The sequence below is a fragment of the Moschus berezovskii genome, chromosome 1, assembly GCF_049115385.1.
Source record: "Moschus berezovskii isolate FMDL1 chromosome 1, NW_MosBer_1.0, whole genome shotgun sequence".
Classification (NCBI taxonomy): Eukaryota; Metazoa; Chordata; class Mammalia; order Artiodactyla; family Moschidae; genus Moschus; species Moschus berezovskii.
The window spans coordinates 122417092-122692290 of record NC_142460.1 but is presented as its reverse complement, the minus strand read 5'-3'; the positions used below and the strand labels follow the sequence as shown (position 1 = coordinate 122692290).

At 39.0% G+C, this 275199-nt stretch overlaps 2 protein-coding genes and 1 non-coding gene across 3 annotated transcripts; all 3 read right to left on the bottom strand.

Annotated features, from left to right (window-relative positions):
• Positions 1–30690: 30690 nt before the first annotated feature.
• SERPINI2 (serpin family I member 2) lies at positions 30691–67354 on the bottom strand. The gene is made up of 8 exons (XM_055418757.2): positions 66534–67354; positions 60223–60453; positions 58642–58836; positions 58368–58560; positions 42465–42562; positions 37599–37685; positions 35006–35095; positions 30691–30876 (listed from the first exon to the last, which is right to left on the bottom strand). The coding sequence occupies exons 1-8, from the start codon at positions 66778–66780 to the stop codon at positions 30800–30802; spliced, it is 1218 nt and encodes a 405-aa protein (XP_055274732.2). The 5' UTR covers positions 66781–67354; the 3' UTR covers positions 30691–30799.
• Positions 67355–75188: 7834 nt separating this feature from the next.
• WDR49 (WD repeat domain 49) lies at positions 75189–247983 on the bottom strand. The gene is given in 20 exon segments (XM_088833163.1): positions 75189–75334; positions 104086–104232; positions 107216–107325; positions 113889–113897; positions 116138–116304; positions 120372–120569; positions 121331–121518; positions 124210–124374; positions 126005–126103; positions 131432–131562; positions 141098–141213; positions 146509–146673; positions 166231–166464; positions 185671–185819; positions 188611–188778; positions 208181–208355; positions 209203–209379; positions 216797–217237; positions 247218–247459; positions 247783–247983. Coding segments are annotated over 19 exon segments (3153 nt in total). The 5' UTR covers positions 247386–247459; positions 247783–247983.
• On the bottom strand, positions 150567–150637 carry TRNAD-AUC (transfer RNA aspartic acid (anticodon AUC)). Its single transcript has one exon. It is a non-coding gene; the product is annotated as a tRNA-Asp (tRNA).
• Positions 247984–275199: the final 27216 nt, after the last annotated feature.

Here is a 275199-nt window from a genome sequence, read left to right as displayed (position 1 = left end):
TACCACATGTCCATCCACCTCCCAGAAACCCTCTCATCTCATTGCATCTTGGTTGAGTGATGCATGCACCACCAGGAAGGACTCTGAGTCAGGATGATTGGCTAAAGACAACCCAGAAACTAATCCCATCACCATAAAACCTGAGACTGCGAGCCACGTTGGCAGAGCAGTTCTCCTGGGTTCCCTTACCCTACTGCTCTCCACCCGGGTGCCCTTTCCCAATAAAATCTCTTGCTTTGTAAGCACATGTGTCTCCTCGGACAGTTCATTTCCGAGTGTTAGACAAGAGCCCAGTTTCGGGCCCTGGAAGAGGTCCCTCTTCCTGAAACAGTGGCGTCCTGTTGTTGTAAGAGAAAAATCTGCATGGTTGGGAGTGGGCCATTTCATCCTGGCACCTTGTTGCATGAACATGCTCTAAGAAGATGAAAAAAATGAATGAGGTCTAATTCTTGTTCAGCCATAGAGCTGTTCAGTCAAGCAAGATAACAGATAATGAATCTCTACAACCGAAAATTGATTTGTAAGCTCTCAAATTCTTCATTTTGTTTATGTTTCAGAAATGTGTAGATGTGTCAGGATGCCTTATGAGGTTTTTTCTTTCCCCTTTTCAATATTTTATCATAGCAAAAAGGGATAACTTGACTATAACTGTGAAATGCAAACTGATTTTATCTCAAAATGTCAGATAGACTATTGTCAGTCTAAGACAAACATAAAAAGGATAAGATTCTCTGAAGGACTCGATAACATAGTCAATAACATGCTTTTACTGTGGAAAATAAAAATCCCCAGTTCTTCAGAAAAATATTGTCTGGATTTTTACGAACTTGAAAATTACAGACCATAAATAGTACTATGTATGTTGTATTAGCTAAGAAATATTTTCTATATCTAGTGAATTTATTATGCAATATGTACAAATCAATTATATAAAAATTTAATGAGTGTTTATAATCACTGCTGGTTGTTATTTACTGTAAACCCTTCTCTTTTTTATCTAAATAGTTGTGATAGCACATCAAAGTTTAGTTTTAGATATCTGATATTTGCAACCTTTTAGCAAAAATTGGGGACATGTGAGACACCAGAAATATATTGTTCTTAAATATTCAGGGTATTGTCATAGGTCAGTGTGGCTACATTCAAAACCTTGTATTAAGAGCCATTGTTAAACTGATGAGAACGAGCAAATCTCAGATACAAGAAAAGGTAACTTATAGAGATAATCCAAGTAAAAGCGAAAGCTGTTGAAAATTTAATTGAAGCACGACAGCTATTGTTCCTTCATTTACTCATCCATTCAATCACTCATTTAGTAAGTATCTTATGAATACTTCTTAACAAATATTTTGTTAATACTATAAATGATAATAATTGTCATTTACAGAGTTCCAATTATGTGTTTGGAGAACAGGGAAGAGGTCCAGTTAGAGACAATTGCAGCGATTGAATTCATTGAAATTGTCAAAAAAGCTCAATGAGAAAACGAAGTGGCAGAACTCTCGATTTCTGCCATTAAAAAAGGTAGACAGAGGATAAGGATCCTGAGACGGAAACTAAGAAGGAAAGAAAGAAGGACTTACATGGTGTTCCAGTAGTTAAGACTCTGCATTTCCATTGCAAGGGGCCTGGGCTCAATCCCTAGTCAGGGAACTAAGCTCCCATGCCCCACTTGCTGCACGGTGTGACCAAAATAACAACAACAATAATAATACACTAATTAGGAATCTACTTGACACAATCTCTTTGGCATTCTATGTTCCTGTTGATTTCTTTGAAAAAAAAAAAGCAAAAGGCAAAAAAAAAAAAAAGGAAAGAAGGAAATGATGACCAGAAAAAGTATGTCACACACACACAAAAAAAAAAATAAAAAGGAGAGAGATTAATTTGAGATGAGGATATTGTCCAAGGGAACTGAATGTTGCAAAAGAATGAAAACTAAAGCACATTCAATCATTTGGGGAAGAGAAGATCACTCCTGAACTCTAATAGAATACTTTCATGAAGTGGTGAGATGGGAACCTCATGGCACTGAATTGCAGACTGAACAAGAGAATATCTGTTAGTATCTGTTAGTATCTGTTCTTTCTGGGAGCTCGACTTTTAAACAGAATGGGAACTCCTGACTTGAAATTAGTAATTGAAGAAGACATTCAGGTGAGTTGTTGTCACCAACAATTAAAAAGCGTATGATGAGAAAGATGTAGTAGTCACTTTCTCCCACTTAAGCAACCAATAGAGTCTTCCCAACTGGAAAAGAGATTATCATATCTCCCTTTACGTTATGTTGATTTTCAACCTAAGTGACATCTTCAGATATAATTAGCCCTTGATAATAGGCTTTAATAAGCAGCTCTTCTGTGTGAAGGGTTGAGGAAAAGCGTACATTTATAAGAAGAATATCAATAAACACTCAAAGGCAATTTCGGCAAAAGCCAACTTGCATTCTTCCCAACAGTGGACAGGTTTAACAGATATTGATACAATGGAAACACTTTCCATGGAGCTCATGAGATTGAAAGGGTATGTAGAAAAGATGTAAACGTTAGGAGAAATCAATTATAAACCCCTTCATATGATGTTTCTCCTTAAAATAACCCTTGATGTGAGCACCAGGGATATATCTAGGGAAGGTCTTACACTTCAGATTTCACTGAAAATCAGGGAGCTCTCTCAGTTTTTCTATTTTGATCTCCAGGAAGGAAGAAAAGAAAAGAAAGGACTTTGAGGAGTGGCAACCAAGACCTAAACACTAACATTATTTCTGCAAAGAAGGTAAGGAATTATGCAAGTTCGAAAAGTTTTAATTTTGTGGGTAGGACTTAGTATTTGAAAAATAATAATCTAACTCAAGCGATCACTTTCTCCTAGTAATTCCTGCATGGCCTCTCTGCCAACTGACAGGAATGAGAACAAGAAGGACAGACAGGCTGTTACTTTTGAAGCTCGAAGCTCTACCACCCAGTGCTCCACCACTTGGAGTGCCTTCTGCCTGCTCACTCCACTCTCTGCCCTAAGTGTCCACTGAATCAATGCTCAGTTGGTCTGCTGGGTGGCGCCAGATCATCACACAACCACAGAATCCCAGCAGCATCCAGCATTTCAAAAACTTCAAATGCTTAAGTATAAATACACAACCCTCAATTTTTAAAAGTTCTCTAACAAAATCCAAATAATGATACCAGAAAGAAAGAATATTAAATCTCTCCAAGTGTAATGCATTATTTTAAAATGATTTTTTCTAAGGAAAGTGAAAGCGATAGTCGCTCAGTCATGTCCTACTCTCTGAGAACCATGTGTAGCCTGTCAGGCTCCTCTGTCCATGGAATTCTCCAGGCAAGTGTATTGGAGTCAGTAGCCATTTCCTTCTCCAGAGGATCTTCAAATTAATGCTAAAACATTTTCATATAGAAGAAATGCCCAAAGGTGATGTCTGCACCTATATAACTTTTCCAATCCTTGAGGCAAATACGGGTTCAATAAGGTTTGTGAAAATAATATACAAGCTTTTTATTATTTTTATCCATGATTTTTAAAAATATCTATTTATTCAGCTGCACCAGGTCTTAGTTGAGGCATGCCGGATCTAGTTTCCTGACCCGGGCTTGAACCTGGGCCTCCTACGTTGATAGCAGGGAGTCTTAGCCACTGGACAACCAGGGAAGTCCCTATCCATGTGTTATAACTACTGATATGCTTTCAGACAGCTCTGGAAAGATCCTGACCTGGTCCTACCAGCTCAGTGTAACATCTCCACTGTGCCCCAAGGTGATCCCTCTTCAGTTCAGTTCAGTTCAGTCTCTCAGTCATGTCCGACTCTTTGCGAACCCATGAATCACAGCACTCCAGGCCTCCCTGTCCATCACCAACTCCCGGAGTTCACTCAAACTCATGTCCATCGAGTCAGTGATGCCATCCAGCCATCTCATTCTCTGTCATCCCCGGCTCCTCCCACCCCCAATCCCTCCCAGCATCAGACTCTTTTCCAGTGAGTCAACTCATCGCATGAGGTGGCCAAAGTATTAGAGTTTCAGCTTTAGCATCAGTCCTTCCAATGAACACCCAGGATTGATCTCCTTTAGAATGGACTGGTTGGATCCCTCCTAGTACCTCCAAATTTATCTTTGGCTACTATATTCTCCCCTAAACTTATTTCAGGCAACTGCAATTGCCTCCTCATACCCAACTCACAGTCAGGCCCAACTAGCCTGAGGAGTACTTATTCACTGTCTTCCCATTACAAATATTCTAGTTGTATATCCCATACTTTCTAGATTTCACTAAAGCAATAGCTGCTTTATTGAATTAACTATACCAAAAATGTTCCGAATGATTCTGTGGTGGATACTGCTGCTGCTCTATCAAAATCTACACTCCTATTCTGGTAAAGAGTCTACCTGCCAATACAGGAGACACAAGAGACATGGGTTCAATCCCTGCGTTGGAAAGATACCCTAGAGAAGGGCATGACAACCAGCTCTAGTATTCTTGCCTGCAAAATCCCATGGACAGAGGAGCCTGTTGGGCTACAGTCCATGGGGTTGCAAAGAGTCAGTTCCACAGGAACAGGATTCAAACTGAGTATGTGGTTACCTAGCTAGACCACTGTTCTTTAACAGACTCCTTTGCAGCTGGGATGTGACTTACTTAGCATCAGTGGAATATGCATGGAAGTGATAAGTGCAATTTCTACCTCATTAGTTTAAAGGAAAATTGCCTGCCCTAGAGATCTGCTCTTTTCACTTGCCCCCAGCCAGGATACGGACTTGTCTGCAATTCAGCTTCTATTGTGGAGATGAAGACTTTTCCTAGGAAATGGCAGATCTTTTAAAGTCCTTGTATTTGGTACCTACTATATTTTATAGCTATTAAGCCTTTACCCAACTAATACAGATGTTATAGACCAGTGACTTTCATTTGCATTTGCATTTTTAACACAGGTGGTCCAGAGACCTAGATATTTAATGACAAGGAGCAGCTCTACTACAAGAATTCCCCATGTTGTAGCAAGTCAGACACATCTGCTACTCTCCTAGCACTAATGATTCAAAGGGAAAAACCATGTCTATCTAGCTCTAGCATTTAGCACTGGTTTCAGTGCAATGGCATGTACGAAGTTGGTGTTTTACAATCTTAGGAATAGGAAAGGTTTGCAGCCACCTAAGCTACTTACACACAGAGTGAGCCCTGCAAAGGTTAGGCTTTATGAGCACTAATATTGCTGCATTGATGTATATACTATCAAGCCAGAAAACAAACCATATGGCTAATATATCCACATTCTGACCTGCCAGAAAATGTGGCAGTTCATCAGGAGACCAGCAGTGAGTAATACTGACATTGCTAACTTTATTGATCTCTGAACTGTGCTTTAATATTAGATGTCATAAAATCACATGAATGGTGAGATACCTATAGGCTTAATAAAAAATACTGTGAAATTAAATTGTGAAAAAAAATACTGTGAAAATAAATACTGTGAAATTTACCAAATAAAAAATAATAGGAAATTTGAATCTTTAGCATTCATGCTGCTCTTTGGATGCTGTATGAAAGCACTCCTCTAAAGGATACCACATGAAAGCATTCTTAGTCTGCTCTACACAGTGATCTTAGCTTCAGTTGTATATTTGGTCTGCCAAGTCTAGGCACCCATCTATAACAACTTTTTTTTTATTGGAGGCAAATTACTTTACATTAATATATTGGTTGGTTTTGCCATACATTGACATGAATCCACCCCAGGTGTACATGTGTTCCCCTTCTTGAACCCCCTTCCCACCTCCCTCCTCCCCATATCCTCCCTCCAGTTCATCTCCGTGCACCAGCCCCAAGCATCCTGTCTCATGCGTCGAACCTGGACTGGTGATTCATTTCACATATGATAATATACATGCTACAGTGCTACAACACCCTCTCCCACAGAGTCTTTGTTCTGGGCTTGATCATAAGAGCAAAATCAGTCATAGAAGAATATACTCAACCTGCAGTTTCTTGACTTAATATATGCCCAAGAGAGATAAATAACACCTTGATGGCAAATTTCAGTGCCTTTTAACAAAAAAATCAGAGAGAGGAGTAGATAGAGAAAATAATTTCAAGATACAGAATGGTTTTAGTCTGCTGTTCTCTGAATCTTATACTGATCCCTTTCTCTTTCACCCTTCTTTACCAGGCACTTTTTTAGGTTCACCTTCTCTTGCTTTTGAAGACTGAATTTAAAGGGCTGATACATAGCTATGGGGTGGGTAAAGATATAAACAAGCTTCCTGATCTGAGTCCAGTTGAAGCTGACCTATCATAGAGGATTTCATTTTTGTCTCTTTCTGTCCAGCCCAGCCAGTAAGAAGGATACTATCAGGGCAAAACAGAAGTGCTTAAATATTAATAAAGCATTTGCATTTTCTTGGTCTGGAAGCTCTTAAGAATCTGAGCATGCTCACTGCTAATATTTGCAGTTCCCTGTGAAGAGTCAAATGGAGGCCCACATACAAATATGTCTAAGTATTTAAAAGTTGTAAATCCAGCCAAAATTTTAAGGGAAGCAAATCTATTCTCTTACCTTAATAAATAAACCTTCATAGAAACCTGGAAGGAGATTTGAATTCTTGAATTAATTGGGTTCCTTTAGCAAAACATGGTGGTAAGAAGAGAACCATACCCTCATCCTCAAGGAAGTAATCCACTCTTTTCTCTTCCACCCTGCCTCTGCCTCACTCTGCGGGGAGCCTGGTTGCATACCCATCCCACCCTGTAAAGCCAATCTCCATCTGGCACCCTGTGAACACCAGTCTTTTGGCCCTTTCCTGGCTCTCAAGATGGTCTCTCTAGCTGTGCAACCATTCCTAGAGAGAACAGATTCTCTGCAGTGCCCTACACTAGCCTGGAAAGAAAGCTTGGGACTGTTTGGGAAGTGAATTCTAGGATTTTGAGTATCTAAAACATAGTCTAAAAGAGCTAAATGAGAGGGTTCCAAGCTCTAGATGGATTCATTCCCTTAGTTTTGCAGACTTTTAACTCCTTGGTCAGAGGAGGTTTATATCATGGGACACTAACTCTCTTGCCTGAATCTAAATGTGATACCCAATCTAGGGCAGCAGTAAGCAGCCAGGAGATTTGTAAGTTGGGTTCTGGTCCTCTTTCCTAATAAAACCACCTGATCTTAACATATGGGAAAGGACCCTCTTAAGCATGTCAGTTATGAGCTGTGTTACTGATTGGCAGATCCCCAAGACTGGTGAAAAACTAGGAAGAAATAATTTCTTTTCCTATGATATGCATTGGAAATGAGAATTTTAAAAGAATTGTTTATAAAAAGAACTATCACTGCAGCATATGTCATATTGCCCTCATTACTAAATTAGTCTAATTAAGATCTGACTTTCTAGTTCCAAGTATAGAGCTACAGAAATTTCTTTTTCCCTTTAATTCAATGGGTATTTACATAGACAAAAGACAGTACTGATAAGACAGGCAACCTTGAATACCACTCCCAACTGCTCCCTTTAACCAGAGGAATAAAAGTGCATAGTCATGGAAGAGAGATGGACATTAAATTTTCTCAGCATACTCTAGGCAGGATTGAAAGGGAATGGACCGCATTCCTAATAGCTTTTTTGGCTATTCTAGAAGAAGTCCACAGTTGTGTGTCAGATCAAATGGTGCATGTCCCTTTGAGTCAGGCTGTAAGGGAGGAGTGACATTTAGGCTTTCTATTTTATGACTGCAATTGGGTGTAGTTCTAACATCACCAACAGTGATGAGGCATTCTGGCAAAGAACATTCTGAACAGAATACTTTAAACACGGATCCCAATGCTTAAAGTCAACTGCAGGAGTCCCATTTCAGACTTACAGATATCCACAGTTATTTTCTCAGGTTGCATCAGCCCCCATTTATACATAGATTTTGATTGGTTTAGGTGAGAGTCTGATGCCCAAAGAGGGAAAGTTCATTATAATATAGCAATTGCTTAGGGAGCCCCAAGCTTCATAAAGACAACTGTCCAGGGGCCTTACACCAAAACAGTTACCTACAATGATACGTTTAAAAACAAAAAAGTGATTGCACTAGTTACTACAGATGCAGTGATTATGGGTTGGTTTCATGATTGGCTGAGACTCTGGATAGGGTGATTAAGTTACTTAATATAAGTAGAAATCCGTAGAATATAATTACATCTCTCTTACTTCTAGTGAAAGGCAGTGTTTGTCCAGCTCTCAAGACTCTTCTCCATGACCTAATTTACATTCCTTCAGGAATGTTAGCCCCTAAATATCTGTAGACAATAACTATCTTAATCAGAACTGAACATATATAATCAGATTATTGCAAGCTAGAATAATCTGGAACTGAAATTTAATGATGCTAACCAGCCTCTGCTGGTAGGTTGGCTTGTGAATATGGAAACATATGTGGGAACTTACTATATACTTAACTGTATGTGTGAAGCAGCAAAAAAGCTGACTTACAGAGACAAATGAATTTATCAGGATCCCAAAAAAAAAAAAAAAAGCAAAGATGAGAAACCAGTGTTTCAAAAAGAAGGATGATAACTTAATAACACTCTGAACAAGATGTTGGTTACTTCTGAGTTCTCTTCCTTCCTGAGAATTGGTTACAGTTTCTCCCTTGGTAATCAAAATATTCCTAAATCCTCTTCCCTGTTTCAATATGGTGAGTTCCTGTAGCCAAATAGCCTTGACTAAATGTTACTTGAATTTCTAATTTACCCTGTAAAGAACTCTGCAAACACTGAGTAGACGAAGATTCAGTTCAGTTCAGTTCAGTCGCTCAGTTGTGTCCAACTCTTTGCGACCCCATGAATCATAGCACACCAGGCCTCCCTGTCCATCACCAACTCCTGGAGTTCACTCAAACCCACTTCCATCGAGTCAGTGATGCCATCCAGCCATCTCATTCTCTGTCGTCCCCGTCTCCTCCCACCCCCAATTCCTCCCAGCATCAGAGTATGCAGATGACACCACCTTTATGGCAGAAAGCGAAGAGGAACTAAAAAGCCTCTTGATGAAAGTGAAAGAGGAGAGTGAAAAGGTTGGCTTGAAGCTCAACATTCAGAAAACAAAGATCATGGCATCTGGTCCCATCACTTTATGGGAAATAGATGGGGAAACAATGGAAATAGTGTCAGACTTTATTTTTTTGGACTCCAAAATCACTGCGGATGCTGATTGCAGCCATGAAATTAAAAGATGCTTACTCCTTGGAAGGAAAGTTATGACCAACCTAGATAGTATATTAAAAAGCAGAGACATTACTTTGCCAACAAAGGTCTGTCCAGTCAAGGCTATGGTTTTTCCAGTGGTCATGTATGGATGTGAGAGTTGGACTGTAAAGAAAGCTGATAGCCGAAGAATTGATGCTTTTGAACTGTGGTGTTGGAGAAGACTCTTGAGAGTCCCTTGGACTGTAAGGAGATCCAACCAGTCCATTCTAAAGGAGATCAGTCCTGGGTGTTCATTGGAAGGACTGATGCTAAAGCTGAAACTCCAATACTTTAGCCACCTCATGCGACAAGTTGACTCACTGGAAAAGACAAAGATTAGTCTTGCTCTTCTCTTAATGTGTGTTCTCTATGAAATAATTTTAATGATTTTATATTTCCTCAGGGGAAGAAATGTACCCCATGTATTTTGTTTTGTTTTGTTTTGTTTATTTTTTAATTGAAGGATAATTGCTTTACAGAATTTTGTTGTTTTCTGTCAAACCTCAACATGAATCAGTCATAGGTATACATATATCCCCTCATTTTCGAAACTCCCTCCCATCTCCCTCCCCATCCCACCCCTCTAGGTTGATACAGAGCCCCTGTTTGGGTTTTCTGAGACATACAGAAAATTCCCATTGACTATCTATTTTACATATGGTAATGTGAGTTTCCATGTTACTCTCTCCATACACCTCACCCTCTCCTCCCCTTTCCCCATGTTCATAAGCCTATTCTCTATTATTTCTGTTTCTCCATTGCTGCCCTGCAAATAAATTCTTCAGTACCATTTTTTCAGATTCCATTTATATGCGTTATTATGCAATATTTATCTTTCTCTTTCTGACTTACTTCATAGTCTCTAGGTTCATCCACCCCATTAGAACTGACTCAAATGCATTCCTTTTTATGGCTGAGTAATACTCCATTGTGTATATGTACCACAACTTTTTTATCCATTCATCTGTCAGTGGACATCTAGGTTGCTTCCATGTTCTAGCTATTGTAAATAGTGCTTCAATGAATATGGGATATATGTGTCTCTTTCAATTTGGTTTCCTCAAGGTTTATGCCTAGGAGTGGGATTGTGGGTCATATGGTGCTTTTATTCCTAGTTTGTTAAGGAAACAAACTGTCTTCCATAGTGGCTGTATCAATTTACATTTCCACCAACAGTGTAAGAGTGTTCCCTTTTCTCCATACCATCTCCAGCATTTATTGTTTGTGGACTTTTTGATAAGGGCCATTCTGACTGGTGTGAGGTAATATCTCATTGTAGTTTTGATTTGCATTTCTCTAATAATGAGCGATGTTGAGCATCTTTTCATGTGTTTGTTAGCCATCTATATGTCTTTGGAGAAATGTCTGCTTAGGTCTTTTCCCCACTTTTTGATTGGTTTGTTTGTTTTTCTGGTTTGAATTGTATTAGCTGCTTGTGTATTTTAGAAATTAATCCTTTGCCAGTTGTTCCATTTGCTATTATTTTCTCCATTCTGAGGGTTGTCTGTTCACCTTGCTTATACTTTCCTTTGCTGTACAAAAGCTTTTAAGTTTAATCAGACCCCACTTATTTACTTTTGTTTTTATTTCCATTGCTCTAGGAGGTGGGTCATAGAGGATCTTACTTTGATTTATGTCATTGAATGTCTGCCTATGTTTTCCTTTAAGAGTTTTATAGTTTCTGGCCTTATGTTTAGGTCTTTAATCCATTTTGAGTTTATCTTTGTGTATGGTGTTATGAAGTGTTCTAATTTCATTCTTTCACATGTAGCTCTCCAGTTTTCCCAGAACCATTTATTGAAGAGGCTGTCTTTGCCCCATTGTATATTCTTGCCTCCTTTGTCAAAAATAAGGCACCCATAGGTGCATGGGTTTATTTCTGGGCTTTCTGTCTTGTTCCATTGGTCTATATTTCTGTTTTTGTGCCAGTACCATACTGTCTTGATGACTGTAACTTTGTAGTATGATCTGAAGTCTTGAAACTTGATTCCTCCAGCTCCATTCTTCTTTCTCAAGACTGCTTTGGCTATTCAGGGTCTTTTGTATTGAAATTAAAAGACACTTACTCCTTGGAAGGAAAGTTATGACCAACCTAGATAGTATATTAAAAAGCAGATACATTACTTTGCCAACAAAGGTCCATCTAGTCAAGGCTATGGTTTTTCCAGTGGTCATGTATGGATGTGAGAGTTGGACTGTGAAGAAAGCTGATCGCCAAAGAATTGATGCTTTTGAACTGTGGTGCTAGAGAAGACTCTTGAGAGTCCCTTGGACTGCAAGGAGATCCAACCAGTTCATTCCAAAGGAGATCAATCCTGGGTGTTCATTGGAAGGACTGATGCTAAAGCTGAAACTGCAATACTTTGGCCACCTCATGTGAAGAGTTGACTCACTGGAAAAGACTCTGATGCTGGGAAAGATTGGGGGCAGGAGGAGAAGGGGACGACAGAGAGTGAGATGGCTGGATGGCATCACCGACTCGATGGACATGAGTTTGAGTGAACTCCAGGAGTTGGTGATGGACAGGGAGGCCTGGAGTGCTGTGATTCATGGGGTCGCAAAGAGTCAGACACACTGAGTGACTGAACTGAACTGAACTGAAGAATTGTGAATTTTTTTTCTAGTTCTGTGAAAAGTGCCATTGGTAATTTGATAGGGATCTCACTGAATCTGTATATTGTGTTTGGTAGTATAGTCATTTTCACAATATTGATCCTTCCTACCCAGGAACATGGAATATATCTCCATCTGTTTATGTCATCTTTGACTTCTTTCATCAGTGTCATAATTTTCTGTGTACAGTTCGTTTCCTTAAGTAAGTTTATTCGTATTTAATTCTTTTTGTTGCAGTGGTGAATGGAATTGATTGATTCCTTAATTTCTCTTTCTAATTTTTCATTGTTAGTATATAGAAATGCAAGTGATTTCCGTGTATTGATTTTGTATCCTGCAACTTTGCTAAATTCACTGATTAGCTCTAGTAATTTTCTGATACTATCTTTAAGGTTTTCTATGTACAGTGTCATGTCATCTGCAAACAGTGAGAACTTTACTTCTTTTCCGATCTGGATTTCTTTTATTTCTTTTTCTTCTCTGATTGTTGTAGCTAGGACTTCCAGAACTATGTTGAATAATAGTGGTGAAAGTGGACACCCTTGTCTTGTTCCTGATCTTCGGGGGAATGCTTTCCATTTTTCACCATTGAGAATAATGTTTGCTGTAGGCTTATCGTATATGGCCTTTACTATGTTGAGGTAGCTTCCTTCTATGCCCATTTTTTGAAGAGTTTTAATCATAAATGGGTACTGAATTCTGTCAAAGACTTTATCTGTATCTATTGAGATTATCATGTTTTTTATCTTTCAATTTGTTAATATGGTATATCACATTGATTGATTTGCATATATTAAAGAATCCTGGCATCCCTGGAATAAATCCAACTTGATCATGGTGTATGAGCTTTTTGATGTGTTGTTGAACTCTGTCTGCTAAAATTTTGTTGAGGATTTTTGCATCTATGTTTATCAGTGATATTGACCTGTAATTTTCTTTTTTTATGTTGTCTTTGTCTGGTTTTGGTATTAGGGTGACGATGGCCTTGTAGAATGAGTTTGGAAGTGTTTCTTCTGCTGCAAATTTTTGGAAGAGTTTTAGAAGGATAGGCATTAGCTCTTCTCTAAATTTTTCATAGAATTCTCCTGTGAGGCCATCTGGTCCTGGGCTTTTGTTTTTTGGGAGATTTTTGATCACAGCTTTATTTTCAGTGCTTGTAATTGGGTTATTCATAATTTCTATTTATTCCTGGTTCAGTCTTGGAAGATTGAACTTTTCTAAGAATCTGTCCATTTCTTCCAGATTATCCATTTTGTTGCCATATAGCTGTTCATATTAGTCTCTTATACACCTTTGTATTTTTGCATTGTCTGTTGTAACCTCTCCTTTTTCATTTCTAATTTTGTTGATTTGATTCTTCTCTCTTTTTTCTTGAGTCTGGCTAAGGGTTTGTCAATTTTGTGTATCTTCTCAAAGAACCAGTTTTTAGTTTTATTCATCTTTACTATTGTTTCTTTTCTTTTTTATTTATTTCTGCTCTGATCTTTATGATTTATTTCCTTCTACTAATTTTGGGGGCTTTTTTGTTCTTCTTTTTCCAGTTGTTTTAGGTGTAAAGTTAAGTTGTCTATTCGATATTTTTCTTATTTCTTGAGGTAGGATTGTATTGCTACAAACTTCCCTCTTAGAACTGCTTTTGCTGCATCCCATAGATTTTGAGTTGTGTTTTCATTGTCACTTGTTTCTAGAAATTTTTTGATTTCCCTTTTGATTTCTTCAGTAACCTGTTAGTTGTTTACAAACGTATTGTTTAATCTTCATGTGTTCGCATTTTTTAGTTTTTTTTTTCTTGTAATTGATATCTAGTCTCAAAGCATTGTGGTTGGAGAAGATGCTTGATATGATGTGAATTTTCTTAAATTTACTGAGATTTGATTTGTGACCCAAGATGTGGCCTATCCTGGAGAATGTTCAATGTGCACTAGAGATGAAGGTGTGTTCTTCTGCATTTGTATGGAATGTCCTGAAGATATCAATGAGATCCATCTCATCTAATGTATCATTTAAGACTTGTGTTTCCTTATTAATTTTCTGTTTTGATGATCTGTCCATTGGTGTGAGTGGGGTCATAAAGTCTCCTACTATTTTTGTGTTACTGTCAGTTTCTCCTTTTATGTCTGTTAGTGTTTGTCTTATGCATTGAGGTGCTCCTATGTTGACTGCGTTGATATTTACAATGGTTATAACTTTCTCTTGGATTGATCCCTTGATCGTTATGAAGTGTCCTTCCTTATCTCTTGTTATATTTTTTATTTTAAGGTTTATTTTGTCTGATGTGAGGATTGCTATTCCAGCTTTCTTTTGCTTTCCTTTGCTTTCCTTTGCATGAAATATATTTTTTCATCCTCTCACTTTCAGTCTATATGTGTCTTTAGGTCTGAAGTGGGTTTCTTGTAGACAGAATATATATGGGTCTTGTTTTTGTATCCATTCAGCTAATCTGTGTCTTTTGGTTGGAGCATTTAATCTGTTTACATTTAAAGTAACTATAGATACATATGTTCCTATTGCAATTTTCTTAATGGTTTGGGGTTTAATTTTGTAGATCATTTTCTTCTCTTGTATTTCTTGACTATACAAGTCCCTTTAATAGTTGTTGTAAAGCTGGTTTGGTGGTACTGAATTGTCTTAACTTCTGCTTGTCTGAAAGGTTTTTGATTTCTCCATCAATTCTGAATGAGAGCCTTACTGGGTAGAGTAATCTTGGTTGTAGATTTTTCCCTTTCAGTACTTTAAATATATCCTGCCATTCCCTTCTGACCTGCAGAGTTTCTGCTGAAAGATCAGTTGTTAAACATATGGGGTTTCCTTTGTATGTTTCTTGCTGCTTTTCCCTTGATTCTTTTAATTTTCTTTCTTTGTGTTTAATCTTTGTTAGTTTGATTAGTACGTGTCTTGGCATGTTTCTCATTGAGTTTATCCCATATTGGACTCTTTGTGCCTCTTGGACTTAATTGACTATTTCCTTTTCCATATTGGGGAAATTTTCAACTATAATCCCTTCAAAATTTTTCTGATACCCTTTCTTTTTCTCTTCTTCTTCTGGGACCCCTATAATTCGAATATTGGTGCATTTGATTTTGTCCCAGAGGTCTCTGAGACTATCATTAGTTCTTTTTATTCTTTTTACTTTATTCTGCTCTTCAAAAGTTATTTCCACCATTCTATCTTCCAGCTCACTGATTCGTTCTTCTGCTTCACATATTCTACTATCAATTCCTTATAGAGTATATTTAGTTTCAGTAATTGCATTGTTTGTCTCTGTATATTTATTCTTTAATTCTTCTAGGTCTTTGTTATTGATTCTTTAATTTTCTCCATTTTGTTTTCAAGGTTTTTGATCATCTTTACTATCCTTATTCTGAATTCTTTTTCAGGTAGTTTGCTATTTCCTCTTCATTTATTTGGACTTCTGTATTTCTAGTTTATTCCTTCATTTGTGCAGTATTTCTCTGCCTTTTCTTTATTTTGTTTTTTTAACTTATTGTGTTTGAGGTCTCCTTTTTGCATGCTTCAAGGTTGAATTCTTTCTTCCTTTTGGTTTCTGCCCCCCCTCCAATGTTGGTGCAGTGGTTTGTTTAAGCTTCATATAGGGTGAGATTTATGTTGAGTTTTTGTTGTTGTGGTGGTTGTTTTTTCCTTGATGAGCAAGCCTGAGTGAGGTGGTAATCCTGTCTGTTGATGACTGGGTTTGTATTTTTGCTTTGTTTGTTGTTTGGATGAGGCATCCTGCACAGGTTGCTACTGGTGGTTGCATGATGCCAGGTCTTGTATTCAAGTGGTTTCCTTTGTGGGAGTTCTTACTATCTGATACTCCCAAGGGTTAGTTCTCTGGTACTCTAGGGTCTTAGAGCCAGTGCTCCCACTTCATAGGCTCAGGGCTTGATTTCTGATCAAGAATGATTCCACAAGTGGTGTATCATGGCATTAAATGAGATTAAAACACATACCCAAAAATGAGAAACCAAAGATGAACCACAGACAAATGGCAGTTACAAAATCAGGCACACAATAATTAAAATAATGGAATATACACATATACATCCATAAACAAAATCAAAACAGTCCAACAAAAGTAAAATACAAGAGGCTGACTCAGCAAACAAAGGAAACCAAAACTTATATCTACCAGTTAAGAACAAAACTAACTAAAACACAAACTGGAAAACAAAACTAAAGCAAGGTGCCAACTCGGGGATAAAGCTATGAAAACAAAAGTAACAAATATGTTGAGAGGAAAGGAAAGAAAGAATAGATATGCAAAGGTAAATAGAGGTAGATAAAGAAGATTCGTATACATTAAAGATTAACTGCAAGGGGAAAAGAACAGTAGGAAAAGCAAGCAAAGGAATAAATGAAGAAAAAATAATAATAGGTTTAAAAAATTAAAAAAGAAAAGAAAAAAAGGAAGAGGAAAGAAAAAAAGAAAACTCCACAGAACTGCAAAAGACCAAAGTAGAAGCAGAAGTTTATAACAACAATAAAAAGCGTGATTAAAAAAAAAAAAACTCAAAAGCTTAATTAGATTTCATAGTGCCAATAAAATCAACTACAACAGAGGGGGTGGAAAAGGAAAAGAGAAAAAAGAAAAAGAAAAATCTGAAAGAAACTGCAGAATAAGTCAAAATATAAGAATAATAAATGTTTTTCTTAAGTCACTGCTGTCAGGATCCTTTCCCTTGGTGGGAGTCACAGTCCACTTCACCTCCCTAGGATGCCCCCCAACACTGTGCTGGTCTCTGGACCTGCTGTGGGGGCAGCTCAGATTCTAATCTGGTCCTACTCTTGTGTGTTCTTGCCTCCAATGTCCACAGCTGTCAGAGCTAGTGTGCTTTCTTTTGTGGGAACTCTCAATGTCCTTTATATATTTGGTAGACAGAATCTGCCTAGTTGATCATGTGGATTTAATCTGCAGCTTGTACAGCTGGTGGGAAGGTTTTGGGTCTTCTTCCTTAGTCACATTGTCCCTGGGTTTCAATTGTGGTTTTATTTCCACCTCTGCATGTGGGTTGTCCACTGGGGTTTGCTCCTGAGGCTGCCCTGAACGACCTGGATCTGCCCCAGTGAAGGCCAGGTGTGGAGGTAGTGCAGCTGCTTGGGTTGCAGGGGTTCTGGCAGCACCAGGTACTCAGGGGTGTTGGTGGCTAGGGAAGCAAGAAATACAGTGGTCTCGAAAGGTATGGCAACCAACATTGGCCAATACACTCCAGTATTCTTGCCTGGAGAACCCCACTGACAGAGAAGCCTGGCAGGCCACAGAACACAGGGTCGCAAAGAGTTGAACAAGACCAATGCAAGGGTTTGTTTTTTTTTTCTCCTGTGGCAGCTTTGCCCCAGTGAGGGTTGAGCGTGAATTTGACACAGCTCCTTGGGTCACAGGGACCCTAGTGGCATCAAGTGTGCAGGGACATGGACAGCCTCAGCTGCTAGAGTTATGGCCCTATTAGAGTTTTGTTTTTTTTTTTTTTTTTTGAGCTTCTGGTAACTGTCAACCAGAAGGACTCTTTGACTACTCTTTCTCCATAGCTCCACCCATTCAGACATTTAGAGGCCTCCCTTGCCTGGGGTCCCTCTCTGTTGTTCATCATGTCAGGCACATAGAGGGCTCCCCGAGACTGGGGTCCTACTCTGTAGATCAGCACAGCAAGCACTTAAAAGTGGAGTCCTACTCTGTAGTTCCATGCATCAGACTCTTGATGGGCCAGCCTGCCTATCGTTCAGCTGCCCATGCTGGCATATGGGGAGAGAGAGGCTATGGTGATGGCTCCACACCCTGTGCGTGACTCAGCAGTACTGGCTTGCTTCCATGACTGCCTGGCTTTCCTCCACAGGTATTTCCCACCTCAATCTCCTCCCATCCCTAAGCTCCAGTTCCCAGCCGCTTTGCCTTCTAGGGGACCTGCATCCTTGTCCAGGGTATGTATGGCTAAGGCAAGGACTATCTGATTCTCATTCCATTTAGGCTGCCACAGATCAGCTGTTTCACTCTCAGCCTTAAATGTTTCTCCTCTGATTCAGACAACTGCCCTGATGTGGGGATCGGACCCCTGCTTTAATTCCTCCACCCACTGTGGGCAGGTCCAGTCCCAGTAACACTCCTGTTTCTCCCCCGAGTTCCTTCATCCTACCGAGTTTTGTGTGGTTCTATATATTCTTTTCCACTGGTCAGCTCGTGTTCTGCATGAACTTCTGTGTATGAAGGTGTATTCCTGATGTATCCATGGAGAGAGATGTACTCCATGTCCACCTACTCCTCAGCCATCTTATTCTCTCTCATGTATTTTTCAATTGTATTAATTCTCTGTTGCCCTTCCTATGGCAGTATCTGCTCTGGAGCCATGCTCTGCAGTCAGTCTATCCTGTAATCACATAAAGGATTGTTAGCTATTCTGTTTCCTTTTCTGGTAGGAGAAAAAAAACAGGGAACTGAGATGTGACAGTGCTTGAAATAGGTATCCACATTATAACACATCTCTGTGATGTGCCTATTTCACAGTGTCATATATTCTTGGTTTTTCATCTTATTTATTTGTCTTTGTTTTTGTAATCTTTAACTAGAGGCTTCCCTGATGGCTCGGCGGGTAAAGAATCTGCCTGCAGTGCAGGAGACACAGGAGACATGGGTTCGATCCCTGGGTTGGGAAGATCCTCTGGAGGAGAAAATGGCAACCCAATCCAGTATTCTTGCCTGGGAAAATTCCAAGGACAGAGGAGCCTGGTGGGTTACTTTCAATGAGGTCACAAAGAGTCAGACATAACTGAACATATGGCACAATCTTTAACTATCTCATGTCAATGTGGCTTATGTACATGTATGCTAGGGGTCTGTAAGCATTTTGGTCTTAAGGTATCTACACTTAAAAATCATATTTTTAAGATAATTTTAAATATTTAAAGGTTTTTTCATACTAGAGAAAAAAAAACAGAACAATTTTTAAAATAATTGTATAATTCACTTTAAAATGGCAATAATATGGGAATTTCCTGGTAGTCCAGTGGCAGGAACTCCATGCTCCCGATGCTGGGGGCCTCAGTTCCATCCCTGGTGTAGGGAGCTGAATGCCATATGCTGAAACTAAAGATCCCACATGCTGCAACAAAGATCAAGCACTCCATGTGCAGAAACTGAGACCCAGGTCAACCAACTAAATAAGTAAATATTTTTACAAAATAAATAAAATGACAATAAACATTTATGACATGTTACAGAGTGTATTTTTGTTTTAAAAAACTGTTCTCCAAATTTTAAAACTACAGGGAAGAGTAGCATATCTTCACATTATTCATACCTCTTTTTTACCCTATCTAGTAGAAGACAGCTATAGTTTTGTATTTGTCTGCATTCAGTCTGTTGCAGTATTATGTCATTTGTCCACATCCCATGGAATTGCCACTGTACATTCATGAGAGACTGAGGGTGAAATGGGCAAATAACTTCATAATGTTGTTATGAAAATAGTTTTCTGCCTCTGTGGGAGAGGGCGAGGGTGGGATAATTAGGAGAATGAATTGAAACATGTATATTATCATATGTGAAAAGAATCTGACATGGTTAGGGGTTCCCCACCTCAACACTCTGTGGATTTAAGAGGCAGTTTCTTCCGGAAGTGTATAAATTAGCCTGGGATAGAAACTGCATGCTGAATTTACTAATTAAGAAATGAGAAACCAGAACTATAAAGGTGGCATAGAAATACAAGAAACTATTCTTAAGTAATCTTTTAAAATTTTGAACAGAGTTACAGATTTTACCATTTGTTATAAACTGGTATATATAATTTAACCAGAACCATAATCAATGCAAAGAAATAGAGGAAAACAACAGAATAGGAAAAACAAGAGATCTCTTCAAGAAAATTAGAGATTCCAAGGGTACTTTTCATGCAAAGATGGGCTCGATAAAGGACAGAAATGGTATGGACCTAACAGAGCAGAAGATATTAAGAAGAGGTGGCAAGAATACACAGAAGAACTGTACAAAAAAGATCTTCACGACCAAGACAGTCACGATAACGTGATCACTGACCTAAAGCCAGACATCTTGGAATGTGAAGTCAAATGGGCCTTAAAAAGCATCACTATGAACAAAGCTAGTGGAGGTGATGGAATTCCTCCAGTTGAGCTATTTCAAATCTTGAAAGATGATGCTGTGAAAGTGCTGCACTCAATATGCCAGCAAATTTGGAAAACTCAGCAGTGGCCACAGGACTGGAAAAGGTCAGTCTTCATTCCAATCCCAAAGAAAGGCAATGCCAAAGAATGCTCAAACTACCGCACAACTGCACTCATCTCACACGCTAGTAAAGTCATGCTCAAAAGTCTCCAAGCCAGGCTTCAACAATATGTGAACCGTGAACTCCCAGATGTTCAAGCAGGTTTTAGAAAAGTAGAGGCACCAGAGATCAAATTGCCAACATCCCCTGGATCATGGAAAAAGCAAGAGAGTTCCAGAAAAACATCTATTTCTGCTTCATTGACTATGCCAAAGCCTTTGACTGTGTGGGTCACAATAAACTGTGGAAAATTCTGAAAGAAATGGGAATACCAGACCACCTGACCTGCCTCTTGAGAAATCTGTATGCAGGTCAGGAAGCAACAGTCAGAACTGTACATGGAACAATAGACTGGTTCCAAATAGGAAAAGGAGTACGTCAAGGTTGTATATTGTCACCCTGCTTATTTAACTTCTATGCAGAGTACATCATGAGGAACGCTGGGCTGGAAGAAGCACGAGCTGAAATCAAGATTGCTGGGAGAAATATCAATAACTTCAGATATGCAGATGACACCACCCTTATGGCAGAAAGTGAAGAGGAACTCAAAGGCCTCTTGATGAAAGTGAAAGAGGAGAGTGAAAAGGTTGGCTTGAAGCTCAACATTCAGAAAACAAAGATCATGGCATCTGGTCCCATGGAGTCGCAAAGAGTCGGACACGACTGAGCGACTGAACTGAACTGAACTGAAGAAGAAAATTAGTATTGTGTGAATTCTGAAGCACTTTCAACATGTTGTAGGAATAATGTGGACTTTCTTGAGTTTTACACATTCATAAGTAAATGGTCTGTATCTCGTGCTTTTGTTGGCTTTCTGTGAGCTGTAGTCTCTGGGAAGTGAGAAGCTCTCATTCCTGTAACTCTTGTAATCCAGTCATTTGTCTGCCTCCTTCATGAGGATTCAGTACGGCTGTGGTGCTGTTATCCCTCTGATAGGAACTCTAACTCGGTGTAAAGCCCCAAAGGTCTGTTACCTATTTTTATTTTATATTGTACTATATTTTATTTACATTGTTGTGTTTGTTTCAGGTGTACAGCAAAGTGATACAGTCATATATATATATGAATTAACAAAAGCAGTTCCCATCTTTTGATGGGGTGCTCATGGTTTATAACATAAATAGCATTATTTTGAGAGAGGGATAACTTAGGTATGGTATTGGGTTTTTTTTCTTTTTGCAGCTTGAGGCAGTTGTAAAATGACTTAATGTAGCTTTTTACAACTGTGTATTCTCTAGTAAAAAGAGAAAAAGAAAATAGTTTGAACTCATGCAGTCTCAGTTGCTCCCAAGGATTCCCAGACCAAACTTTGAAAAGTACAGCCAAACACTGAAAAATTACAATATTAACAGTCAAAATATAAAATATAAAACAGTTTTTCAAAAATAATTATTTTGTTTTGGTTTTAACTAAACTGAACAAATTCACATATTTGTGGCATCTTACACCACTAATTTCTGAAGGGGAAATTACTTTCCTACTTTAAATTTGCCAGTGCATAATATACTTTGGTGATATTTAAATTGAATCTGAAAAAGCTTACATTATCTATTCATATAGTGGGCTGGTTTGTTAACTTTTCATTATCAGGTAGACAGAATGAATAAATTAGCAACTTACTTTATTAAATCTCTTCAAAGACTAGCACCACTTTTTCCTTTGAATGCTCCCATATAGAACTGGACTATTCTAGCATTTTTCAGTTTGATATATTTTTTACCATATACAAGTATATTTTATACACACACACACACAGACTTCTGGTACATGAAGTGCATAAATAAATATACTAATCAAAATTGAATTACAGAATTCTATACATCTCTAAAAGGAAAATATATGCTGTGATTTGGTATATTTGAGAAAATTCAAATATCCCAACTTCCAAATTATCTTTCTTCAATAACCTCTAGATAATTTGATCAAACTCAATTTCATCGCTTAACAATCTTTTGAAAGCACCAGAGTCAAACTCACTTAATTATATTCTATCTGTTCTTAGGTGATTAGTTCCATGCTAAATTTGATATTTACAAAGGTATCTAAAGTTACCTCCTTGTTCATTTCTCCACTCTGGGCATGCACACTCTTCAAGGTGATGTTAAAGGTCAGGAAATAGCCTGAGAAGTAGCCTATCTGGATTGCAGTGAAATTGCAGGAGATATGGAGGGAAAATATGTATCTACATATTCTCTGTTGAATTCTAGACTTTTTTTTTCCAAAGTGGAGACAACATGAGAAAATATGGATATAAAACTAAATAAATAACTATTTATATTGACTTTAAGTATCAGCAAGGAAAACAGTTCAGAAGTTTCCAGTTCTTTGAAGACTTAACCCTTTTACACGTAAATCATATTCTTCCCTTTCATATTATCATTTTCTGAATCTTAACTGAATTTCCTGTCTTTGACCTTGAAAATATCAAGCTGATCTGCAAGTAATTTTAGGGCTGCTAGAATGAAACTCAATTCTCTTTAAAGGCGGGCAACAAAATCCAGATCACAATCATATAATAATAATATTAACAATGCCCAGCATCTAATCAGAATCACTACATGTGCAAAGAAGCAGAAAATGTGATCCATCAATTAAAGGAAAATCAATCAATGGAAAAGTAGACCCTAAAATAGCAGTGACTAGGACTGACAAGGACTTAAAATAGCTTTTATAAACATATTTAAAGATTTAAAGGGAATCCTAAATAAAAACTGGAGAAAAATTGAAGATTTTTAAACATAATTTTATTTCATTTATGGCTGTGCTGGGTCTTCGTTGCTGTGTGGATTTTTCTCTAGTTGCAGCAAGTGGGGTCTACTCTGTTGTGGTGTGTGAGCTTCTCGGTTGGAGTACAGGGTCTACAGTGTATGGACTCAGTAGTTGCAGCTCTGGGGCTCTAGAGCACGGGCTCAATAGTTGCGGTGCACAGGTTAGTTGCTCTGAGGCATGTGGGATCTTCCCAGATCAGGAATCGAACCCATGTCACCTGCATTGGCAAGCAGACTCTTTACCACTGAGCCACCAGGGAAGCCCGGAAAATATTTTTTTAAATGAAACTTTTAGAGCTAAACATTGTAGTAAAAAATTTACTGGATGGAATTCAATGAAGATAAGATTCTGCCAAACAAAAAATTATTGAACTTTAAAGACATTAAAACAGAATCTATGCGCACTAATTTATAAAGAAAAACATAAACCACAGTGTCTTGTGGAGTGATGTGATGCAGTTACCCTACATGCAGTGGAAGTCCAGAAGATGTGGGGAGAGAAAAAAAAATGCTTGGAAAAATAATGGCCAAAAAGTCCAAATCTGATGTTAATCCATGAATCCAATAAGGACAACAACCCCAAGCAGAATGAATGCAATGAAGATAATATCACAGCCCACTGTAATTAAATAGCTGAAAAGCAAGTGGAAAACAAGGTCCCATTACCTAAACGGAATGCTTTAATTGTGGATTTCTTAACCTCACTAACTGTGAGAATTAAATGTCTGTGTTTAACCTACCCAAACTATGGCATTTCACTGATGCAGCCTGAACTCAGATACACCACCAGAGATGGAGTTACTGAAGGAGACTGAGTCTCGTACAGTCATGAGAGCTCTATATCAGCTGTGGACTGACAACCTCCAGTCTGCTTTGATCTGATACAGAAGTAAATTTTTGTCATTTTAAGTTACTTTTCTTGAAACACTATTATTCATAGTCAAAAAATTCTACCTTATATAATTATCTGTAACTTGGGTGCCCTCATACAGTCTGATAAGGCAAATATATACCTGAATTGGTGACTCTAACAAGCTTCTTTAATTACTTGGATTTGATGAGCCCTCACTGAGCAACCTGAAGAGGGCAATGGCAACCCACTCCAGTACTCTTGCCCGGAAAATCCCATGGACGGAGGAGCCTGATAGGCTGCAGTCCGTGGGGTCGCGAAGAGTCAGACACAACTGAAGTGACTTAGCAGGAGAAGCAGCACTGAGCAACAGCCAGGATGCAGCAGAGTCCTAAATCCTATGGGAAACAAATATGAATGAAACTTCATTACGTGCAATTAAAACACGCAACTCTTCCTGGACCCATTGCTATTTAAACAATTCAAATAATTTTGATGATAGAGGGAAGAATTTTGGTGGGAAGAAGAAGATATCAAGAGAGACTTGGATGGCTGTTTTAGGAAAGAAACTATTTGGACTAAATCTTGAAGCACAACTAGACCTTCGACATATTTTTCAGGAAGGGAGAGAAAAGCATTTCTAGGCAGAGGAGGTATCCTTTAGTATCCATTAGTAGATACCACCCAAAGTAAGAGATTGTAGAGGTGCTGGATGACCAACCACAGATGAGTGAAGATGAGTCTAGAAATCTGGGATTAGTTTATAAGAGACTTTAAATATTGGCTGCAGTCTTGCATTCATTTTTCATTCAATGGGGAATCATCACCTTTGGATGATGATTCTTTCATTTGGATTTTAATGTAATCTTTTGTCACTGGCCTCTTTCTTCACTGAATCATGTGTTCTCGTGGTTCCTTTCTGATCATACTGATTATCAGGTCATTCTGAGTATAGCAAAAATAAATAAATAAAAGATCATAGAAGAGAAGCAAGTGTATCCTATTTCAGTGGTTCTCAAAGTATGGTTTCCAGACGAGCAGCATCAGCACCATGTGAAAACTTGTTAGAAATGTAAATACTTAGGACCCAATCCAGACCTCCCAAATCAGAAACCCTGGAGGGAGGAACCAACAATCTGGTTTGACAAGGGTTCCAGATGATTCTGATGCAATCAAAGTGTGAGAACTACTAGCTTAGTAATTAAAAGTGAGGTGTGGAGTCAGGGAAGCCAGGAATTGTGTGTCCAGCTTTTCAACACCATGGACTGTAGCCTGCCAGGCTCCTCTGGCCATGGAATTTTCCAGGCAAGAAAACTGGAGTGGGTTGCCATTTCCTTCTCCAGGAGATCTTCCCCACCCAGGGATAGAACCCAAGTTTCTTGCATCTCCTGAGTCTCCTGCATTGGCAGGTAGATGTATCAGAATTCAATTACTAGTTCTATTATTTATACTCCACGTGTGCCCTAGAGCAAAGTGTCTTAATATTTTGATTTCAATTTTATCATTTTACAAAGGGTGAAAGAGAAATGTGAGGATCATATAAGATACTATATATACATTACTTAGTGATAGTAAGATCTCTGTGAATTCAGTTCAGTTCAGTCGCTCAGTCCTGTCCGAATCTCCACGACCCCATGAATCACAGCACGCCAGGCCTCCCTGTCCATCACCAACTCCTGGAGTTCACTCAAACTCATGTCCACAGAGTCGGTGATGCCATCTAGCCATCTCATTCTCTGTCGTCCCCTTCTCCTCCGACCCCCAACCTTTCCCAGCATCAGAGTCTTTTCCAGTGAGTCAGCTCATCGCATGAGGTGGCCAAAGTATTGCAGTTTCAGCTTTAGCATCAGTCCTTCCAATGAACACCCAGGATTGATCTCCTTTAGAATGGACTGGTTGGATCTCCTTGCAGTACAAGGGACTCTCAAGCTCTCAATTACAAAACAGAAACTTAATTGCCAGAAATTTTTTTCCTGTATATTTTCATGGACACAAAGAATATGAATAATGTGATACAAGCCATGACAAGCTGAAGAATTCAAATATAATATGTATATTAGTATCCAAAATAATACGTTTTGATCTCCAAAAATGATTGTTGAGATCTAAGATTTGCAATTTTTTTTTTGTCAATTTCTCTGAAGCAATGAGCACATGCTTTTAAGTTATCATTAGCAAAGCCACATCTGCATCCTTTGCAAGCAAAGGATGCCTACTTTTTATATTAGTCAAAAACCTTTTCAGAACAAATCTTTAAAGATACCCTCAACCCCCAGCCCCCATCTCCACCACACACACATACACACACACTCACACACAGAGTAACTAGGAGGTAAATGTTGTTTTCTTACTAAGAGAGTTGTGTGGCAGCCAGAAAAGCACCCCATTAGTGAGCTTTCTGTATTTTATATACTTTTCTCTCTTTTGGTAAAGACACATTTTTATCAAAGAGATGAGGAATTTGCTAGAGAAAATGTGCTGGGTAGTTCCTGAGTTTCTTTCATGAGTCAGGCAAAATGAAATAGCATTCCAGAATATTGTCTTACCGAGTGTCAAGTGCCAGGATGAGAAAATATATACTACAAATTAACACGTGGAACGTATGTATGGAAAACATCATTGTATTATTTTGGTGAGCTCTGTCTACCTACTTAACATGGCTTAGCATCGTATGGTGTATTTCTTGCCCCTAGGACAGTGCGGGAATCTCTGGTCAAGGGTGGTATAACAGAATAGAGTGGTTGTGATCTATGTAATCATTCAGGGACCCCGGCTGATAGAGATAAGCCATCTCCCAGATGTCTTCTAAGGCTTTCATTGTCATCCTAAGTGTTGACATACAGCAAACAGAGTGGACAAAAGAGAGAGAAAAGTAGGCAAACTTGCTTCTTAATCACTGAGGCCAGAGGGAACAGGTAACATTTCTGCTCATATTCTGCTTGCCGGGGGGGGGGGCGGGGAGGGGGGCGCGGGGGAGGGTTGTGTGTGCGCGCATGCTTAGTTCTCAGTCGTGTCCGACTCTGCAACTCCATGGACCGTAGCCCATCAGGCTCCTCTATCCATGGAATTTTTCATGTAAGAATCCTGAAATTTTGCCATTTCCTTCTCCAGGGGAATCTTCCGGACCCAGTACTCCACCAAGTTCAAGAGAGATGTGAAATCATCTCTGGCTAGATACTGGGTCTATACACACACAGTCTACTTTCCAGATTATCACAAGCAACAGTTTACCAAATAGTTCCACAGCTTAACAAACTCTGCTGCTTTCAGCCTGCTATGTCTGTGTTCTTGTTGTTTTTGCATCCAATTTCAAATTATACCACATGCTTTCTCTACTTCGTAGAATCACCACATTAAAAGTACCAAACCAATGTCACTAACAGCCTAACTCCAGTGAAAATGGAACCCTTGCTTGCATGAGTCCCAAGCTGGTATTTCTGGTTGGCTTTGGACCCAGCAGCAAGAGGATCTGCAACATACGATGACAGAGGTTCCCAGGCTAGCAGACTTCTGTCATCTTCTAAATAGGACTTCCAGGGTGGCCTTGAGCATTTGCATCTAGCTGGCACAGGAGAAGAGAGCAGTCAGAAACAGACTCACAAATGACACTCACCTCCACTCAAATTCCACTAAGGAGAACTAATTGCAAGGCTCCACTTCGACAAATGCAATGATAGGTGAAATGAAGTGCTCAGCTAGGCTCCCACTGTCCAGCAACATCTCAAAACCATGCCCAAAAGCCTTCACTAGAGTGGAGTCTCTGCCACAGTAGTAAGATTGTTTTATGTGCATTATGTTTTTAAAAATTAAATCTTGAACCTATGAAGAAACAATTTTATCATTTTTATAACCTATCTGAAAAAGAATGAATATCCATATATGAATAACAGAATCACTTTACTGTACACCTAAACCTGATAACATTGTATATCAACTATACTCCAATAGAATTATAAAAACAAACAAGTATAAGTAGTTAAAAATAGTATCATGAACCAAAATTCTAGTGCATTCTAGTGAAGGATTTCTGCTTCATTTATTCAAAAACACTGATTATGGAAACAATATTGACTCAAAAGACATAATGCCAAACGTGTCTTTGTAGAGAAATCCTGAGATTTACAAGCATAGGACTTTGGAATAAGGAACTTAAATAGGATTCGTCCAACCCTTCACTGTACAAGTGAGGACACTGAAGTTCCAGAAAATTGAGATGACAGGCCAAAATTATAACGTTAGTGAAAAATACATCATCTTTCATTTCCTTTATATTATAACATCAAGGTGGTCACTTGAGGCATCAAAAAAGAGACAGAAACTAGATTTTTATCTCTTAAATTTCGGGTTCAGATTAAGAGATGATAACACAAGGAGCCAGAAAAAAGTAGCTCATTCAGTAAAGAAAATGCCTGCAATGCAGGAGACCCGGATTTGAATCCTGGGTCAGGAAGATCCCCTGGAGAAGCAAATGGCAACCCACTCCAGTATTCTTGCCTAAAGAATCCCATGGACAGAGGAGCTTGGCAGGCTACAGACCATGGAGTCGCAAGAGTCAGACACAACTTAGTGACTAAACCACAGGGAGAAACAGTGCTCTTATGAGCAGACTTTCAGTAGACCCGCTTTCCCACCCTAAGCATGGAGTCGGTCTCAGGACCCATAGCTCAGGAGGACTTACCCCATAAAGGGTCTATCTGACGCCATCCTGAGGGAAAATATCTTCTTTACAGAGGTCCAAAACACTGGCTTCTAATAAAACTTGCCCTAAAGTTTTCTCTGTATCTTTCAAGGTTTCCAGGTTTTTATTAACCAATTCAAGAGACTTCTATAAACCTTACCCCTGAAATAGAAATTGTTTGTTGTCTCAGACCTTTGATCTCCCAGGTCCCATTTCCTGATGTAACAGACTCCTTCCCCTAAAATATGCCATGTATTATAACTGTGTGAAGTCAATGAAACCTGATTCCTAATAACTTTGAAATTATATCATATATATGATATATTAAGCTTATATATATATACATGTGATGTATTAAGCTTTTATGAGGGTTATTAATTTGAAAATACTTTTATCCCACATATATTGTATACTGTTGTGAATCTTAATGGTTTCATATAGCTGGGCAGAGAAAATTGTTTCATACTTTATTTCATAAATAAATAAATACACACATATATATTATAAATACATTCCAGACACTTCTAACCTTTGTAATATGGAACAAGTGGTATAATAATAACCACTGAGTTAACTGCAATGAAGGTGGAGACTAAGGTTTTAATCTTAGAAGTGCTCTGGCAACTTTGTGTCTAGAATGGGGAAAGGAGATATTTTAAGCTTGAATCCACTCCAGAAGGCTACTCTCTTTTATAAGAAGCTTAAACCATCTCCTTTTGTAAGGTAAGTAATGCCTACCAGAGGTAGAGCATGAAATTGTCAGAGAAAACAGCAACAATGCAAAGTTGGACTCCGCAGTGGGAAAACCGAGGCAGACATTGAACAGATCTTACATAAGAGAAGCAAATATATTAGGAAATATTATGAAAACATAGACTCAAAGTCACACCTGGACAGTCACTTCATTACATTACTTGATGTTATAAATTCCTTGCTATTTCATTATCCTACTTTATTTTTTCACTGGTTTACTATGTTTATACCACTGGTAAATTGTCAGTTTGGTGAGAAAACTGTGATATATTACTTGTGATATATCACTAACATATATATTAGCATTCACTGTGTTATATCTAAGTAAGATGCAATTTACAGTCTAGGAAAGCTAGCATTATTTTGATTATGTTATGGTTTGAAGCCATCACAATTAGTTGTAAAGCTGTCTTCATATGGTCTTGAGTATTGCTCTAGGTTTTGCTACAGATGGACATCTAGACATTGGAGACGAGACAGCATGAAGTTTCAGGGGAAAATTTGCACTACTTTAAAGGACTTACTTAGGAGAGATTATAACTCAGTGATTATGGTCACAGTCTCCTGATACAGATAGTCCCGAGCTCAAACTTTGAAATATGGTAAAGACTTCATGCTTATTTGTTATAGTCCTTGACTGCTTATATAATGTATTTGAGCTTCAGTTTCTTCATCAGGAATATGGGTAATAGTAGCTCATGGATCTTTCCTGCATTTATCATAATGTCCAAAAAGTGCTGACTTCAGTGCCTGACACAAAATCAGGGCTCAACAGTGGGAGGCCATTATCATTAAACTCTGCAGAGAATTGCCAGCACAAACAAAAGGACACTTTACATCACTAACATGAAAATAGAAAAACTATGAAATGTTATATAAAGTCATTTGAAAGTAGTATTGTTGGGGGTATTTACATCTGACCTCAGAGGAAGTGTGTTGCATTTAATATTTGTAGATTACAATCTTGGCTCTAACACTTTCCTTAACTCAGTGTTATAAAATTATGGACAGTCAGCCTCCTAAATTACACTAATTTAGCTGCCAACTTCATGTACAGGAAAACTTTATTTAAAAGTTCTCATTGCTTCTACTTTCTTTTACAGGTTTAAGGCATAAATCAGAAGAAAAAATTTATATGTATTGAAGGCAACTATTAAACATAACACATGGAATGCCAAGTTAAGATAAACTAAATGCTGAAAGTTCATTTACTATCATAGGTACTGGATCTTGGTATCTCAAGTGGCACCCCAGAGAGGTACCGGGACATGCACTCTCTCTTGACTCAATTCCCCATGGTCTGGATAAACGTGCTATGCCTGGGAGTCAGATAGTTCTGTCTTGTAGGAATATAGAGACTTTGATATCTAAGACAGGACTTTTATATCTAAGATATCTTAGATGGACTGTTCTAATATATTAATATTTTATGTAAGTTCACTGCTTTTGATTCATATATACTTTATAAAAATACAGAAAGCACAAAAACATTTAATGCATAATTTCATTTATTCATCTATACAGATTAATACAACCACTGTTTAAGATAGAAAAAGACATATAGAAAATATTTGATGATATTTTGCCAGTCAACTATTTTCCAGGAATAACCTTCTATTCTGAGGCTGCACTATCCATTCACAGTGAATCTAAATCTCTTCTCTTCATCCTTTGGGTATCAGGATTTGTCACCCTTCCCATAAGCAAAATTGAATCTAGGAAAAGAAAAAAAGACCTTTAGGAATTTCTGGAGGAAAAAAATGATAATAATCAATTTTTCTTAATGTTTTAACAAGCCATTTAGTCTTTTTACTTATAAGGTAAACTGGCAATGTTTAATAACAAAGCCCACTTCTCTAAATAAATGACTATATCATTATTAATCATTTTTTGATAATTTATGAAGTATGTTAACACCCACAACAGCTTGTCATGGAAAATGCATTAGTTCTGTTTTTCATAAAGGAAAGCAAAATTAAAGTGACAGAGAGGTACTCTTCTAAATATAGAGACTCAGTCAGGCAATCATAGTGTAATAAAATGGTGATGAGCATAGGAAATGCTTTAAATTTAAGGCATTAGCAGTCATCTCTTTATGCATGTAATATAAACCCTTGGGGTTAAAAGTGCAGCTTCTTAGTTCTCCTCCTTCAGCTCTGAATCTAAAGCTTACTGCTAAAGGCAATATTTTCACATCTCTCATACTTTCACATCCTCACCAAAATGATATAGTATACAGCATAAATGTAAACACCTGTTTCCAGCCATTCTGTGTTTTTCAAGTGAAAAGGAACTAAGAACTAGAGGACAAAACAGAAATAAATGACATGTCAAAATCCATTCACCTTTCTTGCCAACTAGGGTAAGGTAAATGGCTTGAATGGCTCAAAGTCGTATTGCCTTGGGTTACCTCCTTTAAAGTCATATGTAATAAAGGTTCATTTCAAAAGTTACAAAATAAAATTTTACATAATTTTAAAGCGAATGAACATTACACTTACAAGTATTGCAATAACAATGGCAGAAATGAAGTAAAAAGGAAGAGCCCTTCTTCATGAACTCTTTATTGTTCAATCCAAAGACATAGTCTTAAAAAACCAATTAACACAGAAATAGACATAATCTCTAGCAGGTTTTTTCTTCTTTTTATGATTATAATTAATAATACTTTGCCACAAAAATCTCAAAATAATTCCAACAATACAAGAAAACAAATACTCTTTTTTTTTAGATAGACATGGATACATAAATAACTTCCCCAGGCTGTATACTGCATTTAGTCACAAGAGGAATCAACAATAACTCTTCTATCTTTGTAATTCTATGGCATTAAAATGCTTACCAGAAATGCTTGTTTGAAGAATTTTTAAAGTAACTAACCTCATAAATTGAAGACAATAGTTTAAAATTTCAGACTATAAGAAGTATAGGACATTACATAAAAGCCATTTGTCCTACTCTTTTCAATCTTCTTTTCTGACCAAGGAGAACCACATTTTGAATTTAGTCTACATGCAATTGCCAATCTACTCACTACTAAACTGGACAGATTAGTGAAATCTTCCTTTACATAGTCTCAACAGATATAGAGACATGCTGAAGCAGATTCACTGTTGTTTCCACTTTTCATGCCCACTTCTTAACGAGGCAGCCCTCATATTTAATAATAAAGGTATAAAACATCTCTGTCAGAAGCAGTTTTATAGTTCATAATCTAAAAAATACAATAGCATAACGAAAGCTAACAGCCTAGAAAAAAAGATTTTTTAATGAATACCCTGCAGTCTGCTTCTCCCCTCAACCCAGGACCTGAAAAAATTCTAAACACAATATTTTTTTTTTGTTATGTATGGAGCACTGTCAGTTTCAAAACCATGATTCACTACTTTCTGGGAAATGGCACATTTCATTTAGCATTTTTCACAACCTTCTCCTGAAAGTCTTTAATGCTGTCCTATACCCTCAACCTTAGAGAAGAACTGTTCTTCATTTCCCTGGAAATTTGGCTCAGTAAGAGATTTGGATGAGCATACTGAAATGTATATATGATAGGAAGTTAAATACTAATAGGAAAATACAACTAATGTATGGATTTTGCATAAGAAGGTTGTTTTACCAAAGGAAAATTTTAAATATAAGTAAACATTGGTTTTACTAAAACTAAAACCATTCATTTTCATACTTCAGGAATTGTCAAATGAATATATTTTATATAAATCATTATGCCATTTGGTAGTTCACTGTGCCATGGTAAATCACCAGCTTTGTTAATCCCAATGATTTCTTCAGTTCATTTGTGAAAGGAAAAATAAATAAACCACTGAACATATATTGTCTTAATATAATAGCCCATTCTACATTATATATGGAAACAATTTACAGCTTCCTATAAATGAGTGGCCATTCATCTGAAAAAGTACTTTAGGGGAGTAACCCTAGTTTAGAAAGTCTCATTACAATAAAGATCATAAAACAGTGGAAATTGTCATTAAGGGTCTGACACTTAAGCATTATCACAAATAAGTAAATAAGTGAATTAATTTGAATTTTCACTACAATTTAACCGATAGCTATTACATGTCCTTAGCCCCTCAGTCATCAACTTGGAAAATAAAGAGTCAAATATTATTCTAAATGCCATATTTCCTTGAGCATTGATGTCCAATGCAGTTTCAGTTCTTTCTGTTCTGCATACTCAATAATTACATATTAATGGAAAGAAATTAGAGATATCCTAAGGTTAAGGATGTATAAATCAAATGATATACACAGACTGTCGTAACACTGACTCATCCCCTATAGAAGTGAAGTTGTGTTAATACAGCCTCAGCAAATGTGAAACTATCCCATTGTTTCCAAGATGTAACTTTCAGAATGGTGATTCAGCATTAGTTTCACACAGCCTAAAAAAAGAGACTGATATATGCCTTAGGGGGTCAATAATATCAGTATTGCTATTCAGTTTCTGAAATTAACTATGTCTCTTCTCCATGTAAATGAATTCCTTTAGAGAAACTTTTCCACTTTTCTTCCTTCCTTTATGTATATTTATTGATGTGTTCACAATGAACATCATGTTCCAGGCACTGTGTCACAGGCTTAATATATTCTTTTATTTACCTCTATGAGATAAAGGTGGTGGCTCAGAGAGTAAAGAACCACCTGCAATGCAGGAGACCTGGCTTTGATCCCCGGGTTGGGAAGATCCCCTGAAGAAGGGCACAGCAACCCTCTCAAGTATTCTTGCTTGGACAATCCCCATGGACAGAGGATCTTGGCTGGCTACAGTCCACGGGATTGAAAAGAGTCGAACACAACTAAGCACAGCACAGCATGACATAAGTGCTAATATTATGTTCAAATAGGAGGGGTAGGAAAATATAGTTTAGAAAGTATAGTGACTTGTCTTAGAACTATTAGTTCATTAAACTGGTCCTTGGACCCAAGTCCAAACCTTCAGTCTCTAGAGATACTGATATTAAGTGTGGGCCACTTTGCCAAATTCTGGATACAGAAAGAGTAAGATAGTATCTCTTTTCCAGTGGTATACAGTCTTCAGGTTATGACTCCTGAGGAGTCCTAAATATATACTTAAAGAAAGCTTCCTCACTATCCACATTTCTGGTCCCTTTCATTTCATAAGATGCAAAAACATCTATCCAGACCATCTGCATTTGTGTGTCCACCATGTCTGTAATGCCAGTCCAGTTGACTACTACCCCCACCTTTTGTACCTAACTGCATTGTCTTCTAGAATTGCCCAAATTAGAGAATTGGAAAAATGTTTGAGCCCTCCCTCCCACTCAGAGCCTATAGCTAGCCACTTATTCTTGGAATCGACCTAGGAAACCTCTCACAACTGTGCAACTTCCAAGTTCTACTCCCATTGAAAGAAAGTTGACTTCTGAGACAAACACGTCTTATTTTCACTCTGCCGCTTTTCAGTTGTATGACCTTAGGCAAACTATACAACTTCTCTTTGAGTTTCTACATCTTTATTCATCAAATATCTGACCTATTGGAATGGTGTTAACTGTACAGATTGGTATTTAACATCACCAGCACCTATACAAACTATCTTGGCAGCTATTACTAATACTGATCTATTTTAGGTCACTGACATCTCTTAAAACACAGTGACTAGTACAAAACAAGCACTCAACAAATAGTCACTAAAAAACTTTGGAAAAAACTAAAATAAATTCAATAAATTGAAAGAACAAATGATTTCAGACTGTCATTTGCAGCTGGAACAGACTGTGATTAAAGCAAGATTCCAACTGATTCACTAGACTAGGTCTATTGAACTTAAAGAGTTCCCCCAGGGAATTTTCAAAAAGGTACCTGTTGGATTATTCTTCATAATAAACAGAAATGGATGATTTGCTATAAATTGATTCCGTGACAGACTCATGATCACAGGTGTGTTTATGCCTATGAAATAGAGACAAGAGTTATTTAGATGTTCACATTTAAAGATCAGTAAAGAAAATATATCCATAATATTCACAATATTTTTTGCAGACAGGAAAGGCGATTTTTGTTTGAGGAGTTAACATGTTGGAAAATAACCATTTTCTACATACAGAGAAATTTCGAATAAATCTAAAAATTGAAGAGCAGAGGAAAAGATATTGGATTATTCATGGAATAATTCTAACTTCACACTTTATACTCAATGAAGAAGAAAGCCAAATACTAGATTCAATTTAGTGAAAGCAGCTGAAAATTTCATCTTTTAAGCAGTACACTTTTTATTTATATTAGATAATTTATTTCATAATGTTTGAACTCCTAATTACTATCCAGGAGTTTTGTAAATCCACTGAGGAGATGCCTGAAAGTCAAAATTCTCATACTAACAAAGGTGATACATCAGGGTCACAGATGATCCCTTAATGATTGTTACCTCCTCTTAGAGTTCAGTTCAGTTCAGTTCAGTCGCTCAGTCGTGTCCAACTCTCTGCGACCCCATGAATCACAGCACGCCACACCTCCCTGTCCATCACCAACTCCCGAAGTTCACCCAAACTCATGTCCATAGAGTCAGTGATGCCATCCAGCCATCTCATTCTCGGTCGTCCCCTTCTCCTCCCGCCCCCAACCTTTCCCAGCATCAGAGTCTTTTCCAGTGAGTCAACTCATCGCATGCTTCATGGGAAATAGATGGAAAAACAGTGGAGACAGTGTCTGACTATTTTGGGGGCTCCAAAATCACTGCAGATGCTGATTGCAGCCATGAAATTAAAAGACGCTTACTCCTTGGAAGGAAAGTTATGATCAACCTAGATAGTATATTAAAAAGCAGAGACATGACTTTGCCAACAAAGGTCCGTCTAGTCAAGGCTATGTTTTTTCCTGTGGTCATGTATGGATGTGAGAGTTGGACTGTGAAGAAAGCTGATCGCCAAAGAATTGATGCTTTTGAACTGTGGTGCTGGAGAAGACTCTTGAGAGTCCCTTGGACTGCAAGGAGATCCAACCAGTCCATTCTAAAGGAGATCAATCCTGGGTGTTCATTGGAGGGACTGATGCTAAAGCTGAAACTGCAAGTACTCTATACTAAAAACAAGAGGCCTTGGGCTACAGCAGAAGAGCTCTGAACCTGGTCAGGAAATTTGGTTTCAGTCCAAACCCTACTGTTTCTTACCAATATGACCTTAGGCAACCTGCTGCACACATGGATCTGTTTTATCACCAACATAATGAGAGGATCAGACAATGATCTATAAGGACTCTTCCAATTCTATGTAAACGCAAGTGGAAAATTTGTCTGCATGAACTAGCAAGTTCATCCAAATACCACCTTTGATTTCTCTAAGGATTGTAATAGCCCATACAGGAGCCCTTCAGGAGATGACAAAACAGTAGGGAGCCCAGTGTGCCCCACCCAGATGTCAAAATCCATTGGCACTACATAGCATTATAAATTAATCAAGAAATTAATGATGTGGATATAAATTTAACAATATGACTATTTAAAGGATGTATATCTTTTACATACTGGCTAAAATCCAAATAGTCTGAAAAATCAAAATATGTTTATGAGGAATTCATTAAATTTGCCTTCCCATTTCTAATTGAATTTAAGGCTTTTTCTCCAATATTTGTTGAGTATCACTTTTATGCAGCATAGATACTATTCAAAATCCCACTTGTTCAGGGAGATACAGAAGAGTGGCTCCTAAACTGTAATGCTCACACAAGTCACCAAGAGACCTTGGAAAATGCAGACACTGGATCAGTCAGTCTGGAGTTGGGCCCAAGGTTCTGCATTTCTAATAAGTTCCAGAATGATGCTGATGCTGCTGGTCTATGCATTATACTCACAGTACCAAGGATAAGCTGCAAGTCACTGGAGAGCAGTAGTTCTCAACCTTTAATGCACATTGTTATCACTTAGGAAAATGTAAGAAAATACTGAAGGCGTAAATCTCATCACCAGAGATACTGATTCAATATTTTAGGGTGTTCAATATTCAATTGAATATTCAATATTCAGTATTCTAGGCTGGGCACAGAATTTTTAAAAGCTTTTCAGCTAACTCTCACATGCAGCTAAGTTTGAGAGCCACTGTCCTGGACATAACAACAAGAATCAAATTAGAAAAGGAGGAACTAAGAGTACAGAGGATGAATGAAATGAATACAACTACTTAAGACTGAATATTCCTGAGCAATCATGACTTCAGGTTTGAGCCTGACTGTTATTGTGATCCAGTTCACAAATAAGTAGATATCAGTCCCTTCTCTTTTTTTTGCCTTAAACTCCAGCCACACAGATGCATAAATAGCTTATATAACCACTTTGCCCTTCCTATAGTGTACTGAACAGCAGGAGGGGGAAAAGGAGGTCAGAGAGTCACAAAGTGCCAGCATCCTCATGCTCATTTCCCCAGCCCTTCCTCCGGGCTTCCTGTGACAACATTTGTCCTACCAGTTGATGTTGCAACTTCACTGCCTTCTTCATTTATCTCAAAGAAAACTTGTTGCATGACTCGGGAAACGTACACCTCAGAAGAATCTGTTAGAAAATATGAAAGTGCATGTAAGGGTTAAAACTCAGAACCATTACTTATTGGATCCCATTACATTTTCAAATGAACAAAGAAAAAGGAGAAAAAAAAAATCTTTCCAAGTTAGTTAATTTTCTAGAGATAAAGGTGGTTTAGGTTTAGTTCTTGCAGAGATGATATAAAGAAAACATGAAGAGACCAAGTTTAGCTCAGATAGGAAAGGTAAAGATAGAAGGGGATCAACCTCAAGTCAGGTACCCCACTAAGTGAAATATTTCAATGAACCAAGGGTTTTGCTCCCCTTCGTCATGGTCTACAGATAAGATGAAAAAGGCTTTACAGATATGAATTAATCCCACCCTATGTTTTCAACCTCAAAGCCAACTTGCCTTTTAAAGTCTGTATTGGGTTTTGATCTGAGCTTAGAACAAAATTTACTTTCCTTCAAGACTGGTGAGGTGATAAAAGTCTACAGGGCTTTTGTGTCATCTGTTCCAAAATCACTTCAGAGCTAGGCTTTAAAACCTGTCAAATTTCTCAGTGTAAGACAGTGTCTTAACAACATTTTGTTCTGCTGTGGAAACAAGCTGAGAGAGAAGGCCCCACTCATCCCCCTCGGTGAAACTGATGTACGTGTGAAGCCTTTCTGATTTAGTGACCTGTGGAGCATCTCCTTGAGAAGGGGGAGTGAAACTGTAAGTTCAGAAGCCATCTGCCGTCCCTGCTGCATCAAGACCAGATAGACCTGACAACGTTCCTCACAGAAACAACAGAAAGGTGGTGGTGGGTTCAGTGAGGGCAAGAGGGTGGAAGAAAGCAAGGCGAGACTTGACACTTGAAGAGAAAGGAGATAAAGATGTTTTGTCCCTCTTGAGAGAGAAAGCTGATGTGATGCAGATGGACTCCATCAAAACAACCCAATTGAGAAGAGTTTATGAAGAAATAGGGGCTATTCTGGTGGTTTAGGTGGTAAAGAATCTTCTGTAATTCAGGAGGCTGGCGTTCAATCCCTGGGTTGGGAATATCTCCTGGAGAAGGGCATGGCAACCCACTCCAGTATTATTGCCTGGAGAATCCCATGGACAGAGGAGCCTGGCAGGCTACAGTCCATGGGGTCGCAAAGAGTTGGACAAGACTGTGTGACTAATGCTTTCATGAAGAAATAATTTAGTCAAGGGGAACCATCTCTGACAGCTTACAGAAAAGTAAATCCCCTCAGGCAAAATAGAGAAAAGTCATCAAAGGGTGATTTGCATAAAAAATGGCTTCCTAAAAATAACTCCAGACTCTGTGTGTGATGACTTTGTCTGGGCCCTTGATTACCTCTGATTCCCATCTCCTACCCTCCTTTCCTCACCCAATAGCTCCAGCTACAAGGTCAAGCATCAAGGCTTTAGTCTCTTCTGTCCCTCTGCTTAAAATCCCTTTTTCCCAGAACTTACCCTGATTGGGTCCCCTGTTATTCAGCTCTCAATAAAAATGACACTTCCGCAAAGCAATTTTCTCTTTCCACCATGTCTAATTCTGCTCTTATGTGATCTAATCTCTTTATCCCATGACTCTATTTTAGCTAATTCATACCATCTATCACCTCATTATTTAATTAATTAATTACTTGTTAATCATCCATCTGCCCTAACAGATGTAAACTTCATTAGGAGAGGGAATTTGTGGATTTTATTCAACTCTAGAAAATTGCCTGGCAGATAGCTAGCTGGCTTATAATAAATACTTGCCAAATAAATAAATCAATGGATAAGAATATGTCCAGTGATAGAAACAATTCAAATGGAGAAAGGGGGGGCATCCATATCATGAGTATGGTTTAACTAAGATGCAGAAGTGTGGTCTTTTAAGGTCATGCAAATAAATACATTTTTTCCCAACAACTGCCTAGAATCAGGATTGGCATATAGAGCACGGAGTAGCTGACTGAGGGGCCCACACAGAGAATGCAGACCAAATAGCAGGTTGGGACTGAGTGGAGAATTTCATGCATGCAGTTTACCACTGGCACCGAACCAAGTGAGCCTTTGGCGAGTAGACTGAGCAATTTGACCTGCTGTATTCCATCTCCTACAGAAGGGGCACGGTCTTTGAAAAAGAACAGGACCTGGAAGATGCTAGATTAGAACAAGGGATCTGAACTTCTGGTTTCTATACTTATAAACTTACTGGTTTCTATACCTTTGTAATCATTCCTTCCCTTAATTCTCTATGAAGATTCCAAGCATGTCTTCATCAAGTTAAGAGGATAAGAAACTTCCAGTAGCTTCGCTAGAAGATGTGCAAGTAAATATTAATGTGCCATTTGCTCAATTTCTTTTTGCATTTAACATTTACTGAGTATCTACTATATAGTGAAAGTCACTCAGTTGTGTTCAACTCTTTGTGACCCCATGGACTATACAGTCACATGGAATTCTCTAGGCCAGAATACTGGAGTGGGTAGCCTTTCCCTTCTCCAAGGGATTTTCCCTTCCCAGGTATCGAACCCAGGTCTCCCTCATTGCAGGTGGGTTCTTTACCATCTGAGCCACAAGGGAAGCCCATCTACTATATAAGAGATGTTGAACAAGGTGATTTACATATGTCCTTTTATTTATTTCTGCCACTATGATATAGTTTATTTAATAGATTAGAAAATTGAGGTTCAGAAAGGTTAAATATTTTACTAAGGGTGACAGAAGTCAAACATTCACCTCAAACTTGCAAAAATAACTCCTTTAAAAACATTTCATTCAAAATTTGTGGATGATCTGAGTATAAGATAGTGTCTCTTTTGTGTAAATATCCCATAGCAGTAGCATTGGACTGATCCACAGTAGCCTTTGTGTTGTTTTAGTCACTCAGTCATGTCCAACTCTTTGCGACCCCATGGACTGTAGCCAGCCAGGCTACTCTGTCCCTGGGATTTCCCAGGCAAGAATACTGGAGTGGGTTGCCATTTCCTTTGCCAGGGGATGTTCCCCACCCAGGGATCAAACCTGCGTGTCCTGCTTGGCAGGTGAATTCTTTACCACTGAGCCGCCACAATAGCCTTTGCTGCTGCTGCTGCTGCTAAGTCGCTTCAGTCGTGTCCGACTCTGTGTGACCCCATAGACGGAAGCCCACCAGGCTCCCCCTTCCCTGGGATTCTCCAGGCAAGAACACTGGAGTGGGTTGCCATTTCCTTCTCCAATGCGTGAAAGTGAAGTCGCTCAGTCGTGTCCGACCCTTAGCGACCCCCATGGACTGCAGCCCACCAGGCTCCTCCATCCATGGGATTTTCTAGGCAAGAGTACTGGAGTGGCCTGCCATTGCCTTCTCCGACAATAGCCTTTAGCAAACGCTTATTGCACAAAAAGTACTAATAGCAGGGAATTAATTCACTGTTCTCCTAAAGACTAGAAACAGTCCCAGCCTTGGCTGTGGTTGTTCTATTTCAGGCAATAAGACAGAACCAAAATCGTTAAATCAACTCAAATAGGTAACTCAGAGCAAAAAATGTTGGACACTTACTCTTTTCTGTTCAGGGTTATTCTCTTATACAAACTCTCTTATAAAGCATTTTGGGGGTATTTTATTGATGTAAAAGGAGATTTTATAGAAGTCACAAATTGCTGGGAATTTGCAGAGCAAGTGGCTGTTTGAAATGTCTGAGATATAGCAAGTGAACTTCCGAAGGCCAGAAAGAAATTTAAGAAGAAGAGGTGTTTAAAAATGGCTTGGTTTCAAGTTGGTAAGGTGGCTGCATTCCAGGGCACACTTAGAATCCTGTTGCAGTATTTAATTTTGACTGCCTCATTCCTGATGCTGATGAAATTGTCAAAGAAGTCAGACCTATCTGTCAGTGTGAGAACAGGCAGCTAAATCATGTGTGAAGGTGATAATGAACATCTATGTCACCTGTGTACTCCACCCACCTCCTCCACCAGGAAAACTCATTCATTCTATTCACTTACCCACATAATTGATAAGTGAATAAGTTAACGAATACCTCTCCAAAGCCCACATTTTATATAGGAATACACAATAATTCTAGGTTAGGATATCCAACCCCATCAGACAGACAAACCTGTATCATTAGGACTTTATTTTTTCTTTATAAAACAGAAGACTGAATTTAAAAGAATTTAAAATAGTGGGATAATTTGTCCCTCTTCATCCATTTTTTTCTCTTTAGTTATTTTTGAACTAGTTGGTACTGCCAGGATGAGAAATAGAGTATCTTTGGCTTTGTTGTGAAAGTGAGCATCTTAACCATGCACAATTTCCCAAGTGCCAGTTAGTATAAAAGCTCCATCTCCTCTGATGTGTTGTCAGTCTCAAGCTAAATCTACAAGCTGCAGCCTTACAATTTCTAGACTGTGTTCATCATCCAGCAGCTTGCAGATGCCTATTTTATGGGCTCTAATATTACCAAATTAACATTTGCAAATTGGGAGTTTTATTAGCTCTGCTTAGATGAGAGCCTCAAAGTTGTAATTCCCAATATTCAGATAAGGAAATACAAACAGAGCTGGAATAAAAGCCCCATATAATACTTTTCCTACATAGTTTCATTGTAAGTGTGTTTAGAAAGCTTATCTAACATTCTAACATGCTGTCTGACTCTCATTAAGTAAAACTACTTAAATGCAAAATAGAGTGCTTGTTTACAGACAGCTTGACACAACGATGACATTTATTCCCTGTGTACGTATTTTCTGGGGCCAAATGCTCTTTCAGTTTTAAGATCAGTCAGTTAACACAGTTTCTAAGAGAACATATTTACTTGATAATACAAGAATAATTTTTCATATTACCTGTTATTCCAGAAAGATCACAGCCACCACTAAATATCTCTGTTATATTCAATGAATACAAAGCTTCTTTGAAGTCTAATTTTTGTTCTACTTTAAATCTGCTTTAAAAAATGAAGAGGAAAATGTATGAAACACTGTACACATTGGCTAACAAAAGGTTTTTTTTTTTTATTAAATGGATGACTTGGAAGACATTTTATTGAGAAATATTTTGTTTTCATCATCCTCATTTTTCACACCATTTCCCCACTACTCCACTGAGTAATTTTGGGTTGCTAATAACTTGCTTCCCAGATAAATGGTTACTTGGGAAGGGAGAAGAAAATACTCTATTTTTTGAGATAACAGTTACCCAACAAAACAGGGTGAGAGTTCTAAGTTTTTTATTATTTGGCTTCTTCCCTAGAACTGTAAAACTTCCCTCCAGCAACTGTACACACTCAAGTTTTTTTTCACATCATCCAAGATGGTTCCTGGAAGGCGTCCAAGATACTATGAGCCAGAAACAGAAGTCAACAGTTCATTAAAAAGATTGTTGGCTACTGAGGTACAGAGAAGGGGCATTAGTAGCCTATGATCCTTTCATAGCCACTGTCACAGCTGATGTGACTTCCTTCAGTTTACAGACATACCTAACAACTTTCCAATAAGCCCTGTAGAAGAGGTAATAGACTGAAGGGGGACTAAATTTCTTTCCAGTAAAATAGAGTAAAAATTATAGGAGGGGGAAAAAAAGAAAGAGCTAGCCAATACTTCTAATGCAAGGCCCTAAGTTAAGACTCTAGGTTCTATGCAAGTCTCCAAGCATCTGTTGGCCTTAAGAGGGAACTTCACCAAAGAATCTCAAAGATCCTCTCAGGCACTGACCTTCTATGATTCTATGTTAACTGCAATCTATGACCCTCACCTTCCCATTTTAATAAAATGAAGGAAAAAAAAGCTAGATTATTGACTTTATAGATGCTAAAAGCATCTATCTACGTTTTACAATCAGATTGGAAATTTTGTTCATGAAAGAAAAGAGTATAAAGTCCTTCAACAGGGAGCTAAGTCTATTTCCGACTTTAGGAAAATCCCAGGACAGCTCCTGCAGGAGCTCTGTTCCCTGGGTGGACCTTTTTCCTGGTTGGTACCTTCTGGTGTGGATGCAGACATGATTGCTTAAGCACAGGAACCTTGCTCAGCTAACAGGCCCACATCTGGGGCTAGAAATTAGCTTGCACAATCAGTCTAATTAGATTATTTTTTTAATTGCCAAATACTGAGCAAGCTTCTTATAATAATTATAATTCTTCAAAACAATGAACATGCTGTAGCAAAAATTTACCGGGTCTAAATTATTTCTTGGCAAATTATTATGTATTTTTGGAAGATGTTATTTCATTCAGAACTCTAGCTAACTGGAATTGCATAATTCCAGAGCATAATTGTGGCACAACTCACAATGTGCACGTTAAAACCTACTGATAATGAAAATAACTTGTTTTATGCCAATCATTTTCAACTCCTTTTTAACTTCCTGCTAAGAAAGCTAATATGTAGCATGATGGTTTTGAGGCTTTGGGGTTGTGCTTTTATCCTGTTTTAATTACCACACTCTTTTTTTATACAGAATGGAGTATGGGCTTCTAAAAGGTGGAGGATAAATGTTCTAGTCCATCTGTAACTTGACTATTTTTAGTATAATAGTCCAATGATTTGGGAATAATGACAAGAATACTGCAAGACTTATTACAACCTCTAATAAGGCCTAATTATACCAGAGAGTCATTTAAGTAACAGTCTTGCTCATAATATAGTCCAATGAAACCTACAGCAATAGAAATCCATTCAACCATTTAATAAAATATAATCTACAGCCAATTTCTAATTAGCCATAATTATTGGAGCCATGAACAGTCAGGTGTGAAGTAGCACTTCCATGTGTTAGGTACTTAATATAGATTATAGTTTTTAATCTTCACAAAAACCCTGGGAAGTGAGCATTATCATTCCCATTAACATACAAGAAAGTGTAGGTTTTGAGGAGCTTGATTTCCAAGGACAAGATAGACGGGGCTAGAGTTCAAACTCAGGTCCATTCCAATTAAAGTTAATGTGCTAACCTCCACTGCCTTCTAATCAAAATATAATTCAAAATTGTAATCTCGATCAATTCATATATATGCTGTGCTGTTGCTTCAGTTGTATCTGACTCTGTGTGACCCTATGGACTGTAACCCACCAGGCTCCTCTGTCCAGGGGATTCTCCAGGCAATAATATTGGAGCGTATTGCCATGCCCTTCTCCAGGGGATCTTCCCGACCCAGGGATCAAACCCGCATCTCTTATGTCTCCTGCATTGGCAGTGAGGTTCTATACCACAAGCACCACCTGGGAAGCCCCATCCATATTAACACTATATATGTATAGTGTTAATTATGTACCTCCTCCAAATTTTGTGAATCTTAATATTTATTCTAGATGTGGTTCATTTTCTTTCTTTTCCCTGACCCTCCTCTAAAATTGTCACAGGAATACTGCTAAAGCTTAAAGAATGAGCAGCAAAAAGACTCAATAGACAATTACCAAGTAAGCAATCACGAAATGAATGTTTTAGCATATGTAAATATTATCCACCTTCTTAAAAGCAACAATTTACTGCCACAGGCAACCATTGTGCTTAAAGTGGTCTCATACAAGTTATGCTGCAGAAAACAAAGGATAACAATTTAGAATTTCTGTTTAAAGAAGGATTCACTCCTGGTCTGCAGGCCCTACTGTGGATTTCTATTGTCTCTCCTCCTTTAAACCCAGGACTCTCGTTTAATGACAAAATATCTTTAGCTGTTTTCCTTTAAGGTCCCTATCCTTAATTGTTTGGAATCCCAGTTTTGATACAGTGGCCTTGAGCCATCACTGAAAGGTTCAGGCTTAGAAACAAACCAAACCAAGTCTTAGGGCTGCCCACAAGGATAAAAAAAACACAATCCCTGACAGTGGATCAACTTGGACTATTATGTGAGGGTATAGTGGTTTCTGGTCACTTCCGTGTGTGTGTGTGTGTGTGTAAAATATTCTATTGGCCTTGAGAGATGAATTAAAAATGCTTTCTGTCACATAGAAAACCTATCTGGACAATGTTCAATGTAAACTTGGGTTCTGCTTTGTATCAGTGTCTGATAGATTAAAGTAAATGAACCTTTGTAATCACCACTGCAGCTGGGCATAACTTATCTACTCTCACACCCAACCTCATTTTCCCTGAGGTCATGTTCTCTCACCACACACACTTCACATTCATGCACTCAGAGATCCGAAGCTGGCCAGCCTGGGATGGATTACTAGCCCAGCAAGAACATGAAGTCCTATGGAATGTGTGATCTCTTTCTGAGTCTCTCTGGCACTGCTGCCTCAGGTAGCTAACCCAGCTGCTCATCATGTCACTGACCATTTGCTCTGTTCTGTGCCTCCTTCATGTTTGCCCCACTTTACACAAGCGTTTCCTGACTCCTGTAATTTTGACTCTGCCATTTGCTAGCTGTGTGAGCTCTGGCAAGGCATTTCCCTGTCTACATCTCAGCCGTAACCTAAATATTAAAAATAGATTTCTATCAAATTTATGGTGGTGATAAAGTGAGATATGGCAAACAGGGAAAGCAATCCACTGTTAATGGATTGTCAAGAAATTTTAAAGCTGAATGAAAATAATAATAATAAATAATATCAACAATATAAGATATACTGAGTACTAAAAATGTAACAAACATTTTCTCATAATACTCCTCGCAACAACCCTAAGAGACAGGTATTATCAGTCTCTCATTTAACAATAAAGAAAAATCTTAGGCAAGACAAAGTTTTTCAGTAAGGAGATGACAAAGCTCTTGGTCTTCAATATTATGTTCTATTTTCCATAATCTTGTTTCAACAGTTGATAAAAGATACTGTGAGATGTCACATCAGTCAACATTTTAAAGAGGGATACTTCTTTGAAGAATTGTGGCTCTTGCTTAGTCATCACTCTGAAAGTGAACGTAAAGTGACAGTGTTCGTTCCTCAGTCATGTCTGACTCTTTCTAACCCCACGGACTGTCATTACAGGCAGATTCTTTATAGTCTGAGCCACAAGGGAATCCCAGTTATCAGTATAGTATTTAACAAGTTCAAAGACCCAGACTGCCAAAAACTTAATGACAACTAAGAAGACTCTCCCTAATACTCATAAACTTGCTAATAATTTCAACAGCCTCAGGGACTCTGAATTCTACTCTACAATCCTAGAAGTCCGTGGTGCCCAGATTAAGGACTGCTACAAAAGAAGAAAATAAGTCAGTATCTTCTCATTTTCCTATAAAGTCAAACTTAAAACCTCAGAATAATCTATTCCTTCTTAGCCCATATGTACTTAGTCATACACTTCAATAAATGTCTTTCTGCTTCACCTGCCATTTACATGCCCAGTGAAGCTGCTCCCTTAAGCGCTCACTACTCAGTGCCTGAATTGTTGCAGTGGTTTCTTAATATCTTTTGGGCTTCAGTCTTTCCCTGTCTAACACATCCCAAACATCATGACTATTCAAATTAAAGCAACAAATTGAGCCGCTACTATTTTTCAGATGCATGCACTGTGATGGTATCAAAGAAAGGAAATACGCATAGCTTCTGACATCAACGAGTTTACAACAAGCCTAGTTCAAATCCTTCCTTTTACTGAAGCCTTTGTTTATACAGTTCCAATCTCTGGTGCTTCCTCTCCCTTCTCTCCTCTTTCCATGAATCTTGAAGTTCTTACTTATACCATTCTTTCAGTATTTAATTACTAGTAAACTTGTGCTGTCTGAGGAGGCCTTAAAAATACTGTGAAAAGAAGAGAAGCGAAAAGCAAAGGAGAAAAGGAAAGATATAAGCATCTGAATGCAGAGTTCCAAAGAATAGCAAGGAGAGATAAGAAAGACTTCCTCAGTGATCAATGCAAAGAAATAGAGGAAAACAACAGAATAGGAAAAACAAGAGATCTCTTCAAGAAAATTAGAGATTCCAAGGGAACATTTCATGCAAAGATGGGCTCGATAAAGGACAGAAATGGTATGGACCTAACAGAAGCAGAAGATATTAAGAAGAGGTGGCAAGAATACACAGAAGAACTGTACAAAAAAGATCTTCACGAGCAAGATAGTCACGATAACGTGATCACTGACCTAGAGCCAGACATCTTGGAATGTGAAGTCAAGTGGGCCTTACAAAGCATCACTACAAACAAAGCTAGTGGAGGTGATGGAATTCCAGTTGAGCTATTTCAAGTCTTGACAGATGATGCTGTGAAAGTGCTGCACTCAATATGCCAGCAAATTTGGAAAACTCACCAGTGGCCACAGGACTGGAGAAGGTCAGTCTTCATTACAATCCAAAAGAAAGGCAATGCCAAAGAATGCTCAAACTACCGCACAATTGCACTCATCTCACACACTAGTAAAGTCATGCTCAAAATTCTCCAAGCCAGGCTTCAGCAATATGTGAACCGTGAACTCCCAGATGTTCAAGCAGGTTTTAGAAAAGTAGAGGCACCAGAGATCAAATTGCCAACATCCGCTGGATCATGGAGAAAGCAAGAGAGTTCCAGAAAAACATCTATTTCTGCTTCATTGACTATGCGAAAGCCTTTGACTGTGTGGATCACAATAAACTGTGGAACATTCTGAAAGAGATGGGAATCCCAGATCACCTGACCTGCCTCTTGAGAATCCTGTATGCAGGTCAGGAAGCAACAGTCAGAACTGTACATGGAAAAACAGACTGGTTCCAAATAGGAAAAGGAGTACGTCAAGGCTGTATATTGTCACCTTGCTTATTTAACTTATATGCAGAGTACATCATGAGGAACGCTGGGCTGGAAGAAGCACAAGCTGGAATCAAGATTGCTGGGAGAAATATCAATAACCTCAGATATGCAGATGACACTACCCTTATGGCAGAAAGTGAAGAAGAACTCAAAAGCCTCTTGATGAAAGTAAAAGAGAAAAGTGAAAAGGTTGGCTTGAAGCTCAACATTCAGAAAACAAAGATCATGGCACCTGGTCCCATCACTTCATGGGAAATAGATGGAAAAACAGTGGAAACAGTGTCAGACTTTATTTTTTTGGGCTCCAAAATCACTGCGGATGCTGATTGCAGCCATGAAATTAAAAGACGCTTACTCCTTGGAAGGAAAGTTATGACCAACCTTGATAGTATATTAAAAAGCAGAGACATTACTTTGCCAACCAAGGTCCATCTAGTCAAGGCTATGGTTTTTCCAGTGGTCATGTATGGATGTGAGAGTTGGACTGTGAAGAAAGCTAATTGCCGAAGAATTGATGCTTTTGAACTGTGGTGCTGGAGAAGACTCTTGAGAGCCCCTTGTACTGCTAGGAGATCCAACCAGTCCATTCTAAAGGAGATCAATCCTGGGTGTTCATTGGAAGGACTGAGGCTAAAGCTGAAACTGCAATACTTTGGCCACCTCATGCGACGAGTTGACTCACTAGAAAAGACTCTGATACTGGGAAGGATTGGGGTGGGAGGAGAAGGGGATGACAGAGAATGAGATGGCTGGATGGCATCACCGACTCTGTGGACATGAGTTTAAGTGAACTCCGGGAGTTGGTGATGGACAGGGAGGCCTGGCGTGCTGTGATTCATGGGGTCGTGGAGAGTCAGACACGACTGAGCGACTGAGTGACTGAACTGAACTGAACTGAACTGGAACTTGTGCAAATCTTGCACCATTCCACCTAAGTGGCAACTATCTTCTCAATAGGAATCCTGTCTATCATTTTGCGTGTGTCTCAGCTTATTGTTCATAGTGGGGTCCCAATCAATCTCTGCTTTTGAACAGGAAATACATTTTCTAATAAGTAGTAAACTAAGAGTATCATGAGGCTATGAACCAATGGAAATGAGAGCTAACCTGTCTCCCAGAACTTAACTGAATGTCAATCAATTTACTTTTTGAGTGACAGTTTCCTTATCTGTGAAATACAATTTGTAACCAATTCAGACTACAGAACTGTAGCATTTAGTATTAAAATGTAAATATTAAATGCTTTATGAAGTTAAAATGTATCTAGATGAAAGGTTTTTTTTATTCACCTTATTTACATGTATTAAATGATTAACTTTGCCCATATACACAATCACAAAAACAGTGAAGAATCTGATATATAATAAGGGTGTGTTAGATTCGTCAACCTTGGAAATCTAACCATTACGATGTTTATACAATTTCATATTAAATTTAGAAAAAGGTAATGTGATTGTTGGTACCCAACTGCAGAATAATGTCCAAAATTAGGTATCCAGTATATTACAAATAGTAAACATAGAAACCATCCTAGTGTTTTTAGACTATGCTCTGTCCTATTGGCCTCAAATCTAAATGAGTCAAACATCAAAGAGAGGAAGAACTGTTTCTATACTGTTTCTAACAATAACTATAATCACTCACATACTCTTGCCTGCTGTTGCTTATATACAGGCATTCTTATGATTAATTTTGCTTTTCTTAACATTTACTGAATTTTGCCATCAAAAATGCACTCGTTTATTTATTTTTACAATGACAAAATTTTGCACAGTAGGTGTTAAGTGTTGAAGTGCATGCCCCCCCCCCCAAATTCATGTGTCAAAGCTCTAACTGCCAACAGCTTACAATGTGACCTTATTTGGAAACAGAGTCATTGCAGATATAATTAGTTAGGTTGAGGATGTGAAAAATTTAATAGACAAAAATAGCAATTAAATAAAGTTTGGATATCAGAAGGGGGAGCCTAAATGCTTTGTGAAGATAATAGCAGAACCCAACCAGAAGAAAGACTCCTTTTCCTTACTGGGAAGGACTCAGTCAATGAAAAATCATGTATTCCTTGGTTACTACAGCCCTCCCAACTTTCTTCTCCTATATATAATCATTCTCCTTCCTTTGCCTTTGGAGGACGTGCACGTGACTTGCCATAGTTACAGATTCCAAATTGAAATTCTCTATTGATCCCAAATAAACCTATCTTTGTAGGAGAAACATCTGGCAGTCTATCTGTTTCAGATCAAAGGGTCACACTGGAGTAGAGCCAGTTCTTTATCCAATATGACTTACAAGAAAGGAGGACGCCACTTAGATAAAGATGGCCACATGAGGGAAAGATTGGCATGATAGATCTACAAGACGGGGAACACTAAGGATGATAAACCACAACCAGAAGCTAGGCAGAGGCTAGGAAAAATTCCACAGAGTCTCCAAGAGAGCATGGTCCTACTGACCCCTTGATTTTGGACTTCCAGCTTCCAGAACTTTGAGAAAATAAACATGTTAAGTCAACTAGTTTGTGGTACCTTGTTACAACAGCTCTGGAAAACTAATACAGCTGATTAAATTATTTTGTCAAAATCTTTAGCTATCAGTTTGAAACCATAATTCACTCCTTCAAATATAAAAGGATCACAGCACTGAGTAATAAAATATAAAATTGTAAGTTCAACCAAAAGTTTTTATTGAGCCTGTACAACTTTTCCTCTTCTGCACTGACCACAGATTTTGAATGGATAATTTTCTTTTAATTGAGAGAAAGCATTTTGAGAGAAATGTATTTCAGAACTTTCAATCCATGATCTGAGCACTCAGGAACCTTAATTCAATACATGTATCCTGATAACTAAAATTATTCATGAACTTAACACGTAAGCAAATCATTCCTTTAAGAAATCAGAAGACTCATCCTTTTAGAGAAAATGGAATACATTTTAAATGTAATGTTGTATTAATGTGACTGAATAATTGATAACAGAATTTTCAGTCTTGTGAATTTTAAAAATCTCATTTTTATTTCTCAACCAGTCCATTCTAAAGGAGATCAACCCTGGATGTTCATTGGAGGGACTGATGCTAAAGCTGAAACTGCAATACTTTGGCCACCTCATGCGACGAGTTGACTCACTGGAAAAGACTGTGATGCTGGGAAAGGTTGGGGGCGGGAGGAGAAGGGGACGACGGAGAATGAGATGGCTGGATGGCATCACCGACTCTGTGGACATGAATTTGAGTGTACTCCGGGGGTTGGTGATGGACAGGGAGGCCTGGCGTGCTGTGATTCATGGGGTCGCGGAGAGTCGGACACGACTGAGCAACTGAACTGAACTGAACTGAACTGAGAAAGAAGTTTCCCAAGAAATAACTGATATCCTATCATTTGTTATGCTGCATGGATGGGAAGGAGGATGGCCTCTCTGAGATCCTCACAAGGAATGAATCCGAGAGTGACTAAGAATTTGAATTCTGATTTCTGAGATACTTAAAATTAGATAAATGGAAATAACATAGAACCTCTTTGACTATATTTATGTAATTTAACTCAATAATATTCATCCAGCATATACTATTAATGTGTGTGCATGTGCTAAGTCGCTTCAGCTGTGTCTGACTCTTTGTCACCCGTGGACTGTAGCCCGCCAGGCTCCTGTGTTCATGGGACTCTCCAGGGAAGAATACTGAAGTGAGTTGCCATCCCTCTGACAGGGGATCTTCCCAATTCATGTCTCCTGCATTGGAAGGTGGGTTCTTTACCACTAGCACCACCTGGGAAGATCATACTATTAATATGCACCATGAAATGTGCTAGGGACTATGGAAGCCAAAATGTCGCAAGCCACCATCCTATGGACTGTAGTCCACTGACCCTATGGCCTGCCACTGTCACAGAACTCACATCTTAATAAGACAGACAAAAATGTGATGAAGAAATGAAAATGCAATGTAATGCAGGCTATAGTGTAAACCTACATAAAGTGTTATGGAAATAGAAATAAGGAATGGTTGATTCTAACTGAATATGTTGAGAAACCTACATGTAATTTATTTAAGGGAACCCTGAAAGATGAATGAGAAAATACTTGTTAGACACCCCGGAGAAGGGCCTGACCAAGGAAATAGGAGGGACAGAGGTTAAAAAGTCAGAGGAATCTTTCCCATTTGGTAGTGGCTGAGCAGATATCTCCCAAACAAAGAAAATAAATCACTTATTTAGCATTTGCTACTTGTCAGGCTTTGTGCTATGAATAGAATTATGTAATGAGATAGTGTAATGAAAGCTACCACCACAACTTTGGTGTCTGGAATTTGTAATGAGGGTTGAACTCTACTGCTATAGATTCTAATCATGACTAGGAATCCAGCCTAAGAGTGGATGGAAGAAAATCTGGCTTACCTTCTTTTTACGCTGGGAAAAGTTGGAGGATTCTGAATGCTAATAGAGATGGGAAAGACACCCCTTTTGGATTAGTGGGCCCTGACACCATGATAATGGTAGGCTAAGGACAGTAACAGACAGAAGATTCCTGGTATAAGAAATGGCCTACACTCTAGGAATATTCATCCCTGGAAACAGGTTTTAAATTACTTTTCACCTCATAAGCCCTTTTTATTATTATATTTTAGTAGTGTTAGTCACGTCTGACTCTTTGCAACCCTATGGACAGTAGCCTACCAGGCTCCTCTGTCCATGGAATTCTTCAGGCAAGAGTACTAGAGTGGATAGCCATTCCCCTCTCCAGGGGATCTTCCCCACCCAGGGATTGAACCCTGGTCTCCTGCAATGCAGGCAGATTCTTTACCATCTGAGCCACCAGGGAAGCCCCGTATTAGATTTCAGTAGAGCTTAGTTAAACATTGAAATTGCTCTTACTTGTATAGACTTGCCAAAGGCTACCTTAACACATTACCACAAACTGTATGGCTTAAATAACAGAAACATATTGTCTCGCAGGTCTGTAGTTTGGAAGTCCAAAATCAAGGCATCTGCAGGATTGGTTTCCTCTGAGAGCTGTGAGGAAAACATCTATTCCAGCCTCTCCCCTTGACTGGTAGATGGCCATTTTTACCCTGTGTCTCTTCACAACACCTTCCCTCTTTGTGTATCTTTGAATCTAAATTTCTCCTTTTTATAAAGGAGCCACATGGGATTAGAGTCCACCCTAATGACTTCACTTTAACTTGATTACTTCTACAAAGATTCTATCTCCAAATAAGAAAACATTTTGATATAGTGGGAGTTAGCATTTCAACATACAAATTTGAGAAGCAATAATTCAACTTATAGCAATTGTTCTTGGAGAAATTAAGAGCAAAGTCTGTGTCCACACTATGGAAGAAGTTGTATGAGAAATGTGGCTACAGTTTGGGGAGGCTAATAACAGGTCTTGAAGTTTGAAAAGGGCTATCCAGACTGCAGTAGTCTAGATGGATTTGTGGACTGTGAACCATTGCTGTGGGGATTCCTAATATGGTAGAGAAAGGAATTCTGGTGAAAGCCTATATTTTCCATTGTCAATTGATCTTGGAACTTACCACATTCCTACCTAGACATTTGATATCTAGACTGATGAAGCTGGAATCATCTTGGTTATAGGTACCATTATCTCCATTTTGTGCCAATAAAACCACAACTCAGGACATCAGTGACTCTTCAAAGACACCACTGCTAGTACATAGTATAGACACTCCTTAAACTCAGGACTTTCTATGTATGTCCTTTTCTATTAATCTTCCCAAAGGGAAGAGAGAGAGAAGTAAATTTGAAAATAAACAATTCCAAAAATTATTATTTCTATGATTAATAAGCAAATTATCTGTCACATACACCATTATATACTCAAAGTTTGGCACATAGTAGGAGCTAAAAAAAATACACTGAAAGACCAAATAACATCCAGGTAGAGATTTATAAACAGTAGAGAATTAGAAGAGAGATTGGAACTTAAGAGTTGGATATTAGAGATATGAAATATAAGGAACAAAAATAAAAAGTGAGAGAGTAAGAATAGGAAATTTCTGAAAATGAAATCTGGTAAACATTATCTGGGGACAGAAAGAAAAAAAATGTGTAAGTCAGGGAGCAGGAAAATTGCACAGAAAGAGAGAAAAATAAATAAAAGTAATGCCAGAGGGGTTAAAGAAAAAAAGGTTTTTAATAAAAAGGGATAGTTAAAAATATGTGGATCAAGAGCCCGGAGTTAGGGTGAGGAAAGCATAGGATACTTCTTTCTCGTGAGTATCAAGGAAGCTAGAGGAAGAGAAGTTTAGCAAAGATTTATACACTTTTTGAGATAAAGGGTAGAAAAGTGAGTTTACATAATAATATGTTTTCTTTAAGAAATAGGGAGTTGAGACATACATTGAGGGTAAGATAAGCAACATGAAGCAGTACCTGGAGAGCAGAGGTAAAGTCTTGGTGGAGTGTTAGAAAAGAACATTCTCTGAAGATAGACTGTTAAGCTCCAGCCAAAGGGAGGCCAGAGTGACTGCTTTGGGGCTTCTGCTTAACAAAATCAGTAGTTAAGGAACCCAAGAGACTTTTTGAGTAGATTCAGGATTCAGGATGAGGAAAGAATTACAAAGGAGCAAAGACTGGTGACAAAAATATGTCAAATATTTGGTGACAGTATGATTTAAACAACTAAATCCTGGCTAAGCGCAAACAGAAAGAAAAGTCAAGCAGGTGGAGAGACAGAGGGCCAGGAAAATGGGGCACAGACCATGTAGGCCCTGATAAGTTTAAAGAAACATTTAGGAATGACAGGACAGAAAATAATCTATTAGACATGTCTCCTCTTAAAAATTCAGGTTGAGAGTTATTTAGACACAACTTTTGCTCTGAAGTTTCTACTGTCTCCCAGAAGCATGATACCAAGAAGTTAGTGTTTATAATTATGGCTTCTTGAGATATGCCTTTTTGATTTCCATTTTGTAATAACTATCCAAAATGAACCCAATATTTTATAATAACTACAAATGTAATATAACCTTTAAAACTGTATAAAAATGAGAAGTATTAAATATATATATATATGAATACCCCAATAATAAATATTATCCTAGGATCCTACTTGTAATTTAATGACTGTTAGAGCACCCTCTATACCGTCTATACATATATATACCCTCTATACAACCTAACGGAGAAGGCAATGGCAAGCCACTCCAGTACTATTGCCTGGAAAATCCCATGGATGGAGGAGCTTGGTAAGCTGCAGTCCGTGGGGTCGCTAGGGGTCGGACACGACTGAGCGACTTAACTTTCACTTTTCACTTTCCACTTTCACACATTGGAGAAGGAAATGGCAACCCACTCCAGTGTTCTTGCCTGGAGAATCCCAGGGACGGGGGAGCCTGGTGGGCTTCCGTCTATGGGGTCACACAGAGTCGGACACGACTGAAGTGACTTAGCAGCAGCAGCAGCAGCAGCATACAACCTAAACAGTGTATAGACATACAGCTCTATACTGTCAGCAAAAACAAGACCAGAAGCTAACTGTGGCTCAGATCATGAATTCCTTATTGCCAAATTCAGACTTAAATTTTAAAAAGAAGGGAAAACCATTAGGCCATTAAGGTATGACCTAATCAAATCATTTATGATTATACAGTGGAAGTGACAGATTCAAAGCATTAGATCTGATAGACAGAGTGCCTGAAGAACTATGGATGGAGATTCATGACATGGTACAGAGGTAGTGATCAAGGCCATCCCCAAGAAAATAAAAGCAAAAAGGAAAAATGCTTGTCTGAGGAGGCCTTACAAATAGCTGAGTAAAGAAGAGAAGCTAAAGGCAAGGGAGAAAAGGAAAGATATATCCATTTGAATGCAGAGTTCCAAAGAATAGCAAGGAGAGATAAGAAAGCCTTCCTCAGCAATCATTGAAAAGAAATAGAGAAAAATAATAGAATGGGAAAGACTATAGATCTCTTCAAGAAAATTAGAGATACCAAGGGAACAGTTAGAACTGGACGTGGAAAAACAGAGTGGTTCCAAATCAGGAAAGGAGTATGACAGAATAAAGGATAGAAATGGTATGAACCTAACAGGAGCAGAAGATATTAAGAAGAGGTGGCAAGAGTAAACAGAAGAACTACACAAAAAAGATCTTCATGACCCAGATAACCAAGATGGTGGGATCACTCACCTAGAGCCAGACATCCTGGAGTACAAAGTCAAGTGAGCCTTAAGAAGCATCACTACAAACAAAGCTGAAGGAGATGATGGAATTCCAGTTGAGCTATTTCAAGTCCTAAATATGATGCTGTGATAGTGCTGCACTCAATACGCCAGCAAATTTGGAAAACTCAACAGTGGCCACAGGACTGGAAAAGGTCAGTTTTCATTCCAATCCCAAAGAAGGGCAATGCCAAAGAATGTTCAAACTACCGCACAATTTCACTCATCTCACACTCTAGCAAAGCAATGCTCAAAATTCCCCAAGCCAGGCTTCAACAGTACATGAACTGTGAACTTCCAGATGTTCAAGCTGGATTTAGAAAAGGCAGAGGAACCAGAGTTCAAATTGCCAATATCCGCTGGATCATAGAAAAATCAAGAAGGTTCCAGAAAAACATCTACTTCTGCTTTATTGACTACCCCAAAGCCTTTGACTGTGTGGATCACAACAAACTGTGGAAAATTCTCCAAGAGATGGGACTACCAGACCACCTGACCTGCCTCCTGAGAAATCTGTATGCCAGTCAAGAAGTAACAGAACTGGACGTGGAAAAACAGAGTGGTTCCAAATCGGGAAAGGAGTATGTCAAGGCTGTATATTGTCACCCTGCTTAATTAACTTATATGCAGAGTACATCATGAGAAACGCTGAGCTGGATGAAGCACAAGCTGGAAGCAAGATTGCCGGCAGAAATATCAATAACCTCAGATAGGCAGATGACACAACCCTTATGCAAGAAAGTGAAGAAGAACAAAAGAGCTTCTTGATGAAAGTGAAAGAGAAGAGTGAAAAAGCTGGCTTAAAACTCAACATTCAGAAAACTACGATCACATCGGTCCCATCACTTCATGGTAAATAGATGGTGAAACAATGGAAACAGTAAGAGACTTTATTTTCTTGGGCTTCAAAATCACTGCAGATGGTGACTGCAGTCATGAAATTAAAAAAAACTTGATCCTTGGAAGAAAAGTTATAACCAATTACCTTGCCAACAAAAGTCCATCTAGTCAAAGCTATGATTTTTCCAGTAGTCATGTATGGATGTGAGAGTTGGACTATAAAGAAAGCTGAGCACCGAAGAACTGATGCTTTTGAACTGTGGTGTTGGAGAAGACTCTTGAGAGTCCCTTGGAATGCAAGGAGATCCAACCAGTTAATCCTAAAGGAAATCAACCCTGAATATTCACTGGAAAGACTGATGTTGAAGCTGAAACTCCAATACTTTGGCCATCTGCTGCAAAGAACTGACTCATTGGAAAAGACCCTGATGCTGGGAAAGATTGAAGGCAAGAGGAGAAGGGGTCGACAGAGGATGAGATGGTTGGATGGCATCACCGACTCAATGGACATGAGTTTGAGTAAGCTCTGGGGGTTGGTGATGGACAAGGAAACCTGGCATGCTGCAGTCCATGGAGTCTCAAAGAGTTGGACACAACTGAGCAACTGAACTGAACTGAGAGCACCCTCTATCAAAGGTAACAACATATTTTTTAACTGTATAATATCACAAGTGTCTTGGGGATTTTATTTTCCTTAAACACAAGAGAAGATAAAATATTTTACATTTCAGCCCAAGAAAAAATATCTTAGAGAAAAATAAATTTATATAATAAAAAGAGTAATAATTCTTTTTAATCCCAGCATTCTGTTTTGAAAACTTATATTTCTTCATTCCTTTCAGATAATATTAAGTAATTAAATTCTATCCTCCTCATGGCAAAACAATTCTGGCAATGTTCAGACCTGTTTTGTATCCATAAAGTAAAGTAACAATTCCTAACGGGTTTTTCTTTTTATTTTTGTCAATAGACTTTTCAAGCAATAATTATTTTTCAGCCAGCTATTGAAATCCATCTATAAGTGAAAACATAAGAACCAGAATGATAAAATGACATTACCAACCTAGGAAGACTTATTTCCACTTCCTGTTCTTGCATCTCAGAGTACCATTGCAGGATTTGATGAGCAGTGATTACTTTTTCCATTTCTTCTATGTTCATGTGTTCTGCAGGAAGTATGATAATTAAACTAAACTCATCACCTTTATAAGGTAATTCCAAAACCTGGTAGTTTATGGAGGATTCAGAAAAATAACCTGAAACAGAGAATATAAAATATTAATATACTTAGCAATTCCCAAAGTTGTCCTTTAGAGTGTGATTTTTTTTCATATTACCGTATTTTGTTCTCAGAAGAGCCTTCATCATCGGAATTTTGACTGCTGTGCCATCTTTCAGAGTGAAATTCATCAGTTGTGTGTCTTCTTTGTTGAATTTCTGTTTCCAATCCCCTTTGAAATAAATAGCATTCACCAGAACAAGCCGAGTCAGAGGACCAAATTCTTCCCCTGAAAACATGTCTTTGATTTTTCCTGGGGAGAGAATAGAGGAAGAGGCAGAAAGAAACAAGCAACAGTGATTCAAAGAACCGCTTTAAATAGAATTAAAACAAAAATTTATCTTGCTAATCAATTAAAAATAGGGTGTTTTATCATTTAAACTTGGCAATTTTGGAGGAGTTAAGGAGGAGCTTTATTAAATATTCACAAAGAAACCAGTACAAACGGACTTCATTAGGAAACAGGAGATAGGGAATTATCTTAGACAAATTTAGACAGACCTAGCAATGGCTGCTCTTTGGTGAAATCATTTGTGAAATTGCTTTTCAGACAGAAAGAACAAAATCAAGTATCTCTTCCTACATATCTGTTGTTATTTTTCAAACTTTATTTCAAAGTTCTTCAGCAAGTCAATCAAAATTAATAAATTAGTGGTCCACTCATATTCTCTGCCGTTGCATCTGTAGCCATTGACCATTGAGAAAGGATAAGAATGGAGTTGCTGATGTGATGTTCCTCTTCTAAAAAACCAGTCTCTGATTTCTATGTCTAATGAGTATTTCAAAGCTGTGAGTCAACAGCATGATCAGGTGCCATGGAGCTGTCTAAGGACGCTCTTAATGTATATCCCAGTAATAGTGCTTGCCTGTGAACAGTGCTCACAATACCCATCTCACATTTTCAACTTATGCTTCTCCATCAGAGGCTCCCCACATAAAACAGAGTCTCACCTTACACATCACAGTTTTTTGTGTGTGTGTTAAATAGCAGAATGAATGAGTGAAGAAACAAGTTGCTACTAATTGAGGGCCTGATATATACTGGTCTCTTCACACACATTCTTTTTAATCTTTCAATAATCCTGAAACATTATATGTCAGGATTTGAACTCAGATCTGTATGAGCTTAAACTTGTGTTCTACTATGTCTCTCAGTAGTGCCTTTGGAATTTCTGCTAGCTTATACTTAAAAGTTTAGATTACAACTTTATGATAGAGCTATCAATGTTTATTATGAAACATTAACACATCCAACTAATATGTGTTAATTATTTACAGTGTATGTGGGAAAGAAGGCATCTGAGATTGATAGATCTAAGCCTTATCTGGCCAAAGATATTATTCCTGCTGCCATACTTAAACACACTTTAATAAAAGATGACTATTAAAATTCTTCCAGTAAGAATTCTCAAACAGGTTACCTGTCCAAAAAAAAATCTGTATACTTTTCAAAACAGCTTACAATTTCTCTCCATTTTACAATTTAGTGTCAATTTGAATAACAGGGAAGCAAAACAGAGGAACTGATCCCTCTGAGCCATAGTTTAATAGGAAAATATTCAATCATTCTTTACTTTAGTATATTAAAAACCATGAATACAATGGAAAATAATGACTTTATGGAAATGGGAAACTTTACCATCTGTTTTGCTTTCTACCCAGGTACTTATTGTCTCTGCACAAGCCTTTGCATTCTGAAAATTCACCAGTTTTATGGCACTCTGAAAAAATTCCTTGTTGCCATGGAGATACTGTTCTTTCACAGTGAATCCTTCTTGAAGGTAGAGGGCATTGGCAAGATTAAATGTAAATTCTTGTTTTTTCTCTGAGATGGCAGAGAAAAATGACTTCAGCTCAGAAAATTCTTCTCCTGAAAAATAATTATAATGTACACTGACATACTGAACAACATAAAAACAACAGCTTCTCAGCTTTACTTCTAAGCACGCTGATTCATATCACCATTTTTTAGCACCCTAAGGTACAACTAACGATATTTTCCAAGTTAGTATAAATATTTTAAGCATTTATCTCTTGTGGAATATGCATTTTGTAGAGAAATCAGCTCTCCTACAGGAAAAAAAAGTCCATGTAAATTTGAAATTTGTCAAAAATGAGAATATGCATTTTAAAAAGTTGAAGGAAACTCCCTCTTCATAGTCAAATTTAGCTCATTCTTAGTTGCTGGAAAGGTATCTTTAGAATCTCATTCTATGCATAACATGAGATATTTGTGAAGGAGGAATACTAATGAATGCTGATGACGGCTAAGACAGTGATGAGCAATCCTTTTCAATACTACTTTTATTTCAGTTTAAGAAAGAATTGCTCTCTTATGACGAACTATGCCTGTCCAAGTTTTGAAATTTATGAGGTAACCCCTGTAATCATCTCTAGAGATGCTAAGGATCAGAATTGCCTATTTCTCCAGGTTCATGAGTCTCTATACTTTGGTTGTCTATGTGAACAATAAAAATCTTTAACCATTCCAACTATAACCACTAGAGTGGTCTTAGAGTCAGCTAAGAATCACTGTTGGCCTATACTTATCGTCAGGTCATTCTGACTACAGTGTTGTCAGGAAGGTGTATGTGCTATGACAGAATTCAGCTCTGATCTTTGCTCAGTGGCTTCCAATTTATTACCAGAGGGCACCAATATTTTACATTTCCTTCTGGCTTAATTTTGGAACGCAATCATTAAATCTGGGAGCTGTATTTCAAGTCAACAGTTCTTCAGAGCCTTCGTTTATTTTGAGTTAAATACTGAAAAATACCACTTTCATAACTTAAAATTTGATTGCATGCAATTTATCTCTGTTGAAGAAAGCACAAATGGTTCATCATTAGGAAATGTCCACTGAATAAAGAATAAAAGATTGAGAGGAACTTGCTATGGAAATCAGATGTGTACATGTGTGTGTAAACATTTTATTAATATCAGAGAACTAGTAGCCCATAGGGAGAAGGAAATGGCAACCCATTCCAGTGTTCTTGCCTGGAGAATCCCAGGGAAGGGGGAGCCTGGTGGGCTTCCATCTATGGGGTCACACAGAGTCGGACACGACTGAAGTGACTTAGCAGCAGTAGCCCATAGGACATCTTTGTGCAAATAAGTTTTGCTCTCACTGGCTGGTTGTGGGGGCACTGCATCCACATTACCTCATATCTTGTCCAGCTGAGTGAAGGCCACATTTCAGTCCCCACTTGTCCTTTTGTTCTGGTTCAGTTGTGTCCAACTCTTTTGTGACCCCAGGGACTGTAGCCCTTCAGCCTTCTCTGTCCATGGAATTTTCCAGGCAAGAGTACTGGAGTGGGTTGCAATTTCCTACTCCAGGGGATCTTCCCAACCCAGGGGTCAAACCCTACTGAGCCATCTGGGAAGGTTGTCTTGTGAAAATTCAGCCTACATAACCACAGAACAGACTCGGAAGATATATTACATTACATTTCAAACTCCATGATTCTCCATTCATGGGGATATAGACACAGATGTAAACAATTTTAGATACAAAAACTTTCTTCCATATGATTGGATCTAAAGAATATCAGTGATTCTTTACAATCCTGGAATTCCTTACATAATGAAGAATTTTAATCTATTTTACTTATTTATACAATTATTTCAGATGCAATCACTTCTTGCAATTGGAAGCTGAAATATTATCTCAATAGCTGAAAAGTTTCCAAGATGACTTTCTGAGTGAAGACATAAGAGCTTCTCCAAAAGAATTAATTAAAGTCAGGAATAAAATGGCAAACTTTGAAACCGATTTTCAGAAGTTCATAATTTATGAATATCTTTAAAGGATTGGGAGAAAAAAGGAGAGAAGGAGGGGAAAAAACAGTTCTAATTCATTTGTCAGAGCAAATAAATTTATGTCATGTACTTTAGGTCTAAGACTGTATGACAGTCAGCTGTTCTTTGATAAATTGCTGGACTCAGAAGTCAATGAAAAAATATTACCAATAGCACAAGTTTGGAGAATATAAAGTTATCTGCCTTATAAATTTAATTTACAGATTAATAGCTTCTTTTAGCATAGATCAAAAAGAGTACATATACATGGCTCCTAATAAGTAGTAAGTTTATTTCATTTCCTAAAATAAAGCCATGGAAAACCTACAGGTCACGGAGTGAATGTTACTTTTGGTTTGGTTGTACCACAGCTCCAAAAAAGTTCTAAATTTTAATACATGTTTGCTTCTCCTGCTATTGAAAGCCTGAAGGCCAACTGTGTGTACAATGTTAGAGATCCAAAGATGAAAACAAAGGCAGTCATAGGATTATAGATTGTTTTAGCTAAAAGGTTCGTGTGTGCTGTGCAGTGCTTAGTTGCTTAGTCGTGTCTGACTCTTTGGCCCAGTGAACTATAGACCCCCCCAGGCTCCTCTGTTCATGGAAATTCTCCAGGCAAGGATACTGGAATGGGTTGCCATGCCCTCCTCAAGGGTATCTTCCCAACCCAGGGATCAAACCCAAGTCTCCCATATTGCAGGTGGATTCTTTACCATCTGAGCCACCAGGGAAGCCCATAGACATCATCTAATCCACACTCATTTTATAATGAAGACTCTAAAATCCAGAGAGACAAGACAGCTTGAAAGGTACCCTATCACAGGGTCATTTGGATGCATAACTGAGCCAGGAGGTCATGGCAGTTCTCTTTCCATAAACTGCTTAGAATAAAGAAACACCTTTAAGTTAGTCTTCAATTAATAAACAGCTTTATTAGAAGCAAAGCAAAATGGATTATTATCAGACGCTCAGTAAACAGGAGAAGGTAAATTCTGAACAGATTGTTTTAGCAATGGGGAAAGAAGAGTAAATGAGGACACTGAGAGCCCCAGTGTGGGTAGGATGCCAGGAGCTTTAAGCCCATCTGCAGAATAAGCAGTTGTGAAACAGGTTGGTAGCAGGGAAGCTAAATATAGCCTGATTCAACAGATAGCACCTTTTGACAATCAGAGGGAACTGAAGGCAGGGCCAGGACCAAGATGGGTCAATGAGACCCTCGTTGTGGCATAAAGTTTAAGGAGATGGCAACAAATTCAGTAATCAGGATAAACAATATTTTACTGAAATATATTTTAAATATCAATATTAACACAAAGAAATCCATGATGAACAAACATAAAAATTTAAAGTAAAGGCAAGGTCATAATTATTGATTTTTCTTTTTGCCCTGAGTTCCAGTATGGCACTGCCAGGCACTACCTTCTGATCTGTTGAACCCTTTGTTTTACCCTGAAATCATTTTGCATGTCTTTCTTTTCATCTTCCTGCACTTTTTTCGCACTGCTCACCTCCTTAACTTCTTTCTAAAAATTTTCCAGAGTTTAATATTTATATTTTCTCCCTTTTTGGTTGGTCTTCCTTTTCTTTTTCTACTTACCACCATCTGCACCTCTCTCTCCTTAAACAAAGTATAAGAGATAGCAGCAAGGAGAGCCAACCAGTCAATTCTAAAGAAAATCAACCCTGAACATTCACTGAAAGGACTGATGCTGAAGCTGAAGGTCCAACACTTTGGCCACCTGATGCAAAGAGCCGACTCATTAGAAAAGACCCTGATGCTGGGAAAGATTGAACGCAGGAGGAGAAGGGGATGACAGAGGATGAGATGGTTGGATGGCATCACCAACTCGGTGGATATGAGTTTGAGCAAGCTCCGGGAGATGGTGAACGACAGGGAAGCCTGGGGTGCTGCAGTCCATGGTGTTGCAAAGAGTAGGACATGCAATGAGTGACCGAACAACTACAACAATAATAACAAGGGATAGCAAATTTGGTAGATGTTGTGTATGTTACAGAGTCAATGTTTAATTACGCACATATACTCTTTCAAAGGGAATATTAAAATTTTCATTGTTGCTCTTGTGATCTATAACCCACTGTGGATCATTTTTGGAATTAGTTTTGGGCAAGTTACTCAACCTTTCTTTGCCTTGGTGTCCTCATCTGTGTAGCAGGTTTATGTCTGGCTCACAGAGTAATTGTGAAGAGTAAATAAAATGAATCGAAGAAGGCAATGGCAAGCCACTCCAGTACTCTTGCCTAGAAAATCCCATGGATGGAGGAGTCTGGTAGGCTGCAGTCCATGGGGTCGCTAAGGGTTGGACACGACTGAGTGACTTCACTTTTCACTTTCACACATTGGAGAAGGAAATGGCAACCCACTCCAGTGTTCTTTCCTGGAGAATCCCAGGGACGGGGGAGCCTGGTGGGCTTCTGTCTATGGGGTCACACAGAGTTGGACACGACTGAAGTGACTTAGCAGCAGCAGCAGCAAATAAAATGAATACTGAGTACATAGAACAGTGACTGGTACACTATATATATTTGATAGTTTTAGCATTATTATTATGTTCACAATCTGGAGTTGTTAAGACTCCCATGTTCCTCTATAAGATGGATTCATTTAAAGTAATTTAAATTTCAGAGGTTCTAATTTTGTTAATTTATCATGGAATCAACTTTAAATATTTTCATGAATGTTCTATTACTTTTCATAGCAAGATCATGTGATATAAATGTTTCTGGGACTGTGTCGTGGGATTTACTGAATTTAACACAGACAATGAAGACTAGCTCTGGAATACAGTGACTTCATTTCACATTATCCACAAAGGAGAACTCTGTCAAGTAACTTCACCATCACCAGTTTCTTTTCTACATAAAATTGCCTTTAAAATGAAGCAAATAGAACTTTGGAATTTTTTATTCAGGAAAACAGTTTCCTAAATGTAACTACTCTATGCTGGGCTTCCCTGGTAGCTTCTCTTCCCTGGTAGAATCTGCCTGCAATGCAGGAAACATGGTTGGAAAGATCCCCTCGAGAAGGAAATCGCAACCCACTCCAATCTTCCTGCCTGGAGAATTCCATGGACAGAGGAACCTGGTGGGCTACAGTACATGGGGTTGAAAAGAGTTAGACACAACTTAGCAACTAAACAACAGCAACTATTCTATGCTAGGGCAATCATACTGAAATTAGTTACAGTTACAGTAATTAAATACCCAAATAAAAAATCTGTATATTGCCTCTAATATTTATGATATCTGACTGTGATATAAAAGTTTAAAATTCAAATCATTATAGAACTTGGAAGCACAGGATAGCTAGGGAGATGGACAACCACACCTTAAGATGGGATAACGGCACTAAAGCATCTACACAGTGTCTCATATAGGCCATTGAGAGAATATATAACAACTGCTCATACACAAAAGGGTCTCTCATGAGTCCTGTAAATGATTCTTTTAAAAAATATTTAGAAGCTATTAAGTAAGCTTTGAAACTGTGTAAGTAAATGCTTTTTCTTGGTCTCATTTAAGTGAAAAAGTTAAATTTCAATTAAAAAGCTATCTTTTAAAATCTTACAAAATAATAAGAGACACGAAGATTTCTGGGTGAGGTTGGTCACTGAAGCATTTTTATAAAAGAAGTACTGGAAACTACTTAATGAGGAAGGATTAGGTAAATATGCAATGGTGTTTCCACTAAAGACAATAAAATGCAGCAGTTAAAAATATACTCTGAAGCAATTAATTGCATGATATGAAAAAAACAATCAGAACACAGTAAGTGCTAGTGGAAGAATATATGTATACATATATATGGGTGTATATCCACTCACATGCACACACAATGATCTCAATGAAAACTGGCCAAACAGGCCAGAAGAAAATATACAGACATAGTCACAATTTTTATGTATATAGAATCAATTTTTTATAAATTATTTTGGTTATATTTTCCTTAAGAAATAATAAAATTGCTTACATTGATAATTATTTGCATTTAAAATTCTCCATATTATTATAATTTTATACCTTTCATAACTTTCAAAATTTACTAAAGTTGTATGACCCTTAGCTTCTCTAACAGTTTAAAAATAAATTTGCCCAGATCTTATCAGTGTAAATAATCATGTGGAAGAATTTTACCAGTTGAGGTTTCCTGAAATTTTAAAGTTTGTCTTATCTGCTGTTGTGCTTTTCCTTTTGCTCCCAGTTGTACCATTCCAAGGGCCAAAGTTGTTCCAAGAGGTGAAATTATGATGTTGTTCTTATGAGATAAACCAATAGCTTGATAAAGATCCACTACAAATTCAGTATTTCTTTGAGCCAAGGGGCTTGAGGCTTGACTTCCAGAAAAAGTCAATAGGAGACTCCACAGCAGGATCTTATCCATTTTGACCTCTGTGCATTCATTAATTAAAAATTTATTAGTTTTTAAAAATAATCAGAGTTTATCATAATAAGTTCAACAGAAAGATTTCTACCTATTAGAACTTTCCATCTTATTGGAACAAACTACCACGAAATTATTTTAATGCCAATTTTCAGACTAATCATCATCTATTAGGAGAAATGGACCATATGCTATTAACATTTTTTACATGCATTCAACAAGCAGTATAGAATGTATTGCAGCTTTTATTTTAATTATAGAAGAAATTATAATTCTGGAACATTATCAACAGCAATACTATCTCTGAATAGCTATAGGATACATTTTTGCATCTTTTCCCATGGTTTTAAATGAGATACTTGTGACTCTGATATCAAGGGAAACTTCTGCCCAGATGATTCTAAAACAGGTATAAGAACAAAAGGAGAAATGGAATAAAAACTGAATACATTCCAGTGAGGTTTTGAACATATAACATTAAGAAGTTAAAGTATTCTAAATCAGTTGAGTAATCTGGCTAACACCTTATAGTAACAAGTCTCACACATTACAGAATCCTGCTACTGTAGGATGAAAGAACTTCCAAACCCACCTCACACTTTTCCAAGGCAAGTACAAAAAAAAAAAAAAGCGCAGAAAAAAGTTATAAAGAAACAAAATTGCAATCAAATACAAATGGTACAGTAACAACATAAGAAAGCATTTTTAAAAATCAAAGAATAATTTGACAAATAAATTAACAAATATAAGAAAGTTGCAATTGAAAACTAACCAATTCACAACACTAATGACACCCTATTAAAACACTCTCCATAAAAATTGCAGGGAATCCAACCATCTCATTACATCTGGAGTAGAATGATTTTTGCCACATTACTGCAGACTTTAGGAGAATACTGACTCTGAAGTACTTGAAATTTTAAGTATTTTAAATGAAATTTTAAATTAATTTTTAAACTATTTTAAATTTTAGTAACACTAATTTTTACCTTACAAATAATACAGTCACTTTAAGTAACTCTTAGTTTAACCCTCTCAGGAAGTAACTCTCTATTGGAGTAAAGAATGAAAACCTCTGGAATAATGTTTTATTATTCTTATATTTAAAAACTGAAGAACTATATTTCTAGTGTTCTACAGATAATTAGGAAGGCTTCCATGACCCCCAAATGGTTGAGTCACTAAGAATCACCATTAAACATAAAGATGGTGGTGGTGGTGGTTTAGTCACCAAATCATGTCCGACTCTTCTGACCCCATGGACTGTAGCCCACCAGGCTTCTCTGTCCATGGAATTTTCCTGGCAAGGAATACTGGAATGGATTACCATGCCCTCCCCCAGGGGATCTTTCCAACCCAGAGATCAAGCCTGGGTCTCCTACACTGAGCATCGAACCCAGGTCTCCTGCATTGCAGGTGGATTTTTTACCAACTGAGCCACCAGAGAAGCTCCATATATAAAGTTACTAATAGTCAATTATTTCCCAAAACTAAGCTATAAAGTCATTATCTAGATATTTCCATTTCTTTTCTGAAATGTGTGCTGCTGCTGCTGCTGCTAAGTCACTTCAGTCATGTCCGACTCTGTGTGACCCCATAGACAGCACCCCACCAGGCTCCCCCGTCCCTGGGATTCTCCAGGCAAGAATACTGGAGTGGGTTGCCATTTCCTTCTCCAATGTGTGGAAAATGAAAAGTGAAAGTGAAGTTGCTCAGTCGTGTCCGACTCTTAGCGACCCCACAGACTGCAGCCTACCAGGCTCCTCTATCCATGGGATTTTCTAGGCAAGAGTACTGGAGTGGCTTGCCATTGCCTTCTCCACTGAAATGTGTAGTTAAACTCTATTTGCTTAGATATACAACTTACAAAGGGAAAAAACCCTCAAAATGCAAGCTGAACAGTTTTTAGAAAATAACATGTTAACAAACTACAAATATAAACATATGCTATCAAGCAAATGCCTTATTGAGAATTAAATTAGTATATCAGCTACAACAATAGTAAAAACCAGAGTGTAAAAAAAGTTTTACATGCAAAATCAATAATTTCTGTGTATCATTTTCTAATATATTCATTATCTTATAAGATTTCTGACTGAAATATCAGTTTGTAGATATGTAAGTCATCAAAATGTTATTAATACTTTTAAGTCATAAAGTGGCAATTTATTTGGCACATTTTTAAGTACTTGGTTTATATTAGAGTAATAAACAATATATGAAGGATGCAATTTTCCCTTAGTAGTAGAATCTGAGAGTTGTCCTATTAACAATCTTAATAATTACAGTATATATCCTCTGAGCATCTGTTTTCCCAGAAAAATCTTAGGCACTTAATAAACTACAAGCTCATGCAAAAAAAATATGTTTTTAAAATTCACTTACCTCATTGGGTTTCAGATTGTACCTCATCAGAAAACATGAAGGACTGGTGAACTAAGCAACCTGATGAATAGTTCTATAAGAATCTGACCTTCAAACTGATAGTGAAAATTTAAGGAAATTTTAGTCTCTCAAGGAAAATAAAATGATGTGTTAATTTGATACATTCAAATTATACCTGCACCAAAGTGAATTGAAACGCCATTTCTCTACTCTATTAACACTCATGGTCAAAGTTATTGCATACATACTTCATTCAAAAGCTATTTCATTTTAAGATACTTACCCCAAAATTGGATTCTGATTACTCACTGTAATGTTACAGCTAAAATGTGCCTGCTGGGAAACACTGGTACATAGAACACCTGATCAGACAAGGCCAACTCTATTTATCTTGAACATTGCCAATTAATTCCTCTAAAACCACAGCAGGTGTTCACATTTGTACAGAAGGACTAACATGACCAGGTTAATGATCAATTATGAAATATGCAAGCATCGAGGGAGAAAACAATAGAATTTTTAAAAATCATTAAGTATGAATTATTATTTCATCCATTGTTTCATGATTGAGCAACATACACACACACAGTAAGTAGAAACAAAATGTGTTAGAATGTGCCAGTGGTTGTAAATTTGCTAGTAATTAGTTCTTTTTGTTTTTTATAGGACTCTCACATCAGATTACCAGTGTATTCCATCATAAATATTTCAGAATGCCTATAAGGAAAAGAATGAAGCTAAATCAAATCCAAAATGCAGAGACAAATTACTGCTGTGTTTGCAGAGAACTCAACAATTCATCAAATTATACAATAGTCAGAGGATTTTCCTGAGGATACAAGGCCCATTTGAAGCCTTAGGAAAAGGAGTGAATCTTGAAGAAATATAGTCTTTATGTTGAGCAAAAACACTAGATTAAGATTACTGATTTACCAAATTATCAAGATAATATTATTAAATATAAATAATTTGATAATAAACATTAATGTTACTTTTAGATGCTTTTAAAAGTATATTAAAAATCAGAGACATTACTTTGCCAACAAAGGTCCGTCTAGTCAAGACTATGGTTTTTCCAGTGGTCATGTATGGATGTGAGAGTTGAACTGTGAAGAAAGCTGATCACCGAAGAATTGATGCTTTTGAACTGTGGTGCTGGAGAAGACTCTTGAGAGTCCCTTGGACTGCAAGGAGATCCAACCAGTTCTTTCTAAAGGAGATCAATCCTGGGTGTTCATTGGAGGGTCTGATGCTAAAGCTGAAACTGCAATACTTTGGCCACCTCATGCAACGAGTTGACTCACTGGAAAAGACTCTGATGCTGGGAAAGATTGGGGGCGGGAGGAGACGGGGACGACAGAGATTGAGATGGCTGGATGGCATCACCGACTCGATGGACATGAGTTTGAGTGAACTCCGGGAGTTGGTGATGGACAGGGAGGTCTGGCATGCTGTGATTCCTGGGGTCGCAAAGAGTCAGACACGACTGAGCAACTGAAATGAACTGAACTGACTGAAAATTCTATATGATGTTCACTACAAACAGGTTATTTATAAAAATGTATACATAATTGAATGGGTTTTGTTCTCATTTTTCTAATTCAAATCAATCACATCAATGGCAATCAGATATTAAACACATTGGTTTATTTATCAGAGGCCTCAAAGAAAAGGAAAATTTGGTCGTTTCAATTAAACAAATATTCACTATTGATCACTAACTGTAATATTATTTCTGATAACCTTATGAGAAAGAAATGCAATGAATGTAAATACCTTTCTAAAATTCTCTACAAAAATACTTCTGCAAGGACCCTGTTAACCTCTTTTAGCGTCCTAACAGAGCAATAGTTCAGGACTTAGAAGCCTGATGACAAAGAACATGATCTCTTAATTTACTAAAATTCTTAATTTTAGCAACATTATCATGCCTCTTGTTCTACTCTGTAATTCAAAAATAAGTCTGAATGCCTAAAACTATCATTCAATCAATGCTCTTCTACCCATGCAGTGACACCAGCAAATATCCATCACAAATGCCCTTGGCTACCAAATTATTATGTCTGTACATTACTCAGATTACAATGTGATTTACCCAGGGACAGCTCATTACTTTTCCTTCCAATGACAGAGACAGACAGTCTGTGTTAGTAAGATCAGTTAATGAAGTTGTTCAGTAAGAACCTTATGATAGAGCAGTTCAAGCAGATTGTATATTTTCCTGTCTCTTGGGGAGTAAAAAACAATGGTCATGAATTTCTCTTCTCTGGTTTAAGCTCTTTTAATAGACAATAAAGATACCACAGTTGTTCATAAAATATTGCTGCAAATCTTTAAAATATTTTCACAAATCTGCTTTTTCTATAACTCTATTTGCCCCTAGATCATCAGAGAAAAATTCATTAGTGAAAGTTAGGGCATTTGCTATAAATTTGAGCAGTATCACTATTCCCACTATAAAAAATACACTTTAATATGTATAAAAAAGAGTATCAAGGGTTGCAGGTTCAATCTCATTATCTTTCTTAGCATTTTATAGTTATTTTTAAGTAAAATTATATTTAATTCTAAACTTAAAACTCACGAGCAAATGCTCTCATCTGTAAAGGACATATAAGCTAATTCTTCCATGTGAGCATGGATTAATTTCAGGCATTCTTTTCTTTGTCAGTTTGCTCTGTGTATTATGAGTGATAAGAGGAAAATATTCTGTAAAAAGAATAGGTTAAATTATATTTAGTGTAAGTCTACACAGCACAAACAAGGCAGCACATTGAAAATTATGGCACATCCTATTTTAATGTGACAAGTTCTTTCACTGCAGAAAAATGGATCTTAAATAATTGAACCTAAATGTTAATTTCAGAAACAACTTATAAAGTCTTAGTTCTATTAACATTTGATAGGTGACACCCTGCTACCTGCCTAGCACAATTAGTTTCTGTAAGATATAAGACAGTAATACATAATAACTAAACGTCTTTTTATTTTTTCCTTTTGTGTTTTTGTTCTAAATTATTAAAAACAGTAACATTAAAAGAGACTTTCATACTCTTAAAAGCTCTGTTCTCATTAAATATACTTGTGAAAAAGCCCCTCTTAATTCCTTTTATACAAAAGGCCCTGAATTAATTAAGGATGGAATTAGGGTCACACACAGCATAGTGCCATGAACAAATAGTAGGTTACAGAGTGAAGTTCTGTCTACATGAACCAGGCTATTTCAGAATCATCACTGCAAACAAAGTCACCTCCAAGGCTAAAAAAAGTATAAAATAGGTCTAATAAAAGAATTTCCAAATTACAACAGAAAAACTAGAAGGTTCATTCAGTTTTCACTTTGCATTTTATGTGCCTTCACTCCAGAAAACTGATGGCAGGAAAAGTGTATTCAATTTATGTGCCTAAAGCTGGTATGGAAAACAGTGCCTTGCATATATGCCTTTGATAATTGGCTGGATGGATATATGAATGGATGGACGTGGAAAAGGAACGTCTCAAAGTACTTGGCACCCATATTACATCTCTTTAACATCTTAATATTCCCTTAAATTTCTGGATATAAGGCTCAAATTTCACTCCACTGTATTGTCACCAATCTATGATTCATAGATCATATGCTTTAAGTTAGAAATGATGGATTATCCAATCAAACCTCCCAACCAGTGCAAGAATTCTCTGCAAACTCCCTGTGAGAGTTATTCAGCCTCTGTTTTAACATGTCAAGAAGCCTTTTGTACTAAGGCAAACTCATTTTTTAAAAATAATTTAGTTTGAAATACCTTAAAGTTACAGCAAAGTTGCTGTTATAATACAAAGAACTACCATCTCCCTCTCTCTGTTTCTCCAATTGTTAACATTTCACCACACATACGAGCTCCATCTACACACCTAATCTCTCTCTGTCGCCTTCTCTCTTTATCCTTTCATTGTTGCTGTAGCTCAGTTGCTAAATTGTGTCCGACACTTTATGATACAATGGTCTGCGGCATGCCAGGCTCCTGTGTCCTCCACTATTCTCCTTATACATATATATGGGTGTATGTGTAAATAAATATATGTGGTGTGTTTTTATGTATATAAATATATAAACATTATAATTAGTACTCTCTGACTCATTTGAGAGTAAGTTGCAATCACAATTTTGAAATATTCCTAAAAATTTCATTCTATTATCTAGCTAACTAGTTAGCTAAAATCATGAGTTCAAATTGATATCTATAATCCAAAGCCCAAATCTCAAGGTTCTTTCTAGTTTTCTTCCTTTCAAATTTTATAAATACCTTTATTGATTTTTTTTTTTTTCTGACTTGATCTTCGTTGTTTTGCATGGACTTTCTCTAGTTGGCAGTGAGAGAGAAGTGGGCGCTACTCTTCTTTGCAGTGCCTGGGTTTCTCACTGCAGTGGCTTCTCTTGTTGCAGAGCATGTGATCTAAACGTGTGGGGGCCTCAGTAGCTGTGGCACATGAGAGCACTAGTTGCAGCTCACAGGTTCTAGAGTGCGGGCTCAGTAGTTGTGGCACAGGGGCTCAGTTGCTCTGTGGCATGTGGAATCGTCCCAGAACAGGGATTGAACCAGTGTCCCCTGCATTGGCAGGCAGATTCTTATCCACTGAGCCACCAGGGAAGTTCTATAAATACCTTCCTTAACAGTGAGATACTTGGCTTTCATTATTCTCAATCTATTTACTAATTTATTCATTTATTTACTCAATATTTATTTATAATATAACTAATCTCCCAACTATGCTGGTCATCGCTTCTGCTCAACCCTCTTCCTTCCCATCCACTGATACCCTTTCCCACTAAATTCCCCCACCCATACTCTTGGGTCCAGTTTATCTCTGCTGGGTTTTCTCTTAGGTCCTCCTGCTTTCTTTCCTAGCCATGCAGCAGGACTGCTGCCCACAACTCTGCATCAAGATGAGAGATGAAGATGAGAAGGAAAGGGGAAATGAGAAATCTTTTCAAGTTTTAACAAGGATTAGGAAGCAATTCCAGAATCTGCCTTCTACAAGTGTGCCCATCAGTTCTACTTCTACTCTCTTTCTTCAAGGCAGCTTTGAAATATTTGAGAATAGTTTGTATCTCCCATGAATTCTCTTTCATAAGCCAAGCCAAATAGTTCCTACTTGACCTTCCACATAAAATGAAACTTTTATACAACCCAGTCCCCTATTTTTCCCCTGAGGCCATTCCCTCTTTGGTTGTGCTATGCCGTTCAATTTTAGAGTACAGTATAACAAAGTATAAGGAGGGCATGGCAACCCACTCCAATATTCTTGCCTGGAGCATCCCCATGGACAGAGCAGGCTGGTGGGCTACAGTCCATGGCATCGCAAAGAGGCGGACACAACTGAGGGACTAAGTACTGCACAGCGCATAACAAAGGATAGAACATATGCAGGGATTTCTCAATAAGTACCTGGAAGGATGGCCATGTCATTAAAAAATTAATAGTAATAGCTATCACTGACAAGGCTTAACTGCATTATCAGAATCATTTTTTAAAACCAAAAGAGCATAAATAACCCTGAATGCTTTTCTTCAGTTCAGTTCAGTTCAGTTCAGTCGCTCAGTCGTGTCCGACTCTCTGCGACCCCATGAATCACAGCACGCCAGGCATCCCTGTCCATAGTCAAGTTTATATTCACTGTGTCAGTACATATTTAACTTCAACACAAATTGATTTTACAATGAAAATTGAACAAACATATTTGTTTATAGGAGCAACAAGAAGTGTGACTGGTTAGAATACTTTGTTCTGGAATTGTTTAGAAAAAAATTTGGAACTTTTATGTAACAACATGAGAATAGACACCAGTTGCTATTGTCCCCTCTTTAGTCATATTTTTCTGTTGAAAAGGGATAGAAATTGAAATGTGATGGATAAAACAGCACTTAAACACTGTTTCAAAATGAAGTTTCCTGGAGTTCAAATATAGAGTAAAAGAAAGGAGCAATATTCTTGATTCCATTTTTTGTGCATTTTATATACATACTTCATGCGATGATGAAATATTTAGTTTTCTTTCAATTACAATGGTTTCTTATTTCTTTTTATCTTCACTTCACTACTTGTTCCTTGACATAACTGTTTGGCTCTTCTTTCATGATCCAGAATTTCTTTGGGGAACAGGTTTTTCTCATCAAATATTGTTTTCAATGCTGCAAAATGGTGTAGAAAATGACATATAAATTGTACTTGGTAAAAGATCCAATTAAATCAAATAGTGGGGAGAAATTTTAAAATTTCACTGCTTCTTGAAAAGTGGATGTTTTTAAAACCAAGAGTCTCCTGGGAAATTTTTCTTTTATGCTTCTATTATTCCTTTTAATTCAATTTAAATTTAGAAGTTAAATTTTAACAGAGGTCATCTATTAATGTACTTATATCATGATAGAGATCTAACATTTAACAGGAAAAGACTAAAGAAGCTTGCATTTTCCATTTTTGTTTTTTCATCTACTTAACAGCTATCAAAGACTCGTACAAAGAACAAATTATTCTGTATCGAAATAAAACAATTGAAATCATCAAAACACAGTGTGACTGCATGACTAAACAAGTACATCTGCCATTACATCCTTATAGGATAGTTTGATCTGCAGGGATCTGTGGCTTCAGAAGACAGCCAAATTAACCCCATGAATAGTTATATGTGTTAGTGAGAAGCAGGAGAAAATTATGCCTTGCACTCCAAAAAAAATTTTTTTGGCCTTTTGCTAAATTTTGTCATTTTAACAAATACTTATTGAATATACATTACGTACTATGCTCAGGTATAAAAGGGGCACAAATATGACTAAGTCACAGGCTTCCTTCCAGCTGGTAGAAAGTGGGAACTGTTGCCAAACAACCAAAATATCATCTAAAGCAGGATCTGTTCTAAGAGAATATGAGCAATGTAAATGGTGCTTAAACACATAATGAGATTGTAACAATACACAGAGATCAGAGAAAAGATTTTAAGAATTGGATGCTATTTGAGATAGACCCTGAAGCCCAGAGAGAATTATCATTGATAGCGAAGACTATGGAGATGAGGAAACATTTGCAAGGGGGAAAAGGAAAGCCAACTATAGGGAACAGAGTAAATACAAGTATGGAGAAAGAGAGCTAGTCTTCTGGCCACTCTGAGTAATTCAGAAAGATCTAACGGAAGTGTAAGATATCTAAAGTGGAATGATATTGGAGCTGGACTGAGGGCCAATTTAAATACTAAGCCAAAACATACGAAACAAAGAAACTACACAAACATTAAAAAACCTCACAGTATAGAAGCATCTTTATACATTTGGATTTAAAAAAAGAAAACCCAAACTCTCCACTTCCCATATGAACATAACTCTTAAGTCAGTATCTTGCCCTCTTTGTTCTTGGATATTATACAAGAACAACCAGGAAAGTAAGAGGAAATAACTGCACAAACATATTCTATGTTCAGCAAAACCCCAAGGTAGACCTAACCTGCAGCCTACAAACCTTGAAGAAGGGCAGCAAACTGCAGAGACTGGACAGAAGTTACAAAGATAAATTGCTAAGTATAGAGAGAGCAGCAGCATTTCATAAAGTGCTGGCAAAGAGATGCTCATTAAAGATGAGGGGCTCACCCTGCGGTCCAAACACCGTATCCTTCATTTATGTCTATGGATGCTACATGGGGTGAACAAGGCTGGAAGCAAAAGCTCTCCCCAAGCTCTCATGTGGTTCAGAGAAAGAATATATATATAATAATATATATTTTAAAAATCTCACCTACAAGCCATTTTCTGCTAAAAGAAGACAATCTCTACAGGCTGTAAAACTGGAAGGCCACACTGATCGCACATCCCAGGCTCTCAGTCAAGGACCTACTACAAATTTCAAGTCTATGAAAACCAACATCATTAAAGATAATTAATTAAAAGGGTAAATTAAAAAAAAAACTGGCATAGCATGGACACAAATGTATTATAAGCCAAATTAAAATGAATTTTAAAAAGAGCAGCAAAACTCATCAGTACGAGTATCACCACCAGGAACATGTTGCCATTAGACAAATATTATTACTAAGAATTTGGAGACAAATTAAATTTCAAAAATTGAAAAGAGTGCTAATCTCTGTATGGAAGATCACAGAGCAAGAGTGAAAGAACTCAGGGAGGAGATGAAGACGCAACAGGAAATGATGAAAAGTCAATGAAACTTCAGCAGAACTTAAGGGAAAAAAGTACCACAAGTGAAAACAGACTGTGGTAACACAACGGGAAGCACAGAGTATCCAAGTCAGAAAAACAAACAAGAGAAGATGAAAATCTAAAAGAACAAATTAGAGAGAAATGAGAGATGTTGAAGAAAAGATTCAGCAGGCATAAATGGGATGAGTCTTTAAGAAAGAAAACGTAAGCAGAAATATTTTAAAGCATTATGTAGTAAAACTACCCTCAAATAAGAGACAACCTGACATACAGAAAAGATATGCTGTTAATCGCCTCTTTAATAGCCTTGTCTCCAAATAGAGTCCCATTGTGAGATGCTGAGGGCTAGGAATTTGGGGAAACACAGTTTAGCCTATAGCATGTATTTTGGAATTTTTAAGTTCCAATGAAGAAGCTTCAGTCCCTCTGCATTTTTGGTAACTTAGTTCCAAACACAATCACAGTTTTATGAATATGTCTTCACTTTTCCAAAATCCTGATCCCTTTATTTGCTGGTAAATTTGATATTTCTTGGAATAATTTTATGTTTTGTATAGCTTAGAGACAAGCAATCTTTGTTACTGGCCTGAGACAAATTTTTTTAAATTGTGGAAAAGATGGTTTGGTGATATCTCTAGTGGAAAGAAGGAGTTGGGGGCAAAAAAGATATAAGTAAAAAACCTAATTTTTGTTTTTGTCGGGAGCGGGGGGAGACATGTTCTAGAAATAATAGATTCAGAATAGCCAAAAACAATAGCAAAATCACTAGTTTTTAAAGATAAAGACAGAATCACTTGAAAGCCAACCTAAATGATCTAGTCACTCAAGTGAAGAGAACTAATTGTCGTACATTAGATATCTTCATAGCAACGATCAATACCAGTAGACAGTACACAGAGCAACTTCCACAATATAAGCAAGCAAACAATATGTGAAGTATGAATATTACAAACATCCAAGCTGCCCTTCAAACCTGAAAACTACCAATAGTTTCAACATGCGGGGATTTCAGGGGTTACTGCTCCCAACAGTACTTTTTAGGAAATTACAACATAAACTGAGAAATGACTGAGGAAAATTTGGAAATGGTGGTGAGCATTGAATGTATTTGATATTTAAATGTATAAGTGAGATTAAAACAGCATAGCCTTGGATGACAAATTAGAAGGCAAATGCCAGATACAATTAACAAAAACTGGGAAAGTAAGAAAGAAGTTTCATTCATGATAGTTCAGTAACAGCTGAGAGACAAAGGATCTAAACCAACAAGTCAAGTGATAGCAGCAAAAGCAAATTTAAACAGAAGCACAAAGATCATATTATTGAATAAAATTGTGTGGTGGAAGAGGGGGAGGGGAATGAAGAAACATGCCCATTTTATCATCAGTCAACACGAATCTAATCGTTACTGTCCTAGAAAAATAAAGTTCTAGAAGAATTATATAGACCTCTGACTATAAAAGTACTACCAATACAAATGTATAACAACCTCCCAAATTAAAATAAAGAAAAAGATTACAGGTCTAGTGAAAACTTCAGCATGATGGGAGAGAGAATTCTCCCTGAATAATGTTTTATATGTTCTAATTTTTGACCAGTAGGATCATATGCTGTTTTTCATATGAGAATGTATGTATATGCTAATTATTTTTGGCTGCGCTGGGTATTTGCTGCTTCATGCAGGCTTTCTCTTGTTGTGGTGATCAGGGGCGACTCTCTAGTTGTGGTGCATAGGCCCCCTTGCAGTGGCTTCTCCTGCTGTGAAGCAGCGGCTCTAGATGCGTGGGCTTCCCCAGTTGCAGCAAATAGACTCAGTAGCTGGTTGGGGCTACTGGGCACAGGCTCAGCAGTTGTGGCACCCGGGCTTAGTTGCCCCAAGGCAGGTGGGGTCGTCCCTGACCAGGGATCGAATCCATGTCCCCTGCATTGGCAGGTGGACTTTTACCCACTGGGCCACCAGGGAAGCCCTATATTTTGTTAATAAGACAAAATGCAACCTAGACCTACCTCATAAGCAAAGCTAAAAATGAAAACACATTCCACTGCCCTAATACCAGCAACACAAGATGGTGTGAATTCCTGCCAGTTAGCAGTTGATTCTGTCCTCTGTGCCTGCAGGTAAGTGCTGTAACATCACAAGGCATTCTGAAGGCCTCAGAATTCTCCTGAGGACTGCTGTGAAAGCCAAAATGTTGCTTCTGAAATAAATTCTAGTATTTTACTGAGATGTGTCTCAACTAGATGGGGAACTTTCATTGTAACTGACTGGTTTTGGGGACCATTCAACCAATAACGAACCAAAAGGCCTGTGTATGTTCTTGTCAGGGATAATTTATTTATTTATTTTTGAGTTAAAAAACAAATGATAAAAAATTCATAGGCAAGGATGGGTACCTATTTCCTGGGCCTGAAGCATACAATTTGGAGAGTTTTCTTTAAGAAAATGAACAAAAAATTACAAATACAAAATTATTCATAAAAGTGGCTAAGTATTTAGAATGAGAAAATAAATCTCAACAAATTACTGGAAGCTTTGTAGAGCTGAGTCCTTTTCGTCTTCAGATTTCTTTTACAAAAGGCACCTGAAATGTTTACCTGGAAATGATCCCTGCTTGCAACCTGACTTCCTCTCTTTACCCAGAACACCCTAAAACTCCTTGTTGTTGTTGCTGCTGTTTTTCAGTTGCTAAGTTGTCTCCGTCGTCAGCTAATGAGATGGCTGGATGGCATCACCGACTCTGTGGACATGAGTCTGGGTGAACTCGGGGAGTTGGTGATGGACAGGGAGGCCTGGCGTGCTGTGATTCATGGGGTCACGGAGAGTCGGACACGACTGAGCGACTGAACTGAACTGAAGTTGTCTCCGACTCTTTGTGACCCCATGAACTGCAGAATGCCAGGCTATTCTGTCCATCACTATCTCCCTGAGTTTGCCCAAACTCATGTTCATTGAGCCAGTGATGCCATCCAACCATCTCATCCTCTGTCACCCCCTTCTCCTCTTGACCTCAATTTTTCCCAGCATCAGGGTCTTTTCAGCTCTTCACATCAGGTGGCCAAAGTATTGGAGATTCAGCTTCAGCATCAGTCCTTCCAACAAATATTCAGGACTGATTTCCTTTAGGATTGACTGGTTTGATCTCCTTGCTGTCCAAGGGACTCTCAAAGTCTTCTCCAGCACCACAGTTCAAAAGCGTCAATTCTTCAGTGCTCAACCTTCTTTATAGTCCAACTCTCACATCCATACATGACTACTGGAAAAACCATAGCTTTGACTATATGGACCTTTGTTGGCAAAGTGATGTCTCTGATTCTTAAAACACTAAGTTTGACACAGCTATTCCTCCAAGGAGCAAGTGTCTCTTAATTTCGTGGCTGCAATCACCACACATTGATTTTGGAGCCCAAGAAAATGAAATCTGCAACATTTTCACATTTTTCCGATCTATTCGTGACATTGTACAGGAGACAGGGACCAAGACCATCCCCATGGAAAAGAAATGCAAAAGAGCGAAATGGCTGTCTGAGGAGGCCTTACAAATAGCTGTGAAAAGAAGAGAGGCGAAAAGCAAAGGAGAAAAGGAAAGATATAAGCATCTGAATGCAGAGTTCCAAAGAATAGCAAGGAGAGATAAGAAAGACTTCCTCAGTGATCAGTGCAAAGAAATAGAGGAAAACAACAGAATAGGAAAAACAAGAGAGCTCTTCAAGAAAATTAGAGATTCTAAGGGAACATTTCATGCAAAGATGGGCTCGATAAAGGACAGAAATGGTATGGACCTAACAGAAGCAGAAGATATTAAGAAGAGGTGTCAGGAATATACAGAAGAACTGTACAAAAAAGATCTTCACGAGCAAGATAGTCACGATAACGTGATCACTAACCTAGAGCCAGACATCTTGGAATGTGAAGTCAAGTGGGCCTTAGAAAGCATCACTACGAACAAAGCTAGTGGAGGTGATGGAATTCCAGTTGAGCTATTTCAAGTCTTGAAAGATGATGCTGTGAAAGTGCTGCACTCAATATGCCAGCAGATTTGGAAAACTCAGCAGTGGCCACAGGACTGGAAGAGGTCAGTCTTCATTCCAATCCCAAAGAAAGGCAATGCCAAAGAATGCTCAAACTACTGCACAATTGCACTCATCTCACACGCTAGTAAAGTCATGCTCAAAATTCTCCAAGCCAGGCTTCAGCAGTATGTAAACCGTGAACTCCCAGATGTTCAAGCAGGTTTTAGAAAAGGCAGAGGCACCAGAGATCAAATTGCCAACATCCGCTGGATCATGGAGAGAGCAAGAGAGTTCCAGAAAAACATCTATTTCTGCTTTATTGACTATGCCAAAGCCTTTGACTGTGTCGATCACAATAAACTATGGAACATTCTGAAAGAGATGGGAATCCCAGACCACCTGACCGGCCTCTTGAGAAACCTGTATGCAGGTCAGGAAGCAACTGTTAGAACTGGACATGGAACAACAGACTGGTTCCAAGTAGGAAAAGGTGTACGTCAAGGTTGTATATTGTCACCTTGCTTATTTAACTTATATGCAGAGTACATCATGAGGAACGCTGGGCTGGAAGAAGCATAAGCTGGAATCAAGATTGCTGGGAGAAATATCAATAACCTCAGATATGCAGATGACACCACCCTTATGGCAGAAAGTGAAGAGGAACTCAAAGGCCTCTTGATGAAAGTGAAAGAGGTGAGTGAAAAGGTTGGCTTGAAGCTCAACATTCAGAAAACAAAGATCATGGCATCTGGTCCCATCACTTCATGGGAAATAGATGGAAAAACAGTGGAAACAGTGTCAGACTTTGTTTTTTTGGGCTCCAAAATCACTGCGGATGCTGATTGCAGCCATGAAATTAAAAGACGCTTGCTCCTTGGAAGGAAAGTTATGACCAACCTTGATAGTATATTAAAAAGCAGAGACATTACTTTGCCAACCAAGGTCCATCTAGTCAAGGCTATGGTTTTTCCCGTGGTCATGTATGGATGTGAGAGTTGGACTGTGAAGAAGGCTGACCGCCGAAGAATCGATGCTTTTGAACTGTGGTGTTGGAGAAGACTCTTGAGAGTCCCTTATACTGCAAGGAGATCCAACCAGTCCATTCTAGAGGAGATCAATCCTGGATGTTCATTGGAGGGACTGATGCTAAAGCTGAAACTGCAATACTTTGGCCACCTCATGCGACGAGTTCACTCACTGGAAAAGACTCTGATGCTGGGAAAGGTTGGGGGTGGGAGGAGAAGGGGACGACGGAGAATGAGAGGGCTGGATGGCATCACCGACTCTGTGGACATGAGTTTGAGTGTACTCCGGGAGTTGGTGATGGACAGGGAGGCCTGGCGTGCTGTGATTCATGGGGTCGCGGAGAGTCGGACACGACTGAGAGACTGAACTGAACTGAACTGAACTGATTTGCCATGAAGTGATAAGGTAAGGAAAGGGTTAGTAGCTCAATTGTGCCCAACTCTTTCCATTCCCGTGGACTGTAGCCCACCAATCTCCTCTGTCCATGGGATTTTCCAGGCAAGAATACTGGAATGAGTTGCCATTCCCTTCTCCAAGGGATCTTCCTGACCCATGACTTGAACTCCAGTCTCTTGCATTGCAGATGGATTCTTTACCATCTGAGCCACCATAGTGATTTGTAACTCCTAATATTCACAAGGGTGTTTGTGGATAAAACTTAAATAACTTAACCTACATTAGCTTCACTGACAATCTCCTTTATGTGGCAAAAGTCATGTCATTAAACCTAACACCTTCTAAATGAATAATGGTCCTCAATTCATCTCACTATTCAGAGTAACAACACTTGCTGGAGTCATGGCATAATGTTTGCATATGCATGGATTACAATACATGTAAGAAACCATTATCCATTTATTGAACCTCTTTAAGATTATAAAAGAATGTCTTTAACCTTGCTGTGATGACTCTTTTTCATCACAGACTCTTCTGAAGACTCTTCTCAGTTATTCAATCAAACACTCATCTAGGTGTTGCTCTGGAGAAATTTTGCCAACATAAAGTCCCTAATCAATGGACTCTTAGTAGGGAGATTATCCTGGATAATTTGGGAAAGCCAGACTTAGCTAGTTAGTAGACCTCAAAAGTAGGACTGAGGCTTCCTTATGAGAGAAAAGAAATGCCAATATACTGGACAAAGGCTTGCCCACAGAGTTCCATGCTCTTCCTGTTTTAACTGCTGTGGATGACAGCTTTAGCCTGTGCTCAATCTGCCCATAATCTTCCTTCCTGACTGAGCCCTACTCTTCTTGGACTTGCTGCACCAGACCTCACAACCCCATAAGGTGATTCCTTGTCATAAATTTCAATATATGGTCCTGCTAGTTTGGCTTCCCTGAACCCTGACTGATACACTTGCCATAAAATGTGTTGTTTAAGGCAGAACAGTTGAGAAGGGTGAAGTGTTCTTATGGAGACAAATAGACTGTTTGTCAGGGTTCCTGTGATGTGTGGCTGTAATCTGTCAGATACTCCTTGTAAAGAAAATTTATATTTATTCAAACATACAGCTTATCTTAAAGCACCTACAAGTTCCCACATTGGTGTCATGTAGAACCTCAAGCCTCAAACCTCTTGTCCTTTGAGTCCAACAACTTATTTGTAATATTGGCGAGTGGTTCACTCAGAAGGGTTAGTAACAGCCAATGTATTTAGATTCATTGGGTCACATTCCATCTTCAAGCCTTCTAAGACTTCCTTCACATTTAAAATTAACCCAGGTTTATTGTCCAGGCTACATGGCCCCATGTGACCTGATCCCTAACCCACTCCACCCTCACCTCATGCCCCCTAAAAGCATATCTCTCACTCTGCTCCAGCAAAACTGATATTTCTGTCCCTAGAATACACCAACATTGTCCCCACCTCAGTAGCTTTACACTTCTGTTCCCATCTTGGAATATTCTGCCCCCAATTGTTTGAAGAACTGTTTCCTTTTATCTTCTAGGATTCAGCTCAACAATCAGAGAAACTTTCACTGATGCTCCATCTAGTCACATCCCATCACATTATCTTGCTTTATTTTCTTCATACCATTTGTTAATGTGTGCATGCTAAGTCACTTCGGTCGTGTCTGACTCTTTGCAACCTTATGTAGCTTGCCAGGCTCCTCTGTCCATGGGATTTTTTGGCCAAGAATACTGGGGTGGGTTACCATGCCCTCCTCCAGACGATCTTCCCAACCCAGGGATTGAACTCGCATCTCTTACATCTCTTGCATTGGCGGGTGAGTTCTTTACCACTAGCACCACCTGGGAAGCCGCCTTTTATCAATATCACTATTTAAATGTATCTTCTTATATTCAGTTATTTAGTTATTGCTCCTAGGTAATAAATTCAATAAGTGCACAGACCATATCTGCCTTTATATCACATACACCCTTAGCACGCAGCATTGTGTCTGGTATTTAGAAGATGGTTTTATATATATATATATATGTTGAATAAGTGAACAAATTAATGAAGATTCTCCAGGCTTGTAAAGGGACAGGCTCACTCTGCACACTTTGAAATTCCTACATTCCAGAGACCCGAGGAACTCTGTTATGGTAATAGAAGGGTGGATTTCCATGTCACATATCTGTATATCCATCCACTAATCATAACACCTGCTTTTAAAAATGAACATTAAGTGTTATCAGTAAACATTTATAGTCTCTACTTCCTACTCAGGAAAAGATGACATTATACATTGATCACTTTATTTTATATTTGGCTGCCCAATAAGGTTTGTTAATAATGATAACCAAAAGGTGTTTTTAAAATTATGAAAAATGTAGTGGTCGTGAAGTTATTCAAACATTTTCATGAAAATAAAATGATTCAGTGATTTTAATAAAGCAAAGTTAATCTTTTGTCATCTGATCTCCCCTTTGCCCACTGATTGAAGACTAACTATATATCAGATGAACAACAGTGCCTGTTCCAGAATCTCACAGAGTAGGAATCATGGGAATCATACAGTGTATATCTTCACAGATTAGCTTCTTTCCCCATGGTGAGAAGGCAAAATTGTATGGCCACTTTGGAAGATAGTTGGTCGGTTGCTCTACAACCTTACCAGCATTTGGTGCTGTCAGTGTTCTAGATTTTGGCCATTCTAATGAGTGCATTTGTAAGCACAGCCGTTTTCCTTTTTTGCATTTCTTTTCCATGGGGATGGTCTTGGTCCCTGTCTCCTGTATAATGTCATGAACCTCCGTCCAGAGTTCATCAGGCACTCTATCTATCAGATCTAGTCCGTTAAATCTATTTCTCACTTCACTGTATAATCATAAGGGATTTGATTTAGGTCATATCTGAATGGTTTAGTGGTTTTCAATACTTTCTTCAATTTAAGTCTGAATTTGGCAATAAGGAGTTCATGATCTGAGCCACAGTCAGTTCCTAGTCTTGTTTTTGCTAACTGTATACAGCTTCTCCATCTTTGGTTGCACAGAATATAATCAATCTGATTTTTGTGTTGACCATCTGGTGATGTCCATGTGTAGAGTCTTTTCTTGTGTTGTTGGAAGAGGGTGTTTGCTATGACCAGTGCATACTCTTGGCAAAACTCTATTAGCCTTTGCCCTGCTTTATTCTGTAATCCAAGGCCAAATTTGCCTGTTACTCCAGGTGTTTCTTGACTTCCTAATTTGCATTCCAGTCCCCTATAATGAAAAGGACATCTGTTTTGGGTGTTAGTTCTAAAAGGTCTTGTAGGTCTTCATAGAACTGTTTAATTTCGGCTTCTTCAGCATTATTGGTTGGGGCATAGGCCTGGATTACTGTAATATTGAATGGTTTGCCTTGGAAAAAAATCATTCTGTCGTTTTTAAGATTGCATACAAGTACTGAATTCCGGAGTGTTTTGTTGACCATGATGGCTACTCCATTTCTTCTAAGGGATTCCTGTACATGGAACAACAGACTGGTTCCAAATAGGACAAGGAGTACATCAAGAGTGTATATTGTCACCCTGCTTATTTTACTTATATGCAGAGTACATCATGAGGAATGCTGGGCTGGAAGAAGCACAAGCTGGAATCAAGATTGCTGGGAGAAATATCAATAACCTCAGATATGCAGATGATACCACCCTTATGGCAGAAAGTGAAGAGGAACTCAAAAACCTCTTGATGAAAGTGAAAGAGGAGAGTGAAAAGGTTGGCTTGAAGCTCAACATTCAGAAAACAAAGATCATGGCATCTGGTCCCATCACTTCATGGGAAATAGATGGAAAAACAGTGGAAACAGTGTCAGACTTTATTTTTTTGGGCTCCAAAATCACTGCAGATGCTGATTGCAGCCATGAAATTAAAAGACGCTTACTCCTTGGAAGGAAAGTTATGATCAACCTAGATAGTACATTAAAAAGCAGAGACATTACTTTGCCAACAAAGGTCCATCTAGTCAAGGCTATGGTTTTTCCCGTGGTCATGTATGGATGTGAGAGTTTCACCGTGAAGAAAGCTGATCACCGAAGAATTGATGCTTTTGAACTGTGGTGTTGGAGAAGACTCTTGAGAGTCCCTTGGACTGCAAGGAGATCCAACCAGTCCATTCTAAAGGAGATCAATCCTGGGTGTTCATTGGAAGGACTGATTCTAAAGCTGAAACTCCAATACTTTGGCCACCTCATGCGACGAGTTGACTCACTAGAAAAGACTCTCATGCTGGGAGGGATTGGGGGCAGGAGGAGAAGGGGACGACAGAGAATGAGATGGCTGGATGGCATCACCAACTCGATGGACGTGAGTTTGAGTGAACTCTGGGAGTTGGTGATGGACAGGGAGGCCTGGCGTTCTGTGATTCCTGGGTTCGCAAAGAGTCGGACGCGACTGAGCGACTGAACTGAACTGAATGAGTGCATAGTGATAACTCACTGTGTTTTTTTTACTTTGAATTTCCCTGATGAATTATGATGACACATGATGTCAACCATTTGTTGAATATTTTAAAAAATGTTTTTCACACGTTAATGACTTCTATTTTGTAGGACTCAATTTATGGTGCTATCATGTAAGCAAAGATATAATAGGAAGGACTTTTTGTTTTCTTCTAAGATGTCTCTGAGTTTTGTGCTCAATCTGGACCTTCAGTTATCTAAAATTTCTTGGAATGAATAACATGTAGAAATCTCTTATTTCTTACTTAAACTGAATATATCTATAAATATATTCTCCTTGTATTTATTTGTTCAAGTAAGAAGATTTCCATAATATCAGATTCTTTTTCTTTACTGATACTAGATTTAAGATTGTATTAAAAGGCAAGGTGGATTTTATATGTATATGTCTTACCTATAGTTTAAGAACTGTAGAGAGCAATGAAAACCCAGTATTAACAGTATTGACTCTAGCATATCCTTCTGAGTAGGCAGATTCTAGCTGAGTTCACTATTCTTGAACTATTTTGCCCGTCTTTGTAAATTGTAGGTTGCCATGGATATGCTCAGAGAAGGCAATGGCACCCCACTCTAGTACTCTTGCCTGGAAAATCCCATAGATGGAGGAGCCTGGTGGGCTGAGTCCATGTGGTCGCTAAGAGTCGGACACGATTGAGAGACTTCACTTTCACTTTTCACTTTCACGCTTTGGAGAAGGAAATGGCACCCCACTCCAGTGTTCTTGCCTGGAGAATCCCATGGACTGGGGAGCCTGGTAGGCTGCAGTCCATGGGGTCGCTAAGAGTCGGACACGATTGAGAGACTTCACTTTCACTTTTCACTTTCACTCTTTGGAGAAGGAAATGGCACCCCACTCCAGTGTTCTTGTCTGGAGAATCCCAGGGACAGGGGAGCCTGGTGGGCTGCCGTCTATGGGGTCACACAGAGTCGGACACGACTGAAGCAACTTAGCAGCAGCAGCATGGATATGCAAACTCTATCTCATCTGATAGAGTTTTAACAGACTTGCTCCTGTTCCTTGAAAACACCAGTTTTGGTACCTTCCTGCAAATTGGGTCAGAGGCTGTTATCTTGTACAAATTATCAACTCCTACCAATTTTTCAGTTCTTCTAGTTTTCTTCAATATCTGACTACCATCCTCCAAACTTATTCAGTTATTCTTACATCTGTCTAAAACTGAGAACTAAAAGCTGACAGTCCAAGTCTCTAGGCTGCCTTGCAGCTCTCCTTTGCCACCAGGACCGCCTGAGCTTAGAAACAACTGACATTTGCCACTCCCTCCTAACATCAGACTCAACTGGTTCTGCCTGAACAATACCAGCAAGAATCCCCGAGAGAGACTTCTTAGACACTGTTTTGCCCCACCCAGAAAATTCATGATCACCTCCGGGTTGTCCAACAATGAGCGGTAATCATCTTGAACAAAAGTAAGGGGGCTAACAACATTGAACCTTAACTGAATTCTGTAAAACCAGAACATGGAGGCAGTTAAGAAATGCCACACACTCTCATGTTCTGGAACAGCAAAGGACCACTCTTTTCTCTCTCCTTCTGAAATAAGGCCTTCTCCACCCTCCTCACAAGTCTGATAAGACTCATGGATTCCATCCTGAGCTGCAGTTTCAGCTGCGGCAGCGAGAACGGCTGAGCGGGCAACCAAGGCGGCGGTGGCCAAGGCAGGAGCAGCCTGGGCAGGTCGCAGGGTCTCCCCAGGAGCAGGAAAGCGAGCAAAGGAGCACGGGATGATGGTGGAGGAATAGGACGGGGCGACCACTTTCTCTCCCACAAAATCAGCAAAAGAACATTTGAACGCTGAGTAAATCCCACAAAACAACTTCCGAATACCGGCAGAGGACATCAGGTACTCAGAAAAGCAGCGCATAGTCGTCGAAAGGAGGTAGGAAATAGTATAAAAGATAAAAAGAGAGACAAAAGAGGGAGGGACGGAGCTCCATCCCGGGAAGGGAGGCTTAAAAAAAAAAAGAGAGAGAAGTTTCCAAACACCTGGAAACACTGGTGAGTGGAACCTCAGAGGGCCGCATAACTGGGAGACAAAAGACATAAATAATTAAAACTCACAAACTAAGTGCCCAGAGGAAACTCTCAGTGGAGAAGCGGCGCAGATGCCTGCACCCCCCACTAGCAGGTGGGGGCTGGGCAGGGAGGCGCGGGTGGGGGCGCTTAGAGGGAGAACCCGGCTTGAACGCCCCAGGGCAAACTGAGGGCGCCAACTTAAAATAGCAAAGCAGAAGCTGCAGCTAAAAGGCGAAAAGTCTAGGAAAAGCCTGCAAAAAGCCCCAACCCAGGACTCCGCCAGCCCCGCCCACAGAACAGGGCGCTGAGCAGAGCAAGCCAGCAGTGGGTGGCCCATCCTCCAGCCCCCACCGACATGGGCAGGGAGGGCAGCCAGCGCCGGGGCGGGAGCAGCTGCAGCCCCAGAGAGGCTTCCCGTGCCAAGCTGCAGGCAGGCTTCCTTGCTGGCCAGGACTTCTTGGGTTCGGGCCAGTCGATATCCGCCTGAGAAACTGCACCAGTTGTACTCCCAGAAAACCAAGTGGCGGGGACCGGGAAGGCGATAAGTAGCAGCGACCGCGCTCACCAAACGCCTGGTGACCTGAGCTGCTCAGACCGGGGAAGGCACAAAACGCAGGCACAGCCAAGTCTGTGCCTTTGCGGAGTACCTGAGGACCTGAACCTGAGCCACTCAGACCTGGGAAGTGAATGCAACCCAGCGCCAGCTGCGGACAGCTCCTGGCAGAGCAACCTAGAGCATAAGCGCATAAACAGGGAAAGCACACATGCCTCCTCGAGCGGGAGCATTCGCAGTGTAGCCAAGACACTGCGAGCACTCCCCACAGATGCCAGGGATATTTGTTAGCTGCGTTCCTCCCTCCCCACAACAGGACTGAACAGGGGAGCCAGAAAAAAAAAAAAGTGTCCACCACCGCATCCTGGTGTCAGGATGGGAATTAGACACTGAGGAGACCAGAAAACAGAAGAGTTTTTTCAACAGAAGGAACTGCCTTGGAAGTAACAGAGAGAGAAGCCTTGAGCCTATTGCAAGAATAAGACTGAAAAACAGAGGCAGAGGCTTAAGTCCAAATCCTGAGAACACCAGAGATCTCCTGTTCCAGAGAACATTAATTAATAGGTACTCATCAAATGCCTCCATACATACACTGAAACCAGGCACCACCCAAGGGTCAACAAGTTTCAGTGAAAGACATACTATGCAACCTATCCAGCAACACAGGAGAATAGCACTGAGCTTCAATATAGAGGCTTCCCAAAGTCACTCCAAACCCACTGACATCTCAAACTCATTACTGGATACTTCATTTCACTCCAGAGAGAAGAAATCCAGTTCCACCCACCAGAACATCAACACAAGCTTCCCTAACCAGGGAACCTTGACAAGTCACCCATCCAACCCCACATACAACGAGGTAACTACATAATAAAGAGAACTCCACAAACTGCCAGAAGACGGAAAGGCCACCCCCAACACAGCAATATAAGCAAGATGAAGAGGCAGAGAAATACCCAGCAAGAAAAGGAACAGGATAAATGCCCACCAACACAAACAAAAGAGGAAGATATAGGGAACCTACCCGATAAAGAATTTCAAATTTTAATTGTGAAAATGATTCAAAATCTGGAAAGTAAAATGGAGTTACAGATAAATAAACTGGAGAAAAGGATTGAGAAGATGCAAGAAATGTTTAATAAGGAATTAGAGGAAATAAAAAAGAGTCAATATACAATGAATAATGCAATAGATGAGATCAGAAACACTCTGGAGAGAACAGTAGAATAACGGAGGCAGAAGACAGGATAAGCGAGCTAGAAGATAGAATTGTAGAAATAAATGAAACAGAGATGGAAAAAGAAAAAAGAATTAAAAGAAATGAGGACAATATTAGAGACATATGGGACAATATTAAACACCCCCCAACATTCGAATCATAGGAGTCCCAGAAGAAGACAAAAAGAAAGACCATGAGAGAATACTTGAGGAGATAATAGTTGAAAATTTCCCTAAAATGGGGAAGGAAATAATCACCCAAGTCAAAGAAACCAAGAGAGTCCCTAACAGGATAAAACCAAGGCGAAATACTCCAAGGCACATATTAATCAAATTAACAAAGATGAAACACCAAGAACAAATATTAAAAGCAGCAAGGGAAAAACAACAAATAACACACAAGGGGATTCCCATAAGGATAACAGCTGATCTTTCAGCAGAAACTCTTCAGGCCAGGAGGGAATGGCAAGACATATTTAAAGTGATGAAAGAAAGTAACCTATAGCCCAGATTACTATACCCAGCAAGGATCTCATTCAAATATGAAGGAGAAATCAAAAGCTTTACAGACAAGCAAAAGTTGAGAGAATTCAGCATCACCAAACCAGCTCTACAACAAATGCTAAAGGATCTTCTCTAGACAAGAAACACAGAAAGGGTATATAAACTCGAACCCAAAACAATAAAGAAAATGGCAACGGGATCATACTTATCAATTATCACCTTAAATGTAAATGGGTTGAATGCCCCAACCAAAAGACAAAGGCTGGCTGAATGGATACAAAAACAGGACCCCCATACATATTGTCTACAAGAGACCCACCTCAAAACGAGGGACACATACAGACTGAAAGTGAAGGGCTGGAAAAAGATATTCCACGCAAATAGAGACCAAAAGAAAGCAGGAGTAGCAATACTCATATCAGATAAAATAGATTTTAAAACAAAGGCTATGAAAAGAGACAAAGAAGGAAACTACATAATGATCAAAGGATCAATCCAAGAAGAAGATATAACAATTATAAATATTTATGTACCCAACATAGGAGCACCGCAATATGTAAGACAATTACTAACAAGTATGAAAGGGGAAATTAACAATAACACAATAATAGTGGGAGACTTTAATACCCCACTTACATCTATGGATAGATCAACTAAACAGAAAATTAACAAGGAAACACAAACTTTAAATGATACAATAGACCAGTTAGACCTAATAGATATCTATAGGACATTTCACCCCAAAACAATGAATTTCACCTTTTTCTCAAGTGCACACAGAATCTCTTCCAGGATAGATCCATCCTGGGCCATAAATCTAGCCTTGGTAAATTCAAAAAAATTGAAATCATTCCAAGCATCTTTTCTGACCACAATGCAGTAAGATTAGATCTCAATCATAGGAGAAAAACTATTTAAAATGCCAACATATGGAGGCTGAACAACACGCTGCTGAATAATGAACAAATCATAGAAGAAATCCTAACACCATACACCAAAATAAACTCAAAATGGATTAGAGAGCTAAGTGTAAGACCAGATTCTATAAAACTCCTAGAGGAGAACGTAGGCAAAACACTCTCCGACATAAATCACAGCAGGATCCTCCAAGACCCACCTCCCAGAATATTGGAAATAAAAGAAAAAATAAACAAATGGGACCTAATTAAAATCCAAAGCTTCTGCACAGCAAAGGAAACTATAAGCAAGGTGAAAAGACAGCCTTCAGAATGGGAGAAAATAATAGCAAATGAAGCAACTGATAAAGGATTAATCTTCAAAATATACAAGCAGCTCCTGCAGCTCAATTCCAGAAAACTAAGTGACCCAATCAAAAAATGGGCCAAAGAACTAAACAGACATTTCTCCAAAGAAGACATAAAGATGGCTAACAAACACATGAAAAAATGCTCAACATCCCTCATAATCAGAGAAATGCAAATCAAAACCACAATGAGATACCATTTCACACCAGTCAGAATGGCTGCTATCCAAAAGTCCACATGCAATAAATGCTGGAGAGGGTGTGGAGAGAAGGGAACCCTCTTACACTGTTGGTAGGAATGCAAACTAGTACAGCCACTATGGAGAACAGTGTGGAGATTCCTCAAAAAATGGAAATAGAACTGCCATATGATCCAGCAATAGAACTGCCATATGATCCAGAATAGATTCTATTGCAGAATAGATCCAGCAATAGAACTGCCATATGATCCAGCAATAGAATTGCCATATGATCCAGCAATAGAACTGCCATATGATCCAGCAATAGAACTGCCATATGATCCAGCAATCGCACTCCTGGGCATACACACCAAGGAAACCAGAATTGAAAGAGACACATGTACTCCAATGTTCATTGCAGCACTGTTTATAATAGCCAGGACATGGAAGCAACCTAGATGTCCATCTGCAGATGAATGGATAAGAAAGCTTTGGTACATATACACAATGGAGTATTTTTCAGCCATCAAAAAGAATGCATTTGAATCAGTTCTAATGAGGTGGATGAAATTGGAGCCTATTATACAGAGTGAAGTAAGCCAGAAAGAAAAACATCAATACAGTATACTAACGCATATATATGGAATTTAGAAAGATGGTAACCTTAACCCTGTATACGAGACTGCAAAAGAGACATAGGTATATAGAACAGTCTTTGGGACTCTGTGGGAGAGGGCGAAGGTGGGATGACTGGGGAGAACAGCATTGTAGCATGTATATTATCATATGTGAAATGAATCACCAGTCCAGGTTCGACGCATGATACAGGATGCTTGGGGCTGGTGCACGGGGATGACCTGGAGGGAGGATATGGGGAAGAGGGAGGTGGGAGGGGGGTTCAAGAAAGGGAACACATGTACACCCGGGGCGGATTCATGTCAATGTGTGGCAAAACCAACCAATATATTAATGTAAGGTAATTTGCCTCCAATAAAATAAATTTTAAAAAAATAAAGAAATTGCAAAAGAGCACATTAAAAAAAAAAGACTCATGGATTCATTGACCTGTCTCTATAACAGCTCAAGCCCCCTTCCTTTTTTGAGATATTCCTCTTTAATGAATATTCTTCTTCTTGCAATAGCTTGAATACAGTTATCTCTTACATTATCCTGTGCATTTTGTCTTCGACAGAACAACTCACCTGAGGTATCACTAATGCAGCATTTCCTCTACCCTGGAAGTTTTAAAGATGTTATAGGTACAATTCGAATGACTTCTGGGGAATTTATTGACAAAATCTGACCCAGAGCCACTTCTAAGTAGCTTCCAGTTTTTTGAATAAAGCATATCAAAAAGGGGTTTCAAGCTGTTTGAGAACCCACAGGGAACAACTTGGAAGCTAAAGAGAGATTGTGAAAGATGTTTCAACTTGAAAGGGAAAGAAAGAAAATACAAAAGAACACTGAAAAACCCAGTAGGTAAGATTAAAAAGTCACCTGGGGGTTATGAAGTGTTTGAAAACTGTCCCAAGTTCCAAAATAATAGTTTAGAGTAAGTCTGGCAAAATGCCTCTCATCATACAATCCCCAAATAACCTTCCAAATACTCTAATTATGGAGATTTCAAGAATGCATGTAAAATGCTGTGCAAAGACTTAAGGTAGACTTTGTAATGATAATGTGGAGGGGGGACTATATTGGTGATTGAGTTTTTTAAGGATTTTTTAATTGAGATTTTTTAAAGTGCCATTTATAATAGTAATTTTTAAATTCAGTAGCCTCCTATGAAAAAGGAGACAATTTTAAATGAAAGTGATAAAAACAGGCAATATTAAGTGAAATAGCTGGATTTATAAATCATCATAAGAATAGGTTGCCTAGGGATTGTGATTTCAACACTATTTGAACAAAAGGGGCTGCATTTAGAAATATTAATAACATGGACACCTGCCTGAATAACATGGATTCTTCTCAACTATAATCCACCTTTTACTGGTTATGCAAAACTAGATAAATTATTTAAACTCTTTTTCTATGCCATGGAGCCTATGCCAGAGACCCTTTATATAGTAAATAGGGGCAATAATAATCCCTATGTCATAGATCTATTTAGTGGAATAATAATATCATTAATAAAGAAAATGTATTAAACTTTGATTAGGTGACAGACTCTGTGCTAAGGGCTTCACATGGGTTATTTCACCTAATGTTCACAACAACATTATGGGGAGAGTAACAAATATGATGCCCATTTTTAGTTGAAGAAACTAAAGCATAGAGAGTTTAATTGACCTGATCAAGGTCATACAGATAGCAAATGGTAGTCTTGATTTGAAGCCATGCTTACGCTAGAAATTTGGCCCTAAGGTTGGGGGCGGGAGGAGAAGGGGACGACAGAGAATGAGATGGCTGGATGGCATCACCGACTCTGTGGACATGAGTTTGAGTGTACTCCGGGAGTTGGTGATGGACAGGGAGGCCTGGCGTGCTGTGATTCATGGGGTCGCGGAGAGTCGGACACGACTGAGAGACTGAACTGAACTGACTGATATCTTTATTGCTTTGAGTCTTCCAGGTTTTATTCAAAAGACAACCATAACCATTAACACCTTATAACTTAGTAGGAATAATGACTGTGATTTCAAAGGTTACCAAATAATGTGAAGGACAGGAGTGGAATAAAAAGCATGAAGAGCCAGGGAACAGGGTACTATGCCAACTACCAATGTTTTGCTCCTCAGTTCCCATTCCACTCTTCACTGCTTGCTGTGTGATAATGTGCTGTGCCTGCATGCTAAGTCGCTTTAGCCGTGTCTGACTCTTTGCCACCCTTGAACTGTAGCCCTCCAGGTTCCTCTGTCCATGGGATTTTCCAGGTAAGAATACTGGAATGGGTTGCCATGCCCTCCTCCAGGGTATCTTCCCGACCCAGGGATAGAACCCACATCTCTTAGGTCTCCTGCATTGGCAGGCAGGTTCTTTACCACTAAGCACCGCATGATAATGGGCCAGAGTCCTGTAAATGTTCTCCTTTAACAGCTGGTATGATGCTGAGCTCTGTCACTGGAGGGCACTAGAGGGACACTGGATTTCTCTCTAAGTGGGTGCTTCTCTCACCAGCCTCCTACAGGGCTGCTCCTCCAGCACTAGACACCTACAGCATGGCTTCCCCAGGACCCAGCCCCTCTCGTGTCTTCTCCAGTTCCAGACTCTTGTTATGAAAGTATGGCTTCTCCAGAACCAGCAGCTTCCCTTGTCACCCTCTCAGGTGACTGCAGCAGAGTGCCACCATCTAGTGAATGACTTTCCATAATACCCCAGGAGGCAAGGGGAAGGCCACCAGTGTGATTCCTCCCTGTGACAGCCTCCCCTGCAACCCCTTGATGGCTCTGCAGTGAGTTCTGCACCCCCTGTGGATGGGAGAGAATCTGAGAACAGATTTCTGCAAATTCCACCTGCAGCAGCTCTGCCACCTTGCCATCCAGTGAGACAGGGACAAACCCACTCCCGCAAGGTCTGAGTCTCAGCCCGAGTGGGCATCTTCCCCATCTAACTCAGGCCTGGAAGTAGTGGCTGCTCTTTAGACCCCCTATTGCTGTGTTCTTTAGAATTCTCTTTACTTCTTACTAGCCAATGTTTTATAATGTGCATATATTCTATCTAAAATCAGAAGAAAGAAATGAACTAAAAAATAAAACTAATTCTAAAACATGCCTTGACTGTAGTTCTCCTGACTTATAGTGGCTTTTCAATTATTGGTCTTTGTCTTTCCTCTCTGCTATAGTCAGTTTCTTGGAAAAGTGCTAGCTTTCCTTGGTTGATGACCCACAGGTACCTCTGTCTCAACATGGTCTGAAACTAACTCTACACCATCTCTTCCTCCTATAAGCCCTCTCTCAATAACTGCCTCTTTTATTGACACAGTTATCCAGGCTAGAAACCTGATAGTCCTATACCTCTTAACATCTCACCAGGGCACATAATCCTTTCGTTTATCTCTGCAACACTTCTCAAATTAGTTACTTCCTTTCAGGGTCTCTTCATCTTCAAAATAATAATAGTTACCATTTATGAATATTATGGGCTGCTGCTGCTAAGTCGCTTCAGTCGTGTCCGACTCTGTGCGACCCCATGGACTGTAGGCCACCAGGCTCCGCCGTCCCTGGGATTCTCCAGGCAAGAACTCTGGAGTGGGTTGCCATTTCCTTCTCCAATGCATGAAAGTGAAAAGTGAAAATGAAGTCACTCAGTCGCGACCCCATGGACTGCAGCCCACCAGGCTCCTCCGTCCATGGGATTTTCCAGGCAAGAGTACTGGAGTGGGGTGCCATTGCCTTCTCCGTATTATGGGCTGCTGCTGCTGCTGCTAAGTTACTTCAGTCGTGTCCGACTCTGTGCAACCCCATAGACGGCAGCCCACCATACTCCGCCGTCCTGGGATTCTCCAGGCAAGAACACTGGAGTAGGTTGCCATTTCCTTCTCCAATGCATGAAAGTGAAGTGAAAGTGAAGTCGCTCAGTCATGTCTGACTCGTAGCGACCCCATGGACTGCAGCCTACCAGGCTCCTCTGCCCATGGGATTTTCCAGGCTAGTCACTGCTAAAATTAATCCACACAACTCCAGGCACCATTGTTCCCATTCAACAGATGAGAAAACTGAGAATTTGTAGGTTATGTAATTTATCCAGACATAAACAACTAGTAAAAGGCAAAGTGAACACGGAAAAGCAGGTAGTTGATGTCATACAAGTCCCCACAACTCTAATACATCCACTGCCTTCAGTTTAGCCCCATTATAATGCATCCACCACACAGTTTCCAGAAAGCTTTCTAAAATGCAAATCTGGACATGGCATTTTCCTGTTTAAAGATTTCAAAAGGAATTTTGTTTCTGGGTAGGATACAAGTAGCGGCAGGACATCCTTCTCATTGGACTGCTGCTGCTACTGCTGCTGCTAAGTCGCTTCAGTCGTGTCTGACTCTGTGCGACCCCATAGACGGCAGCCCACCAGGCTCCCCCATCCCTGGGGTTCTCCAGGCAAGAACACTGGAGTGGGTTGCCATTTCCTTCTCCAATGCATGCAAGTGAAAAGTGAAAGTGAAGTTGCTCAGTCATGTCTGACTCTTAGCGACCCCATGGACTGCAGCCTACCAGGCTCCCCAGTCCATGGGATTTTCCAGGCAGGAGTACTGGAGTGGGGTGCCATTGCCCTCTCCGACTCATTGGACTAGATAGAAGGAAAAAAGGTGAATTACAGAAATGATATTCTTGAAACCATAAGAGGGCTGTGGAAACAAAGATTATCAAATTAAAATACATGAGATAGTAGAACCTTCTCAGGTGAGCTGAGATTGCCAAATCTTTTCTTCCCTCTGGGGATTAATCCTGTCCAGGCACTGCTAAGAAATAGGTTTGCCACAGACAAAACTCTTCTAAAGGGAAAGGAAAATCAGAAAAGCTTTGGATGACTGTGTGGGTTGATCTGATGGACTGAGATCTAGACGAACCTTGTAACTGTGCCCAGGGTTCCCCACAGGAATTAATCTGAGCGCTGGGATGGTGTAGGAGACCATGAATTGGACTGGGGAGGCAAATTAACATATCCCTCAGTCTTATAGTACCCAGAAGACAATAACTACACTTAAGTGAGAGGCCTTAAACAAACATTTGAAATTGAAAGTAAACAAAGTCTAACTGCAGCCATGGCAAGCCACTCCAGTACTCTTGCCTAGAAAATCCCATGGACGGAGGAGCCTGGTAGGCTGCAGTCCATGGGGTCACTACCAGTCAGACATGACTGAGCAACTTCACTTTCACTTTTCACTTTCACACATTGGAGAAGGAAATGGCAACCCACTCCAGTGTTCTTGCCTGGAGAATCCCAGGGACGGGGGGGCCTGGTTGGCTGCCGTCTATGGGGTCGCACAGAGTCAGACACGACTGAAGTGACTTAGCAGCAGCAGCAGCAGCAACTGCAGCCATGACCCGGCACTGACTGAACTCAGTTCCTAACTGAATTAACATGAATCACACTTCATGCTCCTCACCCAGCTAAGGAAAGAAAATAACATTAATTTCATTATCTACAGATCTTTTATACAATTTCTGTCATACAATTAAAAAACCTGTACCAAAAAATGTACAAAATTATAGGACTTGCAATAAAGAAATAAAATGTGACCAATAACCAAGAAGGAAAAATAAATATTAGAAGCAGATCCAAGGATCATCCAGATATTGATGTCAGCAGGCCAGGACTTTAAATTATAAATATGTTAAAGAAAACAGAGAATATTTGGACACAATGGATGACATAAAGTAATTTAAAACATAAATAATAAGTATTTTCAACTGAGAATTAGAATATATATATATATAAGATTCAAATGGCATTTTATAACTGAATATATGTATATATGCACACATACACATATATATATATATAAAATCTAACATTGGAAACTAATATCATAGGTTTAAAAGACTTTCAAAAGGGACAGGATTAGTGAATGCAAAGATAAATCAATATAACATATTCAAAATGAAGCCCAGTGAGGAAAATAAACTGGAAATATGAGAACACAGGAAACATTTGTGATATAATTAAAGTCCAAAATATGTGTAATTGCAATCCCAGCAGGACTGGAAAGTGGTAATTGAAAAGAAATAAAGATAATAGCTGAGAATTACCCAACATTGAAGAAAGATGCATTCAAAAATTCCTATCAACCCCAAGCAGTATAGATAAAGAGAAAAGTGTATTTATGCCCAGCATGATAAAGCTGCTAAAAACCAAGCATAAAGAGAAAAACCTTTAAAACAGTCAGAAAAAAATATTACATTCAAAGAAGTAACAATAGTATGAAGAGAGGAACTTTAAACAGGAACTATGGGAGCAAGGAAGCAATGATATAGTATCTTTAAAAAGTTGAAAAATACTGCTATCTAGAGTTTTATATCCAGTGAAAATATCCTTTCAAAGTCAAAATGAAATAAGCACATCTTTCAGAAACAAAAAGCCTGGAAAATTATTCACCATCAGACCCATCAGACATTATAAGAAATATTGCAGGAAGTTCTTCTGAATGAAGGAAAGTAATCTCACCTAGTACCCCAAGAAGAACTAAAGGACACAAGAAAGAGTATTGTAACCTTTATAGTAATCACTAAAAGGATGACACAAACAGATATTAAAAACTGAAGAATTAATAGAAGAGATAAAATAGGATAATTCAGAACAGTTACTGAAACATTCCAATGTCTCCTCATTTCTGGTAAAATAAATACCAAAGTCCTTAACATAGTAAACCAAGTGCTCTACGCTTTGGCTTACATTTGCCTCTCTAGCCTTAATTCTCATGTTCCTTCCAGAACCCAGCCATTTAAATGGGACTACACATAGCTCCCTAAGCACACACCATCCATCTTGCTCATACCACCTTACCCTTGCATATATTGCTCCTTTGCAAGAAACATACACTCCTTTTTTTTTAATCTAAATAGTATCGATTTAACTTTTACTCTCTAGCTCAGGCATGATCTGGTTTCTCTGGAGAATTATCTATGAATCCCCATATGATCCCACAGTACCCAGGGATTACCACTATTATAGCCTCTGTGGTAAAACATAATTGCAAGGGGGAAACACTAACTAAAACCACCCACCCTGGCCAAGCACTATAATAACCATAAGTCCTGGTAAGGAACATAGGACCAACAAGCCACCCCAGGGAAGGTCTAAAGAAGACGCCAGTCCATATATTCTTCCACCCTCCCAGAATCCTTCCCACTGGAATTCGTCTTGGCTGAGTGATGCATATGCCACCAGGAAGGACTTTGAATCAGAATGATTGGCCAGAGGCAACCTGAAAATTAATCCCATTACCATAAGACCACTTTGAGCCACAAGGGGAAGGAGGGTTCCCTTACCCTCCTGCCCTCCACCTGGGCACACCTTACCAATAAAGTCTCTTCCTTTGTCAGCACACATGTCTCCTCAAACAATTCATTTCTGAGTATTAGACAAGGGCCCACTCTCGGGCCCTGAAAGAGGTCCCCCATTTGTTTCTTTATCTATTTACCCAACTAATCTACAAGAACTCTGAAGGCTGTCCCTCTACATGTCAGCTGTGTCCCTTCACCATCCAGCACAAGTGCCAGCAGAGAAGGCATTCAATATTCACCAGGGAGGCTAAATAAACTCATGAGCAGACATGATTTCTGTACCAGCTAGTTGAAGGCCATTATTATGCAGAGCATGGTACAATCCTGGGGCATTCTCCAGACCTTTGCTTCTAACTAGCACACCAGTACCTCAAACTCAACACCTTTCAAACTCAACTCCATTCATCTGTGTCAAACTCAGTCACCCACTGCAGCCAGCTTGAAATCATTTGGACTTCTGCCATACTTCACCCCTGATTTCCTTCTGTTTCTTTGGTCTAGACTTCCTCTTTTCCTTCCTCACCCTTTGAACTCCTACCTATTTTAAGTCCACAGGGTCTTCCCTGTAGCTAAAATGGTAAAGAATCTGCCTGCAATGCAGGAGAGCCTGGGTTCAATCTCTAGGTCAGGAAGATTCTGTGGATAAAAGAATGGCAATCCACTCCAGTATTCTTGCCAGGAGCATCCTATGGACAGAGGAGCCTGGCAGGCTATAGTCCATGGGATCGCAAAGAGCTGGACACGACTAACACTACTACTCAAAGGAAATTTGAACTAATTCCTTCTTATGCCCCATGTGTGCTAAGTCACCTCAGTCGTATCCAACTCTTTGGGATCCCATGGACTGTAGCCTCCAGGCTCTTCTATCCATGGGATTCTCCAGGCAGGAATACTGGCGTGGACTGGCCATTTCCTCCTTCAGGGGATCTTCCTGACCCAGGGATCGAACCTGCTTCTCTTATATCTCTTGTATTAGGTGGGTTCTTTACCACTAATACCACCTGGGAAGCATTATGCCCCAGGCAGGTGGCTCAGACAGTAAAGAATCTGCCTGCAATGCAAGAGACCTGGGTTCCATCCCATGGACAGAAGAGCCTGTCGGGCTACAGTCCATGGGATCACCAAGGGTTGGACGTGAGTGAGCAAATAAGCACAGCACAGCACAGACTTAATCTGCCTTCTTGCCCGGTACTTCCACAGAACCCATATGGGGTGTCATGCGTCGTGTGTTCTGTCACCCTCAATAGTTTATATCTGTCTCTCTCTCAAGTTGATGAAACTTTTTCAAAAAGGAACTGTTTTCCTTGCAGAGAAAGCTGATGAGTAGAAATATTTAGAAGGAAACAAAGGAAGAAAAGCATAAAATAGAAAAGCAAAAGAAAGAAAGTATCTTTTTTAAATTGTGTGGAAATTTCAGGGAAAATTTATATTAAGATATCTGGGATAAAAAAATTCTCTTTGAACTTTGAAAATGTATTAGAGGTTTCTTTGCATTTTTGGCTTTTCCAACCAGTCATTCACCCCCACCTTCCCTTACACATCTTTCCTGCCCATGAGGAGCAGTTGTCTGAAGACAAAGAATTTTCCTGCTGCAGAATGTGCAAGGCTCCTCAAAAACACAGGAGCTCCCAGGTCTGAGGAGAATCATTTTCTGCGCTCATCATTTCTTTCTCCTACTTCCTGGCTCTCAGGTTTCTGCATTCTCCCTCTCCTATTTCTCTTGCCTCAAATATGACTCTGCTCCATCTTGGTTTCCTCCTGGGTACATGTTCTATGTCTGGACTGCCTTTACACTTTGTTCTGTCTCCCTGGATCTTTTCTTACTCGCTGTTCCCCAAATTCTCTTCCGTCTGTGACTCAGCAGGACAAGATAAGTCCTCCCATGTTTATTCCTGAAAATGAATCATCCTGGGGAAAAAGCAATTGGCTGATAGACTGAAAGCCCTGTCGGATGAACTAAAGGTTATTTAAAGCCCTACCATTTATGGATTCATGTTTTTAAAAGGAAATGAGCAGGTATCATAGATGATCCTCCTGAGAGCAAATAAACACTAGATTTAGAAAAGAGAAACTGAGAAAAAGCAAAGGAAGCTGATAATAATTAGAGTGGAAATACAGTGGTGAGGAATGGCAGCTGTACCTTGTTTACAAGTGGAATTAAAAAAGAAACAAATGTTGACCAGCTGTAATAAGGAAGCAAGCAGAGACAAGAGGCTTAAACTTCCTCAAGTGTAAGCATAAACACCTCCCTCCTACAAGGGTTATTATTTCTCAAGGATGATGTTGAACCCCCATCTCAGAGGATTTGAAAAGTTTAGAAACCACACATCTCAGATGGTTAGAGTGCAGTTCTGATCTTTTGACCACTACAAGCTGAAAATGTCTCTTTTCATTAATTATTTTAAATGAGTTTCCTGCGGTGTCCATATGCTTTCCAAGTGCCTCGCTGAGTAGCAGGTTGTATCGCCTGCACTCCCGTTGTATTCTTCTTTGCGGGCAGGATGTTTGTACAGGATTACTCTTTAAGTTCTTAGAAACTTGGAAGCCTATAACAATCTGAAAAAAATAGAGCATTCTTTTGCACATCTTGTTTCTAAATGTTCAGAGACCATTCACTTCTATGTTCTAAGATAAGCTTTCTTTTCCTCTCATCCTATTAGCCTTGCATTGCAGCTGGAAGGCTCTAAGACAATACACTTTAAATAGCTGCCATTTATAGAGTTTCACATGAAAAGAACAAACCCAGATTGTTAGAGATTCTGTTCAGAAGCAGCCTTAGGATGTCTCTTTCTCTGGTATCAGATTTGAAAATTCAGATTATTTGGGGGGGAAAGGTTCTCATTCATAGCAGAATCATATTATTTATGGCTTTCTGACTTCAGAAAAGTGGCAAAATAAAAATATTTCTTTTATGTATTTCAGCCCATTAGCTGTCCTTTCTGTGAGCACTGACCAGCAACTAAGCTATAAATCTTTACAGTCAAACCACACTTCATTTCACTGCCATTTACAAGGCGAACATGTGTTACCTTCATGTTTCTCCATTTTGTTTTCTTAATTGGTTGAGTTTCCTGGGGAAAAAGGATGGAAGTGGTACAGTGGTTGAGGACTTACTTTCAGAAAGTGATGGAAACTCTGGAATTTGGGGACACTGCTCCTCCGGGCCTTCCCTAAAGTATTTCTCAGGGTCTAGAAGAAAAGCTGGTTTATTCACTTCAGGTAGCTCCTTCAACGTTCCAATGCTTAATGACCTAAAACTGCCTTCACAACAGCAGGTGTTAAGGGAGGATGGGGAAAAAAAGTACAATATCATTAATTCCTCAGAAAGAGTTAGCACATTTCCAAGTTAACTTCTTTTTTTAAAATTTAACCTTCCTGTTACTCAGCTGGTACAGCTGCAGTGATCAGCAAACCCTGTAAACACAGCTGTTCAAGATAAAGCCATGGTCCTTTTATTCAAAGCGACGAAAAGAAACTCAAGACTCCCCATTCATTTATTTTTCATTTTGTATTCTTTCGCGATCTTCCCTTGAAAATGAGTATTCTGCAATTTTGGAAAAGGTCCAGTTTCTCTTTTTTATGCAAGAAAATTGCAGGCTTTGTGAGGTAAAACCTATTTTTAGGCATTTAATTTAACAACATATCTAAAATTTTGAATATGCAGGTACAATTTCATTTTGCTATAATGTAAACCAGGGCTGTGTTACTATATCTATGATGCACACAATGAGATAATGAGAAGGAAGACTTGTAACTGTGCCTTTACAAGTACAGTCTTGGACAGAGTGGAAAGTTTTCTTTTTGCTTCATGGGATAAATATATAATGGAATGCTTGTGTGCTTAGTCGCTAAAACATGTCTGACTTTTTGCAACCCCATGGGCCATAGCTCACCAGGCTCCTCTGTCCATGGGATTTTTCAGGCAAGAATACTGGGCTGGGTGTCATTTCCTTCTCCAGGGGATCTCCCCAACCAGGGCTTGAACCCAAACCTCCTGTGTCTCCTGCATTGCAGGTGGATTCTTTACCTGCTAAGCCGTTGGGGAAGCCCCTGTTGCTGCTGCTGCTGCTGCTAAGTCACTTCAGTCATGTCCAACTCTGTACAGCCCCATAGACGGCAGCCCACCAGGCTCCCCCATCCATGGGATTCTCCAGGCAAGAACATTGGAGTGGGTTGCCATTTCCTTCTCCAATGCATGAAAGTGAAAAGTGAAACTGAAGTCGCTCAGTCGTGTCCGACTCTTCAAGACCCCATGGACTGCAGCCTACCAGGCTGCTCCGCCCATGGGATTTTCCAGGCAAGAGTACTAGAGTGGGTTGCCATTGCCTTCTCCAGAGAAGCCCCTAGCAAATGGAATGCTGCTGCTGCTAAGTCACTTCAGTCATGTCCGACTCTGTACAGCCCCATAGACGGCAGCCAACCAAGCTCCCCCGTCCCTGGGATTCTCCAGGCAAGAACACTGGAGTGGGTTGCCATTTGCTTCTCCAATGCATAAAAGTGAAAAGTGCAAGTGAAGTTGCTCAGTCGTGTCCGACTCTTAGCGACCCCATGGACTGCAGGCCACCAGGCTCCTCCATCCATGGGATTTTCCAGGCAAGAGTAAATGGAATAGAAGTCTATAAAAACTTAAGTCATAACTCTAGGGACTTCCCTGGCAGGCCAATGGTTAAGACTTCATGCTTCCACTGCAGGGGGCATAGGTTGGATCCCAGGTTGGGGAACTAAGACCTCACATGCCACATGGCTCAGCCAAAAAACGATTAATTAAAAAGATGTGATGTTGTGTGTTCTTGATTGTTAGCTCTAGGGTAAAAACTGTGTTTTTCTCATTGTGTTATCTTGTAACCAGCATCGATTCAGAGACAAGCTATGTCAGTGGTTCTCAAACTATACCAGATATCAGAGTCATCTGCGGGGCTTGTTCAAGCATAAACCACGTGCACCACTCCTGTTTCTGATTTAGTTGGGTGGGGATGCTTAGTTGCTCAGTCATGTCCAACTGTTCACAGTTTGATGGACTGAGCCTGCCAGGCTCCTCTGTCTGTAGGATTTTCCAGGCAAGAATATTGAAGTGGGTTGCAATTTCCTTCTCCAGCGGGTGGGCATAGGACCCCAGAATTTACCTTTCTAAGTCTCCAGTGATGCTAATACTAGTAGACCAGGGAAGATACTTTGGGAACCAGTGTATGTCAAACCAAAGGAGAAATATTCACAACCTGTAAAGTATCATTGGTAAATGGCAGACCTTGGATATCTACTCAAACATATTTCATTCCAAAAGTTGTGCTCCAAGGTATAATACTAATAATAATTAATAATATCAGTAATAAAATTATATTGAGTTTTTATAATATGCCAAGCACTGAGTGCTTCACATATAATTATTTCACGTAACCTTGGCAAAATCCCTGTGGAATAGATTAGTTTATAAACATGCATTGAATATTAACAAATAATAATATACATTTTGACAGCAAAATTTTCAACAGAAATGAGCATATTTGCTCTATGAAAGTGCAGCACCCCCTTGGACATAAGTTGACAAAAGATTTGTAGTGACTGAAATATTCTTGTTATATGATGGAGCTTCCAGAATGATTCTCACTACTCTTCTAAATAATACACTTTAGTATGATAACAATTTTTTTGTTTTAATTAATTTTTTAAATAATTCTTTATCTGGTCTGCCAAAACTAAAAAAAAAAAAAATACACTGTTCTGTGTGGTTTGGGGCTTTGTGAGAGAAAAAAATTTTAATATTTTTATCTTTTAAACACTTAGGGGAGAAAATTAACATTTCAGTGCCAACTCTATTTTGGAAACTGTACTAGGCACTTTCCACATGTTTTCTGGCTTAGACTTTACACTTCTGCCACTTGTTGACTGTGAAGGCTGGACAAGTCACTTAATATCTCTAAGCCTCCTTGTCTTCCCTTGATTCAGTGGAGATCACAAGACCTTATTCAGGTTTATTAAGGAATACCAACATTCCTGATTCAATCCGAGTCAAGAAGATCCCTTGGAGAAGGAAATGGGAACCTACTCCAGTAATCTTGCATGGGAAATCCCATGGACAGAGAAATCTGGAGAGCAACAGTCCATTGGGAATTGCAAGAGTCAGACACAACTTAGCGACTAAACCACCACCACCAATATTCCTGGCACATAGCATAGTTATTTGTTTTCTTCATAACAATCTATAAAATAATAACATAATAAAAATATATCAACAGTGATAACTTACTGCATGATTTTTGTATAATTCCACCATTGTAAAGGTCATGTGTTTTTTTCTTATAAACATTTCTTTCCATATATTTCACACCTAAGTTTATGACTTCTGAAGGTCTGACACTGGAAAAAAATAATTTATGATGAAATAGAAATCAACCATAAAGGATGAACAGACACTTTCTGGCTGTAAATACATACCTTTAACAACAACAAAAAAATCTCTATCCTGTGGACTTAAGTAGTGACATTTGCTTACACTAATCAAGTTACACCTTTGAGTAAAAGGCCTAGCCAGGTGATGGTATAAAAGAGGAAGAATCACAGAGAAGGAGAAGTCAGTTAAGCAAAGGTACCGTCCTCAGAAGAAAATGTCACAGAAACACACACTATCCTTGACCTTTGTGTAAATTATATGGGCTAATTAGTGTTATTGATCAAAAGTTCTTTTATCCATTGTTATGCTTGCATCTTCACTTATGGTATCCAAAATGCAAAAACAAAAAAATAACTCAGTATTTTTGGGGCTTGTCTTATGAATCTACATGAAAACTTTAGATTAGCTTGAATCCACGGAAAAAGTTTTTATCAATAAAACACAGGAAGTGAAACCATTACATGGTTGTATATAATTCCAGTCAACAAACAGGAAACTATTTCAAATATATTTAACATTTACTGTCATAGACCTCAGCCTTAACAGCTACAAGCCATGTTGCCAAAAATTATTATTTTCTTGGAAAGTGTCTGGTCAGAAAACATCCCTATTTTCACAAAATTGTTGAGAGTCACAGGGACTGCCCTCTTCCTTCTGCCTCCTTTCCTTGCATCCTTTAACCCTTTGTGATCACTACTCCCTCTTCTAACCTTTATTCCCAATTTTGTTACATACTGAGCTGCTAAAGCTGAAACTGCAATACTTTGGCCACCTCATGCGACGAGTTGACTCACTGGAAAAGACTCTGATGCTGGGAAAGGTTGGGGGCGGGAGGAGAAGGGGACGACAGAGAATGAGATGGCTGGATGGCATCACCGACTCTGTGGACATGAGTTTGAGTGAACTCTGGGAGTTGGTGATGTACAGGGAGGCCTGGCGTGCTGTGATTCATGGGGTTGCGGAGAGTCGGACATGACTGAGCGACTGAACTGAGCAGCTATAGAACTTTGGGGCTTCCCTGGTGGCTCAAATGGTAAAGAATCTGCCTGCAATGCAGGAGACACGTTTGATCCCTGGATTGGGAAAATTCCCTGGAGAAAAGAATAGCAATCCACTCCAGTACTCTGATCTGGAGATTCCATGGACAGAAAAGTTTAGCAGTCTACAGTCCCCAGGGTCACAGAGTTGGACACAAGTGAGTGATTAACACTTTCACTTTTTCATAGAACCTTAAGATGTTTCTTATCCTCTCAGCCTCAATTTCCTGCTCTGCATGTGATTCTTACTGTGGTGTTAAAGGATGTAAGAAGGAGGAATGCTGAGTGATGTGTCTAATAAATAATAGTATTCAATAAATGTTAATTTCCCTCCTTCCTTTTCCTCTGTCCTAGTTGACTGTATCTCTCAAACGTAAATGAGCTTAAAAGTAATATTTCCATTATAGAGTAGTTTTAGATTTACAGAAAATTTACAAAGATAGTAGAGAGTTCTGGAACCCCTTCACCCAATTTTCCCTGTTGTTAACATCTTATATTACCATTTATCACAATTTCAAAATCAATACTGGTAATTATTAGGAGTATTTTATTAGGATTTTCCCAGTTTTTCTAACTGTTCTTTTCCTGTCCCAGGATCCCACATTACATTTAGTTTTCTGACTCCTTAGTTTCCTCTGGTATAAGACAATTTCTCAGATTTTTGTTTTAGATGACCTTGACAGGTTTAAGAAACACCAGTCGGCTTTTTGGTAGAGTCTCCTTCAATTTGGGTTTGTCTGATGCTTTTATTACGCTTAGATGGGAATTATCAGTTGTTGGAAGAAAGATAAGAGAGGTGAAGTGTTATGTTCATTACCACTTATCAAAGTGAATGTGAAAGTCGCTCAGTCGTGTCAGACTCTTTTTGACCCCATGGACTATACAGTCCATGGAATTCTCCAGGCCAGAATACTGGAGTGAGTAGCCTTTCCCTTCTCCAGGGGATCTTCCCAACCCGGGGATCGAACCCAGGTCTCCCATATTGCAGGTGGATTCTTTACCAGCTGAGCCACAGGGAAGCCCACAATCAAGAGCACATGCTATTGACCTGACTTACCACTGTTTGATGTAAGATTTATCAACTGGCCAAGGTTGCTTGCCAGGTCTCAGCAAAGTTACTTTTCCCTAAATGTCTACACAATTCTCTCTGAAGGCAGATGAAGAGGAAAGTTAAGCTCTACCTCCTTGATTGGGGGGAGTATCTACATAAATTATTTGGAATTATAGCTTTTTTAAAGGAAATCTTTGCCATCCAAAAGACTGAGGGTAGGTGGAAATTTTTCTCCAAACCACAAAGGCCAACCTATTGCTTCATTTCCAAAGACATTTGACTTCTGGGAAAATGGTGACTATGAAAATGTACAGGGAACTGGAAAGAGGTGAATACTCCCAAGTTTCCAGTATTCCTAGTGGACAAATACAAAGAAGCTAAAGGATGTAATAAACAGAATGTGTGCATGCATGCTCAGTCATGTCTGACTCTGCAAACCTATGGATTGTAGCCTGTCAGGACTATAAGCTCCTCTGTCCATGGAATTCTCCAGGCAAGAATATTGGAATGGGTTTCCATTTCCTTCTCCAGGGGATCGTTCTGAACCAGGAATTCAACCCACATCTCTTGGATCTCCTGCATTGGCTGGAGGTGGGGGGGGGCGGTCTTTAGCACTAACCTGGGGGTTCTCTACCTGGGAAGCTAATAAAGAGCATACATAGAGTTTAAAACTTTGCAAAAATGTCTTATGGGGTGATGCAAGATGGGAGCCTACTATGGACTCTGGCATCCTCACCATCAATTCTATGAGAAGGAAAGGCCATATTTCCCATCTCTCAGTGCTGAATGTACAAGGGAAGAATGATGAGTGTCAAGTTCCCAAGTGCCCTATTGGGCATTAAAGGAAGTGAAGGTGCCCAGAGTAGTTGCTTACCCATAGCAGGTGCTTAACAAAACATTTGATCACTTGACTTATAGACCAACAAAATTTCAATACTGTCACATGTTGATTGTTGCACAGGCAGAATAGAGCAGCAGCAAAGCGTATTGACTCTGAAGCCTGGTTTGGGGTCCCTGGCTCACCTTTTATGGGTTGTGTAAGTCACTTAATTTTTTTCTGTCTTGCTTTCCTAGTCATGAAATGGAGATTACAGTTGTGGATACCACCAAGGATTATCAGTTCAGTTCTGTTCAGTTAGTTGCTCAGTCATGTCCAACTCTTTGCAACCCCATGGACTGCAGCACACCAGGCTTCCCTCCCCATCACCAACTCCCAGAGCTTGCTCAAACTCATGTCCATTGAGTCGGTGATGCCGTCCAACTATCTCATCTCATCCTCTTTCATCCCCTTCTCCTCCTGCCTTCAATCTTTCCCAGCATCAGGGTCTTTTCCAGTGAGTCAGATCTTCACATCAGGTGGCCAAAGTATTGGAGCTTCAGCTTCAGCATCAGTCCTTCCAATGAATATTCAGGGTTGATTTCCTTTAGGACTGACTGGTTTGATCTTGCAGTCCAAGGGACTCTCAAGAGTATTCTCCAACACCACAGTTCAAAAGCATCAATTCTTCAGTGCTCAGCTTTCTTTAGGCTCCAACTCTCACGCCCATACATGACCAAGGTTTATAGTGACAGTTAAATGAGCTAAACCATAAAAACCTTAGAACAATGCCTGGAATATGGTAAGAGCTCAATAAGTATTGACCACTATCACTTTAGGACAGAATACTACAATATTTACCAGTCAAATTAGGTGTTCCAATATTCCCAAAAGCCAGTTCTGGGCCTTCTCCAATGGCTCAGCAGTAAAGAACCTACCTGCCAATGCACGAGATGAGGATTTGATCCCTGGATTAGGAACATACCCTGGAGGAGGGCATGGCAACCCACTCTGGTATTCTTGCATGGAGAATCTCATGAACAGAGGAGTCTGGTGGGCTACGGTCCATAAGGTTACACAGAATCAAACACAACTAAGCACATGTGTATGCAGTCAGTTCTAATATTCTTTTTTTTTATCTTACATTTAAATTATTTATATTTACAATTACTCCTATTTTCTCACATAAGCTCTATGGCAGAATCATTAGAAAATCAACAGCATATAAATAATACTAAATATCAGTTCCCTTCTAATAATAATATGAACTCTAGAACATAATCATCTCATGTGTTTAAGAATCAGTAAGTGTGCCTTCTGTTTTATACAAACTTCTAAGAAATTAATGGAAATTTATGTTTCATTTCTCAACTAATTCTTTTACCCTGGCTTCTAATAAATAATCCTTTCACCATAAATATTTTTTTAATGGTAGCCAAAGAAAAATGTGTCAGATCATAGAAGACGGAGTGCTCTGGAGCACCCCAAAGACAGAGTGCTCTTTGTTGCCCTAGCATAAGAATAAAGATGGATTACAGTGTGTTCAGATGGATAGGTCTGAATTACCATTAGAGTCATTCTATAATGAAGAGTGGTTCAATAACAGAGAAGGCTATCTGTACGATGGTAAGTGTAGCCTATAGGATTTATTCAAGATACGGCTGGAATATGCTTCTCTTACAGCTGCATTGGGAATTAGTCTACCAGACATCAGATACCTCTTTCAAGTTTGTTACTGAATTATTAAAGATTAATAAACGTGAAAAATGTTTATCCTCACAAATAATTTAAAAGTCCAATTTAAAACACTAACGATCTATCAGAGCAACAATTTTAACACAATGACAACATGCAGTGTTGGTTGAGACACAGTCATTTCCCTTTCCTGCTGGTGGGAGAGCCCACACATCGTTGGGACAGCAATTTAGCAAGACTCGGAGACCTTTAAAACTTTGACTCAATGTGGTCAGGGATTCTAACACATATGCATGAAGGTATTTAAAGAAACATTCCCAGTTAAAACTTGTAAACAGTTTAAATATTTAAAAGAAGAGAATGTTTAGAAAGCTACGTGATAATTCCTAAGGCGTTGTCACGAACATTGATGTCTGGGAACACTCATATTAAATAACATTGAAATGTACTACCTGTATGTTTTTTACGTTGTAAAACAGGTTACAAACTATGTATACTACATCCTCACTTTTATAAAATGCATATTTGCTTAGTTGCATTAGCATGCTCAGAACAAGACCTGAAGAGTGAAATGCCTATTAGTGGTGGTTTTGCTGTTAATAATTTCTTTTCATCTTTTTCCTCTTGCTTATTTGTACTTCCAATTTTTCTCCTAATGGACATGTATTATTTTCATAATAAAGAAATATTCTAAGGTTTTATTGCCTAAATTATTCATTTTATTTGTAATTTATCTAGATTAGAATACTTTTGTGTGAGCCCAGAAACCAAATATTGCCATACATTAAGAAAAATGCATGTACACTGTGGCTTTGTTTCTCCATTTTATCTTTTTAGTCATTTTCTTTTTTTCCCATTTTCTGATGGTAATATGACTTTTGTAGAAAACTACAGAAGGGAAAAATCTATTTCTTTGGGTCAATTGTTAACTAAGCATTAGAACCTCCTATTCTCGGTTAAACTCCATATTCATCTTCATTCATCTCCTCAGGTTTAAATTGAAGATGACATTTTACCACCTACCTTCTTCTCACACATAATATCATAAAATATCTTAAGTCTATGGAAACCTGATGTTTATGTATAAGACAGAACATAATAAATGCAAAGATTTTATCCGGGAAAGAGACTCTTAGGAGTTAAGGTGAGAACATGGCTTTACATGATTTAATTTTTTCCTTCATTATCCCTGCTTCTTCTATTTCCTATTGGCTTTTTCTTTTTGTATCTCTATCTTTCTTATTTTCCTCTCTTTCCATTTAAACATCTCCCCACCTGCATACATACACCAAATGTGCTTTTCCCCTTTTAGTCTCTCTGAATTCTTTCATGTATTTACTTTTCTTTCATACTTTTGCATATATATGATAACTGGCATGATTTCAGCTTGGATTTCCTGATCTGATTAGGAATAGGGCACATTTTTCAGAATGGTATTCTCTTAGGTAAAAGGTAATCTATTAATCTCTTCAATACTGGATGAAGACCACAAAAGATACTTTACATCTGACAGTTGTATTGCATTTGTAGGTTTTCTCCATAGGATTCATGAACATGTTTCTTGGAGAAGTCAGGGCTGTACCTGCCAAGTCAATTCTAAGGATATGTTTATAATTTCTTTCTTCCAATTAGTTCAGAAATTTCAAAGTGACATTATTCTGTACTCTTTACTACAAATTTTTTAAATTATGCCAATTACCCATTTGAATTAAAGGCAGCAATTTTAAAGATCACAGATATTTTTGGATATACTGTCACTTGAAAAGATGCAGTAAACAGGGATAACTTCAATTTTTACTGCCAGAAATCTCTCCCAAGGCCCACAGAAATATAAAACAAAGGTAGGAAGATCACTCTGCTGTAGTCTTATCTAATCTAGCAGATGCAAAGCTCTAGTTTTAAGAGAAATCTTTGAATTTAAATATCTACACATCAGCACTAATTTTAAGAAGACAAGTGTCATGGGACAACAGGAAAGGAAATAAGATGAGACAGAAGTCCGGAAAGAAGTAAAGAGTTCAAAAGGCCAATTTTGAACTCCAAGGAAAGGTTGATTTAAATTAAATAACTGAGATTGTCATAAGGAATGGGAAGTTAGTATTTGGCTGAAATAAATAAGAATCTGTGGACATTTGGATTCACTATTCTGGAAGTGTCACAGAAAGAGAAATAATGATCAGTCGGTGTCACCCTGGGGTAACTTTATTTCCTGATGAAGTTGGGTGGCTGGGTGGGGGCATTTTACCATACACCAAGTTTTCCATTCTCAGTGTTCTATTCTTGTACAGGATCAGTCATGCTATATTTCTAAACTGAAAGATTCTTCTGCCTGAAAGCAAAATGCCACTTGACATTTTAGAAAGCCATAATTCAAGGAAATGGAAGAACAAATACCAAAGGGTAATTTAGTGTAACAGGATGTTTAAAAGGGAATTTTTTTTCTCCTACCTCCTTATCAACAGAGGTTCAAAAAGTCTGAAAGCAAAATAATTAATTAATTAAGAGGTAGACAGCATTCCCACATTTCAAAGTGAGGTGCTAGATCGATTCCTTGTGCTCATCCCTTTTGTCAAGAAGGTGGCTCCAAAACTGATCTTGTGATGCTCAGATCAACCACCACTCTAGGACAAAAAAAAAAGACTAAGGATGCAGAAAGTCTAAGAGAGATTTGCACTGGAGAGAGTCACAGGTTAAGGACCGAGTCCCACCCTCATGGAAGAGGAGGGACTCTTCCCCTCAGTTTTAGCTTCCATTCACATAAGCCACGCAAAAAGCTAAACATATGTTGCCCAGGATGACCTTTAGAGGGACACAATGAACCAGTGAATTAATATCTAAAAAAGTCTACTATGACTGAAACTGCCCCAGTGAGCAGGAGAAGGAGTGACAATCGAGTAGGGGCGGGGGGGCAAGAATGTGTGGGTTCCCTATTGGCCAAGCAGAAGTTAACCCAAGGGAACTTATGCAAGAGGCAAGGCTGCCAGTGTGAGGAGACTGAGAAAAACCCCAACTGGTGGGGTTGAGCCCCAAGAGTTTGGTCAAAGAATGCATTAATTTAGAAAAGTGCAAGGCAGAGGTCTCTGGGTAGTGTCATCAGAGAATGCTCAACTTTACCCTCTAAATGTAAACTATGGACGTTAGTTAATAATAATAAAGTATCAATATTGGTTCATGGATTGTAACAAATGCACCACACTAACATTTGACACTGTATGGGCTGAGGGCAGAGTATGTATGAACTCTCTACTTTCTATGCAATTCTTCTATAGAGCTTAAAAAAGTAATATAGGCACATGGTAATAGAAATGCCAACTGTATCAAAGAAAGGTAAAAAAATTGCTTAATACAAAAGATGAAATTATGAGACCATGAGTTAGCAAGAATATAGAAAACAAACAAACAAACAAAACAAAAAAACAATGAAAACTGCCTAGCATTAGAGAGTTAGAGGAATGTAAGAATGGGATCCATCTGAGTGGCAGAAGAGATGAAATGGATGAACAATAGGAAAGAAAGACTAGAAGTCACAGAATGAGAGAGATGTTCAAAATTCAAAGTTAAGCTCTTTGACCTTCTGTCACACAACCTCTGTGCGTGCAGGCATGATCAGTCATGCCCAACTTTTTGTGAATCTATAGACTGTAGCCTAAGGCTCCTGTGTCCATGGGATTCTCTAGGCAAGCATACTGGACTGGGTTGCCATTTCCTACTCCAGGGATCTTCCCGGCCTAGGGATCAAACCTTCCTCTCCCGCAGCTCTTGCATTGACAGATGGATTCTTTACCACTGAAACACCTGGGAAGCTCACAAATGTCTGTGTGCCTTACCAAAACCAGAGGTAAAATCTGACATACATTCTAAGAGAGGTAGCTAGCTAGATAGACACGCACATACACACATAATATATTGCTTTTGAAGAAAAGGGCTAATTTCCAAGATTAGGTTGATGATTCTAGAGTAGACACAGAAGACTAGAAGACAGGATAGAAATCAATCATTACAAAGAGACAAGGAGTAAGAATCAGATACCAAGCTGAGAATATAAGCTCTCCTCTGCCACACACACATCTACCAATGATCAGAATGTGAGTGAAATCTTGAGGTAGTCATTAGACATTCCACAGAGCATAGAAGGAATTGGGGGCCAATTTTACCCTTTACAAGTAAGGTGTACTAACCTGTATGTTTTCTTATCAAGTAGTGAATGTTTTGATGTGTCTAAACATGATTCCTCCTTAGAAAATAAAGGAATTTCCTTTATGCTTTTCTCTTGAATCTTATTTCCCATTAAATTAGTGTCTCTTTTAGGAACAGAAAAACAGTTTTCAAGTTGCCAATATTTTTCCTAAAAAAAAAAAAAAGGGGAGAGAGAGAGAGATTTATTTTTATAAAATGTACTTTCCTTGAACATTTGGGCTTCCCACTTGGAGCTAGTGGTAAAGAACCTGACTACTAATGCAGGAGACATAAGAGATGCAGGTTCAATCCCTGGGTCAGAAAGATCCTCTGGAGGAAGGCATAGCAACCACTCGTCTTCTTGCCTGGAGAATCCCATGGTCAGAGGAGTCTGGTGGACTAGAGTCTATGGGGCAGCAAAGACTGGGACATGAGTGAAGTGACTAAATGTGCTAGATTCTTTACTGAAGCCCTCAGGACATCAAAAATAAAGAGATATGGCTCCTGTTCTCAAGGAGCTTACAGTATTAAAAGGGAGATGGAACATACACATGTAAGTTTAATAAAATTAGAAAGGGATGCATCACAAGAAGCAAACAGAAATTTTCTGAAGTTATAATTTGTATTCTACCAGTCCACACTGCATCCACAGGAGTGCCTCAGGGAACACAGCCAGTATGATAAGGGAACATTAGGGATCCCCAGCTTATCTCACCTGCAACTGATCAACCTTTGTCAGAAGGATTTACAGAGTCGAATGCCTCCAGGGCCCAGGAATATAGTGTCAAAGAATGATCAGATCTCATAAAGCATGATAAACAGTAAATTAAATTCAGCCTCAGTGTTCATAGCAAAAGGGAAAGAAAGATGGGACTACACTGACTTCAGTTCAGTTCAGTTCAGTCTCTCAGTCGTGTCCGACTCTTTGCGATCCCATGAATCACAGCACACCAGGCCTCCCTGTCCATCACCAACTCCCGGAGTTCACTCAAACTCATGTCCATCGAGTCGGTGATGCCATCCAGCCATCTTGTTCTCTGTCGTCCCCGTCTCCTCCCACCCCCAATCCCTCCTAGCATCAGACTCTTTTCCAGTGAGTCAACTCATCGCATGAGGTGGCCAAAGTATTGGAGTTTCAGCTTTAGCATCAGTCCTTCCAGTGAACACCCAGGATTGATCTCCTTTAGAACTGACTTAGAGTAAGCCTATTTTCCATTAAGGGAGCCATAGCTACTCTCAGGGAATGACATACGTTCTTTTCCGAGAGAAGTAAGAAATACGGATCTTATATGAAAACTCATGCTCAAACATGGGAAACTTAAATTTTAAATACTGGATGAATGAGCTCAACCAAAGTCACTGGGTATCAGAAGCATCAGCTGAGGAGGGGGCACCAGACACAAATTCTACAGAGCACAGCAGTGGTCAGTGCTGGGATGGACACTGAAGAAGCACACGAGCCATCTCACTTCTTTTTATACCACCATCATCTGACAGTTTCCTGGGATAAATGTATCTCCACAGATAAAACATCCCCACCCCATCTCTCCAACTCTAGAAATAGACATAGCACGCTACGTTTAAAAATCTAACTTGAACTCAGATCAATAGCTATGTTGTCAAACTGACACAGTTTTTAAGAAAAAAAAAACTTCTTTTATTAAATATATTGAATCACAATTACATGAGATTTTGAATACTTTAATCAAATTGAATGTGATTGGAAGATGAAGCCTTAATGAAGGAAATTAAAATACATGATTGCCTTTCCTTTTGTTTTTATAACTACTAGACTAAAATTAATTCAACTAAAAGACAAATGCAACATTCAAATATAGGTCAAAGGTCACTATGCTTACAAATCAAGTTGGATCAGGAAAAAATTGTTCTGACCCTCGTCATATTTACAAATGGAGTGTCTTCTTATCTAAGTATTTCCATCTGCCTACCATTTCTTTCTGTGAAAGCATGCCTCTGCTCAAACTATGAGAAGAACATTCACTGTTGCTTTTTTCCAGTTATCTACTAATTTCCTTTTTCTTCCTCCCCTCCTTTCAGTGTCCCTCCCCTCCCACTGCCTCCTATGGCCCTTGAAACTAGTAGCACCATATCCAAGAGGTTGATAAAAGTGAGTTCTTAAAAAAAAGAAAGAAATTAAAGCTCAGGCAGAAGGGACTAGAAAACCCAGCTGTCCTCTGCTTTGCCAGCCTTTACTTTCTAAAACTACCCAGTTCTAGTGGCTCTTTTCCTATCTTGAACAGAAGGATAAAACCAAACTATTTTCACGGAGGCTTTTTGAGGCTGAAGTCCTTCGCAATACAAAAGACTTTACAAAACAACTAAAGAAAATGACCAAAGGTATAAAAATGAACAGTTTCACTAGCATATATTTCTTAATTCTAATAAAATTTCCACACAGATTGTGCTTTCTGGGCACAGTTTTTGTGGCACCCATACCTAGAACAGTCCTATTTCTTGCTTTAGCATCATCTAAGGTCCATGGGGTCCAAAGAGTCAGAAAAAAACTGAGCAACTAACACAAACACACACACACATACACAAAAGGTACTTATACTCCAGACACCACCTGCCAGATGACTCTTTGTTTCTTTGCACCTCCTTTTACCAGAGCCCATGTGGCACAGCCTTATAGCAATGGCAGGATTGCAGTAACTTCTAGAGCTGCCAGACAGCTTTTCAACTCCTCTCATGTTCAGAATGCCAGCCGTGCCCCACGCTGTCTCTCTCACCACAACTGCCCACACACCCATTTAGGTTCCCACTCAGATACTCTTTTTGCTAAGAGAAGTCTAGCACTTGCCTTATTTACAGAGCAGAAGAGGCTGTACAGCTCTTGGGTGTCACGTGGCAACTCCCACATTACCCAGCCAATCCACCCACCAACTTACCATTATTTTCTGATTTACCACCACCCTCCATGTCTTCAAGGGCTGTACGGAATTGGGGCAGCACAGGCTGACATCCTCAAGCTGACTTCACAAAAGGAACAACAACAGACTTTGTCTTCCAGCACGAAGGGAACCGCCATACTCAGGGCATGAGAGTGGCATCCAAGGCTGCTGACTAGGACTAAGTCAACCAGCCAGACAGAAACTGAAGTTCCAGGGTGAGCTCATACCACCACGTCTGAACAGTACTGGTTGAAATAGAACAAACTGCTATATTGTCCCCCAAACAAAAGGGAATAGGAACTGAGTTCCCATGAAAACAAATGGGAAAAAGAAATGTGAGACAATAAATATTTTCTTTCTTCCAAGACCTCTGGTTCCATTTTTTTGTAGGCTCATATAAATCAGAGCTTAGTTTCATGGGAGGAAGAAGTTAAAAACATGAACTGTGAAATGACAGCTTGAATTCAAAGCCAAACTCTACCGCTTATTAGCGTCTGTGAGCTCAGCAATTGATTCACACTCTCTGTGCCTCTGTTTCCTCATATGTAAAATGGGAATAATGAGCATTCGTCCCTAATGGGACAGGGAATTATAAAGATTAAATGAAATAATTCATGTAGGGCTTCCACGTGGCACTAGTGGTAAAGCACCTGCCTGCCAATGCAGGAGACATAAGAGATGAGGGTTCAATCCCTAGGTAAGGAAGATCCCCTGGAGCAGGGCATGGCAACCCATTCCAGTATTTTTGCCTGGAGAATTCCACGGACAGAGGAGAGTGGCAGGCTACAGTCCATGGAGCCACAAAGAGTCAGACACAACTGAAGCAACATAGCTCGCACATAGAGATCTTAGAACAGGAAAAACTCAGAAAACATTAATGAATGCGATTTTGGCAGGAATAAATCAGACAATGAACACAAAAGATTTGGGGTTTTTTAATGTTCTATATTTGATTATTGCCTGATTATTATCTGTCACAGTCATCAATCTATTCTATGGCAATGCAGTACAATCATCCACACTGTATTTCTACTGAATTTTAAAACTGAAGAGATCCACTTATTTTGGAGGAGAAATTTTGCTCAGAAATCCTTACATATTTTAAGCTGCTTAGGTCCCCCATCTTTCCATGTCTCCGGTGTCCTCTACCTGATGGAACTGCCATAGTTAATCAGGGAGGCCTGGAGCTATAGTTTCAGAAATGGAAGTCACTTCTTTCATGACTAATGAAATTTACTAACCGATGAGATTCAAATGGAAACCAGGCCAAGTTCATACTAAATGTCAAGTAAATATTAGAATAGTAAAGAAGCAATATTTCTACCTGACCAAAGATCTGTACAGGAACACCACAGACATCAGTCACACAAACACTGCAGTCTGCAGAGGCAGAGAGAATCAGCGAGCGGCCGCCTGGCTCACACATCTCTAAGGAGCTTATCCAGTCTTCGTGAGGCCGGAATGATCTTATCAGAGTTGGGGCCTGTGTGAGTTTGTTCTTGCTGGAATTAAGGCAGTACTCCTGAATGAAAAGACATGCCAGAATTCGAAAATGTCCAAATATTAAATGATTACAGTGATAAAACACTTTTTAAAAAAAAGTCTGATACAGAAATTGGACAAAGGTGCATTTGGGAACAGCAATCTGTGATACAAATGCAAAAGAATAGCTCCTGATAACAGAGGTTAGAAAAATGGTATTCACATTCAAGAAAAGGTTTCTAACTGATTTGACTAACTTGAGAAGTAGAAACAAACGAAGGACGGGGAATGGAAGGATGGAAAAATATAAGCAGTAAAGTCAGCTATTAGATAAAGTGGATGAACTTTACCATGTATAGGTAGTCACATATTATACAATTTTATAGTATCATTAGAAAATTGAGCAGGTAATCAGTGACACAAAAAATCCCAAACAAACTCAGGATGACAACAATGTTAGGTAAAAAACCAATACACTACTTCGATTATGTTTACTATCTCATTTAAAATGAGGCATACCTTAACTATTTATTCTCAAACAATGCTGTAGTACCATACTAACAATACTGCATTCCTAAATTGGGAGACTGACCTGACTATACATTAATAGAGGATTTTCAATATTAAGAAAAATCTGTTTTTCTCTGTGAATTAAAGAAGTCTCTGATTAATACATAAGTTTTCTTTAAAATACTGAATGTTTCTTCCTTTATCTAGAAACAGACAAGACCTGATTCATAATTACCTAAAACAAAAGACAATAAAAAATAATAATGATAATGTGAGAATTTTTCAACATACCTCTATATTCCAGATTTTTAACCACCCCTCCAGATCTCCTGTGGCGAGGTATCGATTTGATTTATCAGTAGACATAATAATAGAACCAACTCCACTATGAGCCAAAAATTCAGCCAAAAGTTGCTTCTTAAATGTATCCCAGAATCTGACATACCCAGATCCTCCACATGATACCAGGTTGGCTCCCCCTAATATATGAGAACACCTAATTAGGAAACTACAAACACAGGAAACAACTTCCTCATCAGTTTCCTTGTTGGAAGCATATGGATGTCGGACAGGTGAGTAGCCCTAAGATCAATTCCCAGCACTCTGATTCTCTCAAATATACTCTGGGAAAAGCCCTATTAAAGCTTCACTGGTTTGTGCTGAGTATTAAGTGAGATAGGATATGTAAGATGTTCTATAAAATCTAGTTACCACTCCTTCATTCATTATTTTGATATTATTTGGGTTTCAAATTTTTGATAAAATTGATCTGTTACTTCAGACAAACTTACAAAATATTAATTTCAACATTATGATAGTATTCCAATTACAGAAAATCCATCTTTCTTAACTACCCATTGGATACATATACCAAAGTAGTAAAATTCCTCATGCACAGAGCTGGTCATGCATATATGTATAGTTACAGTAGCACAGCTATGGGTTTCTCTATGCAGCCGTATGCTTAGAAATCTACTTATGAGCTTGCTTTTTAATCTTTCATCAAGAATTCATTGTAAGTCCTTATGGAACACTTTTTTGGTTCATAGGCCTAGAACTAACCTTTTCATTTTCCATTTTTATATGCTTTTAGAAGTACTTTACCTAAATTATTCTTCTGTGGCAAAGTTCCTATTATTATTTGATAAATCTGTAGATGACTTCCAATTTGCTTCACAAATGAGCTGCCTATTAACAATCATATCTGTTTAAGGTAGAAATAATGGTATGTAGCCGCTTCAGTAGAAACAATTTGGGAATACTGATAACATTAAGAAGAATTAGTGTTGAGGAAATGAGAGCAATTTCATAATAACAGTTCATTTTGTAAGTGTAGGTGCATTCTGGAAAATAGAAAGTTTTAGACTCTAACCATTTCAAGGTCTATTCTAAATATTCCATAATGATTCTAGAACTCTATAAGGGTATATACCTTTATTGATTTTTAATGCAGAAAAATTTTACATGAAAATCATGCAGATTTTCCATCTTCAAATTGAATAGGAGAAAGTGAATATGGAAACACGGTTCAGATATGTTTATTTCTTTTTTCAATCATATAATACATGTAGATCTAGATTCCTAACATTAAGGAAAAATTCTTCTAAAATTAAAATTTAATTTTTTTAGAAGAAAAGTAAAAAATATGCGTTGCTTTCAGAAGCAGATTTTTATTTTGGGAAGATGCAGGCTACATCAATACCACGTTTACATCACCACTGAAGACAAAAGAGAAATTAAGCAAATATTTCACCTATTATAATATCAAATAACTGTGGTAAATCATATGTTAGCATGTATCTTAGAAGCAGCTCTAACCAGACTTATTCTGAAAAGGACGCACAGTTGGTATAGACACCCAAAGCTATACCTACTAACCCCCACCAAAAATATTAAGACAAAGAGCAGGCAGTTCTCATGACCTGGGATCGGCAATTAGCAGCAGCTATTTAAAATTTCACCATAGCTTCCAATCTCCGAGTTTCTCACTATTTTCTCCTAGCCCATGTTGATAACATGTGCCAGTGTGGTCATCTCAGATGCAACTCTTATACCCCATGTAGGCTTTGGCTCATATATTTGGAGTGTATCTCATGCTGTGCCCTGTGCTGTGTAGTTAGTTGCTCAGTTGTGTCCAACTCTTTGCAACCCCATGGACTGAAGCCCACCAGGCTTCTCTATCCATGGGATTTCCCAGACAAGAATAATGGAGTGAGTAGCCATTCCATTCTCCAGTGGTCTTCTCAACCTAGGGATCAAACCCTGACCTCCTGAATTGCAATTGGATTCTTTACCATCTCAGCCACCAGGGAAGCCTATGCTGAGCCCTATACCTAACAAATCTCTATGCCATGGCTAGATTCAGTTCAGTTGCTCAGTCATGTCCGACTCTTTGCAACCCCATGGACTGCAGCACGCCAGGCTTCCCTGTCCATCACCAACTCCCAGAGCTTGCTCAATCATGTCCATTGAGTCAGTGATGCCATCTAGCCATCTCATCCTCTGTCATCCCCTTCTTCTCACACCTTCAATCTTTTTCAGCATCAGGGTCTTTTCTAAGGAGTCAGTTTTTTGCATCAGGTGGCCAAAGTATTGGAGTTTCAGCTTCAACATCAGTCCTTCCAATGAACATTCAGGATTGATTTCCTTTAGGATTGACTGGTTGGATCTCCTTTCAGTCCAAGGACTCTTAAGAGTCTTCTCCAACACCACAGTTCAAAAGCATCAATTCTTCGGCACTCAGCTCTCTTTATGGTCCAACTCTCACATCTATACATGACTACTGGAAAAACCATAGATTTGACTATACAGACCTTTGTCAGCAAAGTAACATCTCTGCTTTTTAATACGCTGTCTAGGTTTGTCCTAGCTTTTCTTCAATTCTGATTGTTGCCCAGAGTTTTTCTCTATCTGATCCTGACATACACAGGGTGGTATAAATTCCTTGTGGAGTCTGGTTTAGCTTCTGCTCCTGGATCCATCCTCCTGAACCTTAATCTTGTTGGCCTTGGCCTGTGACTTCTATAATCCGGTCCTGATTATTTGCTAGATGCAGTCAAACTCTACAAGACCTAGATCGAATTAGACTGAACTTTCTTTACTGTTCCCTGTCCCAACATTTTATAATATATCAAAGCAGTCTATAGTCAAAATATAAATACATATTTCACCTGTCCCTGTGATGTTTTTTCTTGCTTCAAGGAAGCAAAGCCTCTTAACAGCATGATTGCACCCAGTGTCCGTCTCAAAGGAACAGGCTCCCAGGGTAGCCTGGTCATAGGTGGAGTGAGTAGAGGGGCTCCTCCCAGCACAAAGAAGATTTTGGGGTCCTGTATCTGAGATGGAGACAAGCCAGGTAACTTAATAGAAACATCTGCTCTTCAAACATTTATGAAAAACAACAGGCCACCCCCATCACAGTCTCTGATGACCCCAGCAAGTCTTACAATGGACTTCCAGTCAACATCCATGGAGCCCCCTGCAGTTCACTTCCTCAACCTCAACTTCACAGACTGTTTGATCCCATTTTTGTTTCTCATACTTCATATAAGTTTACTGTATTTTCCCTTGATATGAATTAATAGGGACTTCATTTTGTAGTCCCTGCTAACATCTTAGAGATACTGATATGTTCAAGACAAATGTGATCCTAATATCATGGCATTTTCAACTTATTAATCACTAATATTAAGCTTGTAAATAATTTAATGAACTTGAGATATAATGACTATGTATTTAAATCATCATTTTTAAGCAATATTATTTGTTAGTGAGTTACCCTGAAAAGGATATCCCTAATGGTACTTCAATGATCTAATGACACCATCTTCAGGTCACACTAATAAAAACTGGGGATATTCATCTCAGAATCTATAAATAGTCTGAACATACTTATGAAAAACCTATACAGAGGTATCTTCAAACATTCAAAGCAAGAAATCTACAGCAATGCTTCTTGTGTCTTTTAAAAATTTGATATTATCTGCTTTTCTTTTCTGTCTCTGTGTTTTTAATCACAGCCACAATTAAGTCTGCTGTGAGAACAAGACTATTACCCTGAGGGCCGATGCAGCAAACAGGCAGAATTCCACTTTCTCCATGGAGGATTCAAATGAACCCTAATGATGAGCTCTTTGTATTGAAAACATAAAGCAAGTCAGAGTTTCATGCCTGCAGCCAAGTAAACGCCAAATTTCTTATGTTAGTTTTCTTCCTCCTAACAAATTACTTCCTCAGCTTTTCACACACACACACACACACACATGCAAAACTGTATCTGATGACCAGTCCTTTCCTAATCTAATTCAGTCTCTGTGAGTTTATCCAATTGATACAACAGAACCTCACTGGGACATGAGGTATGACATATTCAGTACCCAAATAAATTAGTCTAAGGAAAAACCTTTAGTATCTAAGGAAACTAAAATAAAATGTGAAAGGCAATTGTCAAGACATTTTGCTTAAGCATAAAATATTCATCTGCTCTGCTAAACTTCCATAAAATACAATATAATTCCATCTGATGCTCCACACAGGTTTCTAAAGCAAGAAATAATTTAAGATTTCCAGGTGGCATAATATTTAATACAAGCTCTAGACTAAGCCTGAGCAGCCTATCAAGTGAACACAAGTTCCCATTTTCCTACCAAGGAGTACCCAAGGTTCACTCAAAGGCAATTTGGCGAGGTTTATTGGCAAAAAATAAACTAGATAAAAATGAGAGTCCTGTTCCCCGCTGTCAGTAATTCAGAAACGCTGATGTAGCATAAGGAAAAGGAACAGCAAGCCATGGAGAATTTGCTAAGCCAAGTAAATCTCAAGGTTCTTTTTAGTCACTTTGACAAGACAACGATATCACTAATCCCTTGCGCTTACAGCCAATCATCTATAATTCAGAAGCAAGCTGCAGAAGGCCCATGCACAAACAACTAGGCCACATTATTTTAGTTTCAAACTTGCACTCACCCGATTTTGATTTTAGCAGTCTCTGATAATCAGGGTGAAGGACATAGTGAGCATTTTCTGTGCTGCTGTTCCACAGAACAATTTCTCCATCATAACTCCCTACAGGAGCCAAGACAGAGAATAGAAATTACCAGAAAGTTAGATAGAAAATACGAGCAGCAACAATTAGAAGAAATCATTATCATAATAACTTACACGGAATCTGGCACTTTGTAAGTTTTCTCTATATATTTGGAGACATGAATGAATAGTAATTACTGGTGTTTTTATTAAACTTTAGAAATTGGAAACTTCACAAAATACCATTCAGTAAGTTTGATAGAGATTATTGCAATATTTTTTTTATTTTGTGGTAAGAAAGCATTCACAATAAAGGCTTTGTAATGAATCAGTTTGACACCAGGTTCTACCACCTGCCAGCTGTGTAACCTTGGCAAGTTATTTAACTATACTTGATGCCACAAGTTCCTCACCTAAAAAAATGGGTTAATAAATTTATTAACAAGATAACAATTTATCTGATAAATAAATTTATGCTCTGAAGAATGCAAAGCACCTACTGCCTAGAATATTACAAATACTGAAATAGTATTAATAACTACTATATTACCCCAAGACAATAGGTATTGCGAGAGGGCATCAGAGGGCAGACACACTGAAATCATAATCACAGAAAACTAGTCAATCTGATCACACGGACCACAGCCTTGTCTAACTCAATGAAACTAAGCCATGACGTTTGGGGCCACCCAAGATGGGTGGGTCATGGTGGAGAGGTCTGACAGAATGTGGTCCACTGGAGAAGGGAATGGCAAACCACTTCAGTATACTTGCCTTGAGAACCCCATGAACAGTATGAAAAGGCAAAATGATAGGATACTGAATGAGGACCTCCCCAGGTCAGTAAGTGCCCAATATGCTACTGGAGATCAGTGGAGAAATAACTCCAGAAAGAATGAAGGGATGGAACCAAAGCAAAAGCAATACCCAGCTGTGGATGTGACTGCTGATAGAAGCAAGGTCCAGTGCTGTAAAGAGCAATATTGCATAGGAACCTGGAATGTTAGGTCCATGAATCATGGCAAATTGGAAGTGGTCAAACAGGAGATGACAAGAGTGAATGTCAACATTCTAGGAATCAATGAACTAAAATGGACTGGAATGGGTGAATTTAACTCAGATGACCATTATATCTACTACTGTGGGCAGGAATCCCTTAGAAGAAATGGAGTAGCCATCATGGTCAACAAAAGAGTCCGAAATGCAGTACTTGGATGCAATCTCAAAAACAACAGAATTATCTCTGTTCGTTTCCAAGGCAAACCATTCAATATTACGGTAATCCAAGCCTATGCCCCAACCAGTAAGGCTAAAGAAGCCAAAGCTGAATGGTTCTATGAAGACCTACAAGACCTTTTAGAACTAACACCCAAAACAGATGTCCTTTTCATTATAGGGGACTGGAATGCAAAAGTAGGAAGTCAAGAAACACCTGGAGTAACAGGTAAATTTGGCCTTGGATTACAGAATAAAGCAGGGCAAAGGCTAATAGAGTTTTGCCAAGAGAATGCACTGGTCATAGCAAACACCCTCTTCCAGCAACACAAGAGAAGACTCTACACATGGACATCACCAGATGGTCAACACCAAAATCAGATTGATTATATTCTTTCCAGCCAAAGATGGAGAAGCTCTATACAATTAGCAAAAACAAGACCAGGAGCTGACTGTGGTTCAGATCTTGAACTCCTTATTGCCAAATTCAGACTTAAATTGAAGAAAGTACAGAAAACCACTAGACCATTCAGATAGAACCTAAATCAAATCCCTTATGATTATACAGTGGAAGTGAGAAATAGATTTAAGGGACTAGATCTGATACATAGAGTGCCTGATGAACTAAGGACAGAGGTTCGTGACATTGTATAGGAGACAGGGATCAAGACCATCCCCATGGAAAAGAAATGCAGAAAAGCAAAATGGCTGTCTGGGGAGGCCTAATAAATAGCTGTGAAAAGAAGAGAAACGAAAATCAAAGGAGAAAAGGAAAGACATAAGCATCTGAATGCAGAGTTCCAAAGAATAGCAAGGAGAGATAAGAAAGTCTTCTTCAGCAACCAGTGCAAAGAAATAGAGGAAAACAACAGAATAGGAAAGAATAGAGATCTCTTCAGGAAAATTAGAGATACCAAGGGAACTTTTCATGCAAAGATGAGCTCAATAAAGGACAGAAATGGTATGGACCTAACAGAAGCAGAAGATATTAAGAAGAGGTGGCAAAAATACACAGAAGAACTGTACAAAAAAGATCTCTATGACCAAGGTAATCACGATGGTGTGATCACTGACCTAGAGCCAGACATCCTGGAATGTGAAGTCAAGTGGGCCTTAGAAAGCATCACTAGGAACAAAGCTAGTGGAGGTGATGGAATTCCAGTTGAGCTATTTCAAATCCTGAAAGATGATGCTGTGAAAGTGCTTCATTCAATATGCCAGCAAAATTGGAAAACTCAGCAGTGGCCACAGGACTGGAAAAGGTCAGTCTTCATTCCAATCCCAAAGAAAGGGAATGCCAAAGAATGCTTGAACTACCGCACAATTGTACTCATCTCACACGCTAGTAAAGTCATGCTCAAAATTCTCCAAGCCAGGCTTCAGCAATATGTGAACCATGAACTTCCAGATGCTCAAGCTGGTTTTAGGAAAAGGCAGAGGAAGCAGAGATCAAAATGCCAACATCTGCTGGATCATGGAAAAAGAAAGAGAGTTCCAGAAAAACATCTATTTCTGCTTCATTCATTGATATGCCAAAGCCTTTGACTGTGTGGATCACAATAAACTGTGGAAAATTCTGAAAGAGATGGGAATACCAGACTACCTGACCTGTCTCTTGAGAAACCTGTATGCAGGTCAGGAAGCAACAGTTAGAACTGTACATGGAACAACAGACTGGTTCCAAATAGGAAAACAAGTACGTCAAGGCTGTATATTGTCACCCTGCTTATTTAACTTATATTCAGAATACATCATGAGGAACACTGGGCTGAAAGAAGCACAAGCTGGAATCAAGACTGCCGGGGGAAATATCAATGACCTCACATATGCAGATGACACCACCTTTACGGCAGAAAGTGAAGAGGAACTAAAAAGCCTCTTGTTGAAAGTGAAAGAGGAGAGTGAAAAGGTTGGCTTGAAGCTCAACATTCAGAAAACAAAGATCATGGCATCTGGTCCCATCACTTCATGGGAAATAGATGGAAAAACAGTGGAAACTGTCAGACTTTACTTTTGGGGGCTCCAAAATTACTGTGGATGCTGATTGCAGCCATGAAATTAAAAGACGCTTAGTCTTTGGAAGGAAAGTTATGACCAACCTAGATAGCATATTAAAAAGCAGAGACATTACTTTGCAAACCAAGGTCTGGCTAGTTAAGGCTATGGTTTTTCCAGTGGTCATGTAGGGATGTAAGAGTTGGACTGTGAAGAAAGCTGATCGCCGAAGAATTGATGCTTTTGAACTGTGGTGTTGGAGAAGACCCTTGAGAGTCCTTTGGACTGCAAGGAGATCCAACCAGTCCATTCTAAAGGAGATCAGTCCTGGGTGTTCATTGGAAGGACTGAAGCTAAAGCTGAAACTCCAATACTTTGGCCACCTCATGCAAAGAGTTGAGTGAAAAGACTCTGATGCTGGGAGGGATTGGGGGCAGGAGGAGAAGGGGACAACAGGGAATGAGATGGCTGGATGGCATCACCGACTCGATGGAGATGAGTTTGAGTGAACTCCAGGAGTTGGTGATGGACAGGGAGGCCTGGGGTGCTGTGATTCCTGGGGTCGCAGAGAGTCGGACATGACTGAGCGACTGAACTGAACTGATATTATTTGTCTATTATTGAGGGCAAACAAATTTTCCTTCTAGGTTTCTGTTTTCTACATCTGTTCTTTTGTTGTGTGTGTTCTGTTGATCTTTTCTCTTTTATGTTCTTTATTGAATGTTGCTTTCTCCAATCCTAGAACTTTCCCTACACAAGTCCTTTCATACCGTTCCATGCAGAAAACATAGAAAAGTCCAAACAGTGAGGCTAAGTCTAACCAAGCTGGTTTTAGAAGGAGCAGTGCATACCCAGACCACTGTTCTCAGCAGCCTTGTGAGAGGAGCTCCCTAGTGAGCAGAGTGCCAACATCAAGAGGAGAGCAAAAAACAAGAGCTGAGTGGTATGTACTGATGGTGTCCTTCTTGGGATTCGGAGAGAGAAGAGAGCAATGCCTACTGCATTCTGTATTGTCCTGGAGAGGCAACCTGTGTAACTCACAAACTGGCCAAAGATGATAAGCTTCCACAGGCTAGCTGTTCATGGGAATATCCACCTTCTCTCATCATTTTAAAATGCTTCACTTGCAAAGTGTTTGACTGAGCATGTTCACATAGGATTGAAGGAATGAAAGTGAATGAAGAGATTATTTATTCCCCAAGTACAATGGTATTTTATGACACTTCTACAATATCAACTACACAGCGATACTTGTTTTCATCACATTTCAGTATATGGTACGTGCTGCAGGGTAGACTTCCAGCAGCTATAGAGCAAATTCAATTGCAGAATTGGCTCTCCTGGAATTTCTGAAAACAACAAAACTCTAAGTGAAGATAAAGCAGGAAACCTCATATGGTAACACTTCATAGATATCCAAGATCTTCTCCTGTAATTTTTCATTCCTCTTAATTAATGACATTTTTGGTTCTATTAAACAAATCAGGCTGTCAAAATATGGACTTTATAATTTCATGGTGCAATCTGTCTTTATATATTGTTTTCTTTGGTTGGAAATAATTCAACAATTTCTGATCCTCTTTAACATGTCACATCAAAGTATGCCCATGGATCCTGTCAAGAGCTTGGATTTATAGACTTTTTGTGAGACCAGTCTTTAACCAACATTACTTAAACTGTGCCCAGAGGGTGTTCCTGTTATGAAACATCTGAGTGCTACAGAAGTGTGATTTGTACCCAACAACCCTGAGGTTGCTCCTCAGAAAAGGACAATGAAAATGAAAGCTAGTATTTACTGATGGGCTTATCGTAAGCACTGGGTTAAACCCATTCACAGATTATCGTATGTGATCCTCACATAAACCAACATGCTGATAAATTATTATTTGCCAGAGAGAATGGTATTTTAGAGTCAAAATATGTTCAATATGAGGTAGTGGCAAGTTGTAGAACCAGGATCTGAAGCCCGGTAGCCAGACTTCAGAGCTGATGTTTCTAACCACTATCGTACAGCCCTAGAAATAAGGACCAGATTTATTTTAAAGTACAAGGACATCTTCTTTAAGAAACCTGTTCATTTTGTAGTTGAGAAAAGGCTTTTTCAAAGTGAGGCAAAGGAAACTATACCACTGATTGTCAAGTGAACATTCAAGTAACCTGTAACAAGGGTTTGTGGAGGTGAAAATGCAGCACATAATATATCATCATGGTGTTGAATTCCTCCCTTCCATTCTTCAGGCTGGATGGAAAACTGATTGAAGTTCTGAGGTCGAAACACAGTAATAGACCTAGTAAAAAATGGATATAGCATTTAGCCTTGGATATAAAAATGATATAGATATGGAGTAGCCATCCCTCAGTTGAATAGCGTGATTTGAGAAGTCTAAAAGATGATGCTGGGGACCTCCATGGTAGTCCAATGGTTAAGACTCCACACTCCCAATGCAGAGGGCCTGGGTTCCATTCCTGGTTAGTGAACTAGATCCCACATGTTGCAACTAAAGAGTTTGCCTGCTGCAACTAAAAAATATCCCATGTGCCACAACAAAGATTGAAGATCCTGCAGCTACGATCTGGCACAGCCAAATAAATAAATACTTTTTTAAAAATAAAAAAAAGATGATGCTATCCAAAACTTTATCCCTACTTGTCATCCATAAGGCTAAATTCCAACACTGAACTTCCTTTTGAAGTCTCTCTTAAGTTCTCTGGTAAATTATGAATATCAGAAGGTTAATCTTCCTTTCACAATCATTAATACCAAACATGTGTGCATTTATCAGATTAATCATCCACCACCAAGAGCCTTAAAACAAAATGTCTCCAACATGGAACTACTAAGAATTTTGTGGCAGTAACAATACAAAAGAGTAGAGTCTGTGAACAAATAATATTGGATAGTTTAGACAAAAGCATTAAAGTTTCTTTTCACCAGTTCATCCAGGATATTTAATATGTTTATACTCCCTGCGGCATTTTCCAGACATACTTGACCACAGAGTCCTTTCTCATACAGCATCTTGAGGAACTGTTTGTGGAACACTTGAAAATGTAGCTTCAAAAGAATGGGATGGAGGACAGAGATGTTTTCAACAGAAATAATTTTTTAAATGTCAGAATCCTGAGGCATGGTGAATTGGAGGACAGATCAGGAAGGACAGAGAATGAAATGCCTGATGCCTGGTGAGGAAAGGAGGAGCTTAAAAAGTACATAATGGAGGCATCAAGTTATAGGACCACCCTGTTTCCTCTTGATTGAACTCTGGCTGCCAGCCTCTGGCAAGCCTCTCCCCACTTCTAGAGCCACACTCACTTCAAAGGGGCATTTGTAACCCCAGGCTTGGTGTCTCCGCCCACATTCTCTCTTTACTTTTCTGAAACCTTGCTTCTGTTTCACTACAGCAAAGGTCTCCCAATTGACCTACCAACTCCTCACCCTCTGATGGATGAGTTTGTTCTGGAAACTCTTCTGTTTCCAAATGCCCTGCTTCTCTTCCTGTTCCCTGACCTTTCACTCCCTGTACTCTGTTTCCCCTTCCTTCTCTCTCTTTCACCTTTCAATAGGAACACTGTTGACCATCATTCCTCCACTCCCGTCTCTCTCATCAAAAGGCCTTGTTCAGGGTTTTGTATACCACCAATTTTTGTATTGGTTTTGTATTATTTTTGCATTGGTTTTTGTATTATTTTTGTATTGGGTTTTGTATTCACCGTAGTGAATTTCCAGTTCATGTCTATACATGTGGCTCTTAAATCTATCTTCATTCATGACTTTTTCCAGTGTTGAGCTGTTCTCACTTGACAGCTGACAGTTCCATTATAGTTTCCATCAACTAATATCAAAAATCTAAATTTTCTACCTTCCCTCCACAGGAGGACTCACTAAATTCCCAAAATTGGTTAACAGATCAGAATTCCAAATTCCTGCTTGTCTTTCTCTTCCTTAGTCAAATAAAATCCTCAGATTCTGCCTCTGTGATGTTATATATTCATTCCTTCCTTTTTATTTTAAATAATCAATGACAGCTTCCTAGCTTAGCACTCACTGGCTCATGGCTGAACAATTGTAAAGGACTCTTAACAAATTTCACTGTCTCTAGGCTCCCACCTCTGGTACATCCTTCCTCCTGATTAATCATTTCATTCAGGAGTTCTTCATATACATTCATTCTACAAACATTTCTTGTTTTCTCCATGAAAGTCCCTGATTATGGTGCTGTAGGGAACAGAACCTACAGAGCCTAACCCTAATAGATGGGTAAGATTTGGAAGAGGAAGTCACTCCAAGCAGTGCGGGGAAACAGCATGATCTAAAAGATAAGGCTAATATCCTGTTAAAAAAATATTTCTCCGTTTTTCCATCTCTTACATGACAAAAATCAAATGTGTGGACCTATTATTTGAGACCCAATAATATTTGGATCCAATCAACTCTTTTAGAATTTTTCCCTTTATTCTTTTGTCCTTGGTTTTCAAAGTAAAATGTGAATGTCCAGTTAAATGTTTGACAGGGCTACTGGAAACCACAGGTAAAACTGGTACACCTTCCTAAGTGTTCATTTTACTCAAAGAGTTTGAGAGAAAATATTTTTATATTAAAATAAGGATAGATGAATAAATATAATAGAAAGCAAAATTCACCTGGATTTTATAGATAGAATACAAGGTTTCAAATAGATTCCCTCCTTGCAGGAGCTATTTTAAGCTGTTAGGAGTATTTAGAGGTTGTTTCTGATGCACATTTCATGTTCAAGCCAATCAGTACTCATGTGTGTGTGTGTATGTGTGTGTGTTTAGTTGCTCATCTGTGTCTGACTCTGTGACCCCATGGACTGTATCCCACCATGCTCCTCTGTCCATGGGATTTTTCAGGCAAAACTACTGGAGCAGGTTGCCATTTCCTCCTCCAGGGAATCTTCTCGATCCAGGAATTGAACCTGCATCTCCTGCATCTTGTGCATTGGCAGGTGAATTCATTACCACCTGTGCCACTCGAGAAGACCTAAGCAATATCCTTACTGCTCTCGAAATATGCTTTGCCTTTCTAGTTGCTTTGTTTTTATTCACAATGGGCTCTTCCATCCCTCTGTGGATTTCCTTCCACACACATACCCACACTACCTGTCTATACACCCATTCATTAAGTCCTATCTTGTTCTGTAGGCTTCCTTAATAACTAGTGTTGAAAGAAATATATCCCGCTTCTGATCTCTTACATAATTTACATTTTACTCACAACATTTAATTCATATTATATAGTCTCTGCTCCTCTGCTATAATGTAAGTTCACAGAAAACAGGGATCGTGTTTTATTCTACATCCCTATCATACTGACCTACACATATTGAGTAGCATTCATAGTGACCTACACATACTACATAGTCAATAAATATTTTCAAATGATCAGATGAAAAATTCTCTGCTTAGATGTTACCTCCTTGGGGAAGCCCTCCCTGACCACCCAAGCTAAAGACTTCCTTGAGTCTCTCATTCCTCACCTACATCATTTTGATTACATTATCATTATGTGATATTGGGATCTATATCTATTTGTCTGATTATTTTCTGTCTTTCCTACCATAAATAAGCTGTAGGAGAGCAAAGCTTTTGTTTTTTTCCTCTCAGCATCAGTAGTGCCCAAAATAGTACCTAGAAAATAACAGGCATTTCATAAAAATTTGCTGAATCAATATATGAATTACTCTATTTTTTAAATCAATAATCTAATATTAATGTTATTTTAACAGTATTAATACAAGGCTTAGCAAGACAAGATAGTATAAGTAAGGTAATTTGCAGTTCTGAAATTGTCATGAATTTTGTAAGAGTTTTATATGTATATATTTAAAATTTCCTCTTTACCTATTGGTATGTTTGATTGAAGAGATTACCTTTTGATAAGGGAGAGTGTGAGGGTGGGAGTAAGATGGAAGAGGTCAGTTCATATCTCCTCTATTATCTCTCCACCAATATTTAATGTCAGTTGTCTTCTTTGCCAAGCTACCATTTTAACTGGATATACTTAAGGAGTAAACCCCAAAGCACAAAATCCTTTTCATAACATGGTATAAAAAGTAGCCATTCTGATATTTGACCTTGTGTGTCACAGTGGTGAGAAGCTAATTAGCTGCCAACTTTCCCTTGAAACCTAACCTGAAACTTTCATTTGAAATGACAGTTATCCTTAAAATACCTTCAGACTCCACACTGTATTTCTTACTTTGTACAATTCCAAGATAACTTTTTTCTAAGTTTGTACTTTTGCCAAGAGTAAAACTGAAGTGCAGAACGAGCCAATTTTTAGGCCATTTTAAGAGTCTGAGAGATTTGTTCTTTCTGACATTGAAGGAGGTTACTACTTCCATTCCACACATCACATCTGAAGTCCTGGGAGGAAAGCTACTGAGTCACTGTGTTCTTTGATGACGGCCTTATCTCTAATTCAGAATTTAGATATGATGACCAATTCTGAGAAAGCAAAATTAGTTTGTCTGACAAGAGCAAAAAAAAATGTTTAATGTGTTAAAAATAATCTGTTGGATGAATGAGATAGGATAATAAATTTTACCAAAATTTATCATGTAGAAATTGTCACATTGAGAACAAAAGAACTATGTCAATTATTTGTTCTCTTGGGGCTTCTCAGTGGCACAGTTGGGTGAAGAATCCACCTAGCAATGCAAAAGATGCAAGAGACATGGGTTCGATCCCTGGGTTGGGAAGATCCCCTGGAGAAGAAAATGACAACCTACTTCAGTATTCTTGCCTAGGAAATCCCAGGGACAGAGGAGCCTGGCAGGCTACAGTGCATGGGGTCACAGAGTCAGACATGCATTTTACACATCTGTTCCCTCAGAGGTTAATTGTTCATGGCTTGTTAGTCCAAAAGAACATATCCATTGTTTTTAGGATAAAAAGGTTATTGTAAAGGTAGGGAATGAGTTCAAAATAAATCAGTTATTTTTCATGCTTTTTCCTAAAATTTGTGGAGCCCAATTTTGGATACTGAAACCATCACAAAGTTAGTCTTGAGGGTTATTTGTGAATTTCACACATACACGCCCCCATCCAGTCTCCAGCAAGATTATCCAGAATAAGTCACAGCTTTGGAAGTGCTCATTCTGATTCTCATCCTACTAATAAAAAATCATTGAGTCATATATAAGATTACATACAGTTCTTTAGCAAGGCAATTATTTTAAGAATTTAATATCTTGTGATAGGTAAGTTTTATTGTTGAGGAACTTCAAATCCCTAATTTCAATTCCCTTAAAAAATACTTTTAGAAATAGAATTATATCAACAACTATTTATTGAGCACCTACTTTTTAAAGAATTCTGTGAAGAATGCTACTATCAATCATATTTTTAGAATTATTTGAAATTATATGAAAAATTCTCTTTTCTGTATTTATGTCTTTGTATATTTTATATATATATGTATTTATATATTTTACAGACATAAAACCTTCACAAACAAAGTTTTCTCCTTTTACTGAAAGAAGAAAAATAAATGAATAACTTATTTTCATTTTTATAGAGAGTTGTAAATATAGAATCATAAAATTTCAGGGCATAAATTTAAGATAAAAATAAGATAAAATCTAAAACTTTATTATGATCATTTATTTGATTTTACCAGAACTATACATATTATATAACTACTTACCAAATGCAAAGATAATTCATCATCTCTTCACTTAGTTTTACCAACACAAACATGGTTAGGTATTTAACTGCGTATTTTTTAACTGATGTGATGTCAGTTTACAGCTTTGTCTCTCAGTACATTTTGCTTAAGATGATAAGAAACATATTGTAGAATTTCTGAATTTGGGTTCTTTTTTCTGGTGGAAGTAGTCTCTAGATATGAATGGCCATATTCCTAAACAACCTAAAGGGCTCTCTGATTCAGGCTTTGCTTAGCAGAAAGGGGCATTTTTCCATATCCTGCCTTGTATGCATCAACTCCTCAATTAGAATGTGATGCCCTTGAGCGAAGGAATCCTGCTTTTTCACATTCAGCACACCATGTTTCCTAACTCCATACTTTCCATCTAGGTGCAGTTTAAAGATATTTGTGGAAAGGAAAGAGGAAAATCACAGTAAGATAAAATTCTGAGGTATTATTAAGTTGATAATACATGGTATTTTTTTCCCCTTCAAATACACAAAACTGATTCATTAGCCTAGATTGACCTGATCAACTTAGTCAAATTATTTCTTTAAAAGAATGCAATTGATCTCCCATGATTTAATGACTCCAGCTGTAATGCAGGCATGGTAGAAAAAGTATGCACTTTGGCATAGACTTTTAACTCACCTGCCTACTAGGTTGGGCCAGGTTACTCATCAAGCCTTGCCTCCTCCTTTGTGAAAGAGAATTGGTAATACTTGGCTTTCTGGCTTATTGTAATGAAAGAGTAGATTTGAATACCAATTTGTTTTCCTCTTATTTGGAGTGTGACCATGGGTAATTAATCTCTTTAGCCTTCAGATTTCCTATCTATTCAATAAATGTTAATTAAGTCACTCGACAAGTATCATATAATATCTAATAAGCATATATTAGCTATACATACATATTAGATGTTCAATATTTATATTCCTAGATTAAGTAAAGTGCAGGAAATTAGAAAGCACAAAGACAAATGGGGGCATATTTCCACCATAGGAGGAAAGAGAAAGGTTCTGGTAGAAAAGATATATGAGACTTCAAATAAGAATAAATATTAACTACATGAAAAATATTTGGAGAGAGATTTCTAGATATGGAGAGAGAACGGGAGTGTGAAATGGTATGGCTTATGTAGGAACACTCTGACAGCAGGTTTCTATTTGAGTTTAGAATGTACACAAGAATGGAGTGTAAGAATGAAGCTCAGAATAGGTCTGGGACACAGGGAGCTTTGTTTTTTTTCTTGTAGACATTTTAAAAATCATTGAACCAAAGAAATGACATAGATAAACAGTATTGTAGAAAGAAATCACAGTAGAAATCATTAAAAAGAGTAAATCTATTTAAGAGGTAAAACAGAGACATTTACTAGAGAAAAGGACAAATGAGAAGGCTGTGACATTCACGTACATAGAAATGATGCTCTGAAGTATACAATCTAGTGGTATTGGGAATGGATTTGAAAAAAATATTTAGACTAAAGAAGAGATAAGACTTAGTGACTACTTGATTGTGAAGTTGAACAAGGATGACCAAGTGGATGACCAGGATGTCTAGCTATTAACTGAAGCTCTAAATCTAAGAGAAAAGTAGGTTTAGGGAAAGGGAATGAATAAAATGGGCTTCCCTGTTGGCTCAGACTATACACAAACTGCCGGCAATGCAGGAGACCCGGGTTCGATCCCCAGGTCAGGAAGATCTTCTGAAAAGAGAATGGCTTCCCTTTCTAGTATTCTTGCCTGGAGAATTCCATGAACAGAAGAGCCTGGTAGGCTACAGCCCATAGGGTCATACAGAATTGGACATGACTGAATGACTTTCACTTTCATGCATAATACACTCAGTTTAGAATATGAAGAATTTGGGATCACAGTCAGATACATCCAACAAGCAAACGGATGAGTGAGCTTAGAAAGATAAGAGCTGAAGACAGAGATTAGAGATATATACAAAATATTGCCTGCCTTCCAAGATGAAGCTAAGGATTAAGTTGGATAATGTATGTAAAGCGTATAATGCTACAAAGCTCTATGAATAAAATAAATTGATGGCATATTTATGTACCGAACTCAATAAATGTAATTTCTATTCCATCTTGGACAGAATTATCAGACAAATTTCTTTATTTAAATAGAGCCTAAAGTTAAAGTTACAGTATAACTTAACAGTCTCCTCTGGATTTTAAAGAAAGCTTAATAAAGACTCTCAAACTTCCACTTATTTCTTCTCAAGTCACTAAACTATTAGGGAGTTGGCTTAATGGACTATCCTCCCCAAGACATAACCAAATAACTTACCTGTTTTCTTGCCTCTTTTGTTAAATGCCTCTTGGTTAAAAAAAAAAAAAAAAACCCTGCAAAGATCTTGCAAAATCCATCCTAATGTAAGATATCTTGCTTAGAAAATATAAAAATATCATTTTCAAATTCATCAATATGAAAGTAAAACAATATAACTGGGAACATAGTCATTCAACTTTAAATTCCAACTATAGAATCCAAGTCCTGACAACCTTATGGAAGGTGGAAAAGATGGAAAAAATGAGAAGAGTGATGTTTTCCTCCACTCATTTCAATCTCCCCCAAAATTCCTCCCCAGGGTTATAGAAAGTGATCACCCCCAACAGAGGTCAGATCATTGAGTGTTCTTTTTAAATCACTTTTAGATTACCCTATATATCTAATCTTTAGAATTTTCACCCTGTGGCCAATTAAAAAAAAAAAGCCTTACATTTGATGCTAATTTCTAACCATTGGATGTCTTAAAAATATGACTAAGAAAATGGTGTCTCCAAAGTTTTGACCAGCACATTAATTTTTAAAGCTCTTTTTGATATGTGCAAAATTAAAGTGAATTGGCTGTATACTACACATCTACTCTGCCACGATATTAGATAATTCCACTTATTCATTGCCATAGCCTAATTATAGAGAGCATTAGGCCATAGTCTGCCGGAGCTGTTATGAGTCATTGATGGATCATGATTGCTCCCAGGGATATGAAGAAGCTTTCTTTCAAAGGTGAGGATGATTAAATTAGATCTTAATAGCAAGTAGAATAATCTGAACTATACTTTCTTTCCTTATAGTCAAACTAACTCTGAAAACTAAGCTCTGTGTGGCGCTATATTCTCTAGTGTAGTCTAGTATGTTCACGTTTGCATTAGACACAACCCTTCCCTAAGCTTGATAAAAAGCCCCAAATAAATATTGCTTGTTTTCTAGGTATAAAATTTAATTTAATCCTAGCTTCAAACCATTAAGATCATATTTATATAGTGAATAATCTTGGGCAAATTACCTATTAGAGCAATATTTCTTGAACCATTGAATTTATGGACAGTGTATTTTTGAAAATATCACACTTTAATTTTCTTAGGGTTTATACAATGACATAGAAAACGCCCTGTTTATGATCCCTTAGTTCTCTCAGGAAAAGAAGAAAGCAAAGTAATTTTCTTTATAATGAAATGGAAAAATTGCTCTTTGAATACAGTAAGTGGAATGTGAAAGGTCCTTCTCTACACTGAAGTGATGGAGATGCTAACACAGACTTCAGCAGGCTGCTCCCCTCTTGTGCTGCAGCTGAAACTAAGAAGAGAAGAAGGAATGAGTTCCTTTTACAGCTGAAGGAATGAAGTTCATACATTAATTTATTGACTGTAAAATTTGGGAAAGTTTTGGATTTAACACTCAGGAAGTGGTATTATGTTTCTATCTGGAATGGTTAAAGAAAAGACAGGTTCCAAAAGCCAGCAGAAAACACTGTTAACACTTCTCAAAGCCGCTCAAGCTACATGATCTTAAAATATTTTATTCGCTAAGCATCCAGCCAGTTCCAAACAGTTTCACTCATCAAGGTCATCAGCAAGTTAAAGACTCAGAATTAGGACTAAATCAGTTGAAGACTCAGAAAACAGGATTTCTGGGTTCTTTTTTCTTTTGTGGTAGTGGTGATGGTGGTGGTGGTTTAGTCTCTAAGTTGTGTCTGACTCTTGCAACCCCATGGGTTGTAGCTCACCAGGCTTTTCTGTCCACGGGATTTCCCAGGCGAGAATACTGGAGTGGGTAGCTGTTCCCTTTTTCAGAGGATTATAAAACTCTCTCCTTTTACCTTCCTACAGTTTTGCATGAAGTCTATCATACCTGTCCCAGCCTGTAACCAGGATTGTCTTCTTAAGAACCAGGATGTGTGAAATATCCACAGCTCCCTCTTGCCCAACATTGAGTGTGTGGTGACAACAGCCATTGAGGTCCCAGACCTTTAAAAGAGAAGTTAAAATCAGCTTTGAGATAAGAAAAGAAAATGTCTTCTCAGTGAGTACAGCAACAGGATGTAATAGGATTATTTTACACTTTTTTGTTTACATTCTGCACTAGGGTTGATTCACTTGAGACACATAATAATTAAAGCCTTCTCACCACTTAAATTTAGCTCATATGTTTATTACTCTATTTGTAACCTTATCAGTCTACTCTGATAATAGTTGATTCAAAGGCAACATATCAGTGTATATTTATAAGGGGGAGGCAGTATAAAAACAAGAAAAGCCTAATTTTGGAGTCTGTCAAAATCCTGTTTCTTTCTCCAAGTATCTTTCTAAATTTTGATTTCCTCATTTATGGCACAGGACCTTTATTTCAGGGATGCTTGGAATTGTAAACATATAATACAGAGCTTGAAATATAGTCATCATGTCCTAGGTTTCCTATCTTCTGCCAATAAAACCTCCTGTTGACAGTGGATACCAGACCCACACCCACAGAAGCACAAGCAATCTAGTTTACCTCCTCAGGCAGTGGGATGAGGATGTAGACCGATCGGTTCACTTTAAGAGAGAAAGTAATTTGCTGTTAAAACTAAGCCCTGCTACGAAACATTATTGGTACATCATCAAAGGGCAGTTGGCACTTTCTATCGAGATGAAAATGCATATACCATTTGCCTCAAAAGTTCAACTTTTAGAAAATCATTTCTCAGAGATACTCATATGTAAAATGATGTATTTTAAAGGATATTCTGGAAGCACTGTTCATAACAGCTAAAAATTTGAATCAACTTAATTGCTCATTAACAAGGAATTGAACATCCAAATATGGAATATCTCCACAGTAGCATATAATGCAACTATTACAAAGAATGGGTCATCTCCAATTGTCTAAGCTTTGTCCAAAGCCAATCAGCCATAGAACCTTCAGCAAGTTATTTATTTCCTTAGGCTTCAGTTTTCTCAACTGCTATAATAATACTACCAGGCATATAGACAGGGAGGCCTAGGGTGCTGTGATTCATGGGGTCGCAAAGAGTCAGACACGACTGAGCGACTGAACTGAACTGAAGCATATAGAGGTGTGTGTATGTGTGTAAAGTGCTGTGTGTGTGTAAAGTGCTTAGGACAGTGCATGATTCATAGTAATATGCAATAAAATTTAACTAATATTATTATTGTTGTTTGCCTTCATATAAATCAGTCTAATACAGAAAATGTAAAATGCAGAACAGTATGGACAGTGGACTGCCACTGAAAAACAAATGGTGCTCACAGTCTAGAAAGATGTGCAAGAAACTAGTACTATTGGTAGCCACAAGTGAGGAGAAGGGAAGAGGGGTGAGAAAGACACTTTCTGTTCACTTTATATATCTTTTAGGTTTAAAATTTTATTGTGTGCATACATTATTCAAAACAATTAATTTAAAAACAGAAACTTGAAAACCATGATAAAGAGGGCAATACTTTTAAATCTTTGATTGCATAAGTACTGGATTTGGGGTTCTAAATTATAAATGAGATTGGAAAAATATCATTCATTATTGTTTCTTTTTAGAATATGGCCTGTGCAGTTCAACCTTGATTTATGCATCCTACAAAGAAGTTGCCAGATTTCAGAATTCTATTGTGCTATTGTGATAAAGATAAATGTACCTTCAAGAGCTGTGATTGTAATACTAAGTTCACATTAACTTCTAAGATGTCAGGACTCAAGTTAAGACATTGAGGGGTATACACGTCACCTTGTTTTCATCTAAACAGGGCTCTTATAAAGCCCACCTAAAATAATACCCACAGAAAAGTAGTATAAAGATTTGACTGTCCCCAGATCCTATCAAGCCCCTTAACTGGGACCAGTTTTGCAACCATCTACAAGTCTGCCCTACCCTGGACTCTATGACCAGTTACTTCCCAACATAGGGATAAAAACAATCTAATCCGTTGCCTTCTTTTTTCAGTCCAGCCTTGTAACCAAGGACTGGTATGTGAGATATTCACTTTTTTAATTTATTTTTGCCTAAGTCACTGTCTAATATTCCAGCTCCAGTTCAGTCAGTTCAGTTCAGTCACTTAGTCATGTCCGACTCTCCGCGACCCCATGAATCACAGCACGCCAGGCCTCCCTGTCCATCACCAACTCCCGGAGTACACTCAAACTCATGTCCACAGAGTCGGTGATGCCATCCAGCCATCTCATTCTCTGTCGTCCCCTTCTCCTCCCGCCCCCAACCTTTCCCAGCATCAGAGTCTTTACCAGTGAGTCAACTTGTCGCATGAGGTGGCCAAAGTATTGCAGTTTCAGCTTTAGCATCAGTCCCTCCAATGAACACCCAGGATTGATCTCCTTTAGAATGGACTGGTTGAATCTCCTTGCAGTATAAGGGACTCTCAAGAGTCTTCTCCAACACCACAGTTCAAAAGCATCGACTCTTCGGCGATCAGCTTTCTTCACAGTCCAACTCTCACATCCATACATGACCACGGGAAATACCATTGCCTTGACTAGACGGACCTTGGTTGGCAAAGTAATGTCTCTGCTTTTTAATATACTATCAGTCAGTCAGTCAGTCCGTTCAGTCGCTCAGTCGTGTCCGACTCTCCGCGACCCCATGAATCACAGCACGCCAGGCCTCCCTGTCCATCACCAACTCCCGGAGTACACTCAAACTCATGTCCACAGAGTCGGTGATGCCATCCAGCCATCTCATTCTCCGTCGTCCCCTTCTCCTCCCGCCCCCAACCTTTCCCAGCATCAGAGTCTTTTCCAGTGAGTCAACTTGTCGCATGAGGTGGCCAAAGTATTGCAGTTTCAGCTTTAGCATCAGTCCCTCCAATGAACATCCAGGATTGATCTCCCTTAGAATGGACTGGTTGGATCTCCTTGCAGTATAAGGGACTCTCAAGAGTCTTCTCCAACACCACAGTTCAAAAGCATCAATTCTTCAGCGATCAGCCTTCTTCACAGTCCAACTCTCACATCCATACACTATCAAGGTTGGTCATAACTTTCCTTCCAAGGAGCAAGCGTCTTTTAATTTCATGGCTGCAATCAGCATCTGCAGTGATTTTGGAGCCCAAAAAAACAAAGTCTAACACTGTTTCCACTGTTTTTCTATCTATTTCCCATGAAGTGATGGGACCAGATGCCATGATCTTTGTTTTCTGAATGTTGAGCTTCAAGCCAACCTTTTCACTCTCCTCTTTCACTTTCATCAAGAGGCTTTTGAGTTCCTCTTCACTTTCTACCATAACGGTAGTGTCATCTGCATATCTGAGGTTATTGATATTCCTCCCGGCAATCTTGATTCAAGCTTGTGCTTCTTCCAGCCCAGCGTTCCTCATGATATACTCTGCATATAAGTTAAATAAGCAAGGTGACAATATATAGCCTTGACGTACTCCTTTTCCTATTTGGAACCAGTCTGTTGTTCCATGTACAGTTCTGACTGTTGCTTCCTGACCTGCATACAGGTTTCTCAAGAGGCAGGTCAGGTGGTCTGGGATTCCCATCTCTTTCAGAATGTTCCACAGTTTATTGTGATCCACACAGTCAAAGGCTTTGGCATAGTCAATGAAGCAGAAATAGATGTTTTTCTGAAACTCTCTTGCTTTCTCCATGATCCAGCGGATGTTGGCAATTTGATCTCTGGTGCCTCTGCCTTTTCTAAAACCTGCTTGAACATCTGGGAGTTCACGGTTTACATACTGCTGAAGCCTGGCTTGGAGAATTTTGTGCATGACTTTACTAGCATGTGAGATGAGTGCAATTGTGCTGTAGTTTGAGCATTCTTTGGCATTGCCTTTCTTTGGGATTGGAATGAAGACTGACCTCTTCCAGTCCTGTGGCCACTGCTGAGTTTTCCAAATCTGCTGGCATATTGAGTGCAGCACTTTCACAGCATCATCTTTCAAGACTTGAAATAGGTCAACTGGAATTCCATCACCTCCACTAGCTTTGTTAGTAGTGATGCTTTCCAGTTCCAGTTACTTCTATTTTATTCCACCTGACTATTGGGATTAGAATTATCCCATTATCTTCACACATTTAACCATTTTCTTCCATGAAGATGTTACTTGACTTAAACCCATGCTCCTACTCCACACCTCAAGCCATTATCCTTCCTAGAGGTCACGTTCTGCTAATTTCGAGATGCTCACTGCAGCGTGCTTCACAGTGACTGATGCAGGCTGGAATTCTCCTAAATACTTGCCCCCAAATCCCACATGTTCTACCTACAATGGCAACCCACTCCAGTATTCTTACCTGGAGAATTCCATGGACAGAGGAGCCTGGCAGGCTACAGTCCATGGAGTCGCAGAGAGTCAGACACAACTGAGCAACTCTCACTCACTCACTCACTACCAACCTACATGTCTAGGTAGCTTTCCATACCATCCCCAGCAGTCTACCCGAATGCATCATACACGCTAACACAGGAGGTATCTCTAATTAATAGCCTTCTGATCCCACTTACGACAAAAACTCAAGAACAATTCAAAGCTTATTTGGGAAACTGCCTTCTGTTGCCTCAAAGTGTCACAAGTCATCTCCAATCCGATACTGTCATCACTTTCAGTTCTGAGGCGAGCAGAGAAGATTCACCAGTGGGCATGATTTTAGATTGTAAGAATCTAGCTTTACCTGAAATTTTGATGATTTCTGCAAAATAATATAGTACTTTCCTCCCAGAAGAAATTAATAATAATTTGATAACTGAGAGGATAGAATAATGTTAGTTTAGGATGGATAATAAATAAGATTATGATTGTTTTTCCTACTATCCTTCTTTACTATTTTATCGATACTTACCTTCACATAAAAATGCAATTTACAAAATAGGTTGATTTTAAGATATTCATTTTCTGAAAAACTTGCATTCATGTCATTTTAAAAGTTCATGTACTTGCCCTGATTTCTCATTTTATAAACTGAGAAAAATGAAACCAAAGACATTAGCTAAAGCACACGAAAAGTATTCAGGCCTCTTATTCCCCAAAGTGGTCCTCTATACAGAACACTGGAAAAGGCTTTCTGAAATGAGTAAGACAAGCTGTGCTTTGATTCTAAATAATTTATTCAGAAAAATCATTTATTCATTTTTCCACAGAAGTTTATTTTCCTAACAGCTTTGTTATTAGATGGTTTGAGTTATTTAGCTCTTCCTTGTCTCATCTCTTTTCTTGCAAGACCAAAAATAACAACACAGATATAGCCAAAGCTGTGTCTCCTCACACAATGTGTTAGCCCCCTCCTATCTGGATAAAGAAGCGTCACTGTGTTCGCACCTTTACGGTCCCATCTGTGCTGCCAGTCAAAAGCCGCGTCTCATTTGCATCTAGGGCCATCGTGCTGATTTCTGCGTTGCCATGGCAACTGGTAAACTGTTTGATTTTCTGCCCAGTGTCTATCATCCAGAAGGAAACGGTCGACCCCACATCAGAGCTGATTACCTACAAGAAATTAACATTGTAGAGAAATTAAATATAGTCCCAGAATCCCCCATTTTTATTTCAGTCAAAATATCCAGCCTGTGCATTTCCACTAGTGAGTTCCACCAACAGTTAGAGACATTTTTGTAATGTATTTGCTTTCTATTGTTAAGCTGATAACATTTCAATTTCTAGGCCAGAACTGAGGTAATGAAGTCATGATTCTCTTTATCAGAAAAGATAGGAATCTTCTTCCCTTACCCACTGTTAAGCTTAGTGTCTAGAGACCATCCTGAAATCGAACCCTACTGAAAATAAACTTATAAATCTTTCACATTTAGATGATAAAGTTGATTTTATCAGTCATGATGCTCTGACACTACTCACTCTATGAAAATAAACCTTTTATTACATATCAGCTTTCATTTAGCATTCAGAAGAGAAACCACCGCCCGCCATTATGGGGAAAAGTTCACATCAGCTGACTGATAGAACTACAGCTTCTAATGCCAGTAGTTCCTTTCTTCAAGGTACTGCATATATTTTCACAATCAACATAATTATTGATGGGTCACTATAAACAAAGAATCCAGGAAGGTTGAATATAAATCTGCATATACACTCTAAGAAGAAGGCAACAAAACAAACGCAAGGATAGGATTACATGTAATAGTCCCACAGTAAGAAACTTAACAGGGTCAAGTAGACTGCTTATTTAAGCTCTAGGTAGTTAGATGCCCTTTAAGAGATTTAAAGGTTAAAATTACATTGCTTATGTGACATAGGGACGCAAAGGAATGAAAGAAAAAGCAAAAGACCACTAAACATAGAAATATGTAGGTAGAAAATTGCCTGAAGCAATATCTAGACTTTTTTTAAAATTTAAAGCATAACTTTATCCACTTACGTATTGATTGCCAATGTATAAACTTGTCAGGAATTTGTTAAACCAGAGTGTCACTTTTTCATAATTAAATGGGTTAAAGTTTATCAAAGGCATGTTCAGAAGACCCAGATGCTGCCTGTTATGCGCGTATTCATCCATTCACGCATTCACGCATTCACTCATTCACTCACCCCACAGGCAGTCACTGAACACCCGCTGGGTGCCAGCTTCATGTGGATAGTGGAGCTTCACTGATGAATTTCTGCTCTCAAGGGGCCTGTAGCCTAGGCTGGTACACTAGACTCACTTTAAAAATCACAGTTTCAGACCAGACCAGAGTTGGAATTGGACCAACTGGACTAATTGGACCAGCAGTGGAATTTATAAAGGTTACTTAAGTATGCAGCCTGAGTCAAGTGCTACTGGGCTAGAGAGAGAAACAGACAAGAAATAAATAAATGCCCCCAAATCTTACAAGTATCAGTACTCCGTGATCTGGGGGCACAAAGAGTAAAACCCTAAATCCATTCACTGGAGTGGGGGATGGGGATAAATTGTAAGGAGGCTCAATCAGGGATTGAAGGTAGGAACAATGAGTGAAAAGCCCTTTATATTCACTATCTCACTGGACCTTTATACAAACCCTGCAAAATTATGTTATCATTCTCTTTCTGCCATGATAAAATTGAGATTCTAATCAGCTAAGTACCATTCCCAAGCTTATAACAAGGTTTGAATCTTAGACCTTCTATGACAGACACATCAAAAGCCTTCCTCTATTTCATCATTGTACCCCTAGATAATTAAAGTGCTTAGAAGAGAGAACTTGGAGTCTCTTTTAAGCATGAGAAACAGTAAGAAGTGTCATGAAGCCAGAGTGCAGACAATAAGATAAATGATGAAATATCAGGTGAGGATGAAAACTAGCAACAGATATTTGAAATCTTTAGTGAGCAATGTCAGAGAATAATAGTGTATAAAGTTTTTTTGCTGTTGTTAATCTGGGAAAGGGTTCATATTTTTCATTGGTTATCAGTGGCATGTATGACTCAAAATAACATTAAGAATGATTCCTTTGTTCTAATAAGGAGAGAAAAAGTGCATTTTTTATTAGTTTGTGAAGATACCTCTAGCAACAGTGTAGAAAACAAACAGGTTGTGAGAAGACCATTCAGAGGCTGCTGTTATAGTCCAGGTAGAGATCCTTACCTAAGGCAATAGTTCCCAGAAGCAAAAAAGAAGACGGATTGAATGAAAGGTCCACCATTTAACAATCTTTATGCCTCAACAAAGAACTGATTATTTGTATGGGAGCTATTGTAGCCCTTTTTTCCCCTGATATTGCAGCTCTCAATCAGAAAATTTCTTAAATGTTGTAAAACTATATCTACGCTACACATTTTCTCTCAGTGAACCAAAAGTAGCTTCAGTGTTTAATTACCGTTATTAAACTATAGCATAATTTCTTTATATATATATATATATATTCATTCTTCCCTTTGGTATGAATTAAAGCCTCATTTCCCCCTCCTCTCTTATTTCCACATAAATTAATTCTACAATTTAATAAACTAACAGGTGGCTCCACTTCAGGCTGAGCAGATGTTAGACTGAATGAATGGAGACCCCTCTTTTTTTTCCCTGAATACACTTGAATTTTATTTATCTCTATACACAAGCACATATTTATACTTATATCAATATCTCTAACATGCACACTTACCCAATTTATACAAACTCTTTTTTTTTTATCTTATTTTGTATCAGGGTATTTAGCCGATTAGTAATGATGTGACAATTTGAGGTGAACAGTGAAGGGACTCAATCATACATAAACACGTATCCATTCTCCCCCAAACTACCTTCCCATCCAGGCTGCCACATAGCCTAGAGTGCAACTTCTAGAACAAATGACCTGGATCTTCATAATAATATGACGCAACACTTTAGTTGTCATTACATGTAACTGTGTTTCTATCTGCTTTGGTTTGGGCAATATGCATGGTGGTTAAGTACTGGGGCTGAAGCCAGTATGTTTGAGTTTAAATGACAGTGTCTAAACTTGGATTCATTCAATTCAGTTCAGTTCAGTCACTCAGTCGTGTCCGACTCTCTGCGACCCCATGAATCACAGCACACCAGGCCTCCCTGTCCAGCACCAACTCCCAGAGTTCACTCAAACTCATGTCCATAGAATTGGTGATGCCATCCAGCCATCTCATTCTCTGTCATCCCCTTCTCCTCCCGCCCCCAACCTTTCCCATCATCAGAGTCTTTTCCATTACTTAATCTCTATAAGCTTCAGTTTCCTCACCTATAAACCAGAGAGAATCATAGTTATCCCTCAAACCGTTTTTAAGAGTTTTAAATAAGCAAATACTTGTAAAGCACTTAGCACAGTATATAGCATGCAATAAATACTTCATAAAAGTTAGCTAGTATTACTATTCCATTTAAGCTTCATAACCTGACCTCTTATTTGAATTCATGTCACTTTTCATATCCAAACCAATTTAATAAAAATATTTAATGACTTGGTTTCTTCCAACCATGAGAATGAATGCAGACAGTTACATTTTAGAAACCAGCTTTTTAGATGAAACTTGAAATTTAAAATTATATCACATGAGATTTTGCACATAATTGCTTAAGACTTTGGATTGTATTCATTAAAGACAAAGTCATGAAAACATAATATTCCAAACAAGTGAAAAAATTTTTAATTGCATTTATTCTTTTTTTAAATTTATTTATTTATTAGTTGATGGATAATTGCTTTATAGAATTTTGTTGCTTTCTGTTAAACATCAACATGAATCAGCCTTAGGTATACATATGTCCCCTCAAAGGAAATTTTTGATAGTGATCTTTAAAGAAAGGTTACGGAATTTTTTGTTGTTGTTTAGTTGCTAAGTCATATCTGACTCTTTTGAGACCCCATGGGCTGCAGCCCACCAGGCTCCACTCTCCATAGGGTTTCTCAGGCAAGAATACTAGAGTGGGTTGTCATTTCCTACTTCAGGGGATCTTCCCAACCCAGGGATCGAACCTGAGTCTCCTGTTTGATAGGCAGATACTATACCACTGAGCCACCTGGGAACCCTCTATTCAAAAATATTCATTGATCTATTATATGCTAAGCATTTCAGTACTAAAAAATGGATATTCTTTGATAGAAACAAGAAAAAAAGAAAAATAAATTATGTTCAAAGAAAGATGTGCTTACTTGTTCAAGATTGGCCTCATTCACATTGCAAAGCATCTCATCATCCACCCACCGCTTTTATCTGATGCAAACATTCAATCAGGAGTTAGGAACCTTCGCTTTTTGCTGCTTTATACTCCCCTTCCTCTGCCTTAACCGGCTGAGCCCCAACACACCATTCATCACTTTTCAGCATCTTTCTCTACTCATTTCACAATTTCTCATGAAATCTGAATCAATAATGACAACAGTGTACAGCCAGTCAGATTTCATTCTATGGCAATCTGCCTTAAGGCGCAGTCTTCAGGAAAACCATGTGTTGAAATATAAGGACTGACTATGTCACAAACACACACCCAGTATTAACCAGAATCTGCTCTCACTATGACAATATCAGAATACAAGAATAACAAGACAAGCGAAAAGACATTCAAAGTTTAGTAAGAAAGAAGAGTGTTTCACATCACTTGGCAGATAAAGAGGTTTGACTATGGGACGGTGAAGACGGTATTTATAGCAAAATGTTTTTATCAGTGATAAAACCCAGAAATAAGTATTGGCATCACATTTATATGCCACATTTTGATGATACCAAGTCCCTTTAAGTTTTCAGTTTACTCCTGACTGCTTCTCATCAGATGAGACCTTAATTGTTGAGGACCGAACTTTGGCATCTGCAGAGCAGAAAATAGCACGGTCCTAATAACTACACTTCAGTGCAAATGGACCTCGTGAGCAAATCATTCCGATGGAGGAATGTTCCACCTTATGTACCTGAGTTAATAGCTGTTTAGGAATATATAGGTCTTTTTGTCTCTCTCACCTGAAGCTGTCACAGTCAATCAGACATTTGTAAAAGATGGGAGGTGCTATCCATGTGCCCTGAATGTCTTCTTGCTATTTCAACAACAATAAGCACGTCTATTCTATTTTATATGCATCTCAAGTTCTAGGTCTAGGCAAGAAGAATCAAAAATTACAGAATTGCAGTGGCGGATGTTGCTTGCCTACCAAGGGATCAGGACATTTAATTGAATTGCTGTTCATAATTTTACTTTTTTTAAGTCAGTGCTGTTTATGTTCCCATAATATAAAGCAGGTTACCTCTTTTATTTCTATTTTGCATCAAATCTCTAGAAGTCACAACTCAGGAAGTAGTGAGGTGAGGAGAATAATAATATCTCAGAGGACTGGTACAGACAAAGAATGCAAATATTTTAAGGACATCATTCTCCATTTATAAATCTTATTTGTCAGATATCACCTCTTTCTAGATGAATTTATAATTGGACTTTTTAGATTCATTCCTTGAGTTTACTGAAGCCCTATAATATGCAAGGGCTTCTCTGGTGGCTCAGTGGTAAAGAATCTTCCTGCCAATGCAGGAGACGCAGGTTCAATCCCTGGGTCAGGAAGATCTCCTGGAGAAGGAAATGGCAGCCCACTCCAGTATTCTTGTCTGATGGTGGTAGTTTAGTCACTAAGTAGTGTCCTACTCTTGTGACCCCATGGACTGTAGCCTGCCAGGCTCCTCTATCTATGGGCTACAGTCTATGGGGTCACAAAAGAGTCAGATGCAACTTAGTGACTAAATAACAACAGTATGCAAGGCACAAGATCTAGGCACTGGTGATTCAACAGCAAAAAATTCCTGCCCTTATATTTAGTGGAGGAAGGTTGGAAGCAATACAACTAAAAGACAAAAAAAAAAAAAAAGGCATGCATACATACACACATATGTGCACACACACACACAAACAGACACAATATTTAGCAGTAAAAAACATTATGAAGAAAACGATAACCAAGAAGAAAGCAGAGATCACTGGGAGTGGGTACTCAGGGAGGTTTCCCTGAGGAATTATTTGAAGAAAGACATGACTAAGGTGAAGGAGGGAGCCATACAGATACCTGGGTGAAAAGAGTTCCAGGTAAAGGAAAGAGCAATGCAAAGGCCCTGAGACAGAGTGTCCTTAGCATGTTCAAGGACTAGCAAGGAGGCCAGCAAGGCTTAAGCAATGTAAATCAGGAGAGGAGCCACGGTATGTGACATCTGCACTCATTACTCAGGTGTTCAAAATACTGCCCAAACGACCAGGCACACACAGGGATTAGGGTATGAAGTCAGAAAAGCATCACTTCCCTTTTTTTTGGCTAGTCTTTATTTAGCTTTTACTCCTGCTTTGTTCTGTGTATCTTTACACAAAATACCCTTTGTCCTTTAAAGAAAATCTACATGGGAGGTATTATAAATTCTTATTTTATAGATAATAAAACTTTGCTTAAAGAAATTAATTTACTTGCACAGTGGAAATCATTGGCAAACTCTGACTCTAAAACCTCACCACCTCCCTCCTTCTGAAAAATTGCTGAGAAAAAAAACTACTTCCAAAAATAGTTGAGATTGCATTGAACTTGCAGGTCCTGATTCCACATGCTTGGAAGTTTTCATTCCATCCTAACAATGAGTAAAAAGCTGGACAAACTAAAAAATCAACAACTCTTCTTAGACCACTCCGAGAAATGAGGTCACAGGGCAGATCATTGCTCTCCAAATTGGAAAGACCAACAAGCAGATAGAGAAAATCACAACCTACCAGAACAGACACTCATGAACCAAAAACTCCCTGGGGAAGGGAGCTGAGAGAGGAAAGTCAGAACTGTAACTGCTGGATTGCTGGAAGCTCAAAGTGGACAAGTCTGAGAGTCAAAAATTCTGAGGAGCAGGTCATAGGGAGCTCCAACAGTTTACAAGTATTTTGAGGTTACAGATCAGGACAAAGAAAGGTATCTCATGTTCACATTAAGCAAAATAAAGCAGAAGTAGCTGTATTAATTTCAGAAAAAACAGACTTCAGAGCCTTTGTCCTCTGAAGGCTCTGAAGTGGGCTTCCCTGGTGGCTCAGATGGTAAAGAATCTGCCTGAAATGCAAGAGACTGGGGTTCAGTCCTGGGTTGGGAAGATGGCCTGGAGGAGGAAACAGCAACCTGCTCCAGTATTCTTGCCTGGGAAATACCATGGATAGAGGAGCCTGATGGGTTACAGTTCATGGGGTCTCAAAGAGTCGGACACGACTGAATGACTAACACTTTCACTTCATGTTCAGGCTTCAAAGCAGGGAAAGTTATTAAGAATAAAGCAGGGCATTTTATAAGGACAAAGGTTAATTTTCCAAGAAAACATAACAATCACCAACGTGTGTATGACTAAAACTTTTGTCAAACTATGTGAGGTAAAACTTGTAGAATTACAAGGAGAAATGCATGAACCCACTTATAATAGGAGACTTCAGCACCCCTCTTATCAGAAATGGAAAGAACCATTCTAGGCAGAAAACCAGTAAAGATGTAGTTGAACTCAACAACACCATCAATCAACTGAATATAACTGACATCTATGGACTACTTCACCCAACAGCAGCAAAACACACATTTTTCTCAAACTCTCATGGAAAATTCACCAAGATAAACCACATTTGGGGTCATAAAACACCCCTTAACAAATTTAAAAGAATAAAAATCATGCAGTGTCTGATCGCAGATCACAATGAAATTAAACTCAGAACGTATACAGAAAGATAACTGGAAAACTCCCAAACACTTGGGGACTAAACAACACATTTCAAATAAAGCATGGATCAAAGAAGAAACATCAATAGAAATTTTAAAATATTTTTAACTAAATGAAAATGAAAATATACCTTATCAAAATTTATGAGATTTTCTTCTATGCCCCAGGTCAGAGAAAGCAGTGCTTAGAAGAAAAATTATGGCACTACATACATGTATTAGGGGGAGGGGGAGATCTAAAATTAATCCCGGGGCGGATTCATGTCAATGTATGGCAAAACCAACCAATATAATATTGTAAAATAATTAGCCTCCGATAAAAAAATAAAATAAAGTTTCTGTTCTGTTCTGTTCAGTCGCTCAGTCGTGTCTGACTCTTTGCGACCCTGTGGACTGTAGTTAAGTTTGAGACTCCATAAAAGTCTCAGCAAAAAAATAAAATAAAATCAATCATCTAAAATTCTACCTCACAAAAGTAGAAAAAAAGAGTTAATACTATATAAATAAGCAGAAGAAAAGAAAAAATAAAATTAGAAGTCAATGAGTTGGTGATGGACAGGGAGGCCTGGCGTGCTGTGATTCATGGGGTCGCGGAGAGTCGGACACGACTGAGCGACTGAACTGAATTGAACTGAACTGAACTGAAGTTAAAAATAAAAAATCATTAAAATTACTGAAACCAAAAGCTTGTTTTTGGAAAAAAATTTAAAAGTTGATGATCTATCCAGGCTAAGTAAGAAAAAATGACAAAAGATGCACATTGCCAACATCAGAAATCAAAGAGAGACCGTCACCCAAGACTCCATACACATTAAAGGGATTATAGAGGTATGCTAAACAACTCTATGCTTACAAAGCTGATAACCTAGATAAATGGGCTAATTTGTTGAATGACATAATCTGTCCAAATTCACACAAGAAGGGGTCTGAATAGGCCTATATATATATATATATATATATATAAAAGAAATTAAATCAATAGCTAATTGTCGTCCAAAACAGAAAGCAGCAGATGGGATTCATTAATGAGTTTTATCAAACATTTAAGGAAGGAATTATGCCAACTCTACACAATCTTATTCAGGGAAAAAAAGCAGAGGAAATTCTTCCAAGCTCATTTTATGAGACTAGCATTACCAAAATCAGACAAAGACATACAAGTAGAGAAAGTATATATCTATATCCTCATGAACATAGTGGCAAAAATACTCAAAAAAATAATTTCAAATCCAACAAAGTGTAAGAAGCATTTGATTGGTTCAACTTCTGAATATTAATGCAAACCATCATATTGAAGGAGGAAACAGACAGAGCTGGACTCCATCTTAAGCCAGACTGTAAATATTAGGCTATATGCATGGTCACCCTCCCAATGGACTCTGAACTTTGTGCCCGGTGTCTATACAAATGGCATACCAATGGAAAACCAGACTCCCCGATAAAAGAGCCTCAGGACTTGTACTTGGACTCTCCGTTGCCTAAAAGAATATGCTAGTTATCTCTGTAACAGAACAAAGTGGTAAATTCCATTATGTTTATTGGGATATGACCACAGACCTATTGATAAATATCCACTGTTTATCTAGTTTTGTGACACATGAATCATGGGTTAACTTTGATCATATCTCTCTTTTACCTTGTCCAGACTAGTTTCAAGGAATCTGGGGAGATGGGTTTGAGCAGGTACACTTAGGGTATATAAGGTTTTCACAAAAACTGGTCAGGGTCCTTGGCTAAGAGGAGACTTTGCCTTGGGCCTGCCAGTGTAATAAACTGCACTCCACTAACTGCATTGTCCTTCTGAGTGAGTCTGTTTCCCGGAATGCTTGGCTACAACAATATCAATGCAATATCATCATAAAATTAATGCAATATAATCATATCATTCACGAGAATGGGTGAATTTAATTCAGATCACCATTACATCTACAGGTGTGGGTAAGAGCTCCTTAGAAGAAATGGAGTAGCCCTCATAGTCAACAAAAGAGTCTGAAATGCAGTACGTGGGTGCAGTCTCCAAAATGATCTCTGTTTGTTTCAAAGGCAAACCATTCAACATCATAGTGATCCAAGTCTATGCATCAACCACTGATACTTAAGAAGCTGAACAGTTCTATGAAGACCTACAAGACCTTCTAGAATTAACATCAAAAAAAAAAAAAAAAGATGTCCTTTTCATCATAGGGGACTGGAATGAAAAAGTAGGAAGTCAAGAGATACCTGGAGTAACAGGCAAGTTTGGCCTTGGAATACAAAATGAAGCAGGACAAAGGCTAACAGAGTTTTGCCAAGAGAAGGCACTGGTCATAGCAAAGACCCTTTTTCAACAACACGAGAGAAGACTCTACACATGGACATCACCAGATGGTCAACACTGAAATCAGATTGATTATATTCTTTGCAGCCAAAGATGGAGAAGCTCTATACAGTCAGTAAAACAAAACCAGGAGGTGACTGTGGCTCAGATCATGAACTTGTTGCAAAATTCAGACTTCAATTGAAGAAAGTAGGGAAAACCATTAGGCCATTCAGATATGACCTAAATCAAATCCCTTACAATTATTCAGTGGAAGTAACAAATAGATTCAAGGGACTAGATCTGATAGACAGAGTACTGAAGAACTAAGGACAGAGTTTAGTAACAATGTACACATGGCTGTGATCAGATCATCCCCAAGAAAAAGAAATGGAAAAGATGCCCAATGGCTGTCTGAGAAGGCCTTAAAATAGCTAAGAAAAGAAGAGAAGTGAAAGGCAAAGGAGAAAAGGAAGGATAGATCCATCTGAAAGCAGAGTTCCAAAGAAAACCAAAGAGAGATAAGTGCAAAGAAATACAAGAAAACAACAGAATGGGAAAGACTGGAGATCCCTTCCCAAAATTGGAGATTCCAAAGAAATATTTCATGCAAACATGGGCACAATAAAGGACAGAAACAGTATGGACCTAACAGAAGCAGAAGATATAAGAGGAGATGGCAAGAATACACAGAAGAACTATACAAAAATGATCTTCATGACCTAGATAACCATGATGGTGTGATCATTCACCTGGAGCCAGACATCCTGAAGTGTGAACTCAAGTGGGCATTAGGAAGCATCACTACAAACAAAGCTAGTGGAAGTGATGGAATTCCAACTAAGCTATTTAAAATCCTAAAAGATTATGTTGTTAAAGGGCTGCACTCTACATGCCAGAAAATTTGCAAAACTCAGCAGTAGCCCAAGACTGGAAAAGGTCAGTCTTCATTCTAATCCCAAAGAAGGACAATGTCAAACAATGTTCAAACCACTGCACAATTGCACTCATCTCACACCCTAGCAAAGCAACGCTCAAAATTCTCCAAGTTAAGATTCAACAGTACGTGAACCAAAAAAGTCCAGATGTTCAAGCTGGATTTAGAAAAGGCAAAGGAACCAGAGATCAAATTGGCAACATCAAATGGATCATAGAAAAAGCAAGAGAATTCAAGAAAAACATCTGCTCCACCGATAATGCTAAAGTCTTTGACTATGTGGATCACAACAGACTGTTTAAAATTCTTAAAGAGATGGGAATACCAGACCACCTTACCCACCTCCTGAACCAATAAGCAACAGTTAGAACTGGACATGGAACAACAGACTGGTTCCAAATTGGGAAAGGAGTACATCAAGGCTGTATATTGTCATCCAGATTATTTCACTTACCTGCAGAGGACACCATGCAAAATGCCAGACTGGATGAAGCACAAGCTGAAATCAAGATTGCTGGGAGAAATATCAGTAACTTCAGATATGCAGATGACACCACCCTTATGGTAGAAAACGAAGAGGAACTAAAGAGCCTCTTGATGAAAGTGAGAGTGAAAAAGCTGGCTTAAAACTCAACACTCAAAAACAAAGATCATGGCATCTGGTCCCATCAGTTCAGTTCATTCATTCAGTCATGTCCAACTTTTTGCAAACCATGGACTGTAGCACACCGGGCTTCCCTATCCATCACCAACCCCCAGAGCTTACTTAAACTCTTGTCCATCAAGTCGGTGATGTCACCCAACCATCTCATCCTCTGTCATCCCCTTCTCCTCCTGCCTTCAATCTTTCCCACCATCAGGGTCTTTTCAAATGAGTCAGTTCTTCGCATCAGGTGGCCAAAGTATTGGAGTTTCAGCTTCAACATTAGTCTTTCCAATGAGTATTCAGGACTGATTTTATTTAGGATGGACTGGTTGGATCTCCTTGCAGTACAAGGGACTCTCAAGAGTCTTCTCCAACACCACAGTTCAAAAGCATCAATTCTTCGGCGATCAGCTTTCTTCACAGTCCAACTCTCACATCCATACATGACTACTGGAAAAACCATAGCTTTGACCAGACACACATTTGTTGACAAAGTCTCTACTTTTCACTATGGTATCTATGCTAGTCTTAGCTTTTCTTCCAAGGAGTAGGCATCTTTTATTTTCATGGCTGTAGTCACCATCTGCAGAGATTCTGGAACCCAAAAAAGGAAAGTCACTGTTCCCATTATTTCCCATCTATTACCATAATGTGATGGGATGGGATGCCATGATCTTAGTTTTCTGAATGTTGAGTTTTAAGCCAACTTTTTCACTCTCCTCTTTCATTTTTATCAAGAGGCTTTTTAGTTCTTCTTTACTTTCTGCCGTAAGGGTCGTGTCATCTGCATATCTGAGGTTATTGATATTTCTCCCAGCAATCTTGATTCCAGCTTGTGCTTCTTCCAGCCCAGCGTTCCTCATGATGTACTCTGCATATAAGTTAAATAAGCAGGGTGACAATATACAACCTTGACGCACTCCTTTTCCTATTTGGAACCAGTCTGTTGTTCCATGTCCAGTTCTAACTGTTGCTTCCTGACCTGCATACAGATTTCTCAGGAGGCAGGTCAGGTGGTCTGGTATTTCCACCTCTTTAAGAATTTTCCACACAGTCAAAGGCTTTGGTGCAGTCAATAAAGCAGAAATAGATGTTTTTCTGGAACTCTCTTGCTTTTTCAATGATCCAAAGTGAAAGTGAAAGTGAAGTCACTCAGTTGTGTCCAACTCTTTGTGACCCCATGGACTATAGCCTACCAGGCTCCTAAGTCCATGGAATTTTCCAGACAAGAGTACTGGAGTGGGTTGCCATTTCCTTCTCCAGGTGATCCTCCCAAACCAGGGATCCAACCTGTGTCTCTTACATTGCAGGTGGATTCTTTACCACTGACCCACTGGGGAAGCCCAGACGTCTATGTAGAAAATCTTAAAGAACTGACCAAAAACATTTCCTGGAACTAAGAAGCAATTACAGCAAGATTTCAGGTTACATGGTTAATACACAAAAGTCAATCATTATCTTATAGAGCAGCAATGAACAAGTAGAATTTAAAAATAATATCACAGTACAATGAACATTAACATCCACAAAAGTGAAATACATATAAGTCTAACAAAATATGTATAAGATCTATATGAGGTATACTTCAAAACTCTGATGAATGATATAGAAGACTATTTAAATGAGAGATAATCCAGATTCATGGTTAGGAGGACTCAATATTGTTCGTGTGTGCATGTGTGCTAAGTCGCTTCAGTCATGTCCAACTATTTTCCAGATCATCTCAATTTTGCTGTGAACCTAAAAATGTTCTTTTTTTTAAAAAAAAATTTTTTTTTAAGTAGTCTTTAAAAAATAGCTGAAACAGTGATAATGAGAGAGGCTGAGGAAAGGGTTATTGATTTAAATGCAGCTTTTATGCAGAAAATTTGAAAATATTTATCAAGCTTACTGACATAAATGCTCTATGACCCAGTAATTCCAGTTCTATAAATTTATCTTACAGATGTTTCCTCACTAGTGCCAAAATTTCTGCATTCAAGGCTTAAAATTACTACATTATCTGTAAAACAAGAATACTGGAAGCAGTCTAAATGTCCATAAAAACTGATTAATAACATTTGGCACACCCATTAAATAGAATACCATGCAGCTGTCAAAAAGAAAGAGGATATTTTGGGTAATGAGATAAATAAAATGATCATTAGGCTGAATTCTCAGGTGGAAAATCAATGTACAGAGCAGTGTTGCTGTGCATATACCATACTCAGTTCAGTTCAGTTCAGTCGCTCAGTCGTGTCCGACTCTCCGCGACCCCATGAATCACAGCACGCCAGGCCTCCCTGTCCATCACCAACTCCCGGAGCTCACTCAAACTCATGTCCACAGAGTTGGTGATGCCATCCAGCCATCTCATTCTCCGTCGTCCCCTTCTCCTCCCGCCCCCAACCTTTCCTAGCATCAGAGTCTTTTCCAGTGAGTCAACTCGTCGCATGAGGTGGCCTAAGTATTGCAGTTTCAGCTTTAGCATCAGTCCTTCCAATGAACACCCAAGATTGATCTCCTTTAGAGTGGACTGGTTGGATCTCCTTGCAGTCCAAGGGACTCTCAAGAGTCTTCTCCAACACCACAGTTCAAAAGCATATATAACATACTACTGTTTATATAAAAACCACATAATTAATATTCTTAAATATTAAGTATTATTATACACATCTATTTAAAAGTGAATATACATATTTATGACAAAAAATATGTATTTACTTGTGTATGAATACAACAGCCCTTAAAGGGTGCTCATGGATCTCATGAACTAGTTGCTTCCAGCAAAGGAAATTGGTAGGTAGAAACAGTGATAAAAGGAAATTTTTACTGTATACCTTTTGTCTTCTTGAGTATTGTAACACTGAAATGTGGTATTCCTTCCAAGCAATCACTTTTAAATAAACACGTGTTTATATGTACACACACATGCATGTAAGTGTGTATATATGTTGGCAAGCAGAATATTAATTCCCCAACCAGGGGTTGAACCGGGGTCCCCTGCAGTGGAAGCATGAAGTCTTAACCACTGGAACACCCGGGGAGTTCCTTGATCTACCCTTAAGACTAGGGCATTTCCCATGTCCTCAACAAGTGACCAGAGCTCATAGCCTCAGTTATCGACATGTAACCAAGTACAGCCTTAATCTGACCAGTGAAGAAAAGCCACATTAACACAATCACTCGGAGCCCAGCAGCAAGCAGGCAAGGAGAGAGTTTTCATCTGTGTTCATCTACTCTGTTCAAAGGAGAAACTCATTGATTTTGCCCTAAATACAAGCACTAAAGAGGCATAATGTCTTGTAAAGCAGAGATAAATTTCCCTCAAGCTTGTCCACTTCCCTCTACTCAGATTTTACAATTCCCAAAGGAACTATGTATTGAATTGGTTAGACTCTCAAACATCACAATTCCCCCAAAATTGTGTGCAGAAAAGAGGACAGGAGATGCACTGTCACTAAAAAAATGATACCCTAACCCCATTTTAAATGAATGATTGACATCATGTTTCTTGTAAGAGTTGGTCCTCAAGAAACAAACACTTCCCTGGGTAAAGTAAAGAAGGTCTAATCTTCAAATTTGCAAAGACAACATCCCATAGTGAATAACAGGAACAATGTCAGAGATCTCAGGAGTCCTGCCAGAGGCTGCCAGGCAGTTGCTGTCTGACATGTCTCTTTATATGATTAATGTGTTTACTCTTAAAGATTGGGTAACATAGTAAGATTCAGCAAGCAATTTGTGTACCAAATTATCTCATATACATATATTTTCACTTTGAAATTCATTCTTAAGATTTTGCCTTAGAGAGATAAAGTCATGAGTGTGAATATATTTATGCATAAAGAAATTCATAATAGCAAAATGCTCATCAAGGCAAATGGATCAGTATATTATGGTACACATACAGTTTGACTCTGCTGCTTTTTAAAAATGATAAAGGAGATCTAAATTAGGAACAAGGAATTAATTCCAATATGTCATAGAGTAAAATGTAGGTTATAGAACCATATTCAGGTGAAATAGTCTATACACAGAGAGGCATTCAGAACATGTTGATGATATTTCAGCAATATTTAGTTCCTTATTTGAACTTTACAGCATTATTTTAATTTCTTGTAATAAGCAAGTATTGTTTTACAAAAAGTAAATTATTTCAATGGGGAAGATAGTGAATATCACTGTCAAGATTTGATAATGCCTATTTACATTTTTAGCTTAACTATGTCGAGATGCAAAACGCACTGAAATATCCCGTTTTACAGAAGCACATCATTAGGATAAGTCAGAAATTTTCTCTTTTTCAGTTTATGATATCTACGAACACATTTTTAAAGTTCCCCAGCAATCATGGGTTTTTAAGAAAAGCTTCACTTAAGAATTCTATGCAAAGACAGTTCATTAGAACTACCTCCAGGATATTGTGTGACTTTAATTCTTTCAAAATTATGCATTCTAAGGACGCCCTCATCCTGTCCCAACTTGTTTTGCCACTAGCTGAGAGGGTAAGCTTTGCTGAGTGAAATAAAGCTCGCAGTCTGTTTTCAAAGTCTCTGCGTGCCTTAACATCACTTTCTTAGATTAGGATGTGAAGGTACCAAAAGGCAGGAAGATGAGTCACAGAAATATGCCACGTCACTTTCATATAGGAATAATGGGACGTTCTCATTGATGACCAAATAGAATGAAACAATAATAAGGTGTAGCAAAGTACTGAAATGACAACATGTTGTCATGTTTTCATTCAATTCAGATAGAGGGAAAGCCTTTCAAAAAAACACCAGACCAAATACCCTAAGAGCACCAGCAGACTGAGAAAGCATGGGTTCCTTCTGAACTTAGATTTAGAAATAGCAACAATCGACCAAATCTAGAATTGAGCATTCGGTGCTGTTCAGAAGAGTGGCGGGAGTTGTAGGAACATATGAAAGTGGAAGACAAGAATCTTTCCCTTCTATCAAACATGGGAGGAGAGGAAGTGAGAATTTAGGTAACTGTTTAGCTGGATAACAACTAGAAATGCAACCGATGCAAAAAGAGGGGAGAGAGATGTAGCCGAAGACGTTCCTGGAGACGTCAGATGCAGACAGGGCCAGAGAGGAGCCGCAGAGCTGAATGTTACCAGTGGCGGAGAAAAGGAGGGGCCGGAAAAACCACGCCTCATCTCAAGGGGCCAGAGACAAAGCCCTGTTCAGGGGTCCCTCTGCCTTTCTAACTCTTTCCAACTTCTGCTTTCACATGTCACATGGGTAAAACAAAGAGTAAGAAATATCAAGATGTAAATAAGGAAGGGGTGTATCAAAAGCATCGCCCTTCAGCCTGAGAGGTATGGGGGAACCGGGGAGACTTGCTAGGCCTGACTGCCTGGGAGGAAGAACTACCTCTGAGAAGCAGGACACAGCAAGGTGATGCTGCAGGGACAGACACTGTTACTATTATCGTGTCTATGCCTGCCCCCCAGCACACAGACACACACACTTTTGAAAATCAGTAAACTAAAGCTTAGACACAGGATGTAGTATGCCAAACATCTGAACTCTCTTTTCTCTGTGTGTTCGCAAAACTTGGATCTTTTTTACACTATTAAAAAGTATTGAAGAATCCAAATAGCTTCTATTTATGTGGGAGACAGAGATAGAGATAAAGACAAAAACAGATAAATGCGTATACTTACCATATTAGAAATTTAAACTGAGAAGTTGTTAAAACACAAAAATACAAAAGCACATTGTGCTGTCAATCATCATACAGCCTCTAGGAAACACCACTATATACTCTTGAAACAATGAGAGTGGAAAAAGTGGACAACAGATTAATATTATGATGAAAATAGTTTTGATCTTTTGAAAGGATCTGACTTCCCCAGAGATCTGAGATCACACTGTGAGAATTGCTGTTCTAACCTCAAGTCTGTATTTTTCCAAGACTAGACCTTGGTTCATTGAGTGAATGGCATTCACAATCTGACTCAAGCTCCCTCCCCTGTCTCAAGTCTCCCAATATTTGCTAAGTACCCACAAACTAGTCACACCAGAATAAATCCTCTCCTTGGAAAAAAAAATGCATTGTTTGTGCTTAGACAGGTGGCCATGTTGTACCGTCTGTCAGGAGCTACTTCATTCTCTCCTTTCAGAGGTTCCCACTGGAGATTTCAGGCTCTGCTCAACTGTCACCCACCCAGCCCCTGGCAGAATGGTCCTCTTTCCAAGGATTAGCACTTTGCTTTTTCCTCTCTTCATTATACTCTACTCCATTGTTTCTTTGTGCGTGAGTCATGTGTCTGGTCCTCTGATATCACCCCACAATCCTGTAATGAGCCCCTGCCCAGCAATGAGCTCTGGGAAGATTCTCTGTATCTGAATCTCCTCAAACTACAGGGGTGAAGAAACTTTGCGGTATGTGAATCTTTGATCCCTCATTCCTGGCACCTGACACTTGTTCAAAACAGTTTCATTTGTTTTATCTACTTTGAAATGATCAGTTATCACTGGCTGATGGGTCTGTGGGTGATATTGTTTCCTTTGTACTTGACTGCAATATATATTTTTTTGCAATTATAGATGTTATACAATGTTAAAGTGTTTCTCCATAGTTTAGCTGATAATAGGAAACATTTCTGTATGATACACAGCTCTATGTACTTTATATACACTTTAACATTGCATTTAATTATTTATATTTTGATCTCAGAAATAAAAGAGGCATCAATATCCAACTCATTTGTACAGAGATTCTTTGCATGTAATATTCCACATGTGCACACTCTATTGTTGCTTATAACTTGCATATCCTTGTGTTATTTTGGCTTTCTCTTCATGTTCCAAATGGAAGAGTCCAGACCTTCTTTATGTCCTATTTCCTGAATTCCTCATGGAAAATTGCTTATCTTATGGTCAGGCAATATAGGATCATAACATCTACACATAAACTCAGCACTTTAACTCTGCAAATCTCAATTAGCAGAACATTCTTCTGGAAACAAATATATGTCTCAGTGGCCACCAGGGAGCTGAATTAACTGGCTGCCTTCATAAAGTTCAGTAAAACATTTACTAGTGGATGTTTCCCCCACAGATGGAATTCAAAATGGATTGTTTTGTAAAGAACTTTTATCTCCTAAAATAACCAGCAGAGTATTTGAAGTGGTGACATGACACACTACTCATTACTAACAAAGGCCTTTCTTCCCGTTGCACACCATCTGAACTACTCATTCCTGCGTGGATGCAGAAGCTTCTGCAGAAAGGAAAGAAGGATGGGCTGGAGTTATTGTTTAATTGGCCACAAGCTGGATACTGGCTGTCGGCTTGGCTCCTCCTGTGCTGTGACTGTCAGGCCTGGGGTGATCGTGGCCACAGACTAAGCTCTACAGGCAATGAAAAGGATTGCTCCGCTCCCTCCACGATACCCACAGGCTGGCCCTCCCTGTCCTTTAAGAAAAGCTGTGGTCCCTGTGGCATCTCCACTCCAGAGCAGCCCATTTTCTCATCGACATGCAGGGAGCGCTCCCATAAGCAAAGGCTGCAAAGCGTCATTAACATGGTGGGGAGACAAACAACACTCGAGCTGCATACCAAGTGGCAGCACATTTAACAGAATCATTTTATTATGAATACATTCCGGGCTGCCACAGCGAGCCACTCACCGAAACTGTGCCGGCAAAATGGATCTTTGCTAATTACATTTCATGCATATTTCAGATCTTTCCACAGGGATGCAGGGGGATGGTGTACGTAAAAGGGAATTTTACAGCCAGGTTCACTTGCATTTGGCATCAAGAGCCAAACTAGCGGGTAACAAAGATAAGTTCAATTATATTCCATGTTGTGTTTGCTTTAGCTGGAATACTTCCTCCGAGTAACACTATCAGTGCTGCTGAGGTTGCTGGTTGAAAATGAAATTACTCTCCAAATCCACCTGAATATACATTATTGCAGAAAAGCACACAACTTAAATCATTTCTTTCCCACCTTTCCTTTTCTATATTTGTCCCCAGATTGAATTAAGGAAATGAATGTGGGCACATGTTAGGAGAGTGATAGAGAAGCATCGTTACCTGCTTTAAGACTGAATTGTAAAGTACACAAGTGACGGCTTTCTTATGGCTTGTCACCCTCTTGCTGGCTTCACTTTTCATTGCCAGCAAAGCCAGCTGATTATTGAACGAGATGAAGAGTCGTCCGTGGGCTTCATCAAAGTGGAAGAGACACCTGAAGTCCTGACTCTTGGGGAAAAAGCAAGAGATCCTCTGGATGGACAGTTGATGCTGAATATCCCAGAGTCTCAAAACCTGCAGGAAAAGTAACAGAGTCATATGACTATGTCAAGAATAATTCTAATTTTCTAACCAGATTTTCTCTAGCTCACCCTCAACCTCAGGCAGGCTCCCCGTAGCGCTGTTAACTATTTGTCCTTATCTCATAGAACACATGTTTTGTATTTCCCTTCTCTGCTTCAGTATTTCTTCAACTGTAATCTCTTCTAAGGAAGGGATTTTGTTTTGTCTCAGTCCTCAGAAAAATGCCTGCGTTAAGTAGGTGCTTGTGCAGGAAGAATAATTGTCTTCAAAGATATCCATGTGCTAACTTGTGGAAAATGTGAAAATGCTATATTATATGACAAAGAAGATGTCATAAATTAAGGCCTTTGAGATGGAGAGATAATCCTGGTTGATTTGGACAAGTCCAGTAATCACAAGGCTTCCCAGGCGGCTCAGTGGTAGAGAATCCATCTGCCAATGAAGGAGACGTGGGTTCTATCCCTGGGTCAGGAAGATCCCCTGGAGATGGAAACAGCAATCCACTCCAGTATTCTAGCCTGGGAAATTCCATGGACAGAAGAGCCTGGCAGGCTATAGTCCATGGGGTCACAAAAGAATAGACATAACATAGTGACTGAACTTTTTCACTCTTCTCTTTCACTTTCATCAAGAGGCTCTTTAGTTCTTCACTTTCTGCCATCAGCGTTGTGTCATCTGCATATGTGAGCTTATTGATATTTCCTCCAGCAATCTTGATTCCAGCTTGTGCTTCATCCAACCCAGCATTTCTCATGATGTACTCTGCATATAAGATAAATAAGCACAGTGACAATATACAGCCTTAAAGGACTCCTTTTCCTTTTTGGAACCAGTCTGTTGTTCCATGTCCAGTTCTAACTGTTGCTTCCTGACCTGCATACAGGTTTCTCAAGAGGCAGATCAGGTGGTCTGGGATTCCCATCTCTTTCAGAATTTTCCACAGTTTACTGTGATCCACACAGTCAAAGGCTTTGGCGTAGTCAATGAAGCAGAAATAGATGTTTTTCTGGAACTCTCTTGCTTTCTCCATGATCCAGTGGATGTTGGCAATTTGATCTCTGGTGCCTTTGCCTTTTCTAAAACCTGCTTGAACATCTGGAAGTTCACAGTTCACATATTGCTGAAGCCTGGCTTGGAGAATTTTGAGCATGACTTTACTAGCGTGTGAGATGAGTACAATTGTTCCGTAGTTTGAGCATTCTTTGGCAGTGCCTTTCTTTGGGACTGGAATGAAAACTGACCTTTTCCAGTTCTGTGGCCACTGCTGAGTTTTCCAAATTTGCTGGCATGTTGAGTGCAGCACTTTCACAGCATCATCTTTTAGGATTTGAAATAGCTCAACTGGAATTCCATCACTTCCACTAGCTTTGTTCGTAGTGATGCTTCCTAAGGCCCACCTAACTTCATACTCCAGGATGTCTGGCTCTAGATGAGTGATCACACGTTCGTGATTATCTGGGTCATAAAGATCTTTTTTGTACAGTTCTTCTGTGTATTCTTGCCATCTCTTCTTAATATCTTCTGCTTCTGTCAAGTCCACACCATTTCTGCCCTTTATTGAGCCCATCTTTGAATGAAATGTTCCCTTGGAATCTCTAATATTCTTGAAGAGACCTCTAGTCTTTCCCATTCTATTGTTTTCCTCTATTTCTTTGCACTGATCACTGAGGAAGGCTTTCTTATCTCTCCTTGCTATTATTTGGAACTCTGCATTCAAATGGGTATATCTTTCCTTTTCTCCTTTGCTTTTCACTTCTCTTCTTTTCAAAGCTATTTGTAAGGCCTCCTCAGACAGCCATTTTCCTTTTTTGCATTTCTTTTTCTTGGGGATGGTCTTGATTCCTGTCTCCTGTACAATGTCATGAACCTCCATCCATAGTTCATCAGGCACTCTGTCTATCAGATCTAGTCCCTTAACTCTATTTCTCACTTCCACTGTATAATCGTAAGGGATTTGATTTAGTTCATACCTGAATGGTCTAGAGGTTTTCCCTACTTTATTCAATTTAAGTCTGAATTTGGTAATAAGGAGTTCATGATCTGAACCACAGTCAGCTTCTGGTCTTGTTTTTGCTGACTGTATAGAGCTTCTTCATCTTAGGCTGCAAAGAATATAATCAATCTGATTTCGGTATTGACCATCTGGTGAAGTTCATGTGTAGAGTCTCCTCTTGTGTTGTTGGAAGAGGGTGTTTGCTATGACCAGTGAGTTCTCTTGGCAAAACTCTATTAGCCTTTGCCCTGCTTCATTCTGTACTGCAAGGCCAAATTTGCCTGTTACTCCAGGTGTTTCTTGACTTCCTACTTTTGCATTCCAGTCCCCTACAATGAAAAGGACATCTTTTTTGTTGTTAATTTTAGAAGGTCTTATAGGTCTTCACAGAACTGTTCAACGTCAGCTTCTTCAGCATTTCTGGTCAGGACATAGACTTGGATTACCATGATATTGAATGATTTGCCTTAGAAACAAACAGAGATCACTGTCGTTTTTTGAGACTGCATCCAAGTACTGCATTACGGACTCTTTTGTTGGCTATGATGGCTACTCCATTTCTTCTAAGGGATTCTTGCCCACAGTAGTAGATATAATGGTCATCTGAGTTAAATTCACCCTTTCCAGTCCATTTTATTTCGCTGATTTCTAAAATGTCTATGTTTACTCTTCCCATCTCCTGTTTGATCACTTCCAATTTGCCTTGATTCACGGACCTAACATTCCAGGTTCCTATGCAATATTACTCTTTACAGCATTGGACCTTGCTTCCATCACTAGTCAAATCCACAACTGGGTGTTGTTTTTGCTTTGGCTCCGTCTCTTCACTCTTCCTGGAGTTATTTCTCCACTGATCTCCAGTAGCATATTGGGCACTTATCAACCTGGGGAGCTCATCTTTCACTGTCCTATCTTTTGCCTTTTCATACTCTCCATGGAGTTCTCAAGGCAGGAATACTGAAGTGGTTTGCCATTCCCTTCTCCAGTGAACCACATTTTGTCAGAACTCTCTACCATGACCCATCCATCTTGGGTGGCCCTACACAGCATGGCTCATAGTTTCATTGAGTTAGACAAGGCTGTGGTTCATGTGATTATATTGGTTAGATTTCTGTGATTATGGTTTTTAGTCTGTCTGCCCTCTGATGGAGAAGGGCAGACAGACTTCCCTTATGGCAGAAAGTGAAGAAGAACTAAAGAGATTCTTGATAAAAGTGAAAGAGGAGAGTGAAAAAGTTGGCTTAAGGCTCAACATTCAGAAAACTAAGATCATGGCATCTGGTCCCATCACTTCATGGCTAATAGATGGGGAAACAGTGGAAATGGTGGCTGACTTTATTTTTCTGGGCTCCAAAATCACTGCAGATGGTGATTGCAGACATGAAATAAAAAGATGTTTACTCTTTGGAAGAAAAGTTATGACCAACCTAGACAGCATATTAAAAAGCAGAGGCACTACTTTGTCAACAAAGGTCCATATAGGCTATGGTTTTTCCAGTAGTCATGTATAGATGTGAAAGTTGGACTATAAAGAAAGTTGAGCACCAAAAAATTGATGCTTTTGAACTGTGGTGTTGGAGAAGACTCTTGAGAGTCCCTTGGACTGCAAGGAGATCCAACCAGTCCATCCTAAAGGAGATCAGTCCTGGGTGTTCACTGGAAGGACTGATGTTGAAGCTGAAACCCCAATATTTTGGCCACCTGATGTAAGGAGCTGACTCATTGGAAAAGACCCTGATGCTGGGAAAGATTGAAGGCAGGAGGAGAGGGGGACGACAGACGATGAAATGGTTAGATGGCATCACTGACTCAATGGACATGAATTTGGGTAAACTCTGGGAGTTGGTGATGGACAGGGAGGCCTGGCATGCTGCAGTTCATGGGGTCGCAAAGAGTCGGACATGAATGAGCAACTGAACTGAACTGACGTATTGGGTAATGTATCCAAGTACTAACACTTGTAACAAACTTAAACTGATATAGTCAAACCCGCCCAGATAAAAAGCATTACCAATCCTTCTAACCCCAAGACTATATGTTTATAAAACTACATTGGGTTTTCTTGGCAAGAATATTTTTATTAAACAACTTATTCTAATTCTTAAACCTTATAATTTTTATTTAAAACATTCTGTCAACTCTCCAGAAAATGTTTATCCTCAAAAATATAAATCCTATAAGAACTAAGACTTTCAAATATATTTCAAAGTGTTCTAAATATAATAGGATTGATAAGTTATTATTTTGAATGTTAGAGTCACAAGATTAAACACATCTGTATCACTAGCAAACTCTCATATAACTTAAAATAGTTATATCTTCATTGTTCAAAATCCTGTCTTGTTTGGTATGGATTTGTTCCTTAAAAAGCTGAAATTAACTTTATTTCAGAAGAATAAACTTCATTTTAGAAAAATAATATGGGGCAAGATTGAGTATAGATTAACAATAACCCAACAATATTAATGGACTATAATTTCCCCAGAATCATTTTCCACATGTTCAAAACATTTATATTGACTTTAATATTTTGTTGACATTTAGTCACATGTCACATTTAATTAAATGAAAAATTAAAAATAGACGAATAAAAAGCTCTATGACAGGTGAGTTCCTGCTATCAGCAATCAAAACTAGAGGTGCTTTTTAAAAATCATAATGTGTATACTCATTAATTTTTCTTAAAATTAATTTTTACTTTTCTTCTTTCCCTCCTTCCCTTGAAGAACACTTAATTCTCATAATTAGTGATCCTACTAAGTTCCCTTCCATCTTTAACTATCTAATTTTTCTTTCTGCTAAGAATCAAAGCCAACAACATTTATATACTGTCATCAATGTACAAGACAGTGTTTCTTTTTTTTATTTATTCATTTTAATTGGAGGCTACTTTACAATATTGTATTGGTTTTGCCATACATTGATATGAATCCGCCCCAGATGTACATGTGTTCCTCATCTTGAACCCCCCTCCCATCTCCCTCCCCATATCATTCCTCTGGTTCATCCCAGAGCACCAGCCCTGAGCATCCTGTATCATGCGTCAAACCTGGACTGGCAATTCATCTCACATATGACAATATATATGTTTCAATGCCATTCTCCCAAATCATCCCACCCTCACCCTGTCCCACAGAGTCCAAAAGACTGTTCTATACATCTGGTCTTTTTTTCTGTCTCACATACAGGGTTATCATTACCATCTTTTAAATTCCATATATATGCGTTATGATACTGTATTGGTGTTTTTTCTTTCTGGCTTACTTCACTCTGTATAATAGGCTCCAGTTTCACCCACCTCATTAGAACTGATTTTTAATGGCTGCATAATACTCCATTGCAACACAGTGTTTCAGTTTTCATGTGACTTCCCATATGATTTTCAATTTTTCCTACACTTCCATAATCTATGATAGTGATTCTTAATCTTGACACTAGAAATAACAATGGTGTTTAAGAAAATGCATATGTTTGGGCCCTTTTCCAAAATCAATTAAATCAGACTATCTGAGGATGGGACTCACGCATGAGTTTTCTTTAATTTCCCAAGTATTTCCATTATATTATACTTTAGCTTCTCAAATTGCTTTTAAGGTCAATGCTAATCTCCTTGAACAAGGCCTCTCTCTCTCAGCTTAATCAGTAATATCATGTGTCTTGGCTTTCAGTTCAGTTCAGTCGCTCAGTCATGTCCGACTCTTTGCAACCCTATGAACTGCAGCATGCCAGGCCTCCCTGTCCCTCACCAACTCCTGGGAGTCTACCCAAACCCATGTCTATCGAGTTGGTGATGTCATCCAACCATCCCATCCTCTGTCGTCCCCTTCTCCTCCTGCCTTCAATCTTTCCCAACATCAGGATCTTTTCAAATGAGTCAGCTCTTCGCATCAGGTGGCCAAAGTATTGGAGTTTCAGCTTCAACATCAGTCCTTCCAATGAACACCCAGGACTGATCCCCTTTAGGATGGACTGGTTGGATCTCCTTGCAGTCCAAGGGACTCTCAAGAGTCTTCTCCAGCACCACACTTCAAAAGCATCAATTCTTCAGCGCTCAGCTTTCTTTATAGTCCAACTCTCACATCCATACATGACTACTGGAAAAACCATAGCCTTGACTAGACAGACCTTTGTTGACAAAGTAATGTCTCTGCTTTTTAATATGCTGTCTAGGTTGGTCATAACTTTCCTTCCAAGGAGTAAGCGTCTTTTAGTTTCATGGCTGCAATCACCATCTGCAGTGATTTTGGAGCCCCCAAAAATAAAGTCAGCCATTTTTCCCACTGTTTCCCCATCTGTCACGAGGTGATGGGACCAGATGCCATAATCTTAGCTTTCTGAATGTTGAGCTTTAAGCCAGCTTTTTCACTCTCCTCTTTCACTTTCATCAAGAGGCTCTTTAGTTCTTCTTCACTTTTTGCCATAAGGTGGTGTCATCTGCATATCTGAGGTTATTGATATTTCTCCCAGCAATCTTGATTCCAGCTTGTGCTTCCTCCAACCCAGCGTTTCTTATGATGTACTCTGCATATAAGTTAAATAAGTAATATCATGTGGCTTGGCTTTAAAAACCAGATAACTGTGCTCCCCTAATCAGCCTATATGTCTTTAATAATGAAAAATATCTCACATTAATTCTATTTTCTTTGAATAATGTCACTTAAATAACTAGTTATTATTTGAGAATTCTTAATTTTCCTCTTTTTTATGTTCATGTTGACTTCTTGAAGAGAATTATGCCACATTCCAGAAAGGAGTATATTTAATATCATTTTCCATTCCAGATATCTTAGAGATGTTTCCTTTATTCTTAGTAGGGAAAATAAAGAACTGGACAAACACCTAGGCTTAAAAATTATCATTCAGTAAATGATTTTTAATTTATATTTTCCATAAATACTCTCCTAAACTGTACTTTCTGTTTTCATCACAATACCTGAGAACTTGTGATGCTTGTCCAAACACAGACTTACTAAGTCTAGTCCTTGAAATGATTTATACATGGCTCTTTATTTCATTTCCATATTTTATTGTATTAAGAGGAATAAATATACAAGCTTGTGATTTTATATCAAGGCAGAATTTATCTTTTCACATAATGATGAAGACATCTTTCTACTTAATCTTTGTCTTGTTACCACTTAATAATGCAGGAATAAAGCAAATCCTGTACGAATCATAACTAGCACTAGGAACCAAAGATAGAGAGTCTAGACATCCTGATCCTCATTTTAATACTGCTCAGGTCTGTCAGTTTAGGTGTATTATATTACCTTACAATTTCCTCACCTTTATACAGAATGGGCCCCTGCCAGCTTTGAAATTCTGCCAATTTTTTTGGAATATACTGAAATTGCTCATTCCATTATCTATCGGTTCCAAAATAACAAAATGGAAACAGTTTAAAGAAGGGGTATTGTGAAAATTGGATTAAAGAAATGCAGTCTAATTTTACTGAGGAATTTCTTCCTGCTCCCTGCTGGAGATGGGCAGAATCATTTCATATAGGCATAACAAAACTATAAAGTTTGAAACCCCATGGACCAGAGCCTGTCAGGCTCCTCTGTCCATGAGATTTCCCAGGCAAGAATACAGGAGTAGGTTTCCATGCCCTCCTCCAGTGCATCTTCCTGACCCAGGGATCGAACCCTCATCTCCTGTGGCTTGGGCATTGCAGGTGGATTCTTTATTGCCAAGCCACTGGGGAAACCTAATAAAAATAAACAAAACTTTTTTATCCTATAAATATTAGATTTATTAAGTGGGTAACATCATGGAAGGGTGGGTGCACAAATCAATGTATGGATGGATATAGAAACTGTTTTCAGTGCATTTTTTAAAACCAAATCAGTATTATTTACTTATTGCCAACATGTTCAAATTTAATTCAAAGTGGTTAGGGGAAAAACTGTTAAGTTTCCTAATACTGATAGAAAAGTGAGGAAAAAGTAGAAGACAGACCCCAACAACTGTATCTAAATGAGACTTGTTTGATTGCATCAAACATTTGCTACTAAGTCCTGCCATCCCGCAGGGCATAGATATAAAATGACAATAAGAAAGAGAGACAGAGAGAGAATACAGCACTAGGGGATTTTGAAGACAGCAGTGCAGCAGCTCAGCTCTCCAGGATAATCCACAAAAATGGATAGCCTACTTGCAGATAATAGGATAACAGGAACTGAGGGCATTGGCTCTTCTGAATATACCTTTATGTATTAACAAGTCTATTTATTTAGAATTTAAACCTTGGGATAATCCACAAAGGCATAATCAGTGAATGTTTAGAGGCAATTTTGTTTGACATGATATATGCTAGCAAAAGTATTCTACTGAACACCTCAGTTAGTGTTTTTATCTTTAACTCATATAACAGATCTTCTTTTAAGAAATATTTCTGCTGTTTTTTCCCCCACGATGAGATCTAATTTAAGATATTAGTCGGAAATTAAAATCTCTCGTGCTATTCACCATTAAATTGGTACCATAGCCATTATCATCTATTTTTTTTTCATCCTTTTCAATAAAAATGAGAGAAGACATACAGCTCTAAGACACAGATTTCTATTGTGTGTCTGTTTGGTATTCTATCACTGACCTTGAAAAAGTCAAAATGCTTTTTAACACTATGAATTGTTTTGAAAAAAATCTCACTAATTTCCCAGTTCAAGTTCGGCAATAAATTTAACTAACATCAACATTTTGTTTCAAAAGCTTTCTTTTTTCAGAACAAAAGTTCATTTGGGGGATTTTAAAATTACAGTTAAATTGATTTTTTGGCTATTATCATTACTCACATAACACTGAAAAACATAACCAGGTTTTTTTCCCAGGCTTTAAACAGAAGTTTTCAAACTTTGTGTTTCAAAGATTACTGTCTCTTTTTTATTTCACAAAGTAAACATAAACACTTTAAACTTCTTTCTTTTTTTAAGCTCAATATTTATACTAACAACTTTTTTTGAAGAAAGTAAGTGAAAACCAACTAAAATAAGGGAACTCTGGTTCAAGTATCACTGCAGACTAGGTTTTTGTAGGGGGCTTTCCTGCTTCAAAGAAAAACAGCTCTGACTAAAACATAATTTCTGTTGCTTTGCTGGATCTTCAGGGATTGAAGATGATCTCCACAGGTCCAAAAGAAGAAAGAGGTATAAGAAGCAAACTTAATATGGAGACAGTGAACAGTACGCATTCATGACCAGGAGCCTAAGCCTTGGACCAGCAGGACAACGGAGGCACTGAAGCAGGATTGTTCAATTAAAAGGACAACGAAAAAGGAAAATGCAGTAGCCTCAGGACAAGAGCTTTCTTTATTTCCATACTGCAGAAACAAACACAAATCTTCTCTGGAGGAAAGCATTTTCAATTTCATTCTTCAGAATGTCTATAGTTTCAGTTCAGTCGCTCAATCATAACTGACTCTTCGCGACCCCATGAATCACAGAACGCCAGGCCTCCCTGTCCATCACCAACTCGCTGAGTTCACTCAAACTCATGTCCATCGAGTCCGTGATGCTATCCAGCCATCTCATTCTCTGTTGTCCCCATCTCCTCCTGCCCCCAATCCCTCCCAGCATCAGAGTCTTTTCCAGTGAGTCAACTCTTCGCATGAGGTGGCCAAAGTATTGGAGTTTCAGCTTTAGCAACAGTCCTTCCAATGAACACCCACGATCGATCTCCTTTAGAATGGACTGGTTGGATCTCCTTGCAGTACAAGGGACTCTCAAGAGTCTTCTCCAGCACCACAGTTCAAAAGCATCAATTCTTTGATGATCAGCTTTCTTCACAGTCCAACTCTCACATCCATACATGACCACTGGAAAAACCATAGCCTTGACCAGACGGACTTTTGTTGGCAAAGTAATGTCTCTGCTTTTTAATATGCTATCTAGGTTGGTCATAACTTTCCTTCCAAGGAGTAAGCGTCTTTTAATTTCATGGCTGCAATCAGCATCCGAGTGATTTTGGAGCTCAAAAATATTGTTGCTATAGTTTAGCAACAACCAAAAATGAGGTAACAATAAAAAATAACCAGACATAAAAAGGAAACATGTCACCATGTGGGAGAATCACCAGAACAGGAAATATCAAATTTGGTTTTCCAAGGACTCCAGGTATTAAAATTATCTGATAAGGAAATGCAGTAATTAACATGAAATTAAAGAGCTAAAAGTCAAAATCCCCCAAATGAGCAAACAACAAAAGAGTATACACAATTAACAGGCAGTTAAAAAATGTTTTAGAAAAAAAAATTGTTACATTTAAAAACTAAATGCATAGGTTATATAGAAAGTGGGCACATTCCGTTATAAACACCCCCATAAAAGTCAAGAATATGACAAGATGCCTTCTGAAATGTGGAGGAAAAACCTCAACAAGGAATGGAAACAGTGTACAATATTTCCGGAAAGACCATTAAAAGAACCAAGAGGTAAAAGACAGAATATGTTTTCTCAATATTTTAAAGATGTCACGTTCAAATTCAAGGGAAATCCAATTGAAAAACTAATGTAATTTTTCATGGAACATGAATACTGATCCCAACATTTACTCAGAAAGATGAAATGCCAGCTCAGTTCAGTTCAGTCGTTCAGTTGCGTCCAGCTCTTTGCGACCTCATGAATTGCAGCACGCCAGGCCTCCCTGTCCATCACCAACTTTCGGAGTTTACCCAAACTCATGTCCATTGAGTTGGTGATACCATCCAACCATATCATCCTGTCGTCCCCTTCTCCTCCTGCGCTCAATCGTTCCCAGCATCAGGGTCTTTTCAAATGAGTCAGCTCTTCGCATCAGGTGGCCAAAGTATTGGAGTTTCAGCTTCAACATCAGGTCTTCCAATCAACACCCAGGACTGGTATCCTTTAGAATGGACTGGTTGGATCTCCTTGCAGTCCAAGGGACTCTCAAGAGTCTTCTCCAGCACCACAGTTCAAAAGCATCAATTCTTTGGCACTCAGCTTTGTTTATAGTCCAACTCTCACATCCATACATGACCACGGGAAAAACCATTGCCTTGACTAGATGGACCTTTGCTGTCAAAGTACTGTCTCTGCTTTTTAATATGCTGTCTAGGTTGGTCATAATTTTCCTACCAAGGAGTAAGCATCTTTTAATTTCATGGCTGCAATCACCATCTGCAGTGATTTTGGAGCCCCCAAAACTAAAGTCAGCCACTGTTTCCACTGTTTGCCCATCTATTTCCCATGAAGTGATGGGACCAGATGCCATGATCTTAGTTTTCTGAATGTTGAGCTTTAAGCCAATCTTGTCATTCCCCTCTTTCACTTTCATCAAGAGGCTCTTCAGTTCTTCTTCACTTTCTGCCATAAAGGTGGTATCATCTGCATATCTGAGGTTATTGATATTTCTCCCGGCAATCTTGATTCCAGCTTGCGCTTCTTCCAGCCCAGCATTTGTACTCTGCATATAAGTTAAATAAGCACGGTGACCATATACAGCCTTGATGTACTCCTTTTCCTATCTGGAACCAGTCTGTTGTTCCATGTCCAGTTCTAACTGTTGCTTCCTTACCTGCATACATGTTTCTCAAGAGGTAGGTCAGGTGGTCTGGGATTCCTATCTCTTGAAGAGTTTTCCACAGTTTATTGTGATCCACACTGTCAAAGGCTTTGGCATAGTCAATAAAGCAGATAGAGATGTTTTTCTGGAACTCTCTTGCTTTTTTGATGATCCAGAGGATGTTGGCAATTTGATCTCTGGTTCCTCTGCCTTTTCTAAAACCTGCTTGAACATCTGGAAGTTCATGGTTCATGTATTGTTGAAGCCTTGCTTGGATAATTTTGAGTATTACTTTACTAGTGTGTGAGATGAGTGCAGTTGTGCAGTAGTTTGAGCATTCTTTGGCATTGCCTGTCTTTGGGATTGGAATGCCAGGGGGTTGTTAAAATTAAAATAGAAAAACAGAAGTAGGAATTTCTCTGCCAGGTATCACAGCATACAAAAAAACTATGATTGTTAAAACGGTGGTATATGCATGCAAGAAAAAACAGACTAATGGAAAGAATAAAGCATCCAGGAACAAATTCATGTATACATGCAAATTCAAATAAAAACAATGGAATTTGAAACCAGTGAGTGAAAGTGAAGTTACTCAGTTGTGTCGGACTCTTTTCAACCCCATGGACTGTAGCCTGACAGGCTCCTCCATCCATGGGATTTTCCAGGCAAGAATACTGGGATGGGTTGCCATGTCCTTCTCCAGGGGATCTTCTGGACCCAAGGATTGAACCTGGGTCTCCCACGCTACAAGCTACTCTTTACCATCTGAGCCACCAGGGAACAAATTATTCAAAACAGTTATTCAAAAACCTCTCAGATACCCATTTGTAGAACAAAAAATTTTACACAAAAGTAAACTGCAAAATTAAATGCAAAAAAATCAACAATAGAAAAAGTATTAGCTGAAACCAAAGGAGAACACCTCTATAAATACGAAGTGTGGAACACATTCTTAAGCTAGATACAAAATCCAGAGCCATAAAGAAAATCATTTCTTAGACTCAGTTTTGCAAAAACTTAAAACTTTTGAGTGATAAAAATCACATAAACAGGTCTTCTCTGGTGATCCTGTGGTTAAGACTCTGCCTTGCAATGCAGGGGACACTGGTTCAATCTCTGGCCTGGGAAGATCCCACATGTGGAGGAACAGCTAAGCTCTTACACCACAACTACTGAACTCATGTGCCACAACTATTGAAGCCTGAGCACTCTAGAGCCTGTGCTCTGTAACAAGAGAAGCCACTGCAGTAAGAGGCCCTCACACTGCAAACTGAGAAAGCCTGCAGGTAGCAATGAAGATCCAGCACAGCCAATACATAAATAAATATAATAATTTTTTAAAACTCACATGAACAAAGTTAAAAGAAGTATGCTTGAAAGAGGCAAAATTCTTGCATCATACGTAATAAGGGATAATCAATTTATTTTTCAAACTACAACTGCTGATAGTAGTCCTGAGTTCAGTTAATAAGATAAAGAATTTAAAGGGCAGCAAAAGAGCCACAGACATAGAGAACATACTTGTGGACACAGTGGGAGAAGGAGAGGATAGGATGAATTAAGACAGCAGCACTGAAATATATACATTACCATATGTAAAACAGATAGCCAGTGGGAATTTGCTATGTGACACAGGAAGCTCAAGTTGGTGTTCAATGACAACCTAAAGGGGTGGGATGGGGTGGGAGGTGGTAGGGTTCAAGAGAGAGGGGACATATGTATACCTATGACTGATTCATGTTGATGTAAGACAGAAACCAATCCAACATTTTAAAGCAATTATCCTCCGATTAAAAATAAATAAATTTTTTAAAATCATGAAAAAAAAAATAAAGGACATGATCAGATAATGCACCATAAAAAATAGAAATAGAAATGGTCAGTAAATAATTGAAGAAATTCATTCTAATTTTTTGTCCATTAGATTCACAAAAGAATGAGCACATTAATGGTATCTGTCATTACCAAAGGATCTTCTCATGTGGCAGAGTGGTAAAGAATCCACGTGCCAATGCCAGAGACACAAGAGGTGAGGGTTCGATCCCGGACTCAGGAGGATCACTTGGAGTAGGAAATGGCTATCCACTCTGGTGTTCTTGCCTGAAAAATTCCATGGAAAAAGGAGCCTGGAGGGCTACAGTCCATGGAGTCTCAAAGAGTCAGACATGACTGAGCACACAGCACACACAGACACACACACATCATTACCAAGAGTGCAGGGAAACACACCTTTACACATCTCTGATGAATATACCAATTGGTACAATAATTCTGGATCTAAATCATTCTTTAAGAATTGAATCCCTGTTGGCCCAATAGCATCGTTTCTAGAAATTCATCTCTAGGAACATATCACAAAGAAATCAACTTATGTGGTCTTAAAGATGTGTATGTGCATGTATGTGTAGGTGTCATAGACACAGTATCTCTTATAATCAACATATGATTGAATAATTAAGGTTGACCATCCATACTATGAATTATTATGCAGCAAGTTAAAAAATCAGGTATATGTACACTCATAATGAAAGATCTGCAGGAGAGAAAAGGAAGTGGCAGAAAAATATATATCATGTGATGCCATTTATATAAAAGTAATAATAAATAGTACTTTGAATTTGTATACGCACATAAGATGGAACATAAATAGCAAATTATGACAACACCACATATTATCATACAATATATCAATACTATAATATGTAAGTATATGATAAAAATGTGAGACTATACAGATCAAGTGTTAATAATAGCTATTTCTTGGAAGAGGAATTGATTTTAAGAGGGTGAAGAAAAGGAATATTTACTTCTTTCTGACTTGCTTCATCGTTCGCAATTTCTACAAAAGATCATTAATCTATTTACTTGTACAATTTAAACAAAATGAAACTGGCTTTGTCTCTAGGTGGATAGAGGAAATTTGAGGAGAAAGGGTATGTAGGAGAGAAAGGAAGACAGACAGGTAAGAACTAGTCACCAGCACAAGAGACTTTGTATTTTCCTTCCCAACCTTGGAACCACAGTATAGAAACCACTCTCTGGAAAAAATCAAAACCTCAAACAAAAGATTAAGTTACAAACTGATCTGATTCTGGTAGCCAAGTCAGGATGAGCAGCCTAAGAGAGGAGTTAGGAGCAATAGAAAAGCCTAATCAGATTTCCTGGTTGGAACGTCAACCCCCAGCAAAGGTATTTCCCGGAGGCTTTGAAAATCTTTTTACTTCCCATGGTGATTCCTCCTCTAAATGACCAAGTTATTGGTTCCCATCAGGGGCATGCCATTAATCAGTGATAACCATCTTATGAGACAATTTAGGACTCAGAAACAAAATGCAATTGGACTATTGCTTAGTATAATATTAAATTCTACAGATAAATTTATTGTTTAATCATCACTGGAAAGCACAATAGAGCAGTTTTCCAAAAAAGAATTGAAGTCTCAGGTCATTATTGGAGGAAGTTATTTAGATCTAATTTGCTTTGATTTGAAAATCCTCCAATTAGCAATTCATAGGCCAAAATATGATTCAATCAAAGGCTTTTAGAAAAAAGAATGATTTCTTTCATTTTCCCCATTCCCTAAATTAACCCTAGTCCTATAAAATATCCAGAAGAATTTTATGACAATAAAGCCAAAGATTAACCTGGTAGCTGAAAACCTGTTGTTTGTTGTGAAGACATACAGGCTAAGATTATTATGCATTTATCGAAGTGAAATGGATTTAGACTAATGTGAAAGACAGCATGACAAGCTTTATTACAACGTAATGATTTAAAAGTCAAAGCAAAAATAGGATGATAAAATTGCCTTGAAAGAGACCAGGCAGTCTTAACACTGATGATAGCTATATGCAATTAATTCTGACTCTAAGGACATTTTTTTCCACTTGCTTCTAAAGGTATACCACCTTTCAGGGAATTCTATAATGATAAAATATCTGTTATTTCCTTCATACTTAGCTCTGATAAAGATTTGCTTACTTAACTAAGATTTATTAAGGACCTACTATGTATATGGTGGGCTTCCCTCGTGGCTCATGCAGGAGACACAAATTCGATCCTGGGTCAGGAAGATGCCCTGGAGAAGAAAATGGCAACCCACTCCAGAATTCTTGCCTGGGAAATCCCATGGACAGAGGAGACTGGCAGGCTATAGTACACAGGGTCACAGAGCCAGACACAACTTAGCGACTAAATAAACAACAACAATACTTGTCAATAAAAAAAATTCAAAGAAATGAATTCAACAAATAATCTTTGCCTTTAAGCACTCAAAATCTAGTGAAAGATACAATATACATATACAATCTTCAAGTATACTTGTTAGATTGTGTGAAATTCAATAATGGAAGCTAGAGCTACAAGACCTTAGGAAATAGAACAACTAAATAAGACTAAGGCATCAGAAAAGTTTTCATTCTGAGTTTCTTTGTTACTTGATATTCACAGTAACATGTCTTCACTTTAAACTGTCAACAAATCCCTGAACAAACACTGCAAGGTGCGAAGCTTGATACCAATACACAAGCTGAAAAGATACGACCCAGCTTCAGACAGCAAACTAACAACTTCAGTACAACAGAACACGTGCTCTAAGAAGGGACACAGGTGTGATGGGAGTGCAGAGAAACAAACACCTAGGTCTGCATGAAAGACTCCAAAAAAGTCTGAAACTTCAAGGATAAAGAGGCTTTTTCCAGTGGAGCATGGAGGAGAGGGAACTGAAGACAGAGAGCAGGAATGCAGCAGAACCATGAGGCAGCAGGTAGGAACCAAGTGTGATATGGCTGCAACATCAAATGAACAGAAGAGAAAAGCAGGAAGTGAGCTGGGCCTGGTCTGGGGAAGAGTTTTATATGAAAGCTTAAGAATTTTAGAGCTGACATTTAGAATGAGGGTAAGAGAAGATGTTGAAGAATTTTTCTTACAAACCACTTAATTAGCAGGATGGAGGCCAGACTGAAATGAGACCACTCTGCAAGAAGAAAGACATGTTAGGAAAACTCTGCCATGGTTTGGATGAGATAATTCAAAAGAAGATGAGATTTTGGATTAGAGCAGTGGCAGCTGAGAGACAGGTGAAGCTGATGAATATATTTGATGGCAGAATCAACTGGAATTGGTAGTTCAGTGGTGAAGGAGATCTACAGTCTGATACATAATATACTAAAGTAAGCAAGTTTGCCATGTATCAGTTCAGTTCAGTCACTCAGTCGTGTCCGACTCTTTGTGAACCCACGGGCTGCAGCACGCCAGGCCTCCCTGTCCATCACCAACTCCCAGATCTTGCTCAAACTCATGTCTATTGAATCAGTGATGTCACCCAACCATCTCATCCTCTGTCGTTCCTTTCTCCTCCTGCCTTCAATTTTTCCCAGCATCAGGGTCTTTTCAAATGCGTCAGCTCCTCGCATCAGGTGGCCAAAATACTGGGGTTTCAGCTTCAACATCAGGCCTTCCAATCAACACCCAGGACTGATCTCCTTTAGGATGGACTGCTTGGATCTCCTTGCAGTCCAAGGGACTCTCAACAGTCTTCTCCAACACCACAGTTCAAAAGCATCAATTCTTCGGCGATCAGCTTTCTTTATAGTTCAACTCTTACATCCATACATGACTACTGGATAAACCATAGCTTTGACTAGATAGACCTTTGTTGTCAAATTAATGTCTCCGCTTTTTAATATGCTGTTTAGATTGGTCATATCTTTTCTTCCAAGGAGCAAGTATCTTTTAATTTTGTGGCAGCTGTCACCATCTGCAGTGATTTTGGAGCCCCCCAAAATAAAATCTCTCACTGTTTCCATTGTTTCCCCTTATGCATAAGGTGAGGCTAAGGAGTTGAGGTGAATTTCTATTTTATTCTATTTAATTTTCACATATACATGTATCACTTCAGAATAAAATTAAAAGTCTGAGTTACTGAAAAACTCTCAAAGGCTGTCCCCAGTAAGTCTATAGCCTATCCCATGTTCTCACAATCAGGTTTCTTGAAATCTATAGCATGTATACTGGATCTATGTCAGGCATTATGTAAAACATAAGCTTTACAGGGGAACAAATGACAAGATTATTAGAGATAAGAAATTTACCTGGGAGATATGAGTAGTAAATAATGTGGTCAGGATATAACCTGGACTATCTGATTCTGGCACAATGTTTTTTCCACCCTATATAGAATATGTATCAATATCATCAAATAGAATGGACAGACATATTTAACTGAAATTTCTTAATGTAATATCCTCCGGATTAACTTTGATTTTTAACTTACTGAGACTCTTCTATAGCAAAGCAACACTGGTTCATTGTGTCTATTCCATATTTTTTAGTTTGAATGTAATTGCTTTAGTGTTATGTTAGTTTCTGCTGTACAACAACGTGAATCAGCTATATATATATATACATATGTCCTTTCCCTCTTGAGTCTCCCTCCCACCCTTCCATCCCACCCCTCTAAGTCATCACAGAGGACAGATGTGTTTTACACCAGCTTCCCACTGCACACATACTAAGTCACTTCAGTTATGTCTGACTCTGCGCGACCCTATAGACCGCAGCCTGCCAGGCTCCTCTCTCTATGGGATTCTCCAGGCAAGAATACTGGAGTGGGTTGCAGTACCCTCCTCAATGGGATCTTCCTGACCCAGAGATTGGACCCACATCTCTTACATCTACCTGCATTGGCATGTGGGTTCTTTACCACTAGCACCAACTAGCTATCTATTTTACACATGGTAGTGCATAAATGTCAATGCCACTCTCAATTCGTCCCATCCCCTCCAACCTCCACTGTGTCCACAAGTCCTTTCTCTACATCTGTGATTCTATTCATCCATATTTTATCAAAGTAACATCATTCCCATTTCTGTTTTCTTTAATTGGGTTAATGAATACTTTGGAAACTTTTTAAACAACCCATTGAAAGCTCAATAATAAGGATTTAATTTATGAGCACATGGTTTGAAAAATGTTTTTAATTAAATAACTCATCCAGTTGTCCAGGACTATCCTAAATTATCATCAATTTTTTTTTTAATATAGATTTCCAAACCATAGTAGTATGTCATTATGGTTCTGCCAGAAAGAAGAACATCAATACTGAATATTAACGCATATATATGGAATTTAGAAAAATGGTAACCTGAACCCTGTATAAGAGACTGCAAAAGAGACATAGGCATTTAGAACAGTCTTTGGGACTCTGTGGGAGAGGGTGAAGGTGGAATGATTGGGGAGAATGGAATTGTAGCATGTATATTATCATAAGTGACCAGTCCAGGTTCGACGCATAAATTTTCCTCTGTTCAAAAAAAAAAAAAAAAATAGAAATCCACACATATTCATATAAGAGGAAATAACTCAGGTAATGCATTCTCAATACATTTTAAAATTCATTTTGTTATATTCTTTTTTATTCCCCAAGTCTTGGCAATTTAATTTTGTATTGGTGACCCATGTTGATGTTGTTAAATCATTACTCTTTCATATTTCTATATAATTTTCTTTAGATTTTCACAAAATTTTGTTACATACAGTTGTTTTGAAAAAAAATAATAATAAAATTGCAAAGGAAAAAAATAAAAATAAAAATCTATACCATCTCTAAGAGAAATTTCAAAGATAGATTTGGGTAGGAACTGCGGAGGCAGAACTAAATAAACTGAATGCACACTGCTACTTACTTTATCTCTGGAGAAGCTGAAAAGTTGTTTTCTTGCAGCAAAGAACTGGACAGCTATCACACTGGCTGAGTGACCCCAAAGGACACCAACTGGCTTAGAGACAACATAGGGGTTCCAAAGGCAAACTTTATTGTCAATGCCAGCAGTTGCTAATCAGAATTAGAAAGGAAAAAAAAATGTTTTTAGTAATAGAAATACCCCACAACACTTTCTTTTTGAAATGAGTATATCGCATACTATATTACCATAGGCTGATAAAAGCCTTCTCAGCACTAATGCACCTTTATTTTGAAGGAAGGAAAATTCTATCATGTGCAACAGCCCAGGCTAACAGGGCATGAGTTTTATCACTGGAAGTAGTTGAAATGGAAGGTGTAGGGGAGATGGGTCTGCACGGGGTAAAAGGACAACAATTTCTTTAAAAGTCACCAGCAGCCCAAGCAGGAGGACAGAAAACCCTTCCTCCCGGTCCCTGTGTTTCCTTCTCCAGCTTGCACAGCCTAGGAATGCAGATCACACGAAAGTTATCCCAGGAGTAAGAGAGAACTAAAGCAATATTTAAAGCTTCCAAATTAATGAAAAAGTGTAAGGAAATCAAATATTTTTCACTGTCATGTAAATAATCAAGAATTTGTAAGCAAATGAGCAGCATAAATATATGTTTGAGCTGCTCTATTGAGAGAATAAGGCATTTTAAAAAAATACAAATTAATTATACTCAGGGAGTGCATCAGAAACTGGGACCACAGTGCTTGTTCTTCTTCAGTTCTGAGGAAATTTAGCGCAGCCTTCTCTGCTGTTCCCTTGTTTAGGGCCACCTGCAGAGCTGAATCTATTCACATTTATGGAGTCGCCATAAATGTCACACCCCTATTTGGATTAATAGCCCAGGGTTACAGAAATAAGAGGAACTGAATGTACTTTTGTTTCAAGTCTACTCCATAGTATGAAATTAGTAAGTGATCAATTTTACCCCGAGTATTACTGCATACAGTAGTAACATGTAATTCAACCACTGGGCCAGGTACATGTTAGAGATCAGTATGCTGCTGCTGCTACTGCTGCTAAGTCACTTCAGTCATGTCCGACTCTGTGTGACCCCATAGACGGCAGCCCTCCAGGCTCCCCCGTCCCTGGGATTCTCCAGGCAAGAACACTGGAGTGGGTTGCCATTTCCTTCTCTAATGTGTGAAAGTGAAAGTGAAGTCGCTCAGCCATGTCAGACTCGTAGCAACCGCATGGACTGCAGCCCACCAGGCTCGCCCGTCCATGGGATTTTCTAGGCAAGAGTACTGGAGTGGCTTGCCATTGCCTTCTCAGAGATCAGTATAAAGGGGCTGAAATAATAATGAGTCAATGCACTGGTTGATATTTGAGTCCTTTTAAGGCCAATTCACTAACTCCTCCAGCTTTCTCTAATGAATCTACAATCCTCCTTGAAAGTTTGCTGTTCGCATATCCCTGACTTCAAAGTCAGTCTCTTTTATCATGAATGGCAGCTATGATTGTTGGGAATTTTAGAGATTCAGCCCCTTAGCTGATATCAATACTCTTTATATGAATGACAACTTTTGAAAGAGGATCAATAAGACCCATTCTGTAGGCCATGTGTATTCATTCTCTGTAACTATCCTATCAATTTTTAAAATAACACCTCACTTTTCATATTTGAACTAATATCATATAAATCAAATTATCGGCTTTCAAAATGTCTAAAATTTATTTAAATAGACAACACCTGAAAATCTTTATTGCTTATTTCCTTATTTATTGCTAAAATTTACATGGAAAAAAAGAGCTCTCCTCTAAATATCCTTCAAAAGAGGAGTGTATAAAGCTGTGGCACATATATACAGTGGAATATTTCTCAACCATAAAAGAAATGAAATTGTGCCATGTGCAGAGATGTGGATGGACCTAGAGGCTATCATACAGAGTAGGGTAAGTCAAAAAGAAAAAATATATATTGTATATATTAACACATATATGTGGCCTCAAGAAAAACGGTACAGATGAACCCATTTGCAAAGTACAAATAGAGACACAGATTTAGAGAACAAATGTATGGAACACAAGTGGGGAAGGGGAGTGTGGAATGAACTGGGAGGTTGGGAATGACATATATGAACTACTTTGTGTCAGATAGATAACTAATGAGAACCGACTGCATAGCAGAGGGAACTCGACTCGATGCTCTGTGGTGCCCTAAATGGGAAGGAAATCCAAAGAAGAGGGGATATATCTATATGTTATAGACAATTCATTTTACTATACAGCAGAAACTAATACAATATTGTAAAGCAAATACACTGAAATAAAAATTTACTTTAAAAAATTCCCTTAGTATGCTAAAGGACAAGTCTGAAAATTTTCAAAAAGCATCAGAAGTTATATTCTGAAAGGTGATTAGAAAATGTTCTACATTTTATATTTCTCTAGTGAGTGTACGTATGTGTGTGTGCACGTGAACAAGGAAAATGATGTATTTGGGTAGAGTGGGTGAGTGATAGTCACTCAGTCGTGTCCAGCTCTTTGCGACCCCATGGACTGTGGCCTGCCAGGCTCCTCTGTCCATGGGATTCTCCAGGCAAGAATACTGGAGGGGGTTGCCATTTCTTTCTCCATTGTTTGGGTTGAGCATGTGGTTATGCTAAGAACATGGCAGAAGGCAGACACTGCACAAATAGTCTTCTTTCTCTATGTCATTTTACATTCCCCAAAGCATTGGAGCACCTTCTCATATTTTCACCCCAATGTAGTTCATATACACTGCACATCTTAATGCATCATTATTGGACATTCTCAGGTAATAAAATGTGAGCTGCTCGAGCTGGTCTCTCTGGCAATAAAATCAACAAGGTGAAGAGGCCCCATGCACGCAAATATGCATCGCAGACTATTCAGGAGTCCCTCATAGTTATCATGATTTATTTTACATACCAATTAAATTGAGCTGAGAGTGGTAATCAAAAGCGTGAATGCCCTGGGCAACGCTGAAGGACGTCATTTTAAGATGCTTTTTAGATTTCTCTCTCCAGGCCAGCACCACAGTGTTTGCATTGCTGGTTGTACTAGAAATAGTAACATCTAAAGATGCACTGTAAGTAACTTAGCAAAGAAAAAAGAAAAAAATCCTTAGTTGATTACTCACAAGACACAGGGAGAATAGTATTATTTTAAGACATTAATACATGAGGTTAAAAATTAAACTCATATTATGATGATACAACCTAACACTTAGAAAACACCTCACTAACCCCTTCTCCTACCAAAAAACTTAGAGTGAAAACTTACCAAAAAATCTGCAATCAGACTTTTCTTCCACCCCAAGGATAGCTAAAAAATTTTAATTAGAACACAAGACAGGAAACAATATGAATCACAAGAATCACATGGGATTCTGGAGATATAAGTAACTGGCTAAAATGCTGCGTCCTTCTTCCTGGACCTAAAGTAGGCAAACAGGAGCTGAGCAAACATCCGCTACTCTCAAGGTCCAGCTTATGCCCAGACCATTGGTTTACTTATGTTTTGACTGGTCTAGAATGTTTGAGAGTGGGGTGGCCAGGACTTGAAGCTCTGCCAAGATTCACAGCCAGAAGTCTAGGTCAATTGGCAGTTTTCCTGTTCTTGATGATCTAGTACTAGGAGTGTAAGAGGACCATGCGTGTTTAGTCACGTACGACTCTGAGACCCGATAGACTGTGGCTCTCCAGGCTTCTCTGCCCCCAGGCAAGAATACACTAGATGAGCAGCAAAACCCCACAAGCAAGAAAAATGATTCTGTTGTCTTTTTTAGAAAGACCTGTGCATTCCTATAGACTCACAGGCTCCAAAAGACACAGCTGCTCTGCCACAAACTTCTCACCACTATGCCCTCCATTGTTAGATGACAGTTTTCTTTCACATTTGGCTGAGACAATATACTTCTGCCCCAAGGTGAAAGATTTCCAATTTGACCTCAAACCCAAATTTCTGCCTCACACAAAGAGGGATGTTGTAACTTCGTACAGTTTTAGACAAGTTGTTTTAATAGAATGGCTCTTGAAAATTTCTGATCTGTTTATTATCCAGCATCAAGAGTTAACACTCTTGTAATACAATTTTCCGGGATCACTAGAATTCTTGCACTTCTTATTAAACTAATCCTTGACTGCACTTTGCTCCTCACAATCTTGTCAAGAGTGTTTGCATAGAAAACACCTTAGAATATGAGATTGCCTCTTTTTCTTTAGCAAACGATAGACAAATTTACTACCAAAAATAACTCTGAAGCCAAAGACAGCATGCATCCTGCCCACTGCAGAAGATTCGGATTCTATAAGCTCAGGGTTCTTCTCCTGTAACATGACCCACTGTGCAGGCATTCATCTGCAACTCTGTTTTGCCTCTGTGAGACCTGAGTGTCAAGGGGAACTGACATGAATATGGTGATACTTATGGGGCTTGCTGTGCTGTGAATAATGAAGTCCTTTTTTCTGTAACACAGGAGTCTTATGTCCTCTCTCATTTTAAGATTATTTTAAAAGTTCTTTCTCCATGTGAGAGCCACAGTATCTTATTATTGGCTGTGCTGGAAATGGCAAGCTAACTTACTAGTAACTAACCTGGAAACAGTCTTACTATTTTGGTTGGAAGAATTTAATTTGCTTTATACAAATGTATGTACACATATATGCATACATATATATGAATATATATATTTCCGAATTAGTAAAGGGAAGGATTCTGAGAAGCAGAAGTGTAGCTCAATACACTTATTATAATACACTTAATAATACACTTAATATACATCACACACTTAATATAATACACTTAATAAACTAAATGGGAAGAGCTAATTTAGTCAGACGCAACTTAGTGACTAAAACAACAGCAAATGACATGTGAATAGCTTAATTTAACATCCGTTCCGTCCGTTCCGTCGCTCAGTCGTGTCCGACTCTTTGCGACCCGGTGGACTGGGCCTACCAGGCTTCTCCGTCCATGGGATTCTCCAGGCAAGAATACTGGAGTAGGTTACCGTTTCCTTCTCCAGGGGATCTTTCCGACCCAGGGATCGAACCCGGGTCTCCCGCATTGGAGGCAGATGCTTTAACCTCTGAGCCACCAGGGAAGCCGAACATAGTTCATATCTATTTCACTATGAAATATATGTCTTAACATGGTTGTGCTTTGTGCGTGCTAAGTTGCTTTAGTCGTGTTCCACTCTTTGCGACCCCATGTAATGTAGCTTGCCAGGCTCCTCTGTCCATGGGATTATCCAGGCAAGAATACTGGAGGGGGTTGCCACGCCCCCCTTCAGGGCATCTTCCCAACCCAGGGATCCAACCCAGGTCTCCTACACTGCATTTCTTTACCGTCTGAGAGGTAACAAAACACATGGGTGGGAAACAAAAGGCAAACTCCAGAATTCAGAACTGAAAGAGGGCTTATCTACTTTATTTTACAGACTAAGAAATAGATACCTGTGCAGATTCAAGGATTTGGCAAAAGTCAACAACTGATTGTTGTCAAACTCTGGACTGGAGCCCAAGCATTTAGACTCTGAGTTTGGTTAAATGTTATACAGCATACAGTATTAAAGATCCAAGCTCAGGACAACTAGCGTTTGGCAGAGCCAGAGTACAAATTCAGACCTGACCTCTTGACCACTGGAACAGGGCTTCTCATATTGTAATAAGCAAAACAGTCACCTAGAAACTGGTGTTAAAATGCAGATATTCATTCAGAAAATCTAAGATGCTGCATTTCTAACAATCCCCAGTTGTGGCTGGTGATGCTCTTTGGTGATGATCACACTTTGAGTAGCAAGACACTAGAATACATTACTAAGAGCAAGGCTCTCCTTTTTTTTTTTAATTTATTTTATTGGAGGCAAATTACCTTACATTAATATATTGGTTGGTTTTGCCACACATTGACATGAATCCGCCCCAGGTGTACATGTGTTCCCTTTCTTGAACCCCCCTCTCACCTCCCCCCAACCCACATCCTCCCTCCATGTCATCCCCGTGCACCAGCCCCAAGCATCCTGTACCATGCGTTGAACCTGGACTGGTCACCCATGACAATATACATCCTACAATGCCATTCTCCCCAATCATCCCACCTTCACCCTCTCCCACAGAGTCCCAAAGACTGTTCTCTATGCCTATGTCTCTTTTGCAGTCTCGTATACAGGGTTCAGGTTACCATCTTTCTAAATTCCATATATATGCGTTAGTATACTGTATTGATTTTTTTCTTTCTGGCTTACTTCACTCTGTATAATTGGCTTCAATTTCATCCACCTCATTAAAACTGATTCAAATGCATTCTTTTTGATGGCTGAAAAATACTCCATTGTGTATATGTACCAAAGCTTTCTTATCCATTCATCTGCAGATGGACATCTAGGTTGCTTCCATGTCCTGGCTATTATAAACAGTGCTGCAATGAACATTGGAGTACATGTGTCTCTTTCAATTCTTGTTTCCTTGGTGTGTATGCCCAGGAGTGCGATTGCTGGATCATATGGCAGTTCTATTTCCAGTTTTTTGAGGAATCTCCACACTGTTCTCCATAGTGGCTGCACTAGTTGGAATTCCCACCAACAGTGTAAGAGGATTCCCTTTTCTCCACATCAAAAGCTTCTGCACAGCAAAGGAAACTCTAAGCAAGGTGAAAAGACAGCCTTCAGAATGGGAGAAAATAATAGCAAATGAAGCAACTGATAAAGGATTAATCTCCAAAATATACAAGCAGCTCCTGCAGCTCAATTCCAGAAAACTAAGTGACCCAATCAAAAAATGGGCCAAAGAACTAAACAGACATTTCTCCAAAGAAGACATAAAGATGGCTAACAAACACATGAAAAAATGTTCAACATCCCTCATAATCAGAGAAATGCAAATCAAAACTACAATGAGATACCATTTCACACCAGTCAGAATGGCTGCTATCCAAAAGTCTACATGCAATAAATGAAGGCTCTCCTTCTATACGCTAGAGAAGTAAACCATTCTATGGTGGCTCAGACAGTAAAGAATTCACCTGCAATGCAGGAGACCCAAGTTCAATCCATAGATTGGAAAGATCCCCTGGAGATGGGAATGTCTATACACACCAGTATTCCTGCCTGGAGAAGCCCATGGACAGATGAGCCTGGCGGGCTACAATCCATAGGGTTGCAAAGAGTTGGACACAACTGAGTAACTAACGCTCATTTTCTCAAAATCTGGGAGATCAAATGCTCCTTTGGCAATCTGATGAAAGCTGTTGACCCTCTCCAACAAAAAGATGTGTGAAAGTGAAGTCGCTCAGTCATGTCCTACTCTTTTTGACCCCATGGACTGTAGCCCACCAGGCTCCTCCGTCCATGGGATTCTCCAGGCAAGAACAGTGGAGTGGGTTGCCATTTCCTTCTCCAGGGAGTCTTCCCAACCCAGGGATCAAACCCAGGTCTCCCACATTGCAGGCAGATGCTTTAACCTCTGAGCCACCAAGGAAGCCCTCAAAAAGATGTATACACACAAAATTTTGTATAAAATATCAGGATTTGAGGAAACTCCCCAACCTCCCCACCTCTATTCATGAAGCCCAACAATGATAGATCTGAAGAAATCAAATGAGAAATCTCCAGCAACATGGTAATTTGGGATTGCAAAACTATCACCTGCTTTCTCAAATAATTCTTAAAGTTCCTATTACTAATGATGCATATGCTTTGTGTTAATCAATGCCCATGTAAGCGGCTCTTGGCAGGAAATAGCTCTTTGCAGGAAGCAACTCTCTGCAGGAGGCCCCTTTTGTCTTGTCACTTTAGAAAAGCTATATTGTAACTAACCTTTAAGCCAGGCTTTCCCATGCTCTACTCATCTCCTGGTCAAGCACACCTTTCAAATCCTTTGATCACACAGTGCCTTGTCTAATCTGTTGATTCTTTTCTTAGATCAAAGAAATAGAAATGAAGGATAAGTAATTAACAGCGAACTAGATCTTTTCCCCAGCTTCCCCTTCCATAATCCCTCAAGCTACCTATGTGAACAAGACAGCATCTAAAGAAAGATCACAAGGAGTCAACGAGTCTGCACGCAGTGGGAGATGGTGATGAATCTGACCCCCTATCTCAATGATTAAATGAGATTATGTCTCCTTTTTCCCTTTAAAAACTTTCAAGGCCAAGCAGAATCTTTGGAGTTGATTCTGGAACACAAGTCTACCTTCTACCCCAGGATGCAGGCTTCCTGAATCAGGCACTTCCATTCCTGCCTGGGCTTGTCTTAAAAGTACTGACTTTCAATTGGTGAGCAGCCAAACCTGAGTTTGGGCTTCTCTTTTTAGTTTCTACTTCTTAAAGTAAATGAGTTTAACTGAGTTTTGATGCCAAGTTTCTACTAGTCAATGCCAATCAGAACACAATTTCTAAGGAAAAAAGAAGGGGCTCTGATAATGCAAAGGAGACTTTTAGAAAGGAGACCTCACAGAGCTCCAGGCAGAATAATTCACCGAACAGTGTGCTGTGAAATGTTACGAAACACAAAAGGACTGCTAAGGGCCAAAATGGTCTACTTCTCCACTCAGCCAAGAATTCACCTGGACTGTTGTTTCTTGCTCATCCCCCATCATGTAATCTCCCTCAATCCGTGGATTACTTAAAAGTATTATTAGAGTAATTTTTTTTTAATCCCTTCCACTACCATATGCAGATGACACTACCCTTATGGCAGAAAGTGAAGAGGAACTCAAAAGCCTCTTGATGAAAGTAAAAGAGAAGAGTGAAAAGGTTGGCTTGAAGCTCAACATTCAGAAAACAAAGATCATGGCATCTGGTCCCATCACTTCATGGGAAATAGATGGAAAAACAGTGGAAACAGTGTCAGACTTTGTTTTTTTGGGCTCCAAAATCACTGCGGATGCTGATTGCAGCCATGAAATTAAAAGACGCTTACTCCTTGGAAGGAAAGTTATGACCAACCTTGATAGTATATTAAAAAGCAGAGACATTACTTTGCCAACCAAGGTCCGTCTAGTCAAGGCTATGGTTTTTCCAGTGGTCATGTACGGATGTGAGAGTTGGACTGTGAAGAAAGCTGATCACCGAAGAATGGATCCTTTTGAACTGTGGTGTTGGAGAAGACTCTTGAGAGTCCCTTGGACTGCAAGGAGATCCAAACAGTCCATTCTAAAGGAGATCAGTCCTGGGTGTTCATTGGAAGGACTGAAGCTAAAGCTGAAACTCCAATACTTTGGCCACCTCATGCGACGAGTTGAGTCACTGGAAAAGACTCTGATGCTGGGAAGGATTGGGGGTGGGAGGAGAAGGGGACGACAGAGAATGAGATGGCTGGATGGCATCACCGACTCTGTGGACATGAGTTTGAGTGAACTCCGGGAGTTGGTGATGGACAGGGAGGCCTGACGTGCTGTGATTCATGGGGTCGCGGAGAGTCGGACACGATTGAGCGACTGAACTGAACTGAACTGAACTACCAGGTATCAAACCATGCCCTCATCTTGTAATCATCTTTAGTGGGTAGATATCCCAAATTTACTGATGAGGAAATAGTCCAAAAGCCATATCACCCTAGGTCATGTGGCGAATTGAGGACAGAGATGAGACTGAGTGCCATTCTGATTGGCTGTGAGCTTTTCACTTGTACTACTGCATCTTTCTTGGCCACAAAATTAAAAGACGTTTGCTCCTTGGATGAAAAGCTATGACCAACCTAGACAGTATATTAAAAAGCTGAGACATCACTTTACTGACAAAGGTCTGTATAGTTAAAGCTCTGGTTTTTCCAGTAGTCATGTATGGATGTGAGAGCTGGACCATGAAGAAGGCTGAGCACCAAAGAATTGATGCTTTCAAACTGTGGTGTTGGAGAAGACTCTTGAGAGTCCCTTGGACTGCAAGGAGTACAACCCTAAAAGAAATCAACCCTGAATATGCATTGGAAGGACTGATGTTGAAGCTGAAGCTCCAATATTTGGCCACCTGATGTGAAGAGGTGACTCATTGGAAAAGACCCTGATGCTGGGAAAGATTGAGGGCAGGAGGAGAAGGAGACAGAGGATGAGATGGTTGGATGGCATCACTGACCCAATGGACATGAGTTTGAGCAAGCTGAGGGAGATAGTAAAGAACAGGGAGTCTTGGCATACTGCAGTCCATGGGGTTGCAAAGAGTCGGACACAACTTAGCAACTAACAGCAAACAACAATCTTTCTTTTCCACTAAGCCACACTGCCATATGTATGCCGGGTTTTTTCTATTATCTGATTTGAAGTTCTTTCCATTACCAACTACATTCATTGAGCCTCACTGTGTGCATGCATGTGCAGTCACTCGGTCATGTCCAACTCTTTGTAACCCTGTGGACTGTAGACCACAAGTCTCCTCTATCCATGGGATTTTCCCAGGAAGAACACTGGAGTGGGTTGCCATTTCCTCCTCCAGGGGAACTTCCTGACTCAGAGATAGAACCCAAGTCTCCTGTGTCTCCTGCATTGCAGGCAGATTCTTTACCACTGAGCCATTGGGGAAGCCCCTTTGAGCCTCACTGGGGAGCAATTAATTTCAGGAGCATAAAGTTTGCTGATCACTTGCTACATTAATACTGCTACTTACCAGCAGAATAAAATCTGAGGATAACGTCCTTTTCAGGAGCATCCTCAATGAAACAATTCCCTTTGTTTACAGAAAATGCTAAGAGTTTTTATAACTTGACTTAATGAAACAGTAGTATAACACATGAAGTATACTACAGAGCACTATAATTATATCTTCAAATTCATGGACATTCCATAATGTCATTACAGTACAATCAAAATAAAGTATTTCTACCCTGAAAATTGCTTTGTCATGTGTTTCCACATTACATCCAGTATCTTCAGTTTTAAGGCTTTAAAGAAAGACATATAAAGAAGTACATTCTGTCCTTGTATTTAAAGTATTGCTTTAAGATTTCAATCTGGAGGTTAGCAAGTGACATTTATGGACCCGTAGATGTTCAAGCAGGTTTTAGAAAAGGCAGAGGCACCAGATATCAAATTGCCAACATCTGCTGGATCATGGAGAAAGCAAGAGAGTTCCAGAAAAACATCTATTTCTGCTTCATTGACTATGCCAAAGCCTTTGACTGTGTGGATCACAATAAACTGTGGAACATTCTGAAAGAGATGGGAATACCAGACCACCTGACCTGCCTCTTGAGAAACCTGGATGCAGGTCAGGAAGCAACAGTCAGAACTGTACATGGAACAACAGAATGGTTCCAAATAGGAAAAGGAGTAAGGCAAGGCTGTATATTGTCACCTTGCTTATTTAACTTCTATGCAGAGTACATCATGAGGAACGCTGGGCTGGAAGAAGCACAAGCTGGAATCAAGATTGCTGGAAGAAATATCAATAACCTCAGATATGCAGATGACACTACCCTTATGGCAGAAAGGGAAGAGGAACTAAAAGGCCTCTTGATGAAAGTGAAAGAGGAGAGTGAAAAGGTTGGCTTGAAGCTCAACATTCAGAAAACAAAGATCATGGCATCTGGTCCCATCACTTCATAGGAAATAGATGGAAAAACAGTGGAAACAGTGTCAGACTTTATTTTTTGGGCTCCAAAATCACTGCGGATGCTGATTGCAGCCATGAAATTAAAAGACGCTTACTCCTTGGAAGGAAAGTTATGAACAACCTAGATAGTATATTAAAAAGCAGAGACATTACTTTGCCAACCAAGGTCCGTCTAGTCAAGGCAATGGTTTTTCCAGTGGTCATGTATGGATGTGAGAGTTGGACTGTGAAGAAAGCTGATCACCGAAGAATTGATGCTTTTGAACTGTGGTGCTGGAGAAGACTCTTGAGAGTCCCTTGGACTGCAAGGAGATCCAACCAGTCCATTCTAAAGGAGATCAATCCTGGGTGTTCATTTGAAGGACTGATGCTAACGCTGAAACTGCAATACTTTGGCCACCTCATGCAAAGAGTTGACTCACTGGAAAAGACTCTGATGCTGGGAAAGGTTGGGGGTGGGAGGAGACGGGGATGACAGAGAATGAGATGGCTGGATGGCATCACCAACTCTATGGACATGAGTTTGAGTGAACTCCGGGAGTTGGTGATGGACAGGGAGGCCTGGCGTGCTATGATTCATGGGGTTGCGGAGAGTCGAACACGACTGAGCGACTGAACTGAACTGAGTCTTACATACTGGAGGTTCAAACAATTCACACTTTGTTTCTAAACCAAGATGTAACTTGTTTCTGGTTAAACTGTAGAATGCCAGAGTTCCTGAGAATGCCCGAGCAAAAGGTGAAAGTAAAGCCATTTCCTTGAAATCAAATTACCTGGTAGATAAAAATGTGTTCTTCACTTCTTGAAGAGAGAAAAGGAAATGATGGGTTATGATGAAAAAGTTTTTAAAATATCAAGGTAGGGGATGGAAAGAACTGATAAATGATTTGTTTTAAATATTCTCAATGAGTTTGAAGATTGGTAGCAAAATATTTAAAATTACTTTTAGATGATATATTGAGGGATAAAAAGGACAATTTGATCATGTCTGTCCTTTCCTTAAGATGCTAACTTTCAATTCTTCCACTGTCTTGCCCTTTAGTCATAAAAAAGGCATTAAGGGAAGCTGTCATCATCAAGATTGCTGGGAGAAATATCAATAACCTCAGATATGCAGATGACACTACCCTTATGGCAGAAAGTGAAGAGGAACTCAAAAGCCTCTTGATGAAAGTGAAAGAGGAGAGTGAAAAGGTTGGCTTGAAGCTCAACATTCAGAAAACAAAGATCATGGCATCTGGTCCCATCACTTCATGGGAAATAGATGGAAAAACAGTGGAAACAGTGTCAGACTTTGTTTTTTTGGGCTCCAAAATCACTGCAGATGCTGATTGCAGCCATGAAATTAAAAGACGCTTGCTCCTTGGAAGGAAAGTTATGACCAACCTTGATAGTATATTAAAAAGCAGAGACATTACTTTGCCAACAAAGGTCCGTCTAGTCAAGGCAATGGTTTTTCCCGTGGTCATGTATGGATGTGAGAGTTGGACTGTGAAGAAAGCTGATCGCCGAAGAATCGATGCTTTTGAACTGTGGTGTTGGAGAAGACTCTTGAGAGTCCCTTATACTGCAAGGAGATCCAACCAGTCCATTCTAAAGGAGATCAATCCTGGATGTTCATTGGAGGGACTGATGCTGAAGCTGAAACTCCAATACTTTGGCCACCTCATGAGACGAGTTGACTCACTGGAAAAGACTCTGATGCTGGGAAAGGTTGGGGGCGGGAGGAGAAGGGGACGATGGAGAATGAGATGGCTGGATGGCATCACCAACTCTGTGGACATGAGTTTGGGTGTACTCCGGGAGTTGGTGATGGACAGGGAGGCCTGGCGTGCTGTGATTCATGGGGTCGCGGAGAGTCGGACACGACTGAGCGACTGAACTGAACTGAACTGAACTGTCATCATAGATCCTTGTCCTTGTGTTGCTATCAAAATAACTGTAATACCAATTTGTTTATGTGGAAAAAGTGATTTGAAAATGAAAAGTGATACCTAAAAACTCAGTAAATAATGCTATTAAGTGCACTTAGAGCCTGGTGGGCTGCCGCCTATGGGGTCGCATAGAGTCGGACACAACTGAAGTGACTTAGCAGCAGCAGCAGCAGCAGCAGAGTAAGTCAGAATGCTGCTGCTGCTAAGTTGCGTCAGTCGTGTCCAACTCTGTGCGACCCTATAGACAGCAGCCCACCAGGCTCCTCCATCCTTGGGATTCTCCAGGTAAGAATACTGGACTGGGTTGCCATTTCCTTCTACAGTGCATGAAAGTGAAGTCACTCAGTCATGTCCAACTCTATGTGACCCCATGGACTGTATCCCATCAGGCTCCTCCGTCCATGGGATTCCCCAGGCAAGAGCACTGGAGTGGGGTGCCATTGCCTTCTCGGAAGTTAGAATGAGGCCATTTTTTATCATCTGCCAACAGATGGAAGCTATCAGTTCAGTTCAATCCTTCAGTCGTGTCCGACTCTTTGCGATCCCATGAACTATAGCAGGGCAGAAATTGGGCCATTTCTAACTAAAAATTCTTATTATCATTTTTCAGGTTTTCACTTTATGAGGCATGTGACTTAGGAAAACTCCCTACCTGGAATTTTCTTTGATGTTCTCTTGTTTGAAAGTGAAGTGAAAGTGAAAGTCACTCAGTCGTGTCCGACTCTTTGCGACCCCATGGACTATACAGTCCATGGAATTCTCCATGCCAGAATACTGGAATGGGTAGCCATTCCCTTCTCCAGGGGATCTTCCAAACCCAGGGATCAAACCCAGGTCTCCCACACTGCAGGCAGATTCTTTACCAGCTGAGCCACAAGGGAAGCCCAAGAATACTTAAGTGGGTAGCCTCTCCCTTCTCCAGCGAATCTTCCCGACCCAGGAATCGAACAGGATTCTCCAGCATTGCAGACAGATTATTTACCAACTGAGCTATCAGGGAAGGTCTTCTTGTCTGAAAGAGTCTTGTCTGAGGGAGTTTATTTTCAGTTGTATTCCCTATTTTGAAGTTGGAGTCGTCCCATTCTCTGAGACCACCCTGGGACTCTTTACATTCTGAATAACTACCATTTCAAAGAGGAAAGGTAAGAAAGAATAAAGCTAGCTATTCCATTAAAAAAAAAAATCTAACTCAGCCCTGGTAGGCATATTAAGAATAATAATGCCATTACTTTAATGAATTTTCAAAATACTAGACTAGACTTACAATGGATCTTACCCTTCTGCCACACTATGGAACAATCTACAGGAAGAGATCTTTTACTGCAAACATTGGCCAGTCGCTCACAGCTGATTTCAACTGCTTTAAACCCAGCGAGAGTGCTGCCCAGGAGGGCAGCATGTTTCAGCTGACTCTGTGGTGCACCGTTTTTGTCTGGAGGACTGACGTAGATGTAGGGAAGTGGAAAAACACACAGGCAAGACACTAAATCTGGCTTCTCTTCCAGACTTAGTCCCCATCAATTAGAAAGGCTCCTTAAGAAAACAATCTGCTTTTCGTATTCTAAATTCTCTGGCACCCTTTCATTAATCAGCTCAGCAATTAGTATTTTATCAGTTCAAACTGTTTTGTACCTTCTCATAGCCATGGTTAAACAAAGAAGGCAAAACACCTTCCAACATAATAAAGAAAATCAATCATATTTATTGTAGGCAATTTAGTATTCACTCTTTCCAGAGCTGAACTTCCAGTCTGTGAGTTTCAAGGTTTCCAATGATATTATCTATATGAAAAGGCAATTCTTTATGATCAAATTAGAGAGAGAAATTCTCTGAGTTTCAAGACATTTATGTCTTGCCACTATTGCTCAAATCTCTGTACTTACTCTGCACTTACTTTACATTTCAGAGGTAATTATTTTTCCATTAAGATACAACACAGAACCATTCAGATAAGATGAAAGCACTTTCTCCTTCAAAGTTTTAAATAAACCTGAACCTTATCTTAAAGCAGTAAGCTAATATCCTTACGTCTGAAAGTGAGTATTTCTTATATTTCAATTTTACAGATCCTTTTATCTTAGCTTCAGTGAAACAGTATTACCAAGCTTGTCCATGTATTAGCTTCTTTCATCTGTTGTATATTCCCTCCTCACACTGAGATGGAAATCAGTAAAAATATTCCTTGAGGAGGTCTAAGAATATCAGTTCATGTTGCTGGGGTCAAAAAAGCCTCACATGAAATCAGCCAGTGTTTGCTTGCTCCTCATGGAGCAAGGCTCGCACCAAGGAGCATAATTGCTACTAAGACCATCGTCCTGTGTTTGATTCCAGCCTGCTTTCCTCTTTTTCCTGCCTCCTCATTTCAGCCTTCCTCCCTTCACCTCATACTGAAACACCGAAGTTACAAAGAAGCCAAGAATCAGTTATAGTTAAGCTTCAAGTCCCAGTGACTCAACCTGGGGAAAGGCAGTCATCCATTGCCTTAAACTGAAGCGGATCCCCTTTCAGAGGTACCTGAGCTTCAAATCTCAGCTTTGACAGAAGAGAATCTTATGTAGATACTTCACCTTTCCACATACTCTACTTTCTTCTTTTTCCGTTATTGTCTCTTCTACTACATTTTCCTCAACAGCCATTTGCAGAGTATTAAACTACACATTATTGGTAAATGTATTTTTCTCACTTTGACCTTTTTCTTTTTACCATAAATTATCCCTCTTAAAAAAAGAAGCCTACCAATATTTAGCAAGATTTCTCTTGGATTCTCTTTTCTTTTGAAATACTTTAATAATATTTGCCCAATGTCTTAGTCCAGGCTGCTATAAGAAAATGTAGAGACCTAGTAATGTAAACAGCAAATGATTATCTCCCACAGTTGGGGAGGCTAGGACATCCAAGACCCAGGTCCTGACAGATTCGGTGTCTGGTTAGGGTCCACTTTTTAGTTCACAGATGCCCTCTTCTCACTGGGCCCTCACATGGGGAAGAAGTGAGAGAATCCTCTGGGGTTTCTTTTATAAGGGTACTAATCCAAGATAGTCACGATAATGTGATCACTGACCTAGAGCCAGACATCTTGGAATGTGAAGTCAAGTGGGCCTTAGAAAGCGTCACTATGAACAAAGCTAGTGGAGGTGATGGAATTCCAGTTGAGCTATTTCAAATCCTAAAAGATGATGCTGTGAAAGTGCTGCACTCAATATGCCAGCAAATTTGGAAAACTCAGCAGTGGCCACAGGACTGGAAAAGATCAGTCTTCATTCCAATCCCAAAGAAAGGCAATGCCAAAGAATGCTCAAACTACTGCACAATTGCACTCATCTCACACGCTAGTAAAGTCATGCTCAAAATTCTCCAAGCCAGGCTTCAGCAATATGTGAACCGTGAACTCCCACATGTTCAAGCAGGTTTTAGAAAAGACAGAGGCACCAGAGATCAAATTGCCAACATCCGCTGGATCATAGAGAAAGCAAGAGAGTTCCAGAAAAACATCTATTTCTGCTTCATTGACTATGCCAAAGCCTTTGACTGTGTGGATCACAATAAACTGTGGAACATTCTGAAAGAGATGGGAATACCAGACCACCTGACCTGCCTCTTGAGAAACCTGGATGCAGGTCAGGAAGCAACAGTCAGAACTGTACATGGAACAACAGACTGGTTCCAAATCGGAAAACGAGTACGTCAAGGTTGTATATTGTCACCTTGCTTATTTAACTTATATGCAGAGTACATCATGAGGAACGCTGGGCTGGAAGAAGCACAAGCTGGAATCAAGATTGCTGGAAGAAATATCAATAATCTCAGATATGCAGATGACACTACCCTTATGGCAGAAAGTGAAGAGGAACTAAAAGGCTTCTTGATGAAAGTGAAAGAGGAGAGTGAAAAGGTTGGCTTGAAGCTCAACATTCAGAAAACAAAGATCATGGCATCTGGTCCCATCACTTCATGGGAAATAGATGGAAAAACAGTGGAAACAGTGTCAGACTTTTTTGGGGGGGCTCCAAAATCACTGCGGATGCTGATTGCAACCATGAAATTAAAAGACGCTTACTCCTTGGAAGGAAAGTTATGACCAACCTTGATAGTATATTAAAAAGCAGAGACATTACTTTGCCAACAAATGTCCATCTAGTCAAGGCTATGGTTTTTCCCGTGGTCATGTATGGATGTGAGAGTTGGACTGTGAAGAAAGCTGATCCCGAAGAATTGATGCTTTTGAACTGTGGCGTTGGAGAAGACTCTTGAGAGTTCCTTGGACTGCAAGGAGATCCAACCAGTCCATTCTAAAGGAGATCAATCCTGGGTGTTCATTGGAAGGACTGATGCTAAAGCTGAAACTGCAATTCTTTGGCCACCACATGCGACGAGTTGACTCACTGGAAAAGACTCTGAAGCTGGGAAAGGTTGGGGGCGGGAGGAGACGGGGACGACAGAGAATGAGATGGCTGGATGGCATCACCGACTCTGTGGACATGAGTTTGAGTGAACTCTGGGAGTTGGTGATAGACAGGGAGGCCTGGCGTGCTGTGATTCATGGGGTCGCAGAGAGTCGGACACGACTGAGCAACTGAAATGAACTGAACTGAACTGAACTGAGTCCTATACATGGGGCTGTCCTGGTGCCTCAGCAGTAAAGGACACCTGTCCCACCTGCCAATGGAGGACACACAGGATTGATTCCTGGGTCAGGAATATACCCTGGGGCAGGCAATGGCAACACACTCCACTCTTCTTGTCTGGAGAATCCCATGGACACAGGAGCCAGGCAGGCTACAGTCCATGGGGTCGCAAGAGCTGGACATGACCTAGTGACTGAACAACAACAAATCTTATTCATGAGAGCTACACCTTCTTGACTTAATCATCTCCCAAAGGCACAATCATAAGGAGGGAGGACTGGGATGAGGACTTCAACATATGAATTTGGGGGGAGGGGACACAAAACTCCAGTTCATACTAGAGTTCTTCCCCTAGCCCTCTCCCTCAATTCATGTCCTTATCACATGTAAAATACATCTCAACAGTCCTGAAAGTCTTAACTCATTCCAACAACAACATTAAAGTCTTAAGTTCAAATGTCATCTAAATATCTAAATCAGACTTGGGTAGAACTCAGGATACAATCAACCCATCCTGAGTCAAATCCTTCTCCAAGCTATGAACTTGTGGAACTAAGTAAGTTATATGCTTCCAAAATAAAGTGGTAGAACAGGCATGTGATAAGTATTTCTATTCCAAAAGAGAGTGAAAGGAAGTGATAGGTCTCAAGTAAATACAAATCCTAACAAGGAAAACTCCATTAAACAGTATGGATCAAGAATAGCCCTCTTGGTCTGGTTATCTGCCTTCCAGATGCACTGGGATAGCGATGTCACCCTCGAAGTTACTGTCCATGCTGGGGCAGTGGCCCCACCCATGCCACAGCTCTCTAAGGTGGCTCAACTAGTGTCAGGGCTCCACTGGATGCAGCCTACACCAGGTCTCTGCCAGGCTCCCCCAACCAAGGCATTAGGCTGGGGCATCTGGCTCATCTGAACCACAGAGGCAGCCTCATTCAACCTTTGAAACCACTCTGCAATATCTCAAGACAAAAAGATCTAGGAATTTGAAGGCATAGTAATAGAATCTAACTCAACTAAAGCATGGGTTCCCCAGGTGGTGCAGTGGTAAAGAACCAGCCTGTCAATCCAGGAGACAGGAGAAATGCAGGTTCAGTCTCTGGGCCAGGAAGATCCCTTAGAGGAGGGCATGGCAACCCACTCTGTTATTCTTGCCTGGAAAATTCCATGAACCCATGAACAGAGGAGCCTGGTGGGCTATAGTCCATGTGGTCACAAAGAGTCAAATGCAACTGAACACACACACAAAAAAAAAATCTAAAGCATAGTTAGTTAAAAAAATAATAGTTGAATAAAAATAAAAAAGCCTCCATAACTTGTAGGACAATATCAAGCATCTTACATATAAATAATGGGAGTCCCTGGGGAAAAAAAGAGAAACAGAAACCTTTGGAAAAAATAACAATAGAAACATTTTCAAATTTAATGAATATTCTAAATCCACATATCCGAGAATCTCAGTGAATTCTAAACAGCATAAACACAGACACACACCAAGAAAACTAAGGCACATTACAATCAAATTGCTTAAAATCAGTGAGAAATGGAAAGACGATATGAACATTGTACTATGTGTTACAGTGGACCCTACTGAGAATAAAGGACATATTTCCTGCCCTAAAAACAATGTTTTAATTTTCAGTTTCTGTATAAATGTGATTTGCATGTCAGGCATCCAAACTCCTGCTGGGATTAGGAAGGTTATGACAGAACCAAGATTTTGACGTGAGAACAGAAATTTGTAGGAACCCAGGAGCAAAGCAAGAATTGAGCCAGAATCCTTGCAAATTACACAAGAAGAGTCCACCTGCACTTGATGGCTGAAGAGACAAATATGACGCTTGGCAAAGGGAAGAGAAGTTTCAGTAACAATACTGGCTAAGAAGATTCTTCTTTGGTGGCAGATCTAGAATATCTCAGAATAAAGACTCCTTCAGAAGTAGTCAACATTGAGAAAGTGAGCTAGGGAGAGTCCAAGCATAGGCCCCCAGAGAGCATCTGTCATCTGTAAAAAGAACATTTCCCTACTTGGGAATCGAAGTCGTTATAAGATACTCTAATATTGTTCATCACTCCACATTTCAGACCTTGCGTTCTGAAGATCCCATTTCAAAAGGCTGCTTGTTTCTCTTCTTGCTCTATCATTTCCATTTTCCCATGATCCCAACTAGCCAATTTGATTGCAGTTTCTTTTTCTGTCCTCCAATCTATGATGGACAGAACTACTAAATAAATTTTTCCTAAACGCTATCTACATCAAGTCTGCACAGATTTCCTCAAAAACCTTCAGTGCTTCACTGTTCCATTTTTCTGTTAAATGTGAACTTGGTTTGGTTGCCAAGATCCTCCAGTAGACATCCCTGTTAGACCTGGGCATTGCTATTTTCTTAATACTCCGTTTCTAATTCATTCATGTCCATCTCTGCCACCATTACCATGCCTGCTTGCCTGTATTTACTCATGTTCACTGTGCTCTCTTCCTCTCACCTCACTCATCCTTCAACTGCCACCACTCACCCCTGAAGCTTTTCCTTGTGTCTTTTCCTGCTTACAAATTCCAAAAGCATCAAAATTTTATTTATATGACTTGGTAGTTAATTTCCAGTACCACTGAACAATGTTTAAATAAGTTATTTTATATTAGTATTTCATTCTTATTTGTATACTAAGTTTTTTGAGATAAGCCTATAATTTTTCTTTCTTCTATTGCCTCCAATACCTAAGACAGTTTTAAAGCACAAAAAATATTAAGTCTTTAGTTTATATATGAAAATACCATACTTGTTTGGAAGCAGCTGTAACACCTTCCATCACTTTCAAGTACTCTCTTCACTTTCTAGTACTTACTTGTTTCGATGTTATGAAAACATAATACCAAATTTTGTGGCTGTCACACATAGTAGACGACCAAAAATTTTATTTTTTTTTACCCATGATTAATATCATGCTAGAATTAAGGGTAGGCTTGCCTAGAAAATCCCATGGACAGAGGAGCCTGGTAGGCTGCAGTCCGTGGGGTCGCTAAGGGTCGGACACGACTGAGCAACTTCACTTTCACTTTTCACTTTCACACATTGGAGAAGGAAATGGCAACCCACTCCAGTGTTCTTGCCTGGAGAATCCCAGGGATGCGGGAGCCTGGTGGGCTTCCGTCTATGGGGTCACACAGAGTCGAACACGACTGAAGTGACTTAGCAGCAGTAGCAGCAGCAGCAGAAAGTACAAAGGGCTTCCCATGTAACTCAGCTATTAAAAGAATCTGCCTCCAATGCAGGAGACCCCAATTTGATTCCTGGGTTATGAAGATTTCCTAGAGGAGGAGGGCATGGCAACCCTCTCCACTATTCTTGCCTGGAGAATCCCCATGGACAGAAGAGCCTGGTGGGCTACCGTCCATAGGGTCACAAAGAGTCAGACATGACTAAGCGACTAAGCACAACACAGCATAGAAATTACAAAAGACATGGTATGATTTGTACTGAAGAAAAAAATTCAGAACTTATAGTTCTTCATGTGGGATATTTTATCATGGGTCAAGCATTAAAAAAACTCAAAGAGGGTAAAGCTATCATATCAGCCAATTGTTGGGTCCATTTTGACTATCTCTTCTTCAAAGTACATTAAGAATATACCTGCAATATAACAATGAGATTGACCCATTCTTTTCAGTGGGTATTGTTTATGTAATAGTTTTGAAGTGAGAAAAATACCATAGACTTAGCGTCTGGACCAAAACAGATATCAGAGCAGATACTGCACATTTGGATCTTAAACCATCAGATGCAAATTTCATAAAAATTAGGCATAATACAAAATTAGCAAACTCATTGTTGACTAGGTTTTAAAAAAGTCCTGATCTTCCAAAGATACTGTTTCATAACATAATCCTATCTCACAGAGAACTGCCATTCAAGTACTCTAGATCAAACTAGTTCAGTCATTACATAGAAAAAGAGAAATAAGAAAATTAAGAAGATTCCATTTTGAAGACAGTCAAACTAATATACCTCTCATGAGAATATAAAGAAAGCAAGGGAGTGTTTTAAGGGCTCTTGTTGAATTCTTTTATTAAGTAGACCCAAATGTGACTACACAAAATTAGTTAGGATCGGAGTTGGGGTGAAGTTAAATGGATTCTGTGATAATTTTCTCCTCTCTCTTGAGATTTCTTGACTGCACAGTCCATCTGAATTAATTGTATGAGGCATTAATTTTAGAAAGAAAGAAGTAATTCCTGCTAGCATGTCGGGGATAGCAGAGTTCAGGTCAGAACCTCCTGGGAATCAATTATTAGTTTCTAGACTTGAACACTGTATGTGAAATATTTTCATGAAAAAATACAAATGTAGAAGGCTAAGGTGACTGTTTCTTTCATCGCTGTTTAAGTTCAGTACCTTGTCTGACCCAATCTCCGTGATGAAGCTTGTGCCCTAACGTATAGCAACATTTTTGATGTCCAGGGCGCAGCTCCGCCCAGTTAATGGTCACTGTTGCTTCTTCATCTTCACATGCACCAGCAGGACGCTCAAAAAGGGAAATCAAGGCCGTTGTGAAAGCAATTACTTGAACCTTGAGAGAGACATTGCAAGAAAAATAAATAAGCATAGGGTGATTATTGAAAGAAGATTCTAGATTCCTTAATTTTAAGATTAATAAGGAATAGATATTGAACAAACAGACATTTATTGAATATTATTTAAAGGTCACAGGCAGTTATATTGAAAGGCATGACACTACAAGGTTGCTAAGACAGTTACCAAGGGCATTTATTTGTTTGCTTTTATGAAATATTTGTCATTAAAAACAGTAAGGATGAAAAAATTACATAATTATGAAATGAAATTGTTCAAATTCAACTATTTCAGCATTCATAGACATATTCTGTCTATGTCATTCATTAAAAACTCAGAGTTGTAGAATTTGATGGAAAAACAGAAATCACTGTATGCAGTGTCTGAGGTTTGGTGCTACTCTCTTTAATGCGTCTATTTCTTTGTCACTTGAGACAGGAAATAAGCATGTTCAGGGAGTCCGCTACTAAGAAGCTTGAAACCTTGTGAATAAAAACCTGAATAATCAATATGAAACAGTTGTGAGACATAACTTTAGACATTTAACATGGTATGTTGATCAACATTGGGATCTAATAGATTAAGTGTCCTATGGTGAAAAAATTAGCAAATACTTTTTCCTAAAGAAAATGAGTCTATACCTAGGCAAGATAGTCACAGTGAAGATTGGTTTTCATAGGCAAGAGGAACTACGACCTTCCATCTTTTTCATGTCCATGGTATGTGTCCTTGCAATCTATAAAGCAGTTCAATTAGAGGTCACATTCATTGCACTCTATTTTTATTTTGAGCTATAATTTGATGATTGAATCCATAATGTTCAACCTTATCCTCCCCTCACTTACCTTTCCAGTTATGTCCCCAAAAGAGAGAACTGACTCATTGGCATCAAGAGGGTTGTACCAATAATCCATACAAATTGGTGTTCCTTTCAGGCCTTGGAGTTTATATTGACAAGGAAATTCTTCTTTGGACAGTAGATCATAGAAACAAATCTCTTTACTTGTAAAAGCCACTGCTATCTAAAGTAACAAAGCATAAAATTAGAAAACATTTCTGATGGATTTAGTGAAATGAAAATGAAAACAGACATGCAAATCATTCAGTCCTATCACTTCATGGAAAATGGATGGGAAAAAATGGAAACAGTGACAGACTTTATTTTATTGGGCTCCAAAATCACTGCAGATGTTGACTGCAGCCATGAAATAAAAAGACGCTTGCTCCTTGGAAGAAAAGCTATGACAAACCTAGACTGTGTATTAAAAAGCAGAGACATTACTTTGCTGACAAAGGTCCATACAAGTCAAAACTATGGTTTTTCCAGTAGTCATGTATGGATGTGAGAGTTGGACCTTAAAGAAGGCTGAGTGCCAAAGAACTAATGTTTTTGAACTGCAGTGTTGGAAAAGACTCCTGAGAGTTCCTTGGACTGCAAAGAGATCAAACTACTCAATCCTAAAGGAAATCAATCCTGAATATATTTTGGAAGGACTGATGCTGAAGGTGAATCTTCAATACTTTCGCCACTTGATGTGAAGAACCAACTGACTGGAAAAGACTCTAATGTTGGAAAAATTGAGGGCAGGAGGAGAAGGGGTAACAGAGGATGATACAGTTGGATGGTATCATTGACTCAATGGACATGAATTTGAGCAAGCTTCAGGAGATGGTGAAGGACAGGGAAACCTGGCATGCTGCAGTCCATGGGCTTGCAAAGAGTCAGACATGACTGAGTGACTGAACAGCAACAAAAACCAGAACAGAGGTATCACCAGAGATATCTGCAAAGACCACAGGCTAGTTGTGCGTGGTGGCAGAAACTCAGGGTCTAGAGATCAGAGTTACTCCAGGTCCCAGCATCACTGTATGGCCCAGCAAACCTTTGTACATCAAAAATTTGCTTTCCCATCTTCATGTAAATTGCCTTTATCCCCTTTGAAATACTAAACCACCACTCCAACACCCTCTTCTGTCTTTCCTAAAGATGGTATTTTTAACAACCTAGACAGCATATTAAAAAGCAGAGACATCACTTTGCCGACAGAGGTCTGTATGGCCTAAGATATGGTTTTTACACTATACAGATGTGAGTTGGACCACAAAGAAGGCTGAGTTGAGTGCCAAAGAATTGATGCTTTTGAACTGTGTTGCTGGAAAAGATTCTTGAGAGTCCCTTGGACTGCAAGGTGATCAGTCAATCATAAAGGAAATCACCCTGAACATTCATTGGAAGGACTGATGCTGAGGCTGAAGCTCCAATACTTCGGCCACCTGATATGAAGAGTTGACTCATAGGAAAAGACTCTGATACTCAGAAAGAGTGAAGACAGGAGGAGAAGGGGCTGACAGAGGATGAGTGGGTTGGATGGTATCACCGACTCAATGGGTATAAGTTTGAGCAAACTCTGGGAGATAGTGAAGGACAGGGAGGTCTGACGTGCTGCAATCCATGGGGTTGCAAAGAGTCAGACATGACTTAGCAACCAAACAACATCAACAACAAAGATGGTATTTAAGGTGAGGGCTTTGGACATTTTGGTGAGTTACTCAGTTCATCTGAGATCCTTCTGATATACATGTTATTCCCAACACCAGGAATGCCAGGTTAGTTTAACATTCAAATATCAACTAATGTAATACACCATATTAAAAGAATAAAGGAGAAAGGCTATATTATCAACTCAATATCTGCAAAAAAGCATTTTACAAAGCCCAATGCATTTTCATGATAAAAATACTCAACAAATCAGGAATAGAAAGAAATTGATAAAGAGATTGTACAAGAAAGAAAAAATCTACAGCTGATATTATACTTGATGGTGAAAAACTGAATGTATTCTCCCTAAGATCAGAAATAAAATAAGGATGTTCACTCTCACCACTTCTATTCAACGCTGTGCTAGAGTTTCTATCCAGGGAAATTAGGCAAGAAAAATAAACAACAGCAAAACCAATTAAAACTAATAAATGAATTCAGCAAAGTTGCAGGGTATAAGATCGTGTTTATAGACCTATTTATATTCAGTAGCAATGGACAATCTGAAAATGAAATTATCAAAGAAGATGTTAACAGAACGAAAAGAAAAAGCACAAACTGGGATACAATATTTGTAAATTATCTATCATATAATTGCACATACCTAGAATATATACAGAATTCTCAAAACTCAATAATAGCAAAATAAACCCAATAAAAATGGTCAAAGAATTTGAACAAATACTTCACTGAAAAGGATATATACGTAGGAAACAAGCACATGAAAATATGCTCAACATTATTACTTATTAGGAAAAAGTGAAATCAAACCTCAATAAGACAAAATACAAACCTACAAAAAGGGCTAAAATTAAGAGAAAAACCCTTGATCATACCAAGTATTGGTGAGGATATGTTATATCAAAAATGGAATATTACGCAACCATAAAAGATAAATTTCTCATATATCCAACAGCATACATGAATCTCAAAACAATTATGCTAATTATGTTAAAGAATCCAGACCAAAAAAGAAAAGTGTATACACTGTATAATGTCAATTACATAACAGATGAAAAAATGCAAACTAGTCTATAGTGACAGAAAGCGTACCAGTGGTTTCTTGACAAGGAAAAGAGGGAGGGGCTGGATGAAGGATTACAAAACTACTCGAGGAAAATCTGAGGGTGAAAAAATGCATTCATTATCTTTATCATACTATTGATTTTTCACAGCTACAAACATATATTAAAATCTGTCAACTTGGATACTTTTAGTATATGCAGTGGATTTTGTATAATCACACCTAAACAAAGCTGTTTTAAAAAGAAGAAAAATATAAACATTAATGCTGTGTAAGAACAAAGGAAAGGCTAAGATTTATTTTATTTATCAGTCCTGGAAAGCAGAAACAGTGCAACATAGTCATTACCCGATACCAACACAAACATTACATGATAATACAGAATGTTACAAGGGCTTCCCAGGTGGCACTAGTGGTAAAGAACCCAGTCAATGCAGGAGATGTAAGAGATGTGGGTTTGATCCCTAGGTTGGGAAGATTCCCTGGAGGAGGGCACAGCAACTCACACCAGTATTCTTGCCTGGGATATCCCAGGGACAGAGGAGCCTGGCAGGCTACAGTCCATAGGATTGCAAAAAAGTACGACATGACTGAAGCAACTTAGTACACATGCACGCACAGAATGCTACACACACATACCAAAAAAGTATAAACTAGAAACATTTTTAATCCACACTAGCTAAACATTAACATCAGATCCTTAGCAAGGAAGGACTGGATATGATGTCAACTGCCACTAGGGATACTGCCAAGATTCTGAAGCACAGGTTCTGAAATCAAGCCACCTTGGTTTACAAATCTTGCAACAGTGATTGCATCTTGTGTGACATGGATCTCATATCACAACCTCTCCTTGCCCAGTCTCTCTTTCTTAAAGTGGGAGTAAATCCCCCTGAAAGTGATTATTCATTGAAAGGACTGAAGCTGAAGCTCCAACACTTTGGCCACCTGATGCCAAGAGTATACTCATTGGAAAAGACCCTAATGCTGGGAAAGACTGAGGGCAAGAGAGAAGGGGGTGACAGAGGATGAGATGGTTGGACAGCAACATGGAATCAATGAAAATCCATTTGAACAAACTCCAGGCGATAGTGAAGAACAAGGAAACCTGACAAGCTGCAGTCCATGGGGTCACAAAAAGTCGGAGACCACTTTGTGATTGAACAACAAGGTGATCTGGAGATGATTAATAGAGCAAGGCAAGTCACATAGAAAGCTAATGTTCATGATGGTTATTTTTTGATGATTCTTGGCAGTAGAACATACTATTCCCCACCTGAAAGAATCTGGCTCTTTGGAGTCATTCAAATGGCTGGTCCTGGAACGTCTAGTCTAACCAGGAAATGAGGAAGCTTTGTAAGACAGATAGGGTTATATCAGAAGAGACTCCAGCTAACCTGTATTAGTTCCATTGTCCAAAGATGGTATAATTTAGGGGACAGGATAATAACTCAGTGGATTGAGATATATCAAGTTTGTTTAAACCCGTGAGTTTATAATGATATTGATAACAATAATGATATAGCACTCATTTTTCATCTCATTAGTTCAGTTCAGTTCAGTTCAGTCGCTCAGTCGTGTCCGACTCTCCGCGACCCCATGAATCACAGCACGCCAGGCCTCCCTGTCCATCACCAACTCCCGGAGTTCACTCAAACTCATGTCCACAGAGTCGGTGATGTCATCCAGCCATCTCATTCTCGGTCGTCCCCTTCTCCTCCCGCCCCCAACCTTTCCCAGCATCAGAGTCTTTTCCAGTGAGTCAACTCATTGCATGAGGTGGCCAAAGTATTGCAGTTTCAGCTTTAGCCTCAGTCCCTCCAATGAACACCCAGGATTGATCTCCTCTAGAATGGACTGGTTGGATCTCCTTGCAGTATAAGGGACTCTCAAGAGTCTTCTCCAGCACCACAGTTCAAAAGCATCCATTCTTCGGTGATCAGCTTTCTTCACAGTCCAACTCTCACATCCATACATGACCACGGGAAAAACCATAGCCTTGACTAGACGGACCTTGGTTGGCAAAGTAATGTCTCTGCTTTTTAATATACTATCAAGGTTGGTCATAACTTTCCTTCCAAGGAGTAAGCATCTTTTAATTTCATGGCTGCAATCAGCATCTGCAGTGATTTTGGAGCCCAAAAAACAAAGTCTGACACTGTTTCCACTGTTTTTCCATCTATTTCCCAAGAAGTGATGGGACCAGATGCCATGATCTTTGTTTTCTGAATGTTGAGCTTCAAGCCAACCTTTTCACTCTCCTCTTTCACTTTCATCAAGAGGCTTTTGAGTTCCTCTTCATTTTCTGCCATAAGGGTAGTGTCATCTGCATATATGAGGTTATTGATATTTCTCCCAGCAATCTTGATTCCAGCTTGTGCTTCTTCCAGCCCAGCGTTCCTCATGATGTACTCTGCATATAAGTTAAATAAGCAAGGTGACAATATACAACCTTGACGCACACCTTTTCCTATTTGGAACCGGTCTGTTGTTCCATGTCCAGTTCTAACTGTTGCTTCCTGACCTGCATACAGGTTTCTCAAGAGGCAGGTCAGGTGGTCTGGTATTCCCATCTCTTTCAGAATGTTCCACAGTTTATTGTGATCCACACAGTCAAAGGCTTTGTCATAGTCAATGAAGCAGAAATAGATGTTTCTCTGAAACTCTCTTGCTTTCTCCATGATCCAGCGGATGTTGGCAATTTGATCTCTGGTGCCTCTGCCTTTTCTAAAACCTGCTTGAACATCTGGGAGTTCACGATTTACATACTGCTGAAGCCTGGCTTGGAGAATTTTGAGCATGACTTTACTAGCATGTGAGATGAGTGCAATTGTGTGGTAGTTTGAGCATTCTTTGGCATTGCCTTTCTTTGGCATTGGAATGAAGACTGACCTCTTCCAGTCCTGTGGCCACTGCTGAGTTTTCCAAATCTGCTGGCATATTGAGTGCAGCACTTTCACAGCATCATCTTTTAGGATTTGAAATAGCTCAACTGGAATTCCATCACCTCCACTAGCTTTGTTAGTAGTGATGCTTTCTAAGGCCCACTTGACTTCACATTCCAAGATGTCTGGCTCTAGGTCAGTGATCATGTTATCGTGACTATCTTGGTCGTGAAGATCTTTTTTGTACAGTTCTTCTGTGTATTCCTGCCACCTCTTCTTAATATCTTCTGCTTCTGTTAGGACCATACCATTTCTGTCCTTTATCGAGCCCATCTTTGCATGAAATGTTCCCTTTGAATCTCTAATTTTCTTGAAGAGGTCTCTTGTTTTTCCTATTCTGTTGTTATAGAAAACTTGCTAATTATTTTGAAGTGAAGTGAAGTGAAGTCACTCAGTCGTGTCCGACTCTTTGTGACCCCATGGACTGTAGCCTACCAGACTTTTCCATCCATGGGATTTTCCTGGCAAGAATACTGGAGTGGGTTGCCAATTCCTTCTCCTGAAATTATTTTGAATACTGGTAAATAAAAGGAAAGACCTGGGCATTTATTCTGCTTTTGTTAACAATTTGTATTACACAGTAGCTAATGACGGGGAGTTTCTTTATTTTATAGAGGTATTCTGCTTATAATGAAAGAGGAAATGACGAAATTAGAATATCACCATCCTGCAACTCCTGATAAATTGATGTATCTAAGAATAATCCATAGTATCTGTTAACATCCCAAGAAGAGAAAGAACCAAGCATTCTGTGCCCTCTGACTGAGGAACACCTCTTCTAAAATATACAAACAATCAAGGCTTTTGACTTGAGGACCAATTTACTGGAAACACAGAGAGCAAGTGGCCATGTTAAACAACCCCATGCAAACAGTCTGAGAAATTTAGACTGTGAGAAACTCTCAAGGACAAACACCTAGCTTCTTGAACAACAGCAATAGCAACAACAATAAAATACAAAATAAAAATGAGATGGAGGGAAATGTGTGAATCAAAAAAGACATATCAACCATTCATAATGTTTGGAACTTATTCATATCTTGACTCAAACACACTATCAAAACAAATTAAAAAATCATGAGACAATGAAATATGTTCATGACTGGATATTTGATTATATTAAGGAATTATTGTTATTGATATAAAATGTGATATGGTATTATGGTTGTGCTAAAGAGACATTTTTCAGAAATACTGAAGTGTTTATAGATTAAATGATTGGAATTTTGGATTTCAGTATAAAGGGGAGATGTAGAAGAAACAGGAGGGCTGTGAATTGGAAATGGCTAAGGGTGAATATTGGCTCTTAATGGGATTATCTCTGCTTGTGTGGGCACTTTAATTTTTTCATAGTAAAATTTACCATCTGCTTAATGTAATATAATAAGAATATGGATTCTTTAAGCTGCATTATTCCCTCAGAAACTGACTTTCCTTTCAGTATGTTATCTTCCTTATAGGTATAGTTACATGAGGGTATCTGGACTGAATGGGCCCTACCCATCAAAATTAAGAAACTGACTAATCCAGCAGTCAAAATCAGATAAGCAGTTTCCTGAAATTTTCTGATCTGTGCCTTGCAATTATACAGCCTCTCAACTCTGCATATAAATGTATATACTTTCAGACTGCTAAAACTACAGAGGCATAAAGGTCTTATCAGCTAGTAATGTACCCTGACCTCATGTGGGACAGAGCCAAGAATCTGAGTCACCACCAGTTTTGTCATTTAAAGGCACACAACAGAATAGTTTGGGAAATGGAATAATTCACTTAGCTTCACTTGTGTTCCCTCCAGGTCAGATTAAAGGTATGGAAGAATAATGCAGTTCTCTATCACTGCTAGTGTTACACTGCTATTTATCAGGAGTCCTGTCCCATCATTTCCCCCCCTTTTATAAGCAATAAATTTATTTATACAGCCTCTGTACCTTGTTTACATTTTCCAGAGGAACCATACTTGTCACCCACAGGTGCTTTAGCTTGGTGGCATCTGAGGTGATGGGAAGCGTTTCTTGCAGCTTTAAATTCTCTCCCCAGATTCCTACTGAACCTTCCTTACTGATGGTCAGATAACGACTTGAACTTTTTAAGAAAATTACTCTTTGGATGGTATCCTTGTGTTTCACTGGGAGAAATTCAAGGTCTCTCCACTGGGGAACCACAGTTGCTTTTGCTTGTTCATCTTTCTCATAAAGTGCTAACATCAGAAACGAAGTCAGCTTGTCCCAATTAATGAAGCCCTCTTGGGCCACATCCACTTTATCAAAGAGCTCTCCATATTCTTCCTTTGTGCCCCAACCAACAATCTCTGTCATCCTCTGCACAAACTCTTCTCTGGACATACAAATGGTTTGACTGGGCTCTGAGGGCTAGAAACAAGAACAAAAATAAGATATCAGTGAAAGAGACCATTGTGCTACCCTCAAAGGTTAATCTCATCAGCAATTCTTCCAAGATGCAAAAGATACCTTCTACCTTACAATGGTGTTATACTGAAGTGAATTTGGGCTGCGGAGCAAATAATTGACAGATCTGCAAGCTGACATCCTCAATCACAGATGTCCTTGTAATTGGCAGAGGGAAGCAGGAAAGTCAGAGATTTGATATGATGGTGGATGCAGAGGTCAGAGTGACACAGGACTGTGAACCAAGGCATGCAGGTGACCTCTAAAAGCTGGACAAGGCAAGGAAACAGAGGGACTCCAGAAGGAAGGCCACACCTTGATATTAGCCCTGGAAAACCCATTTTGGAATTCTGAGCTGTAGAACTGTAAAATAATATAGTTATGAGTTTTATGCTACTAAATTTGTGGTAATTTGTTATAGCATCAATAGGAAATGAATATAGTGGTTTAGAGAAAATAGATGAATCCCTCAGGAGAGTTTAGCATTGCCATTAAAATGGTATCATGGTGACACTTTAGTCCAAGGGCAAGAAGTCACCTCTATGAACACACAATTACAAAAACAGTGAAACCTTATAAGTTGATTTTGGTTATTCATGATAGTTATGTACTATAATGGTTATGTTCTACAAACACAAAATTAGCAGATACTGAATGATGGCTTTTATGGAAAGACACAGTTATGTTTCTGTGAGCCTCTGGTCACAATATTTTCATCAACTGGTCAAATCGTAATTTTGTTTTATGTCTGCTTCCATTGAAAGACATTTTAATATATATTGTTAATTCATTAACATTGAATTCATGGCCAACAGCACTATAACTTATGACTGAATGGAGCTTATCTAACATGTATTTTCTCCAAAAGGCACAGCATAGCCTTCTTGCACTTAGACAGAACTTTACACTACACTTGGGGAGCGGTTTTAAAAAGTGAAAATCACCAAAAAAAAAAGCTCAAAATGCAAAACCTTTACACTAAGTGGAGCACAAATAGAACACCTGTTTATAGTGCAAAAATTGGAATAAGAAGACAAAGTGTGTACATAAAATAGATAGCTAATGGGAAGTTGCTGTATAATACAGGAAGCTCAAACTGGTTCTCTATGACAACCTAGATGGGTGAGATGGGGTGGGAGATGGGAGGGAAGTTCAAGAGGGAGGAGACATATGTATAACTATGGCAGATTCATGTAGATGTATGGAGGAAACCAACACATTGTAAAGCAATTATCCTTCAATTAAAGTAAATAAATTAAAAAATAAAAGAAGGCAGGGTGTCAACAAGTTTGATCTCAGCATGAAACAGACACACTGGAAGACTGCAACTTTTTGACATTCTGTACATGGCTGTGAATGCAGAGTTCCAAAGAATAGCAAGGATAAGAAAGCTTTCCTCAGTGATCAGTGCAAAGAAATAGAGGAAAACAATAGAATGGGAAAGACTAGCAATCTCTTCAAGAAAATTAGAGACACCGAAGGAATATTTCATGCAAAGACGGGCTCAATAAAGGATAGAAACGTTATGGACCTAAGAGAAGCAGAAGATATTAAGAAGAGGTGGCAAGAATACACAGAAGAACTGTACAAAAAAGATCTTCATGACCCAGATAATCATGATGGTGTGATCACTCACCTAGAGGCAGACATCTGGAATGTAAAGTCAAGTGGGCCTTAGGAAGCATCACTACAAACAAAGCTAGTGGAAGTGATGGAATTCCAGTTGAGCTATTTCAAATCCTAAAAGATGATGCTGTGAAAGTGCTTCACTCAATATGCCAGCAAATTTGGAAAACTCAGCAGAGGCGACACTGGAAAAGGTCAGTTTTCATTCCAATACAAAAGAAAGGCAATGCAAAAGAATGCTCAAACTACCGCACAATTGTACTCATCTCCCAGCCTAGTAAAGTCATGTTCAAAATTCTCCAAGCCAGGCTTCAGCAATAGGTGAACTATGAACTTCCAGATGAACTTCCAGATGTTCAAACTGGTTTTAGAAAAGGCAGAGGAATCAGAGATCAAATTGTCAACATCTGCTGGACCATTGAAAAAGAAAGAGAGTTCCAGAAAAACATCTACTTCTGTTTTATTGACTATGCCAAAGCTTTTGACTGTGTGGATCACAATAAACTGGAAAATTCTTAAAGAGATGGTCAAATTCTTGACCTGCCTCCTGAGAAATCTATATACAGGTCAAGAAGCAACAGTTAGAACTGGGCATGGAACAACAGACTGGTTCCAAATAGGAAAAGGAGTACATCAAGGCTGTATATTGTCACCCTGCTTATTTAACTTATATGCAGAGTACATCATGAGAAACTCTGGGATGTAAGAAGCACAAACTGGAATCAAGATTTCCGGGAGAAATATCAATAACCTTAGATATACAGATGACACCACCCTTATGGCAGAAAGTGAAGAGGAACTAAAAAGCCTCTTGATGAAAGTGAAAGAGGAGAGTGAAAAAGTTGGCTTGAAGCTAAACATTCAGAAAACTAAGATCATGGTATCTGGTCCCATCACTGCATGGCAAATAGAGGTGTAAACAGTGGAAATAGTGAGAGACTTTATTTTGGGGGGCTCCAAAATCACTGCAGATGGTAACTGCAGCCATGAATTTAAAAGATGCTTACTCCTTGGAAGGAAAGTTATGACCCACCTAGACAGCATATTAAAAAGCAGAGACATTACTTTGCCAACAAAGGTCTATCTAGTCAATGCTATGCTTTTTCAGTAGTCACGTATGGATGTGAGAGTTGGACTCTAAAGAGAGCGGAGCACCAAAGAATTGATGCTTTTGAACTGTGATGTTGGAGGGGAATCTTGAGAATCCCTTGGACTGCAAAGAGATCCAACCAGTCCATCCTAAAGGAAATCAGTTCTGAGTGTTCATTGGAAGGACTGATGTTGAAACTGAAATTCCAATATTTTGGCCACCTGATGTGAAGAGCTGACTCATTGGAAAAGACCCTGATGCTGGGAAAGATTGAGGGCAGGAGGAGAAGGGGACAACACAAGATGAGATGGTTGGGTGGCATCACAAACTCAATGGACATGAGTCTGGGTGGACTCCGGGAGTTGGTGATGGACAAGGAGGCCTGGTGTGCTACAGTCCATGAGGTCACAAAGAGTTGGACATGACTGAGTGACCGAACTGACTGACTAACTGACTGACATGTCTGTGAATGATCATGAAGGTGACTTGAGTTTTGATTTTGGGGACCCAAATAAATTTTAGCAAGTAGTCAAATTCACTAATACAAAATCTGACAATGATGAGAACCATCTGTATGCCAAATAACTGTAGTTTAATACTGATAGGTTGTTTGGTGAGCTTCACAATGAAAGAATCCGTTTTCCTACTATCAGAGCCAAAGAGTCAGATTTGACAGTAAGCACTGGGAGGCAGCGTGTTGTAGAGCAGGTCAAACAATTGTAAGTTTAATCCTGGTTTCACCAGATATGTGGGAACTACTAGAAAGTTACTTCATTGTTGAGGCTTAATTTTCCCATCTGTAAAGTAGATATAGCAAAATGCCAGTCTCAGGGAAATGATTATGAATGTTCAATGGCACATCAATAGATGCAGAAAAAAACATTTGGCAAAACTCAACACCAATTTATAATTAAAAAAAAAACTCTCAGTAAACTAATAATAGAAAGAAAATTCCTCACCTTGAAAGAGAGTATGTACCACAAACATACAGCTTAACCAAAAACTTCATACTTAACAGTGAGAACCTTGTGGCATTCCTACTAAGATCAGGTACAAGGCAAGGATGTCTTCTTACCATGGCTTTTCAACATCATATTGGAAGCTCTACTTAATGCAATAAGACAAGAAAAGGAAGTAAAAATATAAAGGTTGGAAAGAAAGATAAACTGCCTTTGTTTATAGAAGATGTGATTATCTATGTAAAATATCTGAAAGAACCAATGGAAAAACTCTTGGAACTATCATAAGTGATTATAGCAAGATTGTAGGACACAAGATTAACATTCAAAAGTCTATTGCTTTCCATACACCAGTAATGAACAGGAAGAATTTGAAACTGAAACAACAATACCATTTTACACTAGCATCCTCAAAAATGAAATACATGTAAATCTAACAAAATGTGTGTAAGATCTATATGAGGAAAACTACAAAACTCCTATCAGTACAATCAAGGAATAAATAATTGGAGAAATATTCCATGTTAATAGATAGGAAAACTCACTTTTGCTAAGACTTCAATTCTTCCCAAAACAGCCTATAAATTCCATGCAATTCCAATAAAAATCTCAATAAGTCATTTTATTAATACTGACAAACTGACTCCAAGTCAACATGGAGAGGCTAAATACTGAGATAACACAATATTGAAGGATAAGAACAAAGTTAGAGGACTGACTCTACCCAACTTCAAGACTTATTAAAAAATGATAGTAACCCAGACATTTGTGATATTGTCATGAGAATATAAACTAGATCGATGAAATAGAATAGAGAGCTCAAAAATAGACCCATGTAAACGTGGTAAACTGATCTTTGACAAAGAACCAAAAGCAATACAATGGAGAAAAGATAACATCTTCAACAGTGCTGGAGTAATTGGACAATCATATAGCAAAAAAATGAACTAGACACAGACCTTATTCCCTTCACCAACATTAACTCAAAATGGATCACCTAAATGGAAAACGCAAATTTGAACTACTCAGAAGTCCATCATTCTTGTCTTTGTTAAATTATTTTTAATCTAAAAGTTCAAATAGGTGGAAATTTTTCAGTGACCCAGATATTAACAATGTGGAAAGAAATTTCATCCTAAAAACACTCCATCTGAGCCAAACTGCAAACTTTCTGAAAGCTAAGTAGACATTGACCATTTGAACTATGACATAATGACATCAATCAATGCCTCAAACGTATGTTGTTATTAATCCATTTAACAAAAAAACACTTTAAAGCTGAATCAAAATATTCTTTTCTTGTGAGTTTGTAATTTATTTTATTTCTACAATCAAGAAACTATTTTGACTGACAAATACCAAGGAAATTTCTTTTTTACATTCTAGAATATGGAATTGCAAATAGACCATAAATAAAGACAAAAATAAATTTTCTTCCCCAAAGTAGTACATACAATCAACTTCACAATTTTATGCACATTGATAGTGCCAATATACACTGGGTGAAGATTTAAGAAATACTTCCAATTTATGAAATTGACAGATATGTGCAATTGTACTATATCCTTGACAATTCTATTACTGATTGTTCACTCGCTAGCTTTATTTGCTTTAGTCTGAAAGTAAAACCATGATTTTGCCATACATTTAGTTATAATTTCGGAAGCTGTTTATTAAGAAATCCTAACTTGTTCAAGAAGCATTATGCCTTGATCAGTGTGAGATTTATGTTTATTAATTCTATCCTATGCCAGTTTTAATAAATTCAATGTACGATTAAAATATATGAACTTTGATTCAAGTGCAGAATCATAAATGTATTAACTTTTACTGAACAATTAATTCTCATTTTATCAGTGGCTCCCACTTATGCTCTAGGATTAGAATTCATTCACTCATTCCATTGTATTATTTGTATCACAGGTTGTAGTAGGAAGATTGTGTGTTTGCACAATAGGAGCTTGAAGATTCAGCTTGCACCTCTAAGTAGAGCTAATAACTAATGCTTAGAGCTGTTATCTGGAGAAGGCAATGGCAGCCCACTCCAGTACTCTTGCCTGGAAAATCACATGGACAGAGGAGGCTGGTAGGCTGCAGTCCATGGGGTCCCAAAGAGTTGGACACGACTGAGCAACTTCATTTTCACTTTTCACTTTCATGCATTGGAGAAGAAAATGGCAACCCACTCCAGTGTTCTTGCCTGGAGAATCCCAGGGATGGAGGAGCCTGGTAGGCTACTGTCTATGGGATCGCACAGAGTCAGACACAACTGAAGCAACTTAGCAGCAGCAGCAGCAGAGCTGGTATCAGGATTAGTTGATAATTTAATGTGTGTGTACCACATGGGGTCATTTAATGTGAGTTCAACACATTTCTTATTTCTTTATTATTTGTATGTTATTATTTATTTACTATTGAAAGTCAAAAAGTGAAAGTGTTATTTGTGTTTTATTCGTTGTGACCCCATGGACTGTAGCCTGCCAGGCACCTCTGTCCATGGGATCTCCCAGGCAAGAGTACTGTAGTGGGTAGCCATTAATTTCTCTAGGGGATCTTCCCAACTCAGGGATCGAACCTGGGTCTCCTGCGTTACAGGCAGATTCTTTACTGGCTAAGCACCAAGGGAGCCCTTATTTATTATCAACTGACTGCTAAAGAGTTCAAAGAATAAAAGAAATATAAATTGGGACTTTTTGGTAGTCCAGTCATTAAGATTTCACCTTCTAATGCAGGTAGTGTGGGTTTGATCCCTGACCTGGGAGCTAAGATCCCACATGCCTGGCAGCCAAAAAAACCAAAACATAAAACAGAAGCAATATTGTGACAAATTCAATAAAGACTAAAAATAGTCCACATCAAAAATCTTTAAAAAGAAAAAGAGCTATAAATTGAGCCATCATGCCAGCAATAACTATTCCCTGAGAATTTAGTTAAACTCATTTGTTGATTATGTGTATGTGTGTGTATAAGGCTTGGGAGGTATGCATAATTACTAATTTTAGTAAATAGATCCTATCTATCAGGGGTGGTTAATTACTAGCTAGATGGTCTTAAAAATGATCTTTAGTGGGTCCGAAGAATATGTCCACTCACAGGGTTACCTGAAGCTCTCTGTTTCTATGATCACTGCTGTCACAGGAGCAGATGCTAGTTTTTGCCTTAATATGAAACAGCAAATGCACACTGTTTTTAGCTGCTTTTCCTCAGAGGCACAAATATAAAACTGTCCTAGGTGAGTCCAGTGAAAGTAAAGCTTACCACTTCTCAGCAACCAAGACTATTTCACATATATAACGCTGACTTTTCATCACCATAATTGCAGCTCCTATCTTGTCTTGAGCTATTTATAGTGCCACTCTATGAATTTCAGGTGAGCCTGCAGTTCCTATCTTCTTGGTAATAGATAATTTCATGGAAAGAAGGAAGAAAATCCTTTATGTTGAAAATGAGTTTGCACATACCATGATTTAGTTGTTACAAACTCTCAATCTGTATTAGGTTTGGTGCTAAGTGGCAAAATAATTTATCTTTGAGTCATCTTTGGATATATTTTTATATATTTATATATAGGCATGCATAAATTTACATTTGTTTATATATATTAACATTTATATACATATAGATATGTATTTAAATTGGGCTTCTCTGATAGCACAGCAGTAAAGAACCCACCTACTATGCAGGAGCTGCAGGAGACATGAGTTCAATTCCTGGATGGGGAAGATCCCCTGGAGGAGGGCACAGCAACCCCCTCCAGTATTCTTGCCTAGAGAATCCCATGGACAGAGGAGCCTGCTGGGCCACAGTCCATAGGGTCACAGAGTCAGACACAACTGAAGCAACTTAGCATGGCTTGGCATGTACTTAAATTAGTCCTAATTTAGTTAGCATCTGAATTTTATGCCTGAATTTACAACATAATATTTGTGTGACCATAGGTTAATCATAATCTTCCCACGGTTTTTATAAGGCTTCAGTAAAATAATATGTATATAAGGCCATCTTTAAACTGGAGAAGGAAATGGCAACCCACCCCAGTATTCTTGCCTAGAGAATCCCATGAACAGAGGAGCCTGGTGAGTTACAGTCCATGGGATCACAAAGAGTTGGACATGACTCGGCAATTAACACTTTTCACATTAAACGATTTTATTCAAGCAATATTTATTATTGTTGAAGACATTCACATCAAGTTAAATTCACAAGCATATAGTTAGTATAGCAAAATAGTAAAAATTTAGGAAATTAGGTTTCATTATAAAACAGAGTACAAAATAATTCTGTCTCTTCAATTAAAAATTTAATTAGTATGGCTTTAACAAAACTGTCTTCTTATAGACAGTTTGTTCTAACTTGAAGGTAGGACTTTCAAATAACAACTACTGCATAGTGTTTTAAAGTATACCCTTTCACTCCTATTAGTTTCACTCCTATTAGTCATGACCACAGGATCTGTCGATCTTTTTGAGTAAAAATTAGTACCCCTGCATCTATTAGAATGCCTCTTCTAATAAAAGCAAAGGGTGGATGATCTATTAAAAAACATATTCTTATTCAGCCCTTGCTAAGATAATGTCAATAAATTTATTTTGCTATGTCTATGTAATGACTGAGTAAGAAAATAACCAGCGGAGGCTTCCAACTGTTCCTGCAAGGAAGCTAATATACTCAGAATGTCTGGTTGATTATCTCAGCAAGCACAACTTTAGACCTTTAAAAGTCTTCCTGTCTTCCTGAATCCCTTTCAAATAATATTCTAAAAATCATTTTCTTTTGCCTGGAAAGCATCTTCTGCAGCTACAGTCAGTTCTTGTGAGCTTTAAAATAAAAAAAAATTAAAAAGCATAACTCTATAAAATTCTCTTCAGCTCCTCACCTTTGTCAAGATTTGGATTTCACTGTAACTTATATAAAAACTGAGCAATAAACCTAAGTTCAAACTTCTGAAAACACAGCTTTTTAAAATACTTGACAGCCCTTTCTTTTCATCAAGAAGAGGTCATGTACTTTCAATGAGAACATATGAGTGTGCCAACCCATTTTTAAAATTATTTACTTTTTGCATGAAATAATTCATGTTTACTATAGAAAAGACAAAATATAGACAAGCCAAAATTTAAATCCTCCATAATGGCATCAGCCTATCAGACTTTTTCCTAGGCAGAAACAGAAATACTTATGCATTATTTACGAAATGGTGTCATGATTTATTAATGTATACCTTGTGTGTTTTTTCCATTTTATATCATACCATCTAGCTAAGCCTTGTGTAAAATATATTTGTCTTCAACATCATATTAATGGCCACACAATCTTCTATGGAGAAGAAATACAATTATACTCCCCATTATTAAAAACTTCAATTGTTCCAGTGCTTTCCCATCCCAAATAAACAACCCTGCAACAAGCATTCCTGCACATACATCTCTGCTTACTTATCAAATTATTTCCTGAGGGAAATTCCTTAGAAGTGCTGCATCAAAGACTTTGAACATTCTTAAAGCATTGTGGTATATTTTGCCAAATCATCCTCCAAAAGACCGAACAAATTTACATTTTCATTAGCAAAGTATGATATCGCTTACGTGCAAGCTGGGGTATTCTTATTCTTTTTTAAGAGTCACTGATTGGCTTCTAAAAAATAGTTCTAGTAAGCCTGAGCATTGACATACTTGCTGGCAACACAGAGCAAAACATTCCCAAACCAGACACTTAATTCTTTGAAAATACGCCAACTCTTAGAAATGCTGTTTATGTTTGTTTTTTCCTTAACTTTTTCCTATAGCAATATTTTATAATGAGTAAAAGAAAGATAATTTTTCTTCTTTTTTCCTATTCTGTAAAAAGGGACTTACCTAAGACAAAAATACGAGTTCTGCTTTAAAACTATGGAGAGAGCACAATCCAATCTGGTCAGAAATCTGGGGTATTTTTCAAAACTGATAGTGGGTTAACATGTCACACTCATTGCCCTTACCCATTGTTAAGCATTTTCCTTCAGATTCTGAAAACTAGTATCAAATGGTGAGTTTTAAGTCACTTAGAGAAATATTTCCATCCATCTACCCATTGACCTATTTATTAATATATATTGAACATGCAGCCCATACAAGGTAGCATGAGGTAATTTATTTATTCATTCATTGAACAGTATTTGTAAAATGTCTGATCTATGCCAAACCAGCTCTGAATAAGACAGCAGAGGTCTCTGCTCTTCAAATCCTTATACTGCAGTGAGGATCCCAGACATATTGATCACAATGAATGACATGTGGTTCTAGGTTACCAAAAGTAAAAACATCACAAGAATCACAATAATTAATGCTTTTCCTAATTTCAAACTGAATTTATAATTTAAACATGTCAAAGACATTTCATGAACTGAAATCCTGCATGGACCAGAAATCTTTCTTTCTTCTGAAAAACAAAAATTATTTTTCTTAAGATGATTAGAATTTTGCAGTACTTCTTTTTCTCTATATTTAAAAAAATGTATACTTACGGCTGATTCACATTTTTCTATGGCAGAAGCCAACACACTATTGTAAAGAAATTATCCAATTTAAAATAAATTTTAAAATATAGTTTCTAGTAGGATCTCAGGATCTTGTTTCCCCCAGAACTGCTAGTTTTATCAATCACTTCACCAAAATAATTATTTTTTTCTGTCAAATTTGTGGCATTAGTTTTGGGTAAGGTTCAATGACAGCTGAATAAGGATATACTATCTCAATGCATCCATCTCCCCATCTCTATAATTAAATTTAAAATTACCATGCTGCTTCCTCACGCTTCATTCCATTGCACTTGCCTCAATTTCCCTTGGTTACAAAGTGTGTTGGTCATGAATATGTATTAGAGTTTGCTGTCAAACACTGTGAACATCTTCTGGAGCAGAAGATTAGATATGTTATTTCAAAACAGATGCATCATTTTATATCATCCCTTGCAATTTTCATCTACCAGTGAACATTCATAAGAAACTGAACAACAGAACAGAAAGGACTAGTCTGCCAGCCAAAGTTCATACTGCTCTTTTTTCTTGCTTCGATGGATATTAGTTGGTTGTAATTTTCATTTACAATGAAATCATTGTACATGTATCATACATTTATGATATCAATGATTCAAGAACTCAGAAATCTGAATGGAGTTAAATTTTTGTGACTAACAAAGACACAAACCTTGAAACCCCTGTACTGAATTGAAGGTTTAGAATTAAGCTCTTCCCATGAAGTGATGGGACCAGATGCCATGAGCTTAGTTTTCTGAACGTTGAGCTTCAAGCCAACTTTTTCACTCTCCTCTTTCACTTTCATCAAGAGGCTTTTTAGTTCCTCTTCACTTTCTGCCTTATATCTGAGGTCATTGATATTTCTCCCGGCAATCTTGAGTCCAGCTGTGCTTCTTCCAGCCCAGCATTTCTCATGATGTATTCTGAATATAAGGTAAATAAGCAGGGTGACAATATACAGCCTTGACATTCCCCTTTTCCTATTTGGAACCAGTCTGTTTTTCCATGTCCAGGTCTAACTGTTGCTTCCTGACCTGCATACAGGTTTATCAAGAGGCAGGTCAGGTGGTCTGGTATACCCATCTCTTTCAGAATTCTCCACAGTTTATTGTGATCCACACAGTCAAAGGCTTTGGCATAGTCAATAAAGCAGAAATAGATGTTTTTCTGGAACTCTCTTGCTTTTTCCATGATCCAGCGGATGTTGACAATTTGATCTCTGGTTCCTCTGCCTTTTCTAAAACCAGCTTAAACATCTGGAAGTTCATGGTTCATGTATTGCTGAAGCCTGGCTTGGAGAATTTTGAGCATTACTTAGCTAGCGTGTGAGATGAGTATAATTGTGTGGTAGTTAGAGCATTCTTTGGCACTGCCTTTCTTTGGGACTGAAATGAGAACTGACCTTTTCCAGTCCTGTTGGCACTGCTGAGTTTTCCAAATTTGCTGGCATATTGAATGCAGCACTTTGACAGCAACATCTTTCAGGATTTGAAATAGCTCAACTGGAATTCCATCACCTCCACTAGCTTTGTTCGTAGTGATGCTTCCTAAGACTCACTTGACTTCACAATCCAGGATGTCTGACCCTAGGTGAGTGATCACACCATCGTGATTATCTTGGTTGTGAAGATCTTTTCTGTACAGTTTTTCTGTGTATTCTTGCCACCTCTGCTTAATATCTTCTGCTTCTGTCAGGTCCATACCATTTCTGTCCTTTATCGAGCTCATCTTTGCATGAAATGTTCCCTTGGTATCTCTAATTTTCTTGAAGAGATCTCTTGTCTTTCCTATTCTGTTGTTTTCCTCTGTTTTTTTGCATTGATCACTGAGGAAGGCTTTCTTATCTCTCCTTGCTATTCTTTGGAACTCTGCATTCAAATGCTTATATCTTTCCTTTTCTCCTTTGCTTTTCGCTTCTCTTCTTTTCACAGCTATTTGTAAGGCCTCCTCAGACAGCCATTTTGCTTTTCTGCATTTCTTTTCCATGGGGATGGTCTTGGTCCCTGTCTCCTGTACAATGTCATGAACCTCCATCCAGAGTTCATCAGGCATTCTATCAATCAGATCTAGTCCCTTAAATCTATTTCTCACTTCCACTGTATAATCATAAGGGATTTGATTTAGATCATATCTGAATGTCTAATGGTTTTCCCTACTTTCTTCAATTTAAGTCTGAATTTGGCAATAAGGAGTTCATGATCTGAGCCACAGTCAGCTCCTGGTCTTGTTTTTGCTAACTGTATAGAGCTTCTCCATCTTTGGTTGCAAAGAATATAATCAATCTGATTTCGGTGTTGACCATCTGGTGATGTCCATGTGTAGAGTCTTCTCTTGTGTTGTTGGAAGAGGGTGTTTGCTATGACCAGTGCATACTCCTGACAAAACTCTATTAGCCTTTGCCCTGCTTCATTCCGTGCTCCAAGTCCAAATTTGCCTGTTACTCCAGGTGTTTCTTGACTTCCTACTTTTGCATTCCAGTCCCCTATAATGAAAAGGACATCTTTTTTGGGTGTTAATTCTAAAATGTCTTGTCGGTCTTCAAAGAACCATTCAACTTCGGCTTCTTCAGCATTACTGGTTGAGGCATACTCTTGGATTACTGTAATGTTGAATGGTTTGCCTTGGAAACGAACAGAGATGATTCTGTCGTTTTTGAGATTGTATCCAAGTACTGAATTCTGGACTCTTTTGTTGACCATGATGACTACTCCATTTCTTCTAAAGGATTCCTGCCCACAGTAGTAGATATAATGGTCATCTGAGTTAAATTCACCCCTTCAAGTCCATTTTAGTTTACTGATTCCTAGAATGTCTACATTCACTCTTGCCATCTCCTGTTTGACCACTTCCAATTTGCCTTGATTCATGGACCTAACATTCCAGCTTCCTATGCAATATTGTTCTTTACAGCATCAGACGTTGCTTCTATCCCCAGTTACATCCACAACTGGGTATTGTTTTTGCTTTGGCTCCATGCCTTCATTCTTTCTGGAGTTATTTCTCCACTGATCTCCAGTAGCATATTGGGCACCTACCAACCTGGGGAGTTTTCAGTATCCTATCATTTTGCCTTTTCATACTGTTCATGGGGTTCTCAAGGCAAGTATACTGAAGTGGTTTGCCATTCCATTCTCCAGTGGACCACATTCTGTCAGACCTCTCAACCATGACCCGCCTGTCTTGGGTGGTCCCACAGGGCATGGCTTAGTTTCATTGAGTTAGACAAGGCTGTGGTCCATGTGATCAGATTGACTAGTTTTCTGTGATTATGATTTCAGTGTGTCTGCTCTCTGATGCCCTCTGGAAATACCTATGTCTTATTTGGGTTTCTCTTGCCTTAGATGAGGGGTATCTACTCATGGCCGCTACTCCTGACCTTGAACATGGAGTAGCTCCTCTCGACCCTCCTGCGCCCGCGCATCCGCCGCCACTTGGACATGGGGTAGCTCCTCTCGGCCACCGCCCCTGGCCTCGGGCGAGGGGTAACTCCTCTCGGCCATGCTTCTGCGCGTGGTCGTTCTCGCAGCCAGTTTGAGTGAGCTCCGGGAGTTGGTGATGGACAGGGAGGCTTGGCGTGCTGTGATTCATGGGGTCACAAAGAGCCGGACATGACTGAGCGACTGAACTGAACTGGACTAAACTGAACTGAACTAAAGCCCATGGAAGTCTTTAATTTTCTGCTATGGACCTAAACCATGTTCATCACTATCATCTCTTTTAACTAAACTTAAAAACTTGGAGGGAGCAGCCTGACCAATGGAATGGTGTTGCCAAGAGACATTTGAGTTTCACTGCTCTTCATTTGGAAATATCCATACAGTAGGATAAACATACACTGTTTTTAAAAACAATTGCTGTCTCTTCATTGGAAACCCATAGATGGAGTCAAAGAATTGCATGCATCCATGAATTTCTGGCATATTAGAGCTGGAATTTTAGAGAATCTATACCAAAACCTTCATTTAAAAAGAAGAAACCAAGGCCCAGAGAATTAAAAATAATTCTCTAAGGTCACATAGCTCCCTACTACCAGAAATAATATTAGAATCTAGGATTTCTAATTCCTAACCACTTTAATCACAGCACAAATACACTGACTTCAGCAAAATCTGATTCTCTCTAGGATAACACATTCATCAGCAACAACAAAAACAGAAAAATATGAGGTTGGAATATGTATACCCAAATAGCCTCATGTAATTCTGATAAAAGCTATTTACTGAGAACCCTGAAGTTTTCTCAGTGGCTCAGACAGTAAAGAATCTTCCTGCAATGTGGGAGCCCTGGGTTCAATTCCTGGGTCAAGAAGATCTTGAGAAGAGAATGGCCACCCACTCCAGTATTCTTGCCTGGAGACTCCATGGACAGAGGAGCCTGGTGGGTTACAGTCCATGGGGTTGCAGAGTCAGACACGACTGAGAAACTAATACTTTCAATTTCACACTGAAGCTTTCTGATGAGGTACTTAAAATATACATATGAACTCAATCGACAAAGTAAGCAGGAAATGAGTGAGAAAGATTCCATCCCGGGCTCTAAAGGACAATTTTTTTTTTACCAAATTATTGGCTCTTTCCTAATGTTGTATTCTTCTCAAACCAGAAATCCAATACTTCAACCAATCTCTGGCCCTTATACTTACTCCTTTGGTGTCACTCTTTCATCCCAGGTGTCCAGCAAAACACTAACCCTGGAAAACAATCTTCTCCATGCCTACAACCAGGTTGCTGAACACATATCACAGAAATAGGCAGAATGGTGCCACTATAATAAAATACATGATCTCCAACCTCAAAAACTCCCTCTTTTGTTAATAGGAACCCTTCCATGTTTCCTGTCTGAACTCATTTGCTTTCTTCAAACACCTACTTCATCATTGCCTTGTCCATTCCTAACAGAAATCTGACTACTCACTCACAGAAATGAAGAAGGAAGAGAATAGAGAGAAGGAGAAATGGGGGGTTGGGGAAGCATCAGTCAGATGGGAGCTTCCTCAGTCTTCTGCATACACACAGAGATTGACCTGCATCTGTAGCCATTTCTTTCTTCCTTCCTGTGGCAACAGAAATTCTCCTGTTTCCTAGATATGTCCTTTCCCCACCACCTCAGTGACTATCTTCTCTTGCTGTCTATTGACTCCTTTTCATTAGCATTTCAGCATAATCAAATTACTTGAAATGTTAAAAATGTTACCCGACATTCCCATCTCTTTTAGCCACTGCCCCACCCTTCTCCTTTCGAACGCCCATCTTGAAGGAATCACATTCCTTCACTGTTTCAATTCTCTCTCCTCCAACTTACTCAGTCTTTGCAATCCAGCTTCTTTCCCTTCCCCTCCACTGAAGCTGTTCTTACAAAAAGGATTAAAAACTTGTAGCTAAATCTTTTAGTGGATTCTTTCCAATTCTTATAAGGTAAAATATACCAAGTTAATTTTGATGCCAAAATATCTTTGTTTCAGATTCTCGGTACTCTTATTTAGTTGGAAAGTGAAACTTGAGACACATGAAAGACATCAATCAAGAAAGAAAAACGTTCAAGCTGCTCTAAAAAGAGAGGAAGAATTTGGTAGTTTTTGTTGTTTGATTAAACAGCTGGGAAGAGAATAGCATCAGACAGGGGAGGTGGACAAGATGGGAGACAACAAGATGGCAGGTGGTGATATGGCCACTGAGAAAATTCCATGGGGAGCATAGCTCTAAAAAAATGTATATATATATAAATACTTAGCTTTTCACGAACCTCCCTCCATGTGACTTCAAGCCTCTAGAATAAAGCCCCCTACATATACACACATCCTCAATCCCCTCCTCTGCTCTTCTGCTGAAGAATTTTGTCTTCATGACAGATTGCTTTGGGAGTTTTCCCTTCCCCAGAACTTCACAGTAGCCTGATCACACTACATTAGTGATGGGAAAAGCTCCAGTCTTGTTTCTGGCAGTATTTGCCAATGTCTGTTCACTGACCAAAGTCCATAGTTGATCAAGGTTGATGGTTGGGCAGAAGCTCTGCCAGAAAGCAAGAAAGTGATAAAAGATTGATTGTGATCCTTTGGACAGTAGCCCACCAGGCTCCTCTGTCCATGGGATTCTCTAGGCAAGAATACTGGAGTGGGTAGCCATTCACTTCTCCAGGAGACCTTCCCGACCCAGGGATCGAATCCAGGTCTCCTGAATTGCAGGAAAATTCTTTATCATCTGAGGCAACAGGGAAGCCCTAAAAGATTGATGGAAACTTGTAAAAAGGATGTGGGAGCTGGTTTGAAGGGACTGACACTGACCAAATTTGGGGCAATTTCCAGTATCAGAAAGAATAATGATGATAATAGATAATAATGCATTGAATAGAATTAATGAATCCATGAGTCTGTAGTAATACTCAAGATACAGAGAGAGAGTGATAATGAGGGAAGAGAACAAAAGGGGTGAGAAAAAAGAAGCCTCTTTTTCACAGAGTAATGCTATGTTTAGAACAGTCACTCAGTCATGCCTGACTCTTTGTGACTCCATGGACTGTAGCTCGCCAGGCTCCTCTGTCCTCTCTTCTCGTGTCTCCTGCATTGGTAAGCGGATTCTTTACCATTGTGGCCCCTGGGAATTCAAAACCCCTAGTGGACCCACTTTAATCAAGGGATCCAACTTATAGCATCACCAATAATGGGACAAGCAACATGCTGTGCCTCTGATGTCTCAAGAGGTAGACATAACACTTCTTATGAAGTATTCTTGCCAAAAATGGTGAACCTAAATCTAACAGTGTACCGAAATCAAATTAATGAAAAAATGCAGATTGTGAGATGTTCTAGACATGGCATGACTCCTCAAAAATGCCGATATCATGATAGATCACAAAAAGTAGGATTATGCTTCTCGATTAAAGGAAATTAAGGGAAATGTGTAATCCTGGAAAGGATCTATAATTTAAAAAAAAAATGAAAGACATTAGTAGGACAAATGGGGATATTTTAATATACACATTTTATTAGGTAATATATGAAGTTAAATTTAGAAGAAGGCCCTTGTTCCTAAGAGATATATTTTGAGCTAATTGGGGCAAACTATTATCATGCCTGAACTCACTTTTAAATGATTGAGGTAAAAAGATGTACTATGGTCTGAATATTCGTGCCCCCTCAAAATTCACCAATTGAAATTTTAATGCCCAACATGATGATATTAGGCAGTGGGGCCTTTGGAAAGTGATAGTTTATGAATATGGAGCTCTTATGAATGGAATTAGTGTTCTTGTACGAGAGACATCTAGAGCTCCCTAGCCCTCTCTACCATAAGACACAACAAGAAGTCTGCAGCCTGGGAGAGGGTCTTCACCCATCCATCCTGGTTCCCTGATCTCAGACTCCCAGTCTCCCGAACTGTGAGTAATAAACTTCTGTTGTTTGCAAGCTACCCATCTGTCATATTGTATTAAGTCTCCTGAAAGGAGTAAGACACTGTATATTTGTATGTGTATATATGTGTGTGCGTGTGTATATACATACACGACACTGGACTTCCCAGGTGGTGTGGTGATAAAGATCTGCCTGCCAGTGCTGGAGATAAAAGAGACATGGGTTCAATTCCTGGGTTGGGAAGATCTCATGGAGAAGGAAATGGCAACCCACTCCAGTATTCTGGCCTGGAGAATTCCATCGACTGTATAGTCCACGGAGTCCCTAAGAGTCGGAAACGACTGAGAGACTTTCACTCTGCGGGGTTCAGAGCAGTAAAGAAAGCCCAAATTATAAGATCGCACTGTGTAAAATAACACTGGAAAATTAGAAGTAAGTTTGAGTGAAGTTTAGGTTTCTTCACTAAGAGTAAACAGACAGAAATAGATATCAGGCTACTTTGGGTGATATTCTGGTTCTGCCAACAACTCAAATGGACCTGGACAAACCCTTTCATTTGGACTTTTGTTTCCTCATCTGTAAAATATAGGCAATAAAATAGGTCTCTATAGTCTCTCTCTTGATGCTAAAGCTCAATGAAAGGAAAGTGATGAAGAAAACTACTTAATAGAAAGACAACATATCTAGAGGAGGTACTACTTTTATTTTTATCTTTTTAACTTTAACTTTTTAATCTTTTTTTGTCACACAGAGCGGCATATAGGATTTTAGTTTCCTGACCAGGGATTGAACTCATGCCCCTACAATGGAAGCACAGAGTCCTAACCACTGTACCAACAGGAAAGTCCCAAAACAGTCCTGCTTTTAAATTCAGCATCATTAGACCATACGTTTAGAAAATAGTAGCAACAAGTCTTTAGGCTATTAAGATATACTGACATCTTAATAACATTTATCTTTGCATTGAATTATGGTATAAATAAAGAGCCCATAAAGCCATTTGGCATACCTTACCCTGCTACAGGCATGGTTCTATTTTTCCATAATTGAGACCTTGACACATACACAAAAACACACATTTTTCATTTTAGAATAATATTATGCACTGTTATTTTCTTCTTTTCACTGAATAGTAAATCTTGGCAATTTGGTGTCTTCCTTATTCTTTTTAATAGCAGAGTAGTAGAAGTATACCTCAATTTATTTATCCATTAATTTATTGATGAATATTTGGGCTATTTTAAATACTCCATTTTACTGACAGTATTACAATGAATATTTTATACAAATTTTATTTCTGCCCCTGTCATAATTTATTTAGGATAGCTTTTAGAATTGCTGGTTCAAAAAGTATACATTTGATATATTTTAGAAAATTGCCTACCAAAAACAGCCTTGACAATTTATAGTCTTAGTAATAGTGTCCATTTCCCTGATTCTTTGCCAACAGAAAATATCATTGATCTTTCTAATCTTTTCCAAGCTGATGAATGAAAGGCTGATTCTTTCTTGCTTAGAGCTTCAAATCCAATTCCTAGTGAATTTGAGCATCTTTTAACATGTTTAGCAGCTATTTATATGGTACTTTTCCTTGAATACACAAAATATGACAAAGTATGTAATATATATTATATGTAAAATAACATTGTATGTAAAATAAAGCTACATATGATATGTATATGTGCATATATGGGTAGATATGAACAAAAAACACACTGGAAGGATGCAGCATTGAGTAGTTACCAATCACATTGTTGTATGGCAGAAAGTGATACAACATTATAAAGAAATCATCCTCCAATTAAAAAATAAAATAAATAAAACCATTGCAATAAAAAAAAGCACAACTAACAAAAAAAAAGAGTAGTTACCCAGACTAGTCACTGAGGGTGGACCAGAGGGGATTTCACATGATATATTTGATTTTATAACCATGAAGATGCTGTATTCATTCTAACTTGTTTTTAAAAGGACTGCTAAATGAAATTGTTTATGACTGGCTGCACCAACTTTTCCTGTTTGCCTATTTCTCCTCCCTCATCTTCTAGGAAATAACCCTGTTTCTCTTTCTGTATTGTATTGTACGTAAGGACTCCAGTTGTTTCTTTACCCCCTTGAAGGATTTACGTAAGAGCCAGTCTTAGAAACTCTGCTCTTTCCTCAAGATCATCTCATTTGCACCCAGGATCTCCACCTTCCAGGATCTCACATGGATTTCTTTCTGCCTTTCTGATCCTTCTACTTTGCTCTGCTGCTGCTAAGTCGCTTCTGTCGTCTCCGACTCTGTGCGACCCCATAGACGGCAACCCACCAGGCTCCCCCGTCCCTGGGATTCTCCAGGCAAGAACACTGGAGTGGGTTGCCATTTCCATCTCGAATGCATGAAAGTGAAAAGTGAAAGTGAAGTCTCTCAGTTGTGTCTGACTCTTCACTACCCCATGGACTGCAGCCTACCAGGCTCCTCTGTCCATGGGATTTTCCAGGCAAGAGTACTGGAGTGGAACTACTTGGCTTTAGTAGTACTTAATCAGAGCATCTGCAATTAGTACAAGAGAAGAACATACAAGAGCTATGAGGAAAGGAGACAGGAATAGGTATTAAGATATTAACCCAGCCAGGGTGGAGAGAGAAGGCTTTCTGGGGACAGCAGTATTTAAACATGAAGTTTGAATAGGAGTTAGCTGGAGATTGTGGGGAGATAGGTTCTAAAACAGGAATACTCTTAATAACTAAAATGCCACAAGAATGGACAATACGGGTAGTGCTCCAGTGTCAGATAATTTTGTGACTGACTTGTTGGAACTGTAAGCCTAATTGAATACCAGTGGGGAGGGGTGAGCTCTGGGCTTGAAGCGGGGAGGTAAGGATTCTTTTGAGAGAAATGGATGTCCCCATTCTCTACAGCCCTGGTAGAGGAATGTGGAGAAATGGGTCTCAGACTAAAGTAAAAAGGAAAATATTTTCTGGTATCTCTAGGGGCAGAGATGGATATCTCACAAGCTGGAATCAATATTGACAGAAAAAATATCAACAGATATGCAGATCATACCACTCTAAAGGTAGAAAGTGAAGAGGAACTAAAGAGCCTCTTGATGAGGGTAAAGGAGGAGAGTGGAAAAACCTGGTTTAAAGCTCAAAATTAAAAAAACTAAGATTATGGCACGCGGTCCCATCACTTCATGGCAAATAGATGAGGGAAAAGTGGAAACAGTGACAGATTTTATCTTCTTGGGCTCCGAAATCACTGCAGGTGGTGACTGCAGCCATGAAATTAAAAGAGGCTTATTCCTTGGAAGAAAAGCTATGACAAATCTAGACAGCATATTAACAAGCCGAGACATTCACTTTGCCAACAAAAGTCCATATAGTCAAAACTATGGTTTTCCAGTAGTCATATATGGATGTGAGAGTTGGACTGTAAAGAAGACTGAGCGCTGAAGAATTGATGCTTTCAAATTGTGGTTCTTGAGAAGACTCTTGAGAGTTTCTTGGACAGCAAGGAGGTCAAACCAGTCAATCCTAAAGGAAACCGATCCTGAATATTCCCTGGAACAACTGAGGCTGAAGCTGAAGCTCCAATACTTCAGCCACTTGATGTGAAGAGTCAACTGACTGGAAAAGACCCTGATGTTGGAAAAATTGAGGGCAGGAGGAGAAGGGGGCAATGAAGGATGAGATGGTTGGGTGGCGTCACCAACTCAATGGATGTGAGTTTGAGCAAACTCCGGGAGATAGTGAAGGACAGGGAAGCCTGGCATGTTGCAGTTCATGGGGTCGCAAAGAGTAGGACATGACTGAGTGACTGAACAACACCAACAATAATAATAACCATTATTATTGTTAATAATATTAACAATAATAATAATCATCATCTAATAATCAGCTTGGCTTCCAGGCTCGAAGGAATGAGGAGTCTGGTAGACTTCCAGGGGGGACTGAGGGGCTGAGAGTAGCCTGTTGACCATATACATATGACCAGAAGTATGGAAAGGGGGCAAGCTACTAGATACCAAGAGAAAGGTCTAATTGTCCAATAGAACTTTCTCTGGTGAAGAAAATGTTCTATAACCTGTACTCGCCACTGTGGTGGCTACTAGCCACATGCACTTCCTGAGTACTTTAAACATGGCTGGTGCTTGTGAGGAACTGAATTATTATTTTATTAAGTAAGTTTTAACTTTATTATGCTTATTCCTAGGAAGGAAAGTTATGACCAACCTAGACAGCATACTAAAAGCAGAGACATCACTTTGTCAACAAAGGTCCATCTAGTCAAGGCTATGGTTTTTCCAGTGGTCATGTATGGATGTGAGTGTCGGACTATAAAGAAAGCTGAGTGCCAAAGAATAGATGCTTTTGAACTGTGGTGTTGAAGAAGACTCTTGTGATTCCCTTGGACTGCAAGGAGATCCAACCAGTCCATCCTAAAGGAGATCAGTCCTGGGTGTTCATTGGAAGGACTAATGTTGAAGCTGAAACTTCAATACTTTCGCCACCTGATGTGAAGAGCTGACTCATTTGAAAAGACCCTGATGTTGGGAAAGTTTGAGGGCAGAAGGGGACGACAGAGGATGAGATGGTTGGATGGCATCACCAACTTGATAGACATGGGTTTGGGTGAACTCCGGGAGTTGGTGATGGACAGGGAGGCCTGGTGTGCTGCAGTTCATGGTGTCACAAAGAGTCAGACACCACTGAGCAACTGAACTGAACTTTATTTCATTTTAATTTGAATAGCCACCTTTGGCTCAAAGCGGCCATATTGGACAGATCTGGAGAAAGACCAGTGGGACAATGTGGCCTCAGAGGTTGTGAGAATTAAGAAGAGAGAACATGGGAAGCAACAGAGTATACAAAAACTGTGTCCCTGGAAGTCCTCAGCAGAGAATGCTGGTGCCCAGAGTCAAGATCTAACAAGACTCTTTTCCATAATATGTTGGTAACACCTGATGAGGGGAAAAAATGACCCGAGGAACTTGTGTCTGACCAGAGCTTCAGGGACAGATCAGAAATCACGAAGGGCAATTCAGAGGGCTCTTGTCTAATCATTGGGTGTAACTATACTTGCTAACACAGCACAAATGCAAAATCAAAATAGCACAAATTATATTTCTCCAGTTGTCTGTTTTCCTCATTTTTCTTTCTCAATTTTTAGGAAATTTGAAAAGGTACGCTGTGCCCTTCATCTTGGTTTCTCTGGTGGCTCAGCAATAAACAATCTGCCTGCTATAGAGAAGACATAGGAGATGTGGCTCCATCCCGGGTCAGAAAGATCATTTGGAGGAGGGCATGGCACCCCACTCCAATATTCTTGCCTGGGAAATCTCATGGACAGAGGAGCCTGGCAGGCTATGATCCATGGGGTCACAAAGAGTTGGACATGACTGAAGCGACTGAGGAAGCACACAGGCCCATGGTGTAAAGGTCTGGCTAAGTTGATACACTACAAATGAAGAGCAAGAGGCATCTTTGCTTGCTTCCTTTCTCCTTGTTATAAACTTTCTTGCCTGCCTTCTCTACTCCAATCCTGGCCAAAGCTTAAGTTTAAAATGTTTGTCCCTCAAAAGTACTCTTCATCAACCTCTCTTGATCTAGATTAATTTTTATAAATGCCAGTTCTGAAAGCAAACAGAAATTAGAAAAGGCATGAAGCTGTTAGAACTTGTCACAAAATTCAGCACAAGGGCAACAGTGTTCAGGAACGCTGATTTTTCATGTCTGTTGACAGAGAACTTCACTTGCTTGTGTTCCAATGATGGCATCCTTTGTTAACCTCCCCATGAATTCTCACAACTCAGACAAAACCACCAAAGCATTCTCTGTTCTTTCCATTTGTGCCAACCACAGGGCTTCAAATTTGTCTTCATACTATTACGTTAATGATGAACCCACAGGGTTCACTGATTTTCTGCTGCCATCAAAAATGAGGCTTTTTGATTCCTCTAAGGGAGCTGGAGGGAGAAATGCTCTGACCTGCTGCCTTTGGTCAGCAAGTGATGGATTGACTGAGATTGCTGGATGCACTCTGTACTATGGAATATAGTTGTAGATTTACCTTCTCACAGACCTCCACTGAATGCCTTCAGAAAGGAAAAAGCAATGAGTTATTCCTATCCTTCCTTTTCATTCTTCCAGCCTTCTCTGCATTGATTTATTATAGGACTTATTATTTGCTGATTTGCATTAATTCCAAGTGACCAAGGCACAGTGTCTGTGTGCTACTAACTTGACATGTTCTTTTGATTATTAAAGTCCATATCCTATTGGATTCCTGTTCCTTAGAGCAAATCCCAAAGGGTGGGTGCCTGGTGGCCAGTGGGAGCCCTGCCATACAAAGGGCTGGAAGGTTGACAGTGTACCCCAGGGCCCTGGCTCTGCCCTATAGGGTAACTCAATTAAATATCTTTGAGCTTTATTCTCCTCACGTGTAAATGGGAAATAAAATACCTGCCCTGACTACATTCCAGGCTGGTGAGAGGATCAAATCACACGATACCTACAGAGGTATTTGGTAAAATCTCACCGTATTTCAGACATTAAATTTTGATTCATCATTTTTACCTCCACTGATTTCCAGAAAGAACTTGAGTTCAGTTACAGTACATAGGCAGTCAGACCATTAAAACCAAGACAAAAGAACAAGGATCATATAATGAAAACAGAAGATAATTGTTTCAGAAAAATTTATGTTAAGAATCATTGTATCAACTGAAGACTAAATTTAACTTTGAACTTCCTGGCAACAAAAGCAAAACATAAAGCATCCTTAGGTACATAGCTTTCCTTAATCTATGAAATATAGCACACAGGTTTATTAGGAGAGACGTAAATTTTCCTACCATTACACTCTGAGGATAGTGAGTGAGACTGTTTCCTGGGCACACGCCTGCCTACCCTTTCCAGCTGCCCTGGCAGTATTGATGGGAGTTTGGCCCACAAAACCCTTCCCCAGGTGCTCCTTCAAGCTCTTACCCCCACGACTTGCTTGACACATGGCCAGCCTGAAGGCAGAAGATGGAAGGAGCTTGCCTATTAGAATCCCTACTTGGAGCTGCTGCCAATTAGAAATATCGGCCCTCTACATAAGTGATAAACAAACCTCTATCATGAATGTGCTATTAAATACTTTACACAATTTGCACACCCTGTAAAATTTTCTAATTTCAGAACTTTATTGGATACCATACTATATAGTTGTTAACTATTGGTCCTCCCTTAAAAATAATTTTTAAGTGATCTTCATGGACTGTATCATATTTTGACAGAGACAAGCAAAATCTAACAGTTCTGAGGAGAGGTACAACATTTGGGATGGTGATGTCTAGGGTAGAAAAAAAAAGAAGCAAGAGGTAAGAAGAGTTCCGGAACATGAGCTACATCTAGGAAGGCCTGTCCATTTGGGTAAATTAATAGCAAAGATACAGTGGACAATGAGAAGACAAGTCCCTTATGAACTGGGAGAGTTCTAAGAGTTTAGAAAGAAGGACAGGGACTTCACTAGCAGTCCAGGGGCTAGGACTCTGATCTCTAATGCCAGGATGTAGGGTTTTAAACACATGCCAAGTGGCATAGAAAAATAAATAAATAAATAAAACAAACTCATTTATATATATAAAGAAGAAAGGCTAAATATTGGAAAAAGAGGGAAACTTTTTTTTTTCAATCTCATATCCTTTTAATAGATTACCGCCCCCCACAACCCATTCACTGCTTACTTTAAAAATACAGACCAACACTGTCACCATCAATTGGGTTACTCAAGTAATTTCTCCTTCTCATGTCTGGGAGAGGTAAGGATGGAAGGGGTGGAGCAGGAGGATCAGAAGACCAAGATCATTCTTGTTTGTTTGTTTGGAGGGGGGTTAATATGACTTACCTAACTGTAAATGTATGTAATTAAAGTTTTGATAACAGTGACTTTCTGGATTCCTTAAAGTCTACCCTGCCTAGCAGGGCATCAGAACTCTCAATTTTGTCCTGTTGGTACAAAGGAAGCATTGTTCATAAGCCCTGCTGTAGACAAGAATGTTGGGAATTTTTATAAAGACAATCAAGCATGAATACATCATAAATTCTGTGGATTTAATAACTTATTATATTTTAAGCACAATTTTCAGAACTGCAAATACCTTCTGAACTTCTCTGGTCTATCAGGGTTAAGTGAGCACAAGTGCATTGTGTTTAGATTCCATTTACCCCCCAAAATAAGTGTGTTCTGAGAACCTTCCCTGAACATCTCTGGGGACTTCCTGTTAGGATTTTTACCATGCCTTTCTCACAATGAACTGTAACTCACCGTTTACATGTGGTTTAGGAGCTTTACTTCAAGCTATTTAAGCTTAAGATTTAGTAGGACTTGGGCAAATGGCAGCACAGAGCAGACAGGGTAGGGCCAGAAAGGATGTAGCAAGGGATGCTACAGACAGCACGGCTGACAGAGGCAGGTCAGGACCCAATCCAGGGAGTCCAGCAGCGTAGCAAACTATAGACCCAAGCCAAACAGGCAATAAGGCTTCCAAGATCAAAGAGCAGATTGTCCTGATATAAAGAAGTCAACAATGGAGAAGTCAAGAAAAGAAATATTCAAGAACCTACATAGCCACAGTCTTGGGGAAAAAAATCAAAATATATCACGTCTCAATGCAGCGTTTCCAAAATCCCATTTCCCTTGGACCATTAATTTCTACTTCTCAAGATTCCTATAAAATCAGCAAATCATAGGCATCCTTATTCACACAATAAGGGGCTACTGAAGTATCTAAGAAAATGTAAAATATGTTTGACATTAAAATAATATGACTATCCAGAGAGCACATCATTTCTTTAAGCAGGGAAGTTTGGGTAACAAGCATTTTACAGTTCTATGACTAATACAAGTTACATTCCCTGCAATATATGGCTTTTTGGACACCATTACTTAAAAGAAAAAAAAAAAAAAACTCAGTTACTTTTCTAGTACTTCTATCCAGATAACCTCTTTGTTCTAAAGAAGAGGATCAAGATATCTTGACATCTTTCACATGCTAATCAAATATGAAATAAGAGATGAAAAGATGAGCTTTTGTACCCTTCTATGTGAATTTGTCTCTTTGCAACTCATTGTTTCCACTTCCTACCCCAACCAAAAGGAATATAAAAGCATAATTGTGAGTGTTATTCAAAGTTTAATTTTTGGGGGGAAATGTATGTGTTAAAGTTAAGAGACTGTTAAAGGACATGTGGTTCAATTTCTACTCACTGAAGATATAATAACTATTATGACTGAGCATTTTTTCTATATCAAGCACTCTTTCAAGTGCTTTCCAGATAATATTTCATTTAATCCTCACAACAACCCTATTATCCCCAGGTTAGAAATAAAGGAAACTGAGGCTCAGAGAGATTCAGTGATTTGCACAAAGTCACATTATCAGTGACAAAACAAGGATTCAAATCCAAGAAGTCTGACCCCTGACTCTTAAACACTGATTCTGACTCATTTATACCATCAAACAATAAATGTAAGCACTACTCACGTTCTCTTCCCTTTTTTTTTTTAAAGAATTTTTTGTTGTGGACCATTTTTAATGTCTTTATTGAATTTATTCCAATATTGCTTCTGTTTTGTCTTGGTTTTTTGGCCACAGGGCATGTGGGATCTTAGCTCCCCAACCAGGGATCAAACCTTCACCCTGTGCCTTGGAAGGGCAAGTTTCAACCACTGGACCACCAGGGAAGCCCCAAGTACTTTATTTCTAAATGCTACTACTAAGATTTATATGGTATGTAATAACTCATTTGGAAACATGTGACACATTCACTACACAATTCAAAGACTCAACTTTCCATTTTTCAAGTAAGCATTGCTACTGCTATTTAAGAACATGGACTTTGCCTATTACCTGACAACTCTTCAGCTCCAAATAAGCAATCTGGGTACAAGAAAATAAAACAAGAGATAAAAGGATCCAGTTTCAGAATTGTAGCCTACCAAGAGTGTGTCTTTAGTGAATGGACTACAAATAACTGCCTTCAGAGTTCTATGATGCAGAACAACCCCTGAGGGAAATTTTTCCTTTTACAGCAATCTACACCTGTGACCTGTGGGCCCATCCCTCACGACAGATGGGAGTTTGTGGAAATCATCTAGTGTATCATTCTTCTCTAGGTGTCTGTGCTGTTTGTGGAAACTGTGTTGTCTCGAGGGCCTAATTTTTATTTCTGGTTGTACATTTGCCATTGGATCATTCCATTCTGTCCATTGAGACAGTTAAAATTGGATGGACTTTGGCTTTTCCTTGAAGTAAACCTGCAAAGCTCAAGTTCTTTTTTAAACACTGTCATTAGATTCTCTGGGTTCATGCAAGCTCTGAATAGTAATCTCTTTCTCCTTTTTGATCCATCAGTGGTACCTGAGCTTCAAAGTGGTTAATTTCAAAACAGGTGATCCAGTCTTTGAAACATTTAGAGATTAAAAAAAAAAAAAATCTTGAAATTGAATTGTCCCATTTCACTTTGGTTCACTCAAGACTAATCAGTAATTTGGAAAGAACATCCACCCCCAAACTTTTGTAGCAGTTTCACTCTCTAACACATGGACTTTATAACATAGACTCTCCTAACAGACCCTAGCACTCTACTTCATGTTATGAGCACCAGAACAAAACTGCCCACATTTCTTTTCATTCCAGAGTCAAAGCTGTCAAAGTCTGTGATTACGTTTTTCTGAATGCCCTCAAGCTGTCAAAATGTTTGCAATGTCTATCAAAATATGCCAGATTCATTTGGGGCATTGGACATGAGCAGCACTAAAAGTCTTTTCAGACAAGTGGGTTTGGATGAACTGCAAAAACATGAAGATTAAAATGAGAAAAGTGTAGGGCAGAGCATGTCTGTCCTACTAGATATGATAGAGCCTGTTAAAAAGAGATGACTGATACTAATGGGACATTATCAACACAGGTAGAATTTAACTGGTTATACAAAATAGGGCATAGTAGTTTTTCAGTGGCTAGCAACTATTTTGGGGGGTAGGTAAAGATTAAAATTTGTGCCAATTACAGGGCAATAGAATAGTTAGATTTCACCATGCTTTATTAATTTCAAGGTGGTATTCCCAAACATTGTATGTCTGCTTCAAATTAACATGACATTCTCAAGCACCCCCAGAGGACATCCTGAAGCCCTGAGAGCATATTTTAGCAAGTGTAATGAAGTAGAAAGGATGAAGGCTCATGCCTACTGAAATTCCACAGCATGGAAGAACACTTCTTCCTATCAGCACAGAGGCTAAATGTCACTTTGATGTACGCTGCTCATTCTGCACAGTGGCAGAGTTCCAACTTAACTGAGATAGAGAGAAGGAACTTATTTAGAGTTAAAATTCCTAAGGTTTATATGTAGAATTAAAATTTAAATTTTTTTGTTTTCACTGGCATTGCTCTAATATTTGCAAAAAAGAGTGGCAGACTGATTCCTCACAGGAAGGAGATCTGGGACAATGAAGTGCCACTACATGCTTTGAAAAGGAGCTGTGTTGCTTGGGATGAGGCAGGGGAGAATGTCTGCACACAGGAGGTGCATGCATGGGAGCATGCTCTGTCGTGTCCGACTCTGTGACCCCACGGATTGTAGCCCACTAGGCACCTCTGTCCATGGGATTCTCCAGGCAAGAACACTGGAATGGGTTGCCTTTCCTATTCCAAGGGATCTTCCCAACCCAAGGATCAAACCTGCCTCTCTAGTGTCTCCTGAACTGAGTGGATTCTTTACCATTAGCATCACCTGGGAAGCCCATCTACCTTGGAGGTGCCTATTTGTATTACCAAAGGGATATTTCCATGTTGCCTACAAGGATGGTTATTACTGGGAGTCACTCTAGAGTGACTTCCCCTTCTTAGCATCATAACTTTCTATTTTCCAAAAATACATTGATCTCTAAAAGAAAAAAATTGTCCAGGAATTCATTTTCCTTCCTGGATTTTGTAATGATATTCAGTAGCAGCAATTTCATACTAAATAATTTTATCTCACCCAATGAACCAATGGATAAAGTTACTCTCATGTTAAATCCAAATCTGATTAATTCTCTTCAGTTTCCTGTTGTTGCTGTGTCTCTCAATTGTTTCTGTCTCTTTCGTGACCCCATAGACTGTTAGCCTGCCAGGCTCCTCTGTCCATGGGATTTCCCAGGCAAGAATACTGGAGTGGGTTGCCATTTTCTTCTCCAGGGGATCTTTCTGACCCAGGGATCAAACCTATGTCTCTTGCATTGCAGGCAGATTTTTTTTAACCACTGAGCCACCTGGGAAGCCCTTTTAACTATTAAGTATATTTTTTTAAAAATCATTTAAGACAAAAGTCTTTGTTCCATCCCTGTCCCTTTCACAAACAACTCAAACTCTCCGGCAAATAAGATGAGTGCTTACCTCAAAGGCTCTCTGTATTCGGACAAAGTCACCCAGGGTGAGTTGGTTCTCAAGCAGCACTGTGCTGGCATCTTCTTTTGCAGTTGCACCATGTGAAGTCCTCTCCGGGTCCTCTGGCCGGGGCTGAGACGCTTTGTTCAACCCAGGGGTAGCATTCTGGCAACTCATAATGGCTTCACCTCTTTTCAGCAATCTTCAACTCTATGATTTTTTTTTTCTTTTCCTTTTCCCTCAACAGGTGCCTTTTAAAAGAAACAATTTAGCAATCGAATTCCAAAATAAAAGTACACTTCAAGGCACTCAATTAGGAGGCAAAAAAATTCAAGCCCAGACACAGGGAATGATAGCTCTTGACCCTCACTCTCCCTTAATTCCAGTTTATTTTCAAAGCCCACTGTTGAATCCTTTTAAAACATCCCCCCCACCGATATTCTGTTTAACCTGGCTTGATTACAAGAGTGTAAAAGCTTTCCCCCAGGTTTATAGCAACTGACACAAAATGCAACTTCTAATACTCATTTAAAATGCATTAGAAAAGCAATTTCTCAAAATTTCTTTGGCTAACCTTGTTTTTATTCGTATGTCGTGGATATAAACTCCACTTTCTTGTCTTGAGGTGTGAGGTGACACAGCTGTAGGGTTTCTGTCCCATGAAGTGTGTGCCTCTGACGACTACCTTCCCAGCAGCATGGCCTTGTTTGTTTCTTGAGTGCATGCTGTCTTTGTGTGCTTCCTGGCAACCAGTGTGAAGTCAACTAAGGCTTCTCCTTTTTCTCCTCCTCTTCACACCCCCATCCTGCCCAGCAACTAATGACTGACCTGAAGGTTTGAATAAATAAGGTAAACATTGAGGTTTTTATTAAAGGACAATTCAGCCTACTCATTTTTTAAATTAAACTTCATCACTGCACTATTTAAAGACAATTTTATAAGTGTATTTTCTATGAAACATGTTATGTATTATGAAGTAAGATGATTATTCAAAGAAAACAACAATGAATTTAGGAATTTTACATTTTCTATGTAAAAAATGTTTCATTTGTGTTTAATAAGAATCCATTTCTTATCATCTCTTTGTCTTAGTTTCTATGTGTATGAAATGGGAATCATTTAGCCTGTTTTTTTTTTCCATTCTTTTCATAAATATTTATTGAGCACCTACTATATATATTTTTAAATTTTTATTTATTTTTAATACCAAAAATGTTTTGTATTGGGGTATAGCCATGAAATTAAAAGCCGCTTACTCCTTGGAAGGAAAGTTATGACCAACCTCAGTTCAGTTCAGTTCAGTTCAGTCGCTCAGTCGTGTCCGACTCTCCGCGACCCCATGAATCACTGCACGCCAGGCCTCCCTGTCCATCACCAACTCCCGGAGTACACTCAAACTCATGTCCACAGAGTCGGTGATGCCATCCAGCCATCTCATTCTCCGTCGTCCCCTTCTCCTCCCGCCCCCAACCTTTCCCAGCATCAGAGTCTTTTCCAGTGAGTCAACTCGTCGCATGAGGTGGCCAAAGTATTGGAGTTTCAGCTTTAGCATCAGTCCCTCCAATGAACACCCAGGATTGATCTCCTTTAGAATGGACTGGTTGGATCTCCTTGCAGTATAAGGGACTCTCAAGAGTCTTCTCCAACACCACAGTTCAAAAGCATTGATTCTTCGGTGATCAGCTTTCTTCACAGTCCAACTCTCACATCCATACATGACCACGGGAAAAACCATTGCCTTGACTAGACGGACCTTGGTTGGCAAAGTACCTAGATAGCATATTAAAAAGCAGAGACATCACTTTGCCAACAAAGGTCCGTCTGGTCAAGGCTATGGTTTCTCCAGTGGTCATATATGGATGTGAGAGTTGAGCTGTGAAGAAAGCTGAGCACCGAAGAATTGATGCCTTTGAACTGTGGTGTTGGAGAAGACTCTTGAGAGTCCCTTGGACTGCAAGGAGGTCCAACCAGTCCATTCTAAAGAGATCAATCCTGGGTGTTCATTGGAAGGACTGATGTTAAAGCTGAAACTCCAATACTTTGGCCACCTCATGCAAAGAGTTGACTCACTGGAAAAGACTGTGATTTTGGGAGGGATTGGGAGCAGGAGGAGAAGGGGACGACAGAGAATGAGACGGCCAGATGGCATCACCAACTCAATGGACATGAGTTTGAGTGAACTCCGGGAGTTGGTGATGGACAGGGAGACCTGGCGTGCTGCAATTCATGGGGTTGCAAAGAGTTGGACATGACTGAGTGACTGAACTGAACTTTTCTGATAGCCGATTAACAATGCTGTGATAGGTTCAGGTGAACAGTGAAGGGACTCAGCCATGCATAAACATGTATCTGTTCTCCAAACCCCACTCCCATCCCGGCTGGCACATAACATTGAGTAGAGTTCCCTGTGCTATACAGTCGGTCCTTGTTGGTTCTTCCTTTTGAATATAGCAGTGTGTACCCATGACCAACCTTGATAGTATATTAAAAAGCAGAGACATTACTTTGCCAACCAAGGTCCGTCTAGTCAAGGCTATGGTTTTTCCCGTGGTCATGTATGGATGTGAGAGTTGGACTGTGAAGAAGGCTGATCGCCGAAGAATCGATCTTTTGAACTGTGGTGTTGGAGAAGACTCTTGAGAGTCCCTTATACTGCAAGGAGATCCAACCAGTCCATTCTAAAGGAGATCAATCCTGGGTGTTCATTGGAGGGACTGATGCTAAAGCTGAAACTGCAATACTTTGGCCACCTCATGCGACGAGTTGACTCACTGGAAAAGACTCTAATGCTGGGAAAGGTTGGGGGCGGGAGGAGAAGGGGACGACGGAGAATGAGATGGCTGGATGGTGTCACCGATTCTGTGGACATGAGTTTGAGTGTACTCCGGGAATTGGTGATGGACAGGGAGGCCTGGCGTGCTGTGATTCATGGGGTCGCGGAGAGTCGGACACGACTGAGCGACTGAACTGAACTGAACTGAACCCTACTATGTACTTTTGACAATACTGGGAACAATGCGCAGTTGCAAATGGCAAATGTCAGAGGGAATGCTAATTACTTCATATAAGAGATTAATCAAACTCTTCAAACAAATATTTCATTTTCTGTCCCATCTGGAAGTAAAATTATCATCAGTCTACAGTAGGTGCTCTGTACCCACGGGTAGCACAGATTTTCAATTCATTGAAAATATGGAAGGAGAACACAGTACAACATAATATGATAAATCTTATGATAAAACTACCTTCAGTACCATCACTGGTTCAGCTAATATTAATGAAAAGAAAGGAAAAAGGAGAAAGTTAACATTTTGTTTTCACATTTACCATGAACCAGGCACTACACTAAGCACTTTGTAATTCCTTATCTTGTTAAAGCTTCACAATAATCCTGCAAAGCAGACAAGCTCATTCTTCCCACTTTACAGACAAAGTGAAAGTCACTCAGTCGTGTATGACTCTTGCGACCCCATGGACTGTAACCCCCCAGGCCCTTCTATACATGGAATTTTCTAGGCAAGATTACTGGAGTGGGTTTTCATTTCCTACTCCAGGTTAGAGATGAAGAGGCAACACTGACCCCAAAAGTCTCACAGTTAGTAAGGTGTAGAAAATTGCAGAGTGGCTCCTGGCTTTCGATGCATGCCTCCTCTGGACTTTATTCTCATCTCTGTAAAACTGAAAAGATGTTCTCTAAGTTTTCTTACAGCAACATCATTCAGTGAGCTAGTGTTCACAGGCACAAGGTAATACAAAGCACATTCCCTACAACACAGAGATGGACGCATCCCACAGGCTTTCCTGAACCAGTAGTGAAAAAAATGAAATATCATTCACCCACCCATTAATTTATCCATCTATCATTCATTCCAAAAACCATTTATTAAGAGTCTCTTGCATGTCGAGTCCTGACTTGGACCTGGTTCCTACCCCTGAGGGACTTATAGTCTTGGAGGAACAATTAGCTGTCTGGTTCATCTTTCAGGTCAAGTCCCAACCTCTTGCTGTTTCCAGTGCTGTATGGAGAATTGGGAAGTCATATGCAGGCTCAGAGGAAAAGAGTGGCATTATAAATTATAAATGTGTATCACAGGCACAAAAGGGCTGAGGGGGGCATGTTTATTACACATTTAACTTTCCTGGTTGAGCCCTTCAGTAAATTAGATAAAACATCTTTAAGCCCTAATATGATAAATTCCCCTAAATTATCTCACATGAGAATAAAATCTGTCTTCTTACCATCCTAATTAGCAAATTAATAATAGTTTAGTTCAGTCAGATCAGTCCTATAAATGTCTATAAAATGTTTTATAGTGATTTGTTGGAGAGTTAGGCCTAATTCCATAACAGACACTAATAAGGGAGGGGAAGAGGAAATAGAAAAAAATACTCTGTGAAGCTGCACCGGGAGAGGCAAGTATCCCACTGGCTGACAACGCAAAATTCTCTAATTATTCTAAGACAGTCAAACTGTCTGGATGCCTTAGCTTGCACAGAGATGCAGCTCTAAAGGTATTCATTAGTCAAAACAGGAGACTATAATGAGCAACCAACAAATTACTGTAGAAGTTAATCAATTCACACAACTTCCTTCCTGTAAAATCATGGCATTAGAAATCATTCTCAATCATAAAGCCTTCCATGGCTTTCACCTTCTTTGTAATGGTGTGGTTAATTTTCAGGTTAAACTTCTACCACTCTAAAAAGTCTATACCTGGTCTTTTGTGTGTACGTGTGCTCAATCATGTCCAAGTCTTTGCAACTCTTGCCTACGCTGAAATTTATCCTCCTTGCTTTCCAAGGATCAGTTATGAGTTTGTGAAAATCTGCCACGTGTCCAGTCCCATCCTAGGCTCTGTGTGGGACAGGGAAGTGATGACAGTCTGTGCTCTTAAAAAATGGAAGGTCCCTGGTGATCCGCTGGTTAAGAATCTGCCCTCCAATGCAGGAGACACATGTTTGGTTGGGGAACCCAGATCCCACATGCCATGTGGCCACTGAGCCCATGCGCTGCAACAAAAGACTGCACACTGCAACAAAGATCCAGTGCAGCCTAAACTTTTTGTTTTTAAAAGTGGGAGCTCTAGTTTGGAGAGAAAGCTGCCTGAATGACACTTGCCCCTCTCTCCTGCAGGGACCAGCCAACAGTCACCAGCACAGCAGAGCACTAGGCACCCAAGAGGACCATGCAAGCAGATACATCATTAGCTTTTGATATTTTTGGAAACGGGCCTGCATCATTATCCCCACTGAATAGACACTCCCATATGTGTCCTTGTCACAATTCCCAGTTCACCCCCAAATCCCTGCTCTCTTCCTCCCCCATAATTCACACCCACCAACACAAATAGCAGGCCCCACCTTTCCTCTTAATTTTCCTTCCCTTTGTTTCTCCTCTCCTCACACCAAGGCCTGTTCTTACCAACATTCTTGTGCACCCTCTGTCGCTTATTCGTATCCAACTCTTTGTGACCCCATGGACTGTAGCCCTCCAGGCTCCTCTCTCCATGGGATTTTCCCGGCAAGAATACCTGGAGTGGGTTGCCATTTCCTCAGGGGATCTTCCCAATCCAGGGATCAAACCCACATCTCCTGAGTCTCCTGTATTTGCAGGCAGATTCTTTACCACTGAGCCATAATCTTTGACTAAATTTCTCCCTCCATCTCCTTCACATAAGAGAAACCAGCTTCCCCTTAGAAACCCCCTTTCTTACCAAACCATCTCAAGTTGAGGCTGCTCCTTGCCCCAGTCCCCTCCCTCGGGGCCAATGGCAGGGTATCTTCCCACAGTCTCCTCTCTTCTTGAAGGCACACCTTCCCAACGTGGTCCCAGTGGCCAAACACACCCCTACAGCCCTCTCTGTTCAGCTCCCAGCTCACTTAAACATCACCTCCTCTCGGAGCTTGAGAGAAAGGACCAGCTCTGCCCTTGGCACCTTTTAAGACTTCAATAAATATTAGTTTCTCCTAATATTAGTTTCTCCAGATCCTCCTGGCTCAAATTAATTACTCCTTTCACTCTGCAACCACAGCATTTTGTTTACACTTTAACCACAGCAGTTTTTCTTTCTGCCTTGCAATATAATTAGTTGCCTGTGTATCTGTCTCTCTCCCACCACATTAACTCCCTAAGAACAAGGACAGTACCTCACTAAAGCCTACAACCTAACATGGCCCAATATAGAGCTTTGTACAAACTGCACAGTGTTATAGTCGTGTATGCTGATTTGTAAAATAAGATGGGCTGAAAAGGAAATTCTCCTGTGGCTTTGAGTTTTCAGGACAGTTTCCTGAGTGGTATTGGGTCTGAAATAGAGGTAGAATTCCACAATAAAATAATTAATGAGGGGAACCAAATTTGCGATTGTATCTTCAAGCCTCTTAGAAAAAACTGTTTGAGAACATTTGAAACAAAGTGTTCCATTTAATACATGCAATGTCTACATAAGATGCACACCTGTTGAGGCCCTGCTCTGTTCTGGTCACACTGCTCCAGATCCCAGAAAAGCAAAAACAAATGAGATAGTGCTCTGAGCTCACTGTTGCTCAGACGTGATAGTAAATTCTGAGGAATCCCCTAGTGGTTTCAGTGGTTAGGACTTGCACTTTCACTGCCATGGGCCCAGGATCAATCTTTGGTCAGAAACTAAGATCCTGCAAGCCATGTGACACAGCCAAAAAGACAAAAAAACCCATACCCAAAACAAAATTTTTAAAAAGTCAATTATGGTTTTAAGTTAATTTTATCTTTTAAGAAAGCACGTCCCCTGTTAACTCTCTGACCACATAATATTTGCCTTTTATTTTTTGATCTGCTGTACAATGCCCAAATTAAGAAAACTGTCTTCATACAACAGCATTTCTCAGACTGTTCAAATAAATACTGAGAATTCATTAAATAGTAATTCATGATATATTAAAATAAATAAATTTATCATTGTGCAATAAATTGCATATCATCATATGTCAAGCAAGCAGTGTTAGCCAAATTTTGCAATATATGGAAGTGGAAGGTAAAACTAGGAAAATCCTAATTTTTGACTTAAGCATTCCTGCTCATTTGAAAAAAGCAACTACGATTTTATTTTACCAGTAGATACATTGGATCCACTGAACTAAATAATGAAAATCAGTGCTTAAAATATTCCAAAGTTCAATTTTTATGTAAATCCTGATAGGCGTTCCCAATAGTTAATCAGTTTTTGAGGCCCCCTTTGGTTTAATAAATTCTTGTCTTTGAAATCCAATGTCCATGTTCAAAGTCACACATGGACTTGTTTGTCAGTGGGATTTTCACCAGGGAGCCACTTTCTGGGCAATTACTCTGAAGTAGATTACCAAATTCCTTTATGTTGCCTCTCTGAGAGAACGCTGCATTTTATTCCACTTGGAGCTTGAGAACAGTTTGTCAAAGTCACCTTGATATCGAACACTTGCATCCATGTATAGAAACACTAACAAGTAATCATAAAATCATTGCAAGAAAGGACTCACTGAAAATCCAGTAAACATTTATTGATTTCACCCTTAAAGAAAGAAAAAAAGCAGGTAGGAGGGAGATTAACAATTATTGAGTCCCTAGGGAAATGGCAACCCACTCCCGTGTTCTTGCCTGGAGAATCCCAGGGACGGGGGAGCCTGGTGGGCTTCCGTCTATGGGGTCACAGAGAGTCGGACATGACTGAAGTGACTTAGCAGCAGCAGTAGCAGCAGCACCAGCAGCAGCAGCAGTGTATGCCAAACACTGTGTTAGGCACTTTTGCAGGTGTAATTTTATTAAGCTTCATAATATCCCTGCAAGATACTTAGTATTTTCCAAATTGATTTTTACTGATAATGGTACTAAACAAAATGAAGTATCTTGCCCAACTTCATACAACTTAGAAATTGTATAACACAATAATCACATACTATGGTCTCTTTTAAGATTTGATACGTGGGCTTCCCAGGTGGCTCAGTGGTAATGAATCTGCCTGCCAAACAGGAGACGTGTATTTGATCCCTGTGTCCAGAAGATCCCTTAGAGAAGGAAACAGCAACCCACTCCAGTATTCTTGCCTGGAGAATCCTATGGACAGAGGAGCCTGGCAGGGTCTCAAAGAATTGGACATGACTTAGAGTCTAAACAACAACAAGACTTGACACTTAATTTTTCATTTAATTCTCCTTGAAATCCTATGATGTGGGCATTGTATGGTCACAATTTTATAGGTGAAGAAATTGAGACTTAAATAACTTGTCTAAGGTGACCCAGCAAAACTGTAATTCAAAACTCATAGCCTTATATGTTCTCCAAAGTGTAAAACCCTGTGCAGAGTATTCTGCTAGACACTAGACTAAGTTCTGATCTAATTTGGGAGCTGTGTGAAAAGTGAGGGAATGAGAAAGCATATACTTGGTAATAAAGTCACAGGAACTTAGAATTTAGACTCAGTACACCAGGTTCAAGTCTTAATTCTCTCCCTTTCAATCCTTTCTTTCTTGAGCAAGCTGGATCATTTCTCAAAATGAAGATAGTGTTGCCTATCTCAGAGTAGTTTTAAGGTTAAAACGACATAAGGTGATGAAAGTCTGTCAACGGTAAAAACATTATGCAGATGAATTAGCATTATTAGTACACTGTCAATGCAAGGGAAATCCCCTCAAACTCAGAAAGATTGGGTAGGAGTCAACAGAGAGGCTGGAATACTGTAAGCAAAGCAGAATGAAGCAAAATTATCCATGTCATGACATTTACTATTGAAGCTGATATTCTATCATCATTTTCATTGCTCCTAGGAATTTTCATTGCTCCTAGTTCTTATGTCTAAATCCATTACAGAGAGATCAATGTCATATAAAAATTTTCAAGGTTAGTTATTAAATACAATATCTATTATGTGTGTGTATGTTATATTTAACACTTTGAAAAAACATTTTCTGTTTGTAGTTAGAGCTAATGGGAACTATAGAAATCTGCTTGGTGCTGAATCTGTCTTTAATAAAAATGGAAATAGTTCTTTCCCATCACTGAAACCGTGTAACCACTGTCTGTCACACACGAGCCTCTTACTATTTGACTTCCCTGGTGGCTCAGAGGGTAAAGCATCTGCCTGCAATATGGGAGGCCCGGGTTCAGTCCCTAGGTTGGGAAGATCCCCTGAAGAAGGAAATAGCAACCCACTCCAGTATTCTTGCCTGGAAAATCCCATGGACAGAGGAGCCTGGTAGGCTACAATCATAGGGTCTCAAAGAGTTGAACATGACTGAGCGACTTCACTTTCTTTCTTTCTTACTATCCAAGTGTCCAAATCCCCAGAATCAGATGTTTTGTTTCTAAAGCATTGAAAACTCTGTTTTGAAAGAAGTGGATTTTTAATTCAATATGGACTCTCTGGATGGCTTAACCTCAAGGGAGGATATATATCCATAAATGTAAACACATACGTATGCATATAGAGAGGGAAAGAGAGAGGAGGAGACATGTTTGGGAGTGTAACTTTGGGAGTTTCTAGACGAGTTGTCTCAAAAGCAAGGGACAGTTGTGGGCAACCATAGCCTTTGGTTGCTTAGCACTGATCACTAACCAGGTGTGATTCAGAGATAAAATTATCCAGAGGAGACAAAAATATCCAGAAGAGATAAAATATAAAGGAAATATAAGGAAACAAGGAGCTCTAAGTCAGAGCCAGGAGACCAGGATTTTAATGTAGTCCCACTATTCCACGTTAAGACTGGGTGAAGGTGGAATGATTGGAGAGAATGGAATTGTAGCATGTATATTATCATAAGTGACCAGTCCAGGTTCGACGCATAAATTTTCCTCTGTTCAAAAAAAAAAAAGACTGGATATTTACCTCTGGGCTTCAGTTTTCTACAGTCATAAATGGAGACAGTAGTTTCTACGTGCCCACTTCAAAAACTCACTTTAAGGCTCAAAGGGGATAACATATGTGAAAACATTTGCCAACCAGAGAGAGCTATGTGAGTATGTATTTGTTGTTGATTCATTCATTCATTTTATAATATTTCTATGCCAGCATGTGCAAGGTATCACTGTCATGATACCCATGGTTACCAGTCATGGGTCCTAACAGTAAAGGACATAAAGTCTACAAAATGATTCATGCAGGTAAAATAAGTGTTATAGATGAAGTACTATGTGGAAGTGGTAAAGAAAGAAATTGCTTACATATATTTGAGGGGGCATTGTGGATGGAGCAAAGATAGACTTAAAAGAGGTGGCATTGAACTTGATGTTATGGCTTGTATTGTGTATCCCCAAAATTCTTATAGTCTTAACCCCTGATGCCTCAGAATGTAACCTTGTTTGGAACAGGGTCATTGAAGAGGCAATCAGTTAAATTAAAATAAGGTGGCTTCCCAGGTGGCTTAGTGTTAGTGTTCTGCAATGCAGGAGACCTAGGTTCAATCCCTGGGTTGGGAAGATTTCCTGGTGATGGGCATGACTCCAATATTATTGCCTGGAGAATCTCCATGGACAGAGGAGCCTGGGGGGCTACAGTCCATGGGATCGCAAAGAGTCGGACATGACTGAAGCAACTGAGCATGCATGCATGCAGGAACAGCAGAACATATTGGAGTAGTGTGGGCCCCTAATCCAGTATGACTGGCGTCCTTATAAAAAGAGGAAATTTGTACATAAACACACACACACAAAATGGCATTTTAGTTACTCTGCTACAAGCCAAGGTACTAGAAGAAGCTAGAAGCAAGTGAAATCTTTTCTTAGTGCTTGTAGAGGGAGCATGCTTGCTGTCACTTCAATTTTGGACTTCCAGCCTCCAGAACTGTCAGATAATACATTTCTGTTGTTTAATGAAGCCATTCAGTCTGTAGTAATTTGTTATGGCAGCCCTTGGAAATTCATACAGTTGTTTATATGGTAATACATGAAAGACAGTTTATGTATAGAAATGTGTTATTAATATATTTACTGTTATTATTAAATTAATAAAATGTAAATACAATCTTTATAGTACAATAATATGGTACTAAAAGACCCTGATGCTGGGAAAGATTGAAGGCAGGAGGAGAAGGGGACGACAGAGAACAAGATGGTTGGATAGCATCACCGACTCGATAGACATGACTTTGAGCAAGCTCCAGAAGTTAGTGACGGACAGGTAAGACTGGCACTCTGCAGTTTATGGGGTCACAAAGAGTTGGACATGACTGAGTGACTGAACTGAACTGATTATATTTTATGTGAGATTCCCTGGTGGCTCAATCAATAAAGAATTTGCCTGCAATGCAGGAAACCAAATTTGATCCTTTGTTTGGGAAGATCTCCTAGAGGAGGAAATGGCAACCCACTCCAGTATTCTTGCCTGGGAAATCCCATGGACAGATTTTATGATAGTATATTATATACTATTATACAATATTAAGCACCTAGCACAGTGCTTGGCACATACTTGACACCAAATAAATACTTATTGAATGAATGTTTTAATAAATAAAAGGGAAATCACAGAAAGAGGAATAGATTGGCATTAAATATATGTATTTTTTATCTGTTTCATACTTTCTTTCCCTCTCCAGGCCAACCCTTTACTTATCACACATGCAAAAAAAAAATAATCAGAAAAATCCACACTCCTATGAAAAATGCTGCCATTTCCCCTTTGTTTACTCTAAGAAATTCTGTCTAGGAAAGTAAAGAAATAAAAAAAGGCAATAAAAAGGAATCCAAAACTTGTAAAAATGAAAGTTCTGAGACAAACTGCACTTTACAAGATTGAAAGCTGTGATCCCGAGAGAGAACACGGCCACAACAAATATTTCTCAGAGAAAGGAATGCTCTTGGACACGGTGCTCTGATGAAAAGCCCTGAAGACCAAAGGCCTCTATTTGTCTGCGGCAGAAACAGCAATGGTCAAATTCACATCGGAAGTACACTCCTAAATCAAGTCGTTGAAACTGTACTCATAGAGAAGCATCTTATAAAATGCAGATGGAACTTTTGCAATCATTGCCTAAACCAAATGCTGTCAGAGAAAATGGATCTTAATTTACTCAACATATTTTGGTTTTGTAATTTTCAAGATGAATTCTTGACAATGTCTGAAAAAAACATGAGGCCCTTTCACAGCAAGCTTTAAAAATGCACTCTGGAATGAGACAGGGAGTTGCATGTTCAGAGCAGATGGCAGGAGAGCTTGATTACTGTGTTCATGTTTCTACAGATGTGTGTGTGTGTAGGGGGCCAGTTAGCTCAGGAAAAATCTCATCCACCTATTGGGAAAATATAGCTGTGGTATTGGTCAGGAACACAAATTTACCAAGTGGGATGCTAAATTTAGAGAAGTGAGTCAGATTTTCAACTAAGCAGAAAAATGATACAAATCTATGATCATAACCAGCTGCGTGACCTTGGGGAAGTTACTCAATTTCTCCAGTTTCAGAATCCTCATCTGTAAAATTAAAAGATTAAATCATATAATCTTTAAAAGTTTCCTCTATTATCTAATTTTAAGAAGTCTTTGGGGGGGAGCATAAGAACCCTGTGAGCTCTGCAGAAAAAGAAAATAGTCCATGTCCCAGGTAATATTATTTCGTTTACCCACAGTACCCAAGACACGTCTCTTGACATCATAAATACTTTTTTGATGATAAATTATCATCTGGACTAACTAATGGGACCTGTCAGTCAAGCATCTGCCCACCTGCCACACTCACCCCAAAACTACCTGTTTTTCTCACTGGATTAGCAGTGGAGATTTCAGCATTTGATTATCGCAAAAGGATTCTCTCAAAAGAATACAGTTCAAATGGATTTGCTTATTCACCCAGTCATTCATTTCACCATATAGTGATTGACAGATTGGCCTAAACATAGTGCAAGGTACTGCTGCAATTAAGTGATGAAGTCAGACTGGCTTCGACTCTCATAAAACTTACAACTCAATAGAGCAAGAGGTGGATTCAAGGAAGAACATACAGGGGCTTCTAACAGAGTTGGAAAGAGTGGAAAAGGGAAGTGTTATTGAAAAAAGTCATAGTTATGATGGCTCCCAAATGATGAGTAAGTATTAGCCAGATAAAGCATAAGATGAAGGGAGTTTAAATAGAAGAAACAGCCAAGGTCTGGAGATGACTGATTTCATGGTGGATTCCTGGGGATAAAAACAGTTTAGTCTGGATGACTCATACAGCATGGGGAAGGAGGGCTGTGGGAAGGGACAGAAGTCTGGCTGGAGAAGTAAGCTGGTCCAGATCATAAGAGCCCTGCTGGGGAGTCAGGTGTTCATACTGAGGGCAGTGGAGTTACGGAAAATTTTAAACAGAGGATGTAACATGATGAGATGTGCATTTATGGAAGATCACTGATGCCCAGTGGCTCTCATCTCGGTAGTTTTTAAGTGATTTGGTAGCTTTTAAAACTCCAGAGCCCAGGTTCCTCTTCAGAACAATTATTGACAGTCTCTGGAGGTGGAATCTAGTCACCAGTAATTTTTAGAGTTCCTCAGATGATTCCAATCTAAGATTGTGCAACTAAGACTTAGAACTACTGTATAAAAAGGAGGCAAGATCAGCTAGGAGGCAGCTGAGGAAATAAAGCTGAGAGCTGATGATGGCTTTTATTTTTCCCAGAAAAATATCAGAAAAACAAGAAAGAGTATTCCATAAGTGTGGAGGAGAGAAAAATCCAGCCTAAGCATCGGCACAATTCTGAAATCTTATTGTATGGTTTAAATTTCAGAAACTACTTCAATAGTTTAAATATTTAAAAATATTACTAATTAAATAACTAAAATTGAAAACAAATAGAAACAAGTGAACTTAACCAAAGCTAAAACATAACTACGGGGAAAACAAAAACAGAACAAGTCTAAGGAATGTTTGAGCACAGGACTTTGACTATATTACCTCAACTTAAGGACAAAAAGAACTACAAAGTATCCTGAACAATAGTTTTCTTGATAGCAGTGACATGGATTTCAGTTATTTTAAAACTATTTTGTGTTTACTGCAGGGTGGCACCAATAAACGAACACTGATTTTGTTAGGAATCAGGGTTTTCTTTGTAGCAGAAGGGAGATACAAACATGGCAAAGAAGAATTCTATAATATTGCATTGGAATTAGAAGATAAAAAATAAACTAATCACACACACAAACACACACAAACTTAATTCCTAGCTGACTGCTGAGACATCTCAAATGCAATAAGCACATCTAGCCTAGGCCTTCATTTCAAAATACCATTCTCTTTGGAGAAGTAAATGATTTCTGAGCCAGAAAGGAAGCAGTACAAGATAAACCTTGGGTATCTTGTTCGCTAGAAAGTTTTTTAAGAAATGTTTTAAAAATGAGACACATAAAAAAAAAAGAAATAGAAGGCACAAAGGGACTCACGTTGGCCAAATTGGGGTCAATTTGACCAACAAAATGAATAATGAGAGGAATGGGTAACAGAGAACTTTCGAGAACGGTCCATTATTCTATACTGACACAGATAGATGTCTATCAGTATATATATATAAAGAAAATGGAAAGAAGCAAACAAGGGAGGGAGGGAGGAAGGGAAGGATGAAAGGAAGGAATAGGACAGGGAGGGAATAAAAAGAGGTAAATCTTGATAGAGTTAGAAAATCACTATTTTATAACCAACTTTATTAATATTTGATTCAGGAAAAGATCAGTTGATTAAAGATTCTTAAAAAATAAAATAGTTACACAATTTCAAAGTATATTTCCCACAGATTACTTATATTGCAGAAGGCAAAGGAGTACCTTGCAGGGGAGTGAGTTATCAGAGTTAATGTGGCCAACAATGGGACAGGCTGACGCCACGTGCACCTGGATGCGACCTGCCGAGGTCACAGCATCGCTTCCACAACATCCCTGCCGAGTCCAGACCCGAGTCTATTCATGAACAGACAATCAGACACATCCAAATCGACAGAATTCCACACAGCCAACCATCTTCTTCAAAAAATATCAGTGTCATGAAAAGATAAGCACTGAGACTGAAGATACGAGGCAGCTACATGCAACTCATCATCCCTGACTGGTGCCTTGAATCGGGGTTGCACGAAGGGAGGGAACAGCACTGGGAGGAGAAGCAACGTTTAAATATGGACTGTCTGTTAGGAAATAGTTACGAATCAATGTGAAATTTTCTGAATTTGATAACTGACCTGTGGTTATGTAAGAGAATGTATTTACTCTTAGAGATACATGGTGATTGATGTATTGAGGATAAGGGTCATGATGCTTGTAATGTTTGCAATTGACTCAACAATAATGATCATATATTATATAACAATTCTAAATATTGATACATAGACATATGTTATTGTATTATTCTTACAATTCTGTAGCTTTAAAACTTTTTTCAAGATAAAGAGCAATTTCAGGATTTGAGCCTGAGCTGGGGGAAGTGCCCACCAATGCCCAGCTGAGTGTCTGAGGTCATTTTCATTCAGGGAAGCCACTGACTTTGGGGTCACTTCAGTTTTTACAGTTAGGAGTCACCCAGCATCCTCCTCCAACCCAGGTGCCCACTCTCTAGCACAGCCTGCATGTCATCCGTTTCCGTTCCGTTCCGTCGCTCAGTCGTGTCCGACTCTATGCGACCCCGTGGACTGTAGCCTACCAGGCTTCTCCGTCCATGGGATTCTCCAGGCAAGAATACTGGAGTGGGTTAGTACTGGTTATTAATTTCTCCAAAGTCATTTACAAAGTCATTTGCAACTTCCTTGGTGGTTCAAATTGGAAAGAATCTGCCTGCAATGCAGGAGGCCTGGGTTTGATCGCTGGGTTGATAAGATTCCCTGGAGGAGGGCATGGCTACCCACTCCAGTAGTCTTGTCTGGAGAATTACATGGACAGAGGAGTCTGGGGAGCTACAGTCCATGGGATCACAAAGAGTTGGATATGACCAAGTGAATAAGCACAACACAAGTACAGGTGTTAAACTGTTACAGTCCTTAGAAACTCATTTTTCTTAGGTCCAGGATACATAAACTCGCTATAAATCCTAGAGTTGATGTGGCAAGAGCAATTCTAAAAAAGGTCAAATGCAAGACATTTTGAGGCTTGAAAAAGCCACTGAACCAGGTGTAAATTTTTTCTCACCATCGTGCAAGGATTTTGGGTTTCCCCCTCAACATTCCTTCCTTGTCCCTTCCTTACTAAGAGAATCCCCTTTTCATAGAGAAGAAATTCGTACCCAACACAAGAGAAGACAGGTTGTTTTCCCAGACTCCCTTGCAGGCAGAGATGACCACGTGACACAATGACATAATTCTGATCAATGAAACTATGGGTAGAAGACTATCAGGGCCTTTTATCATGTAAAACAAAACAAAGGTTCTTGTTTTACATGATAAAATAGGAAAGGCACCCGCTCTTCTTTTCATCCTGCCCTGAATCTGGATTCCACCACTGAAGCAGCTGAAGGAAACACTTCAAAAATCTTGTAAGTGTTGTCAACCAACATCAGCAACTGCCTTTAAAAAAAAAAAAAAAAATTCTTGTTATATTAAAAACAAACAAATAAAAAACCTCCTGTTGCTACTCGCAAACTCAGTTCAGTTCAGTCTCTCAGTCGTGTCCGACTCTCCGCGACCCCATGAATCATAGCACACCAGGCCTCCCTGTCCATCACCAACTCCCGGACTTCACACAAACTCACGTCCATCAAGTCGGTGATGCCATCCAACCATCTCATTCTCTGTCGTCCCGTTCTCCTCCCACCCCCAATCTTTCCCAGCATCAGTCTTTTCCAGTGAGTCAACTCGTTGCATGAGGTGGCCAAAGTATTGGAGTTTCAGTTTTAGCATCAGCCCTTCCAATGAACACCCAGGATTGATCTCCTTTAGGATGGATTGGTTGGATCTCCTTGCAGTGCAAGGGACTTGCAAGAGTCTTCTCCAACACCACAGTTCAAAAGCATCAATTCTTCGGTGCTCAGCTTTCTTCACAGTCCAATCCTCATATCCATACATGACCACTGGAAAAACCATAGCCTTGACTAGACGAACCTTTGTTGGCAAAGTAATGTCTCTGCTTTTTAATATGCTGTCTAGGTTGGTAATAACTTTCCTTTCAAGGAGTAAACATATTTTAATTTCATGGCTGCAATCAGCATCTGCAGTGATTTTGGAGCCCAAAAAAATAGTCTGACACTGTTTCCACTATTTCCCCATCTATTTCCCATGAAGTGATGGGGCCAGATGCCATGATCTTAGTTTTCTGAATGTTGAGCTTTAAGCCAACTTTTTCTCTCTCCTCTTTCACTTTCATCAAGAGGCTTTTGAGTTCCTCTTTACTTTCTGCCATAAGGGTGGTGTCATCTGCATATCTGAGGTTATTGATATTTCTCCCAGCAATCTTGATTCCAGCTTGTGCTTCTTCCAGCCCAGTGTTCCTCATGCGTGCGTGCACACTAAGTTGCTTCAGTTGTGTCCAAATCTGTGTGACTCCATGGATTATAACCCGCCAGGGTCCTCTGTCCATGGGATTCTCCAGGCAAGAATATTGGAGTGGGTTGCCATGCCCTACTCCAGGGGATCTTTCCAAACCAGGGACTGAACCCATGTCTCTTATGTCTCTTGCACTGGCAGGCATGTTCTTTACCACTAGCACCACCTCAGAAGCCTTATGTTCTTAATGGATACAATTAGGAAGATGATAACACCATTCGCCTTGTTAGAAAATACTAGAGAATACACAAAGTTAAAAGCAACAAGTGCACCTTTAGACTTTGAACCTGTTTCTGAGCACCAGCTAACTGGGGTGTCCAATCAAGAAGCAGCTATAAGTGTTGGAGTGTTTCCTTAGGCATTTTAAATTTGGGAATGATGGATTCAGGAGAGGAAGGAGGGAGATCAAGGTGAGAGGACGACGTACATCAGCCTTCTGACTACTCATCACAGACAAGTGACACCGGAAATAATTTTCCCATATTTCTCCACTTTCTGTATTTTTGAACACACAGGAGGCAAAGGAACAGGTGGGGATTGTTTTTCCTTTGTGCTATTTCTGTTACCTGGGAAGTACCTGTTGTATATGTTTTTGGTTTTTTCTTTTCTCTTAGGTAGGAAAGAAAAAATGAGAAACAGTTTTTAGAAATCTAGTTGTCTTTTATTTGAGAGTGGTAAGTAAAATTGACAGATCATTCTTTTCTAAATTAAAAAGAAATTCTGACTAGTCAGGAGAGTTCTATAGCTGATAACTCTTCAGATCAGCTCACCTTCTTTTCCTCCCTTCAGTGGTGATTTATCAGCAAAAAAAAAAGGAGGGGATGCAGAATAATGTGTTAAGAAAATAAATGAGTACCTAAATACCAAACTACACAAATAGAGCTTTTACTTCAGTGGTAACTTACAGGAAAAAAAAAAAAAAGAGGTGGGGGGAGGGGAATAGAGAAATTAAAAGAGAATAATGGGTTAAGAAAATTGAGTACCTAAATACCAATACTTCACAAATAGAGCTACTGAAACATTACTATTAGGCAATGTAGATCAGGCTATATGGGTTGTAAGAACAGGCTCACTCCACCAAGTAACGGGGATTTGTTACATAATACAGCTAAAAGGAAGGAAAGAGACACATTGGGTACCCCTGAAGAAGTACATCATGAGGAACGCTGGGCTGGAAGAAGCACAAGCTGTAATCAAGATTGCCGGGAGAAATATCAAAAACCTCAGATATGCAGATGACACTACCCTTATGGCAGAAAGTGAAGAGGAACTAAAAAGCCTCTTGATGAAAGTGAAAGAGGAGAGTGAAAAGGTTGGCTTGAAGCTCAACATTCAGAAAATAAAGATCATGGCATCTGGTCCCATCACTTCATGGGAAATAGATGGAAAAACAGTGGAAACAGTGTCAGACTTTATTTTTGGGGGATCCAAAATTACTGCAGATGCTGACTGCAGCCAGGAAATTAAAAGACGCTTGCTCCTTGGAAGGAAAGTTATGACCAACCTAGATAGCATATTAAAAAGCAGAGACATTACTTTGCCAACCAAGGTCCGTCTAGTCAAGGCAATGGTTTTTCCCGTGGTCATGTATGGATGTGAGAGTTGGACTGTGAAGAAAGCTGATCGCCGAAGAATGGATGCTTTTGAACTGTGGTGTTGGAGAAGACTCTTGAGAGTCCCTTATACTGCAAGGAGATCCAACCAGTCCATTCTAAAGGAGATCAATCCTGGGTGTTCATTGGAGGGACTGATGCTAAAGCTGAAACTGCAATACTTTGGCCACCTCATGCGATAAGTTGACTCACTGGAAAAGACTCTGATGCTGGGAAAGGTTGGGGGCGGGAGGAGAAGGGGATGACGGAGAATGAGATGGCTGGATGGCATCACCGACTCTGTGGACATGAATTTGAGTGAACTCCGGGAGCTGGTGATGGACAGGGAGGCCTGGCATGCTGTGATTCATGGGGTCACGGAGAGTCGGACACGACTGAGCGACTGAACTGAACTGAAATGAACTGAAGAATTAAGGAATTACTGGTATACCTTGTTTCACTATGCTTCACAGATATTGCACATTTTACAAAATGAAGGTTTGTGGCAACCCTGTGTCAAGCAAATTTTCCACAGCATCTCTCATTTTGCATCTTCATGACATATTTCAGTAATTTTTATATTTTAAATTTTTTCATTGTTATTGTATTTGTTATGGTCATCTGTAATCAGTTTAACTATCTGTGATATTACTATTGTAAAAAGATTACAACTCAAAGGCTCAGATGGGCTTCGCTGGTGGTTCAGACGGTAAAGAATCTGTTTGCAATGCAGGAGATCACAGTTCAATCCCTGGGTCAGGAAGATCCTCTGCAGAAGAAAATGACTACCCACTCCAATATTCTTGCCTGGAGAATTCCATGGCCAGAGGAGCCTGGTGGGCTATAGTGCATGGGTTATAGTCACAAAAGAGTCAGACATGACTGAATGACTAACAGTTTCATCTTTCAAAGGCTCAGATGATGGTTAGCATTTTTAGCAATAAAGTATTTTTTAATTAAAGCATGTACGTTGCTTTTTAGACATAAAGCTATGGCGCACTTACTAGACTACAGAAGAGTATAGACATAACTTTTATATACACTGGGAAATGAAAAAGCTTGATTTGCTTTATTGTGGTGATCTGGAATTGAACTGGCAACATCTCTGAGATATGTATGCACAGTAGAGCCAAGTTTGATGCAGCACTGGAAGGTCATTCTAAAACCAAACTAGGGCTGAGAATTGGATTATTTTCTCTCAATAGCAATTGAATTTTTATCTAAATGTAACTTGAGTGATTCTCCACCTACTTTTTCACTACAAACTGGCAATTTAGCCTCGATCAATTTTCTCCACCTCATCCTTTCTGCTTCTTCCTACTGTGGGCTGGCATGTGCTTCTTCTGCTTTACAGTTTCATTGTATCATTTCAATTTCCTTTCCCATAGTCAGCTGAGTTTCAGAATACCTAGCTTAGAATTTAGAGCAAGATCCAAGTGGCCTGGCTGTAGTGGCCATGGTTGAGCAGAGATGTACTACAGAATAGCTATCGCAAAAGCCAATCCCAGTAATTTTTGCCCTTGGGTAAGGTTTCCACCCCTGTTACAATCAGTGTAGATAGGAAACGTCACATTGAAATAGCCAAGATCCCTTTTCTTCAGTAATGACCATGAATGGAGCAGTTTCCTTCAAGGATAGAGTCTGGAGGAAGTAACTCATGGGGGGCTTGTGTGTACCCTCAAAAAAAGAGGAAAATAAGAAATATGCTGGTAAGTATAATGGTATTCGGAGAATAATTTTCTAACTATATTCGCAAAGCCAGACTCTGTAGGGTAGTTGTAGATGAAATGAGATATTAAATATGCTGTTATGAATAGCTGATGTGATTTAGAGTGATGACTGCCATTTCCCTGCAGTGGTATCAAATGGCCGGGTTTATTTTCTCAAAGACCTTAGTAACACATGCTTGAAAAAGCTTAGCACTTCTGCTTGGAATATAAATGTCAAACTGTCAAAATCATAAAAATGCTCTAAAACAATTTCTGGAAAATGTGTAATAGGAAAGAGAAATGCATAAACATTATAAAAGAGGTCAAATATAAATGTCAATCAAGAAAATAGGTAAAACAGATTGCTCTAACTACCCTCACCTTAAATCTTAATTTCATTTGGAATTCATTTTTTCAAATTCCATTTAGAATAATATCCTGTTGATAATTTGTAGCTTTTCATGCAGTGTGCCAGGTGATGAGACATCATTTCTGAAGCACTCTGTTCTCTTATTTAGCATCTTCACAAAACAAAACAAATATCTTGATTATTTCATGCTGAGTGAAACATTTTAGCACATTTACAAGGTAATGTTATTTAGAATCATCTTCAGAACATTTTCCTTCTACTGCTTATTTCTTGTAATTGAAAGGCATGGTATGCAAATTAATTTTTAAATTCTTGTGTGTTTCTTTCATGGGTTCCCTCCCTCCTTTAGTATTAATTTTAGCAAATGAGACCATCTATCTTGGGTCTTCCTTAACATAGCTGAAGTTCAACAGTTTTCCTAGCATTCTCTTCACGGATCCTCTTTTCTGTTGCTGATTTCAGCCTTCCAGCCTCCAAATCTGTGAGAAAATGAAATTTTGTTGTATAAGCCATTCAGTCTATGATATTCATGACAGCCAGGGTAGACTGATTCTGCTGGGCCTACTCCTCATTAATAACACTAAGTTTTACTCAAAATGCATGCTTTTACATTTGTCACAATTGGTCTGCATAGTTCATTGGAGGGCTGGAAATGACCTTTGGACTTTCCAGACACATTATAGATTAATTTGAAACCCAGTAATATCCCAGTTTAGCCAACATGAGTATGCCACTTAGAACTTTCTCAGAATAGAAAACTGTCTCCCACCGCTAACCTGAAAGATAACAACAGCAAGTAAGCCAAGACCAGAGCAAGACCAGAAGCTGACTTCCTACCAGTGCTGCCTGTAGAGGAAGGAGACTGGAAGGACTGAGGTAGTCCACAGCTTCTCAGTGAAGCCTGCCTCCCTAAACACGGAGTCTTCATTTACCTCCAAAGCCGAGTCTTTTAATCCATAGGTTTCAGGAATTTGGGATTTCACAAACCAGCAAAATTACTGGAAAAACTGAGAAAGGAAATGCCAGGTCTGGAGAACAACAGTGGCAGAATCATCTTAATATCCCAAAAGATATTTGATACCCTAATTGAAATGACAAATTCAATAAGAGTAAATGAAATGTTAGCTGATTTATGCCTTCAGTGTAACTAGGAGACAGCAAACGCCACAACTTTCAAGTCACCTGTGAGTAGAGAGGAAAAATCCGACAGTTCTCACTTCTTTCCTGCTGTTGGCAAGCCTGTGAATCAGGAGAGCAGGTAAGGGGAAGTTTAAGAGTCTCTGAAAAGGAGCAGAAAGGAAAAGAGGACTTAGAAAAAGCAACAGTAAAATCACCTCTAGAAAGAAAGTGCAACATTAAAGGCCAAGACTCTGAGCACAGGTGGGTACTTGATAGAAAGTTCACAGCATGAGTTGCAGGGGCTGGATGCAGCAGCTCTGATGAAGCATTGCATCCAAAGAACAAGGCAGTGGAAGAAAAGCAGAAGCAGCAACTAAGTATCTAGCAGTCATAGAAAAGAAACAGGGTACACTGGGCTCTTTCCCCTACAGCAACACACTCCATTTTTTGCTGCTAAAAATCCTCCCAAAATAAGCCACTAAAGAAAACTGAGCCAGTCCACCCCAACTAAATAAAATATCCTCAAATAAGCATGTGGTATATGAAAAATTACTTCCACTTTCCCCCCTCTATTTCCTCTTCTTGGACTCTAAAATCCCTGTGGATGGTGACAGCAGCCATTAAATCAGAAGACGTTTGCTTACTGGCAGGAAAACTATGACAAACCTAGACAGTATGTCGAAAAGCAGACATTCCTCTGCCAACAAAGGTGCCTAGTCAAGGCTATGGTGTTTCTAGTGGTCACATACGGTTGTGAGAGCTGGGCCGTAAAGAAGGCTGAGAGGTGAAGAACTGATGCCTTTGAACTGTGGTGCCAGAGAAGACTCCTGAGAGTCCCTTGGACTGCAAGGAGATGTCCATCTTAAGGGAAACCAACCCTGAATATTCATTGGAAGGACTGATGTTGAAGCTGAAACTCCAGTATTTTGGTCATCTGATGCGAACACCTGACTCACTGGAAAAGTCCCTGATATTGGAAGGATTGAGGGCAGAAGAAGAGGAAGAGGGCGTCAGAGGATGAGATGGCTGGATGGCATCACCGATGCAATGGACACGAGCTTGGGCAAACTTCAGGAGATGGTGAGGGACAGAGAGGCCTGGCATGCTGCAGTCCACAGGGTCACAAACAGTCAGACATGACTGAGTGACTGAACAACAACATGAAAAAAGTAGACTAAATCAGAAATACAATTACTAAGGACAGAAATGCACAAAAATAGGGAGATGAGAGTTGACCAAATGTAGGGGGAAAAATTACACCAGAAATAAAGATTAAATGACTAAGTGTCTGAGAGAGTAGACTTGGATAAAAAATTAACAAAAAATCTAGATGAAAAGCAGGAAAATAAATAAACCAAAAAGTAAAAGAAGGTCACAAAGAAAGTGGAAGACAGGCAAAGAGAATTCAACGTGTTAATCAATGTCCCAGAAAGACAAAAGAATGGAATAGAATTCATATTTAAAACTGTAACCCAAGATCACTTTACAAGACCTCAGTCTACACATAAAGGACCCATTAGGTACCAGGAAAATTGACCTGGAATGACCAACTCTGATACATATACTAATAAAACTATATTAGACTCTGAAAGTAAGGAAAAAATCCTTGCATTTCCAGGCAAAAAGACAAATAATGTAAAGGCAAGAAAATCAGATTTATATCAGACTTTTCAGAAACAACATACAAAGCAAAGCAAAAGTGAAGCTACAATTTTCAGTAAACTGAAGAAAATGTGAACTAAGGATATTATAGACAACTGAAATAGTCTTTAAGAAACAAGACTACAGGAAAATAATGCTGAACCTCAAGAGCTCAAAGAGTACTATATAAATGTGTAGTTATAAAAGCTACTAGAGGATGATCTTCATCCGATGGAGAAAACAGGCAAAGGGACTATGACATATGTGAGCATTCACATGTATGTGAGCTCACAATATATGTGAGTATTCATAGGCTTAACTGTAGCATTTACACTGAAATAATGGTGGATTATTTCTTCTACCTTTGTAGAAGAAAACAAAGGTAGAAGAAAAACATTTAACTATTCTGTGTTTTGATAGAGTGGAAAAATGTAATTAAAAATAAGAAAAGGGAGAGAAAAGGGGGACAAGATGTAAGAAAAGAACACTGACTCTCATCTAATTAGATAACAGGTGAGATTTAAAGGATATGATTTAAAACTGACACACCAGATGATAAAAATAAGATAAAAATATAAACCTTTGTAAATACCAAAAGGAATTTTTAAAGTAGAAAAATAAACATAATACATAATTAGCCCAAACATAGTTAATGGGGCTTCCCTGGTGGAGAATAAAAATATAAACCTTCCTGAATACCAAAAAGGAAATGCTTTTTAAAAAGCAAGTAGAAAAAACATCTATAACATAATACATGTAGAAATTAACAACATAGCAGAATTAGCCCAAACATAGTAGTCATGACAATAAATGTGAATGGGCTTAACTCAAGGTCAAAAGACAAATTTAAAAAAACACTACTGAACAAGAAAAAAAGAAAAGGACACTTTATAATGTTAAAATCAGCATTCACCTTTAGGATGTAACAGGTATGAGTATCTATACAACAAATAAAACAGTAACCACATAAAACAAACACTGCAGGAGATGCAGGGAGAAACAGAAATACACTACTAACAGACTCTAACACAGAGGACAAGACAGGTCAAGTAAATCAAACAAAAAAGTGTGTGTGAACTGAATAAGAGAGTGAAAATACACAGAATAAGAAGTAACAGCAAAGAAACAGCTATGATACAGATAAAAATTTTTTAAAACATTAGTTTGCTCACTTCAATAGAAACACACATGTGAAAACTAGAAGAAATGGATACTTTCCTAGAAAAGTATATTTGACAAACTGACTCCTGTAGAGATAGAAAGCTTAAAATTTTTTTGCATAAAAGAAGTAAAATTATCAAGGAATTACTCCACAAAACACCAAGCCCAGATGTTTTCATGGAGGAATTAAGAAATTTGCCTACATAAATTTTGCATGGTAAGAAAACATAAGCAAATTCAAAATCACAAAGATACAAAATTGATCCTTAAACATCAAAGATGCCTAATTTTACTCATAGCAGTGAAATGCATATGAAGGTATGCTGCTGCTGCTGCTAAGTCACTTCAGTCGTGTCCGACTCTGTGTGACCCCATAGACGGAAGCCCACAAGGCTCTCCCGTCCCTGAGATTCTCCAGGCAAGAACACTGGAGTGGGTTGCCATTTCCTTCTCCAATGTGTGAAAGTGAAAAGTGAAAGTGAAGTCGCTCAGCCATGTCAGACTCGTAGCAACCCCATGGACTTCAGCCCACCAGGCTCCTCCATCCATGGGATTTTCTAGGCAAGAGTAATGGAGTGGCTTGCCATTGCCTTCTCCGCAGATGAAGGTATAATGAGTTACTATTTCTCACTCATCATGTCAAAAATTCAAAAGCATGACAATTTTAAGTGAAGTTTTGGGCAAATAAATGGCCTCATACATTCTTGGTGGAATGTAAACTGCCTCAACCTTTATGGAATTTGTCAATATCTATTAAAATGTCATATACATATGTTGTTGACTAGTAGCAAGCCCACTTCTAGGACTCTCCTCTGAACGTATACTTCAAACAAACCAGAAATAGGTATGTAAGAACATTCACTGTAGCATTACTTGTAGTTTGGCAAAATATTGAATACTATCTGAATGCACAAGCTTAGGAGATTGATCAGATAAATAAATTAGGGTACCTACCTACACACCCTCCAACACTAGGCTGCTACAAAAAAAAAAGAGAGGATCTCTAATAGACTTAGGCATGGAGTGATTCCTGAAGATATCAAGTGGAAAGAACCATGTGAAATACTAATAAACACATTAAAAACATTGCACTTCATTCATCATTAGGGAAATTTCCCTGTGAGATACCATTTTATATGTACAAGATTGCCTATAATAAAAAATAGTCATTAACAAATGATAGTGAAGATGTAGAGACATGGGAACCCCCTTAAATCGCTGCTGGGAATGTAAAATGGTATACCACTGGAAGACAGTATGACATTTTCTTAAAAACAAATTTATCAAACAACCAAACATTTCCACTCTTAGGTATCCATCCAAAAGAAATGAAAACCCACGTCCATAAAAAAGACTGGCAGGTGAATATTCATAGCAGCAATGTTCATAGCAGCATTGTGCATTATAGTGAAGAAGGAAGCAACTCAAATGTCTATCAACTATTTAAAGGATAGATAAAATATAGGAGATTCATATAATGGAATATTCACTAGCAGTAAGAGTACTGATAGAAATGCTAACATGGCTGAACCTCAAAAACATTATGCTAAGTAAAAGAAGCCAGACTAGAAATATAACATTGTGTAATTCTATGTATATGAAACATCCCCAAAGAAGTTAAGGGTTGCTTGGAACTGGGGAGAACAAGGATTAACCAATATCTGGGCATGAGGACTTTTGCCAGAATGATAAAAGTATTCTGCAATTGTAGTCAGGTTGCAACTCTTAAAATGGGTGGATTTTATGACACTGAATTATACCTCATTTTGGTGAAGGCATATATGTAAACTATGCTCCAATAAAGTTGTATTTTATAAAAGCATGTATAGTAAATGACTAGTTCTCCCAATTTGTCTGATTCTTCCAGTTTTTGCACTAAATACTCCATGTGCCAAGAAAAATTGGTCCTAAGCAAACTGGGAGGGTTGATTTCCCTGCAGGAATTCTACTTTTCGCCTAAGAAAGGAGGGATAAAATAACATATTATTTTTCTTCATAAAAAGAAACACGGGATAAACACCAAAAAACAGTGGAGTTGGATACCTACTTGGCAGGGTGGGAAATGGCACAGAAGGGTAAGAGTGACACTTCTCTAGGATACTTTTTGGTACAGTTCTTATGTTTAGAAGCATGCTAATGTTCTATATATTCTTAATAAATAAATGTATAAGGATGTGAAGTGGGTGGTGTGGGTGAGTTGGGGGAAGGAACCTTAAACCTGCAAGAAAACTGAAAGAAATGAACCCAATTTATTCCGAATAAAGTACATAATCACAGTGAAGGAGAATAAAAGGACTGATCCAAGTAACTCATGAACTCAGAATGTAATTACATACCTTTAGTCTTGGGCAGAGTACAAACAGTGAAAGAACTGCAAACGATCTTACAGTCTTTTAAGTGTGCTTTCTACAGTGATAGGGCAAAAGAAATTCTAAAACTATTTCGAATGTACTGTAGGACTGAACAAGTGAATAAACTGATGTTTTGGGGAGCTGGGATTCTGGGGAAGGGACACAGAAATATGGAATGGGAAAGAATGAGTCCTAGGAGGATGGATTGCAATTGGAGGTATTACTGTGAACTCACAATTTCTGAAATCATACATAATGTGCATGACATGTAAAATGTACGTGTACAAGCAGATTTGTGTGTACATGTTTGTACATGCACATTTCCTAGTTGTCTGAATAAACCTAGAAGCAGACGATGTCCAGTAGTAATGAGCCCACTCAGTAGCCAGACCTGTGTATCTCTTATCATCTCCCAGGGTTCCCTGCAAAAACCGCTGATTCCAAATTGTGGGACATACTTAAGATAATGTACTTACGAAAAAAAAAAAGATTAAATGGAAGCCACAAGGACACAGAAATCAGATTGAAATAGAAGGTCCTCATACTGATCAAATCTAAGACCATTTAAGTATCAAAATAAGTAATGAATTATAAGCCATTGAAAAAATAGAAAA

Excerpts from the sequence above, each read along its gene's own strand:
- SERPINI2 (XM_055418757.2), bottom strand. The coding sequence starts at position 66,780 with ATGGATAAGATCCTGCTGTGGAGTCTCCTATTGACTTTTTCTGGAAGT. Across the intron at positions 58,837-60,222 it reads GGTAGAAAGCAAAACAGATG|GAAAAATCAAAGACATGTTT; the intron begins GTAAAGTTTCCC and ends TTCTCTCCCCAG. Across the intron at positions 58,561-58,641 it reads TCTTCTGAGAACAAAATACG|GTTATTTTTCTGAATCCTCC; the intron begins GTAATATGAAAA and ends TCTCTGTTTCAG.